This window comes from Melopsittacus undulatus, chromosome 18 (assembly GCF_012275295.1).
Source record: "Melopsittacus undulatus isolate bMelUnd1 chromosome 18, bMelUnd1.mat.Z, whole genome shotgun sequence".
Lineage (NCBI taxonomy): Eukaryota > Metazoa > Chordata > Aves > Psittaciformes > Psittaculidae > Melopsittacus > Melopsittacus undulatus.
This window is the reverse complement of record NC_047544.1, coordinates 1,149,414-1,437,771: the sequence shown is the minus strand read 5'-3', so window position 1 is coordinate 1,437,771 and position 288,358 is coordinate 1,149,414. Positions and strand designations below refer to the sequence as shown.

The 288,358-nt window shown below is 43.8% G+C and overlaps 1 protein-coding gene across 2 annotated transcripts; it reads right to left on the bottom strand.

Annotated features, from left to right (window-relative positions):
- Positions 1-66,504: 66,504 nt before the first annotated feature.
- Positions 66,505-270,743, bottom strand: LRRTM4 (leucine rich repeat transmembrane neuronal 4). 2 transcript variants are annotated; one of them, XM_034070469.1, is made up of 3 exons: positions 270,566-270,743; positions 266,910-268,456; positions 66,505-67,093 (listed from the first exon to the last, which is right to left on the bottom strand). In XM_034070469.1, exons 1-3 carry the CDS (start codon positions 270,567-270,569, stop codon positions 66,872-66,874), a joined length of 1,773 nt encoding a protein of 590 aa, XP_033926360.1. In that variant the 5' UTR covers positions 270,570-270,743; the 3' UTR covers positions 66,505-66,871. The 2 variants fall into 2 exon arrangements, with proteins under 2 accessions (XP_033926360.1, XP_033926361.1); XM_034070470.1 differs by having other exon boundaries at positions 67,002-67,093; positions 266,861-268,456.
- Between the last annotated feature and the right edge of the window lie 17,615 nt (positions 270,744-288,358).

Below are 288,358 nucleotides of genomic sequence, written 5' to 3'. Positions count from 1 at the left end.
TATGGCAAACGGCAGAAGGGATTAGCATAAATTGCTCCCTAAAGTTTGCTTCTCAACAGGTTGCAAGGAGGAAATGTGCCAGATGCTCAACTAACGCTAAGTTAGATCCTGTTTATACAGCCAAGCATCTGCTTTATTATGTTTTAATATTTCTTTAGGTGCAGCATACTGGAAAAGGTCATTACTAACCTAAGCATCAAATTCCTGCCACGTGGAAATCAACAGAGCTTCAAGGTGTCTTTCTGCTTGCACAGAATTAAACACCAAGCCCAATAGCAGTTAATCCATACGTGGAGAGACAGTTGAGTTGTAAGATACTCTTACATTGTAAGATGTCTGACACAAACCTCACTATATTTTGCCTCTGAGCCTTGGGGCATTCGAAACACAACTTACTACAGATAGTGTCAAACAGGCAACACTGGGGTATAGATAAATTTAAGCCATTTCCTCTTAAATACCATCATTTTATCCTTTTCCTGTGTGTCCATCCCCAGCACATGTTCATTTAAAGCAAAACCAGCAGTCAAATCAAACCCAGCCTAAGCTACCAAGCTCCCCTCCTTCTTACTGCAATGAAGACCTGCTTGTTTCTTTAACCACCAACTTTCTATTGCGTGGAAACTAATATGGCTTGAGTCTTTAGAAAGGAGTGCAGGTAAAAATAGCTTGAGAGGAAACTGCACTAGGTAACCATGTCCCAATCCCCTGTCAGCACGTCACTGCAAGTTACTGGTATAGCTCTGCTGAAGGAGAGATGGGGATGTGGTAGCAGTGGAAACCACGTCAATCAAGCTGTGCAAGTAAGGAATACATCCTGCCTACGACACATCTACTTAAGTCACAAGTTGGAAGTTTTACATACTGCCGCTCGGAATGGGTTTTGCTATCCTGCCAACACAAATCAAGGAGAATGGATAAGGGAAGAGACTGTGCTGGGCCACAGCAGTGCCGTTTGGAAGCTAAGGAAACTTGGCCTCAAGGACTGGATTGCTGATAGACTGGAGATTAGCTGACACACCAGGCTGAGAGGGTTGTGCCAGGTTAAAACTGCACATCTCCTGTGAATCATTCCAATCCTTTCAGCAGGCTAAGAGCTACACAGGTCCTAGTTACCCCTTCCCTGTGCGCTCCCATTTCCATCAGTCAGGACACAAGGCATGGGGCCTCGATTTGTCAGTGGTCTTGGAGGAAGCAATCTGTGCAACCCCGTTTAATGGTAAGCGGCAGGAATGCTGTCATTTGAGCTGGGATGTTGTAAAGACATCCCTGCTTTGGTGCAGAATTAAGCAGTAAAGAAGCATAGGTCAAAAGCAAAGAATGAATTTAAAAAGATCAAAACATGAGCTTTACAATGGAATGATACTAATGAATAAAAAAGGTGACTCTTACATTAGATTTTCACCCACAGGACACTCCTGATTTTTACCTAACCTGAATAAAACAAGGGAAAAGAAAGTGGCAACTCTGAGCTATACAGAGAATAGAGGGGGATGGAGAGAGCTTCATATCAGTTCCTGCACCCTGTTGAGGGTTGTACCCTATGAACCATCTAATTAGCTGCCCATCTGGTCCAAGAGGGTCAGGAGAAGAGATTACAGACACATCTTTTCCTTCTTCTTAGTGGCACTGAATTCCCCCAGGGCAGAACAGATGAGCAGGCTGCTGTTACTCCACACAGCTAAGTCATTACAGTGCTGCCCTAGGGCAAAGGCATAACTTATTCCTATCACTCGCTGGTGTAAGAAATGGCCTAGGTTTAATCCTAAACTGAAATTAAGAAGTGGCTGATCTCAGCCAGATGTCAGAGTGACAGTGGAACAGATCCCATCTAAAATACAAGGCTATTTTGGAAGAGTTTTATATAGCAGCTACGCACACAAGCTTCCTCCCCGAGCCTAATAGCTATGGAGCTGTATGTGTGCAGCAAACACATTTACTAACACATTGTATCTGCACAAGCCACATATTTAACCCACAGACACTGAGTTCTGCATCCATGAGTTATTTTCAAGCCTTCCAAAAATGCTCATCTGCTAGAAACAGGTGACAAACACCAAAAAAAGCCTTTAGTTTTCAATCAAATCTCAAAATGAAAGGGGTAATACCTGAGCTGGGGTATTAGAAGAGACCTTCTTGCCATGCAAATACAAAGGCCAGCAACCAATCTTCCCTCATCACAAAGAGGCAGTGAAGAGACTCAAATTACTCTCTTCTTTGTTCTAGCAAACCTCAGCAGCAGCTGAGCAATGGTCTTGCCACCTTCCACTGGAAGCTAAGACCCTCCTAATGACATGATGATGTTTCTCCCATCCATGCACACACAGAAATCGAGGCTGTTCCTTGTTGGGAAGAAGCCAGGAGCTATGCAGCATGTCCAAGAGGATCAACTTCACCCTTACTTTGCACCAGGAAGCATTCTGAGCATGGCAGTGTGATCCAGACCACAGACCAGAGTATCTATCACATTTGATGCCTCTTCCTATTGACTTTCTTGTGACCTTTCCCAAATCACTGCTGTCCTTTACAGCCCTATTTCCTCTTCTGAACTTCTGATGCTATCAGCTCTTTGTGTCTCTCTGGCTGCTTTGCTGGACATCAATCTCTGTGGGACCCACAGGAAGAACACAAACAGGCAGGGATGACTGCATTGCTCAAACTGTTGCCTTACTTTCTATAGTAGCTACTACCATATGAAGGTTATCCTTGGTTCAAGGGGCTGCAGCCCAGCTCTCACCCAAGCTGCAGGCACACCAGGCAACGGGATGCGAAACGCTAAGTGCCTGAGCTTCGAGAGGAATGGGGGAGGTTGAACTTCAAAAGGAAAACTGATAGTTTTGAAGGGTTGTTTTGGGTTTTAAAATTCATCCTGGTAATGCAGGCAATTGCCTCACTGCAAACAGACTGCAGTGTTAAGAGACCATTTGATTTTCTAATTCCAGAGCTTTTGGCAAAGGAGCTGCTTCCACAATTTGGCTGATTACTGTTAGAAAATAGAAACATTTGATCTATTATAAACACTACACCCAAGACAGGTTTCTCTCTTGCCCTTTTTTGAAGTGCTAAACAACTGATTCAGGGCCCTCTCCTGAAGTGGCTTAGTCCCATCTCTTTGATTTATTGCTCTTCCATGACAGGATTGAAATCTCTCCATGTTTTCATGACTCAAAGATGCTGATTAGGAGCTATCAGCAGCCAGCTTGAAAAGGTGGGTTATTTTGGTACTCACTGTTTGAAAGACAGATCAGTGTTCAGCAATGACTGGTTTTTCTTCCAATGCTCTTTGGGGAAATGTGTTTCCTTTATCACACACTTTATCAATATTCATTCAGAACTGTTGAGAGAATCAGCATAATATTCCCTTCCCTCCATTATCTTTTCTTAATAACTTTTTTCTGCTTAGTGATTTTTTTTCCTAGGCAGTAGTTTAATATTCTCTTTGGACAGTAAGAAATATTATCCCTGAATAACGATTTACTAACTTTGTCCCTTTATCCTTGACTCCATTATTATTCCTCCTGGATTTCCCTCCTCCTGCCTTCACTGAATATATGTATAGTTTGGGGGGGAAGTTTCACCACTCTCTTAATGCAGAGGCTACTGATGGGATGCCCTCAGCTCTACACCCTTTATCAAGCTGACTTTTCTCAATAGGGTTCAATGGAAGAGTCAAACCCAAACGCTAGGAATTCATTCTCCATGTTGCACATGATCAGGTCTGCTATCCTGCAGTTCAAAGTGGGAATACCACTTGCTTTGCATAGTAGCACTGTGAGCTCTCCACACTGCTTATATAAAGAAATAAAGACAATCCTTATTATGAACACTGTTTAGTAACTCAAATCAGAGGGAAGGGAAAACCTGCAGGAAGTTTGAGAATGTAAAGACCAGGGAGGAACATCTCTGAACTCCTCTATAGCACAAGCCATGCAATTTCATCCCTGAGAGCCTTTGCAATGACATTCCCAAGGTCTAGGCTGGATCATTTCAGGGCTGGCATTGGTGTCTGAGCTAAAACTCTGACTAGGGTTTTGTTATGCTGTTTCTATATTACCTGACACAGAATCTTTCCAGAATAAAGGTCTTTATGTGTTTCTGTGATGGAAATAATAAATAGGGCAGACTGTCTATGGTACCAGTCAGCAGAGGTTCTAATACAGGGATTAATGAGAAATGAGAGATTTGCATAAAAGAGTGTCTTTAGCAAGTGGATTAGTGAAGGAAAGGGTTTGTGTGACTCAAAGCCTTGTCACTGTGCATTTCCCAGCAGCAGTCAGGATGCTAATGCCTGATTCTCACATAAAGCAGGGCTCAACCAGACTATTCCAAAGGTGTTTCATTTCAGGTCTCAACAGAAATGAAGCACAAGCACACATCTTCATCCACTAACTGCTGATCCTATGCTTACTATCCTTGTGCCACCTCTTGTTACTACTATGTCTCCCACTCAGTAGCCATCAGGAGATGCTACACCTCACAGGCAGCCAACAGTGGATCAGAGAAAAAGGGGAAAGGTGCTGCTAAAAGTCAGTAACAAATATCCTGGTAGGGGAGAATCACAGAATCCCAGCCTGGTTTGGGCTGGAAAGGACCTTAAAGCTCAATCAGTTCCAAGCCCCCCCAACACTGCCCATTAGGAAGCAAAGAAGCTCCCATTTAAAGGCTGCTGCCATTCTGCCTCTTCTAGAACTGATTTGTCAAACCAGTGGAGCCAGGCTTGATGGAAGGCAGGTCCATTTGCCAGCACAGCAAAGGCATGGAGAAGCAGAGAGATGCCACCTATATGGACAATCTGGTGGCATCATTATAAACACACACATGGATTTATCATCAGTGTTTCTACAGCACACAAAAGGGATTATTTCTCACCCAAGTAAGGAAAAACCAGGGAGAAGGTGCAAAGCACCAATCCAGAAGCTCAAATATGCAATCACCAGGAGAAATCCATCCCCTTTCTACCCAAGGCACAGACTTCCTGACTGATCAGGGGTAAAGCTGCTGGAGGACAGTTTGAAAACTGGATGGCAGCCTCCCAGCTTTAAGCCTTGAAAAGCTCTCTGCAGCTTGCCTGTGCTTTAACCCATCTATGACATCCAATCACTATCCCATTTTCAGGCAGTGCTTTGTCTAGGTTTTCTATTTAGACTCTGAAGCTCTTACAGGAAGGCACAGATTCACCCTTCCTATGCATTGCAATGCAAATTCCAATTACCAGGTTTCAGTTGCCTGCTGCCATGAACTTGGGAGCAGCGAAGCAGCACCATGGGAAGTAGTTAAGGGTGTGTTTTGGTATGCATGAGCTGCACATCAGCAAGTGTTATCAGCTGCAGCTTTGCATCTTTTCCCAATTGCCTTCAAGTAACCCTGGCCTCCCACATCATGAATCTCTGGAGCTTCAACCAGAAGTGATTTTCACCTTTTTAAAGCAAAAGAAGTAGCTGCAGTTTTGAAACTACCTTTCACCCCAAAGTAATACCCTCCAGGATGGAGCAAGAAGGGAAGAAATGATGTGCTCAGGTACTAGAAGCAATAGGGCTTTTTAGTAAGGAATGAAAGAGTGATCATCTGAGCACACCTACTGCGGTGTCTGGCATTGACTCTGCCTAGAGTAAGGCAAAACACAGGAAAATCAAACAACCCTATAGTACTTCAATGGTTATACACAGGCAGAATATGCCAAAACTAGGGAAAATACCAGCCAAAATACATCTATTAAGGGGGGACATGAGATGCACTCGCAGACAGGGTGATGGTTAGACAGCACCAGATGAGCTGTGACTACAACACACATGGAAAGGGTGATCTGTCAGTATCCTGACAAAGCCCATGGACACCCAGACTATGGCCACCAGCCAGATACTGACAGGTAGGGCAGCAGCTTTCCCATCAGCAGAACAAGCCCTGGGAGTCACACCAAGCAGCAGTGCAAGGGTGACATGAGGAGTTACTGAGGAAGTGAGATGGGACAAGTTCCAAGATATTCCTAAGGGAAAAGCCTTTAGAGAGAACCACGGAATCATCAGAATCCCAAACTGGTTCAGGTTGGAAGGGACCTTAAAGCTCATCCAGTCCCAACCCCTGCCATGGGCAGGGACACCTTCCACTAGTACAGCTTGCTCCAAGCCCTGTGTCCAACCTGGCTCTGTTATGGAAGTCTGGTAAGAACGGGAACATTTCCTGTCCCTGCACTGTACTGGCTATGGAAGCAGCAGGCAGGGAATCAGCTCTGTATTGTCTAAAGAATAAAGCAGAAGAGAAAAATGTGTTTTTTCAGCACATATTCCCTCATGTGAGACAAGACAGGAGCTGAAGCGTATCCAGTCTGCCTGTCCACTGATGTCAGGAGCTGAAGTATGGCTGTATGAGAAAATAGCTAGCAGCCAGAACATAACAGCTCAAAAAGTGGATGTTGGAATAGCTAAAGACAAGCTGTAAGACTAAACAGAAGCAATGGCTCAGAAGATCTTTAAACCTCTTCCTCAGACTGAGCACAGTGTAATTCCCTCCAGGGAGTAAAAGTACTTCTCTTTTCACCACCATATTCTTGAGGGCATCAGTTCTCAAAGAGAGAGTGTAATGAAAAGGATAAAAGTTTAATGCATTAAGTAAGTCAGCAAAGAACAGTCTATGGCTAATTACAATATTCATGATAAAGTCATCTGAGAGACAGTGATTCAGAGGAGAACTTATGGGGCACTGCTCACCTCTCCGGAAGAGAAGGGAATAAACAAGAGCCGAATACACTCATTAATCTCAGTGTATTTCCTATGGTCCTTAAATTCCCTGTTTTAGCAAAGGCTAAGGAGAATATGCTAACTAACCTCATTACTCTAATTACCTTTTGCTAATGGGCTCAATGAACCTTAAAGGAAAAAGGTTAAAAATCTCTTCAAACTGCAGTACACAAGCTATTTTTCCTGCATTCAGCAGTGATACTGAAACGAGAAGACAGTTAACTTGCATGGTTTGGTGATGGAGGCTGGATGAAGGGAAAAGCCTGAGTGCAAAGAGGCCCCGTGTTCCACAGAAAAGGTCAAATGTGAAGAGTTACCATTTGTTGCTTACCACAGTGCAACACTGGAGTCTACAGACTGAACAAATCAGCATCATTCCACCTCTAATTCAGACCATTCCTTCCTCTGGATTAGTTCATTTGTGCATAAGCCAAGCCAAGCAGGTTGCTCTTTTGCAACCATCATCTGGGCAGGGGAAAGGGTGAAATACTGCAGCAGGGCAGACAAGGTGCTCACTGAGCCAAATATCCTCAGGTTGATGTGCCAGAAGCACCAGGAATGATTCAGAGGGGTTTTCTTGGTACATAACACACATGGGTATTTCCAAAGGCAAATAAATAGCAAAGCAAAAGTACATGGCAAAGCAGCAGCAACCATTGGTCAGCAATGAAAACTGAGCTTTGAGGGGATGCTGACACAGGAGCCTTCACATTTGCAAGCAGTGAAATCAAGATTAAGACAAGATCTCCTTTACGGTTGTAGCATGGTTTATGGGATGAAAGGGAACAGGCAGAAAGATCTGATTTATCTGCTCTAAGAGAAAATGGATAGATCGGAGCTTTCAGGTAATGTGGCTCCAATAGCAATTAACTCAGAACCCAAAGAACAGAGTAAGTGACACAAAATGAAGGTAGTTTTGCCTGCCCAGTATTAAACAAAATAGATTTCTTAACACATTCTTATAAAGCCTGTTTGTCAGCTGAAGCTGACATTATCACTTCCATCAGGAACTGAGGCGATGCTCGTGATCATTTGTGCTTATCTATGCAGCAACAGGATCGAGACCCTGTTTTATTTCTACAGCTCCTTCAGTGTTATCTCTTGCCCTTTTAATTGCACTTACCATGTATTAAAATCCCCAGTTTGGAAGTCCAAAGCCCCACGTTTTTAAGCCTCCCAGCTCTAAAGCATGAAAAGCATGGAACAATCTCCTAAAGGGCTCCACATCTATTTTTCATGCTTTCTGGGGGACCAGTGAAAGGGAGGATGATTTATGGTTCTTCAATGCTTAAGTTGTCACAGCTGCTTCCCTTTCCTCCGTTATTTGGTAACATAAATGGAGCGATCCGTTCTTAACGCATGAAGAGAACAAGAATGTTCATGTTCTGCTGCATAATGCAAGGAGACAGGCTCAGAAAAGGAACCACAAAACTTTGCCCGAGCATTTGAGGAGCTGTGACCTGATTGCTGGCATCCCTCTGCTGTGTGAAGGGAGAGGACCAAGAGCCAGGCAATGTAATCCGGGCACTAGGCTGTCACCATGCACAACAATTGCACTTTAACAAGTGAAGCCATTCCAGTTTCCTCCCGCTGAGCTCCTGCCTCTGGTGGCAAAGCTGGAGGAACAACTCCGTTTCTCATGTCACTTTGGTGAATTGTATTTCCCTGTATGTGCCTGTGCAACCAGCTGATGATTGCAGCTCTTCTGTACGTCCCCTCCTCGCTTACAGCCATACCCTTCTTAACCGGGCACAACGCATTAGTTAGACTACTTAAGTGGACCAAAGTCACGATGAGCAACCCTACAGCTTTTCATTAAATCCACTTCATTAAACCTGCTTCTTTGCTTTAATAATCTCTATTCTTATAGGGGCTTGGGACAAGGGCCTGTAGGGACAGTCCAAGGGGAATGGCTTGAACCTGCCCAAGGGGAGACTGAGCTGAGCTCTTAGGCAGAAGCTGTTCCCTGTGAGGGTGCTGAGGCGCTGGCACAGGGTGCCCAGAGCAGCTGTGGCTGCCCCATCCCTGGCAGTGCTCAAGGCCAGGTTGGACACAGGGGCTTGGAGCAGCTGCTCCAGTGGAAGGGGTCCCTGGGGTTGGAACTGGATGAGCTTTAAGGTCCCTTTCAACCCAGACTGTTCTAGGACTCTATGATTATCTCTGGCAGCAATAAAGTCAAGCTGGAGTAATAAAAAAGGTAAAATCCACACAAAGAGGACAAACCCATTGCAAGGATACCTTTCTCTTTATAATATAAGAAAAAAGAGCCTCACTGGCCATGAAGGTGGCAGGCACTCCCCAGTTGCTGCTGTAAGGTCAGTGGGGTACTGCTGAAAACCCTACGCCAATGTCAAATAGCAGCAGGAAAAGGAATTACAGGGACACGGTCCCTGCAGAGCTGGTGTGTGAGGTTTGGGCAGGAGAGCAGCACAAGGAACAGACATCTCTAGTTCCATTTAACCCACATAACACAGAGCTTTCAGCTGTCCCCATTTCACCAAAGCACTTCAGCATGTCTCTAAAAACCAGGGGGATTTACAGGACGTGCAAGTGATGCTGCAGTGGTTTCCGTTCTCAGGACCACAAAACCTATGGGAGGGACCACGGGCACATTTCAGTTCACCTCTTTCTTGTACAATTAACAGCAGGTGCAGCTGTTTCCAAAGACCAGTGAAGATGGAAAACCAGGATAGTTAAAGGCCTGAAACACTCTTCCAGCTGCACATGAACACCTACCTCTAAAGGTATGAGACAGCTCCTTTTTGAGAGGCTTCCTGCACCCCTTTCCAAAAGCACCTGATGCTTGCTGCCATTAGAAATAGGATGTGGGACCATGACCCATCAGTGCTCAGGTCTGACTGCCACAGCAGCCTGGCTGATCCTGCCTGCAGAAACCTGGGCACAGCACAACCCCAAAGAAAAGCTGGAAGAACAGTTTCCAATGCAATCCCACCTATTCCGCAGCCCTGGCAATGTGCATACACATCTTTTGTGTCTGTAAGCAGGGAAAATTTGATGTGGGAGTCGTGGAGAGAGCAAGCGGAATTTATGGCACTCCCCAGGTCATTTATTTTTCATAGCATCATCTTTCTGACCATAACTACGCTTTAAATGGCAACAGCAGAGAGCCACTGAGGTTTCTAAATTAAAATGAAAAAGCCCCATGGTTTCTTTCTCCTTCCCTGAATAAACATATTTAAAAGTACAAGAACTGAGCTAGAAATCACTAGTAACAAAGAATTCTCATCACCGCTTATCTGTGGTAGCCTCCAAACAGTCTGATACCATCTGTACTCTCCTGATTTCAGAAAGCAGCAGTGAGTAATAGCATCTGATTGTCTGTAGGAGTGGGGAGGAGGAGGACTGAACACTATTCCACCACTAAACTCATTGTGTTGTAACGATCAAGGAGCCTTATTCTGATCCTACTTGCATGCTGGTGTAAAGTGAATCCCAGTATAAGCTCTACTGGGAATCAAGTCGCTGTGGATGCTCAAGGAGCTCCACAGAAGGAGCCTGATACTGGTAAGAGTTCTACATTTTCATTGAGAACAGACCCTTTTCCTTTGTGTCAGGCATTCCCATTTCAGGTCTTGCACAGCCTCTACAATTCATTGCTACAGGCATCACAAGAAATACTCCTAGTTCTGCCTGTAACATCTGATCAAAACCCTCAACTAAAGCTTGGAAGTAAAACATCTCTTGCATCCATTCCATTCCATTCCATCCCAGTCCTCCTCTCATGCATGCAGCTAACACCATTACCATTGATACCAGCTTTTTGTTCAAGAACCTTATCTTCAGCGATAACTGTCTAGCCCTAGAATTCTCTTTCAGCCAGCTAATAAACCATTCCTACTCCCTGTTGCTTCTCCCCTTTTGTCACTAAGCAGCATCAATCCCCACAAGAGAACCTGGAGTGGAGCCTGTACAGAAAACAACAGGCAAAGCCATGTGGCAATGCCTCCCATTCCTTTGGGAGCTCACCACATGCACCCACACACTGCTCACAGCTGTGCAAAAGGATCAAAAGGAAAAGCTGGAAGCAGATTGGCTTTCCAGCCAGCACTGGGGTAAGGCACACTCATTGCAGCACTAAAGGAGCAGAGGCTCCTTCCTATCCCATGCTAAAACCACAATCAGTGCCCTAATCAGCAGGAGCCTCCCAGCAAGCTGGCTGGGTTTAAGATCCCTATCAGTGGATCTACAGTGTGTTTAGGTGATGCAGAAACAGCTGCCTGGGAAGGATGCAGGGAATTCACCTAAGAGAGTTAAATTCACTGTATGGAACAAAAGAGGCAGCTGCTACCTTCCCTTTGCCTTTTAAGCAAGGAAGCGATCAGAGACCTAACTGGACTTTAAATGGTCAGGGCTGAAATCAAGCACTGCAGCTGATTTAGAAGCATGTTCACCTCCCTACCTAAACCCAGAGTCATTTAACCTTCCTATATAAATCAAGAAGTTAAACAGAAATAGGTACAGGCAAAGCAGCTACCGTAAATCAAGTGATTGAGTGAAGGAAGCCAGGCAGAGCACAGAGCTCCTCAGCCACACAAACCCACTGCATATGTAGTCTCTCTCTGGAGAGTTATGATCCCAGATCGGCATGCTGAGTAATAGCTTGAGTTTATACCGTGCCTGTCATTTGGTAAAAGCAGAAAGTGCTTTCCTGATCATATACAGATAGAGGTCAGTCATCTCCAAATAAAACCAGCCACGGATGCAAGCGGAACATGGCAGCAGCTCTCTGCAAAGCAAGCCAAGGGGTTCTGAAAGGGGAAAACAAGGCAAACATCTCTCTCCGTGTTTTGGAGATGCAGGGGTAACATCAGCTTGGCAACCACTGAGCTAAGGGAGCACGCTCTGAGAGGCAGACAAGGTACCCCAGTGGATACAGGAAGGATCAGAGAGGAAAAGGGTTTTACATCCTTCATTTGCAAGGTACCCACTTCAGCTCCATCCAGTATCAAGCAGCTTCTGGGTCAAGGAAACAAAGCTGAACACCAAACAAGAACTGCAGGAAAACAGATCCTCGTGATCCAAGTCACTTGGAAATTCAACAGTCAATCCCAGGAGTTCTCTTTTAGCTCCCAGTGTCAGCACTGGTGTATGGGAAGCAGACGCAAGGTACCAGGTTAGATCTTAAGGATACTACTCGATCTAGCAATATAACTTCTTTACTAGTCACTGCCACTGTCATACTTCTATGACGCATGTTTTTCTTCCCTAAATCCAGTTTCTACAGTAAAAAAAACCCTCAAACCCTAAAAGAGCATCAAGGAAAAGAAAGAAGTGATTGTTCCAAGGCTGACTGGTTCCTGGTATGGGCTGTGGCAGGAGCAGTATATTTTGCTTAATTAAGATAAGGCTGTTGCTTCTTTGCAGATTTCACTAATACAGAATTTATGGATGCAGCATTACACAGTGGTTTAAAGTGATAAAATACAGCTGATGCAGAAGGCAAAGGCACCCTGAGCTGAAAACCGGAGAACACGCTAATAGAGATGGATCTCCATGCTTCAGCCTAGCAGGAGTGCTTCCCACTAACTCCAATAGCTGATCCCGACTTAAGGAAGCAAATACTTAATGTACTGATTCAAAAATGAATTCCTGACAGTTTTAACTTAGGCAGCAGTGTCTGCACTCAGTCCAGGTACTCAGCCCCGTTCCTACCGACCACCTGAAGCAGTTCAGTGTGCTACCAGATCAACTTGGAAACATACAGGTGACTCTTTTGAAGCCCATACCCCAGATACCTGTTTGATGATCCAGAACTCCTCCGTTGTTGAAGATTACACTATCACAGCTGAATGTTCTAGCTGCATCTTAGCTCTGCACATAAACCCAGCTGTGTTCCCTATAGAACACTGTTTGCTTTGGGATCCAGGTTCCTTGTTGCTCAGGTTCCAAGCTCCACCTTACCAGGACAACGAGCCTTTATGACTTCAAGTGACAGATGGTAAGTGGTGAGGTAAGAGTCTTTGGGGGCCTCAGGATAGAGCATGGTATTAACAAGTCATGAAGAGGCAGTGATTGCTCCTTAATGCCCCCCCCTTTTCCTTTTCCCATCCCTGGCAGTGCTCAAGGCCAGGCTGGACAGGACTTGGAGCAACCTGGTATAGTGGAAGGTGTCCCTGCCTGTGGCTTTTAGAAGGAGAAAACCATAGTATGGTTGATCAGAAGTGAATTCAGTAGCTGTACACATCATATCCCATTTAGATTAAGGTATTTGGGCTTCCTGAGAGTGCAACCATGTCCTTAAAGAGATGTGCTCTGGCCAAAGGGTATAGAAGAGCCTGACTGACACCAAAAGCTACAATTCTCCTGTTTGAACAACCATGAGAAGGATGAGCTCACTGGGGCTGGATGGAGCCACTGGGGGTCTTTAAGATGATCTTTAGTAATGGTGTCTGACACTGGGCCTTTGTCACCTGTACCTGAATCCCATGGGAACGGCACAGGCTCAGCTAAGGAGAAAGCATCACTTATGTGTATCTCAAACTCAGCAATCATTCTTAGACAGCTTTTAATCATGTTGCATTTTGTAACACAATGTCTTGATCCCCTCCTCTGACTTGCATCTGTTAGATACCTGATGGCATGATACATTTCCCTTTGTTTAGATTGCCACAGATTAGTCCCCAAGTGTCAGGTGAAAAAGAACACCTTGATTATGCTGCTTAACTTTAGCTCCTAATGACTCATGTTCACTCTTGGCAGCAATGACTGATTTGATTTCCATTTAAATTCCTACGTACAGGTGAGGTCCCAATCATAAAGAACAGCTTCTTGGTTTTAAGGGTTTCTGGGCTGGATCAAAATCAAGATTAAAATTGAGGTCTATGGATGGTAATGTTCATTCTGCAAACTGTTTTCAGGAGAAGTCTGCTTAAAGGGATAAAGCTGCTTGTAAGACCTGCTTCGTGTAGTCTAAATGGGACGTGGAGGCTTTAGACTGGCTTCTTGTATCAGAACAGGACACCCTGAGAGCACATTTCTGGTTTATTTGTGCATGTCCAGTTTCTTTCCATAGCTTAGGGGTCAGGAATGGGTTTTGGATCTGACAAATTCCATTCATGTGTTATGTTAACTATAAATACACGTGTGCTGTATTTTAATCTGGCATTGGATGCTGAACTTGGCATCTTGAGCAGTATTTTTATCTTTGTTTATTCTTAGACCCATTTTGCATGAAAATCATACATATTTTTGTAGAGAGAGTTATAAATTTATCCAGGGCACTAACAGAGTTTGGCTCCTTAGCTGATCTCTCACTTCGTCCCCAAATTCCCTGAGCTATTAGTTTATTTACAAGGCTAATGGATGCCCTACTTTTCCCTTTATCCTATGTCAACAGCATAATGTTACTCTCTTCTTTTTAAATTAACACTTTGCCTAAAAATCTTTTTATAGCATCTTCTTCTAATCAGTAAATAATTGGTAAATAACTCGGAGCTGTTACTGTAATAATGATAATCATCCTCATCAGCTCACTGGGGTGATTTCTGGCTATTCCCCATGTCGAGCAGCACTAGCTTTAAGGCAGTGCGGTGTTTCCAGCATGATGGAAAGCAGAGAGGCTGCTGGCAGCTTTGGAGCAACCTGTGCTCATAAACCTTTCCTGTCCAGTTGGCAGATCCATGAGGTCTGTTTAGATAAAGCCCTGCTGGAAGCGTTGGCATTTCAGGGCATTTATGGAAAGTGGGCCAGGAAGTCTGACACGTCGTGTTGTGTGCTGCCTTGTGCATTCTGATTCAAGCACCTATTCTGAAACGAGAGCACACAGCGTGGATCAGAACAGGGATTTGTGTCGAGCCATCAGGGCTGGGAATGCTCAGTTTAAAACAATTAGACAGCAGGAACATACTTGATTTTTAGTTATCTTTCCCCTCGCAGTTGAGAGAAGCTGTTTGTGCTCTCTTGAAGCTTTTATTTGTTCGTGGTCGTAGACCTGCTGCTTGCTTCTAATGCAGTAAACATGCAGAGCAGAGGAAAGGCTGTCACCTTTGAAAGACACCTCTTTCCCTTAAGAATCAATTGAGGGACTGCACAACACATACATGGAATAATACTCATATTTGAAAACAATTGGAACAAGACAGACTGAACATTCCAGGCGTTAAGAGAATAAAAAGGAATTCCGATTCATGTGACACAGTGTTTTCAATGCCTGGGAGCAAGTGGAAACAATAACGAACTTCATGGAGCTTAATCTTGTTTGTCAAGCGATTTATCACGGTTGTTTTTGTAAATCTCAGAGATCATCAGCATCCATAGCAAATGGAGACTGGATTAAACAGGAGCTAGCGGGTTGTTCTGTTAAAGTGTGTCGTGTAACACAACATGTCAGGTTTTAACCGGGCACAATGTGAAGCGACACGGTTTCAGTGGGGTGATGGGATGCAAGGTGTCAACCATTGAAGAGTGTAGTTGGAAATATAATGTCTTTTAATAATTCTAACAACAAGCATGTTTGCATCTACTTCTACTCACTTCCTGGGCTACTGCATAACTACATGTAGAAATAAACCCTACCTTGACATCTGAATGTTAGCTTGAGTTCTGGATGCAGGCGATTCTCATCAGCATCACAGAATCAGACTGCTTCTCTGGGCACCCTGTGCCAGCGCCTCAGCACCCTCACAGGGAACAGCTTCTGCCTAAGGCTCTGAGGCAAACTTCACACCCAGCACTGAAACATGCCTGTGTGTACACAGCATCAATGGCAACTGGTACCTTATAAACTCATGAGTCTGCTTTAATGTCACCTTCTCCTGGATTTATACAAGAGAACCATAAGCCCTGGCTGCTCCCTGCCCTGGAGGCCACAGGACAACAGCTGAGGTTAGGAGCTCCCCTTGAAAGGAGCTGCCCTGCCATGAATTATGTTTCCAAACTGCATCCTTTGTAGTGCTTTAAATGCTGCTTTATGTCAGCTGCTTGGGCTTCCAAATGGGAAGGAAGAAAGAAGAGCTGATGATTATGTGTAATCCTATGTCCTCCCCATCCCCTTTACCCCAGGTTTTTTGAGGATTAGTCTAAAGCACCCAGGGTGTCTCTAATTACTGGATCAAAGCTGTGCAACAAATGATGGGAGAGCCTACAGCATCCAGGAAAGCACGAGCTCAATGCAGTTTAAGAGGAGAGAGGAGCAAAAGGAGGATGCTCCCCAGGCCCACAGCCTGCTGCACATGGTCTTGAGGGATATAAGGCAGCACAAGCTTGTTTGAAGGTGTTACTATCCTGGTTTTGTGTGAGAATTCCCCAAGCTTTATCCACACACATTTGCAGAGGATTCTGGCTTCTCCGTAAGGATTTATTTATACCCAGAGAATTGCTGCACTTCTCATGGGCTGCATCCTTGGCAGATGGGGACTGGTATTGCTCCACTGACGTCAGCACTCACAGCTTGCAAGGAATCACTGAGACAACAGTTTATCCTGAACTAATCTCCTCCTCCTCCCCTTTCTATTTACTCACACCAGGGAACACAGCTCATGTCTGGCATGGGCCATAAAAGCACTCAAGGCTACACCTCTCATCCCTGCCCTTGAATAAAAAGCCTCTGGTGTAGCTGAAGGAACAAGGCACTGCCTTCCAGGTGAGAAATGGGGCTCTGCAGCCCCGGCACATCCTGTGCTGATGTGACACTGGGGTGGGTACCGGAGCAGATGTGTCTGTAAGGGGCTGCCCTACACCACGCAGCTGTAAGAACACCCCTGCAGCCTGCTGAGCATCCCTGCAACACGTGCTCTTATGCAGGATCCAGGTACATGATTCCAAACAGAACTGTATCATACAATCCCAGACTGGTTTGGGTTGGAAGGGATCTTAAAGCTCATCCAGTTCCAACCCCCAGCCATGGGCAGGGACACCTTCCACTACAGCAGCTTGCTCCAAGCCCCATCCCCTGGTTAGAGATGATGGCATCCGACATGCCAGAGAGTGTCTGTTACCTTTGCACATTTTAAAGAACAGCCTCATACATTACAACTGCTCTAAGGAAAACAGTAAGGTTTGAGTGCTTTTGATTTGTTTTCTACTTATTAACACAATATACTTCATGGTTACTCCCTGGAGCTATAGACTTAGCTCTACAATAGCAGGCTGAAGTTCTGACATGGGAACAGAGTACATGAAGAGCAAGCTTTAAGAAGACAGCAAGTATTGATACAGGGTCTGCCACTGAGCTGTATCATGAGTGGAAGACTGGGGCAGTAAGATAACACAGCACAACCAGGTTTACTTCTGCTTTGTCTTGGCATCGCTTTTTGATGGACTCAGACAACAAAAAGCTCACAACAAGATCACAGAATCCCAAACTGCTTTGGGATGGAAGGGACCTTAAAGCTCATCTTGTTCAAGCCCCCTTCCCACAGGCAGGAACACTGGGTGCAGAACTGCTCCTGTAAACAAGCATTAAGAGACTGTGGAATGAGCCAGACCATGGAGTCACCCAGTGCTTATCAGTGAAGTCAGGGAGCAAGGAGACAAGGGGTGATTTCAGGGCCATCATTTCCAAGTGCCTGCTGCATGATGCACCAACAATACATCTCCTGGATTCCAGTGAATTTCCCTGATTCTATTCTGTGAATCCATTCCTATGTAATTAAGAACACTTAATGGCCTGGACAACTGCTGGCAATCAGCACACAAATAAATCAGTCACATTTTGCAGCAAAAAAGCACTACCTATTGAAAGCTTGTAGTATTAACAGTGCACATTTAACTACCCTAGCGCAGCTCTCGAGGTGTCATTTAAAGAGCAAAGTGATGGGGAGGGAAGGGTTTGAAACCATTCCCAACAAGACCCTGACCCTCTTCTTTCTTGCCATTAGCAAGTTTCTGAAGCCTCCAGAGCAGTTTCATTTGTTCTCAATCACCAGGAGTTTTAACTGTGGAATTTAAATGATTCTCTCTCAGACAGACCTAATTTTAAGAGCCATTCAAGTGACATCCCTCTGAGCTACAGCACTTTGAGAAGACACTCCACTAGCATCCACAGAGCTGTTTGCTCCACTGGAGCAAAGCAGACAAATACGACTTATCAGAAGAGGAGCAGGGGCTCAGGGATAGAGCCAAGGAGCTCCTAGCAAAGGACATCACATTCCAGTGGGAGCAGGCTGGTGTTCAGAGATACCAAGTACCTGCAGCAGCCCCTAATGACTCCATAGAAACATGAAGATCTTCAGCCCTTTGGAAAGATCCAGGAGATGAGGGTCTGCCTAAAGGAGATTTGAGCATTCACAAAGAGATGAACATTCTTATAAGCCAGTTATATGCTATAAGCCAGTTATAAACTCTTTGGCCCAAGTGGTCCAATGCAAGCCAGGATGTCATTTACAGCAACCAAAATGACCTTTCACAAAGCCCTGGTATGCAAGAAAGGGGATAAATCCAATAAAAACCAGAAACTGAATGAAGTTTAGAGGTTCTGAAGCATGCAGAGCTCACATGAAGCACAGGAGCCAGTGGCCTTTATTAGGTTGCAGATTCTGCCCCCAAAAGCTATCCAGCAAAAAGAATAGCAAGGATCTTTAAAGCTCTGACACTGCTGGATGCAGATGTCTTCCCTTTAAGAAACCCATCTTTCTCTAAAACATTTGATCTGAGCCATACAAGCAAATGAGTGCAGATGTTGAAGCTGTCAAAGAACACAGCAAAACCCAATAAACACGCTGACAAATAATTGCATGCATGTTGAGGTGGAGCCTGGAGGCTTGTACCATCCCTGTCTTCCTGCAAGTGCTGTTCAGAATCACCATAGCCTAACAGGAACATTTCACTTCAGGAGGCTCAAACCACTGTGTAGTGCTTTGACACCATGGTTTCAAGCAGATGTCAGAGTAGGACACAGTCGTCTTGCTCTCAACTTGGCAACTGTCGTCTTCTGCTGTGTTTTACACAGAGAACATACTTTAAACATCTGCAATGAATACATCAAGGAAGCTCAGCGTCTCCATCGTGGCAGTCTAATTTAGTCCCTAACCTATTTCTGTCCCTGTTCCTCTCCTTAACACACAGGAAATCAGTGCGAGCAGGCTGGGCCTTGAATAAAACTGGCCAAGTCCTTCATGCTGAACTTCAGACCCTGCTCTAGATAGATCCAGGTTTAGTCCAAGACTTCAAGGAAAAATGCCACCAGCTTCCTTATACATTTTACACACTACTCACTGAGAAAAGGTTTACATGAGAACTTCCCCCCCAGATAACAGCATCACATTCTGATCTGATCCTGATCTGTAAGACAAAACTTGCTTTTCCTGCAACAGAGTACCATACATATTTAATTCTCCAGCAAGAAGTAAATCAGCTGCTTTGAACAGAGTATGGCATTCCAGCTCCAGATGTTAAGATAGAATATGCAGTAAGAGTTACACAGGGGGCCAATAAATCTCCCCATGCTGATAAAGACCTGGATGTGTTTACTAAACCCAAGATCCCCAGGATAGATGTGACTGCTTCTCCTTCTGCAGGCTTTCCTGTTCCAACTGCTGCCCCATTGTAACTCTGAGTTGCAAACCTCCTTGGAGAACTCAAACCTGACTGAAGGGTTTTCCAGATGAACATTCAGTATCAGAGCATCCAACTGTTTTGCATGAATGTAGCGTCTTTTATAGATGCTGTGGTACTTGGCTATGGATGTGAACTCCATATACAACAGCTTTCTCACTGCAGTCTTTAATCTTGTTAGACTTGACTGCAGATACTTATTTGGCCCTTGTCATTATGCATAAGATTATATATTGCTTTCTCATTAGCAAAAGGAAGAATATCCTCTGCTCCCAAAGCAGAATGGCTGACAAAATCTGGCATGCCTTGCTTGCAATGCCCACTGGAATGACTCATTTATGTCCCTCCTCTGCTGGGAGATGTACTCAACATCACCCCCGTCCTCCTATCCAGGAGACTCTGGTAAACACTGTGAAGAAACCATGGAGGAGATCTTCAGAAGTGCCTCGAATAAAACAAGCTGTTTTATTAAATATCAGCTCATTAGCACATCCCAAATACATTCTTTAATGTTTTATGTATCAGCTTACAAAGTGGACTTCAAGTAGGTGCATACTGGGGGTGTTTAAAGGTAGGGGGTTTTTGGTCCTACTTAAACCCAGCTTTCAACACGTGAACAAGGAAAGGCTGCAAGTTCTGCTGTGATAAGCTGATGCCATAGTGAGGGAATCCATAAGGAGCAAACCTCTCAAACACAGCAAAGCAATGGGAACGAGGCAGCATTTCCTCATCTGAACCTGTGTTGTGCCCACATGGGACCACAGCAGTAACCTCCCTGGCACTTGCATTTATTACCAGCACCAGCAACTACCACACGCAGCAACTAAAGGAATTACTAGGCAAATACTTGCCCACTAAGCTAAAGGTATCATCAGTGCAACTAGTCATGAATCCAACACTTATTTCAGGGGAAGAAGGATCAGTCCAGATCCTCACGTATTTGCAGCTCAATCACAGCATCAACCAGGTTGGAAAAGCCTTTTAAGATCCTCAATGATGACAGCTAAGCTGTCACAGTTAGAACAGAGGATGTTTTACAAGGCAATATTATGGATTTCAATTTGTTGGTCATATTAATCCATATACTTGCTGCTTTCCCCAGTGTGGTACATTGCAATGGATCTTCATCAGCTATTAATTAGAAAATGCATTAAATCCCATTAGCAGTGAAAAGATGTTTGCAGTGTAACCCTTCCCTGTACAATTCTCCCCTCCTTATCACCATTCTCTGAGCAGCAGTTCAGAGCAAGAAGATAATGCAGCAGCAAACCTCCCCGAATAGGAAATGCTCTGAGTCATTCTGTCACAAGTCTCCCAGGACAGCCCAGTCAAGGATGAACAATTCAGTCAAAGCCCTACAGAACAGCACAGAAATTCATCATGCATTTTTAAGTGCTTGCAACCTGCTGGTAGGAAGAATTCTGTTGTGGTTTGGAAGGCAGAGGGGGGGAAAAGTCTCAACTAAGTCTATAAATGAAGTTTTTGGTATGAATTAAATTGATCAACATGAGTGAAAATCTCATCCTAACTTAAGGCAATGCTGATACTGGATGGTGTGATTTCTTTATGGCATCTCCTTCCACAGAAGCCAACAGCAGAGGTGGCATTAACTCCTGACCAAAGAACTTCCAAATGCCCATTCAATCTTTAATGTTCCAAGAGTGGGAATTATCCACCGGCTACTCCATAAGCTGGGAAGTTTTAGCATCATTAAAAAATAAATGCTTTCCCTACATAAAGCAGTGAGGAGCTTGCTTCTGAAATCAACTCTTTCATTTGCAGTTAACAGGCAAAGCTGAAAGCAGGTATCAAGTGTTTCATTCCTTCCCTGGGAAGTGCAGCGGGCCCAGGCTGTTAAAACTTTATGAAGTGGCTGAGAAATAGCCTTTTCCCCTCAGATGAATGGGATTTGCTTTAAAATACCCTGGGCGCTGGCATATGACAGTAAATGACAGCAAATAACTACTGCTTGAGGATGTCATTTCAGGATAAGAGTTTAGTCAAAGTCACAGAAGGAGCTGTAGGGCCAAAAACCCACCCAGAATTGTTGCATATAAACCCCAAGACTTCAGAAATCATAAATCCCCTTTGTAATTCAAGGAATCTAATTGACTGAGCCCAGGCTGGAATCTCCCCTTGAGGGGATGCTCTTCTGTGACTGCAGAACAGAGGGTATTTTTGATAGCACTGACTGCTGTCTAAGGATGCTGGAACAGCATCTGATGTGCAGCAGCACCACACGCATTCAGGAAGACTGCAGAACAAAGAGCTGCCACCAACAGTACAGGTGAAGCTCTGGATGGTGAATCATTATCCTAATGCTTTTTAATGGCATGCAAAGACTATGTCAGTAGCACTTTTCATTATCCACTTCACCAGTCCAGAACTACTTGGTAATTATGCCCATCCACTCTCCTTTGACAGAGCTAACTACCACAACATGAGCTTCTGATAACACACAAGCTTCTTATGAAGAATTCAAGTGAGAAGGCAATAACCTAAACAGCAAAGCTGATGAGTTCACACAGTGTCTTGCTCTGGGGAATAGGCATTTTCTCTTAGCATCCATACATTGGGAGCAAACAGACAGGGGCTAAGATGCAACTACTTCAAGACAACTCTGACAGCCCCTACCTTTGCCAAACAAGTCTGAGGAGAACTACAGAAACATCACAAAATAAGCATTTGCTTCTTGTCAACCCCAAACAAGGCAGTTTCCCTGTATTTTTTGATCCTCCAAAGAACACCCCCCCACACACTATTCCTATTGAGAGTATTAAAAGCCAGATACAGAAATACTGATGAAAAGCCAAGGAAGTTTCCTTCACACTGAAGTTCTCTGAGCATGGAACTAGATATAAATCATAACCCCTGATACTAAGGCCTGATTTAACTTCAGCTGACTTCACCTAAATCCTCCCACTTCAATAGCTATTGGACTTGTTCGTTCATACTAGTTCCTATGACCATTTCATTTTCAAGCTGGGTATGTCTGCAGAGCAGAGGAGGAAAGACCTTCTCGTGTCCCAGCCACAGCAGTCCCAGCCCTGGAAATAAAACTGCAGCATGGAGCAAGTATCATCAGAATCTACCTGGCTGTGCCAGCTAAAGAATATATGGTAGCTGGTGCTTGCTGCATGGGTATGAATAGGGCTCCTTCACCTATGCAGGCATAACCCACCCTCTGCAAACTTAAGGATGCTTAAATGAACTGGAATATGTTTCGGAACAGATGTTCCTCTTTGTGTCCCTCTCATCTTCCCCCTTACTCTTTAAACAAAGGACTCCAAATCACAATCCCCCCCTCTGCATAAATCCCAGTGATAGCTGCCCAGTCCCTCATGTGCTCACCTTTCCTCCATCCACGGCTGCAGGCAATGTCCTGCAAAATGCAATTAAAACCACGTCAAGATAATCCTAAGAGAAAGTCTGTAAAGCCTCAGTCATGGGATTCCCCACTGGCAATAAAATGCATTTAAAATATGACAAAGACCCTTAGAGCCTTCGTTAGTTTCAGTATAATCTAAGGCGCTCCTTTCAGATGAGCACAAAATCCATAGGAGCTTAAAACCATTTTCTGCTGGATTTCAGGAATGGACCTTCAAGAAATGAATTGAATGTACCAGCTCCAAGCTCAGGACCATCGCAGTGTAACAGCCAAAGCTCAGGCTAGACAAACTGATGCATCAATTGGCCTCAGCCCTTGGAAGGTATGTGAAGATTAAGCTTCTTGGCTAGATCAAATTAGATTTGCAATAATGACATATTTTAGGTGTTTTCAACCTATATTCACAGACCAATCTTCCTAATGCTGCCGATAAAGCTGCCTCATTAGACAGCTCTTCATACAAAGGCTTAGAATGTCTCAATTTTTCATCTTCCTCCTACCTTTAAGCCAAAAACCTGAGAGATACCTTGTTAAAGAAGGAGAAAAAGGAAATATTTCATCTCTTCACCGTGACACCAGACAAGGTTTTGCACAGATGACTTCAAGAGACCATAAAGAATGTGTAAGAACCAGCAGCTGGGTAAGAAATCAGCCTCTTGAAAAGGGTTTTTTAATGGGTAAAATATCAAGCTCTAGGTTTGACACTGAAAATGCTTCAGCAGACTGATTTCCTAATCCACCCATCCACGAAGGAACAAGGATCTATTTTACCCAAAGATGTATTATGGGGGTTAGCAATGTTTTGTCATCACCTCTAAAAGTGGTACTTAAGTGATCCATTATTTTACACACTTCACTTAATCCTAAAGCTCTGTCAGACCTTTCATCATGGCAAAAGGCAGTGCTCATGCCCAACCTGTCACGTCATCCTGCTTGGTGTCAAGGCAAATTCCTACACTTCCACTTGCTCACATCATTATGGAAGAGCATTTTCCAGAGAGGTTTTTGCTTCATCCTCTGGATGTCTGTCTGTCCTCCACAAGCAGCCCCAAGGTTTCTGCCCATGAAGCATCTCCCAAGACATAGAGTGAGGAGGGAATTCTTGGTGTCCACAGGAACAGAGCTCACTGCACTTGGGTGCAGAAGGAGGAAATAATGAACATTCCCAAAAGCACACAGAAGGAATGGAGGCATAAATGGGGAGAGAATCAAACCCTGAGGCTAGCTCAGAGCCTGAGCACTGCTCTTGATTCCCTTCAGTGCAGTCCCCTAGTGACCACCTTCCATCAGGTGAGAACTCCCAGCTAATCAACTTCCTTAATTTCAATTGTCATGCACCTTTGGGGATGCAGACTTCACTTTAAACTATATCCCAACACCTTCCTACTAGTCATCCAAGTATTTATATCCTCTTGTACATCTTACTCTATATTAGGAGAGCTATGAAGAAATAAATTAGAATCACAACACATCTCCAGTTTGTTCTGAAAGAGACTTAGCACTTGACTCACCTACTTAGATGTCAATTTAGCACTCATAGCTGGATTTCAATGCAGTCAAGACTGATCTGCTTAAAACAGAATCTGCATCTGCCCCCCCAACCAGATAAGGAGGAAAGGATTAGTATGGAAAAATGCCCCTCAATTATCACTGTAATGTGGGAACGTTCACTAACCCAGAGCACAACAGGTTCATTGCCCTGCCTCATTCACCAAATCTGAGTGTTGCCCAAGCACAGAATGAGGTTTTAGTGCTGGAAGTCCCAGGTGCAAGTACACTCTTCTGAACAGGGAACCTTTCCTGCGCATCTTTAGGGAAGGACAGGCTCAAAGGTAGAAATTGCCCTGAATTTCCTGCTCCTTGAACACAACTTCCTCACAAAATGACACTTTCATCACTATTCCAGGCTGTGATTTTCAAAGCCATCTTTCTAAACACAAACTGCTGAAGCTTTTCAATCAAACAGCAGCCAAGGGGTAAGAGGTAGGTGTCATCTCTTCCCTCACTGCATGGCTCAGCATGGCAGCACAGCAGTCACCACCAGGTATCACTTAAGTCTTCCCCAGGAAGAAGAGCAGCAGGGATTTATAAGGAGAGACTGAAAAGCATGTGAAGAAGCACTCGGTGCTACTCTCAAGTTCCTGCTCTCCATGCTTTCCTTTCTTTAGCTCCTTAGGATCTCTAACACTGGCCACCATCACTATTTTTCATGCTGTCTTGCATATATGTTAACTCTTTGGGCAGAGGAGGCTCTTATTTGTAGTAACTAGCACAACGATGCTCAGTCACTAGTGGGATAACTCCATTACTCCTAGGAGCAGTGATGGAGTGTGACCACCAGTACAAATATAGACTCTATTTAACCCACATTACCAGCCAGAAATATCAGCTTCTCTACACTATGGGTGTCTGAGGTTCAACTATGCATGGGAAGGTAGGAGTAAGATCTTCAGAAGCAGCCAATAATTACGTCTATGTTCTTGCTTTAAATAAAGGCACAAAATCTTTAAGAGACTCATATTTCAAGTGTATCCAACAAGGCCCAAACCAGGTTCTTGCCCTAATTCTGATGCAGTCACTCTGGAAAGTTGGTCTGGATGTTTAATTAACTGAGGAAAAAACCTCTGAGCAATTCCAATTCCACCTACTTGCTGTAAACCACAGTGTCTGCTCATATCATTACCTGCAACCACTCGTCCACACATGACTGCAATATAAGACTATCTCTAGAGCATCTCTGACTTCTTCCATATGCAGGTCTCTTTAAAGCACTCATGAGCTGACATTCAGCTAACCAAGGGGATGTTTAGTGCCTCAACCACAACCCTGGCAGGGCTCAGGGTTACAGTAACATTGCACAAGTTTGGTGAAATACTCCTTGTCACAGACTGCATCACTTTCATAAGATTATTCACTTTAAAATGAGAGGGTTGAATATCAAAGCAGAATCTTAACTATTAAGTCTAATAGCAAAGTGGACAGAAGACACATGCATGCAGCTACAAGCAATCAGCCCAAGCTCAGAGACGGAACATCTATGGAAAAAAGCCCCATCTTCTTGTATCAATTCAGTAATTCGGTGTATTAAGGGCTCTGTTGTTCTTAATCAAAACAGACACTGCTGGTCTACAAAGCAAATTGCTATTTCTTATGTAGACAATACCAAACACCTACAATTGACATTAGTGATGAGCATACAGAAAATGCGGCTAAAAAGGATGCACATTGTCCTTTACCTCTTGAACAGAAGGAAGGATTTGCCAATCCAAACATATGCTTACTAATAACATCATGCCTGATACAGTAGTTACTTCCAGGGTAATTTATCACCATTTACTCAAGTTGAATGCAACACCCACCCTCTTCCCCTATGTAAAAATAAAGCCTGTTTCTAAGGTAGCTACTCATTTACGTCTCAAGGCTCCAGTGCTTTCACAGCTCCCTAGCTGTTCTCCTTCAGCATGGAGCCCTGGTTCTCATCTACAAAGCCATTAGAAAGCCAGTTCCTCATGAATCACATCACAGCCCTGCTGCTCCCACACCACAGCCAAGCTCATTCACATCCTCTGCTACACCCACCAGGTCCTTCTGGGACTGTCCACAAGCAAGTTAGCTGCTTACTACCCAGCACCTTTTCCTATAGCAGAGTTCAAACACATCCATGTAGACTAATTCTGAGCGCTGCACCTAAAAGGAGTGAAGCCAAGGGCAGGCTCAGCTTTATCCAACCATTATCCACCATTATCCAACCATTATCCAACCATCTTCCTTCCTACATTAACGTGACACATCCATTATGTGACTCCAGCATATATAGAACCAATGAGGGTCTCTAAATCACAGCCATGAGCTCTGCTCCTCCACTGAACAGCTAACACTGTTGGGATGGGTTTCCACCTTTGCAGACCCTCTGAGCTGCAAGTGGGAGGGATGTTCAAGTTCCATAAGGAACCATTTATCTGCCTGGGCATTCCCACAGGAACCCACCACCCATCTACAGGAACACGCTCCCTCCTTACAATGCCACAGTGAGTGTTATTTTCTTTTGAAGATAGGGCAGAACCAGTGATTCCTCCTCATTATACAAGCCTTTGTAGTAAGGGCACATGCCTAAGGGGTGGGAGATCAAAGCTCCTTCTCCTTGTCTGCCAGAGGGGAATCCATAAACCAAAGCTGCTCTGCATGGAAGCACTCCCTCTCCTATGGCTGACCTGTGCTGTTGAGCACAAACTCATCCACAGGATCCTCTGGGCCGGGCTGTGACACAGCAGATTGCTGTGACATGCAGAAAAACCCACTTAAAAAAGGAGGAAGAAAACGGAGTTGCCAATTTTTGCCTGTTAACGGCAGCTTTGGTTTCATTATCTGCCATCCCCACACTCAGCTCTGGGTGCAATTAACATCACAGATAAAATACGTGCTGGAAGCAGCAACATGTTTTACTGGCAATGAAATGTTTATGGATCAATTTGGTACCCGAGTAAAGAGCAAATGAATTGAGCTCAGGATGGGAGAAAACAAAGTGTAGATAAGCACTGAGCAGCACTCTGGCTCCAGACATTCACACAGTGTTATTGCTGGTATTATTCTCCCCCCAGAAAAGAGAACCTTGATTGTTGGGAATCATTGGGACAATGACAACAACGTGTTTTCCTTAGAGAATATGACCCATTTAGGAGATGCCTGCCCAGAAACCAGCACTGACTGAAATCAAGCTCCACATTTAAAACCTCCTTTGATAAATACCCAGAGGAGAAGACCTTGACATGACCTCTCTTCTCCACAGCTCTCCTCTCTCCTGGCATTGTGCTTCAAGGACCGCATCCCATGGCTATTGCTTAACACATGACAAATTCTGCCTGTCCCTGCTTTGGTTTTAACATGGCCTAAACACTGTTGGCATACTTAAGACAAAAAGAGAAGATTAAATCAGGTTCCTAAGGGCAGGAGCAGACGGTGCCCAGAATAACAAAAGCCTCAGCTGGGATGAAAGGGAAGCAGCTTCTCCACTGTAGCAACCACTGAAGAGAGGTTTTGATCTAATGTAGTTTAACACATATCACAGAGCAGGGAAAGAACCTCAGAGAACTTTGCTGCTTCTATCAAAGCTGAAATGCTCTCTCTTCTGGGTCCAGGCACTCTTAGGAACAGCATCACATCCCAAGCCCACAGATGGGTAACAGAGCCTTGGGTGGAATCAGTGGGATTCCCTCACTGCTATTTCTACAGAGAGAGCTTTAGAAGAAAAGGGTCTCTCACATGCTGGGAAATACAAGAGTTCCATGTAAATCACCAGGACAGATTCCAGCTTTTCCTTTAAGTGTCCAGAGGATTCACAGCTCCTCCTTCCTGCACTCTCCCCCTTTGGCCTCAGTTCTCTTGATGCTGCTCAGACCCAGCTTGCAATGAAGGTGCAGAATGTAGCTCATGAGAAGCATCATACAGCAATAAAGCCAGGGTGAGGAATGAAAGGAGGAGAAAGCAAACACAGCTGGAAATGCAGGAGAGCTGGAGAAGCTTCATTCGTCTCCATAGAACCAAGGGTGATGCACAATAAGCATCAGATCCTGCAGAGATTTCAGCATTGCAGGTCCCAGGAATTCCTGGGAATTCTCTGGACTGTGCCAGCCCAACAGCTTTTGCTTGAGGACAGGCTCAGGAAATACATAGATCACATTAGTGCTGCTGGCCCAGAGAGGTGGCAGGTTAATCCAAGACAAACTTCACCATCCACCACATTTAACCCCCAACCCAGTGGTTCTCATCAGTTCTTAAGCCTGGATTCATACTACTACATACTAGCTACATAGTATGTATTATATAGTATGTATATATAGTGTGTAGTACAGTATGCAGTATATAGTATATATACATACTGCTTCATACTAGCTACAACTGATAAATGCTGAAAGGCTTCACCAAGGCTCCCACATCTCACCCCTCTGCTTTGAAACAGGGAAGGACAGTCACAACAACCCCTGACATGTCTGTGTGACCTGCAAGACAAACCCCCCTTGTAGGGTTAGGCCTCAGCAATGAAAATAACTGATTCCAAGCCTGGTAACAAGGTGTACTCACTACCAAAGGCGCTTCAGAAAAGGCACCTAGCTGAGGTGACCATCACAGACAGATGCTGACTATCACAGAGAGATGCTGACCATCACACCCAGATGCTGACCATCACACCCAGATGCTGACCATCACATCCAGCAGCAGCTCTTGAAGACCCAAAGCAACCTAACCTGTCTGCATCCAGTCTGCTTTTTTCCCCCTGAAGCATAATACAGTTGAAAAGTCAGGCTTCAAACTAACCAGTGATGCTTCAGTGGAGGAGCCAACTTCCCCAAGAATCCTGACAAGCAACGAATGAACATGGTATAAAATATGCAAAGGAAGACTCATCTTTGCCTAAGGACTGGAAAAGTTACTGAATCCCAACCCACACACCTAAAAGAAGACTTTTCCAGAAGGCTTCATAAGTAATGTGGATCCAGACTCTGCACAGGTTAACGCACAACATGCCAAAATAGAACATAACCAGAAATAGCTCATTCATTAGGTGTTCACCTAAAAGTTCATTTAACTTTCCAGTTTCAGGCAAACTTTCCTGAATAGGTGTTAAGAGTTTCAGGTGATTGTTCATGGAATGTTTCTTCATGCACAACCTTCTGTTATTTTAAAGGATATCTGGCCCTCAACAGGTTGCCCAGGGCAGTGCTGGAGTCACTGCAAGTGTTCACACACTGCATAGATGAGGCCTTCAGTGCCATGGGTTAGTGGTGGCCTTGGCAGTGCTGGGTTAAGGGTTGGATTTGATCTTAAAAGCCTTTTCCAACCTGGTTCATTCTGTGATTTTAAACAATGAACATTATTTGGTTTACTCCAGAAAGAAGGATGAAGTAACACAACCAAGAGCATTCAGCCATTCCTCCCTCCAACTTACACCAGCCTGGAACACAAAACATTTCATACACCTTCAGTATCATACAGACTTCATTGATGGATGAATAAATGACCTTCCTACAGAACTCCTCCAATGGATTAAAAGCCTTCTTTTATGTTGCCACTGTCAATTTCTCTATCCTCAATTTATTTCCAAGTTTTTCAATTGCCTTCAGGGTAATAAGTTTGATCTTAGGATAAGCCATACACCTTCTTAAGGAGTTTAGCAGCTTGCTTATTCCTTACTCAATCGATTTATCCTTTACTGGGTCACCAGCCACTTGAAGTCATCTTCAAGGAACCTAATTAGTCACCACACTGAAGAAGAGATCTTCAACCAGGTTTCAGCACAATCCCCTGCCTTTCACAAGCACGAAGCATCTTCATGTCCCAGTGATTATAGAAGAATTTAGAAGGACCCAATGGCTTCAAAACAATCTAAGTAGCTTGGGTCATGCTTCAATTTCCTGCAAAATTCACTAGTGAAGCCGTAAGAGGGAAAACTGCAACACAGAAATAGATGGAAAAGACATATGCTCAGAAAAAACACTGCTCAAAATTTCAGCAAATTCAAAGATTTTTGGTTTACTATTCATAGAGTTTCTCCCATCAACATGTCAGAAAAGAGCTCTGACTGTTGCACTAAGGTTTGCATTATGTATCAGTGGAATTGCAAAGAGGTGCAAGCTGCATCCATTTGATACAAATCACACTGTTTCCTCCTTCTTTATGTTTTGTATTTCCAGCCTGATGCTATTTAACGGAGAAGGGAACAGATGCAAAATGTGCTTGGACTTGGTGACCCCTCCATGGCAACTGAGACGCGTGTCAACTTGTGCAGCAGCAGGAATGCAAATGTGTGCGTGTGGGCAGGGGAGGTCATGTATAAAAAGGTATGTGTGTGGTTTTTTCGAGGCTAATATACTCATTGTACCTACAGCCACCGAGAGGAAAAGCATCCTTTCAAGAATGACACGGCCACTGCTATCAGGTCACCCAGTTACTCCCATTGCTGCCAGATAGCGCAGGCAGTGCAAACAGTTCTGTACTTCAAAGCCAATCCCAATCTTTCTGGTCCGGTGTGTGTGAAACCAAACTCAAACACACTGCTGTGCAAGTCCACCCCTTTACCATGAAGCAAAGGCCAAGCTGACAACCCCAAAAGCATCCAACCAATTTGTGTGTTTTCTACACTGTGAAATCTCTGACAGGTCAATCCCAAACTTCCAGAGAACACAAAAGAGAGATTTCAAATCAAGATGAACAAAATGGCTTGTTTCCATCCTGGGAGAACTAAAATTAGCTTGTTTTGAACAGATTGCTGCACTCAACTAGGAAACAGAATGCTCAGAAGGATGTTCAAACCTCACAAGCTGGTTCTACCCCATGCAATAAATGTTTCATCCACACGACTCAGCTGAGCCCATTGCCAGGGATCTGTTTCCCATCTGATTCCACCTGCTGAAGAATTCACTTGTTCCTCAGACAGGAACTCTTAAATTCAGACAGGATTGCTTGTTCAATGAGGACAATGAATAATCAGTTACAAGTTTCAGACAGAGCAGTGAGTTTGACCACATCTCAGGTAGAAGGAAATGGAGTCACTACTGAAATCAAAGCCATAGCATATTTATATCAGCTTATTTCTTCATCATGAGGATAAAATATATAAAGGAATTCCCAAGTCATTCCTCCTTCCATCACCCCAGCTCACAAAAGGCTACAAAATCATCTTTTATCCCTGTCATCTTGCTGTTTAAGCTGCAGAGGGTTTACGAACTGAATACAACCTGCAGAGACTCACCGCACCACAGATGATGGCATCTGGGGGTACAAATGCAATGCAGAACTAATGGGTTAACATATGAGGAGCACTTAGGATTACTCCTCCTTGGAATGCATCAGGATACTTCTGAAAGTGTCTTTCTCTAGTAAAATGTCATTTCATGGAATTGTTCTGGGAAAGCTGTCAATCCTGGTAAAAACAGTTGTTCTTTTGAGAACATGTGCAAACACTGTAGTTAACTTACTCTCTTCTCTCATTTTTAAGATCACAAGATTGTCAGAATGATAATGAAGTGGGGTTTTATGCATTTCTCTTCCTTTGAGTCCCCAGTCGCAAGGAATCCTGACTGCCTCCATCCCAATGGATTTCAGCAGCAGAAAATTGATGCAGAAAACAATACTGGTGATAGCAAGATGGGACTAGCCCACAGAAATAGAGAAGTGTTGCCTTCTTTTGAAATGCATAACATCAATAGAGGAGGGACCAGAGTAAACAGAGATAAAGATTAGGAGGATGGCAACACTAGCAGTGTTTCCTTAAGTTACTTGCGATATTCTGGGGATTGCTCAGACTTACAGACATCAGTATCACATCAGTGCCTGAAATAAGACTTGGTCCAATCCAACATCGTGCTGAGAAGCTTCACTGGGAGCTGGGGGTACTCTGCAATTCACTCTTTTCCATTTACATTGTTTACAGGTGAACCAAAGCACTGCGTAGAGATGCAGTAATGGAAAGAGGGAGGCAATAATGGAAAGCAAAAGGGTGCCCATCCTGGACTACGTGGTGTAACAGCAGTTTTGCTGATGATTTCAATAGCAGCAGGCAACCTAAAAAATGGGAATTCATTTCCAGGGCAACACTGGTAGGAGGTGAAGCATAAAAATGAGTGATGGGTTAATGAAAATAAATGGTGTGAAATAACAGTAGTTCAGTAAAGCAGATATTTATCACGTTATCCAAGTTGGCTACATGGGAGTTATTAAGTTAAATCAGTCCTCATAGAAGCTGCATAAATGGAGACAATTCTAATGATCCCAAAGCTTTAATCTCACTGTTCAGAGTATATTGGGGACAGAAAGAGCAAGAAATTGTCACAACGGAATACCTTAATTTTTAATGCAAACCTTCCCACAAAAAGTCACTTTAACACAGGTGGATCACTTCCATTTCTAATCAGGACACATTAAAGCTATTATGAAAGGAACCATTTCATACTTCCAGAACCTACTTGCCAGCTTAAAAGACTATTCAGTTGCAGGGGCAAAGAGGGGAGCACAACAATACCACCAGGAAAAGGAACACAGCAACATTTGCTGTTCGCTCCTTACCTTCCAAGGACATGGATTCTCTGTTATCATCAATATTGCCAAGTATATAAGTAAGTTTGTTCAGCAACAGTGAAAAGCTGATGCTGTACAAGGGAATAACACCAGGAACTTTGGATCTTAAGAGATCAGACTTGTGATTCTCACAAGGATAAAGAAGTCAAATCTCCCTTTCAGCTCATATTTTTATGAAGCTGTGTTATTCATGCTCATCCTCTGGTCCTGCTATTGTATCAAGACTGAGGGAGGCCTATCACTTGGAAAGGTATCAGTCAATGTGCCATCTCCAAAGAGAAGGGGAAAAAAGATAGCAAAGAGCAGCCTCCTATTCCCCATCCCAGCTCAAGGACACACAACACAAAAGGTCTGACTCCAAGATTTGGAGGAAAAGAGTTATTTCCCCTTCTCTCAAAACCATTCACTGTTATCTTCTATTTTTCATTACATGTTTCAGTTACCCTTGCTCAAGGCAGAAAAATAAGGAATGGCTGTGCTGGGCCAGGCAGAAGGCCAAGATCCCTTCTGTGATCTTAGTAAAGGCAGGCAGGAAACACAGACAACCAATGATCCCTTCTTCCCATTTACTCTCCCATTTTCCACAGAAACAGCAGTTTATAGAGTTTCCAAACCCAAAGAACTCAGGTTATCATCTCTGTTTATTGCTCCCTAGAGGCTGCTCTTTTCCACGTGTATCTTCTCCCTGAACTCAGCTGAAATCTGCTCCTGTGGCAATGAGTTCCCACATTGGAACATGCTGCAAGGGGGAAAACCCCCAAAACTGCCTTTTTGCTTATTACTTTTAATCCTGCTGATGAGTTTTAAGACCACTGCAGGATGCCCTGCAGATGCTTTCCAGTTTGAAAGAGATGTAAGTGGCAAATCATCATTCCCACCTGGAGGCTGAATGTGAGTTGCTTTTTTGAGTGCAGACGTTGTTTCCACCAGCGCTATCGTGCAACTGCACCTATGTAATTCTTCCCTAAGTACATTGTCTCTAAGGAAGAGCCAATAATGGACCACTCTGCACTATTACATCAATGTAAATCCAGAGCAATTTCATCTACTTTGCTCAAACATAAATTTAACCAAGCCCTGGTTTTACTAAAAGCAGACTTTTCCCTAGCAACTTGTTTTCTCCTTCCAAATCCCCTCAGTGGTTTAGATAACAGAGCATCCACTGCTTTATGGACCAGATTATATGTCCACAGCTATACTCATTGTAATCAACCACTGAAATACAGACACCTCTCCAAAGTTTACAGTGGAAAGAACATTAGAGTAATGGCCTAGGTAAACTCAAAGTAGCCTGTTAAATATCTCCTTACAGGTTTACTGCTGATGGCCACTTCCAGACCACTGAAAATACAGAGGAATTCTAAAGGAACTAAATACTGTCAAGTTCTTTTTCGTTGCCTTCTACCTTATTGGCTCCTAATCCATTATTTCTAGAAGCCATCCAAGGAAAAATCTACCTTACAGACCCATTCCCATGTATCAAGTTTTCAGGCTAGAGTTCATGAGATTTTGACCATCTTTAATTCCCACAAGAGATGCTGACCTGCACTTCAGTCCAGGGCTGCTCTGTGGTCATTCCTCTGCTATCTTGCAAAGGGCACAGTATCAACGGACCCAGAAAACTGAGACCTCCTCACTCCTGTAAATCAAGAGAAACCAAGTGTGAATCCATGCCCCTGAGCACCTTACATCCAGGAGAGCAAAGCACCTATGGAGATCATCAGCCTTATTCATTTAAGAGTTCACCAACCCTATTTATATCCCAAAGACATCACTGGGGAGGTAATGTTGTCTCTCAGACTTCACAATTGGTTTTAGTGGCCATTCTGCCACAAAATCTAATGACTATTACAGAAGTCATAAGAAGTAATCTCATAAAGTAACACCTTCTGCTGACACTGTCTTTTCTCAGTGCCTTGGTCAAGTGCTTGGGACTGACCTCAGCATTTCCTCCACAGGCCCATTCCTCCTCCAGTTGTTGCTGTAGTGATGTGACAACCTCATAAAAACTCTAAAGGTCAGTCTTGAACTTCAAGGAACACATCAGCAAGAAGAACCCGAGTCACAACTGGCTGCACAGACAAATGGAGTGCACAAACACTAAATAGGAAATTAATGCCCAACAGCTGTTTCCACCTAAACCCACAAAGCAAAATCAAGTCAAGGTGAACCTGTACTATGAGACAAACATAGCTTGCTGCTTTTGCCTCTCATTAATACATGACTATGGTCTCTTTCTGGAGAGGATGCTGCTGCAGTGAAGAGTAGCAGGGAATAACTACAAGATAAGTAAGCTTTGTATTAACACCACTGACCTGTCACTTACTAATCCTACATTAATTAGGCTAGAGGGTACTGCTGGTCTCACTTTTGATCTGAAACTCCAGCCAGATGCTGGTTTATCTAAAATCTGTATTCTGTTGGAAAAGACAAGCTGTTCAAGCGTTACAACTAGCTCAACAGCGAGCTGCTTCCACTGCATCGGATCAAGCAGCCTCTATGGCATCAAAAAGCTTTGAGCTCACTGGGCAAGCTTGGATGAAGAAAAGGAAGAAGTCCTACAAGGTTACAACAGCCTCCCCAACCTTTGCTCTGCTACTACATGATCCTTACCCCATGGCCTCGAGAGCACACATCACCCGCTGTGGACAAGAAGGATCTGACAACAGGGCAAGTCTCATTACTGCATCCACCACGTGCATCTCCTGCCCTCCAAGGCCGTCAGGGTCAGCCAGGTTCTCCTTGTTGTGGCCCTCCACAGTTGATCTGAGGATGAGCACAAAGCCACAGAAGCTCTATTGATGGGTTTGTCACACCCTTGCTCTCTGAAGAGCTGACTTCTGAGCTGTGACTGCCTTTTCATAGCGGTGACTTTCAGGTTCTCTCTGTAGTGGCCTCTTGTAGGTCCCTTGCCAAGCCTTTGGATGTGAGTCAGCCGGTCACGTCTTCTTGCTTGGGTAGCTTTGAACACACTGTTGTAAGAGAAGGAAAGGCTCAGCTGTTCTGGACCTCTGCTCCATTTCATTTATTGTGGCTTTAAGAGCTGCATAGCACCCAGTTCTGAGAGGCAGGTCAGGAGGTTAAACAGGAGGTGCAAGAAAAAACACCAAACCTCCCTGAGATAGAAATTAGAGCTCACAAAGATGCCAGGGGACAAGACACACTACAGGAAAACCTGGCTACACTTACTCCAGAGGCTGCTGTGACTTCTTTTAGTCCAAGGCCCATTGAAACTATCTGCAATAGAATGAGCACTCCACAACCAGAAGAAAAGGCAAAACCTTGTCAAAGTAAGGGCTAAAAGTTGACACAACCCATAGATATGACATCCAACAACAGAGCTTTGCACATAAAAACCATGAATAGGAAAACCTTGTAAACAAATCTAAAGATGCTGCATACTGGGACACAGCAAAAATTATGCTCATTGTCCACAGTGCCTCATCAGATTTGAAGTCCATAGAAGCAACTGAATCAACATTGCCCCTATCTCCTTATTCTTCACCTTTCCTCTTTTTCTGCTTCCATGCTATTAACTCAGACACCTAAAACCCCACTAAAAGCCAACTGCAGAAACAACTTTCCTATCAGTCCATGCAAGGCAGCTCTGCTTGGTGATCTCTTTAAGGCTTTGCCAAAGCCCGAGGCCTTGTCACTTGGAAAAGGTCAGGCAGGATTTACACTGCTGGAACACGGCCTCGGAGCCATGGGCTGTCCCATGCTTCTCTTAAACCCCAGCTGCATTGCAAATGGGCAGCAGTTATGGAAATCAGGTCATGGAGTGTCAAACTTGTAAGGGCTGCAAATTCCAAGCAGGTTACCCATTGAGAGGACCACTGTTCAAGGGCTCGAGCATCAAGATGAATTCATCTCCTCCAGCAAGCCACAGCTTTTTTCAGCCCCCCATGCTGGGGCTGGTTTTATTGCCTCTGAAAGCATCTCCTCTTCTCAGGGTTTTGCAGAAAGCAAGAGGTCATTTTACTCTTCATGTCAGTGCAGCATCCGTGTTGAATGTTAATACTCACAGACATGTGCTTCTGAATGAGAAGGATCAAGAGCTGCTATTCTGGAAGTGACCAGGAAGCCAGGCTGACAGCAGGGATTAGAGCCTGAAGCACTGATGTCTAGCCTGGAAAACTGCTTGTATTTGCAAGACAATACTGAGATCAGATGCCTGATCGAGATGGATTTTATAAGGTTAGATACAGGTCCAGGAGGGGAATAAGTAGGCAACAAGGGAGGAAAAATAATTCTTTACCAGGATACAAATATGGGTTTTAGCAAGAAGATCCTACTCACAGCTTAACGTTCATCTTGGCTACAGTGAGGCATTTGCTCCTCTCCCCATGGTCAGTGATAGTGAACGCAGGGAGGCAGGAGAAGGGTTCATTCACAAATAGGAGCTGCAGTCAATCCATCTGCTGCTACTTTTGCTATCCATGCTCTAACAGAAGTTCTCCCCATGACTAGCACAGGAGGGAATAAAAACCCATTCACTTCTAGCACTGTCCAAGAGTGAAACCATCTGCAGTAGTAGCCATACCACAGGTTTATTTTTAACTGCTCCTTGTGTTACAAGCCCTCAGTTCAGGGGTTGTCAGGGAGGCTCGACCACATCAGAACAGGATATGTATGTTGTACTATCAGTGAGAAGCCTGAAGAACACCAAGGGTTTAGTAAAGGATGCAAAGGCACAAAATGGAATACAAATGTACATATTAGTACATACAGACATACATATACATATTAGTAGATCCTTTGCTACCTAAATCAAACAAACATTATTAGGTTGAATTACTTTATAAGGATTCTCAGATGAGTAGGGATCGAGGATTAACCTGCTTCTACTACTTGTCCATAGGCATCAGCTAAGTGTGACACTTCCAGCTGCAGTATGAAAGGATTATACCCAAACCCCAAATCACTGTATAATGTGGGTGAACACCAGCATCCACAGAGGCAGCAGAGTAGGTGACATGGTCAGAATTCACCCTACAGAAGGTCAAAGAATCACAGACCTCAATTTACTTATGTTTAACTACAGTCACTTAAGTGATGTTTGGCCATATTTACACAACTGCTTGTTGGTCCAAGGATGCTTAAGCACAAGCTGAGATTCAAGACAGGGCAGAGCAGGATTTCATATCACAGTTCCTGAAGAGAACTACTTCAGCTGGACCTGTAAGTGCCCTGGGCACCTTGCAGCTATGATTTAGGTAACTCCAACCTCAGAAGATGACTTTTCACTATACAGATGCAAATACACATCATACAAATGAGGAATACACGGTTCAAGTATTCAAAACTGCCTGAATTCCCCTTCAATACAACATTAACATTTAAGAAGCTTGGAGATGGTATTGGAAGTGTTACCCTACAATATATTGCACTCTGCATTTATGAAGTGAAGGGATAGGTAAAGACTCCACTTTGTCAAAAGATCATGCACAAAAGCCACAGTCTTTATATGAACCCAACCTCCAATCTACAAACCCCATCTACAACACAATTATTAAAGCTGAGTTTTGGGGTGGTTTTAAATGCTTCACCAAGCTCCTAGGAACTCCCCCCAGGAGTTTTAAGGCTGCTGGAATATGGGGACCATATTTTCCTCTGATAGCTGCTGCCAAAGATGTGCAACCACCAACGTAAGAACAGAGGAAAGTCCAGATTTCAGCAGAGCTCAGCACGTTGACACCAAATGCTTCTGACAACATCGTTCATGGACAAAATGCAAAGTGCAAGCAACATGCTGAGCAATCTGGCAAATCAAGCCCTTAAGGCTGAAAGGAGAACGTGGCTTTAGAGCTGTACTGACCCCCAGCTACGAACACACAGAGCCCAGTGAGTGCAGCATTTACAAGTACTGACAATGTAGATACGTACAGGAGATGAGCATAATGTGTACTGAGGATGCATGTTTTAGGCCTGTGAAAAAGTACAGATAACTGACCATATGGAAGCTGAAATTTGAGCAACATCTCATGTCTGCTTGCCTGATGGCAAGTGAGGTCTTTACACTTCATGGGCAGAGACAGAAGACACCAACAGGCAGTCAATGGTGTTCAGGGAACTGTATTTGTTGCTGGGAAATGTGATTCTGTTGAAATCAGAGTGGTTTGCAAGAGAATTTCAATTCAAAATAGAAGAAAGGAACAGAGCAGGTATTCATTCTCAAACTGAAGACATTTGCAGACACTCAGTGTTAGTAACAGAGCACACAGCCTCCAAACACAAAAGGCCTCAGCAGTTCATCCCAACACAAACCATGACACCCCCTCTCCATTTTCAGCTCAGCTGTCACCACTATTTATAGGAGCAGACAACTCACAGGACAACAAAAAGAGCATGTTACCTGTTACTTAATTTAAACCATTACACATGCAGTTACTCAAAAGCACTGAATTTGTATAAACCTAAAACAGGCCTGAAACCAGAGGAACCGATTGCTAATTTATAGGAGACCGCTGACATCAACCGACTTACACACCAAGATGAGCATGGATTTCAGAGTTAAATCTGGATGATATGTTAACAGGCACCAATTTTCCACACTGTGTATTAATAGACAGCTTCTGCCTGCTCACTGAAGCATCCCTGGAGGTGGAGGCAGCTAGATGACAGGAGTGAACTTGACAACGGTACCAGTGCTGGTTGAGCACATACGCTGCTCTTCGTGGGCACACGGTACCCTGAGGAGTGCAGCTGGAAGCAGCCAAGAGGGTGCTAATGGGAGAGAAGCTTTCTACAAGAATGACATAAGTCTGAAAGAGAACAGTGTCCCAAGGGTTTAAGTAAAGGAAATCCTGGAATCACAGAGTGGTTTGGGTTGGAAGGGCCCTTCCTTAAAGCTCATGAAGTTCCAAGCCCCTGCCACAGGCAAGGACACCTTCCACTAGAGCAGCTTGCTCAAAGCCCTGTCCAACCTGGCCTTGAAACAAGCACTGCATTGCCTTCATCACATCCCCACTTCAGCAGAAGCCCTTCTCTTTGTCAGTGTAAAACTAATCCATCACAAAAGCCTTATTTACCAGTATTGCAACCAGAGATTTCTGTTGATTGGGAAGCTACGTGTGACAGATCCCCTATTGGATCAAGACAACAAACTGGTTACAGCAGTGGGATCAAAGTGGGTGTCAGCTTAGGAAGACATTTCAAACACCCAGGAAACATCATCCCTACCTTCCACTGTCAGGATACACAGTGACAAATACAGACAGGACAGGGATCACACTCCCTTGCTGGTAGTGGCTTCAAGGGAGCTTGTGGAACTCCTCCTAGGATCCTGGGAAGAGGCCCTGCTGTCAACAGGGACAACTTCAGCCAGTACCTCCCAGTGGGCAGCCCTCCAGGTGGTTCAGACCCCACACTCTGCATCTACATCAATACGAACCCTTGGGTGACACAGGCTGCTGATCATCACTGGGCATAACTGTGTGATCATGCACAATCCTCCTCAACGTACTTCCTACAGAACAAAATGAGAGGAGAACAAAAAGAAGGGAACAAGATGTCCTCTAACATTTCCAACCTTTTCTTTAAGTCAGGGCAGGGAAGCAGAGGCAAAGCAGGGAAGGTTTCCAGCTAACGCTTGGTGCATTTTTGGGAAGTCAAGGACCCTGTTTGTTAGTTCCAGTGGAAAACTAAAATTGACTTTTTAGCTGGTGCCATTCCAGAGCACTGGCTTTCAGCATGTGCTGTCTATTTGCATTAGTGCAGCCAGTATGAAGACAGAAATCCTCTGTATTCACCAAAGAGGCAGGGCGAGGGATGCTCCTCCCAAGGAGCCTATTCTGCAGGTACCGGTCCCACGGGCAAGTCCCTGCAATACATTCACTTCTTTGCTATCCAGGGTGCTAACAAGAGAGAGGATGAGGAAGAACTGACTTTGAGGGATGATTCAGAGCCTGGTGCAGGTCAGCCCTCAGATGTCAGCAGCCTGCACAAAGGTGAGTTCTCCCCTGAGCACCAGCACAAGGCTGCAGTGACAACTTCAGTGAGATGGGAACTGTGTGTAGGTCTCCTACTGTACTTACCAGGGAAGGATTTAAGAGTGTGTGTATATATATATATATACATATACAAACACACTTCTACATATATATACACTTTTATATATATAGATACACTTTTATATATATATATATACATGCTTTTAAATCCCTATATATATATTTATAAAAGGATTTTATATATATACACTATATATAAAAGTATATATATACTTTTCAATCTTTGTGTGTATATATATATATATATATATATATATATATATATATATAATGATCCTGTTATCCATGTTGAACTATAAAAGTACAAAAGTCACCTTCCAGGTACAGAAGGCACAGGGAAAGGAGAGCCAAAAGGGGACTGAAAAGCAGGTGTCAGTGAAGGTGCCACTGATTTCAGTAATTTGGGGGTTGGAACTAGATGAGCTCTAAGGTCCCTTTCAACCCAAACTATGATTCTGATTTCTGTAATGGATTGAGAAACGTAACTAAAATATTTGACTTTCACATTTCAGAATCACACATTTCAATTTTAATCACCCAAATGTGTTTTTTTCTGGAACATAAAAAAGACCATTAAGATATTTAAACATATTTTGATCTCTGTGAAAATAAACTCAACTTCTTGAATCCAAGCAGCTGTGTGCCTCTGCTGAGACTCCTGGCAAAGCAAAGCGTGGGTTTATCTTTCCCCTCATACACTTCTAGTGCTGATGACTATCTTACTGCCTTCAGACAGGATGCTGGAGACCAATCTAATCAACTTGGGCACAGCCTCTATTGCACAACTTTTCATCTCCATTGCCAGATGCACAGACAGGCAAATGGTGTCAAATATATTGTATATACATTTCTCGGGTTTCCTCCCAAAATGCACTGAGGAAGCATTTGCCACTCCTTAAGCAGAGGTGCCAGAGGAAGCTCAAAGGGGAACTGGGCACCAATCACTGCACTGATGCACTTCTTGCTCTCAAATGAATCCTAGAAATCAAAGTGTTTTCCAAATCTGGCATCTTTGAAGCTTCCCATGTAGTTACAAACCAGATTCCAACCTTCCCCCAGGAAACACAAACCAAGCAGCCTTTAAGTTACATCTTTTTCTTCCTGCCACTGAAAGTCAAGTTCACATCTGCTCCCTGTTCATCACGACCTGTCAGCCTGGTGCAAGAAAGCCCAACAACAAAGCCAAACCAAAGGATTTCTGCTTCAGCATGGGGAAACATCACATTTACTTGGCCAAAGCTGAACTCCACTCACTAAATGCTAAGGAGAAGCTATTCAAGTTCTCCATATGCTCAGCGGGGCGTGCTAATCTGGGGAGCACCCACATCACACATGCTCTACCCAACTCCTCCTCCCTGCCCTGCCTGCAGCAGATGCTATGAACATCTCTGCATCTGCTGCTGCCTTGCAAGTTGCTTTGATGTGCTTTGGGATTTGAAAGGTATTTGCTGTCAAATAAACCTGTCAGGGCAGCTGGAAAGCACAGAGGGAGATGGAGATGGTGATGTGAACCTAAGAATGAAAGGGAAGCTGTCTGCTCCCAGTTCCTACCTGATTACTAAGAGCCAAATCCTGAAGCCCACCCTAATCTTAGCCTCAAGCATGGCCACAAGTGCTCAACAGGAACCACAGTTAAGTCCCAAACCATCTCCTTCTGCTGGCATCAGAAGTGATGGGAGTGAGAGGAGTCTTCCTGCGTGTGTGCTTTGCCCAATGTGTTGAACACATTCAGATGTTCACACACATCTGCCTGGCTCCTCTTTGCCAGGCTCCAGTGTCTCCATGCCCTGTTAGTCCAGCTGGGGATCCAAGCTAACAGCACCAACACAGATTAACTCCTATATCTTAACATTTTGCTTTCAAACCCAGTGACTTTTAGGAACAAACCCCAAATATTCAAACCATGGAATGTTATTAATGTTTGCATTTATGTGCTGATGTGCTCTAAAACCTCTGGTTCCACAGCTCCCTCTGTTCTACCTCTAAATGCTAAGTTCCTAACAATACTGGGATCCTAACCCAATTTCTATTACTCAGCAAGAAAATCTCCTGGTAATGGCAACTGGGACACATTCCTGGTATGAAAGTTGAGTTTTTTAGGGTTTTCTGTGGCATAAGTGCTTTAAGGAGCTGTTGCAGCAAGGGTCATTGCTGCATCAGCTCATCACTGCTGCTGGTTCCATGGGAACATGCCATGACCAGACAGTGATCCTACTGCATGCCCAGTTCTCCATTCCTTGCACCTGATGACACCCACCAGAGAACACAACAAGGAGCTGAGCCTCACTTTACTCCTCTGGATTTACCAAACTGCCAAGATACAACATCAACAGGCAGAACATCCACCCCAGCTGATGCTATAATCAACTCCCAGTTTGCTGGCTTAAAACTGTATTGCTGCCCTCCCCATGTGGAACTGGACTGAAGTCTGCAGCTCTGAGAGCAGGGGCAGCTAATCTCCTCCTGATCAGTTCCTAAATAGGCACTTTGCAGCCCAGCATGTTAAATCAGCTGTGTTAATCACAGGGTGCTGATGGGGGCTGCAACACCTTCACAATACACTGGAATACGTCAGTCCCAAATCAGCTGAGGGACACATGTGCAATGGTAAATCCAACAGCAAACATTTAAGCTGGTTGTTGTGTTCTTATTACACAACATAGAAGTTCCTCGGGGCTGTTAGTGATGGGATATGATTGGAAGGATTAGATGAGACTGCTCTATAGCTGCAATGGGATGCACTAACCCAGTAACAACTGCATTACAAAAGGTGCATGAAATAGCTGCTTCTTCTGGCCTGTCCATGACTTACTATTGTTACTATCCCCCTTCCAAGATCTTCCAGTCCAACTGCAAATGCAGAAGGAAATGAACAGCAAGAAAGACCCTTCAAAACCAACCACCCAACCCAGAGGATATGGCTACTCAGTGGCCAGAGAAGGCACCTGACAGGCTTGATAGGAGATTTAAGTTCAAATTCACTTCTAGCTGATGTGATGGAAGAAGGCGAAGCTGAACCTCTGCTGTGCCAAGGGAATGTCCTGTATCTAACGCATGGGATCTGCCTTTGTAAACCTATGCAGAACAACTTAGGCAGAGTAACTCAGTGTCTGATCGACAGTTTGGTGCTTAAAATGCTTCTCTGGGATATGGGAAGTGAGCAGAGCAGGATCTGGGTGCTCAGCTGCTCCCCAGTCCAGGGGAGTACACCAATACCACCAGCTGTCCTGCAGCTTTGTTTCTGAAAGACAAATACCCTGCAACCACCTCCTTTGGTCTCCCAGTGGGAGATGTGCAGTGTACATGTGCACAGAAGACAAATACCCTCTTCCAAACTCTGGAAAAGACTCAACAGCACAAGGAATCATAGGCAAAACACCTACAGATCCTAGCAAATATATCACAAGTGAGAACACAGTAGAATCTGAAATTGCTTTGCAAGGTGGTAATTTATAGCCAGGCTGAGGCCATGGTTCCACATTGGTACCCAAGTTTAACACATTTGCTCTACCCCAGGCGCCTGTTTCCCCTTCCCCAGCTGAGGATCACTGTCTACCACATTACACCCCCATGGAGCAGCAGGGAAACATCTAATGCTACAATTCCAGTGTCATTTCAGCTTGTTGCATATGGAAGATGTGCCCCAGCTGAAGCACATCAGACTTGGAACAGACACTGCTGAACTTCCTGCAACACACAGGGCAGTTTGGATGCTCCAACCCAAAGTCCTAAGCTCTCACTGCAAGCAAACACCCACTTCTGCACATAAGCATCCAAGTTACTCTAATCTCATTAGGCCCACTCTCTAATTGCCATCAGTTCTGCAAACCTACAGCATCTCCTCTGCACCCACACGCATCTGGTCACAATCCCTTTTCCTTCCGAAATAAACTTCAGGGAGCAAAGCAAAGTTCCTAGGGCTTGAGCTTATTCCTTTATTTCTTCTCTCATCTCCCCACTTCAGCCGCCCCTATCCCATTAAGTGTGGCTGGAGATGCTCTGTCAGGTGTAGCAAATGCTACAGAAGAGAGAAGCAGTGTTCAGCCCCTCTGTTTTGCACTGAGGGATACACACAAGCCTATGGCAGTAAATGTCAACTCAAATCCATCACTTTGACTCCAATGCATTTGCCTGTGTGCAGCCCTTGCAGGATAGAGCTTCCCATACCTCCAAACACAAAGGAAACCTTGGCAGTTACATGCTCAGTCTGGCTCTTTAGTACTCTCATAATCTACATCTCACCTTGATACATCCCAGCCTCCCTCCTCCCTTGGAGACTGACCCCAGTTAAGCTCCGCAGCACCAGAGCAGAGCAATGCTGCTGCATGAAGTGTGTAACACTCTGCAATGCTTAAACCCACCCTACTGCTCGGATGAATCCAAGCTCAGTTTCAAGCAGGAAAGCATCAAGCCAGGAAGCATCACTTCAAATCAGCATCATGTCTCAGGTCACTCCTTTCCAAGGGAACACGCTCAGCTCTGCTCCTGCAGCCCAGTCTGTCCAAGCCTGCTCCACAGAACGAGTTTCACTGACAACTTTAAGCAAGCTTATTGCACGATTGGGAAACAATCATGCAGCACACGGCATATTTCATCCCCTGCAGACAAAACACAGGGCCCTGCTAACTCAATTAACCTGACAGTTGTTTCTGGGCTAGGTGAGGCTTTGCTTACTGCAGAGGACGCAGGAGGGCTCAGGCGAGGAGCTGGGAAATGCTTTCAAATCAGGCAGACTTTGTGGGGGAATTAAACAGCCTCAAGGGCACACAAGTCAGGTGGAAGAGAGCCTGCGTGAGAACACAGGCTGGGGAAGGCATCACTGGCAGGGCTCTGGCAAACTCTCTGCTATACACACAGGGGAGGGGGAGAGAAAAGCTGCAGTGTTTGGGGGGGCTGAAGCGAGCAGTGATTGCTCCTGGTGCTCATGTGAACCATCATTAAGGAAACTTCATTAAGAGATTTGCTCTCTTACACAAAAACCTCCTTTTTTGCAAGGCCCCATCCCCACTGCAGCTCACCCAAGTAAATCAAAGACCTAAGTGCAGCGTGTCATGCATTGCAGAACATGGCAGGACGAGGAAAGAGCAGGAGGAAGCAGATCAGCATCCTCCATCCACACAGCACACATCACAGCAACAAGTATCTGGTCCCATGAGTGTGAGCATGCACTGAACCAAGGACCTCACACCTCCGGGCACCACTACTCCTGGTGAAGGACAATGTGGTAACAAAATCCCCCCCGTCTCAGCGAGCACAAGTGTCAAGTGCCTTCTAGAAGGACCGAGCCCTGAAGGGAAAGAAAGACTCTTCATATAAATCCAGGGCCCTAACTATGCAAATGTGACCACACAAATGCATCCAGCTCTGGGCTCAATAGCATAAGAGGGACCTGAAGCTCTTGGAGCAAGTCAAGAGGAGGCCACATTGATGCTGTGAGGGCTGGAGCAGCTCTGCTCTGGAGCCAGGCTGAGAGAGCTGGGCTGGGGCAGCCTGGACAAGAGAAGGCTCCTGAAGGGGAGACCTGAGAGCAGCTCCAGTGCCTAAAGGGGCTGCAGGAAACCTGGAGAGGGGCTTGGGACAAGGGATGTAGGGACAGGCCAAGGGGAATGGCTTGAACCTGCCCAAGAGAGGGGAGACTGAGCTGAGCTCTGAGGCAGAAGCTGTTCCCTGGGAGGGTGCTGAGGCGCTGGCACAGGGTGCCCAGAGCAGCTGTGGCTGCCCCATCCCTGGCAGTGCTCAAGGCCAGGTTGGACACAGGGGCTTGGAGCAGCTGCTCCAGTGGAAGGGGTCCCTGTCCGTGGCAGGGGTTGGAGCTGGAGGAGCTTTAATATCTATGATTCTATGTAAGGTACCTGTGCACAGACTTCCACCCTTCCCTCAAAGGGACTGAGGGAAATCAGTGTTTAAATCATGGGAGTGTCAAACACTTCATTACTCCAACATGAGATCAAAAGATTTTCAGATGACAATCTATTAAGCACAAGTAATGGGTACATTTTCTTAGCCTCTATTTTATACACATCTATGCTGGCACTTTTCATCAGCTCTTTGGGGTTTTTGTCTCAATTTTCGCAGCCAGTGGTACAATTACTTCACAGATGTTGAATTACAGCAAACCCACAACTTCTGTAGGGACTTCATCTAAAAACCACAGCAGTCCACTCAATAACAGTTGAGAGACACTGAAAACTAACAGGGATGTACATTCATCTTGAGCAATACCTGTAAGTACAGACCTCAGCTGACAGAAGGTGAAAATGCAAGGCAAAAACCACAATGGGACATGGGGAAAACAAATGGATTTAAAGGAGATCTGAAGCTACCATAAAACAACATTATCAAGCCCCAGCCTTCAGGGGTTGAGCTGTTCATAGAGGGCTCTGTTGTGTGGGATGGATTCCTTCATTTCTCCTGCCTGCTGCAGGTTTGTATGCTGGCCCTGGTGATCATTAAAGATCAGAGGGTGCTGTTCACACACACCCGTTGCTGCTCACACACAGCTCTCCATTGTGCTTGGCCAACAAAAAGCCTGAGCTCTTCAGGTAACACAAACCAACAATAACCCTTTCAAGTGACAGCATCAAACCCAAGCACATCCTTACACAAACCTGAGTGACATTTCTTCAGCAACAGACCTTAGGGATTGAAGGCACAGTTGGATTCACTGAAGGTACCATGATTCCTACACAAAGATGAGGCTTTTGGTACATCTAATTTCTGTGTATCACTCAATAAGCACCAATACCCAGCACTGTAAGTATGTAAAGACCTAGGTCCAGTCTGATCTCTCCTTTTTAGAGTAACCCATTGATCTTAAGAGTCAAATCTGTATGGTTAAGCCATCAATACTCCTCTAAGGTCAGTTTGGAGACCCTAGACACACAAATAGATGCCCTACACACACAAAATACTCTTTAAAACGACATCCAGTGAAGTAAAAATAAGTCAGTAACAGGCATGGCAGGAAGAAAAAAACCCAAAACCCACAAAACCCAACCCCCAACTTCACAAGTATCTGAATGCTGGGCTATGATCTGCTAAATACTCAGATACCCATTAACATAACTGGACAAGAGGGAGCAGCTGCCATCCCTTTCCTCCAGCATTTCTCAGTGGATACAATCATGTTATTGCATTTTGAAGTACCAGACACTCACACTATTCCCTCTTGACATGTCTGTGTGGACACAGACATAGGGGATTGCTTCCAGCACCTTCACTCAGACCCAAATCGAGTCCTTAGGCCAGCAGGAGAAACTCCTCTCCCTCACCTCCCAGCCTTATTGATTTCAAGCAATAAATCAGGGTTGCAAAACAAGACCAGCACAGTGAAAGCCCTGGAGTTATGGTATGATTTAGGCAACATCACAGATCGTAAGTGGCACAGCAATTCAATCCCAATTTCCAGCCATTTGCCTAGAGTTGAAGCTCAGGTTCCAACCCTGAGATGCTGCACTTGCATTCCTGGTGCTGGACAGGGAGCAAGCGCTCACCCAGGCTACTCAGGCCACATGGAACAGCCTCATGTCAACTCCACTGACCCCAAACCTGTTTACCCTTTCTGCTCATCACCCAGATCCACAAACCTGTAGGGATTTAACACCCTGTATCTGACTGGAACTGGTGACAGGGTTCAGCAGCACACGGTTAAACAGACACACATAACATGATCCCGTGGGTCTTGTTCCCTTAGGAAAGCAAAAGACATGACTAGCTATTTTCTTTTCTTCCTCTCAGTGTGTGGCTTCAGGCAACCCATTCTCCTTCTGTTTATCCATCTGTGAATGTGAGAGAGCATCTACCTTCCCCACAGTGTTTGATTCATTCCGAGGGTGAGACTCACCCCCTTGCAGCCAGCACAGGACCCACAAAGCCTGTCCTGTTCCCAGGATTTCAGTGAAGCTCAAGGAGTGCACATACAGCAGCACATGGAGAGGTTACAAATGGGAAATCCCAGTCTACTTCTCAAGTCAACTGGAGCAGATGCATATTATGGAGTCAAGAGCAGTGCTCCCATCACTCGGGGGCAGTGGCTGAAGTGCTATCACCCTTCCTTGTGTTTGTACTCATTAGCAATCACCCCCTGTCACCTCCTCCTTGGAACCAAGATCTTCAGTATCACCAAGTCTGGGAGATACCAAATGCAATCCACCCCAAATCCGAGCCCTAAAACTCCTCTGTAACACAGCAAAGACACCAAAGACTCAAGCTCTGGCTTTGAACTCGGGTATATGCTTCGTGGATGTGAATCCAAGTTTGTTTTACAAGAGTCACAGGCAAATGCTTCCCTACACATCCACCACTATTTGCTGTACTCTACAGGACTATTGAAACACTTGCCTCCAGAGAGCAGATGCCATATGGGTGTGTAGGCTCAATGAGCACATGCTGACAGATAGCAAGACACTTAAAAACAAAACCCAACGTCTTGGCAAGCTTGAAAAGTTACTGTTATTGATTATGTCACATTGCATCTCGTGGTGCCTCAACTTCTGAGCTTCCTGTGCTGGGAAAGGCAGGAAACAACCAGAGGAGCAATAGGAGAGATTCAAAGGAAAAGGTGGAGAGGGCTGTGCAAGGAGGCACCAGGTCGGGAGCAGTCAGGCACAGCCCATGTGCCAGCTTCCTCTTGCCAAGGGTGGGCAAAGGCACTGCATGGAGCAGACGTGTTATTACTCACACATCTCTGAGTACCCAAACTGATCTTAAAGCACTTTGGCATGTCCCAAGGGTCGTTAGAGACGACTTCCTCCCTGCATTAATAATGAAACAGCTCTTAACCAAAATTAAACTGGAGCAGCTTAATAGCATTTTAAACCTGACAAATCTGAAAGAGCTGATTTCTTATTCCCCTCTTGCACATACAATTAGCAATGGGAGGAAACATCAAAGTTTTCTCTCTTAAGAAGCGCTGAACAATCTTCAGAGCTTCTACAGGAGACAGAAAAGAGCAGCCCCCCCTCTGAATACAGGATTTGACACCACCTTTACAGGGGTTCCCCAAAACCTATGGCAAAAAGGGGATAAAATAAAGCCAGAAATGGTGACAGGTTTTCCCAATCGGAAAACTGATGGAATGTGATGTATGGGCTCATCCTCTGCTCTTCTCACAGATGGGTGATTCATCTGATTCCTTCCTGCTGGGAAGTGCACACATGGTGTACCTGCCACCACTGCACAGCTTCAGTGCACATCTTGTGGTGAGCACCAGCTGGACAAAGCACATGACCCTTTGCCTCCTGGTAAACGACCATCTGCCCCTGCAGACACCACCACAGACTTCCATAGGAGAAATAAAATGGGAACAAGGAACAATACTTCCCAATCCCACCAATGTGCCTTAGAAACCACTTACAGTTGTGAAGTGTGTTTTGGTATCTGTAGCTCTCTTCTTCCCTGGGATAATACTGTCACAAGAGCCTGGCTGACTTTTCCATGGGAGTCCTGTGGCTGCTTCTCAGCACAGGAATTTATGGAATGGGAATTCAAAAGCCACTTGTGCTCTGGGAGGGAAAGGGAAGGCACCAACTGAAGAGGGAGCAGGTGATGCGGAGAGTAAGGGGATGCTCTACAACTCAGGCATCCCCATGTCTGTTTGACTCATCCAGCAAATGGAGTCACTGCAACACCCCAGGAGGAATCAAAGCACCACTGCAGTGACCTGTGGTGAGCAGTTCCCCTCCTCCAGAAACAGCACCCAGCTCCACTCCACAATGTTTGTGCTACAGCATCTGTTCCAACACACCAAGCACCTCATCTGGAGAAGGGTGAGAACAGGAGAGGGACAGACAAAGCTTTCCTTCCTGTCCCTCAAACACAACAAAGGATAAATCCAGCCCTTCATGTGGAAACCAACCCTAGGAAGGAAAGAAAACAAAATACCCAGACTGGTTTGGGATGAAAGCAACCTAAAGCTCATCCACTTCCAACCCCTGCCACAGGCCAGGACACCTCCCACCAGAGCAGGTTGCTCCAAGCCCCATATGCCAGAACAAATAAGCACCTGGACGTGTTAATCACCTTATGACAAGATCACTGCATGCCAGCAGGAAGCAAAGAACTGGGTTGGGGAGAACCACACGCAGCCCTTCCAACAGACCTGTCTGACAGGTGATGCCACTCGAGCACTCGATGCATTCATCCCTGCTCCAAATGTGGTTTATTTAATCCATCCTGGATATATGAAATAATCTCAGCAGTGAAGCCTCACAGCACTGAGCTTATGCAGAGAACTGTGCACTGAAGGACATCATACCTGAAGGTCTCAGCACTGGCAGCCTTAGAGGGTGTTGAGCCCTTCTGGGTTTCATCTCAATGGTTAAATATGGAGCTGGACTATGGTTCTGTGAAGAGACACTTCAAAGCTCAGAGTAACCTCACTGTCCCTAGGCATGAGGTGCTCTTAAAACTACAAAGACTCAACTACTTGTTGCCCCAGTACTGCAGGGAAATAGATGGAGACTTGCTGATCAAACAGCAAGAGGGAGCAGTCCACTGCTCTGCTCCTAAAATCATGCTGAGAACCTTTCTCACACACCTTTATGAGCATCAACTTGAGGGAAAGGATCTGAAGATCAAGGAACGGTCTCACATCTGAAGCTGGGGACAAATGACCTCTTCCAGCTTTGATGAACTAGCAAAGGGGAAACATCCTCGGCTGTTTTGAAGGTGGGGGATATATACGGCCATGAAAAGAAATACGTTTCTCAGATGAGACAAGCAGCAGAGCCTGGTGCAGAGCACACTGCCAGGATGTTGTCAGAAACCTGCTGCAAAGCCTGTGGCAACAGCTCCAGCCTTTGCTACTGCACTGGCTGGCAGCCTGCGAGCAGCCTCCTGCTGCTCTCAGAAGCAGCTTTCGCCAGCAAGTTCTCCCACCTGATGCTCAGCAGCTCCCACCCCTTCCTCACTGCTGTCCTCACTGCTTCGTGTGCTGGTAGAATGAAGTGGGCCTAAAAGGGGGCACAAAGAGGAACAGTTGTTTATCCCAGAGCGGTGCCTCCGTCTTGATTCACTTCCAGCTCCTTTCCTCCTCCCCACCTTGGTTTATGGGCTGCACAGATGTTTAACTCGATGCCTGCTTATGTTCTCAAGTGCCTTATTGCAGCAGCTGGTCTCCTGAGACAAGCTGTTTCCCCCCAGCTCTCCCTTCTGTTACCAGCAGAAGGATGCTTGCTGCTCTCCTGCCTTCGCACGTGGGAATGCTGAAGGTCTCCACCTCTCAGATGAACTGCACAAGCCTTCAACAAGGTTATTTTCCTCCCTTCTCCACCTCTGTTCTTCCTTTAGGCCGAGTCTATGCCTGGCCCAACAAAGCCTTCATCTTGTACCCAGCTGCTGTGCAAACACCACCGTGGTGGGGAGAATGCTTCTGGCAGATTTGGATGCACTCACATGGAGTAAAACTGAATCAGGACTAAGATTCAGTATCCCACCAGTGTGCCAGTTACTTCCATAAAACAAAAGCTATGGGGAACTTAGCAAGGAGAAATGGTGTGGTGGTGCCTACAGTGCATAGCAAGACATGAGATAACTCACCTCTCCCTGCTAGCCTCAATCAGAGAGGTTTCAAACTGTGGTATCCAACAATAAGATACTTTGATGGGAGCAATTTTTTCTCTTCCTTGGGAGAATATTAACTGAGACACTGAGAAGGAATGTTGATTTAAGCAGCAATCCAAAAACCCCTTCTGCTCTGCATCAATAACTTCTGGATAAACCCAACTTCTCTGCCAGGTTAAGTTAAATTTAAGTCGTATTTCTTTGCTTTTATTAAAATGGAAAAGCAGTCCATCAGAGGGGTGTTTTCATGACACACAGTTCTCGGGCGCTATATTTTATGTGGATGTAATTATTCCAGCTATTCATCACAGCACCACAAATCCAACCTTCAAAAAGCATCGTAATGCAAGATTCATTGAATCCAGCTGATATTAAATATCAACAGGGCTCCATTATCAGGTTTTGTATCTGAACACTGTAATATCAGCTATTACTCTTTTATATTAAAGTTGTATCTTTGCAAGAGAATTACTTCCCTTGGCAACAATGGTAAATGTTAACTACCTTGAATATTTCAGTCACATATACATTATGTATAAGATGGTGATCTGCTAAACAATAATGGAGAAAAACAGAAAGCGACAAAAAGATTTGCTTTGTGAAGGATTTCTTTCTGTTCTCAGAGAAAAAGCACTGTACAAGGGAAAAAATACATGGAATAATGTGTTGAAGTCTTCTTCCACTGGGATGCAAGAATCCAATATAGTATTTCTGAAGGAAGGGAGCTCTGCATAGCAAAACAAAGCATCAGCACAAAATGGTTAATGGTATTTGGATGACAGTAATGCCTAAAGACTCCAAGAACCGCTGTGGTGAGTCCTGTAAAGCACTACACATGCAAAGCAGAAGATGTATTAATCCCATAGCCAGGATCCCATGAGAGATGGCCAGTCTCAAGCCTCAGACTCCCATCTGGGTACCTGCAATCAGACCTCTCTCAGAACATGCATGCAAATGCTCCAGCTCCCTGCTCGCCCAGAAAGTAAAGTTCTGTGTTAGCATCAGGTTTAAATGAATGTTTACCCTGACAAGTAAATTGGAAATCACATCACTTGCATGCATTACACCAGCTAATTCCTCAGCCCTGTTTGCAAATATTTACAAAGCTCTAACTCAGTCATTAGACCAGATACTAATGACAAATCATTTGGAAAGCACCAGTTTATGTCACCTGCTTTTTCCTATGGTGATAGTTAGTCATTCCTTGTTCAAATTCACAAGGTAGGAGGGTGGTTCTCAATAGCAAGGGTGAAGCTGAAGATTCAGCTGTGATGTTAATGATGCTCTTCTTTTCTGTCCCATTCCTGACCATATTGCCATTTGATCTGATTTCTAGCTGGATTCATCAACCCTTTGCAGAAGCAGGTATCCTGAGGCAATACACTGAGAAGCAAGGGGCTACTAAAATGAATAATGCCACCAAGAAGTTGCCATGCCATCCCCAAACACACAAGCCCCTATGTGTCCTGCCTTTATTAACCCATATACTTCAACTGCTCATCTAAAGCAAGATACAGCTTTTGAAACATGTGGGTCTGTATCATTCATATACAGATGCCAGAAGGAAGTAATTTAAAGTACCAATGATGTTGCAAAAGAGCCTGTTGAAATGTTCCTTTTAGGGATACCACATCTATTCCGTCCTGGAGGAAGAACAGGATGCCCTTGCTCACCACAAGTAGTGCTTGACTTTTCACACACTCCAACTCACTGCACCAAGAGCACTCGTGCTAGTCAGCACCAGTATCTGCACTGCAATCTAGAATGTGATAGCTTCACGTAAAGCTTCTAAGCATATAGATACACTTCAATGTAAATTACAGGCACAGCAGGTAACCCTTGCTCATTTATGCACTGATTTCATCTTTAGAAAAGCACCTGTTATGAATCAGTGCGAAATGTTACAGGTGCTCTTAAAACCCAAAAGGTCAGAGGATCTTTAAGTGTTACTGTTATAAGAATATATATTGAATATATACTCAATATACTCAGTAGATTAAATTATATACTCAATGTTAGCCATACTTTCTGAAATAACCTCTATTTTTTTAGATGCAAAAGCATCTATAAGCAGTTTAATTTGGTATCAGAGGCAAAACCAGTCATTGCACCATACATTACACCACACTGCACCCTAAAATCTTACTAGTTGTCTAATCAAACTGATGTATGTATGTACAAAGATAAGTTTTTACACAGTAATAGATTTAAATCTATTAGTTCAGCTTTTGGCCACCTTTGATCAGTCTGGCATGAAGTTAGAGAATCACAGGCTATACACACCACTGTGCTGAACATGCACACTAAGTAGTCCTGTGTTAGTGCCTGCTAAGTCCTCTGTTCCCATCTGTATTCCACTTCAGAAGCCAAACGAGAGGAGCACTTGTTCTGCAACAGAAATAAGAACCCAAGCACAGGAAATCTGCATGAGCATACCCATCCCTAAATTCTTCCTAAGCATCAGGGGACCACATGGGACCAGCTCTGAGCACGTTTAAAGGCAACCAGCATCCCTAGAACAAATAAGGACAACAGAAGGGAACAGATGGGATTTTTGCTGCCTGTTGCATGAAGAGGGTGATACCTTTCAGTGCCCATCACTTGATTGCCACTTTTCAGAGCAACATTTAAAGGTCTCTGTAACTCACTACTGAGGATAAAACACACGAGTTTTGGCTCCTCCAATGTTCTGCATAAAGCTTACCACAAAGTAGAAGCCAATATTGAAAAACCCTTTCAAAAGAGAGCCCAAACCATTTGATAGGGACAAGAGAAACAGCACAGAAGAGAACTGCTGCCATTTCCTTCGGATTCTTTCCCAGCTCCACTTGCAACTGCTATTGATTTTGTGTTTTTCATAACTATCTATACATTATTTAACACATCTGAACACTACGTAAACCAACTTCTTTGTGCTTCTGCAATACTGATGCCTTTTAGAAAGCTGAAACCTCTACTGAAAACCTCAGTTCCATGCGTAAAGCCTGAAATCCTGCAGCTGAAGCTGTACAAAAGCAAAACCTAAGTGTTTCTTAATCACCAGGGGGCTCTTTGCCTGTTGTTGCCCCAGAGCTGGATGAGGACCCCCCAGAGTGCAGCAGAGGGGCAGGATCCCCTCCCTGAGCTCCTGCTCACACTCTGGGGGTGCAGCCCAGCACATGGGGTAGTTCTGGGCTCAAGCTGGGTCATGAGAAGCTTCTCATTGACCAGTCCCCCCCAGGTCCTTGTCTTCAGGCTGCTCCATCCAGTCTCTGTCCTGACCCACATGCACTTGGCCTTGCTCAAACCTCTCACAAGCTCCATCAGACTTTGGAGCCCCTAAACAGCAGGTTCCTGAGGTTAAAATAGAAAGTGTTTGAATTTCGAGACAATCTCCACCCACTGGTAATACCAATCACCATTTCTTAAAGGCTTTTCTGGCACAGTTTGAGACTGAGACTGCTGCTGAGAACCTGCTAAAATTCAGTGTGCTCTGTTAATACAAACAGCTGTCGGTGTTTTCCATGTCTGCTCTCATTCAGGTAGGAAGCTACCTAAGAGAAACTGAAGCAGAGAGTGTGAAGATGCAGCCCCAAAGGCAGAACTTGAAGGAAAAAGCACTTTTATAAACTTAATAGATTCAGTCTATAGCAGAAAGATGGGGAGGATAAGATTAAACAGTTTACCTAAGAGCACCTTGAAGCATTTCTACCTTTTCACATTATAAAATCCATCACAGATATCATCAAGAACATGTATTTTAGCCACTTGTAAAGATATGATTATGTTTCGAGACTCACTTGTTCACTGCCTTTTACCTGTGCAATCACACACATCTGTGGAAGGTCAATACAAAGCACCTGGTGATGTCTTGTAGTAGGATTTTACTCATCTGGCACTAAACTAACTGCTGAAAATAGGACTCTGCATTCAAACAGGCACCCCCTGGCCTGTTCCTGCCCAGCACAGCAAGCTCTGCCTTGCCTGCTGCCCCAAACCAGCCTTGTACATAAAAGAGAAGCAGAAGCTCCATCCAAGGTTGCTGCTGCAGGAGAATCTCGCATCCCTGCTTTGATTTTACTCCCAAACCACAACCTGTGTGAAGGTCCTCTCAAAACAGAGCCAGTAAGAGATAACTGCTAGGGCACCAGCACAGCATTGCTGTTAGCCCTCACTCAGCTTTCCTCTCCATACCAGATGTACTAAGCCTATGCACACCACATCCTGTTGCTAAATTCAGGCTGGTGTGTGTATTCCCATGTACTTCTTAAGCTGCCTAATGTGGATACAGACAGAAGTTTCCTGCTTGTAGCAGATCTGAGTACAGGTCTTTAGGGTGGCACAACTGAATCCTTCACAAGAAGTTCACACAACCCATATTCTGTGCAGCTTTAACAAGCATCCCCTTCTATCATGTACATCAGTTAATTTACCTCTGAACTCCCATCACCACAGCACAGACTTGAGCTCATCTACATCTCTACTGACTTGCCTTCACTGTCTATCACCTCCATTATGCATCTAAGTCTGACAGCATGCGCAGTCCTACACCAAAACCACATGTTAAACCAGCCAGGCCTTGCCCAGACAAGCTTATCATCTAGGCTTCTCCCTCAGTGACATGGTTTAGTGGTGGACTTGGCAGTCCTGGGGTAACGTTTGGATTTGATGATCTTAAAGGTCTTTTCCAACCAAGTTGATTCTGTGATCATCTAAAAGATAGATGACACAACATGAGAGGAAAGCCAGGGATGACACAAAATGCCTGCCAAAAGGCACTGAACAAGGCAAAATCAATATATAAGCCTAAATGTATTATACTAATAATCTAAGACCTGAGAAGAGGTCAGAGATGCACACAAGGAAGAGATGGTTCCTGTGGTGCTCTGTACTGAAGCTTTAGCTGGTACTGCATCCAGGTTTTAAGCTCATTTTCCTTGTACATACAACATCTCCTGGGTGGACCATCCAGGGCTATCACTCAGCATTTTCTTGTGATGGTTATTGCCAGCAGGAGGCTGCTAACATCCAGCAATCACCAGTCTGCCTGTTGCTGTCCCCAATTCATTCAGTCACCTAAAGGCTGTTCTTGTAGTGGGAGCACAGGAAGCAGTAATGAATTCAGATAGCCCCATTTAGCTCTAACACAGTTTTACCTCTACAGAGCTGTCCTCCAGAAGTCTATTTCCAAAGGGAAACTCAGAGCAAAACAGAACTACATAAATCCTACCTGAAATATCCCAAGAGAGAACAGTTAGGATGCCTTGTGCCACAAGTATAGACCCAAATCTTTACTAAATGTGAATAAACCATATTAAATTAACAGCCAGCAACCAAAGACATTAAATAAGAGCATCTGGGCATGTAGCTATGTATTTTAGTGTCTTCTTGTTGACAACAGTTAGCATGTTTTTACCCTGTTTATCCTCACTAGAAGGATCTATATGTTTCTATCATATCAGAAAGGTCATCCATCAAAAAAAGCTAACTCCACACTTAAAGAACAACATCTTATACCAGAAAAAAAGCTGTTTTCTCTATGTACACAAGCACATACGTAGACAGGGATTCACACTTTACACTGTTAGCACAAGCTACTTTCATTTCTACAGTTCCAAAACCAACTACACTTTCAACCTCAATGAGTTTAAGCAAGAGAACGACTCCAGGCTGCTCTGCTGGACCAGAATGAATTTCAAGCACTACTCCAAAACTTAATTGCACAGACAAATAGAAACCAGCAGCATTTGCATCTCAACAGGTACAATTCCAGTTCTTTAACACCACATTTTGGTGCATTTTACAAGTTACTTACTTGAGGTACTTCAAAGGGTGAGAAGAGAAGTTCATCCCTGAAGATCTGCTGCTCCAAAACCCCACAAAGCAACTGAATGAGAGCATGGTAACCACAGCCCCCCATTCACATAATGAGCTTCAGGTGAAGGGATTCAACCACTCAGAGCAACCCAATCCTCCCCTCAGCTGTGTCTTACCTTCCAGCTGCTGCAAATAGGGGTTCTTGCTTTTTAATCCACCTGAAACTCTTTGTCAAGGCAACAAATAACTGTAGACTTTGAAACCTGTATTAATAACCCAGTTTCTGCAGAACATCTTCTAAGACCTCTTCAGTGCTCTAAAAAGCAAAGGTCAAGCTTAAAAACCCTCCTGGGTTTTGCAGAAGGGTTATTAACACCTCTATTTTAACCTGGAAGGCTTTTTCCCTATGAGTTTCCAACTCAGAAGAGTCATTTAATGCTTTGCAGGGAGAACAGAGGAGAAGACAGAGGAGTCATCTTGGCTTTAGGATCTTGTAGTAAAGTGAGAATCTCAGCTCCTGTTACAATTCCTGTTGGTTTCTTCTCCTGAGTGAACACTGCCAGAAAACTTGGGAATCTTTAAGGTCCCAAACACTTGCCAAAGAACCCCTTCAACAAAGCCTCTAAGAAGTGTGGATGGAATCAGAACAGACTGACAACCAAGGGATGGTAAGAAGAGAAAGACATTGTCTTCAGTTTGAAGGTGGAGAATGTGGCTGGAAGCACAGAAGCAGCTCAGAGAAAAGACTGGAATGGTGACTGAACTTAACACTGAACTGTTGATGAAGGCACTCAGGGTTATGCTTTCTTCCATAGCATCTATAGATAATTCAATTTGCTGGTGGTTCCCAATGAAGAAAAGCAGGGAGAGATTCAGTTCCAGCCTGAACTACAAGCGTGGACAATGAGCAGGTCTGGCCCATCACCCCAGCTAAGCTACAAGCCTTTTGCTGCTTGGGCTAGTGAGAAAATGAACTGTAAATCATCCCCCAAGCACTTGCAGATCATCTGCAAACTAATTAATATCAGAATTATTGATGCCCAGCAAGTATCTCACAACAAATTTATCTGAAACTGTCACCACTTTCCAGCATTGATTTATAAATCATTGAACAAACACTGACATGGCCAATAAATACTTTATGAATGTTTGCCAACCATTTATCTTACATAATATGAGATAAATACATGCAAATACTGCTCTATTTGAGTATGCTGCGTCTAAATTACAACCTGAGTATCACCAGTTACAGTTTAGTCCTTCTTTTGCCCAATACAAGGAATTTAAAAGGAATTAGGCCCCATGTTTGGGGTGTAGCCATATGAAATACAAGCCTTGCCTCTGACTATTCATTTAGGTTAGTCTCTGCTACACTTCTGCTGTTATCATCAGCCAAGTGTGTGTGTTTGTGCCTTTCCTGAAGCTTTGGAGGAGTTCCCACTATCTACAGGCTCCTTCACCTGAGTTTAAGGGCAAAAAAGCTCCTTGACATTGCTTAGAATTCTAACTACAAACTGTTCCTATTCTCCAGCACTTCTTAGAGCCATGGTTCTATTCACAAGCTCTTTTGTATGTCTGCATCCATCTGCTTGCCCTTGAATGATCCTTAGATAAGATGTTCTTCAGGCAAAGGTTACCTTTTCCTTACCTTCTCTATAGCAGTTGGGACCATAGATCCAGGACTGTGGTCATGTATGGGGTGAACACCAATATTAACTCAAACAAGGTCTGATTCATTTTCTTATTTCATCTCTCCAATGCCCCCCAGTGCTCCAGCTTCAGAGAACACATGAGAAACACACCTGAATCAGTTAAACTTTGTCTGCCATAACTTCAAACATGCCCTATAAATACACACGTACACATAGCAGGGAAAGCAAAGATCCCAGGGTTTGAAGAGCACGAAGTGATACTGTGCTGAGCACAAGCTCACTCAGCCTGGGATCCTCTGCTCACCAAAACCACAGGAACTGGGTAGCCAAAGCAGGTTGTGAGCCACCAGATTTCACTGTGAAGCTAACCCTGTGTGCACCAAGAAGACTTCCAGAGGACTTTCCAACCCAGGCTTTCCAACTAGCCTATGATTCTTTACTATAAGGGTGGTGAAGCACTGGAATGGGTTGCCCAGGGAGGCAGTGAATGCTCCATTCCTGGCAGTGTTCAAGGCCAGGTTGGATGAAGCCTTGGGTGATACGATTTAGTGTGAGGTGTCCCTGCCCATGGCAGGGGGGTTGGAACTGGATGATCTTAAGGTCCTGTCCAACCCTAACTGTTCTATGATTCTATGATTCCATTTGAAATGCAGAGAAGTTCCATCTTCCCCTGCAAGTTCAGCCCGATGCAACAAGCAAGTGATGAGATGGTGATTTCAGACAGATGTTGGGACGTGCATGTCTTGCTCAGCAGAGCACTAACCTCACAGCCTGCTCTGTTTTTCAACTCTAAGTCCCAGGATGACTTTGGAGAAAAATGCTTTCTTATTCCTTATCATCCTATCAAGATCCCCTCACTCCTGCTGTTCTGAGAACACACTCTGAGCAAACAAGAGTGCTTCAGATCACTGGGGAGCCCAAAGCACTGATTAGTAGTCACGAGCTACCACAGTTGCTGCATTATCACGTTGATTTTGCTTGCCTTTTTAAAACACAAAATACCACAGGGTAGTGAGGGGGAAGGGGGGAAGACACAGAGAGCTTGTTTGACTTTATTTATGGTTTGCCTGCACTAAAAGCTATCACTGAGACCAAGGCTGGGCATAAGATGCATGCTCTGTCTCAAAAAGCTCACAATTGAAGTGAGGCAGGCTAACAGCTAGGAAGGAATTAAAGAAGAGGTATTCCCCAGGTCATAAAGCAGAAGCAGAGTCAGAAACACCTAAACCCCACATCACTGAATCAACAGGGACTAATGCAGTGAGCTGTCTTAAAGGCCAGTGCTTCACCAAGGCCAAGGTCAGTCACGTTCTCCATAATGTCCACAGGAATGCAACAGGAATAAGATCTACTACCTGGCCAGGTGGCAGCTGATCATCTGCATCTTGCCCCCATGAGAGGCAGTAACTCCTGAGTTACTCAAGGCTGCCTTGCAGATGCATGATGGTTCAGCTGCCTCTGAGTTTGGGATGATTCTCTTCCTTTTCTGCCCGATTCTGGATACTTCCTAGAGGAAAAAATATACAAAAGTTACTAAAAGCAGCAAGAATACATTTAGCAGCTTATTTGTAGCTATTCAGAAAACTTATCTTACCTGTACTTCAATCATGCAGCAGAAATAAACAAAATCATATATACATTTTGCTCACTTGATTTTAAGTCACCCAAGTAATCAAAGAATCCCAGCGTGGTTTGGGTTGGAAAAGACCTTAAAGCTCCTCCAGCTCCAACCCCTGCCATGGGCAGGGACCCCTTCCACTGGAGCAGCTGCTCCAAGCCCCTGTGTCCAACCTGGCCTTGAGCACTGCCAGGGATGGGGCAGCCACAGCTTCTCTGGGCACCCTGTGCCAGCGCCTCAGCACCCTCACAGGGAACAGCTTCTGCCTAAGAGCTCATTGAATCCCCTCTCTTTCATCTTAAAGTCATTCCCCCTTGTCCTATCTCTGCATGCCCTTGTCAAAAGTCCCTAATTGCCTAGGGTGATGTATCTCAAAGCCACTGAAGCTCATCACGTCTTGGAAGCTGGCAGATAATGTCCACATCCATCTCTATGGTCCCTTGAATACCTCAGAAGTGCTGAGCCAGCACTGGAGGGCTGCTTGGCAGCGGATCTGTGGGAGAGAACCCTGTGATCTGCCTGCCTCAAACATGGTTTTGAATATGTCTCGGCATAGCAATGACAAAGGTGTAATGTGTCCCCTGACTCCAGTAATGACTGATATAATTCTCTTCTGTAGACTAATTTACTTTAACCTGCCTACATATTAGTAAAGTGCCAGCCACCAGGGCATCAGAGCAAATAATGGGCATTAATACTAGTGAAACGAGTGCTGGAGAAGCAAAGGAAGGATTATTTAGTACTGCTACTCTATTTAGGACCCAAAACTGCTGTGGTTTTTGGTTTCCTTCTTGCATTTGACCTATCTACTTAAGCCTTTCTGTTTAACTCTTACCATGATGCAGTTAGCCTGGCTGCAATTTGAAGGAAAGGGCTGGTTTATTCTTCTTTGCCATTGATATTGACCTTGCTAAATAACGATGATCAAAGCTCATCTTTCCAGTGATGAGTGGGACCCTATGGCAATAAGAAAGAACATCCTCAGGGCACTGGGGGGCACTTTACACGTCCCTAAAATCTGGTTTTCCCCCTGTTATTCAGGGAGCAAGGAGAGGTTTTACTTCTTACCTTTAACCAGCCCAAACTCAAAGTCTGCCAGACAGATCTTTTTTACTGCTCTTTACGTTCTGGAGAAGGCCATTCCAATGCTTGTGCATGGGTAATCACATCAGACAGGTCATTTCTTTCTCTTAATTTAAGGCAAGGTTCCAGCTTGATGGACTTACAACCTTCTCACCCCCCCTTTGCTTTACATAGGTTTAAAAAAGTGACTAGTGACATTTAAAGAGCCCAAACTGCAAAAAACACCCCTAAAAATTAATAACACAGTACATTAGGCTCTTAAATCTTCATGCAGCTTAAAAATACCTATAAAAGCAGTAGATTTCCCATGTACAATGTGCCAAATTCCTTCAGGGACTGTTTTTCCGGTGGGGAGTCAAGCTGAAACTGTGTTTATCAATCTTCAGAACACTTTCAATTCATTATGGGAAAGGGCAGCTTATTCCAAAAGATTTCTAAATCTCAGAGCAAAATATTGCCAGCTCTGGCAATAATTCCAAGTGGCAGATTGCTTTTACAGGCTTCTTTGCCATGGTTGCAGATCATACCCCCAGCATTACCAGGACACTGTGATTTCAGTGCCCCACTGACACTTGGAACACAATTATTAGCTAGAGAGACAGGCAGCAGGCAATTTTCCTCCCCCAAAGGCTTCCAGAACCTGTTATTTGGTCCCATCAGTTGTTGTCTTTGGTTTGAAGGTCAGCCTGAGTCTGTTTCTTGTCTGGATACAGCACAAGTGTGAGCTCTCACAGCAGTGTTGGGAGCACTTGGTGCTCACTGTGCCATGACCATGAAGATGCCACCACAAGCAAACACTCAGCAATGAGCCCTGGCTGCTGTTTGCAAGGAGAGGAATCGATAAGGACATTGCAAAAAGGTATTTCTTGGGTCTTACCTGGACATTGGTGGGTTGCTCCATCCTCTCCTTCAGAGCAGCCACTTCCCTCACAAGAGGTGTATGAAGAGGAGTAGAAAGACCTTCCCTATGAAGAGTTGGGACATATTTTCAAGCTGAAGTTGGAATTCCAGGAACTGACACTTTAAAAACAAAAACCAAGTATGAAACTCATAAGAACAGACTGGAGAGCAACACTTGACAGTCTTGGGCTTTTGCATCACAGCTGAAGAGCAAGCTCTTAATCAAATTGCTTTGGCTTTAATTGCAGCTATTGTAGCTTAGGTTTTAATTTCTCTTAGATCCAGAGTCCCAGATGGGCTTCTATAGAGCCCTTTGAGCTTGATCACAACCCACATGAGGTCAGGTAGCTCAGCTCATGCTGCAGTGATTTCTGCTTTGATCTAAAGCAATCCACACATAAGTATTCTGCTCTTCACGACCTTTAGCACTTAAGCAAGGTATAACTTCATGCCTTCAAACCATTACTGGAACATTACCTCCTTAACTGTCAAGAACACAAAGAAAGTAATGGGGTTCTTGCCTAAGCTGGCATCAATGTATAAAGAGCAGAAACCCAGCAATGTTTCAGGCAGGAGCATGAATTGATCCAGGAGACTTTGCACACAGTCATGTATTTGCTCTCCCTGAGCAGCACAATTCCAAGTAATGGCAAAGAAAGTCTGTGACCTGAGTCTAGTGCCAGTTCCAAACCAATGCTAATGTTATTCTGCATCCAGGAAATGAGAACATGGAGTTTGTTTCATTTTACCTTCCCTTTGAGGAGCTGCAAAGTTCGTTTTTCACAAGCCTGGGGGAAAGTTGCATTCAGGAAGATTACAACTGGAATTAGTAATCACACAGGTACTCTCCACTATTCACATGACCTCAGCAGCTGAGGGTTTAAGGAAAATACATATTAAAAGACAATAAATATTCCTGTTTCCAGTTCCTTCTCTGACTTTACTGGTATCAGGTTGGCAGATACATAACTGCACTTGTAAACCCAGAATTAGACAACTGTCTTTAATGACCCTTGTAATGAAACCATCCACATCTTTTAGGAGCATGGGAATGCCATTACACTTGTGATGCTCATGGAAATGTGGCTTGCTGCTGATAGGGAGCTAACAGGAATCGATGGGAGTTCTTCCAGTTTCAGCTCAATAGGCTGCGGGTCAATGTTTTAAACTCAATTTGAAGGAAACCAGTGCTTCAAGCAGCTTTCTCCCTCCATGTGTAGCACAGCTAAAGCTGACAGATATCCCCATGTCTAACAGAGCTGGCTGGAAACTCATCACCGAGCCCTTCATTCCATTTTCTTTTCATTTCCTGTCTAACACTGAGCTCTAAATATGTTACCTTTGATGCATCAAGTTGACTTTTCACGTCCCGGTTTCCCTGCAAGCTGCCTAGCACACAGAATGGGGACCTCCAGACATATCCTTCCTTTCAGAGAAAAAGAGGTAAGTTTTTCAGACAGGGAAACACAGCAAACAATATAATATCATATCATATATGTGAAACAAGATGCTGCACTCCCAGAAATTCATTAAGCCCTTACCTTGTGGCCAAGTGTATTTCTCATAAAAACACCCAATATAAATACCTGAAACTATCACAAAATTCATTATATCCTAAACCCTGCAGCTGTATTACTCAGCCTCCAGTTAAAAACTTACAGCTTATGTTGTAAGCTGAATTGCTTTAGCTTCAGCGTGGGGTTTGCATCTGAAAAGCCTGACTTCTGAGGGAAGAAACAACAAACTTTGATAATAAAGAAGGTTTCTTCTCTCTCTTCCCCCTCCACAGGCCCGTATCATACAATCACAGTGGTTTATGTTGGAAGGGAGCTTAAGGCTCATCCAGATCAACCCCTGCCATGATCAGGGACCCCTTCCACTGAAGCAGCTGCTCCAAGCCCCTGTGTCCAACCTGGCCTTGAGCACTGCCAGGGATGGGGCAGCCACAGCTTCTCTGGGCACCCTGTGCCAGCGCCTCAGCACCCTACCAGGGAAGAGCTTCTGCCTAAGAGCTCAGCTCAGTCTCCCCTTGGGCAGGTTCAAGCCATTCCCCTTGGCCTGTCCCTACATCCCTTGTCCCAAGCCCCTCTCCAGCTTTCCTGCAGCCCCTTTAGGCACTGGAGCTGCTCTCAGGTCTCCCCTTCAGGAGCCTTCTCTTGTCCAGGCTGCCCCAGCCCAGCTCTCTCAGCCTGGCTCCAGAGCAGAGCTGCTCTAAGCCCTCTGTTCTGATGAAATCACCTTATATTTCTTAAGCAAACCAAATAAATTGAGCTTCTTATGCCTCAAACCAATTCCTGAGCTCCTCCTAAGAGGTGAAGCAGGACAAAGCATTGTTCCCCTTGGCCACGGAGCCACCGGGTCACACAAGCAGAGAAACCATTCAAACAGTAGCTTGGCTGTGGTGTCCCAACCACAAAATCATATGTTTATTTCTTGTTGTTTTTTTCTTTTCCACCACTTTTGTTGTTGTTGTCGTCATTTTATTGATAAAAACTACACAAAAACTAACTGATCATAATAATTAATTAAAAAAACCAAAACCCAATGTTACACATTCTCCTGTGGTTTAGAAATGGCATCAGCCAGTGAGTTGCACCAAATACTCTTTTTGCTTTTAAAGGTTTTTCCTTCTGATCCATTCCAAGCACAGCACTTCCCGTTTTGGTTCCCAAATGTCCATTAATTTTGCTCAACAAGCACCGCTGGACTGGAAATAGGAGTCGTTATTCCGTTCCGTGTTTTCCCCCTTTTTTTTAGAGCCCGAAAAGGAATTATAGTGTCAACAATGAAGCACAATGAAGATAGGCAAAATCAAAAGCACCCTCCATAGTGTACAGCCTGTGTCTTAAATGTACATGCACCCAAGTTTCTTTGTTTCTGCTGCATCAATTGCCAATGTCCTTTTGGTTCAACATAAGCTTTAATGCCCATGTCTGAAGGTTGAAATATTAGTGCTTGACCACTTAAAAAAACACCCCAAAACCAACCAAAAGAAACCAAAGCCCCGAAAGAAAAACCAGAAAATAGAGATTTATCTGTTGTTGCTTTAAAAAGAACAAAAAAATATGAGACAGATCTTTGTTGAGTAATAAGCACTGAAGAAGGGATCATGGTTGACCCACCCTACCCAAGCCCTCGCCCTCCCCTTTTGTTTTTACCTGTGGTTCTCCTTCCCTGGAACCGTGCAATGTAGAAAAATCAAATATACAAACAAAACTCTTAAATCCATCCCTTTTTATGTAGCTAGAGTGAAATCTATTTTTTTTCTCTGTTTTAATAAGAACTTGACAATCTCTCTTTAATATTTACATTGAGGAATTTGTTTGAAAGTTTAAAGCAAAGAAAATCCTGAAGTTCTCAGTGGGTCCTGCAAGGTCACACTTGCACAGTCTGCGGAGGTTGCTTTAGCCCCTTCCCTTTGTCTCTGTTGGAACAGTTGTAACTGGAATGGTAGATTTGAGTGTCTCGCCCTGGTCTCTTCTGAGATGCAAAGTCCCCTCAAAAGAACTCCCACTCTGCCCCTGAAGAGGTTGTCTCCACTGTTAGTTTGGTATTCTCTCAATGTAAATGGCTGGAGCAGCCGAACGTGCGATTGTAGCTATGAAGCTGTGGTCTCGACTGAGTTCCAGGTTGGTTGTCTCAGCCTGCTCCCGGGACATGGCATCGTAGCCCTTATTTACATGGAGAGGCTTATGAGCTTGGCAGTATCCGATCACCGGCTGGTCATAACTGTAGTAGGGTAAAGTCTTCATGTGGTGAGGAACCTGCACCAGAGACAGAGAGAGCAAGACAGAAAACCTGTAAATAAGGTGCTCAGGCATGAATGTGTACAGCATCTATCACAGTGTGGCCTCAAAGCAACTGGGTGCTCAGCACATCCACACTCATCACACCAAGATAAACCTTTGAGGCTTCTAGGTTGGCTGAGGCAGACACACATCCCTCTTGAACAGGACTGCCTGTATCTGTGGATCCCCACTTGAGGATGGTCACATCACACTTGATGTGACCACAGCCTCCTTCTGTCCCTTTTGCCTAGAGAAGCTGTGGCTGCCCCATCCCTGGCAGTGCTCAAGGCCAGGATGGACACAGGGGCTTGGAGCAGCTGCTCTAGTGGAAGGGGTCCCTGCCTGTGGTAGGGGTTGGAACTGGATAAGCTTTAAGGATACTTACAATACAAACCAGCCTGGGATTCTGTGATTTGCTGTATGAAGCCAGGTTAGAGGGGACTGTTCTCTCCATTTCAGCAACTGTGTTTGTGGACAGACTATCAAAGCAGTCCTGAGTGCTGAATTCTGTCCTGTTTTGGACAATCCTGCTATGAAAGAGGAACTGGAAGCTGCTGGTAGAGTCACAGAATGGTTTAGTTTGAAAGGACCTTAAGATGATCCAGTTCCAATCCCCTGCCATGGGCAGGGACACCTCACCATAGACCATACTTCATAGACCATGCAGACCATAGACCCAAGGCTTCATCCAACCTGGCCTTGAGCACGGCCAGGGATGGGGCAGCCACAGCTTCTCTGGGCACCCTGTGCCAGCGCCTCAGCACCCTCCCAGGAAAGAACTTCTTCCTTCTATCTAACCTGAACTTCCCCTGGTCAAGTTTAACCCCATCACCCCTTTACCCCTTGTCCTTGCAATACAAACCTGTTAAAGTGTCCCTTCCTCCAGTGCCTTGAAAGGGGCTGAGCACTTCCACAGACCTGAGCATGTCACAGCACTGGAGAACCCAGCTGCCAGCACACGGAGCTTCCAGCCCAGCTGAACACGGGTTTGTCTGTCTCTGACAAAGCTGCCTGCCCTGGGTCACCTATTCCTCAGTTCCTTATCTTACAACCTCCCCCAGATAAACCCTATCAAAGCAGCTCAAGAGCACTGAGCAGATGCACACCTTGTGAAATGGTCACGTAGCTGAGCTCTATCCTGAATCCCATCTCTCTGCTTCATGTAAGTACTCAGACACTGCCAGCCTCCCCCCCAACCTTCTTTTCCCATAAATGATCTATGCCTGCAAATGTTAATCCTGCAGCTAAATATTATTTATGGCCCAGCATCAGCTACAAATCTTTGCAGATAATTTTATCATCTGCAAGAGAGGAGCTGATCAAATAGCAAGAAATATGCTCTTAGGGAAAAAACACACACTGCAGGAGATAGAGGCAAGAGTTTATTGTAACACAGAAAGCCTAAGCTCATTAGAGCTGCAGATATCCTACACATAATTCAATCTTCTAACAAATGCCTTTTTATTTTCCATGCCCAACTTTAAGAGAAGACTACAGAGCTAATTTATCACAAGTTTCCACTGCAGGGCATTGAATCCCAGACTGGTTTGGGTTGAAAAGGACCTTAAGATTATCCAGTTCCAACCCCTGCCATGGGCAGGGGGGCCTCACACCAGACCAGGTCACCAAAGGTTCTTTCCAGCCTGGCCTTGAGCACTGCCAGGGATGGGGCAGCCACAGCTTCTCTGGGCACCCTGTGCCAGCGCCTCAGCACCCTCACAGGGAACAGCTTCTGCCTTATCTCCAACCTGAACTTCCCTGTTTCAGTCTGAACCCATCACCCCTTGTCCTATCCCTACCATCCCTGATGAAGAGCTCCATACAAGAGCATCCTTGTAGCCCCCTTCAGACACTGGAAGCTGCTCTGAGATCTCCTCACAGCTTCTCTTCTCCAGGCTGAACAGCCCCAATGTTCTCAGCCTGGCTCCATATGGGATCTGCTCCAGCCCCTGAGCATCCTCATGGCATCCTCTGGACTTGCTCCAACAGCTCCATGTCCTTATGCTGGGGACATTAGAACTGCACATAGTGCTGCAGAGGGGGTCTCACAAGAGCAGGACAGAGAAGGTCACGCTTGGCTCAAACAGGTATGAAAAACCAAGGGCATTAAGGCTAATGGTAAGTTTTGCAGAGCTAGAGTTCCTCCTGCATTAGGATACTCTCGGCAGCTCAATTCCTCCCTCTGCTTCTCTGCAGAACACTGGAGAGACTCCAAAACTCTTCCACTGGATGGAGTTCAGCTGCAAATGCTGTTTTATGTGACAGCTGAAAGGCAAGTGTGCAGAAGACAAGCTGAATCTGATGGGACAGATCAGGCAGAACCTGATGGGACAACTGTGTTCACTTGTGGGTCAAATTCAGACACAGTAAGAAACTCTGACTCCCTTTGGATACAGTGATACCTACACCAATGCCTATCAGGGCCTGGATTTGTCCTCAGCCTTTAAGGCTTTAAGGCTTTATGCTTCTATAAAAGCCAAAGACCATTTGTGTTCTGGAGAGCTGAGAGATTGAGGTCCAAGCTTTACAGCAATAATCCACAGGACATTAACCTGGGTGCAGCACTGTTTGCTTGTTTTCTCCCTTCATCCATACAGGAGTCAGAAGGATCAGGATCTCAACAGCATCCCTGTAACAGGGGATGAACATACTTCCTTTACAGCTGTTTCTCTATAGTTTTATAGAAACTCTCACTTGTTTTCACTTCAAAATCAGGTTTGTGTATGCCTGAAATCATTTTAGGAAGGGTCTCTGTGCCCTGTGGGTGCAGGGAAGGTGTAAAACATAACATAGGTGTATTGGGCAACAAGGGAATTAAAATGCTGCAGGTTAATGTGTAGAAAGCATTCCTAGGATAATGAAGGCCAGCAATGGATTTGCTGCTCCCCATTTTCAGGCCCAGCCCCTGTACGATGCTTCCTCTTCCTCTTTTCAGTGCTAAATCCCACCAAGGGCAGTAAAACAATAATCACAGAGCAGTTTGGGTTGGAAAGAACCTTAGGAACATCCAGTTCCAAGCCCCTGCCATGGGCAGGGACACCTCACACTAGACCATGTCACCCTAATCATGTCAAATGACTGTAAGCCACAGCATCCTTAAGGTACCTCCAGTAAAACTGAGTTAAGAAATGCCACCAGCACCCCTCAGGTTAGCTCTTGCATCGGCTCCAGAGTCAAGGTAACAACCACAGGAAGCATACAACAAACCAGAACCTTCCTGATGGCAGTGAAAGGCTCCCAGAGGACTGTCCCACAAAATGGAGCATCCTTTCCTTCCCTGAAATTCCTTCTCTGAAACAAGACTGGAACTGGATGAGCTTCAAGGTCCCTTCCAACCCAAACCAGTCTGGGAATCCATGGGTTTCAGAAAGACACGGGGGTCATCTTCATGTACACTGAAGGATCCCTACCTCAAACCTAAGCCTGCAAAAGCTCTTTCAGGACACAGCTTTGACTGCAGATGCAGACTATTGCAGATGTGGGCACATCTGTGCCACCACTCAGACTGGTGTAAGCAAGAAGGATCCAAGTACTGATGCCATTGCTCATTAAACACAGCTGATACTAATCAGATTTCTTCTGATTCAGAGATGAACAAAACATATTTAAGAATATCTAAGATGTTGAAAGTTGCTTTTATGCATCTTTTTACTCCAGGATCTGAAGCAACTTCTTGTTTCATTATAGCTATGGAACTACTACCTGAGATACCGAGATGTGACCTTGGAGAAGGCATTTTATGAGCTGGAAAATGAGAAGATTAAGTCCTGTCCCTGCTCGTCCTTGGAGACTAGAGCTGGTTGAGGCAAGGGCTGTTTGTGCAGGGACTAAACCAACACAACTGTAACCTAAGCCAGGCTCTTTCAGCTCCTATTGTCTCCAAGAGACAACAAAGCACAGGAGTAGAGTGACAAAAATGCAGGCAGGTCACCAAATACCTCAGCAAATAAATACAGCCTCTGGGATTGTGTCACCTCTATCTCAAGGCCTTTGCCATGGGAGATGCATTTTTCACTAGCTGGAAAATGGAAGTAAGGCTGGAAATTACCTGCCACCAAATGAAAGGCAGAGCCAGGAGCAGAACAGGGATCCTCCAGCTTCCTCCACGCTGCCATTCACCACAGCCACTTGTGCTACAACTAGGTTTAGTTTTGGACTAAGTTCAGTTGTAAATGAAGACAAAGAGTTGCTTGCATGGAAACAGAACAGATATAAAACTCTTTCCTTCATACCACAGATAGGTTTGGGTTGGAAGGGACCATAAAGCTCACCCAGTTCCAACCCCCTGAGCAGGTTGCTCCAAGCCCTGCCTTGGTAGGTGGATTTACTGACTTATTCTATCTGATAGAAGAGAAAGTTCTCTATAAGATGTCAGTGCTCAGGATTCATCCTGGACTCCTGCAGCACCAAAACCTGCAGCTTTATCAGAACAGCTATAAAAATCCTTATTCTTGGAATACACATCAGTAAAGATGTAACCTCACTATATAGCCACTGAATGCAGTGAGCTCTAAAGACTATTGGATTGGGGCCTAAGTGAGCATCAGGTGACCTTATTTAAAATACCATTCTCTACCACCTCTCATAGGATGTTAAACACCCTCATACACTCCTAATTCCTTCCTGATTCCTAACATCATGTTTCAGACAACCTGAAATGCAGCCCTGATATGAACTCTAAGGTAAGACACTTCTCTATCAGGTAATGCCAAGAGACTTTATCAGAATGCCAAGTTCTTCCCACTGCAACTCCTGCTTCAGTACGTTCTTCTGTGCTCACAACAGACTCATTGTAGTGAAGATCAGGTGAGGATCAGAGAGGGATGAACTTTCTGCCTCACTCCATCTGTTGCAAGATCTGATCACCAGCAGTCCCAGTTGGGATAATTTCCTGGTAAACTGCTAAATCACCTTTTGGAAACACAGGTTTTCCCAAACAGACCTGTTTCACCCTGGAAATATTACTGCTGTTTTCTTTATGCTCCATTTTGAAGAAGGATCTCTCACCATTCATCACCCTGCAGAGAAGGAAGCTCTGTCTTGAGGAACACAAATGGTCGCAGGGACTCGCTACCAGGACCATCAACAAGGGGACAGAAATGTAATGTAAGGCAGGACTGACAATCCCAGCATGGTTGCTGGGGGTATGGATGTGGTGGGATGGAATGTGCTTTATTTTCTTCCCTGAAAGGAGAATGGTTTTAGGGCATAAACTGTCACAGGATCCTCAAACAAGTAACTGCTTTGGCAAGAACCTAAAGCCTAGAGCCTGGCAATAGAAGTGATGGATGCTCCCAGAACCAGACTTCTTCTGTTCTCTCAGTCTGGGCACTTTGGCTTTATACAGTCACTGTTTAAACACTGCACTTCATAGGTCTTCAAATCTGTCGCTTCTGTTTTCAAAGAGAAGGAGCACTCTGTTTTTAAACCTGAAAACAAGCTCCATTCATCCAGGTGGAAAATGCAATCTGACAACCACCCCTGTCCTGCAGGAGACACCTTTTCCTTCTGAAAACCAAAGCTGAAGCATGAATAAACTCAGGCAGTTGAACACGATCTGCTTCCACGTTTGCTGGTACTTTATAATCCAGGTACACTGATTTGTGTGTAAGTATTCATCTAGCTGATGATTAAACGATGAAATTACAACTTTAGAAGCTGTCCATACATAGTGGAAACTCGAGAGTTACAAAACACAGAAGCTATCTTTTCTCATTAGTGCTAATATTCAGTTTCAGAACACCATGGCCTCATTGCTGAATTAGCATCATAGCTGTTGATAAATCAAATTCAGAGTTCATTTTAAAGCCTATCATAATTCAGAGTAAAAATAAGCAAGATAAACTATCCCAGCTTTACGATTAGTGAAGCACAGCTTCACGTTCGAGGTGGATGGATCAAGCACATTAGCAGATAGAGCTGGCTTAAATGATGTCAGTGGATTGCACACTGCTGAAACATCACAGTTCACAACTCTGGAACATCCCTTTGGAGTCAGCTCAGAAAAACACTCCTATTCAGAAGGCCCAACCATATACTTCCTATTAGACCCACTAGAAAGGACATTGAAGGTAGTTCTGGAATATGAATGGGTACCTGTTCGCTCCTGTTTCCAATGGGAGCAAACACAAAAGGAGATGGCTTGTTTAAACAGGCCTAAACTCACTTCCTAAGGTAATTCTCATACCGACAAAAGAATCCAAACCTCATTTATTATAGTTCAGAACTCAGCTGTCTGGGGGCTCAGTTCCGAGGTGGGGTGAGGTGGTTTGGTACTGCTCTTACTGAGGTTGCCTGTGAGACATCTCATGCTTGTTTCTCATGTCAAGGTTTTCACCATCTTTAATGAGCTCAGGTTGTCTAACAGCTACAGATCCGATGGGATTTGCCTGAGGTTGGTGTGCCTACATTAGGCATGAGGCATGGAGCCTTTTGGCAGCCTGCATTGTAGGTGCAATTCCCACAATCAATCTCCTGCAATTTCACGTTCAATTTCCTTCCCACTCCAGACAGAAACCACTGCTTTGCCTCCTCCAGCTATTTCCTACCAACTCAGATTAATGGTCTAAGCAGCTCCCCCATGGTGAGGAGAGAAATGAGAAGGAATCTTTAGTCTGCAGGTGAAGGTCCCACATTACACGGTACTGAGCCCACAGCCCCAGAATCCTTAGTGACACAACAGGAAACCCCAGCTCCTTATCACAGACTGGTTTGGGCAGGATGGGACCTTAAAGCTCATCCAGCTCCAACCCCCTGCCATGCGCAGGGACACCTTCCACTAGAGCAGCTTGCTCCAAGGCTTCCCCTTTACATATAGGAGCTTTCCCTTCTCTAAGAAATTGAGGACTTACTTCTAAGCATCCACAGAGGGTTGGTGTTCCACGGGGATAGCTCTTAATCTCTTGCACTCTTGTACACACACATGCAAATGTGTATGTATGTTCTAAAGTGACAGTGCTGTATAAAGTAAGCTTGTCTTCTAGTGAAAGCACATTATGTCTGCAGATTCACTTCTTTGAAGTCTTTTTCCTTATCTTATGCTTACATCCATCACAACAGTCCTACAAACTGGTCTTACGAGCATCCTACATCCACTTAAGACTTGGATCCTACCAGTCCAGCTGGAACTGTGGTTAATGCAGGGTCCTGCCAGACACTGTTGAATGTGCTTTTGACCAAACCAGAGAGTGCATTTAGAACCCTGCAGCTTCCTACCCAAAACAAGCAATGAGAGGCCAGGGCAAAGACTGCTCTCCTGACCAGATCTGAGCATTATATCAAGGTCTGTAGAACCAAGCCTGAAGTCTTCTGAAGGATGTAAAGGTTGGGCACAGGACAGCTTCAACACATGGAATGGAAGCCTTTTCTTCCTGTTACTGAGTGCAAAGACACTATTCGTAGTAAGATGATGACTCTATGATTCTTTATCAAACATTAAGCTGGAGAGAAAAGGTTGTGGTTGGCAGATCTCCCACCTTGTCCTAGTAAAAAAGCAGGTATCAGTGGAAATCTGGAGCCAAACTACTAGAGATGATTGACAGATGGGTCATTAACCTTCCTCAATTCCTGTACTTCTAGCTGGAGAAATGGGATCCCAGAACTGACACGGACTGTCAGAGCAGAGGTGTCAGCCTGACAGATGAGGAGAAGCCGCAGAGAGGAGACAGAGGGCAGATGGTAGCGCAGGCATCAGCTCCTCCTGCACATCCTATTAGAGGTCTATTTATAGTTCCTAAAAAGTTAACTGATAATTAATAACTAGAGAAATTAAACAAACATCATCGTGTTAGATATGATTATAAGCATATTAACCCAATAAATTATGTCATGTTAATCGGCAACTTCTGGATAGATGGGACTACATAATACTCTGCAAAATTGATTGATTTCATATAAAACAAAGTTAATTAGAGTATATTTATTAATTTCTGATGTGGCAGGAAAATATTCCCCAACTTTTTAAACCATCCCTAAGCAATACATGCTATCCTATAAAGACAGGAATTGATGATTTATTCATCCTTGCAGTGAGTTTAAACCCTGATACAACATCACTCTGTCACTTCCACTGACACAATGAAGTGGATTTTAAGCTTTCCTGGCCATCCCTACAGATAACTTCCTAATCCTTCTACCCCATCACACAAACACCTTTCCCTTTAAAGAGGAACCTCTCCATGGGCTGTTTAACCACGAGTGTTTTTCCAAGACCATAAGTACAATGCACCCTCTATGGGCCAATTTGATTTGTCAATCAGGAAATGAAAAGGTTTCCCTAAAGGAAACCCTGAGAAAGAAGAAAAGCCTTATAAAGCCTTGTTATTGTTCCTTGGGCAAAGTATTCCCTGTAAATGGCTTTATGTGGTTGTTATGGAGTACCTGGCTCCTGACAGAAAGGCCCCACTGATGGAAAACTTCAAGTGAGATCCACGGTAACCTTCGATTTTCCGCCTTGGAAGGCCAATAAAATAAACAAACTATCCAGATATCTAATTGGAAAGCCATTAATATTGCTTCCAGTGCTATTAGGATAATTTCCCATAGAATTCAATAGGGAAAGAAGCCTGGTAGTCCAAAAACGTTTTTGCATTGCACAGGGACAGATTAGCTCTCCAAAAGTGATGCAGTACATTGTAGTAGTTACCTACCTAGATGCAAAAGAATCCTTTTGGATGCCTAAACAAATGCACCTTCAAAACATATAGTCTATTTTAAGGCAATTCAGCTTGCATTTAGCCACTTTACAAAGCTCTATTCTCCCCAGGAATTTCTGCTCCCTGTGAATTGCATTAAGAGCTGCAAAGTGTGGATCTGTTGTACTTAACCTCTCAGGACAAGGCAAAGGTCAGACTACCCAAGTCTCCAAAGGATCAAGAAGAGAGAGCAGAACATAGATCAGCAATCCAGTAATAACTCCCACAGGGCATTCTCCTGACCTCCAACAATCCCAGCTTCAGTGAGCTTTCTGAATTGCTGGCATTTCAGGCCCCAAGTGCTACAGAGCTGGACCTGTGATGTATTTAACAGTCTGAAGCATCCTCCCAGCCACCAGGTCCAATGCAGCACTTGGGAAAAGGAAGGATGACAATAAGGGAAAAGGCAGAGCTGTAATCATGAAGATGACAACCTGCTCCAGCCATTACAATAAATAAGCACATATTTAATATGAACATCTGACAATGTTGCTGCTACAGTGACAAATGAAGGCACTGGAGAATGAGTGAAATAAGTCTTTGTCTCATACTAAAACACTGCCTTTTTATCAGCTCTGCCTAAAGTTTATAGTGTGCAAAAGAACTAGAGAGCTTCTTTAAAGGTTTTTAAATACTATTTAAAGTTGTGCATGGATTCTGTACATCAGGAGACCAAAAATGTACTGCCTAAAGCTGGAGAAATGTGACTCAAATTGCACAATACGCTGTCCTTAAGACATGAGTACGGATAAACAAGGCAACGTGATGGCTTATGCTTAAAACCCACACCAGTGCTAGGAGAAAGGGATCTGGGGTGTCTTATCAGGCTGATAAACGGAAGCTTTTCCTTCTCTGTTACCAAGTTAAACTACACTCAGAAGGTTCTGGCTGGAGTCAGAGGCCAGTCTCAACCCACTATTTGAGTAACAAAATGCTTAGAACCACATTTATAATTGGCACCAATTCCCTTTAACATGGCAATATTAAATATGCAGGTAGTATCCAGCCCCTGCATCCCCAACAAGCTGTAACATGACAAGAGTCCTCCTCCTCCTCTGTCATCATTAAAAATTCAATGCTCAACATGATGACATTAAGAGAGCAGATAATTTGTTTTTCAGGCAGCTCAAGGCAATTTGAAGGGGTCCTTCTTTACAGAAAGTGGGTGCCAAAGAGAAGGAAACATTCAGAAATAAGATGCTAGTGCTGCTGTTTCACCTGATCTGGGAATCAGATGGTTATATCAGGACATCAGCATCCAGAGCTGTTGATCTGGTATGACATCAACTAAAAGAAGAGGAGTCAGCAAAGCATCACAACTGTAAACTGAGCACAGGTTCTGGGAATTACTCATCTCTCCTGAGAAAACAGTGAGATAAATTCACTCTTATGGGAGAGATGAAAGAAACTCCTGGCACCACAGACCTTCCTGGACACGGGAGGGAGCTCCTCTTGTACTGAATGTCTCAGCAGGGTTCTGTTCATGAGAAATCACAAGGTTTAATTGCCTTCCCTGTCTCCTAGCAGAGGAATCAGTATGCACTGACACACAGGTGGCACAAACACAGTGGTGAGAGCATTAACCCAGGAGCAGAAGGGACGGCTCCTGATGTGTGGATGTCACTTCCATTAACGCTGATGGGAGCCGTGCGCCTACACCAAGAGGAGACTGCAAATCCCATCCCCCCCCGTTTCCAAAAGGTGCTGAGGGATGACTCATGTTGGGGTGAGGATTTACATAACCACCATCTTCCCTGAAAAGGGTGAGCATCAGTCTCTGCCTCTTGCAGCACCATAAGTTAAGGCAGAACAGGGCTGAGCTCAAGGGAAACCACTATTTTAGGCTGTGGGAGAGACAGTAATCTAGGGATGAGGATGAGGAATAAGCAGGAAGTGCCCAGTTGTGAGTGACACAGTGCCAGGTACCAAGGCTGGTGTCAGGGCTCCTCAAAGGCAGCAGCTTTAAGTCAGAAGATGGGGTGGAGGGGCTGGAGACACTGTGGCTTAGGCATGATAGGGAACAACACTCAGGTCTTTTCCCAGCTCCTCTGTCACTGAACACACAGACTGGGATGGCAGCGCATGTTCAGCCCATCAGCTCCGAGGAAAATCTCTCTACCTGAACCTCAGAGGCTCCCAGCCTGCCTAGCTATAAATATATTACTAGTAGGTATGGCTACAGAGCTCTCTCCCACCTACCTGTGTCAAAACAAGATGCTCCAGAGCAATATAAGCACTTTAATTAAACTCAGAGAAAGCCTCAAGACCCTTGGTTGTGAATTGCAACAGCTCATGGCATTCCTATAGCCTCTCCTTGGTGTGACAGGGCAATCATCTATGTCATGAATGCTCATCTATGACATGCAAAGGAGGGATGCAACAGCAGCATCATCTGAATGGGCTCCTGGGACAGAAAAGGGGAGAGAGCAGGGCAGGGACTCACAGAGAATAGTGTTAAGAGGATGAATACCAAACGTGGGGTCATGCTTCAGTCACCTACAGAATCGCTGTATAGCAGAGGGAAGCAAGCAGAGAATTAATACAAGACTGTCCAGCATTGCAGGCAAGGGCACTGCACAATGATGACATTATTTTTTAATGCTATACAGAAAACAAATGACTTTCTCATTCCTCTGCGCAAGTTTTATAATATGCAGGGAAATAATCAGCAAAGACATCCTCAAAATCCCAGAGAAAACTGGAAGAAAGATGGGTTAGAAAATCTTCTTGGCTTAGCAATCTTTGCTGCCACAGAGCTCAGCAGATCAATTCAATTACTTCATGAAAGCAAAACAATGGGAATAATTATTGAGCAAAAGTCATTGCTTTTAAAGCAGAAAGGAATGTCTGCATGACAGCAGAGAACCAGCCCAAACCCCCCCAACCAGGCGCTAAATCCTCAAAGCAGCCACTGTCAAACGTGTAAGGAGAGAGCAGCAACTACCCAGGAACAACACTGAAACACCAGAAAACAGGGTTTAGTGGTCAACCTGCTGAGAACTGGCACAGAAACTGCAGGGTCAAATGGCTCAGAAGTAGAAAGGCCAGATGCTCCCAGCTGTGTTTGCTCTGCGGAGATGGGAATCAGCACATCTCCCTCATTCTGGCCCATTTCTAAGCACCAACAGAGCTGCTCCAGCCCCGGCTCCAGGATGGAAGAGCTCTGGGACTGCTCTGTGTCAAGATCACCCCTGTCCCCTTGGAAACAGCTGTCAGCTGGAAGAGCCAGAGCTGTAATTACCGGCAAACAGATTGGGATGTGTAAATCTGAGCGGCAGCCTGAGCCCGGCTCTGGAAAACAAGGAGCAAAGAGCAATCAAGCTCCTTCTCTGTGCAGCCAAGCACTATTGAATCTGGCCAGGAGAGGGCTGCAGAGGACACGGACTTGGGAGCCTGCTCCCTACTACAGACAAGCCAGAGCAGTCTGGTCCCTATTCTGATGCAATGAGCATTAATAAGCACAAGTAGTTGCTGTCCACTCGGACCGCTTCTGTGCACAGCAGTCGCAATGGAGTGTAAATGAAAAGAACCAGGTTCAAAGAGAGTCCTGCTGCAAAATAAGATCTGCCCTGTGCCCTGGATTCTGGAAGCAAAGGAGGGGCTGCTAGAAATCCCTGCAGCTCACATCAAGAGAGCCCTGCTTCAGCACTGGACCAGCCAAGCATAAGCCAAATGCTTTCCAGCTACTTGGATATTTAAGCTTGTTCCGTTGGGAAAGGGACAGTGGGTCCAAAGGGACAAAGAGACAAAGAATTCAACTTTTTGGGAGTGTAGAACCACTTTGGTGCATTACTGGTGTGGTGAAACATGGGGCTGCAACCATTAACAACCTTCAGCATGGGGGTCTTCCCCTTTGATGGGTCTGTACCAGTTGCAAACACCTAGAACGAGTACCCAAGGCAAGATGCAGGTGGTATCATGACCCAATTCCTGACTATACAATGGTGAAACAGTCCAGAAGAAATATGAAGAGATAACCAAGCCTCTCATCATCCTAAACCTGCTCATTATTTGCAGTGCCTAGAGGCCTCAACAAGACCTGCAACCACAGTGTGGCAACCAATGCTCATGCACTGGATAAGAGCCCTGGCCCTCAAGAGCTTGTACTCCAGACAGGCATGACAGATGAAGGGTGGGAGAAAAGCAAACAGCAAACAAGAAAGAGATCTCGAAAGTGGTGCACAGATTGAGGGACAGATTTTTCCACAAGCTAAATACACGAATACAGATCTTTTATCCCTAAATGACTTCACTCATCATGTGGCCACTGTGACTGTGTATCTATCTGTAAGCTATAACAGACCAGCATGAGCAAACCTGCTGAGAGCAAGAGTTGGTGTTGAGTACACAGTATTCACAACAAACACGTTGGAGAGGATTTAGAGGATTTAAGGTCCTCTCCAGCTCAAACCATTCTATGATTTACACCAAATCAGCTCTGGTCTGATCCTATAAACTCTCAGAGCAGATCCAGTTTAGCTTCATCTCAAAAGGAGCTCTCCAAGACTGCTCTCAGATGTTAACTGAAGCATGTTAAGGTCCCTTAAAACCCAAACCACTCATGATTCGATGATTCTACGAATGATCTTCCAATTCAGGAAAGTGAAACTCTGATACTGTGTCTATACCCCCTTTATTTCACCTCCACCAAATTCGACTGGTTTCTCCTTTATCAGGCAAAAAGGACTTCCCTATGAGGTGCTCTAAGTGCTCTGGCAATCAGCTCTTCCCCAACTACAACCACACACAGTGCCCAGCAGATCAGGGCAGCGATCACAGCAACACTTACAGCATCTGCTCTAATCCACTAATAATCCCAACACTTAACAGAAGGGACACAAACAATGGGGGAAAAACAGAGTCCTCTGTGTGCCACCTCACTTTAAATACCAAATACTGCCTTTTTCATTACCCTGTGTGTTTTCCCACTCACATAAACAAAACCAGGGGAAGGTTATTTAAGCATCCATTAGTTTCCCAGTAATTGTTCCCTTCCTTATTCTTTACCCTGGAATGAAGTACATGGGCTTTCCATCAAAACACAAAAGCAGAAAGACCAGTACATGCAGTGATTATAACCAGCTATTCACTGCCTTGACACAGTGCTCACTGCTCCGAGGAAGAGCCTTAGAGCCTTCATCCCTGTGATATAAACAAGTTACATTGAAAGATGAGGCATAGTGAATGATAGTAATGCAAAGTATTGGTTCCCAGCTGGACAATGGTTGACATGGTTACCCTTTTCCTTTTTTGTGCTCCAGGTATGTAGTAAGTTCAGCTTCAAAACCTTCCTACAATAGAACACAATGCCACGCAGTCTCTTCCTATTACCATGGAGGAGAAGAATGTGCCATTGACAGACTTCTGTGCCCTTCTGAAGCACAACGGCTCTGCCATCAAAGCTCACAGCACTCCGCTGCAATGGTTATTCACTGTGCCTTTGTGCTCAGGAACTAAAACATTTTTATGAAGTTCTAAGGGGAAAAAGAATTATCTCCTCAAAATGAGTCTCTTGTAGTAAGTGCTGCAAATAATGAACAGCGGCACTGTTTCCTTTGGAAGGTGAACTGAAGGAAATGCACCTTAACGTGCATTTAAAGCCAGACCGGGTCAGGCTCCAAGATGTTTATTGGGCATAATGGAAACATTCAGTTGTCAAAGGAAACATTAAAAGCAAATTGACAGCGTTAGGTAGGATGCATTATTTCAACACATTTGTCTAGCTGAAAGCAAGCAGCTGCACATTAGAGGGGAGTGTGATCAACCATGGCTCAATTGGAAGCCTTGACCATATGGGTTTTGGCTGACAGATCAGGGACTAACTGGTTTGGTGGGGAATTTTCCCCTCTTTTGTAAAGTGGGGCCTGGGCAGCATAATAATGAGGTAAATACAGCCTCATAAAATGTCATTCCATGGAGGGCTCTGCTGCCACTTGTTGGCATCAGTGACAGTGCTCGCAGCACACCTGATGCACTGTGGATTTTACATTAACAGCACAAGGGTCCTGCCTGTGCTCAGCCTGTGCTGAAGGACATAGAACTGTTCATAGAAGAACGTTCATAGAATCCAGGCCTGGTTTGGGTTTATAGGACTTTAAAGCTCATCCAGCTCCAACCCCTGCCATAGGCAGGGACACCTTCCACTGGAGCAGCTGCTCCAACCCCTGTGTCCAACCTGGCCTTGAGCACTGCCAGGGATGGGGCAGCTACAGCTTCTCTGGGCACCCTGTGCCAGCGCCTCAGCACCCTCACAGGGAACAGCTTCTGCCTCAGAGCTCAGCTCAGTCTCCCCTCAGGCAGGTTCAAGCCATTCCCCCTTGGCCTGTCCCTACATCCCTTGTCCAGAGCTCCTCTGTATGTTTCTTATAGCCTCTTTAGGCACTGGATCCCCACTTGAAACATAATGCAACCTAAACCTACTTTTTAAATGCAGCATAAAATACGAGTAATTCATGTTCCCTTTGTGATACATGCTGCTGCTGTAACTCTCTCAATTGTGAGGAGAAAAACGCCTTCAACAAAATCCTACACTTTAGAAATTGATACAAATACAGGACAGAAGAGAACCGAAGGACCTACATATACAAAACACTTGAACAGTCTTCCAAGCATTCTCAGCATTCAATTCCAAGCATTCTATTACAAAAACCTTCTAATATACAAGTATATTAGGTAGAAGCTACATGAAGACAATATATGGCAAAGCATGTTTGCTTCTGGTTTTGGCAAGGGAGGGAAGGACAGTTAACCACTAACCACTGCTGACTCATGGATAGCCATGGAATTGCTTAGGCTTGTTGGAGTTGCTTTGGTATGAAATACTGTTTGACAAAGCTCAGTTGATGGTGACATGGTTTAGTGGTGGTCTTGGCAGTCCTGGGGTAATGGTTGGACTTGATGATCTCAAAGGGCTTTTCCAACCTGGTTGATTCCATGATTCTATGATGATCTGTGCCCAGAGCACAGAGGCTGCCACATGGGAGCTCTGGTCCTAGTGTGAGACCTTGAGGAGCTTGGGTAATACAACACAATTCATTCTGGTCCTCTGGAAGACTAATAGGAGCTTTGCAATCGATGCTGCTGGCTGCAGGATGCCCTCTCAGGCATAAAAAGGACAACAAATTACTTTCTCCTTTCCTTTCTATGGAAGTCAGACCTTTCAGGTGGTAGCAAACACGATCACCAAGCCACAGCATCTCTTCTGTTCCTACAGCTGCACTTCACCCAACCCAGATGCAAGGCAAAGGTCCTCATTCTGCAACCTTCATGCTTTCCTGAACATGAACAGACATTTAATAACCAACCCTAATGTTGTATTATAAATACACTCTCTATAAAAATAACAGCCACAAAACACATTGAGGCCAAACCTCATTTCATTCAACATCCACTGTGAAAACAAACTACTGCAACCCCCCCGTCCCTGCCTTTCCCTGTAGATCTTTTGTGTACCCAAGACTGTGAGCACAGACCTGTTAATACAATTAGTACAGTTCATTCTGTTTATTCTATTTATACAGTTTATTCATTATTCTGTTGTCTGGCAAATGAGCTCCATGGCAATCGGAGCCTGTGCTGGGTTATTCTGCCTAAGTAATTGCTAGCTCAATGTAAGCAGTATGTAGACGATGATGACTCCATCTTCTCAAACCCTCCAGGAACACATTTCTGTCCCTGAGGAGCTGATGTGCAGAAGAGGGACAGTCACATTTTGAGGGACCATTGAACAGAGCCATTGTGACAGTGAGAACTTCCTTTTAGAGAACTGGAACCAGCTGAAGTTCATCTGCAGAGATTTCTGCTCAGTTTGGTTCAGATTTTACAAGCCTTTTTAATTGATGTGGTGAAAATGATGTTCCTCCTCCCAGTGAAACTGTGTAATCCTTATAAAATGTAATAGCATCTTATAAGGTTACAGTTTCCCTCTCATCTCCCCTCAGTCATCTCTCCCCCAAGCTGAGGGATGCTGTTCGCTTACTATCTTGCTTCTATGTAAGCCTGTTCATAACTCTTCCTACTGCCTTTCTCTGTTTTCCAGTTCTAGATCTCCTCTGAGGAGGGTGCCCAGGACTTCAGGAAAGCCTCACAATAAGTGAGTAAAAATAATGATGTTTTCTGGTTTATTCTCAACTTCTTTTCTAACTATTTCTAACCATTTCTACCATTTTATTCAATCCCCACCGAGCTGCTTCCAGAGAACCATGCGCAGGAATGCCAACACCTCCCTAAGTGGCAATTTCTGTGTAGTTTTTAAGAGCCCTACTAAACAAAAAGGAGATCTTATACTGGCTCCTTTTACTATTCTATGACTGATACAAGGAGAAGACACCCCACAGTTGTCAGCTTGGTAATTCCATACTACAACAGCTCTTAGAAGCCTGGAGTGAATACATCTAGCCCTAGGATATTGCTGTGTTGTAAAACCCCTGCTACAACACAAAGTTTTCCAGATGCTCCAGGGAGTTCTGTGGTTCAGCTGCTCATTTCCATCAAGTATTATGTGGCTGCCCCTTCCCTGGCAGCATCCAAGGCCATGTTGGAGCAACCTGGTCTAGAGGAAGATATCCCTGCCTAAAGCAGGGAATTGAAGCTGGATGAGCTTTAAGGTCTTTTCCAACACAAACCAGTCTGGGATGCTGTGATTCTATCTTTACTGAATCTGAATCTAGAAACCGAGCCTGTTTCCATATCATTATGTAAAATGTATGCTTATATTCTCTATACACACAAGCAGAAGTAAAGATATGGGGTTTATACTCCTTATGCTAACTGTGTTGATGCTGTAGATTTACTCCTGATTTATATTGGTATAACCACCAAGAGGATCATGATGCGTATTTTGATGTGCACAGGGAAAACTGCAAACAGCATTACATATCCATCACAGAAACCTGATGTCTCTAAAACTCCAGGATTGGTAAGATACAGTGTCAGCAATAAAAAGAGGTCCAGCACGTCCCCTTCTGCTCTATAACCTCTCTGTACTACCCACAACCAGCCTCATTGCATTTCTTTGTTCTTTGCCATGGTAACGTGGGATTGCTTTCACAGAGCTGGTTTTTAACATTGTTTAATAAATGCAAAAACCTGTTGAAAGGTTGTCTCATCCTAAAAGGCAGTCCTTCATGTCAGAACACTCCATGCATTTCCTTAGAAATTGTATGTGAAAATAGTAGGCTGTCTGAGGAATAAAGGGATTGGTGTGCAGTAGCACTATCAACATCACAGCCAAGTTTCTGCAACCAGGATCATGCATTTGAGTACAGAATTGGTGATTTTGTACCTTAAACTGTTTCTAACTGGGCTGTGCATCACCGCCTCTAACAGCAAACTCATGTTGCAAGGAGGATTTGGAGCAGAGTTGCACAGCACTGAGCTATTATCTTCAAAAGCAAGTCTGACCCTATCGAGTTCAACTCATTTCCATCAACTCTTTGCTTACTACAAAAAGCTGCTTCCCATTAATTTGTGTTCTTTTGATGTTACCAAATCACATCCTGAACTCACAGTATTCAGTTGTCCCTAATCATCTTTAACCTCTCTGTCCCTGTGGCCTTCTTGCATCCCCACCACTTTATCCCCACATCTGCACTCTTCTTGCTCCCACAACTGCCCTTGGAAAAGCCTTGTGCCCAGAGCTTGGGAGCAAGGTTTCTATTTCTAAGCTCCTTCCAGTCCTTAGCCAGGGCTTGATCCAAATTCAAGAACAAAACAACATGAGCAAAGTTAATTCCAGTCCTGTAAACAACCCTGGAAAGAGCTTTTAGGCTTGAGACACTAATGTAGATGGGCAACATTTAATGCAAGTGGAAGAGAATTAACTTGAAGGCTTTCCAAAGTCTGATATTTATGGATACAGCACTTCTCAACACGTCACACATAGCAATAGCTGCAGCAGAGCACAGGGAAAAGCAAACTGGTTTCTGAGTGACTGGAAGCGAGTAGATGCTTACGCTGCAAAACCCTCCTTGCTGACACCACTAGAAGATGTGTCTGCTGCTTGGGATGGATGTGTCTCCCAGGGATCCATTTCAACTCACCACAACTCCCCATGTACCATATTTGCTTGTCTTCCTGTCACTGAGGTTTCTGCTGTCTCATCTATATGGCAACACTGGCCCCAGCTTGAACAACACTCAGAGAAAAGGCAGCCCTCTATTTCCTATGAAACAATGGGAAGGGGGAAAGGAATTCCATAGGCTGTAGCTATCTGTCACTCAGTTTGATGGAGGTTTAAACTAGTGCTGGCTTCCTTGGCTAGGCAATGAAAACTTTCTCAACCAAACAAACTTTGGCTAGAAAATACACTGTAAATGAGGCAAAGCATGACCAATTTAGTGCTGTTGGAGTTTCACTGTACATTTCCAAGTAATTTCTCCTCTTCTGTAGCTAAAGCTGGAAAGGAAGCAGTTCCTTATGTCTATCTTTAGTTCATATTAATATATAGATGGGAAATATTTATATGGAGATGGGAAATATATTTATGTTTTTCAGGACATAAAAACAACCTAGTCCCCTATTACAATCAATGGAAAACTTACTGCTACAGTTAGTAACTCACAGGCTCTTCAATGTAAATATGAAAATGTGGCTATAGTCTTCAATAGAGAAAAACCTTGGAATTTGAGAATTCAGAGATCATAGAATTAATCCTGGGATGGTTTGTGTTGGAAGGGGCCTTAAAGCTCATCCAGTTCCAATGGGACACCTTCCACTAGAGCAGCTGGCTCCAAAGCCCCTGTGTCCAACCTGGCCTTGGCACTTCAGAACTGTTTTGTTCACAGCTCCAGTTCAAGTCAACAGGCTGAAACTTCTCATGGAATTCCATGAAAATCCAAAGGTGTTTTAAACTGGAGTTTGTGCTCAAAACCACTCAAGTGCTAAGGAATTCCTGCCTGACTCCGGAGCTGACAGTCGACGCCTGTGCTGAGAGCAGCACAATGAGCTGCTCTAGGTACCAAGCACAAAGAGATTACAACTGTCTTCCAGATGTCAGGACCACATCACAGAACCCGAATTCAAAGATAAGAAATCACAACATTCTCCTATCAATGAGGAATTGTTCTCTAGGGTATATTAACAAGGATGATAAGCTCCTGTCTTCAGTTGAGGATTGTTTCCTTCACAGGGTTTCCTCCATGTGGGTGCTCAAACCCCTCCCTAAACAGCTTCTTGCTGGGATTAACTGGTTTGTGACTGTATTCTTCAAAGCAGAGTGATGTGAAGAGTTTCTTTTATACCTTGCTAGGGATATTCTGTGGGGCATAAACAGTTTGATAAAGATGAGTACTACATTCCTACTACAGACTCATCAGCCTTGTGATGCCCGTTTAACAACTGTCACATCAGTGATGTTACAAGGGCAACAAATGTCACAACGCTCCTCTCCAGAGGAAACTCTTCCTACATTTAGGTTTACGCCAGTAGGAGCAGAGAGCACACATACAGAGAGGCAGCAAAGAGACTTACTCGAAGAACAAACCCCAAGTACAATTACAGAAGCCAGCAGGAGCCTCAGCTTCTGGAGAGTGCTGCTAAGTGAAGCAGCAGCAGCCCCACAGACACACTCAGTACAGTGAGAGGCCAATCTGTTAGTGAGCTAATTCCATTCTGTTCACAGGAAGGCAAACAATGAGGAGCGCACAAACCTCCTGGGAATGTGGGATGCTCCAGGGAGGGATCAATCCACTCAGCTCCCTGCACTGCAGGAGCTAATGAAGGCCAACAGGGACCATCGGGACAAGTTAGCTCTTGCTGTTGCAGGCTGCTACACCAGCGCGGTGTGCTCGGCTCTGAGCTCTTCTCCTGGTAGTGCTGCACCATGTGGAAGCAATGGGGCTTTACCCAGGGGATCTGAGCTCCATCTGTGTCAGCCCATCACTGCTTGCTACTGCTGCTTCCACATAAATGGCACTTAGAAGAGTGAACGCACACCTCTGGTATCATTAAGTGCACCCTCTTAGGTTCATCTGCTCCCTTGTTTTTATCTCCAAGTGCTGTCACAAACTTAGAAGGGTAGAGAAAACTGAAGACCAGTAAAGCCCAATATCCTCTATCTAAACTGCTGACTTAACAGCTGGTTACTGAAGACCCCAATTCTCCAGTCACTAAGGAAAACTTAACCTATGAACTTCTTATCTATTGATGAGAAGCAGCTTTCCACTGACTTACACACCACAGAGTGCATAGAATGGAAAATAACTCCTAGAATTAAACCAGCAGCTTCAAAAGGAAAACTGATCTTAGAGGTTCTTATTTCAAAGGCAGCCTTTGCAAATATGGAATTCCTCAAATAGTAAGTGCATTTTAAGGTTTTGATTTAAATGTTTCTGCTTTGAATAAATGGTTTCTAATGGCACCACTGGCTAGAAATCATGCCTGGGCCTCAGGAGACCTGCCTGTGTCTCAGCTGTGGTAGGTGTCTCTGGACAGACCTGTTCTTTCATTGATTCTTGGGGTTTGAGGGTTTCAAACCAGCACAGTTTTCATCCCAGTGTTTTGGGATATCCCAGTGAAAAGAGCTTAATATCATGTCGAGGGTTCTGTGATTTCTGGTTGGAGAAGAAAGGCAACTATCTGTCCATAGAAGCTGTGAATGCTGCATCCCTGGGCAGTGCTCAAGGCCAGGCTGGACAGAGCCTTGGGTGACATGGTCTAGTGTGAGGTGTCCCTGCCCATGGCAGCGGGTATGGATGATCATAAGGTCCTTTCCAACCCAAACCAGTCTATGATTCTACTACTCTAGGACCTCAGTTTCAATGCCTAGCTGCATGCTAGTAACTCTATGATACTCTACTTACTGGCATCGCATTCTAGCTAACCACGAGGGCAAACAACCAATAAAGGCTTGTAAAGCCTTTAGCAGATGTGCAGTGGAAGTGTGCAGTGGTACGTGTAGCAGAACAACTGCTCTGCTCCCTCAGAGGCCCAGCTTAGCAGCAAGGGCTTCCTGGAGACTGATATTCATGCAACGGGCACATCCTCCTACACAACAATGGCTTTTCAATGAACAATCTACCAACAACAACCACTTTGAGGATAATTAGGTAATTAATTATATTTTCTAATCTATTAAGCCTTGATTGCTTATCAAAGCATTCAGCTGGATCATTTTCCTCTTGTCATTTCCAATTAATTTTGCCTTTATTTTTGGTAAGCAAAGGAAAAAGTCTCTCAAACTTCCTGGGGAATAGGGGCTTCAACAGAGCAGAAAGAGGAGCTGCTATTCTGTTCAAGCTATAGCTTGCCAAGGGATGATGATGTACACACGGTTCCACATAGGTCGGGTACCTGATAGCTAGAAAGTATAAAGTCATTATCTTCTTCATCAGTGAAAATCTCATAATGCTTTTATGGCTTTAATAATCCCTGAAGCTATGCAGTTGCCTTTACCATAGTGCAGGATTAAACACAGCAGCATGGGGTAATTAGTGCAATTAGGAATTAAACTCATCTGGCATCACATCTGCAATCGATACAGACTGATAGGGGATGTTGGAAGTGCTAATGAAATAAAATTAAACATACCAATGTGCTCTCTGATGGCAGAAACTTGCACAGCTCCATCAGAGGCCATGGGACTGCTCTGCTTCAGAACGGGAGATCCACCCCCAGTTCAGTCTCAGCTGTTAAAAATCATGGCATGGTTTGGGTTGGAAGGGACCTTAAAGCTCCTCCAGCTCCAACCCCTGCCACAGGCAGGGACCCCTTCCACTGGAGCAGCTGCTCCAAGCCCCTGTGTCCAACCTGGCCTTGAGCACTGCCAGGGATGGGGCAGCCACAGCTTCTCTGGGCACCCTGTGCCAGCGCCTCAGCACCCTCACAGGGAACAGCTTCTGCAGTTTTCTCACAAAATAACCCTTTTTTGGCCACTAATTTGTCCTGGGACTTTCATTAATCACACAAAACAAGTGAATATTCAATGAGGGGTAAGAAAACCTGGTGGTTGCAGATCCTGATTGTATTTGGGAAGGAACTGTTTAGGAGAAACCCCACACAGCTGTGTGTGAAAGCATTGCTCCAGCTAACTTTTTTACCCTGTACTAGTATCATAAGGCATTTAAGAAGATGAAATTTGGTCTAACAATATAACATTCTGACCTGCTGAGGACTCAAACCTCTGGGATCAACCTGGAAGTGGTTAGTAGATTCTCTTACATCCCCCTCATGTTTAATAGCAGCAAATTACAAGCCTCATTGCATGTAGTCATCTATTAACTAATACAAGGTAAAGGAACCATCTTTCCTTCTCCTTGCTGCTTCTCCAGCTGGACCAGGAATGCTTTTGCATCGCAAACAATCCAAGCAAGTAGGTGATTACTTAGCCCCTCATGGGTATATAATCCAGTCATAATGAACAGCACAGTCATAGATGAAGTGCTCTGCTTTGCATAAAGAAGCATCCACACAATGCACAACATATAAAATACATAGTGCATATGATACAGAAATTGCAATCTCAAATACATCTGATGTACAAATACATTGTGTGTATAAACAGATGTCTGTGATTACTGTAAGAAAAAGCGATCCCTGTATGAAATGACATGTAAAATATAGCAATGAGATAGGAATTTGATGAGAAGAGGATAATCTCACTTCTATTGGTATGGATCCAAAGTCTCCCTGCTGACTGTGCTGTGAAAGCAGAAGATGTGGTTTGTCTGTTATTTTTGCCTCATGAGTGACACCAGGATTTCTCAGGTGCTGTAGGAGTAGGGATGATGGCACGTTCCCTTCCAGCCATGGAGCTGACAGTTCCTTACATTCCTCATGGAATTGTATGTTCTCAGTTCAGCCCCAGGATGCTCTTCCTCAGGGCCCTGCAATGCTGCAGTTGTGAAACCCTCTGCAACTCTAACACGATGTATGGGAGCGCATTGCTTCAGTGGGCAAGGTGGTTACAGTTAGAGTGAAGCTGGGAGAACAGGACTGGAAAATCACCCAGCTGGGTACTGATACATCCCCTCTAAAGTACAGTCAAATGGAATAAAGCAGACAAAATTAACTGCATTCACTTCTGAGGATAATGAGTTGAAAAGATGCTTCATAAAATAAAATGTAATGCTAATTATGCTTTTATGGAACAGGATTATGTTGCCTTGCTAGCTATGGGGAGTGGACCATCACAGCTAACACTCACTGGAGACACATGCTGTATTCCTAAACACTGCTTTCCTAACTCTTTGGACCCTGATGCACCATCGTGCAATACTTACAACATATTTGGGAACTTTACTACCTATATGAGTCCATGAATCATGCAGAAAGGCTAAATAGCTGCAAGTTTTCAGCTGGTAGCTGCAAGTTCCCATTCAGACCATCCATTTCTCTTGCTTGGCTGATAGCCTTGAGCACCCCAGGAGAAAGAAAATGGGCAAAATAGAGAAAAGAGAGAGCTTAAACCCTTTGCTTTCTATGGAACAACACTACTGCAAAAATCAAAGGCTCTCCTAAGTCCTGATTAAATTCTTAGTCAATTAAACTCAGAATTTTATTCCAATTACTTTGCTTTATAGCAGATATAAAGAAAAACATCCTTGCATTGGCTTTCTTGATATACATATATAAAACCCCAGAAAATATCTTGCAAAAATATTATCCACAAGAACAGATTGCAGCAATCGCAGAGGAAGCTCCTCACATACCTTCATTGCACCTCACTATAACCCTCACTCAACCTACACCTCTCCACTGCTTATCCAAAGTCATCCCTTCCCCACCTCACTGTGGGCTTCAAACAGCGCCTGGAATGAGTTGGACACACAAGGCACATGGATAAACTAATTCCAGTCCTACTCCTTTCCTTTCATAGAATCACAGAACCCCAGACTGGGTTGAGTTAGAAAGGACCTTAAGGATGATCCAGTTCCAAACCCTGCCATGGGCAGAGACACCTTCCACTAGAGCAGGTTGGTCCAACCTGGCCCTGAGCACTGACAGGGATGAGGCATTTCCCATGCAGGCAGGGGAAAAACAGCATTCCTTTTAGGAACCTCCGATCTTGCAAATGGGAACAATCTTTCCCCTTAAGTGACAGTTACATTTGGGGTATTAATGCCACAGAGAATGGCCCTGTGCTGTTCTCATGCTAAAGAAAGGGATACAGAATATATAATTCACTTTAATTGCCTCTCCTAAGCTCAACAGTGGAAACTTCACAAGCACAACAGAAAACTTCCATAAGAAAAATAATCAAATCTATGTGTGAGATGCAGCTTGGTGAAGAAATTCATTCCTGTGCCAATACCTGAACAAACAGGGTTTCTCATCCTTCTCCTTGGTATTGAAAGTCATTCATTTAAAACCAGATATATAGATGTATTGCTATTTCCACTGCAGAAACAATGCACCAGAAAGACAGTTAAGTGACTGGATAGGAAATAGATTTCCTGCCTTACTGAGTGAGGTGAATACAAAGAGATGAAGCACTAAATCCTGCCCACAGCATGCCACCTCTGCCTGACGTTGTCATGCCTGCCTAATTGTGTCTAAGTAAATTGTACCTCAGAAATACTCTTATTAAATATGCTGGGGAGGGTTTGTCTCTCTGTTAAACCTGCAAACTCCTCAGCATGGGGCTGGATCCAGAGTTTAAGATACTGACAGCACCACTCTAGAGAGGAGGATTCCATCTGATGTCCTCAGTAGCTCTCAATGAGCACTTCAGCATCAGAGAGAGAATCTGTATGAGCAACTTAAGCTACGTATCTTGAACTCTCCAGGTCACTGCAGGAGAGAAAGCAGTTTGAAATATGTGGTTTCAGAGAGTTATAATCTCAAGTGTATTAAATAAATCATAATCACTTTAATAGCTGGTATGTTCCTCTACAGATTCATTCCACTAGTCCTTTCCATCCTCAACGTCTCCAGTCTTCATGGAGTGCTGCTCTGCTGCACACACAAGACCCAGTTACCTTGGGCTGTACGTATAAAATAAACCCTGAAAACAGGGATAAACGAACAGGTCAACTGCAGGATGTTAGGTAACTGCAAAAAGGAACAGGTCCATATTCAAATGTATCCAACTGCTGTAACTAAAAGCTTTTCACTCCTCCTCGCCACAGCCCAGTTCCCAGCCTAGTGTTCCAATACAGTGTTAGAAGGAGCACCTGAGTTTTCTCTTCATAAGAAGAAACAGACAAATAAATAATTAAATATATATATTCTTATATATGTATATATATATATATACACATTAATCTATATAAAGAGAGCATCGTTTTAAGTTACTTTACCTTCTCCTGGAAGAACAGTGAAAACCTTTAGGACTATTTGGATTTATGTCACGGAATGGCAGTTTTTCAATCACATCAGCTAAGAGCCAGAGATAAGACAGAGCCAGAAAAGGAATTACATAGGATATATCTTGGTATAATTTGGCTTTAGGGCTGGGGAGAGGGAAAAAACCCTACAAAGTCAGACCTAAAAAATCAGAGGCAGCCTCTGAAAGGCCTCATTTTAAGATTCCATCTTTAAAACAACTTATTTACTAGGAGCCAAAACTGGGATAACTTCAAGAAGTGCCTCAGGGCTTTAAAACCTGAATCTGGTTGTTAGGCCTGACTTAAGCACTCAAAAGTTCAGCCTGAGTTGCATAAAGTGCATGAAAGCAGCTGAGTTTTAGGGTTTGGGGGTCTAGAGGTGTTCTTTTTCCCCAGAGAGGTTACTCATTGCCTGTATTGCATCTGAAAAGGAACCTTTATATTCCTGAACACTTGGAAAACTTAAACTGGAACAGAACTTCTAAAAGCTCAAGAGTTGTTTTGTGACAGCAGCTCTGACTCTGCTAAAATAGGAAGGTTGGAATACTCCAGGGGAGGAATGTAGGGCATTCAAACACTGCCTGCATTACCCCTCAGGTTAACGACTTCCCTTCAGGTGTCTCTCTAGCACCTGGCACAATAAGACCTGGTGCTAACTGGGGTCTCTGGGTCTGATGGTGAGGACTAAATGTGTGTGTGACCTGGGAACTACAGCAGATATGGGGCAGCCTCCTCAGACCTGCTTTCTCCATGTCCCATCCTCTGACCATCATGGTGGCAGTTGCCTCTGGCTAGGAAGTGAAGAGAACCATAACAACAGGCAGCTAACACTGAGTCATGGCAAGAGCTTCCACTACTAGAGGCTCAAGCTGCTTCCAGAGAAGGCTTCTTCCCTCCCAGCCTTCCTATGTTCCATGTCAGGCAGCAGATTTCTGGACTACAATCAGCTGCAAACCTGCAGCAGCACCTCCTATGTGTCTATTAGTTCTTCCTGGCTCCAGAACAGTGGCTGATTTGGGGTGGGTTTTATCTTGATTTCCTTTCTGAACTGCAGGTTCAATGGAGCAGGAGCCAGGGGCCACTGGTGTTACATAAAGGATTGCCAGGTCAGCATTAAACTGTATTCCCAGCTACAGGAAATGTTCTCAGGCAGGACCGTGTGTGAGCAACGAATGGGGAAAGAGAAGCAGTGAGCTCAAGCTGGTTACTATGGAGAAGATATAATCAGGTTTAATACACACTGAGTGTGCCTGGAGCCCTCTGGTTTGTTCTGTTTGGGTGTTTCTGAAAAGCACTTCTTCTCTTCAACTCTCCCCAACCTCACCTTCATAAGCCTAAGTTCATCCAGACAAAGATGTAAATCCCTGCAAAGCCACCAAGAGGGAAAAGGCCTGAGCTTATACACACATAGTGTGGATGCCTTCACACCTGGAGCTGAGACCTACAAATCAGAACACTAAGAGAAATAATGTACGTGTACAGAAGATTGGATACATCAGATCTTAGGCAGAAGCTGTTCCCTGTGAGGGTGCTGAGGTGCTGGCACAGGGTGCCCAGAGAAGCTGTGGCTGCCCCATCCCTGGCAGTGCTCAAGGCCAGGTTGAACACAGGGGCTTGGAGCAGCTGCTCCAGTGGAAGGGGTCCCCGCCCGTGGCAGGGGTTGGAGCTGGATGAGCTTTAAGGTCCCTTCCAACCCAAACCATTCTACGATTCTATGACTGGATTTACATCTCCATGCTCAGAGCTACCAAATGCAGCCAGATTCCTTCTGTGCTATAAGCCTGGTATCAAGTAGTAAAGTGGAAGAATTCTGCCCCAGATCATTTCAGGCTGTGTCCAGCCAGGGGAGCTCTCAGGCAGCACAGCTCACACCTCCAGTAAGCTACATCCTCCCATGAGGAAGTGTTGGTTATCTCCTGAACCTGTGATATTATCCAAGATAGTTGGGGTGTATGAGCAGTGCCTCTCAAAATGAGCTGTGACTGACTCCTCAGAACAGGTCCAGCACAATCAGAATTAAAACTGACCAGGAGTGAATTCCCAACTAACTCACTGCCTCTAGTCCTGTACAATCAGTCCCTTTTAACCCATACATCACCTTCAGCTCAGTGCATGCTCAGGGAAGTAGCTGAATTACGATACTCTGATGATTTTAGATGTCTTGGCAACCTAATTACACACACAGACTAATACAGTGATGTGTTGTCTCCAAGATGAGTTGAATGATGAAGCTGGTAATGAGTATATGACCATCTACAAGGAAGAAAATAGAAGCTTTATAGAAACAGCAAACCAATCAGCAGATGGCAAACAGATGGATACAAGATTCGGAGATGTGTACATACAAAACTTAATTGAAATTAAAATTATTATTCATTGCAACAAATGCAGCTTGGGCGGATGAAAGGCAACATCCTGAAGTAAGGAAGGGAGAAAATGGGTTTAAATAATGAAGGCTCTATTTATGAATGTCTCCTGAAGTATTCATGAGAATCAATTCATAGGGATAATAAAGAATATATTGCTTCCATGTGACAAGCAAAGGTATTATCTGAGCTATAACCCCTCCTGATGAAGAGAGTCTCTGCCAGCCTGGAGAAGCTATAGGACAGGAAAGAAATGGGCTGGAAAACCTGAGCTGGGCTCAGGCAAACTGCTGCTCAAGCACCAAGCATTAGAATCAAGATCTTTGACAGCCCTGTTCATCCATGCTTTTAAAAAGGTCACATAATACATATTCGTAGCTATGGTGCTCATCACTCTGCAAATGTTAACTAACAGTAAACAAACGATCATTTTATGCCTTGTCACAGAGTGCAGATGCAGTTAATTGTACCATTGCTCTACATTATCCAAGCACACGGAGCTTAAACTTGCTGCCAGGACCCCAAAATGCCCCAGCACAGCTTGTAATGACCCACAGCCTCACACACAGCTAAGCTGAACTTCCCAAACACCTCTGAGTCCAACGGAAGCTGTGGGACCCTGGCAACTCACACAATGTTGTGTGGAACTCTTCCTCAGGGACTGCAGTGATAGGACACTACATTCACAGGACAAGGGGTGATGGGTTCAGACTGAAACAGGGTAAGTTCAGGTTGAGGATAAGGCAGAAGCTGTTCCCTGTGAGGGTGCTGAGGCGCTGGCACAGGGTGCCCAGAGAAGCTGTGGCTGCCCCATCCCTGGCAGTGCTCAAAGCCCAGGTTGGACACAGGGGCTTGGAGCAGCTGCTCCAGTGGAAGGGTCCCTGCCTATGGCAGGGGTTGGAGCTGGAGGAGCTTTAAGGTCCTTTCCAACACAAACCATTCTGGGATTCATCACCATTTGCATTATAGGGTTCACGGGGTCTTTCTTTGAGGATCTGAACACTCGGAACCCTCTGGGATTGCAGCACAGCCCCAAGGGACAAGCTGTCCTTGGGATAATCCCAGAGCAGCAGCACAACCGCAGAAGGAAGCAGTGGAGCCTGGCAATGAACATCAGAGAGCACGAAAAAGCATTCCAAATCCTGTCACTCACATGTATTATAATACAGCACTAAGACAGACAGATTTACTGTGTGTTTCCCTCCTTCCAGGGCAGCAGCTCAAACAAGCAGCACGTTCTGCAGGGACAGAGGAACATGAGCTGTTCTGGGAAGTGCCTTAACACAGCCCCAGTGCAATTCCTGAAGCTAGTGCATCCCACCTGGGCAAGAGCTGATGATGGGCTGCAATGGAAGGAGGCCATGCCATGGTTCAGCAGATAGCAAAGATCTCCTATGCTTGCAAGCTCTGCAACTCATGTCTGAGGTGGTGGACAGGGTTAGATCTGCTCTTAGTTTGGCTCTCACCCAGCCTGGAAGCTGGTTTTACTTTGCAGAGAAGGGGAGACAGCCCCACACATGGACCTGTACCACCATGGAGCACTCACCTATGAAACCCCTTGAACTGCCTCTAGCAACACAAGGTGGACAGTAAGATTTTCTTTTCCAATTGAAGCTGCAAGCAGAGGAGATGGAGCTGGGAGTGTTATTACCTGGGCTGGAATGAGCCCCAAAGCAATTCCCCCCCCATCCCCCATCTCTTTAAGGGAAGTAAAGGTTAAACCAGGTGCTCATTTCAGGGATGCATATAATGGAGCAGAACTCAATTAGAAAGGTTGTAAATCCCATATTCATCTCCTGGATCTTTAGAAGAATACAACAGGTCTCAGATTGTACAGATATTTCCCTTACTGCGGGTGGCTGTTGTTTAGACAAGGGAGCTGTGTGCCAGTCTGACACCCAGACACTGGCTAATTGTAATGAATTGATACCAAAATCTATTTGCCTGTGAGCACAATTCAGCCCTCAGATAAATGAGCCCAAGTTCAGGCTGGAAACAAAGCTGCTGTTCAGTGTAAGTCAAACCTGGTACCTATGAACTGCCCATGGAAGATGCTCTAGGATGGGACCTGAAGAGCCTGGTGTGCATCCCTGCAGCAGCCCTGAGCTCTGGGCTGCTCCTGACACTGCAATATCTGCCCTAAGGCTCTGCAGACACCATCTGCCCTTCCCTTGGGGTACATTTCCTTGCACTGCACCTGCTTTTGCTGGCAAACAGGCTTCCAAGTGAGGGTGAGAGAAGTCAAGGGAGGCAGAGAGCACAGCACTGGCCTGATTTGCCATGCAAGGAATTGTAGGTTTTAACGGACCAGTGACTTCCAGAAATGAGGGAATTCATTACAGAAGCATCCAGAGATGACATTCATTTGTTCAACTCCAGCATGCTTCGCCTACCCACTCTCTGCAGCACATACTGCAGGCAGCAGGGCAGCACAGTGCATCCTTCCCTCGCATCCATGGCATTCCCATCCTGTCACCGCTGCCGAACCAAGCACAGCCACTGGGCTAACACCCTGCCAGGTTTCTCCCTTCCTCTCCCTCTCTATAATGATAAAACTGGCCATTCTGAGCATGCCTGCCATCCCCAAAGCCAATTTCACACAGTGACAGCCTAATTAATCTTCTTCTTTTGTTTCAATAGCATACGTGCTCCACTCAGCTGTGGAATATCGTGGAATCTTGCTGAGAACACATCTGTCAGGACTGCAGTGTGAAGAAAGGCATCGAGCTGGCTTTTGTGTGATTATATCTGTATTTATATAGCGATGTGCCTATCGAGTGCTCTACACACACACAAGGAGGATAGAACAATCTATATAGTGATGTTCTGAATTTAGAGAAACACCTGTGATCCCAGACAATCCAGCATCAAAATGCAGCAGGAAAACTGTCTTTTTGCTCAGGGAGACATCATTACTCCCTCACACAGCACTCAGGTAAAGAAAGATTACGTGACTTGGCCAAGGTCACCCAGACAAACTGTGACAGAACTGGGAACTAAGCCAACGTCTCAGATCATGAACTGAACTCCAAAGACATCCTTTGCCCTTGTTTTCCAGGGTCTGCCTTCCCTCTTCCTTTCCAGGGTGGTAATTACAGCAAGTGCTGGCTGGGCATTAGCACTTCTATACAGCTGTGAAAGTGGAAAACTCCTGCCGAGAGCACAGCAGCAAACTGAGATACTTGGTCACAAGGAAATTCCACTCACCTGAATGGAACCAAACCTGCTATTTTTGTTCAATCTTTATTCCTGCATGGAGGAATCATGAAGGAATTTTACACCCTTGGGTGCCCAGGTCCTGTGTAACTGTCCTAACCAGCTGATCCCTAACCAGCAGCACCCTGGGCTGGCCGAGATGTGGAGAGGTTGACTTAAATCTCACTAAAAACATCCATAGTCACAGAACCATAGACTGGTTTGGGTTATAGGGAGCTTAAAGCTCATCCAGCTCCAACCCCTGCCATGGCAGGGACCCCTTCCACTGGAGCAGCTGCTCCAAGCCCCTGTGTCCAACCTGGCCTTGAGCACTGCCAGGGATGGGGCAGCCACAGCTTCTCTGGGCACCCTGTGCCAGCGCCTCAGCACCCTCACAGGGAACAGCTTCTGCCTAAGAGCTCAGCTCAGTCTCCCCTCAGGCTGGTTCAAGCCATTCCCCTTGGCCTGTCCCTACAGGCTCTTGTCCCAAGCCCCTCTCCATGTTTCCTGCAGCCCCTTTAGGCACTGGAGCTGCTCTCAGGTCTCCCCTTCAGGAGCCTTCTCTTGTCCAAGCTGAACAATTGCTAGTTGGTTATTTCTGTGAGCAATAACATCTAACATGTGTCAAGTCTCAGTCTGTGTACAGTGCTGAAGAATCTTAGGGTTTTATCATGTCTCTTAATATGTTCTCAATACTGGAGTTTCTGGTACCATGAAATTAAGAGATAACCACAAGTTTCATCGAAAACAAAGATTTTAAGACCTTTCACCTAAAACATGACCCTGAAGCAGACCCTCAAAAGCTTCAAAGAAAGCAACTTGCTATGGTCTTTTGATTGGGGTTGGAGGCTGGGGTTTGAATGTCCAGGGCTGTCAGTGCTGCCCTTCAATCACTGCACCACAACATAATGAAAGGTCACTGGATTTCAATCGAGATCCTCAGCCAGTGTAAATCTTGTCTCTCCATGAAAGCACTTGGTGGTGTGTGGACTTCTACCTGCTCAAGTCTGGCTCAATTTATAGTTTCAAGAACAATCAATAAGATTTGGTCTTTTGGTTTTAAATAGGAAAGCTAAATTTGTCTCTCCTTCAAGCTACGTTACATTCGATGCAGCTTCTTGCACTTACACCGATAGAGAACCTGATCTACACCAGGGAAATCTCAAGGAACAAACTCTGCTTTGCACCACAGGTGATGAGCAGTGATACCACCAGTTCTCATGGGGAGCTGCTGTGATCATTAGGAAGGCAAAGAAGGGGGAAGGGAGGAGGAAGAACCTACAGGTTCTTTAGGATAATTATCATTTGTGTCAAAGAAGACAAATATTTCAATTTTGGGCAACATGTACCTTCAGAGTAAATGTGGGCTGCTTTAGTCACAACATGTCACGGGAAGCAGTCTGATCCAATGCTTGCAGTCATACAATTAAACCTGGCATGTAGTAATTAGGGAGGCAGCTGTACCCGATACATACTACAGTGTTCCTTACTAGCTGTTGTCTTACATTAGCCCAGCCTTGCTTAAGTGATCATGGAGACAGAATGTAACTGCTTACAAATACCCAAAGGGTAAAAAGTAGAGGTTGGAGAGAAATTATTTATGGTGGGTAAGATTAAGAGCAATGTGAAGTGACTGGGAGGAACTGGGAATGAGTAAGTGGGGCAAATCTCCCTGCCAAAGCCCATGAGACCCTAATGTGCTCCCAGTGGAGAAGAGCAGGATAACTAACCCAAGTGAGACAACTTCATGGGAGCTTATAGAGTATGTTCCTGAACTGTAATAGGGAATTGTCCAATCCATGGTATTTTTCTAATGCAATCAGGTCCCCTGAAAGTGGAGAATGATCTACAAGAAGAGCTTAGAGCAGCTCCAGTGCCTAAGGGGGCTAAGGAAAGCTGGAGAAGGGCTTTGGACAAGGGCCTGTAGGGACAGGCCAAGGGGAATGGCTTGAACCTGCCAGAACAGGGGAGACTGAGCTGAGCTCTTAGGCAGAAGCTGTTCCCTGTGAGGGTGCTGAGGCACTGGCACAGGGTGCCCAGAGCAGCTGTGGCTGCCCCATCCCTGTCAGTGCTCAAGGCCAGGTTGGACACAGGGGCTTGGAGCAGCTGCTCCAGTGGAAGGGGTCCCTGCCCATAGCAAGGGGCTGGAGCTGGATGAGCCTTAAGGTCCATTCCAACCCAAACCAGGCTGGGGTTCTGTGATTCCTCAATTGTCATCGTGTCTTACAAGTGATTTTACAAAGAGTAAAGTTTTTGTAAACCTGACACTGAATACAAACTCTACCACACATCTACCACCAGTGATGCCTCCTGAAATTTAGGCACCCGATATTCCTTACAGGAACACCAGTCAAGGAACAGCCACTAACAGCAATAAACACCCAGGATAAGCTACCACCGTGGAGAAAATTCATTCCTCTGTTAAGCACGTTCCCCTACCCGTGAAAGCTGCTGCTAATGAGAGCTGTAGTTCACATGTCAGTGCACAGGGAAACAATTAGGAGCTTTGTCCTACTTCATAAATACCAATATTGATAATGTAGTAGAACTTAAACCACCATTAGACGTTTTTATGGTTACTAAGAACTTCCTGAGTTATATTAAGTGGGATGAGGAGTTACAAAGGAGTACAAACACCCCAGCTTCAAGCCAGCAATGAAGTGCTCTGAGTCAGGAAGAAACTGTCACCTCCAGAGACAGGTCATTACAATTATCTGTAACAGGACGTTTTTATCATCTCATGTTCAAGTATCTAACACTAACGAACTCTACAAACAATTCAACTCATTCTAATGGGGATTTTTATGTCTCCCACTAAAAGAGAAGATTTCTCAGACCTACCCGGGGCATTTAGATGGTAAATTCCCATAACAATTAATGGGAACTGAGCCTCCCAATTCCCTGAGCATCTCTGAAAACCTCAGACCCAATATATACAAGTTCTACTCATTCTGAAGGCTCCTAATGCACTTTACAAGCACTGCTACACGGAACACATTTCACTGAGATGTAGCTACCTCTGTGATGAAACATGACACAGGAACACTACATGAAAGTTTAAAGACTGGAAGTGAAGAATACCCAGAGGTAACTGGGGGAAGGTTAATGGTTTGTGATACACAAGTTCAGAGGAGATGATATAATGGTTCCATCCGCTTTGGGATGCTCAGACATTAATGTGTCAACACAGCCAACCATTAAGCCCAGGAAGGCCAGGGGAGGTGAGGTGGGTGCCTGAAGAGGACAGACAGCTCCAACTTCAACCTTGTGCAGCAATAAGCCTGCTGCACAGGGCAGTGCTTGTGCAGTGAAGAAGGGGGCTGGCTTCCTTCACCTCCTCTTGCTTGCTCCAACTCTGTACCCAGCTGGAATGACCAGAACATCAGAAGTTACTCTATCGGTTCACAAAAACCTTTGAGTGATGTGCAAAGGCTCCAGAAGGGTCAGGAGCTCAGCACTTGTGTAGCCCTTGACTGGAGATCAACTGGCAGAACCGCATAGCAGAGGGTGGCCCTAGGAGTAAGCATTTACATTTAGTCTGAACTAAAAACAGTGGCCGCAGTCATCACCTGGGATGGAAGGGAGCTTAAAGCTCATCCAGTTCGAACCCCTGCCACGGGCAGGGACTCCTTCCACTGGAGCAGCTGCTCCAAGCCCCTGTGTCCAACCTGGCCTTGAGCACTGCCAGGGATGGGGCAGCCACAGCTTCTCTGGGCACCCTGTGCCAGCGCCTCAGCACCCTCACAGGGAAGAGTTTCTCCCTTATCTCCAACCTGAACTACTGCATCCGTACTGCATACCTGAACAAGCATCTGTAACATCACCTTGTATTTCAGGACAGCAACTGATGTTTCCTCTGAATGGCAAGACAACAACTGTCCTATTTATACCTATGTCACCTCTCTATCCTTTTCCTATGAAGGTGTATTTCACCAACAGGATCCCTTTCTTCCTGCTGATACTGACATAAAGGCAAATAAAATCCTGCACTGGAAGTCTGAATACATGCAATTACGGATGAATCTATTGTCTGGAGCACACTTCAAAGGATTATCATTTAATGACACCAAAAACTATAATACTACTGCCCACAATTTCTTGTACTTCTCATTTTCTATCACAGGTCCTCTTTGGCGAAGTGAAATTGGTGCTTGCCGCCTTGACAGCAAAGGACAAATGCCATGATAGCACATAATGCTTCTCCAAGAATAATTAAATCCAAGCATGGTGTAAATCCCACGGGTGCCTCTCCATTGGTAGTATTTCTATCAAGAATCTTCAAAACCTTAAATCCAATATTTAAAATTGATGGCTTTCACCTATGGCTTCAAGGTGAGAGGCAGCTGTAGCAATGCTTTGGCACTTCTGTCTATCACTCCTTTTCTTTCAGGCTGATAAAGAGCAGAACAAAACTCACCTGCGTGCCATGGCACTCATAATTCCTATCTGAACAAACACAGGGAAAAGGGTAATGAATAGAAATATCCCCATAAGCCTGATGGGTAAACAGAACTACGGTATGAACATAATTGTTTATACTGCAATCTAAATGTTGTACGAGTAGGGGCCCCAGGCAAGGTCAGGAACGTGCGTTAGGAGACATCACAAGCAGACAGGTAGAACAGAACTCTCATTATCTTTGCTTAAAAATAGGGAACTGATGCACAAAAAGGTTCAGTAAAGTGCCCCAAATTATCCAGGTTTCTGTCAAGAGAACTGGCAAGTAACTGAACGCTCTCCATTCAAACTCCCATCAGAGGTAACTGAGACAAAGAAGAGACACAAGAAGTTAGTTATGCTCCCAGAAAGGGCATCACTACCTGTAGCAAAAAGAAGGGGGGAAAAGGATGTTTGCATGAAGAATCTTCTAAGGTTCCTTCAACCATCCCGATAGCCACTACAGGAACCATTTATCAGTAACAGCAGGACTGTGGATGTCACAGTATTTGATTAGATGAATTTCTGGTCTAGTCTAAAGTCATAACGTCCATCACAATGATACTAATCTTTGGAACAACCTAGGCTCAAACTTTTGTTTGCATCTGCACATTGCTGTATTCTGGACCTCTCTGGGTTCAGGTGGTAGCAGCACTGATGATCCTGTACCAGCAGCTCTGGGATAAATGCTGGATCTAAGAAACCTGAAGGATTGTTTCCCTGTTCTCACAGTCGTTGCTAACAAAGGCATTACTCCATTAACGTCTCCCATTTGGCTTCCCCTTTATCAGTACATGCAACTTGAAGACCCTGAAAACCTTTTCTCTGCCTCTCCTGTGGTTTTAAGAGCTCAAGTTGTGCTCTGATCATTGCTTAAGAGAACTTACTGAAGCAATGGATTCTAAATGTTACAATCCAAACAGTCATGCTTGGATGCAAATCCAGTTTATTCAGTAATGCTCCCACCCTGGCACGCAACCGTATTCACTTATGAAACCGCTGCTGCCTGATGGGTTGAACAATGAAACTGCAGGAACATCAGCTTTAAAGATGAACAACAGTGGGGCACAGGTTTTGTTAGTTTTAATAACATCTCTGTAACATCATTTAGGAGAAAAACAGCTCCTTTAATAAGGCAGTCCAGATCGACACACTGAGCTTGATTTTCACCTCCAAATCGACTCTGGGAGTGTGTGCCAAGATAATAATTGCTTTTAGACCTTATCCATGTTGGGATTTTGGCTCCCAACTGATGACCATCTCCCAAAGCAAAGCCCTAAGTCCAGCTGTTCCACTTTCACGGGTGAGCTGCCTCTACTTTCATGAAGGCAGGAGGTCTGGCAGTTCCCATCACTTGAGCACTCAGCCCCATTGCTGGCCAGGGAAGCAGTGTTGTGACTGAGGACCATCTGAAGCCCAGGTTCTCAGTGTTCAAATCCTTCATGATTGTCTATGTGCACAAACATGGTCTATAAACAGGCATAGTCCAGACCATTTGCATTCTGGAGCAGTGCAGAGTGACCTGGAGAACTTCATTCCTCAGAGTGAGATGGATGCTTCAGTCCAGTGAGCTTTTACTGGTAAGACAGGGCATCAGAAGGAGCAAGGGCTAAGCTAAGAGAGTGATCTATTCCATCAGTTAGTTAGTACACAAATGTAAAAGATTTGATTAGAAAAGCAAGTTAACATCCTGATTTAATCTATACTGACACTCGACACAAGCTTTCTGTCAGCCTCCAAGTACCTGGGGATTGCAGCCAAGCTCAGACTGCTGCTTTAAGCCTCATAGAAGTGAGTAGGGAAAATGCAGGAGCAAATATAAAGCAAATATTGAGGGGGGAGGCAGTGAAGTTTTACTCTTGTCCACAGCAGCTCCTAGGCCAGCTTTGCTGGGGCTCTGTTCTTTCAGCCCTGCAGATGCTGCAGTACCCTGCTCATCCCCTCAGTGTCCTGAGCAGGATGGAGAATGAGAGAATCACAGAATCAACCAGGTTGGAAAGGACCTTTAACAGCATCAAGCCCAACCCTTCCCCAGCCCTGCCAAGGACACCACTAACCCATGGCACTGAGGGTCTTGGCTACACAGTGTGTGAACACTTGCAGGGACGGCGACTCCAGCACTGCCCTGGGCAGCCTGTTCCAATGCCTGAACACCCTTTAGGGAAAGAATTGCTCCTCTTCTCCACCTAAACCTCCTCTAGTGCAGCTTGATGTTACTGTCCTATCACTTGATGCTTTTGAAAAGAGACCATTTCCACCTCACTAAGAACACAAGGTGCTGCAGTTGGAACCTTGGTGGAAACACCCAGGGAAAGACCCTATGGCAGCAATACAGTAAATTAAATCCTAGAGCCCAAAATGCTGAACGAGCTGAAAGTAATGAATGAGAGATCATGTTTGTAACCACTTAGCAGACACACTAAGACAATTACAGTGATGAAAATCACACAGGCAGGACTGCACATTAGACTTATTTTGCACAAGTCCATAAAGAGGTAATCTGACTTGGTGAAGCACTCTGGGATGGTCTGGGGCTTGGGAAGTGATACTGAAGAAAGAATCTATGTGTACACATGTAGCACATTATACTGCAGCACAAGCAGTTTCAGACCTCCTCATTCTATTTACATTGCAATGCAGTAAGAACAACAGAACCCCAGCCTGGTTTGGGTTGGAAAGGACCTAAGATCATCTAGCTCCAACCCCTGCCATAGGCAGGGACCCCTTCCACTGAAGCAGCTGCTCCAAGCCCCTGTGTCCAACCTGGCCTTGAGCACTGCCAGGGATGGGGCAGCCACAGCTTCTCTGGGCACCCTGTGCCAGTGCCTCAGCACCCTCACATAGAGAACTTCTTGCTTATCTCCAACCTGAACGTCCCTTGTTTCAGTCTGAACCCATCACCCCTCATCCTATCCCTACAGTCCCTGATGCAGAGCCCCTCTCCAGCATCTTTGTAGGCCCCCTCAGACACTGGAAGCTGCTCCACGCAGCTTCTCTTCTCCAGGTTGAACATCTGCAATGTTCTCAGCCTGTTTCCTGTCCCCTTAAGAGGGAGGCTGGAAATGAATGGTGGATGCCCCTTACCTCTTATTCCTTGAATGGAATACACTGTTTTTTCCTAAGCAGAGATGTGTGTTCAGATGGATATTCTGAGAAGCACAGGCTCAGTTCTGAAACCATTTGCAAAGGTCACATGAAGGAAGAGAAGCAGACAATGTAATGTAGGAAATTCAGAATGTCAAATCTAAAGTAAACTTCCCAAAGTCTTTTCATAGGGGATGCTGAATGAGGATGCTGAAAGGATGAACTGAAGTGCAGTGGAATAGAAAATCAGGTGCCAGTGATGTTAAAAGTACCTGTTTAGAAGATCACTAAGCTACATTAAAATACTCATCACAGGAAAACAGAAAGTATCTGTAGAACATCTAAACATCATTACAAGGTGCTTAGCAAGAACTTTTAAGGGACATGCATTTGTTGAGTGTGTTAAGAAGGGATATCTACCATGAATTGACCAAAAAGCTGTATGTACAGGTAATAAAACATTAACACAGAACCAGCCCCCGACCTGTTGAACACATCTCCCTCAAATAAATGACTTATTGAAAACATTTAATGATCCCCAGCTGATCTTTCATATCCTGTTAATAGATGACCGGTTACTAGAGCATGTGGCCCAAAAACCTATTTAAGAAAGACCCTGGGGACTCTGGTGCAAGTCTCAATTCTCTGTTATTACTCAGTTCATTTTGCTCTCCTTACATCCAAAACACTGTGAGAATCACAAGCTCAATCCAGAGCTCACTGAGGAAATCAAGGGGCATGTTTTGATTCTCTCTGATACCAGGAGGGTTGAAGGGGAGGCTGATGGAGAACCATTATCATGCTCAGAGATGAAAAAGACATTTTACTCCTCAGATCTCCTTTTGTCAAGGACAGAGATAACCCTGTGACAGGAAACGTGTTTGTTCTGCTGCTGCTGCACTTGAACTAAGTCAAAAGGCTGGTGCAGAAGAAGGAAATGTCTCAAGTGAGGCTATCCCAGGGTGACCCCATCAAGAGAGACACAACACCACCATTTAGAGGTGTCTGAATGCACAGAACAGAAAGAAAAGAAACCCCAACTAGTTCCAGCAAACCTAGAAGAGTAGATCTTAAGGACAATATAGTTATTTCCTTAGCCCTACCACAATGCTTGATCTCCATGGCGGACTGCATAACATCACCATTGTATGTCCTCTCTCCCACTGCTACATCAGTGTAGACTGCAGGCAGAACTAGAGAAACAAGCAGGCACATCTGCACCATCTGACAGGCAGATGACACCCATGCCCTTCTGTCACCTGGGACACCCAAACACAACTCACCCTGGCAACACTATCAGATCTGACAGTCAAACTACTCCCTTCATCTCAGCAGGGCTGAGTTAATGCTTTGACCTCTGCTCATGGTGCTGCGTTGCAGCTCTTGTGCTCTGGGGAAGTAGAACATCAATAGAATCCTTCCCAGGTGCCACAGAGAAACATGGAATGGTTTGGGTTGGAAAGGACCTTAAAGCTCATCCAGTTCCAACCCAGGGACCCCTTCCACTGGAGCAGCTGCTCCAAGCCCCTGTGTCCAACCTGGCCTTGAGCACTGCCAGGGATGGGGCAGCCACAGCTTCTCTGGGCACCCTGTGCCAGCGCCTCAGCACCCTCACAGGGAACAGCTTCTGCCTTATCTCCAACCTGAACTCCCCCTGTTTCAGTCTGAACCCATCACCCCTTGTCCCATCCCTACAGTCCCTGATGCAGAGTCCCTCTCCAGCATCCTTGTAGCCCCTTCAGACACTGGAACCTGCTCTGAGGTCTCCACACAGCTTCTCTTCTCCAGGGTGAACAGCCCCAGTGTTCTCATCAGCCTGTCTTACAACAAGGTGCCCAAACAGGTTGGTGCTGTCCTGTTAACACTAACATCCAGGCACCATTCCCTCTGACTCCAGCCCATCTCTTTGTTTCTATTACAATCAGGATTTCATTTCTGGCTTTAGCCTGATTAATTTGCTATACATCATTAATTTTCCCTGTAAACTTTTTCCACACCTCCCTTCCCAAGACATTTTAAAGTCCAGCAATTAGCTTCTCTCATCTCCCTTATCACGCTCCCACCTCTGCTGTGTGCTTGCAGTTGGGTTATTTGGGTTTATTCCTTAGTTACTGACAGCCAGTGCCACTGTGTGAATGACAGGCTCTCATTAATTAATATTCTTACATTAGGAAATAAAACGGATGAGCATCTAGAGGGAAAACTAGAGTATAAGAACTAAAAATACAGCTTTGCCTGTCTACTTGTGATGTATGGTGTAATGATATATTGCTCTTAATAGAGTGCTAATTGAAAATGTGAGTTTGGAATGAAATAAATTATCAGCTACTCTGGATTTTCACAGAAATCAAACTCAAGTTGCCCCGTGCCATCCACCACAATTCACAGGCACTGCACCTCACTGCTGTATGAATGGGAGAGAAGGAGCGTTTGGAGCGGAGGCTGGGGAAGAAAGAAGCTGAGAAAACCCCCAGCTGCTCAGGAAACAGCTCAGAGCAGCTGTAACATCAACAACAAACTCAATTAAAACTTGAGAAAGAGAATTTCAGGGCTGCTAAAAAACTCTGTCAGGGAATTGTCTGGTTCCTGAGCTCAGTTCTGGCACGTTCAGACTCATAGAACACTGGATGAGGCTACATGGTGCCTCCGGCCTCAGCATCTCTGAGCCCATGATACTAAGAATGAGCCCTTTCCCTGGGATTCTGCCACATGAAAGCCATTATCATAAAGCTGTTTCATGGGTGCTGAGGCGCTGGCACAGGGTGCCCAGAGAAGCTGTGGCTGCCCCATCCCTGGCAGTGCTCAAGGCCAGGTTGGACACAGGGGCTTGGAGCAAGCTGCTCCAGTGGAAGGGGTCCCTGCCTGCGGCAGGGGTTGGAGCTGGATGAGCTTTAAGGCCCTTTCCAATCCAAACCATTCTAGGATTCTATTAAAACACCTTTATCAGTTTGCTTCAGTTTCATTTCTTATTTGAAGGAAGAGAGAACGGAGAAGTGACCCAAATTATTACCAGGTACTGTACTGCACATGAGGCTTCCATAAAGCTCAAGTATCAGCATATGAAGTCACATTCCTAAATCCATATACACACAGACACAGCATGGCTTGAGCGATGCAGTGATGCTATGTGTCATACAAGGGCCTGGCTGTGCAACTGCACTGAAGCTTAGGAGAAGCCCAGGTTCTAGAAGTCACAGAAGGAGCACACATTATCAGGCTTCCTACTTCCAGCAGGACATGCAGCTCTGCATTCAAAACCAGACTTGGTCCCAAGAATGAGGCTTCTTAAGCAGCTGCAGTACAAACATTGGGTCTGCATCGCACACATTCATGGTGTTAGTGCTTAATACAGAGATCACAGAAGGGTTTGGGTTGGAAAGGACCTTAAGGTCATTCAGTTCCAACCCCTTGTCACAGGCAGGGATACTTCACATCAGACCAGGTCACCCAAAGCTCTACCCAACCTGGCCTTGAACACTGCCAGAGATAGAGCATTTATCACTTCTCTGGGCAACCTGTGCCAGCTCCTCACCACCCTCACAGTGAAGAACTTCTTCCCTTTATCTAAAGCAACTCAAATCTGCACTGACTTAACTGCTCCCAGTTCCTTTGGAGGAACCAGTCAGTAATCCATGGCTTAACACCCCCCAGGGCCACAGTCTGGTACACCACATGCTGTATGTTAAAGCATGACTATAGGCATGTCAGTCAGAAAACGATTCCAAAGTTATGCTAGAGAAAAACTAATTGACAAAAGCTACATGGAGATAAAAATGAGATGCTGCATTCAAGTGCAGTTTACAGGGACATACAGTGATAAATGAACCCAAGTTTGAAACGGAAACTGCACATCCTAATTACATGATTTATATTAGGTAAATAATGAATTAATAGTAATTAATGCCAGAGATCTGGACTAGTCTGTTAAGACAGCAGTTTCTAGGCAAAAAAGACCTTCATTCCATCTTGGTTTGTTAAAAGAAAACCACTTTTAGCACTTTCCTGACTGATTGTTCAGATTGCAAACTCTTAAGAACATTTATTTTGGCATTAGAAGCACCTTGAGACAACCTCAGCACAACAGAGGCTGCAATTACCAAACCTGGGGGGTTTTGCAAACTCTACTTTGTTTTATTTGCCATAGAGAAACAAGGGCATTAAAGAGGGAAGCAACCCACATGAGAACACAAGTGCAGTGCTTCCCACTGGATCTTATTATCTCATTGGCTCTACCTTCCTGTGCACCCCTGTTAATGCACTGCCAATACAGATGTTAGGCTGGGTGTGCAAGCAAACAGTGTGTATGTGATAGCACTCTGATATTAAATCATGGCTGCAGTGGATGGCATTTCATTGGGATCCTGAGGATAGGCAGCTCTTGGAATGCCACGTACCAGCAGAACCAGCCAGGCAGAACAAAGTAGCAGCGCATTAGGGACACTGTGCTCCTGCCTGTGGGGAAGAGAAGTGCCTTAGCTGCAAACAGGAATACTTCCCTGCATAGCTGTGCAGTCACTGGCTCTGCAAGATGCAGGGTGAAATGGAGAGCACTCCATCACCAGCAAGTGTGAATGAGATGGCATTTCCCAAATTACTACTCACTCTTTGTTAGAAAATTAAGCCCACTCTAATATATTTGTGTTAGTGAACAGCACCTGCTTGGTGCACAGGGGAAATCATAGAATCAGAACAGTGTGGGGTGGAAGGGACCTTCAAAGCTCACCTAGTTCAACCCCCCTGCAATGAGCAAGGACATCTTTGAGTAGATCAGGTTGCCCAGAACCAAATCCAGCCCAGCCTGGAATATCTCCAGGGATGGGGTATCCACCATCTCTCTGGGCAACCTGTGCCAGTGTTTTACCATCCTTGTTGCACAGAATTTCTTTCTCACATCCAGTCTGAATCTCCCTCTTTTAGTTTAAAACCATCACACCTCATCCTGTCACAACAGGCCCTGCTAAAAAGTCTCCCCCCATCTTTCTGATTGTGTTGGGGAAACATTACACCTACCATATCGTGCTCAGTTCCAGCTCCCTGCATATAAACCTATATGAGAAAGGTAAAGCCAGGAAAGAAAGAAAGAGGGAACAGGGCAACAGAGAAACCTGTTACATGAAGAAGATGCAGCAACTGAGAGCAGTGACAGTGATTTATAATGCAGCATTAAGTGTCAGAGTGTAACTGTCATGCTGGCTGTGCCGTGAGCTGCAGACAGAGCCCTGACCACAGAACAGTGCTGCAGAAATGTGATGGGATTTGACACTTTCCATTCCTCTCTGAACTGGTGCAATTCAGAAATGAGATTTCCATCACACTGATGGGGCAACTTGGAGGCAAATTTTGTCAGCAGTGTTTGGAGAACAGTTGGGATTCAAGTTTTAAATAAGGAGTCAGCCTGAAGGGGAGGATGTAGGTGAGGAACGTGTGAGACCTTCAGCCACACACAAGGTATGTATGTGGTAAGCAGAAATCCCCCTGGACAGCCCAGTTTGCTTTTGGAGTCACTAAAGCACAAAGGAAATGACAGAGCTCCCAGCATTTTCCTTCCAGGGAAGTGTTAATCCTGGCACCTCCTGCAGTCTGGGCTGGGGATAGGCTCTGCTGACACACCAGGACAGAGAGAAAAGAAGAGGTTCAGCACTTCAATCCCTTCTCAAAAACAATGTGCTGGAAGAATTAACCTTTTTGAGTCCCTTCCTATGAAGAAAGCTGGAAAACATCAATGAGGAATTGAACCAGAGCCTACATCACATTATATTACATGGCAGCGCACCACTGTGCTCCTTTGCTAAGGAAGAATGTAAAACTGGCAGGGAAAATTAGGATCAAGATGCTGTTGATGGCTGTTTGAAAAAGACCACTGGTAGAAACTGAATTTTATCATGAGCAATGAAATGAGTAATGGGAAAACTATTTCCCATTCAAAACAGCTCCATGGGTTTTCAACCGGCTTAAAGATACCTACACAAACATATGGATGCATTGATGAATCCAGTATGGTCAGGCAACTAACCAGTGGGAGATGAAATCCAAACCCACATCCATCCCCCCAGGTTGGAGGGGGCTTGGAGCAACCTGCTCTAGTGGAAGGTGTTGGTGCCTGCAGCAGGGGGTTGGAACTGGAGGAGATCTAAGAACCTTTCCAACTCAAACCATTCCATGATTCTATAAATGCAATAGAAAGAATCTGTATCTTCCAAGAGCTTTCTTAACACTTTGACTATTAGTTTTTCCTCCTCCCTCTAGAAAACAACTAATGTTCAACTTGCTCCTCAACTTAATCCACCCACAAACGCATCTTTCTCCTTCCCTGATCCTAACACTCCTCTGGAAAACCAAAGATATCTGTATTTGATGTTATTTTGTTAATTATCAGATCTTTCTCATGTCAAGGTCTTATGGGTTTGTGAGCAAAGAGACAAAACCTAGATTTGATAGTTTTCTGTTGCTTTCAAATCTGAATGTCTTTGATAGAAAACAGAAGAAACTAAAGAAAAGTAAATCCATCAGTGAGAAGGCTGGCATGAAGTAAGATATAATACATATGCCATAGGTGATTTAGGGGATTCTGGCATCAGAACCAACTAGTGAGGCTCTGCATGCAGGTTCATCGATAACGCAGTAATTTATGTGCCAACACTGGGGAGGGGGTGGAACTGATGAAGGAGGAATCCACAAACATGAATTTCCTTCAACACAGCCTAAATTTAATAAAGCAATCCCACAAATGCCAGCGAACACCACAGCTCCTGAGTGATTAAACAAGTACGAGCATAAATTATGCAGCACAGTTCATCAACTTGTGTGCAATTGGGAAGAGCATCCACTGCATGCAAAGCCTTCGCAGCACCAGCCCAGCGCATCCACATGCACACAGACTCATCTTCAGGTCAGCACTTCAATCCTACACTGCAGGAGGAGTTCTGCCTTCACAAGAAGGTTTTTCCCTTCACAAGAGAGTTTTTCCCCTTCACATGAGGGTTTTTCCCCTTCACAGCACTATTCATTATGGGGGAAAGGCTTTTTGCAGCCATGCTGGAGGCAGCAGGACTTTGCTCATGCCTTTACTTTAACATAAAAAATGGATTTCCTACCCACCCCCTTTCTGGTTTTGAAAGATTAAGGCTAATCCGAACAGGGCCCCAGTGGAAATCTAGGATTTATTTTCCATACTTACTTTTTTTCCACTTAAAAGCCCAAGCTTGAATTCACAACACGTTTATCACTGTGTTCAGCATCACCGACTAGATCTATTAATAGCTTTCCCAATTTCTAATGTTAACATAAGTTTCTTCCCATACATACACGCACACATTTCTCCCTTTGCTGTTTTAAAGGCATAAATTTATGCTGGCACTTTCAAATGCATTTCAATGGCGTTAAAATGGCATTTCAATGAGACAAGCAGCTCGGTCATTCCTTCACCCACCAAAGAGACTAAGGTTGGTTTCGGTGCCTGTCCAGAACTGGGGATGTAGATGGCTCATGGAGGCCCTTATGTTCACAGGGACTTCCATGTTTGTTATTCCCTTGTAGAAGTGTCAAGACTCATGTAACTATAATCCTTCAAACATCTGAGCCTGGAACTTTCCTGCTCCCCATACGTTACTTTAGTCATCTTTAAAATTCATGTTAAGAGTCCTAAATCCATCAGGATAATGAAGGATGCGCATGCTGGAAATCATGAGGTGTTGGGATAATTTTAATCTAGCTGAGACTGACAACTGTCAGGCTCCTTGGAAAATCACAGGTTTAAAGTCAGGCCTTTAGTATTAACAATTCAGGGTGGTAAGGAATCAGGGCATTATAAACAGAGACATAACCTTGTATTCATTGATGCTGTGCCACTGCCATTAATGTCAACGGGTTCCAAATGTATACAGTTTTGTACAATAAGCAAGTGCCTAATTCATGGATTCTTGCTTTTTTCTCTGCTAATTCCATCCCAAATACTTTAGCTGAATCAGTGAATAGATCTCATACCAGAATGGGATTTCAGCATCCTGGTCCACTACAGCTCTGGGTCTGGCCAAGAGCTCCAGGGACATGTTCCTATTGAATAAGTTGCCCCACTCCACCAAACAGTCTTCTTATCTGCTCTTCAGATGATGCCAAGACCTTCCATGGCCAAAAAACTCTTCCCTTATTATTGAATGGGATTTGCAAATGGATTTTCTTTAGTGGCTGATTAGAGGAAAATATATTTATGTCATGAGAGGGCTGATACAGGTTTCACTGTACAAAGAGTCAGTGAAGTGACAGGATGCAACAGGTAGCAAATACACGACTCAGAAAGGCAACGACACAACACTTTGAGATAGAGGTGCAAGGAGAATGAGCACTTTAAATTCCTTAGCACTTGCAGACAGCTATCAAAACCTCATGAGAAAAAAAAATATGACCATTTAATATACTTTACAGGCTAGGGAACAGGTTGTAGATAGCTTATCTCACATCCTTTGATAAGCCAGAGCAACAGAGCCCCATGAAAATCATATAGCTTTTGATAGCACACATCTTTTTTTCTAAGCAGCAGGTCTTAACCTTGGCACAACCCTTGACAAAAAGGCCTGTAAAAGTCTTCATGAACTGCGGGCAGTGGTGGTGGCCACAGACCCCTTCAGCTTTACCTGCAGCACACACCAGGCAGCTTCTTCTCACCTTCACCTTATTCAGGCCTAAACAATTAGGTCTCCACATAAACATAGTGTGCCAAACTCAACACTTCCCAATCTATGTCACTGATTTCCTTTCAACCCCATGGCAGGGGTTGGAACTGGATGATTTTAAGATCCCTTTCCAACACAAACCATTCTACGATCCTAACAACTCAACTGCAACACTTTGCTGTTAGCTTGACAAGGCAGTATCTTCCACAACTTCAGTACAAGTTTAATGCTGTTCCTCTCATTTCGCCTCTCCCAACAGTGGAGAAATACCAGTGTTTAAAACCAGAACTCCTCTAGACTTATGGCAGTGAAAGACAAAACTTGCTTTACCACTGTTACATCAGAATTTATCACACTTTTCCCTGGGTTATGGAAGAAGGTTCCTTGCGGTTCCTGAATTTCCAGTCTTCCTACAGTGATTTATTAATTATGCAACATGCCCAAACAAACTAAACCCAGTTTACACACACAGGATTGCTTTTTCAACAGTCACACATTACCTTCAGAAACAATCAGACACCAAGTGGAATTCATCCCTATGACCTTGAGCCATAATGCATCAATTCTGCGGTGAATCACAACCGATTTATTTCAGGTGACCTTCAAAGACTGTGCAGCCTAAGAAGTTTTACTGGGAAGTGCTGAACAACAGGCCCAAAGCTTGAGAGCTCTGACATACACCTTATGGCTGTGGCTGACCCCTGCCTATACCCCAGCACCTCACAGGAGTGGGGACATGATTTGTGTCCTCTTTTGGAAGACCTAACATCCAGGTAATGCAACCAACAATGTGGCCTTGCAGTGCAGAAAGCCATCAGCATTCAGGGCTGCATTGGGCAGTGTTGTCCCTCTACCTGGCACTGGTCAAAGCACATGGATCTGTACAAAACAGTCCCATGTCCAGTTTTGGGCTCCCCAGGACAGGTATACCCACACTGCAGTACAGTCACAAAGGTGGTGAGGGGCTGAAGAATCCAACATGTGAGAGGCTGACAGGGCTGGGATTGTACAGCCTGGAGAAAGGAGCTTACCAGTATGTACACTTATCTGAGAGGTGGTGGAAAAGCAGGGGGAGAAGACAGAATCTGGACCCAGACACTCTGATATGCAACAATGGAATGACAAGAGGCAATGGGCATCAACTGAAAAAGACAAAACTGCATGGGAACATCAGAAAGAATGTTGTACACCTCAAGCACTGGGGCAGGATGCCCCCAGAAGCTTCAGTCTCCATCCTTGGAGATGTTCAAAACCTGGTCCTAGATGACATTGCCCTGAGCAAGTAGATGATTTCCAGAGGACCCTTCCAGCCAGAGACTGATTCTGCAAGTTACTTTCAAGAGCAGCACACTAGATGAGGGAATTTCCAGGAGACAGAAAAGGTTGGTACTACCCCACATATCCCCTTCCTGAGTGTTAAAGGGATGTCACTGTCACTTGAAACAGAGTTTTAATGAAGACTATATCGTGTTTGCACCTTGTCTCCAGTAAACACTGCTGTTGTGTGCAGAGTGGTGACTACAGAGCACAGACCAGGGCATAAACCAAGCTGGAATTTACTGCTTACATAGATTTCTTACTGTAAGGCCTCCATATATTTCTCTGTGCTTGTCCTTTGGAAGAGCTGAAGCCTCTCCATTGTCTTTACCCTTCACTACTCAAATTCAGATCCATGTGACAATCATAGCTCTGGTTTGTTCTATCCCTCTTCCTCCGTATCACAGGAAGATGTGACTCTCACAGGCAGTTTCTGTACACTTCACAAAGCAATCTTCCTAATCATGATCTGAAGCAAAATCCAATTATAGCCCCACTCTTCTGTCCATTAGATTACTATTAGCAAAGATAAAAGCTATTGTTTGTAGTGTTGCCCTCCCTCTCTGCTATCCTAAAACCTCCCACTCAGACAGCTCTAGAAATAATAGCAGCACACACTGCTATGGAAGGATCCATCAAGAGGAATATCTTCCTTTCCAGTTAGCAGAAATGAAGGGACCAGCTGCTTTTGTAACCAATGGGGAATGTGAATCATGCTCATTACAGCCCGGATCTGAGAGGAGCTCGATGCCTGATCACCATCTCCTCCAGGCACCCACAGGGACAGCCAGCTTTCCAAATCCACTCTGAACTCCACAGTTCCTACAGAAGTCTTCTGGGTTTTGATGCTTGGTGCTGAGTGCTTTTGATTAAAGAACATTCCTGCCTACAACCACAGCTGTTGGAAACTCTGCCCAAGCAGTGGACTGGATGCAGGAACACTCGCTTCGGTTTCGGCATCGTGCTGACCTTCATGGCTGTAATGAACGGCTGCAATGGATTCACTGTGCAATGACCAAAGGGACCAGCTCATGAGCAGCGAGGGAGAAGCACAGCCCTGCATGAGGACCACAAAGATATCAGATGGCTGGAGCAGCTCTGCTCTGGAGCCAGGCTGAGAGAGCTGGGCTGGGGCAGCCTGGACAAGAGAAGGCTCCTGAAGGGGAGACCTGAGAGCAGCTCCAGTGCCTTAAAGGGGCTGCAGGAAACCTGGAGAGGGGCTTGGGACAAGGGATGTAGGGACAGGCCAAGGGGAATGGCTTTAACCTGCCAGACAGGAGATTGAGCTGAGCTCTTAGGCAGAAGCTGTTCCCTGTGAGGGTGCTGAGGCGCTGGCACAGGGTGCCCAGAGAAGCAGAGATGGTAAACTTGGCTCTGCCACTTTCTGCCTGTGGGATCTGTCACTTCACAGGTCCATGCCACTCCACTCTCCTAGCAGAAACTGCATTCTCCTTCAGCACCTGGACATTGCTAAGCACAGCAGGGCACTAATCTCAGGACACCTCAGCCTTCCCCTAAGTTAATGAATAATAGGCTGAATTCTATCTGTGGATAGAGTGAAAAGATCAGATAAACACATTTTACATAACCCTGGCAGTCAATCTGCTGCTCTAAGAGTGCAGAGATTCCTTTGAGCTACTCTGGAGAGGAATCTGATCCCTTTGAAGCTTTCTGATCTTTTCACACTGACTGAGGTTCATAACACTTGTTTCTGAATCACAGCCCAGCACTAAGTGCAGCACTGCCAGTTGCTTCAGATGATTTTCCATCTAATTGTAACTGTCTGCCTCGGATATATCCATAGGACACCCACTAAGGTCTTTTCCCTTTTTAATACATATTACCCTTGTAAATACACATTACACAGGTAGCATTCATCAGCTCCGAAGCATGCAGGAGATACAACTTCCTGAGACCCCATTACACTTGTTGGGATGATCCTGGCTTAAGGATCTGAATTTTCCTTGACAAAGATGTCAGGGGTGATATTTACCCTCAGGAGACATTATCAGAAGCCTCATTGCTTATGAGCATTCGCAGATCACAGTCACTGTAATAGAGCTTCCTGATGAAGGGAACAACAGGAATGACAAAAGAGGCAAAGGGAACAAAATAAGGATTCAGAAGGGAAGCTTGAGGTCTCATTTAGCAGCAGTTTCTCACACCCTTCATCAAGCTTTACCTTTTTCCATTTGTCTTTGATGTATCTGCAGAAACTTCTCTCTGCCAGAGGTACAAGTCCAATGCAAATCACACTTGCTGGATGTTAAAGCTATGCCATGTGAATACAGGCTCATTTGGTGCTAGGTATTTCCTACCCGCAGCCCAATGAGATGTGATATTGCTTCTCACTGCTAACTCATGCTTCTTTTTAAAGCCTGTGAAACAAAGCAGGAGCCTTGGCTTGTGAAAACTTCAGCTTTGCTCTATAGTTGTGCCAAACTGAGTTAGTTTAGGAGTGTGTGACCCACTTCTTTCCAGTTCCCCAGAGCACTCGCAGTGTATCTGTCACTGCAGGGCTCAGCATCCAAGGAAATCTGTCCAACAGTCATCAGACAGAATCACAGAATCAGGGAATCAACCAGGCTGGAAAAGACCTTTAAGAGCACCAAGTACAACCATTCCCCAGCACTGCCAAGGCCACCAATAACCCATGGTACTGAGGGTCTCCTCTACACTTCATTGTTCCTCAGCTCCATCTAAACCTCCTCTGGGGCATCTTGAGGCTGCTTCCTCTTGTCCCATCCCTTGTTGCTTGGGAGCAGAGCCCAGCCCCTCCTGGCTCCATCCTCCTGGATGTAGGAGAGGGATAAGGTCCCCCTGAACCACCTTCTTCTCCAGAATAAACCCCCCAGATCCATTCCCCATCACACTTGTGCTCCAGGCATTGCACCAGGATTCATCCCTGTGCAGGTTTAGGGAGGAAACAAGAGTTTCCAGATCACTTCACAGCACATCAGTGTGCTGCATTGCTACACTTGGGTATCTTCCTTGTTGGATTTTGATGTATGCTTTTTGTTTTCTTTTTATGCATCCATTTTTATGTTCATAACTTCTGAGAGAATGTGGATTGATATTTTTTTTGGCAAAAATCATCCTCAAGGAATGCATTTGTATCTATATAAAGTACTATCTAATATACATGGAAACTGCATAACATGGAAGACACTGCAGAGGGTTCTCAACATGCTGTGGGAATTATCCAAGGTTTTAGCATCCTGTCTTACAACAGCTCAGCTGAGCAGCAAACTCCACTCAAGGGGGATGGTAGATATGGGGTTTTGGTTAAAAATAAGGGTAATTTGTTCAAACCCTTTTTACATGAAAGAACACTTGAAGAATTTCCCACAGTGTGTGCAAAGTTCCGACTATGTGTATTTAATTCCAAGGGTAGGATTAACCTCATCCAGTTTTACAGCACAGGTACATATGTGGATGCACATGTCTGTATGTTTGTCTCAGTGTCTATAATCAGCTGTTGTAAATGTTCACTAGTATCAGTCTGAAAGACCAAATCAGGCTTTTCTTAGTGACACTGTGGGCTTTGGCTGCCTAAATCTTCCCACTTCCTTTGTTAAATCCTCTACCCAGTATGAAACAAGTGCAGGATAAAACCTTCTTCTGAAGTCAGGGAACAAGAAACTAAAGTGCAAGGGTTTGGGCAGGTTTTGTGTTTGTTTGGTTCAGGGGTTTTTTTCCAGTCTAAATGCATTCTAAACAGTAGGTTGCTCTTTTATGCTAACTGTGGCTGGGAAAGAATGGAAATACTTGCTGAGAGAGAGGCATAAATAGCTTTGATATCAAAGGCACTGAAAAGCTTTATTTACATTCACTCTGTGAATAGCAGGTTCCATATGGTCAGAGTCATGGATTACAGCTCTGTGGGGGAAGGTGAATAGGTTATCTAGAGCTTCTTATACAAATTGTAGTCTTCCAGCAAATAACACAGTTCTCAGCTTCTTGGGCTTTAATAGGTCTATCTGAACTACTTTATCATTCAAATCTGGTGTGAGCTGAAGTAATGTGGAATTGCGTAAGTGCATAAAACCGAAAAGAAAGCAGAAGAGGTTGTATTGCTCTTCAAAGTCATTATAACAAGTGTGGGTTTTCTCCAGTGGGGATTAATGGAGGGGACTATTAAAAACAGAAACAAGTGGAAAACCACTTCAGAATCCTCTCTTACAACCTCCTTGTATGCTGCTGTAATACTACACAGCAATACACACCATAATACTAAAGACTGGCTGACTGAGAGTAATGGAGCTGCAGCTTTTGCTGCTGAGTTGGGGAATAGCTTTAGCCAGAGATACAGTATCCTGTGCATGGCAAGAAAGCTTTTCTGCTGGACCTGTAACAGTATGAAAGATAGGGAGAAAATTCACTCATCTGTGTATGATGCAAGATTCCAAACAGCCATCCTGGATCACCTCCTCTAAGGACATCTGTTAACAAGGTGCTCACAGGTTGCTATCTACAGCAAAGATGCAGCCATACTAGTTTCAGAGATAGACTATGAGAAGACAAAGAGGCCATGATGCAAGGAGGGAAATTCTGATTAAATGGATACCTATTATTATTATCATCATCATTATTATTCTAATTATCATTATGATCATTATTATAGAAATATATATAAAATTACCAAGATAGGTATTAAAGACTGAAATATGCCCCAAAAAGGCATTCAGGCAAGTCCTACCTGCAGACTGGTAGTGCCTTCAGAGAAACAAGAAGCTCTGGATGCACACTGGGAACATCTCCATAGCCTACAGACATCCCCTGCCTCCCATATGGAGTATCTGCATGACTATGGACAGGGGTAGGACTTGCATTTGTTGCACCTAAGTCCCAGTTCAAGAGGTTAACTAAGGCATACTCAACACAAATCTGATCTACTCAATGAAAATCTGAGGAGTAAAGCGACAACACTCCTCATTCTAAACCTTCTATTGAACCAAAAGCCAGAGTTTCATTAGATATTTAATGTTTAGCCCCCATCCAACTTGGACTATTGAAAGGTGTCCCTGCCTATGGCAGGGGACTGGAACTGGATGAGCTTTAAGGTCCCTTCCAATCCAAACCAGGCTGGGATTCTACTGAAGTTTAAGTGTTTTGGAACCCTAAGAGAAACAGAAAGCAAATAAATGCACAGAATGCAATGCATTCAATGCAATAACAACTCATCATTATTACAAGCTTGAGATAGGCACTGGTGGTAAAGGATGTTTTCCTGTGTTCTCCAGAACACTTTAGTAGCGATTCTCTGTTAACCCAGGGACTTCTCCCACGAGGCAGCACAGTGCTCGTGCCAAACAGCTGATTTCCAGGCAGCTGCATCATTTCCCACACAGAATTATTCACAGCTTGGTGATGGAGGAGATAATCAACATATGGAATAAGATGGTGAAGGGCTGGAGACAAGAGGGCAGAAATAGAAATTCCAAACCTGCCAGCTGGGGAAATAGGAGGGATGAGGAAGAGAAAAACAAGATCAAAAAGACAAGAGACTTGGCAATTTTATGACTGGAAACCCTCTGTAATGAAGAAAATGAATGAGACATCAACCAGCCCCAGGCAGGGCTAATATTTCCAGAATACTCATCTAAATAGAGAGCTGAAGTTTCCTTTTTAGAGACTTCCCAGTTGCCAGTCCAAGAGGAACATCAATAAAAGCGTATTTTATGTGCCAAAGTGCTTCCAAAAATCAGTTTTCACCTATCCTGTTACTTTGTTCTGGAAAAGTGTAGCTTGAAGCTGAGCTAAGAATTACCAGAAATCATCTTGCCATATAAAATACCCCATGGTAGGAATAGGAATCTCATAGATCAGCAGAAAATACATACAAAGAGAGCTATACACATATTACATCTACTCATCCATACGTATCAGTTGCTTTAATAGCTGAAATTCACAGGGAAGAGAACAAAACACAGGCAGGGAAGGGTGTTCTGTGGTCTAGGCAGGAAAAATAGCTCCTTCTTACATGCTTTTCCTTCTCACTTCCCATAAAGCCTGCTGAAATCACACTGAGCTTTTGACTGCTGAAGGGCAAGCGAGGACAATATTGTATGGACAGACAAATGAACAGGAAAAGGGATAATGGAGGAAACAAAAAAGCCCAATTCTGTGGCTCTCAAGCAAGGCAGACATGCAATTCAGACTGTACCAGTTACAGCAGTCAGGCTGCGAGTGAAAATCATACCAACAGCATTCCCAAACTTGTGGCTCACAGAAGGAGCTGACAATTCCCGTTTTTCAAGTGTCAGGGTGGAGTAAGCAAAATACAGCATCTCTCCTGACACCATGGGAGATATCCAGCTCCATTCCTAACCATGCCATCTGGGCTGCCTTGCCTTCTGCTGTACTAACTTCCCACCTCTGCACACAGCTCCTCTTGCTGGAGGCAGTTCTGCTTCTTAGGAATGCCAGTGTTACATGGGCCTTGGCGCGAGGAGGCACCGATTGAAATGATGAATGTACACCCTGGAGTTTATATCCCAGGGTTCTGCATGCATGAAGAACACAGTTTGTGTTCCACAAGTATTTACTCAGCTCTGCACAGGCCATACCAGGAAATGAGAAACTGCTCTAATTTCCACTGGCATCCGCATGAGTCAGCTTAAGTAAGACAACATAAAGCACAATGGAACAGGCACAGACATCAGACTTGCACCTGAAAACCTTGAAGATAACATGCTCCATTTAAACCAGTGCAGCTGCAGGCCATGGAATATTTGTTACAGTTTGATGCTCATGTTAAAGATCTCATTCTTAGGAATTTCAGCTATGCCAAGGTGGCTAGGATGATGCAAGAACTCAGGCTATTTCCTCTGGTATCTTACAGCATGTTTATGAAACAGAAGGCTACCACAGACTTCCCTTTAGGATACAGGATTTTCTTCTCTTAAACCTCAGCGCTGGTATCCCATTTATGCTGAACCTAATGATGGAGAAACAGAAGCCTGGGACCAGGGAGTAAGTTAGTACTGGAGAGCTTTTGGGGATAAATACTGGGTAATACTACAAAAGAGCTCTGGATTCCTGCTCACTTGCTCCCAGACTAAACACATGCTGTGTGTACCACTGGCCTGGACAGCAGCTATCCCTCAATCCCGCTTTCAAACAACCTACAGAGAGATTACAGAATGATGTGGGATTTTCTATTGCATTCTCATCATCCCCAGGCAGAACAGAGACAGGAAATGCTCCAAGAAACAGCACTCTCCAAACCCCTCAAAATCTTACAAACATAAAGGTAAAACTAAACCTAGAAAGGTAATGGTTAACATCTTGCAAAACCTTCATTGCTCACTTCTGTGCTGTCAGGAAAAGGGCTATGAGGCAGGAGGATGAAAGTGCCTTTCAAACAGACAGTAAAATGAACTGGACATCTGTAAAAGAGCTCAAGCCAAGTGTTGTGCTCAGCTAACACTCCAAAGCATGACTGCAAACTCATACCCACCCTTACAAGAGTAATTTCAATGCATTTGACAGAAATGTGTTAAGACTCCAATCGATAAGAAACCCTGCAATAAGCAACATCTACAAGTAATGGCTTTACTTGTGTTTTTTAAGATATGGAAACTGCTCTAAAACTCAGGGATGTGGGAAAACAAACACTTTATTCTCTGCTCTGTCAACAGCAAATCACTTCACCCTATGTCTGCTGGAGGTACATCACCCTGTAATGTGGGCACTGTGAAGAGGAATGTTGCAAACGATGTTCTGCATCTTTAAGGTAGGAGAGTGTGGCATATAGAAAAACTGATGACATCCATCAGCATTCATCATTCCACAGGGGCTACAGTGATAGGACAAGGGGTGACGGGTTCAAACTGAAACAGGGGAAGTTCAGGTTGCAGGTAAGACAGAAGTTCCTTCATGTGAGGGTGGTGAGGCCCTAGCACAGGTCAAGTACCTCTTGGTGGCTTTCATGTTACCAGATAGCCGCAGTTTTCATACTAACACCGAATAAGTTAGAAAAAATGCACTAACTTCAGTGCTCCTTGTTTTGTACTTGATTATTTTAAAGCACTAAATGGCAAAAGCAGCTTTATAAACTGCAGCTAAATGTGCCACCACTGTTGAGCTCTGAGCATGCAGATGAGCTCCTCATCCCAAATCTGGTGGAAGCTGCTCCACACAGGGAGAACAGGAGCAAACACCAACAGAAAAGGAAGGTTAAAGCCATTCCCCCTTGTTTTGTCTCTACAGACCCTTGTCCCAAATCTCTCTCCAGCTTTCTTGTAGCATCTGCTTCAAACTAACCTCCACCTTTCTGTGTTGGTTATGGTGTGGGTTCAGCTTTGCTCTGTCTGCTCTTACATTGCCAATGAGCTGTGCACTGCTCTCATACTTAACATCTCAAAAGTATGATGACCACAACCAAAGGTGCTGTGTTGTGATTTTCTCTCTCCCTAATGCCATTATAACAGCTAAAGACCAAACACATTTAAATGCTTTTGGCATGAGATGGACCAGCAGGTAACACCACAGGTAGGTACATTACAGAAAACATCTTTCAACATGAACACACTGGAGGCCAGAGCCCTCCCCTCCTGCCCACAGGAGACCCCAACACACCTCTGTAGACCTACCCCCAAAGCACACTGCTATGTAATGGACATCTGTTTTCTGCAGGTGCATGAACTGCTGTCATGCAATATGGATTTTAATAGAGAATGCAAAACCACACAATCAAACACTTCCTTCTCTTTATCTGATAAATGTATTCTTCTTCCTTTTACCTAATTCATTAAACTCCAACGCAAACAGAGAATTTTCCTACCAATCTCAAAGGGTTTATGAAGCAGAGACTCAATGGAATTAGATATACCTTAATTCACCTGTTAAATCATACTATTGATTTAATACACACAATCCAACAGCCTAGCTGGATCAGGATGGATTAGATTATTCAAGAGGGTAAGGTGGAAGTGTCACATGACGGCATGAAGAGATAAAGGATTAGCTGAATGTTCTGACTGGGATGTGAGTCACATTTTAACTCATGTCAGTCCAAATACCTGACAATTCATACCAGCATCCTGGGTTTTATCCTTACTATTGAACTGAAGCAGGTGGAGAAAGAAGTTCATGCTTGAGAATCCTCTTCTACTTGAGACACCAAAGATAAGGAGCATGGTATAATCTTTGCAAGTTTCCCAGAACACAGAATCCCAGCCTGGTTTGGGTTGGAAGGGACCTTAAAGCTCATCCAGTTCCAAGCCCCTGCCATGGGCTTGAGCACTGCCAGGGATGGGGCAGCCACAGCTTCTCTGGGCACCCTGTGCCAGCGCCTCAGCACCCTCACAGGGAACAGCTTCTGCCTAAGAGCTCAGCTCAGTCTCCCCTCGGGCAGGTTCAAGCCAAAGCACTCATAAAACACCCGATTAACCCAAGCACCCCACTCCCAGTTTACTTTCTGGTCTTTTCCCAGATGATCAATGCAGGCAGAGGAGAGGTGAAGCGGTTTGAAAACAATCTTCACCTTGTCAGCTGCAAACCCAGAGACACCACAGGAACCTGCCTGCTTTGAGCTTCTCTCCTCTGACTACAGGACTCTCAGTCTGCTATTGATTTGGTACATACAGCACAGCAGTAGAAATCCCTGACTGAGTTTCACAATTAAATACAGCAATCCATTATTGCCATGGGCCAGTTGCTACCAGCAATATTAAACCAAGAAGAGTGAGCAAGAGGAGTTCCAGCAATGGCTTAATATCATGCATGGTGGCAGTGCCTTGGTGTGGGAATGGTGCACATGGTGCAGAGTGAACTCAGGCAATGCACTTAAGCTTGTAACTCTCATGGAACACTACAGCCTTGCAAATGGCTTACAGGCCAAGCACTTTTATCCCTTCCAAATAGGAAGGGAAATTACTATTTTCTCCTGCAGAGCACATAGCATTGGAAAGGATCTAACACACATAACACTACACTGCTTTAGCTGCAAGAGGAGCAAGGAATCCAGCTACCTGTAAGGATTTGGGTCTCTCTGGTTCACTGACATCAGCAGTCCACCACGTTTTCACCTTAATGACACAGACTGCACCCTCAGGTGACCATGTGCATGAATAACCTTCAGCCAAATGCCAAGCCTAACTCCTTGTCTGAAGCCATCACTGTTATGCTCATTCCTGTTCTTCAAGCCTGTTTCTTTCACCAGAGGCCCACAATTATGTCCAACCACTTGCTGTCACAGATGATAAAGTCACAGGACCCTTTTCGAACAGATACTTCTCATTTACTACCCACACAATGAGTGATTTTCGTTTGTCTCCAGTGTTCTCAACACAACACTTGTATGCAAACAGGCTCAGCCCTTCTCTCCCACAGAGACATACGGCCTACTACAATTACTAATCCTCCATTGTTATTGTGACTTTAAACTGTGCTTTAAAGCCACTGTGATCCCTTTCAAGCAGTGGAGGGAAAGAGCACTTTAATCCCTAAAAGTGCATTAAAAATTCAGCACTGGAATCTTGCCTAATAGAATGATATCTCCCAGGAGCTGTCAGTGTAGGACTGGCTATCCAAAACTCACTGTTCACATGCATGTTAAATCTACCTGACACTGGGCTCTGCTTGCTTTCATGTTTAAAGAGAGGCTTAAATTTGGATCTGTTCACAATTTAAATAAATCAGAGAAATTTAGTTGTGTCTTTTAACAGTGTTATAAGACCAACTTCTATGTCAAGAGCCAGCAGACACTGGGTCCTCCTTGTCCCTCCAAACTGTCAAGGCTGTCTCAATGTCTGTGGTACACCCCAGATATGGAGCACAGTGTAACTGTTACTGCACTGACTTAAAATCTGAAGCCACGTGTCTTACATTATGCTTTGCCACCACCAACCTTTTCCATTAGCTGAGATGAAGCCTTGACTGGAAAAGACACACAAACAGATAGAGAGAATAAAGAAGCCCAGTTAAAGCTTTTTTTTTCCAACCCCACAGACTGGTTGGGGTTGGAAAACACCTTCAGATCACCCAGTCCCAACCCCTGCCATAGGCAGGGACCCCTTCCACTGGAGCAGCTGCTCCAAGCTCATGTGTCCAACCTGGCCTTGAGCACTGCCAGGGATGGGGCAGCCACAGCTTCTCTGGGCACCCTGTGCCAGCGCCTCAGCACCCTCATGGGAGAACTTGTGCCTTATATCCAACCTGAACTTCCCTGTTTCAGTTTTAACTCATACTCCTCTGACCTGACTAAAGAGATTTAGGCAGGAGTCCATCTAAATTCATAAGCAGGTAGAAGCAATCTACCCATTCCTCAGTTCTTCCTCCTACAGCTACAAATAGTTTCCTGTTTCATTTCATGGTATTTCTTCCCACCCTGATATGTTACAACCAGAAACCACACTGGGAACAATTTGGGATTGAACAGAAAATGATAGTGTCTAGACAGGAACTATGCCTGAAGGATTTTCAAGGAATATAAAAAACAAGCATTACCATCAGCTCTAATAGCAACAGCTTAATAGTGATGTTAATTTAAACTGATTCAAGGTGGCTATTCAAAAAAAATAACCCAATCCAAACCAAAACCACAAAAGAAAATCAATGACCTGGAACAGGAATTCCAGTTTGCAAGGCAGGACAATTATATTCAACTAATACTGAATTTTCTAATGAATAGTATTAGAATATACTATTTAGAGAATAGCCTGCAAGAAACCTGGAGAGGGGCTTGGGACAACGGGCTGTAGGGTCAGGCCAAGGGGAATGGCTTGAACCTGCCCAAGAGAGGGGAGACTGAGCTGAGCTCTTAGGCAGAAGCTGTTCCCTGTGAGGGTGCTGAGGTGCTGGCACAGGGTGCCCAGAGAAGCTGTGGCTGCCCCATCCCTGGCAGTGCTCAAGGCCAGGTTGGACACAGGGGCTTGGAGCAGCTGCTCCAGTGGAAGGGGTTGGAGCTGGATGAGCTTTAAAGTTCCTTAAACCCAAGCCAGGCTGGGATTTTTATGCTTTATGCCCCTTTCTGGTATTCAAACACTTAAATCATTTTTATTCTTAAGAAGTAAACAAAGCTGCAAATGGTTCAATTTACAACTAAAAGGAGACTCAAATCAGGCACTGGATTCCCTTCTGCATTTGAGAAAAATCATCCCCTTGAAAACGAATGTATTTTGTTCTAACACTCCAAGGGTTTGTTGCTCTGGATCCCATCTGCACACCTTCTTTTTAAAGGAGCTTGCCACATTTTTTATCCACAGCCCATTTTCCCTGCCTGTCTGTGGATTGTGATGCTTGGTTAGGTTCAGACATTCAGAGAGAGGTCTGCAGGCAAACATTTACAGACTGAATGACCCAAACTAAACCTCAGCACTTGGCTAGTGGGAAATACTCCTACAAAACCTGCTTCTGTGTACCAGAAGAAGCTGCTCTGACTGAGAGTACCTCCAGGAACACATTACATCAAATAATGGCATGAGAATTTCAAAGAGGTTGGTTCTACTGAGGTCAGATTAAGTTAAACTGGCAGCATTTAGTGATTACTTCTGGTTTATGGAAAAAGCTGCACGCTTTGATTTAAAACCCAAGAAAATATAGATTTGAAATTGAGGAACTTCATGTTTTTAATGCAAATCCTGTATTGCCAGATCAAGAGCCATAGTGACGGCTACTGTAATTCTCTGGGTCAAGATGCATCAGAATCTGGTCCTTTATGTCCAAAACAAACAGCACATTTTCAGAAGAGCTTGTGTAAGCTTTGCAGCGCAGCTCCCACAATCAAAGCTGTAAAGAGCTTCTTGGCTTTGCCCTGAGTAAGCAAGAAAAATTACATAGAGAAAAGCATCAAAACTCTGGATCCTGAAAGTGGCCGAAACCTTTACAACAGCAAACAGCTTCCAGGCCAATGCTGGCATTCCAAGGGAGCAACAGAAGTGGTCTTCAGGGTCTCTAAACCAAGTGCCTTTATCAAACACTACCCTTTCCATAATAGTGCCATTATGTTCTATTGGTGGAGTCTCTGCACGACTGCACTGATAATGAAGTCCATAAAGGATGCAGTCTGCCTTCTGCAGAGACTGGAGCAGGCAGTGCCTGGCAGGGAAGGAAATCAATGACTCCAATGCAAGCACCCTGTTGGCTACAGTGTGGAGTTATCAATTTTCCTCCCAGCTAGACAGCAGCTGCTTCAGTCACCAAAAAAAAAGGGAAAAAGAGGAGGAAAAAAAGAGAAGAAAAATAAGAAACAAACCCCCACCCTCCATAGAGCAGCCACCACGCTGTACATCGGGCTAGAAACATGGATGTGCAGGAAGCTCATATTCATGGCAAGCTGGAGATCCAGCTTCTTTCAGTAAGATTTGAATTTCCAGATCTTCAACCTTAAGTACCAGGGCATGTGCTCAAGCTTTCTACATGGATCTAACCCCAAAGCAGATCCCTTCAGCTGCTGTGGACAGAGGGGGGAAGGCTCTCCTGCTAGGTCAGTGCCTGCCCACCGCCTGCAGTGCCATTCAATTTAACTCTGCTAAAATGAGTCAGTCGTTCACAGCCTGATTTTCCCATTAAGAGAAAAATATTAAGAGAAATGTTATCTGTAACCAGGCAATGAGGAAACAGAAAATCATAACTACAGCTTCAGCTCCCCCAAATGTGCTGCCTATGCTGCTGTCAGTGTGCTGGTTTCCAGCAGTGAGCCAAGCACTGAGCTGGTTACAGCACTCACTGAATTGAATGGTGTCATGGTTTAGCTGTGGCTGCTCCAATGCCTCACTCTGTACACACCTGACCTCACAGAAGAGCAGAGACACACACAGTCAGACCAACCAAGATTCAGGCTAAATAAATGAATTGCTCTAAGGATACCAGTACAGGTCAGGACAGCAATTCTCAGAACAAGCATGCTTTTAGAGTGTGAGAAGGTTCCTTAATGTGTTTTCCTTCATAAAAGGAACATAAAACCACACTACGTTAGCACCACTACACTAAGAAAAATGGTGAAATAAACACAAACTCATCCTTTAACACCTCACAGACAAATCAGACCTGGATTTGCCATAGTTACTTGGAAAAGTAATTTGCAGAGTAACATGTACTTCATGAATCCTGATCACGAATGAAGTCTGAAATTTACTGTGCATAATGGCAACTACCTATGTGTGCACTTTTATCCTATGGTGAGTTCTAATGGCATCTTTCTTGGTTAGGAAGGTAACACAGTGCTTATTACAGACCAGGATGATAGCATGGACAATACAGATGACCTGTACCAAATATATACAGGTTGCAGCTTGCTCCAACCACCAACCAACCTGGCCTTGAACACTGTCAGGGATGGGGCAGCCACAGCTTCTTTGGGCACCCTGTGCCAGCGCCTCAGCAGCCTCACAGAGGAGAAGAACTTCTGCCTTAGATCTAGCCTGAACTTCCCCTGTTTCAGCCTGAACCCATCACCCCTTGTCCCATCCCTACAGTCCCTGATGCAGAGCCCCTCTCCAGCATCCTTGCAGCCCCCTTCAGACACTGGAGCTGCTCTGAGGTCTCCTCACAGATTCTCTTCTACAGGCTGAATAACCCCAATGTTCTCAGCCTGACTCCATACGGGAGCTGCTCCTGAGCATCCTCATGGCCTCCTCTGGACTTGCTCCAGCAACTCCATGTCCTTATGTTGAGGACACCAGAACTGCACACAGTGCTCCAAGTGGGGTCTCACGAGAGCTGAACAGAGGGGCAGGATCCTCTCCTTCAACCTGTCTTTGGGGAGGCAGCAGATCACTGCAGGGGCTAACAGGGTTAAGCATGCATCCACAAGAAGCTTTGACTTTCAAATGGAAGCCTTCAGCATCAAGACAAATCCATCATTCTAATGCTCAGAACTAAGCTGTTGAAACCAAAGGAAATGAATCCATCCAGGGATCATTAGCCATGTGTAAAGCGTTGCTCCCAGAATTAATAGATGCTATGTCATGCCTTGGGACTACTTGCAACCCGTTCCCAGTCAGCTGGAAAAGGACAGAGGAAAATTTCTATTCTATTTTTTCCCTGCTCTTTCTTTCTTCCTTCCTGCCTCCTTTTGAGATCCACACTGCTGAGAACTTCTCCACAGAGCAATTCATAATCTATTAAAATAAGCACTGCTGCTGCTGAGCATAAACCCAAAGATGAATTAGCAAAACAGGAGAATAATACTAACACTGAGGAGCTGAAAGCTCTTTGCAGGCATGGGAATAGCTTGCACCAAATGTCTGCCTGCCTCCTGAGATGAGTACTCCAATGCACAACATCTGCATCAGAAAACAACCACCAAAAAGGCTGATTTTATTGCTCAAACCTCAAACTTCAGCACCATTTCTGGCCACAAACTGACCATAAGCATAAAGAATTCTGCTTACTCTGGGTCATACAGCAGTAATAAAGTCTGTGTAGATTATACAACCACTAATGAACCATTAACATATGCTTCCTTTTACTGAGAGGTTTCAAAGGTTTCTAAGCCTTGGGATCCATCCCAGGGAGCATCAAACAAGCAGCTCCTTTTAGATTGCTGAATGCTGCCATAACCTGGCTGCATGAGAGGAAAAAACCCCATGAAAGTCATTGTATAAAGCAACAGCCCTCGCAGCTCATTCAGCTCCAACCCTGCTGCACTCCAGGTTATCCAGGCACTTGCTCAATGTCTCACTTCTTCCCCTCCAACACAGTCAAGGGCTGTGCAGCTTTAACCATCAGCCAGCACACAGCAATGAATACCAGTGCATTCCCAAAAAGACTTGCTAACATGTTTGTGCTTTTCAATTTGGTAGACTTCTGAATTAATTACACAGTGGATAATGAGAACCATCATCAGTGCTCTTTTCCCAGTGCTCTTAAATAAGCAGAACTGGTTTGGCTTCTACTCCAGTAGTGAAGATGGAAAATAATCCAACATCTTCATTCCAATGGTCTTCAAGATTTTGTGTACCAGAGAGCAAATGTTTCAGGATAGAGTGTCCATGAATGAAACTGGGCAGATCAGGAGGATGGGAGAAGGATGTTGCCAACACAGGCTTTTAATTGTAATTACAGGGAAATCAACCCCAAAGGTCTGCTTCCTGATACTGCTTTTTGTCTACAAAGCTGCACATCTCAAGAAACTATTGGTTTCAGTCCAAGAGGTGCTGCATTGCTCCAATGGCAGAGGGCTGGAACTTTAAGGTCCTTTCTATAATGCAGCTGTAGTTCAAATGCCTCAGCCCCACACAGACTAGAGACTAAGAGCTGCTCTGAGGAGCCCCTTCCCAGCATGTATATATAAACAGAAGGTCTGCTTTCAGTTGGAAGTGTGCACCCAACCCTAACCCCAGATGGTTATAGATACCCCATCTCTGTATATAGGAAATAGTTTAAACTGCTATAACCAATTTAAAAAGCCACCATCAGAGCGGACCAAGAATTGATCTGTACATGGATTAAAGTTTGCAGTAATGACCTTCATTCTCAACAGGCTTCCTGCTTTCTGAAAACAGAAAAGAATCAAGATCTCCCTTCAAAACTGTTCCAGCTGAGAGTTATTCACCATCATTATCATTTCAATACTTACTGCTATCAAATTATTAATCTGTGACTTCTAATGATGGCAAGTTTCCTTTTGCTCTCTTAAAGCCAATAGAAATACAGATTTTAGCTATATGCATATATACAGTGTGTGTGTATATATATGTATGAACAGACTCGGGAGCAAGTACTGAGAATGGATAATTTTGGTTCTGAAGTCATATAAGGGAATCCAAGTGCGCTGATAGAGAACTGCAGCACACAAAGTACTTCACTTGATACAGGATTTACAGTTTGAGTGAAATTAAAGCTACTAACATCAGCCTTTTAGGTCCTTGATACACAGTAACACCTTAACTCCAGTACCGCTTGGTAGATCTCAAGGCATTTCTTAAACTGGTTGCAGACATGAAGTGCTCTTTCACAGTCATTGAGTGAACTATTAGCACTAGAACAAACCCAGCTCCATTGCCTTCCACTCTGGTCATCTTCACACTGGTGCTGTCCTCCTCTTAAGTGTCATTTTATCCCACATACACACAACTTCAACACACTGAGCTGCCTGTGTGACTTATGGAGGCCAAGCTCTCAATAGGCTTTCAGGCAGGGTACTTTCCCCATGCACACTGGGATATCAAGGTCACTTACATATAGACTGTCTCTTCTTTATAAAGTACAGATATAAATACTATTCTAAGTAATCTGTAGGTTTCCTCACTTATTATGCTACTACTTAATTCTCCTACTCCTCTACTTCACTGCTGAAGACATTTCAATGCTAGATTACACTGGCTATCTTGTAACCAGAGCAATTCTGCAGCCAGCCAAGAAGACACTTTCCCTCCCAGATCATGCTATTCTTCGTGCTTCTCCAAATATATCCATTAAAACTTACAAGAACAGTTGTAGATTCCAGGGAAATAATTCTTTGGCATGTGAAAATACATGAGCTGCCAATATTTTGTTCACTGTCACAACAGAAGCATTCTCCTAAACTGGAACCAAAATCATGCAAGACCTCTAATGTGCTCTCTAATGCGACATGAAGGAAGAAGTCATCACAAGTCTGCTCCAGAAACAGCACATCCTTGATCCCCACTGGTGACTTGTGCATATTTCACTCCTGACATGTGCAAACATTTATTTACAAGTGTATAATCCCACATACTAGCAATACCCTCAATGCCAGTACCACCAAACTGAATGGGAACTGATGTTCAGAGATTCTGGAAACAGGTACCTTTAAAAAGGAACAAACAGCTAAAAAGAGCAAGCTGCTAGAAGGGCAATGGATGCAAATTCCAGGTCTTCTGATTTTACTCCATGCTCTTCCAGTGACTTAATGAACAATCAGCCAAGTCGCTCCATGTTGTTTCTCAATACATTACTTCGGAATAAGGACATTCATCTCACACCCACCTTACAGCTGAAAGGTGCTGTGTGGAAAAGCTGTAATTTCTATGTGGTTTCAAATACAACACCTGGATATACAAACAACTGGCCTGAATTCTACACATCAAAACAACCAGCAACTCCCAAAGGATGCCCAAAACAGTAACAAGCAGCTTTCTGTACACTGAGGCACTGAGCCAAATTCATTTGCCACCAAGAGCTACATATTCAGGGCTGTATTCTGGTAAATCAGAAGGAAAGTCTCAGGAAGTTTAGCAGTAGAAGTTTTTCCTTGCCTAACTATCCAATTTTAAAGAATATATATATACACACACAAATATAGACTTTCAAATTGCCAACACTTAAAATTCTTGCTGAAGGCAATTTGCTTTCCATGCCACGAAGATGAAAAAGCAGCCTCAGAAGCTGAAGCCATTCACAACACTCTGGTACTGCAGCAGAGAACACAACAGTGGATTCTTGTCCAGAAACACTCAAGTTTTCATCTTACTAAACAGTTTGCATGCCCAGAGCATCCTTTCTCATGTAGAGGAGATTAGCCATGGTGGCCCTGCTCAACAGCATGCTTACATAGGCCTTCATTTAGTATCCCAAAATTGGAAGGTGAAAGGGTTCTGCTATGGTTCTATAAAACAGACACAGAACAGTGCATAGATACAGTGAACATACAACAGATCCGAAACTGGTTTTGCATTTGGTTGCATGGTTTAAAGACAAAAGTGATTTAATCACTGTTACAGTTTTGTTTCACTTCTTATATTCCATTGTTGAACACTGTATCTGCTGTAAATAAAGGAAAACATCAGCTCAGCACAAAGAAAACCGCAGGGCTTGCATTTAAATATCACATCTTCCCTTACTGAGTTTTTAGCCATCAAAACTTTCAGCACGTACACATGTCAAAACTCTGTTCTAAAAACTTAAGCTTTGTACTAACTAAAGACATTATTTGCATCAGCTCCAAAAGTACCAGTCAGGATGATGTAACAACTCAGATAATGATGGAAAATCTCCTTAGAGGTACCAAACTCTGCTGTGAGCTTCCAAACTTTCCCAAGACAACAAAGCTACAGAAGAACAACTCTGTCCTGTACCTATAGAAATAAGCTTAAACAATTGGCACATTCATTAGTAATTGGCTGAATTTGAGATGACCACTCACCTTGGATGGATGAAGAAAAGCTGGAGCAGAGAGTTCAAAGCCTTCGTATAAAATCTCACCACAGCCTGGCAGCCCCTGCAACAGAAACAGGTTCCTCTACTCTAAACGCTAAACCAGATTCTGCCCTGTATGAAATGATGCTGAACCCCACCAGGAAGTATTCAACCCTACCCATGACACAGATGGCTGTTGCTTTGAGTAACTGATGCTTTTAATAGCTGTAGTAGCTACCAGGTGCCTTTAATACCAGAAAGGTTTGACTATCACTAGAACACACCCAGTACTGCAGGTGAGTAACATTATATGGAAACAGAAAATACAATTATGTTATTAAAATGTCTCACAGATTTAAGATTAAATTGACTTTTTACATTACATGTCATCATCTTTGATCATTTGAAGAACTCTTTAACATACACCTCTCGAAACAATATAATTATATATAATTATAACCTGCAATCTGGAATTTTAGGTACTATCAAACTCTGGGTTCACTGCTTCAGTGAATATCATGGTTCCATGTTTTCTAGACATTCGAATAAATAAGGAAGAATTACTAGACAGAAAAGGAAATCAAGTCACCTATTTGATACTAGATTTGATCACTAAAATGATCTGAGGTTGCAGGCAATTCATAACTAGTAGATCTTTCCTTGCAGAAGGTATATTCTGTACTGAAATCAACAGCTCATCTTGTGCCATCCCACTGTGCCATCCCAGCCCCCTGCGTCATGGAAGTGTGTTTCAGAGGACTCATTTGTTACCCCAAGCCTGATGTGTTCAGTCTTCCATACCACAGTCACAGGTGGTGTCTTTACCTTATACCACTAGAACAATTCCTTATCCAGTGGGAATTCAACATATCACAGCAAGGTCCAACCTCCCCCCACCCTTTCTGATGCAAACACTGCCACTGAACTAAAGCATAAAAGGTGCCAAAGAAGCAAACCTACCCAGGAAAGGAACTTCTTCATTGCTTATGTACAATTAGATCTGGTAAAAGAGCCAAGCAGGATCTGACCCTTTGCTACAAGGACATGGCAAACCTGAAAATAAAACCTATCAAAACAACCAAAAGAAAAGGCCTCAGTATCCACTCCTTTGACTCGAGTTCATTTAGCAAATGTAAGATGCTGGCCTTGCAGCAACCAAAGTAATTGAACACAACTGTTTGTACAATGCATCCAGTCAGTGATTTTGTAATGGCTTGACATAAAAAGTGGCACCAACCACACAGTGTTTGTCTGATGATGACAGGACCCTGGTTAGGACCTGCTGCCCAGGGACACATCTTCGCAGTGTGCACAGCCTGTAGTTCTCACTGAGGTTTGCTTTGTTGCTGCTGTCATTTTCTTTAAGTGAGAGCAAGCAGAACTCTTACTTCACCCATCTTTCTTGGCCTTAAATCTCTTAGTGTGTTAGAATGAGCTCCTCTCCTGACTAAACACAGGGCTCTCTTCTACTCCATCATTTTCAGTATTATCACCAAGAAGACAGACATAAAAGTCTCACTATAAATGAGTGAAGTTCACAGGGTTCAATGAGCTCAATTCTCACTGCAGCCTGGCCTGACACAAAGCTGACTGGCACCAGCACATAAAGTCTGATTTCAGGGTTTGGCTCAGCCTCCTACACCAAAACAGTGTGCATTTGAGATCTAGGCTTCCTCATAACTGAATATTCATTAAAACAAAACTGCAGACACAAAAAGAAGACTATAATGAAACAGTAGATGACTCAACAATAAATCATCATCAATGCCACTAAGCTCACTTCAACCTGTTTACACAACGGAGCAAGGCTACAAGGAAGCCATACACAGACTGCAACAAAGCACACAAACCACCACAAAAAGCTTGGCAAAACATGGGATTGTTTAGGCTGGAAAAGATCTTTAAGGTCATCAAGTCCAACTGTTACCCAGCACTGCCAGCACTAAACCATGTCCTCAGGCACCGTATCTACATGTCTTTTAAACCCCTGCAGGGATGGGGACTCCACCATTGCCCTGGGCAGCCTGTTCCAGCTCCTTTGCCCTTCTCTGGATCTGCTCCAGCACATCAGTGTCTCTCTTCTAGCAAAGGGCCCAGAACTGAACACAGGATTTGAGGTGCATCCTCACCAGGGCTGAGCACAGGGGGACGATCCCTTCCTTCCATAGAGCCTCCTATCGTCTAGCAGATCAACACTCCCACCCAACTTGGCTTCACCTGCAAACTCACTGAGAGTGCTCTCGATCCCCTCATCCCAATCACTGATAAAGATACTAAAGAGAACTGGCCCCAGCACTGAGCTCTGGGGAAACCACTTACAAGTGGCCACCAGTGGTACTGGAATGGGTTGCCCAGGGAGGTAGTGAATGCTCCATCCCTGGCAGTGTTCAAAACCAGGTTGGATGAAGCCTCGGGTGACATGGTTTAGTGTGAGTTGTCCCTGCCCATTGTCAGGGGAGAAGAAAAGAAAAGAAAAGAAAGGAAAGGAAAGGAAAGGAAAGGAAAGGAAAGGAAAGGAAAGGAAAGGAAAGGAAAGGAAAGGAAAGGAAAGGAAAGGAAAGGAAAGGAAAGGAAAGGAAAGGAAAGGAAAGGAAAGGAAAGGAAAGGAAAGGAAAGGAAAGGAAAGGAAAGGAAAGGAAAGGAAAGGAAAGGAAAGGAAAGGAAAGGAAAGGAAAGGAAAGGAAAGGAAAGGAAAGGAAAGGAAAGAAAAGGAAAGGAAAGAAAGCTGTATTAACCATATGGAAAAAAGCCTACTATGCCCTTCCATGTCAGTTCATTCTCTCTTCATTATTAGAACCTGCTCTGCATTGTCCCGGGTGAATATAAATATTCAAGTCCAGGTATTCTGTTCTCAGCTATTGGGAGGTGTTGTGTGGTGTTTTCTCTCTTCTGAATAAGGGAAATTGAAGAGACACATTTGTTCATGACACCAACAGAATAGGTGGTTTGTAACAAGACAAATATTATCCCAAGTTAATGTGAAGGTAGCATACATAATGCAGCATATCAATTTTGTATGACATATGAGCTTGTCCTGAATAACAACAACTTAAACCCAACATTGTGTTGCAATGACAATAACCACACTGTAAACTATTGCAGTGGGACACACATTAATGCATTGCAGCACATAGAGTGGCACACAGAGAAACAAAATCACTGCAAAATGATGAATGCTTTACATTTTACAACATAAGTACTTCCTCCAGGACTACAATCCCTTGTCATGACAAAAGGACCTTCTGGTATTACTCCAATTTATTAAGTAAGCCCCACTGCAACAAAAACCAAGTACAGGACAACCACAGATTCACAGAGTGGTTTGTATTGGAAGGACCTTAAAGCTCATCCAGCTCCAACCCCTGCCACGGGCAGGGACACCTTCCACTGGAGCAGCTGCTCCAAGCCCCTGTGTCCAACCTGGCCTTGAGCACTGCCAGGGATGGGGCAGCCACAGCTTCTCTGGGCACCCTGTGCCAGCGCCTCAGCACCCTCACAGGGGAGCTTCTTTCTTGCATCTAACTTAACTTCCCTGTTTAAGTTTAATCCCAACACCCCTTGTACTGTGTCCCTCATACGGATGCATTAACAGAGAAAGCTTCCAGGAGCTTTCAACTAAAAATCCTGGACAGTACTGTGAAATACAAACCTAGAAGTGCATCTGTTCTCTTACAGCCAACAATTTACCTGTAAGACAAGCCCTGTCTCAAGAAACACTTCATATGATATACTGGGCAGCATACTTTGCTGGGAAGCTTGAAGAGTTGGAGTAATACCAGTTTGACAGATACCTGCTTTAATCCCATCAAATGGTTGTGTCAATTTTCCCAGTGATGCTAATACAATAATGGAGAATGCCATTCAGTTTAGTGAAGCTACAGCCTGCAGTGGATAATATGGATATGTAATACTCGTCCTGCAGGACTGCCCAACCATTGCCCTGCTTGATCTTGAAAAGCCCTCAGAAGACATGCTTCCACAGGGAGCTTCAGGCAGGTATATGCTCAGAATACAGATACAGCATGTAATTTCCTGCACTGATTTAACAAGCTTGCATGAGAAACTGGTATCTACAGTTCTGAAGGCAAATATGCTGATATCATCAAGGAAGTGAACGAACAATTCACAGTCCTGGTCTTAGCAATGGACCACTGAAATTACTATCCTGTTGAGGGTACCAGCATCTTCAAGCTGCTTCAGAAAGGAAGTGAGAAACCATCACAATTAATATGTTCATTTAACAGTTCTGCTCTTAAGCTTCATTTCTTGTTATTTCCACATGAAATTCTCTCACACAGAAAGAGACTATATCACATTTAAGTGTCCAAAAACAATAGGAAATGCAGAAAAAGAATCCCGAATCACAGGGTCTTCAGCCAAAACATCATGGAGAAGAATTATCCAGTGTTAAAATCAGTTGTAAAAGCAGAGAAACTTTCTACATGTTCTACACAAGCTACTGTCTTTCTCGTCCTTTCTGTCAACTATTTTAAGCCATTCTGTCTCTGCTGGCGTCAGTTGTTGCTAACCATAGTAATCTCCTTTTACAGGAAAATAAAAAGGCTTCATGTGATTATGTAAAGTCAACCAAGAATAGAGATGAATATAAATACCAAGGAATGTATCAGCTGTTAACATTCAAGACAAGCTGTAAGCTTTTGGAAGCAACAATGTTTAGATGTTTTTAGTAGGCATTCACCATTTGTGTAAGAACTACAACATCTTGAACTGATCTATTCAGATTCGGGGACAGGATTTCAAGAGGGGCTGGTGCAGCAACAACAGCTTCCTGCAGGACAGGGGCAGCAGTGTCACAGTCAGGACTAAGCTTGACTATGTGGACTGAAATTGCTCATTTCTGGCCTTACTGGCAAACTGAGACCAGATCTGGTTATTCGGGGAGGAAAAGGGAAGTTATTTGAGTGAGTTTCAGGTTTTTACCAATTTTCATGCTTTTTAAAAACAATAATTCCTCTTCCTCTTTCTTTTTGGGGCATGTGCACACACTTTCCAATTCTCTTCCCTTTATCATCATCAGTTTCTCTCTTTCATGGCAGCACAAACTGAAGATGACAGTAATTCCAACCTGAACCACACAGAACCCTGATTGCATGGCACAGCTCTGCAGAGATTAGCTGGTTTCCAGTTCTAATGAACCGGCTTAAACAGAGATAGTGTTTACATGCAGAAGAACTAAATCCATTCAATTACTGTCTTCATGCGAGGTGCCCAGGGCTGCCAATGCTCTTTTGATTGCAGTTCCCAGAGGTTTAATTTACAGCTTTATGATACCTTTCCCCATAGCTGCTGCTGGACCTGATTAGTAGCTTGCAAAGGAAATGTAAGTGAAAGCAGTCAGAAACTGTAGGTGGTTTGGCTCTGCAATGCCTGGGACTTCAAGGTTTCACCTCAGCTTTCTGAATCATTATAGAAGACTTAAAAGGTAAATTCTCATGTTGCCCATATTTCTGTTGATCTACTGCAGTGCTTTGCAACTTTCCTTTAAGAAAAGCTTCCATAAAAAGGCTGCCACAACTGACATACCCTTCCATCACCGTCCAAACTTCAAACACCAAACAGTGGCTGACTGTATCTGACAAATCACACAATCACAGAATGGTATGGGTTGGAATGGACCTTAAGGCTCATCCAGTTCCAACCCGCTGCCACGGGCAAGGGCACCTTTCACTACAGCAGGTCGCTCTAAGCCCCATTCAACCTGGCCTTCAACACTGCCAGGGATGAGGCCAATGTTTGCTGTAAGGGAATGATTAACACCATGACCAGACCACAGGAACAGGGCACACAAGTGCATGCCTACGATGCATATAACAAAACTTGCAGTGAAATTGTCCACAATACTTCTTTGTTCCTCTCTAAATCTTGTATTGCAAAGTCCATGAGCTTTGTAGCTTCCATAATATTTCTTAGCATGTGGAGGTCACACCACTATTCTCAATACACAGACTTTTTTCTGTGACAAAGGATCTCAAACACTGGCCATTCTAGAGCAAGGTATAAAACAGAACAGAGGAAAAGCAGTGAAGTAGATGAAGCAAAATACAGTGACGTGCTTCTCTGAGCAGCATGTGCATAAGCACTTTCTTGACTGATGGCCTTAGCCCATAATCCCATTAAATCAGATGAAGCTGCTGAAAGCGTTCCCTGCCTCTAGCTCCTCAAAGCCACTGTAAAAACATTCTAGGCATTTTGGAGCCCATGTCTCCTCGATTTATGGCTCCTGTGATCACTGAGTCATACCTGCAAGCTGACTGAGCCTTGGCACCATGCTGTGGCAACAGATTCCTGCCTCCAGCAGAAAGCTACCAGTCCAGTGTCAAGCACCAAGCCTTGTGAGCTAAACTAGGTACCACACAGTGATTTCCAGACATGTTAACATGCTACACAGCAAGCTGATAGCTGACAAGCTGCCATTCAAGTACTCCTTCCACAGGGAAGATAAGAGGGCAGGCCTGACTGCAGGGAATGACTGCTGCTACTGCAGATTTGAGCCCAGAGCATCTCAACTGGGTTCAAGTCAGGGGTTAAAGGCACTTAAAGCTACAGCCAGGTCAGAATCTCATAGAGCCCGAGGCCCTCTGGTGTAGGGCTGTATCCCTGTGGTCATCTTGATCCCTGCAGCAGGTCCCTTCAATCAGGGTACAGTGTTATGCTGGACAACTGTTCCAGATACAGCTCAGGCTGCATTATCATACTGAGCTGCACTGAACAATAACAGAGTGATAGGAAAACAGAACAGGTCTGTAAGCAGCTAAGCTACACCAGAAATGAATTCTGTATCCATCTTGTTCAGCACTAGATACTTACATGCTTACAAATTTGGCTGTAGAGTCACAACTGAAAATGTTATCTTTCCTCCCCCTCCAAAATCCCTTTCAGTTCAATGAAAACCAACAATGTAAATGTCAATGCTAAACCAGTATCAAACACTTGTACAGTATCAGCCTGACACTCAAACACAGAGGGGAATCGAGTTTAAACCAGATTTCAAGTCACCATGATTAAGAACTGTGTGACAGAACCCTCTTTGAACATGAAAAGCCAAGTAAGACATACTCCATTTTTAATTCATGCCACTAGTTACAAACAATACAGGTGCTTCAACACAGTGAATTACGTTCTCTCTCCTACTCTGAGCACAGCAGTAAGAATGAACAATGAGATGTGACTATGATGGAAAACCAGCCTCTACATCTGAATTTTAACCGAGGTGCCTTTCTGCATATACCATTGCACACTGCAAGTACTACAATGCTATCTGTAAAGTAATTAATCTTCTTCCTTCTCTCAGTCTCTCATCTACCAAACTATGCTGAAAAATTCCTGTGCCTCCTGTTTCTGTAGTAAAGATATTACTGCTGAGTTATCTGCACATTGAGCATTAGTGATGAGATGCCTTGTACCTCTGTAGGATAAGATGCCTCCAAGTTCAAAGCTTCTAATAATTTCCTTTGTGAAATAAATCTTTCTGCCTGATAAAAGCGCTCCTCCATCCCTGACAGCCTGCATCTGTACCATCAGGCAAGATACAGATGACAGATCTGTGTGTGCTGAAAAGTGGGGTTATACCCTTGTGTTTTGCGGTCTTGCAGCCACACAAGAGGTTAGAAATAGCCCAAAGCAGCAAGGACTCCCCTTCCCATGTGTCTGCTGAAGAACATGTACTTACTTGGTATAAATACCATAAGAATCATAGAATCCCAGACTGGTTTGTGTTGGAAGGGATCTTAAGGCTCATCCAGTTCCAGCCCCCTGGATGGGCACAGATGCCTTCCACTAGAGCAGCTTGCTCCAAGCCTGGCCTTGAACACTGCCAGGGATGGGGTAGCCACAGCTTCTCTGGGCACCCTGTGCCAGCGCCTCAGCACCCTCACAGGGAAGAGCTTCTGATCTTCTTCAGCTGATCCAGCAGCATTTCAACTGGGGAAACCAATACCCCATAGGGTTACAGGGTCACGCTGCAAACTGAGGCAAGGATCACACACTTGGGAAGAAGTGCTCCTGAAGGCAGGCTGGATCCTTGGGAGCCATGATCTGCCTCATGGAGCAGCACTGCTCTGTGGCTGACTTGGTACCTCCTCTTCTTGGTTTTGATCCCCAGCTAGGGATCAAGCCTTGCAAAAGAGAACCTCAGCTATTGCAGTTTCCAATTCTTCTCCTCTCCCCTCCCTTTTTTTCATATCAACCTGGCTAATAACTGTGAGTGGACACAGCAGATGCTGTTTGCCAGGGAAAACAACATGGTCATCAGGAACAGAGTGTCAAAGAGATACATCTCAATTAAAAACCAAAGCAAAACAAACCCTGACCAAACCCCACCACTATCAAGATGAATATCTGTTTTGCTGCATCTAGAGTTGATTCATGGTCCCTCAGTGATTTTAGCAGGAAATTGAAATAAATATACCTGAAATTTGCATACATGTGTATTATAGATTTCAATCAGTGGAGCTTCCAAGTTTTTATTAAGAAAACACAGATAATGACTGAAAGAAATGGGCCAATTTGATTTGCTGGCTCACTCTCCATTCAACTGCACTGATCAGACAGACAAATTAAGAAGGATAGTGAGCTTACCCAGAAGCCATTTGTTAGACAACTTCAAAAATCAATGCTTGACACAACTGAGGATCTTTCTGCAACAGAATTTTATTTGTCATGTTGGGCTCCAAGCATCAGCTAATAATTCACTCCACAGTTCCATAAACCTCCATCACTATCTTTCACACAACCTTGCAGTTTCACAGGCTGTTGTTAAGAGTAGCTTAAAATAGTCCGTTATCAGTCCTGACCGTCACTGTTATAACCAAACAGATGCACTATCTGTGATCGTTGTGACAAGGAAACAAAATAAACAACCCAGTAACTTTGAAAAGGACATAGGCACACTGAATACATACACAGCTGATGGCTACCCACTCACCAGCTCATACCATGAGCAATGAAAGGTAAGATCAGCTACATGGAACTGCTGTCCCAAGCTTTCGATGAGCTGGGGGATGGGAGAGCCATAGAATCCCAGACTGGTTTGGGCTGAAGCGACCTTAAAGATCATCTGGTCCCAAACCCCTGCCATGAGCAGGGACATCTTCCACTAGTGCAGGCTGCTCCAAGCCTTGTCCAACCTGGCCAGGGATGGGGTATTTACCACTTCTCTGGGCACCCTGTACCTGCGCCTCAGCACCCTCACAGGGAAGAACTTCTGCCTTATATCACTCAGTTCTAATTCAGATTTGAATTTTCTCCCCAAGTCTTGGCTGCCTGCACATATGCATCTGGTTTGAATGACAGGTACAGAACACTCAAGCTGCAGGTCAAGGCAGCTGGAATTCCCATGGTTTGAGTATACAGGCACACTTCCAAAGCAGCCAGGCTTAGTGAGCGATGATGCTCTCCACAGAAATAGAAAACCCCACAGAATAAAAATCTTAAGTAGACAAACTAGTTTGGAAACAGCACCTCCTTTGAGTCAAACACACTGTTGTTAATTCTGCAGCGTCAAGAGACTTCCCATCTTCAGTCACAAATACATCACATCTGATGTATTTCAGCTTCCTGATTCCCAAGCTCCTGAAGGAAGGCATCAGCTGAGTGCCAGCTCGAACCTCCCTGCACTAGAAAGGCTACAACTTACACGTGCCTTAAGTCTTCAGCCCAACGAATAACATTTTCTCTCCAGAAACAGACAAACACACAGTCAGAATTCCTTCCCACAGTTGTGACTGAGTCACTGCAGGGCCTTGCACATGCCCCAGGCCCTTCACACACAGCCTAAATCCAGTTAGCTCTCTCCTGCTGTAGGCACTCCCTATGTGAGGTTAGACTGTGGCTTGTTAAGTACTCCACGTGCGAGCACCTCAGACAAACACTCTTTGCCCACTCAGTTATCCAACAAACATCTGCCAGAAGATCTGTTCCCTATAGTTAGAGTTATTGCCTTAAGTCTTTACAAGAAGGTCAGCCTGAGAGTCAACAGACCCCAGCTAGAAAGGGGTCACTCTATTGACGACGGAGGGGAAGGAAACTTCAGAGCACAGGGACTTGCTGTGAAGGTTTCAGGATGGAATTTCACTTCTCCAGGTTGTTGTTGTATGTGTTCAGTGTGCTTCTGCAGCAGGGATAGAACCTGCTACTGTTACTTGTTTTGACAGCACAGCAAACTCTCCATTATCTCTCTTCCACTTAGCAGGTTCCAATAATGTAATGTTATCTCCACAGGCCTGCTCATCCAATGGGCAAGCAATTGCAGAAGCAACTCCACATGCTACCCTAGGAAATGGGAATTACTGGTATGGGAAATCAGAACAGAAATAACTGGGGGCAGTGCACAGCAGTCATTTATAAATGCAGCAGGTAGCACACTGCTAATGCAACTTAACTTCAACACAACGGGAGCTGCTCAGATACCTGACTGACGGATTCTCTACAAGCATGTGGATATACCTGTGGATGTGTGGACTGTGTGGTTTGGGTGCTACGTTGTTTACAGTGTAAGGAAACAAAACCTGGTAGAGTGAAGAAACATTGAGGAAACAGAGAAGCTAACCTAAATCATTATCTCACTATTGTACCCTGCCTTTCACATGCAGGATACGCAGACAGATGGGAGTGAGGAGCAAAATCCATATGTTTCCTTTACAAAATCTCACAGAACACTCTCTGAAGTGAGTTTGTGGAATTAATCAGATGAGTGGCAAACATTACACATTTGTAACGTGGATAAGCAGTGTTGCTACAGCTAACACTGAATTGTTCCCTTACAAACTCTGATGTTATGAGTTTAATATTCCTAGCTGGGAAAAAAACCCACTCACTTTGGGCTGAATGCATGCGGAATCATACTGCAAATGTATCTATCTGGATTCAAACTTTGTGGCTCTCACCAAGAATATATTTACTGCTGAGCTAAAAATCAACAGGGAAAACACATTCCCAACCTAGATAAGGATTAAACTAAAGGTGTATTCATTCCTAGGAGTTTATAAGAATATAACTAAAAATGTGAACCACTGACCAATGTGCAGGCAGCACAAACAAGCCTGGGCAGGGATTTCATTGTCATTGTCAGCAACACTTCAGAAGAAAGATGCATCTCTGGTTTTAAACCTTTGCAAATTTGGAAATAAGCAGATATTGTCAAGGAAGGGAATGGCAACAGCAAACAGATGCTGCTGTGATTCACAGAGAAATTAAAAGAGAAGCTGGGCACATATTTCCCATTGTAATTGAGATGCTGTTACTCAAGGGCATCTAAAAAGTACTTCTCTGGTTGTAGAATAAGCTCTTAGGGATAAGCTAATGGTGAGTGAGCCACAGAAGCTGTCTGGTCCCACATTTAGCAACAGAAACACCTGCATGTTCTGTGCTGTTTAAGCCCCAGGACAGGTATGGCTCCCCATGTTTTGTTTTCAAATGGGAAAGGAAATCCACTCCTTTTTTATGTACATCATTATCTGTTGTAAATATCTACCTGGCTCTGGAATAACAGCATCACAGCAGTTGCTTGTTACTGTTGACTCATTTTCTCTCCCCTTGCCTAAGGCAGGTTGCAGCCAGGGGTGTTTCTGAAGTGGAAAGAACACACAATTTCTGTGGTTAGGAAATGATCAGAAAATTAGCCTTATGGAAGGATGGAGGAAAACACCACCAATCTGCCAACAGATTGTATTTAATTTTCATATATTATAATAAAAATCTTTATTACAGAGATCATCCTTTCTCTTAGCAATTTTATTGATCACTGCAGTGATTCACAAGTGAGCTCTATCATGGGAGATCAGTAGCTGTAATTTTATGGTGCTGCCTACTGGAAGAGACCTCAGCAAAACTCTCATCTTCCACTGCAAACACAGCACTGTTTCTAGAACCTGTATGACAAATAAAACACTTTGTAAAGAACATAGGGAAAAGCTTTGTGCTATCCTCCTTCTCATTATATAAAAGCTTTTAATGTATTACCAGTTTTAAACAAATCTGCTGAGGGGATATTGTCTCTGCAGAACAGTAATGGATTCAGATTACACAATCATCAGGAATCTCTGGTTTTGTGATTGAGCACAGGCTAAAGGCTTAATGCTTCAAACCAGGGTTGGCCTCCCTGATTTATGAGGCCTCAACATAATCAGCATCTCCCAGTTACTATGAAACTCGTGACTTAAAATATAATACACTCCTCAATACTTCTTTGTCTTATATACATATATATAAAACCCATTATATGTGTGTATGTACATTACAATGAAAGTCTAAACTGAAAGGATAGCAAGCAAATATGTAGTTGCTCATAGGGGGCCTGCAAGGATGCTGGAGAGGGACTTTTCATCAAGGCCTGTAGGGACAGGACAGGGGGTGATGGGTTCAAACTGAAACAGGGAAGTTCAGGTTAGATATAAGGCAGAAGCTGTTCCCTGTGAGGGTGCTGAGGCGCTGGCACAGGGTGCCCAGAGAAGCTGTGGCTGCCCCATCCCTGGCAGTGCTCAAGGCCAGGTTGGACACAGGGGCTTGGAGCAGCTGCTCCAGTGGAAGGGGTCCCTGCCCATGGCAGGAGTTGGGACTGGATGAGCTTTAAGGTCCCTTCTGACACAAACCATTCTGTGATTCTATGATTCTGTATCACACACGTGAGTACTTGAGGACTCTCATTTTTTCTAGTTGTTAACTAACTGCTAATAATAGCACTGAAGTAACATTACAGCAGTGTCCCTAGGACATGCTAGGCTCAAAGGATACCCCACAGGACATGCTATATGGTTATATGAAAGTGGGGAAAACAAAGTTCGAAGGCAAACCCCCCCCAGTCTTTCCTTCTCATTCAAGCAGAATTAGAGCCCTCTTTGCATGGCACCATATGGGCCTAAGCTGGGGGCTATGCCAGGAAAGAGGGATTTAAAAGCTGAGAGAATGAGTAAGAGCAGACACTTGCCTGTCCAGTGTACAGTTAAATGAACAGTGAGGAGCAGTTAATTTGCTGTCTTGGTTACATTTAATTAATGTCATTATTCCTGGCTACCTAATAGATCAGATCTGTAATTAAGCAACTACTCTCCCTGATTAAAAGAAGAAGTTACTGTAACTAAAGCTTTGAAACAAAGATAACTATAGTTGACAACACCACTGTCAGATAGTTCTATACCTCTACATCAACTGTGAGCACAGTGTGAGGTGTCCCTGCTCATGGTAGGGGATTGGAACTGGATGATCCTAAGGTTCCTTCCAATCCAACCCATTCTGTGATTCCAGTCTATAACTGAGCTTTGCTTTCCCCAAAAGAGTATTCACCTATCAAGTGCTGCAATTCAAAGATTCCTAGTTTAAAACTGGATGTTTTGACACATGGAAAGGTTAACATTTCCTTCCTTCCACCAGCGAAAGGGTTTGTATCCATCTTTTCCTTCAAGCATCATCAGATTTAGCCTGAAAACTGGAGTTTAACAGACTTCACTGCACCACTTTATTCTAGCATTATTTATTTGAATATAAATATTAGAATATAAATATTAAGAAGTAACAAGGTCAGAATGAGCAGAAGCCATTTTAATCTCCATCTCTTTTATGCTGGAGTAGTTTGATCACCTTAAGGGGATTCAGAAACAAGGTCTGGAAGCCATATGGGCCCACACCAGCATTAATCTAGTTTGCCTTCTATGCCCTGCTCACTCTCTCCCCGCCTGCCCATTGGATGCACTTGATCTCTCATGTTTAGCAAGGACTCAGCTGAGGTCAGACAAGGTGCAGGATGTAACATTGCTCTCCATGTTCCCATGGATTACCCCAAATGGTGAGATTAGAGCAGTGCAGGCAGCTGGAAACCTCATTCCCCTCTCCCCCTGCTTCCCTATACTGTGGGAGGAGGGAAGATGTGCACAGAAATAGCCTTACGCATAAGCAGGCTTCTGGTTTTTAGGGGAGGGGAGTATAATTTGTCTGTATTTAACCTTTAGCCTTAGTTCTTGTATCTTCAAAAGGAGATAAGTGACTCATGCATGAAGACAGAATTGGCTTGAAAAAGATCTCTGGGCTCCATCTAGGGTTAACAAGTGAAATCTTTCAGTTAGAGAGGAGACGAAAGTGGATTATCTAAAGGTTGCTTCTGGCTTTAAAAAAATATATATCTAGAAAGCTGTGAGAGGCAGCTGATTATCTGCTCGGTGTCCTAAGCCTAAACATGGGGCTACCGAAGGAACAACTGCAAATCATCAGCTTAGGAAAGCAAGAAATGGAAATACAACAGGATCCAAAAGGTTTCTAATTGTTTTTACCACTGACAGACGAATGCTGCCCTGATGTATGCTCTGTATGTGCTCCTGCTTGCTTTCTAACTCACGGAAAACTGCATGGCAGCAAAACTATGTCCCACAGGTTCAGGTAAGAGCAGAATCCACTGTGCAGCCTGCTTGGCGCAGTCTCTTTCATTTTTATCACTGACATGATCGGATCCTACTGAATTATAGCTGATTCCCATAGGGAAAAAAAACCCACCTTTATATGTATAATGAAATCACAGAATCTCAGAATAAGGTTTCTTCCAACAGGAACCAAAGCTCATCCACTTCCAACATGGGCAGAGACCCCTTCCCCTGGAGCAGCTGCTCCAAGCCCCTGTGTCCAACCTGGCCTTGAGCACTGCCAGGGATGGGGCAGCCACAGCTTCTCTGGGCACCCTGTGCCAGCGCCTCAGCACCCTCACAGGGAACAGCTTCTGCCTAAGAGCTCAGCTCAGTCTCCCCTCAGGCAGGTTCAAGCCATTCCCCTTGGCCTGTCCCTACAGGCCCTTGTCCAAAGCCCCTCTCCAGGTTTCTTGGAGCTTTGGAAGCTGCTCTAAAATCTCCATCTAGTTCTTCAAGTTTTTAGGAAGCTAAAGATTTATCACTCCCATCTTTGTTCCTGTGCTATGTGGAATGAGTACAAAATGCTGGTGAACCAATAAAGGAGCACGCATGTGACAACCTGCTATACAGCAGCAGGCAGCCACACCGAGCACAAGAACACACAGGACAACACACAGGAAAACCACTTAAGTTCCTAGGTCTCCAGAGGAACAGATGACAAGATGCAGTGTCATCTGCCTGCTACGATAAGACACTGTGGCAACACCAATTTGACATAGATGTAAATACTTACAAGCAAAACTTCTAGCACTAAAGGAGAAAAGAAAGAGAATAACTCCACTAGGCAAAGACAGAGACTTCCTTCAAGGAAAATATAAGGCACAAGTAGCTTATAGAACTTCCTTATTAGCCTGGAAAAACTCCTGTGTATTAGAAGACCACAGAACGTATTTCATTTCTCAGTCCAGCACAGGAACCAACCCACACTCTGTTCATTTACAGCAAATATTAACATGGGACACAATTTTCTGCCTGACACAATCATTGTAATTTTTACCAAGACAGATGTTTCGAACAGCAAAGAACAATTAAATCATTTTCTAGTCCAAAGGAAGCCTCGTGGCCTCATCAGGTGTTTGCACCGTTCTGTAAATCCTCTAATGATTTTCTGCTAGTTTAAATACTACCTCTCCATACCAAACTGATTACCAACATGAAATACACGTGGCAGAGGGACTTGCAGGAAGCACCAAGTTCCTAAATCATCCCAACATTTCCTGCTGCTTTGAATGTTACTCGCCCTATGAGTCACGATAAGGCATAACAAGTCCAAATTCCAGGCTGCGATGCTTCTTGCTCACTTGAAATCAAATAACCTGCTCCAAAAAGAGGAAAGAAATTGCACCTTGAGGCTCAAATTCACTTGTCACCAGAAAGAAAAACACCTCCCAGTTTCCCCAAGACAAAAGCTATAACATGCATTTGATAAGGATAGACAGAAAACTTGAGCTGTAGACATAAACTGGTATTTTAAAGTAATTCAGATCTGATCTGCAAGGGTCCTAAACCAGTGAAGAGTTGTCATTCTCACTTTAAAATGCTTGGGGTGAGCAATGAGTAGCTATTTCCTTCATCAAGAATATGGTCTGTGTTTCACTTCAAGTGCAGCATGTGAGAATAGCTGTTTCCATATCAGGCCTCTCATTCTTTGCTTTGCTCAAAAATGAGGGAGTAACAGGCTCACCTCGAGCCCCAAAGCCTGAGAGAAAAGCATTTGATGCTTTTCGCAGTGCATGAACCTATAGAAAGTTGGATCCTTTAAGTGGATAAAGATATGCACTACCACTGAAACCAGAACGGCCCCATGACATTGCCATCTCACAGCTCTCCAGCATTCACTTGGAAGTTCTAACAGAGATGTTAAGAAACACTGAGCTCAGTTTCATCTAAAATGAAGCAAAATTGTTCATCCCCAGGAATACTAGAAAAATATACTCATTTTTCCCCCAAACTTTAGAAACACTGCCCCAATAAGCCATTTTGAGCTCTCTGCAGCCATGGAACACTAGACAGATGACCATTTCTTCCCAGTTCTCCATAAGGTTAGAGAACCCAGAAGGAAGGAAGGAATCCCTGACAGAAGGAATACCTTTTTTTTCCCTGCTGGATCTCAGAAGCAAGTTAAGCTGGGCTGTTTCCAGGCATCTGTGCAGCAAACACATCCCACATCAGGAAGCCTGCTGGCTGCTACCTCTGGAATGGGCTCAGGTTGTTCAGAGGTAGGGGATGGTTGTCAGGCTTAAGGACACAACTCTGATTATATCTGACACATCAAGGTCAGGTTAGAGGGGTTTTGCAGCAACCAGGTCTAGTGGAAGGTGTCCCTAACCATGGAAGGTGGTTGGAACTGGATAAGCGTTAAGGTCCCATTCAACCCAAACCAGTCTGTGATTCTATGATTAATGCTCAGAGCTGCAACTGAACAGCCCAGGTTAGTGTATCATACCTGCCACAATGACAGGAACACCATCCCATCAATAATGTATCTTAATTTCTGGCACTCTTTTGTTGCTATATTTAGCCTGATTCTTCACCTTATTCTTAGTCTGACCTCTGTGTCCTCACAATGGGATAGTTCAGTTCAGAGCTCAGAAGCTTTAAGGTAGTTAATGTAGTTTTGTGTGATAGAACATGGAGACCATTGCTGTGATTCAGTCAAGACAAAGCTCTCAGGCTCATACCGAGCAGCTAACTTGGCATCTGGTTTGCAAATGTGAAAACCTGAGAAACTAAATGAATTTCTCAAGGTCAGAGAAGGAGTCAATAGCAATTTCAAACAGAGCCCAACTGACTGACACCTTAATGACAGATTGACCATTAATTTGCACTTTGACTCACTCACAGCACTCTGAGCACACACTCAGGCTTTGTAAGCCGAACAATTACATTTTAATTTCACTTTGCACTGGTAGAACAGGGACACAGGTATGGGACAACAGCTAATCCAGTCTCTACAGAGTAACTCCATGGAAGCATAGAGTATTTATGCCTTCTCCTTGAATCCTGCCTACATCCCACTCATAGTTCTGCTGGTCTGCAACAGTTAGGAAGAGAGAGCCAATTCTCTTCTGCAGCATACATGAGGCGTCCAGATAACCACAGTGATGGAAGCAGCAGAAAAACCACACCAGGACAATGAATGCATTGTTGTTCCATTGTCAGAATGGAAGTGGAGAAAGTAGATTTAATCCTTTAAATCTCAAAAGAAGTTCATTTCTATCAGAAACTACGGAGAGGGACCAGAGACTCCTTTAATTGCAATGTAAAGAATGATTTTTCTTGCCATAATTAATGTAGAATTCAGGTGATAATCTGAATCTTAAAAGCACAAGCCTAATATACACACACTCCATTTTTAAACCACTGGGTTTTTTGAGGGGGTTAAGTATCACAAGTAAACAACAATTACAAATTATATTAAAGCCTTACTGACAAGGAGGACTGGATCCCATTTCCATGCAGCAAAACTGTGCCCTTCCAGAAGCATCATTGTTCGTTTCTGCTGGTAAAATGACAAAAAATAACCCTCCACCCCAAGAGATGATGCAATTTATTGGTATTTCAGTGCTGAATGCACTTGTCAAATACTTAATCGTCTGCTCCTTTACATTAAAAACTGTGCAGAGGGAGCTGCCCCTAGGGAATAGTAACAATCCACAGAAGAGGGAATATTTCTGAAGGATACTTATCAAGAAGAAATGAAGATATCGGTAGGGAAGATGGTACTGCTGCTATTGTATGCTGAGGAAAACATTAGAGGTGGCTGGGGAATAGAATATGTGAGAACAGCAGGGCTTATCCGTGCCGTGATTTGCTAAATGCACACTTGAGAGAACTGGTTAGAAAAGATTTGCACACCATAGTCTAGGTCTGCCTCTGCATACAAAAATAAGAGGGTTTTTTTCCAGGGGCATGGAAGCAACAATCCCTTTGGCAATGCTGCCCCCTTAAAGCCTGCTGGCTGTAGATGCTCCGGGGAAGTCACCATCTCTGCTCAATCAGGGAGATAAAGTTGGGAACTGAAGCTGCTCAGAAACCTCTTGTCAAAGCTTCAGACCTGGCACTGAAGAGGGGTAAGGCCATGGAGGCTGAACTGAAGGGACAGAACAGGACAGAAGGGAAAAGCCTCACTCACACTAATCACACTCCTAGATTTTCCTTTGGCTTCCAGAATGGAACAGAATTTAACCTGATGCAACAACTTCTTTAGCTTTGTATCATCATCCATCTCTTCTTTGTATCATCATCAATCTCTTCTATCATGGGTTTGGGTTGGAAGGGACCTTAAAGATCATCTAGTTCAAATCCCCAAATTTCTTCCCTAATCCTTTCTTGTTCTACCAAATTCATTACTTCTTTCTTACTGCTTCTCTCCAGCCTCACACCCCCCCCCCCCCCCAGTTGCCTCTCTTCACAACTGGACCATTTTTCCTTTACCAGCAACATTAACAATGTAAATCATTAGCACATAGAAAACCTTAGTGATAAAATAACTGCTCATTTAGAACAATACAAAATCCCAACCACTGACCTTTCATCAAACTCAATTCATTCATGCTGTAAAGTTTCAAGTCTACCTTGTAAGAGGAACTGAGGTGGGTTACATCGGCAAAGATTTATGTCTACAAACTTAATATTTATTGTCTGCTGTGGCTCACTGTGTAAGAGACCCCTTTGAATAACCACAAATTTAAAGTGAAGTCTTCCTTCGTTCAGAAGCCAGTCAGATTTGTTTACTACATCAGTCATGTCATGTGAGCCTAACTCAGCACTTGCATCCTAACACCTGCAGTGCTTATCTAGCAGTTACACTTCATCGGTTCCTCAGCCTCCATTTACATAACAGGATCTATAGATATTATATGGACAGATCAGAAAGCTGACTCCCTGATCCAGAACATCTATATTCAAGATACCGGATAAGAGTCAGGAGATAAAAACCAGACTAGAGGATATAGGAAAACACTTATGAGCTTCTGTGAGCGCTGCCCCCAGAAGATGGTATTTCCCTCCCAGGGAAATTGTGCTGTTCAAATTTAATTTTCCTCTAACAGAGGAACAAGAAAACACCTGCTACATTCAGCAACAAAGAGCTGCACTTGTTTCAGCCCTTGCACACAAAAGGCTTTCAGTGTTTCTAAGAACGAGTAACACAAAACCTAAGAACACCACCACACATTTCAGTTTGTTATAGGTAACACCCCAATATTTGCAACTCGTGTAAATCTATGCAAGTTATACTGATTCATCTGCAGCCTGTGAACAAAACTCAAGGCTTTTATATTCCAGCAGGGATCCATGCTGTGTGGCTAATTATAAATCATGTCTCTTCCCCCCCTGCAAAATGGGAAGTGTCAGAACTATGACACAGGTAAGGATATATCTGAAATTCATCAAAAAATACCTCATGCTTCATTTGCTTCGCAGTACATGGTAAGAATTCATCACCAGGACAGGAAAATAAGACTTTGCTCCCCATCATTCACTGGTATTCAAAGAAGCAACCTTAGCTCTTCATGTTCTTTTCACTGTGATCTGAGAGAGGAACCACAAGGGTATTCTGACAATATATTACACCTAAAGAAACGTGCTACCTGTGTCAAAAAAACCCAAACCAACTCCTTACATGAAAGTCAAAGGCCATTCAGTGAGACGAATGGAAATGAGAAGCACAGGGAACTCCGAGAAGCCTCAGATTTGAGATTCCAGGCAGAAATGCCTCTTGGGAACACAGCGCTGCTTTCACTAGTGCTTTGACACCAGAACTGAGAACTGACACTGCTTGCTTCTAACCCCCTTCTGCCTTCTAGGTTAGCTCCTAGACAGGCTCAGGTTTGAGCACTGTCTGTTCAGTCCTGTGTGACTGAAGTAAAACCTCCAGCCAACAGCGTGAGAAGGTACCACAGCCTCACTGCTATGGGGAGTTTATCAATTAGGATCACCAAGACTTAATCCTCACCAACTGAATCTCCTTCCGCTGGAATTCCAGCAACACTTCAAACAACTGGACTATGATATTATCATAGAACCACAGAATTACAGACTTGTTTGGGATGGAAGGAACCTAAGGCTCATCCAGTTCCAATCTTCCACTAGACCAGGTTGCTCCAAGCCCCATCCAATCTGGCCTAGAATGCTGTGCCAGGGATGCAGCAGCCACAGGATGGGCATGCTGTGCCAGCACCTCAGCACCCTCACAGGGAAGAACTTCTGCCTAAGAGCTCATCTCAATCTCCCTTCTGTCAGTTTAAAGCCATTCCATCCTATTACTGGTATAAGCAACATTCACAGCAGCAACAGCAGACAAATTTCAGAGTAAAAAAGACAGTCACAGTGCTCACAGTCTTTTTAAACCATCAGGTTCTAGGTGTTAAGTTTCCTTTAATTAGACACATATGATCCAAATCAGCTTGACTGTGACAACTCCCAGATTACTAAGAAGGCACATGACCCCTAAAAATACCATACCTTTAGGACTGAGTCATTCTGCCCACTCCAAAGACATTCTTGGCAATGAGCATCAAGGCACAACTACTGTTTCAAAATAATCTTGTTTTATCCATTTAGTTTAACAATAAATTCTGTAGTCCCTCACTGAAACTGCAGCTCTTTGCTATCAGATGCAGTAAACGTGGTCTGTCACATACCATTTATTTCCTTCAAAATCTGAGATTAAACAGACACAGGTTTAGAATGAAAATAGCCAGAAGAAGTAACAGCAAGATGTGCAGTCTACATATGTAAAGTGTCCCAGGCAGTACAGTGGTAATACTAATACAGAATTAACCTGAGACATTTTGTTATGACTACAGGATTAGTTATCAGTGTATGGGGGAGGGAGGAAAGGTAATGAAAATGACAATAAAGGCATAGATAATTCTGAGGGATTAGCTAGTGGAGCTGCAGGGGAGAAGTCACACATTCCCCTTCCATAGTTACTCTATGATAATCATGGTTTTGATCTATGTTACTGCCATTTACTGCCCTGAATAAGCCATTAAACCTCACCTGCTGGATTAAAGGAAGCCATTCCAAGCATGATCCCCAAGTGGCCTTTGTGCAGATATGCACAGACGTAAGACAAACACCACCACCACTTGGTGATAATTAATTTCAACCTCATTTGCCTCGTGCCAGCTCATCAAGTCCTCCCTCGGAACAGTACTTTCAAGGAGCCATGACAAAAACATTGCTGAGGTATTACCTGGTTCAGCCATAACGTATCAGCTTCATTTCTAGCCATATGGATGCCCCATCACAAATCAGGAAGTAACTTCACTCATGGATCTACTCATTAACTGACAGAATAATCACTTCACCAGGTGATTTCATCCCCAGCAACTGTGTAAGCTCCTGCTGCTGTTGGGAAAGACAAGATAACATCACTAAACCTTGGTAGTCTTCAGAATCCAGCCTGGCTCTGTGAATTAAGCACCAGGCTGCATTAAGTCCTTGGTTCCCCTTTTGCCAAACTTAAATATTGGAAATGTAACTTTGGTTACTTTCCAGAATGCTGAAACAGGAGAAGAAAATAAAGTAAGTTCCCCAGTTAGTAGCTGTGTATTTTTTCTGTGCTGCTCTGTGCCATTTGGACACTGTGCGCTTAGCCAGGGGCTGGAGTTATGCTGCACAAGACAATGTAGTTTTAGCATTCAAACCACTGCTATGCTAAATGCTCTTTGGATACAAGGTCTTCATTTGAGACTCGAGATAAATCATCCTAGCTGCTCCTTGCAGCACTCGACTGCATTTGTAATGTGCAGTTTTATTCTACCGACTTTAAGCTTTGTTTAGGTTTACAGTTCTGCCTGACACTGTGAATACCAATTCCTGGGTTTCCGAGCAGGCACCTGCAGCACTAGGGAGGTAAGTGACACAATTACACCGCAAGTCAGTGATCAAAGCCCTGGTTGCTTTACAATTCTAGTCACTGGACTGCTTCAGCTCCTCAGCAGTCTCTCAGATCAAAGGAGCCTTGACAAAGGCCCACGTGTAGAGTGATGCAATTTGTACAAACAGCAGGATGTGAACTTTAGTGGTCGGCACAGGTGACAGAATATTGGCTCTTGTGGCAGTTACAACTAAAGCAAGAGCTGTTCTGGATACCCCTACAGGCTAACAAACAGGATGGCACCTGCCTGAAGCCACTTAGCATGAAGTTCAGTCAACCCTCCAATACAACAGAAAATCAGAGGGTACCAGCCTAGTCCAACACAAAGTCCTGTCTCTATTCTGATGCTGTAAAATACATGTAACAGATTGTCCATTTCAATGACCCACTGCATGCCTCTATCCCCTTCCATGAATCTCTGTACCAAGGCAGGCACAACACCATATTACGCACCACAGCAGAGCACGAGCCATGTCTAAAACTGACATATCCATGTCACACTTCGTGTCTGTAAGTAAGACACTTGGCCAGTTGTATCCAGAACTCAAATGCTACTTTCCTAAATTTAAAGCAGGAATTACTGTGAGTGTTGGGAAAGGCAGCACTGGAACTCCAGAAACCAGTTCTCTTCCTCCTACCATTTTCTATAGGACTTGAAGTTTCTACTTCACACAACCCCTAGTTTACTGTCTCATTCTGATAACTTCTTCCTCATATTCCTGCACAGCATATTTTGACATGCTTATTTTATCTTCATGAAAAACTGTTGTCATATGTTTAATGAATAATGAAACATAAAAATATCAATTCATTTTGCAGTGAGATTTCCCTCCCTAAATTAAACAACTTAATTACTCCCTGCTCTCTTAAATAAGTCATTTTACTGGGCTGTTTTACACTATAACTAACAGAACTTGGGTCCTAACTATTGTGAACCCAATTACAAACCAAAGGTAACATCTTCATTGTATTAAGCCATATTATGCCATTATAGTCCTGGCACCTGAAGACAACTTTAGATAATAGATTGCAAGAATGAAAATCAATATTGATACTCAACCAGTAAGAAATACCAGATCTTTAACAGAGCAATGGAGAAACTAAGCCAGAGTGTGCTACCCTGACCACCTACTTCTGACCTTTTCTAAACGGGTAGATAAGGTCCCTTCCAACACAAACCAGGCTGGGATTTTATGATTCCATGATTACAGGAAACAGGAGAGACATCAAGCTATGAAGTCACCCAGTAATCAGATAGGAAAGCCAATGCTGCAGTTACTGTTCAGGGCCTCCATTTCTCCCACTGCTTCCAACTGCAAACACTGTTAACATCCCATCAAAAGCATTACACTATTTCCCTGGCATGAAACTTCATTACAAGTTTTAGAAGAAAAGACCTTTTCCAGTAAGATTCATGTATGAAGCAGATATATAGACATGCATTTTCAAGCACTAGAAACATTTGAAGGAGTAGTTTCCAAAGTTTTTCTTACACACTAAACCAGTCTTGGTTCTTGGTGCTATGGGGATTTGTACATGCTAACAGTATGATTCAGCACTGCACACAGTTTTCACGAGGGGGTGGGGGAAGGCAAATGCAAACTGTCAAGTCATATAGATGAGGGCTAAAATCTCAATCGAGCATTTTGAAAGCTTGTCAGGAAAATTAATTACCCTCTTGATTCAAGGAGTTCATTTTTGTCCCCACAGACAAAGGCAGCATTTAACTATTAAAAGCTTAGAGTGGTTGACAAGTGACATCCAATTCATAACATAGCCAAAGGCAAAGTATAGTATATTCGGGCACCCCATTCTTTACCCCTTTGGTGTGTTGTTTTGACTTCTATCAGAATTTCCCTAACAGTAGACCCTATACTGGCACCATAAGATTTGTCAAGAAGTTCCACAATTCATCATTTTATGTCCTCAGAGAAGTGATTTTTAACCTCAAGTTGTCTGTGATAATACGACACTTCAAAATACAAGTAACCTCCCCATAATAGACTGAAAATGCTTAATGGGCCCCAGAACACCCACACTTCATGTCCTGCCTCAAAAGGAAGCTGTCTTAACTGGCAACTAAACTCTAACAAAGAAGCAAATCAGGGCTTGCTTCCTTCCATTCACTTGTGTCTATTAAGTTCATCATGAAAAGGGAGCCCAGTGAGTAATAAGGTCTAATGTGAGACACTGAACAGGCAGAAACAGAGTGTGCAAACATGAGATGAAATAGAGCCCCTGAAATTAAACAGGTCTTTTTAATGAGAAAATATGGGTCATAGTCTATTTTGGAATGTGATTTTTTTCCTTCCCTTCAGAAGGGAGAGTTAACCTAAGAAAACCTGGAGTCATGTGTACTCAGAGAGAAAATAAATACAAACCACACACAATATCTTCCAAGTGCATGCAAGGTAGAATATAAAGAATTCTGTTGTTCAACCATTAACCCTCACACAAGTGACAGTAATCACAAAAAACTGTGAAGTACACATAGAAAAGATGTAAGAAATGTAATCTGGCAAACAGAGATGAAAAGCACATAATAACAACAGTTATTTTCAAAAGCCCTGTCCATTTGAGATCAGAAATGCTGACAAACTCATAAGGACATCTTTTTTCTACCTTCTACATATGAACCAACTCCTCAGCAGCACTGTCCAGCTGAAACTGATTGAAGCCTCAGCAGTACCTGATGCAGCAGGTAAGAATTAGTAGCTATCTTTTAAGAGCACAAAAGGATTTCTCAATGTCAGCAGATGAGTCAGTAGTGAAGTGAGGCCATCACACAGCTTACTGTATCCCATAAATCATAGCAGGATGAATAAACCCGTCCAACTTTATGCCCAGTCAAGAGAAGGGTAGCCGATATCATCAAGGAAAAGCAGCCCTCTAATACCCTTTTTCTTTCCAGATCTTTTAAACTCCTCATCTACCAAGCCAACCATTCCCATTCCTTCTGCCTTATCTGCATGAGGCTGACTTCCTGTACAGGAGAGGTTTCTTACACTGCAGCCAACTCAGCATCAGATTCCCTGCTCTGATTCCTCTCAAGTCCTTCATACTGTAAGTCATTGAGTGATGACTTTATTTTGACAGGCAAGCAAGGCACATTATATTAAAAGCAACAAAAACAAAATCACCCATTACTGTCTTACAGGAGTATTAGAAGATGCACCCAAAAATGTCATGTAACAATACAAATGTTCTTATAGGAGTGCTGAGCAAGGAACCCTTCACATATTTACCTCTTGTCCTTCATGATATTTTTACTGACTCATGCAAGAAGAGTATCAGCACTTGTTCTTTGAGCAGACTGACAAGCACAGTGTTTCACAGTCTCTATGTGGATAGATATACACAAAACCATTGGAAGTTTAGGGGATTTAGGCTTGGTATCTTCTCCCCTCCCCACATGATTAATGCTAGTTTAACTCCATCGAAGAATCAGGCTGTAAAAGTGCCTTAATGCAGATGATACAGTCTGCAGTTGTGCAAAAGAGTAAGCGGAAGACTCAGCTAATTTTACTACCAAGATTGATTTCTTGTCACCATATTAGCTTTACACATGTAAAATAGCACGTATTTGGGTGTATCCCATCAGCCAAGCAGAAGTGGGAATATAAGCATCTGGAATCAGACTTGAGGGGAGAAAATAAAACAAACTGGGGGTTGTGACAGGAGAGAGGAGGGACTGAAGAAGGGTGGCAGAGGAAGTACTATTTCTGGGTCACCAAACGTGACCTGTCTTAAAAACAACAAAAAGCCCCAAAAGACACACATTAAGTTAAAAACCTAGAAGAAATTCCTCCACATTCAAATGAAATTCCTCCAGCAAAAGAGATGCTAGAGTTGCAGATTCATTTTTTAGCTCCAGCACTCAGCACTAGACTGGCAGTGTTGGGAGACTCCTGGCTTCTGGACCTCCTTTCTGGTCTCATTATTATTGGTCCCATTTTGAAAGTCTGGTCCCATAATTATTTTATTCGCATCCTACTTTTTCATTTCACTCATGCTCTTGATTTCCTCCCTCCCTTTCCCTTCCCCACAAACCAACATGGACCAATCCTACAATAACCATACCGAGGGTAGACAACTACCAACCTGCCAAAATGAAACTCCTGGATAGCTCATGTGCTGCAGGGACTCTACAGCACAAAACAGAATGAATCATGCGTGCCCAGTGAAACTAAACCAAATACAACACAGTCTAAGTAGAGTCATTCATCATTCCAAGGGCCAAAGGCACTGTCATATTGTACAATATACCAGCAGCGTTCTGAAGAGTATATTCTCTCTTTGTAACTGGGGATGGACAGGGAGACTGGAATGCAATGGCCACAGCAACAGCAGTGCGTGTAGTCATCACCTGACTAAACCTGAAAGAAATCAGACAGATATTTATAAGCCTACAAAAAAGCTTGAAAGGGACTTTGGACAGGCCAAGGGGGAATGGCTTTAACCTGACAGAGGGGAGATTGAGCTGAGCTCTCAGGCAGAAGCTGTTCCCTGTGAGGGTGCTGAGGCGCTGGCACAGGGTGCCCAGAGAAGCTGTGGCTGCCCCATCCCTGGCAGTGCCCAAGGCCAGGATGGATGCAGTTTGGAGCAAGCTGCTCCAGTGAAGGTGTCCCTGCCCCTGGCAGGGGCTTGGAACTGGAGGAGCTTAAAGGTCCCTTCCAACCCAAGCCACATTCTATTCTATGATCCTTTGATATTTCTTGAATTATTTACAAATGATTATGAACAATTTCATAGCATTTAGCAAAAGACCACATGTACTGCAGCAGCAGTTACAAGATGATCAAGATACTTTTTGGTAAAGCACCAACACAAATGAATGTTCCAATAAAGAGATGTTTTCAAGCTACTAATTGGACTGAAGAAGACAGAAACACAGGAAGAGTGGTAAAGCAGCAGCAGTCTGCATGATGAACTGTCAGCTTAGAGCATTGCCCAAATGCCATTTTAGACTTTTGCAGACAGCGTGTTGAAGGGAGTTTTGAAAGAGCAATCACAGGGTTATTTTGCAAATTACCATGGAAAATCTGCAAGCACATGGGGAGAAGGCATAAAAGTGCTCGTAAATTTAACATAAAGAAACAAACACAATTATCCAAGACAGAGCCATTTGAATTGCTACAATACGTCTATAATACATAACATGATCTTAATCACTTCAAGTCCAGTGCAGTAGGATAATGAATACCTCCTGCAATGTGCTGAGCACCCTCATCACTCCATGATAGCAACATGAACTGTTCCTAAAAGCTGCCAATTTACAGTGTTGGTAGTAGGCAATAGTTACCTGCTTCCAAATCTGTCTACAGTAATTGATTTAGTGGAAGCATGCTTACTCAGCCTGGCCCCAGCCAGACTCCAGCTACTCTGCTCACCTGTCTGGTCAAAACCTACCATGATAGCCATCTTTTCTGGGTGCAGTACATCCCAAGGAGATATGAACACCAAATCCATTGTCCTCATTGCAAATTCTTCTTCAACAATCTTCAGGACATTGAAATCACTCTTTCAGCTACTCTCCTTAGGGGGGATGCTTTTACAGACCCAAAACCAGGATGTGTCACACAATGCTTCTCACCTGAATGGATGAAATATAGATTTACTCCACTGGCACAAGCAAGGGTAGATGGTCTGCACAACGCAGTTGTCTGGACACACCACTGAAAAGTGAAGCCTATCAGAAGAGTGAACTGGTTGCTCTCAGCAATAGTGTAGCCAAGCACTTGATAACAACATTCATTACTCTGTTAACACCTTTACAACAGGAAAGTCATACTAGCAGTTTACAAGGAGAGAAATAGGAGAAGATGAAATAATTTGATCAAGCAAGATCCAACCTCAGCTGGGAACACAACTGGTCTCTGTTATGCCCCAGTTTTGTGCTCTGCCCACTGGGTCAAACATCAAATGCAATGAAACTTATCTACACCCCATGGGTTTCAGTCCTCTTACAGCTTGGCTTGTTGGAACAAATCACCCTCTTACTGGTACATTACCTGCTCTGCAAGATGTTCTACTCAGCTTCATTCTCCTAAATTTCTCTTAAAGGTAACACATATAATGTCTCTGACTGTAAAATGTGCACAAATAACCTGAATAATTGACGAGTTTTCCGCTTTATAATACTGTGGACTGAGCATGGATTCCTCTTTTCTTTTTTCCCTATTTTGAATAAAATGGAGAAGAATAATTAATGCATTAGTAACATTCTGAAGGATAAGAAAGCTTCCTTTTCCATGCACCCCAATGAGATGAAGGCTGATAGTTATGGGATGCAGCCATGCTATTATCAGGCAGTTTCTTCGGTCTCCTGGGAAGAAGGTAACTATGGAGATAGCCAGCAAAATCATCAGCATAACTGGCTTCATTACTGCCCAACACAGATCACACAGACCTTGGGTAGACTCAGAAACTTTCTTCTTTCTCTTTATTATTGAAACAACATTGCTTTTATCTGGAACCATTAAACTGAAGGTGGCAGTTTGGGTTTTACACTTTGAAAGTTTACACCATAAAAATGGAACATATTTTGTTTATGTTCAGTTAAAGTTGTAAGAAAACATCTAATCTGTCCTTAGAACCAACACTCATAGCCTGCGGTGATTGCAAGCAACTGGACTGCACTTGCAGAGTTTACGGGGATGGAGAAGTGGACTGAGGTCAGTCTGTAGCATGCTACGTACAGAACAAAAGAGAAAATTAACAGTGACTTGCACAAACAGGGCAAGGCAGAGTCAACATCTCAATCCCACTCCATCTTTGCAGTAGAGAAAGCTCTGACTCCATCATCTAAGCTAATACTGCAATTAAAGCAGTATGGGTAGTTATTTTAGCCTGCTGCTGGTATGTGGGAGCAGCTGAGTTGCAATGGCATTTGGAGTTTTCAGATGATGTATATACTGCTGCCTGGTGACTGATGGATGTCAAATCAGAACATGAGCTCATGGATTTTCAGTAAGGTGCCTTGTCCTGTACCAAATTTGGGTATTTCAAGATGAGCCCACACTTCATAGTGAGGGCCCAGCAGACACATCTTGCACAGTAGTGTTCTGCGCTTTCAACTATGGCTACCACAACTTGGAACCCACACAATCCAGGTTTCATTTAAGTTCTTCAATAACAAAAAGGGAGTCCAACAAGGAATATCCTTAACATTCATGTCCCTTAATGATTTCTGGTATCACTGCCGACAGAAGCAGCTTCTTCAACTACAAGCCTTCAAACCTGAGAAACATTCTTTTGCAGACAGAGAACAGTGAATCTCTCTGGATAATTAAGAGCTGTGAATATTTAGGCCACAAAAGAGGAATGAATTATGAACAGTACCATCCTTCTCAAGAAGGATGACACTGGGCATGGCAGTGAAACAATGAGAGGTAGTAGTGGATTTCTGAGAAAGGGCACTACTACAGGAATATGGCAAGACAAGGTACAAATACTTTCCACATTTCTCTGCATTCCTCAACATGAAAGTGGTCAGAAAAAGTGAGTTTTCTTCCCAATTGCGCTCTTAAACCATAAACAGCGATAACAAAGAACTATTTTCTGCTGGCTCAGAAAGGGAAGCAAGGCTAAAGATAGACTAAAAGAAACAAGATGACACAGTAAAGGATAAACTTTAAAGATGCTGACAAGAATCCTAAAGCAATTTGTGTCTCTTACTTCCACTCGCACCATATGCCTCAATTCAGGCCATGTTTTGTACTTCAGACTGTAAAGCATAAAAACTACAGAAAGTAGAAACCTCCCATGGGTTTTGGTCCTCCTCCCCACCCCACCCTCACGACAGACAGAACTCCATTATCTTCAGTAAACCAATATAATAAACCATAGCAGGAGGTAGTATTTGTGACACTAACCTCACTAATAGAGGGATAAAACCCAGAAGCACCACCCCTGGGATGGGCAGACATTGCAGTCACACACCCTCTGCCAGTGCAGAGGCTTCACTTGCTAAGCAACTGCTTAGTGTCAGACACTCCATAAATGCCACACATACCTACTAATGCATTACGCTTGCCTTAAGACATGTGCCACCATTAATCCTTAATGTCAAAATAGTAGCTGCTAATGAATATAAAAGGACACAACTTCTTCAACTACAAGAAGCCTTAAAACCTGAGGAACATTCTTTTGCAGAAAGAGAGCAGTACATCTCTGATGATTAAGAGCTGTCAATATTAAGGCTGCAGAAGAGAAATGAGTTATAAACAGAGAGCTGCAAACCCTGAGCATCCTTCAGTTTGTAAAGTGCTCACCCACTTTTTAATAACATTTTTCTTCATTAAACCATTTTCCTCTCTCCCCCCCCCCCACTCCTCACAGTGATATTATTGTTGGAGGATGTCATCAGTGCTGTTTCAGATCTGTCAGATATAATCTTCTAATCTGCCAACTTTTCACAAGGAAGAGATGAGCTCATGTACTGACTGACAAGATGTGCTGAAAAGTCTGGGCTTTCTCAAAGCCTGTTAAAAGTTTAAGTTCCCCCATTGTGTGAATACTGTCAAACTTGGCCCTGCAATTTTCATAATGACAGCTGCTGTCATGTTTAAAAGGGTAAATTATTCAGTTCAACTGGGAATGCTGACAGTAACTGTAAAAAGGGCCTTAGTAGTGGAGAAAAGAAAAAGGTTCCAAGTATCTAAGGAAAGACGTAGTAAAATCACAAAGGCACCTAAGAAATACTCAACTCCAGCTCTTCTCTAGTCTCCTTCCAAACACTTAGGAAGGTGTTTACTTTGGCAAGAAAAGAATAACACGAAATTAAACCACATCAGTAGTAGTTTGAGACACCTACAGCCAAGTATACAAAGACATTCTGCTGCCTGTAATCACACACCTTTACACCATTTGCAAGGCCACAGTGCAATTTAAATTGTCCAACCCCTGGTGCTTTCAGTGGGAGATCAGAAGTTACTTGATATGTCCTTTAAAGTAACTTTAAAGCTCCATTAGGTGCCTATCTGTATTTTTCTTTAAATCTGTTTCTACTATTTCATGTTATAAAGGGAAATTACCACATAGATTTTGTAGCTTCTTCTCTGCACTACTACAACAGAGCTAGAGATCTACCTCTGCAAAACACATTTGGAGTTCAATCCATTTTGGAGGTGGACAAAGAGAAATAAACTGCAGTTTCATCATTCTACTGGCTTGAAGGAAAATGAAAAAAGGAACAGCAACCCATGACCTCCCAGCACTGCAATGGGCAGCACTTCCACTTTGTGAATGCATGCGATGCCCATGCAAGATTGTCCACCTCCTCTTTCAATAAACTGTGCAGGTATATAGGATAACAAGTAGTACCAAAAAGTGAAGAACTTAAGTCTCCGCCATCTACAATCTTCAGCCTCCTTCTGGAGTAGGTGAAACTACTATTTTCTGTTCTTACTGGGAGGAACAGCAGTACTCTAAGTCTGAAGTTTGCTAGGACATTTCGAATGTGAAAGAACATTGTAATAGATACAGAATGTCTGCCGTGTGCTGTTAATGGACTGCTGGCTCCTACCAGGCAAACAAGATGTACATAAACTAAGGGGGATGTGGGTTTTTTGAAAACTGGGGTTCATTTAAACTGAAATATATTAAGTCAGTCTGAAATCGGATAAAATAATAGCATTACTATACACCAGCCTGAATAAAGTACTATCTAAACCCATTACAACTTGCACCATCTATTCTCAATTACAACAGACACAGTGATACTTGCAGATGAGCTATCAGAAACATTAAATTAACTATGAAGCGATACAATCTCCCTCAGTAAACGTAGTCATCATCTTTCTGCTCTCTTAAGAAACAAATCTTTCTGGCATGTAATTGCATGTTCAGAGCATCTCTGCTCACCTGTGCTCCTGCTATTTCCATGCTCCATTATCCATGTCTCAACAGACTCATTTACCTATTTGGAAATAGGATTTCAGCCTTTATAAAAGCATAAATTCCATACTGAGAGGCTAATCAATGCTTCAGTTCTTGGGGCTAAGGAGAGGTGGAACATTTACAGAATTACGTGGTTTCATTTTCAACTCTCCCTCATACAGCCATATTTTAAACTCGACTGCTGCAGCTGTAGATAGGCTCAGTTACATGGATTCAACCCCAGAAGAAATGTATCACCCAGTCTGTGAAAGAAAAAACAGTTAATGAATACCCTAAAGTGGTCTGCAGCCTTTTTCTACTGCCTAGGTCAAAGGAGCACTCACTCTGTAGAGAGATTTGTTACAAGCTTTTAACCATTCCCTTAAGAATATAGTACTTTCTCCTTCTGAACTAGAACTCTCATAAATCTTCTAAAAATGATGCTGAGTTCAGAAAACTTTCAGAGCAGGCTTGAATTTCAGTTCTGTTTCTCCCTATAGCTAACACTGAATAGGACCATAACTTAGTGAGAGGGTATCAGCCAGCCCACAGCACACTTTCCAGCACAGTCAGCTCAGAATGCTCCACTGCTTTCCTTACCTTCTCACCAAACACTAAAAACAGTTCCTCTCAGTACCTAATAGTCCCATTAACATTAAACAGATGATGATGATGCTGGTGAGATTTTATGTGGCTCCCAGAGCCACTTTTGACTGATACTTATAAAGTTGTGCTTAATCTGCAACATAATTTTTAGCAAGTAAATCATGCCTCCTCTTTAGCTCTTCATAACGTGCCTCCTTAATAGTTACTTGATGGTTATATTTAAACTTGGCACAAGCTCATGTATACAAACATGCCTTTGCTACATGAGGCAACAAGGCCCACCAAACAGTCCCTAAACACCAAAGTAGAAAATAAAGCTTCTGCCATTAACCAGCTGCCTTAATGAAACTCAAAGGCTGTGACCCTGCTGCAAACAGTTGTGTTCAGCATGCCTGAGCCAAGGAGAGTGTTGTATAGACTGTTTTAGTTGTTTCTTCATAAAGTCATCAGGACCCAAGAGCATTTAAGAAGCTCTCTCAACAACTACATCAGTGACACCATGCCCTGTGATGCAACCAAGCTTCAGTGGAACATGGCAAGAGGTTTGCTACCCGAAGGACCTCTATGTGATAGCCCTGATCAAATGCAGCTCTGGTAAGGAAAGGGAAGGAAAAGGATCACAACAATTCAAAATTCATCATCTCTTATGGAACAGATTAAAAAACAGAGTCAGGAAGCTCTTTACCCAGATGCAGAAGGAGCCTCTACCAGATCTCAGTCCAGTAGCCTAACGTTTCAGACTCCTATTTGACAAAGAATCACAGACTGGTTTGGGCTGGAAAGGACCTTAAAGCTCATCCAGTTCCATCCTCCTGCAACAGGTAGGGACACCTTCCACTAGAGTAGGTTGCTTCAAGCCCCATCCATGATGGAAAAACTGCCCTAAAATAAAATCTCAAAGATCCAGATGACCAAAAAGCCTTTCATGTTTTTAACCTCCCTAATAGTTTTCCAGCTGTTTCACTTGCAATAAACAACAGAACAACCTTTGGCTAGATCTTTTTTCACTTCTAGTTCTACAGGAAGAGATTATAAATTAAGAAAAAGGAGAAGGGGATGGTTTTCTTTATCAAGAACAGCCAAAACAAACCCCCTCTACATTACCCCAGTTCTTACTCTCACCAGTGGTACAGTCATTGATTTTTTTCATATTGGTTTCCTCTGTCCAAAAAGATTAAGAGACTGATATTTGACCAGGATTAGCATAAGGGTTTAGTTATTGTTTCTAAGCCCAGTACGCTTCCCCCTTCTGGACCTAGCTGTTGTCTCATTAGAACAATTCTGTTCCTTTTCTTCTTCCACAGTCCTCCAGGCACTCATCTTGCGGATGATCAGATGCCAGTGCTACACATCCAGCGGTTGCTTGTCTAGTGATATTAAGAGTATCTAAGATAAATGCAGTTTTAAGTACATAGTATTGTTGCTGAAAATAAGGAGGAGGATCTGATCTTACGGGAACAAGCTCTCCATGAACCATCAGTGACCTACAAATGACAATTTCGGAAGCTCTGCGAATACAAAAAAGGGTGACACTTGTATTTTGCCCATGATACTGGGCCGTTGCACAAGAGATTCTTCTGTACTGCAGACAGAGCTGGAGAATGCTAATATCATCCGTGATGGATGCATTCTCAATAAAGTCAGGCTTACAGGATCTTTCAAGGAAGCATTACAGCTACTAATCATTTTACAGCATCATTATACTTCAGAACAAGCAATTTAGGGCTGGGAAACTAAATAAAAACCCCTCTGTACACATGCCAGTACCTGAGATGATTGAAAAACTGATGGATGCTGAAAGCCTCTCTGCTGAGAAAACTAAAAGGAAATAATACAAGTGCAGGTTTTACAAAACAATCCTCCTTCTCTTCCCCTCTACACTGTTCTATGTCTTTTAGAGCAGATCTTAAGAGATCACTGCCCTTGGCCTCAGTTCTCTGGTACTCCTCATCTACTAACAAGAGTAGACCTGATCTCCACAGAGCATCTAAGTTCCTTCAGGTGCTCCATTAACAAGACAACATAGGCAGTAGGATACACACCTTAAATGAAGAAACATGGAAGACTAGTGATAAGCATCACACCTTTCCATTCACAAGGCCTTTTCATTTCCCCTAAACCCAGATTTGGCTCCTCTACTACAGCTTTGTAAGTGCATCTGACTAAGTAAGATCACCTTGCCCTCAGTACTGCTTTTCCTGTTTTGTAACATCCTACAACAGGTTCATTGAGATCATCAGGTTATAAATACAGCCTCCTGGAGCAGTCTACACCCCACGCTGGAGTACATTACGCTGGAGTATATCACCTCCTCCCGTGTGGATTTGATGCTTCATCTCTTCATTTTATTTTGGTATCATTTCCTTTAGTGCTTTTAAGCACCATAACAAAAATATTTAGCATTTCATTCTCCATAATTTCAGTATTTCATAGCAAACAACTTCATTGAGATGCAATTTCAGAAGAGTCTTCAGCATCATTTTAGTTAGATTTCTACCCAATCAGAAGTAAAACAGTCTTCTTTTCATGTGACACCCAGTGCCTGATACAGGGAAGTGACAAGCGCTAAAAGCTCCAGCACAAGCATAGCTGGCTCAGAATCTTAACAGAAGTTTCACATCCTACCAGTCAGATCACAGGACCAAAATGTAGTGATCCACACTTAAAATCTGACAGACTGAGTGGACCGAGGACGGTAATTTATCTGCTTTTCCCCCTCAGTTTCCTACCAGTCCAAGCTTATTTTATCAGCTTTTAAGTCAATTTTGGCACTTCTCTGAAAACCATGGATGCTGAGTAGTGCAAAACTATTTACCACTGAATGCTTACAGGACTGTTTGCTGTCAGCTGAAAAAGGAGATTAAAAACATCACAGATGCTATAGCTACAGCATTTTAGAATTCACATTTTCTGTATTGCAAGCAATGGACAAATTCACTTTATGATCAGCCAACCAGTTAATGTGGACCCCCCTTCTCCCTTCACATAACAACAGCCCCACATCCAACAACCTCCTGGAAACAGATAGATCAGCCTGTGAGTCTGTACCAGAAACCACCCAAAAGGAGCTGAATAACTATTAAAAAGATGAATTTCTTAATTTTATTTGTTCAAAAACATAACTGTTGTTGCTACAGGTTATTTATAGTACAGTAAACACAGCACTAATAACTATGGTGTGGAAACATAAGTTTAGAGTCCTTAAAATGAGTAGAATACATCAGGGAAACAGATTACCTCTCTTAAAATCAACAAAGTCGCAATAAGTGAATTAGTAGTAAATGCACAGCCATGTGAAAGGTTCCAACTTCTCTCTCAAAAAGCTTCTGACTCATGTGGTATCTGGATAACAGACAGGAAACTCTGTCCAATGACTCCAGCACCTGAGCACAGTTTCTTGCTGGGTGTTTTGCTGTGTGCACAGGGGTAACACTGAATGGACACACAGAAAACTGCAGTGTACAGAAATATACCCAGCAAGCCTCCTCCCAGCAAAATTCCAAAGCAAATCTGTCCTACTGAAGTCAATCTTACACATAAGATTCATTGCCATGTACAGGTCAATGCAAGACTACAACTTTCTGGTCTTCAACATGCCTCGTACCATCCTGAAATGCTCCACTGTCCAAAATGGCTGAAATCCAACTCTCCTAAGCACTTACTGTAATTAAAACTCCTCCTTAGGCCAAAAATCAGCTGATTTACTGCACCGGGATCTTTAGACAGAGATAAGAAATGACATGGCTTGAGGGCAGGCCTCTCCCACCCCTCACTAGTAACTAAGCACATTAGTTCACATGAGTTTTATGTTGTTCCATCCAGAGAAACCATTTACCTTTGTTGTAGTGCCTGTGTGAACCCTTTGGTTTCTGGCTCAGAATTTCTCAGCACTGCATTTTGGATTTTTCTTAATTCTGGACTTACAGAAGAGGGAAGGAATCCCCTGTTTGCTGCCACTGGGTCTCTGTGTTCTTTTTTTCCAATCCCATTGAGAAATGGTGGCATAAAGAGAAGAAGCAGGTAAGAACAGCAGGATCAGAACCTGCACTCTTGAGTTCACAATTATAGAATCATAGAATGGTTTGGCTTTGAATGGACTGTAAGATCATTCAGTTCCAACCCCCTGTCATAGGCAGGGATACCTCACCCTAGACCATATCACCCAAGGCTCTGTCCAGCCTGGCCTTGAACACTCCAGAGATGGGGCAGCCACAGCTTCTCTGGGCACCCTGTGCCAGCGCCTCAGCACCCTCACAGTAAAGAACTTCCTTATATCCAACCCGAACTTCTCTTGTTTTAGTTTAAACTCAACAGTTTACAATTGAACAGCTAAAATCAGGGAGTTCCATGCCTGATCATCACCTGCACATTACATGAACTGAAGATTTCATCTAGAGCAAGATCTGCAAAACACATTCCAACTTCCATCTGTTCTAATTCAAGTCACTGTGAATGGTAATTGTCAACGTGAGTCCAATGAGAGCTAGATAAACAAAGTGGGATTTTGGAAATCCCATATTCAATATAATCACTATCATGCCTTGCCATCTTATGGAGGTGTTGAGAACATTTAATTAAAGCTGATACAACTCAGAGGTCCCAGTTGTGAAAGGCAGCAGATCAATGCAAAACCTGTTAATTAAAGGCCATCTATACACAGAGCTTTCAAAATGTGTCCCCAAAAGAGGGCAACAAACACAAAAGCTGCAGAAGAGATTTCCCTGTAACAAACTTTACCAGTCAACTCCTGTACTAGCTTTTCCCATTGTTTTCCTGAAATACAATTTACTATTAGTTTCTTATGTCATTACATTTTACATCATTATTTACTTATCAGTACAGACAACCCAAAACCATTGAACAAATTAACAAGGGGGAAGTTTTGAATGCAGTGGTGAAACAACTGATACACTTTCAATAGAACTATCTTTCCTAGCAAGTAGTCTGGTCTGAGTTTAATGATGGTGGTCAAGAACAGTGCAGTGTGCTGGAAGGGTGAGCTCTATGCAGGCAGAGCTATGGGAAATAAAGTGGGAAAAGTTTAATAACCCCTTTTTTGCCCCCTTCATTTGGTGTAATTTGTGCAGGTGACACAGGGGAGGAAGCAGGCAGTCTCCTGAGCAGGGGACAAAAACAGAGAGAGATTTTAACTTCCTCTAACAAAGACTATATGCTTTCCCTTAGCTCACTAAGCACATTAACTGCAACTAACCTTGAAAGACCTGTGACTGCATTCTTGATGAGGTCTCTAGTACAGTGACAGACCTATGATCATCTCACACAGTGAGTGCAAAGGCTATCAGAAAGGCACATGTGAAAGTCACATATGATGCTGGAAGCATTCTAGTTTTACAACAGTTATGGTTTTACAATAGGACACAGAAATACCTAACAAAACCCCAGGTTCACAGGCCATTTACAGACACAGGGAAACAGAAAAAGGTTTCCATTCAGCTGCAGCCCTCCAATTCCACTCTGGACTAGCGTGTGGCTGTGTGACTCAATACAGGAAGAAATACAGAAACAAGCCCTGAATATCTGAGTGGAAGACAGATTTCAAGTGATGCAACTTCATCCTCTAAAACTACACATGATATTTAACATATCATCTTTCCTCCACTATTGTTCTCTTGAGAATAGAGATATTCAATGAAACTTACCCTGCAGCGTCTGAGTACTGAAATCCCACTGAAGTCATTGGGTAGCAATGAACCATCAAAGGCCTGGCAAGTGTTTGTTAGCATTTGTGTTTCCTCTGAAGCATGAAGGCTGTTATATGCACGTCAAGAAAGGTTACATGGAGGCACTGATACCAGAAGTTTCAAAGTCATACATTGATTTGAAATGGCTCTATTTAAGGTATCAAACTTCAAACACGTCAATATTTCCAGAGATCGAACCCTTCTCAAACAGAGGCTTATGGTGTTTGCTTAAATTGCAAGACAGGATGACAAAGCTGAAGCCAAACACTCACTATAGCCAGTTTCAAGGTCAGTCCCTAGCTCTGGGAAACACTCTCTGGCATAGAGGGGAGGAAAAAAACCCAAAAGAACAGAAGGGAAAAATAACCTCAAGAGCAACAATCTCCATTTTATTAAAGGAAAGGCAAACAGTGAGATGGATTATCATACCAGCATTACTGAATCACTACATTTAATTCTTCATGATATAATTCTGTGTGAGAGATTCAGTGGCTGGCCACACTAAGCGCAGATCCACAAGTATTTCTGCTTCTAGGCACTACAAGGACATTTGTAAAACATTACTTTGAATTCTTGGTAAACATCCATCCTTTTGTATTTCACTCAAAGAAACGGACTAGAAAATGCTTGTCTAACAGTGTTTACCAGCAAGAAAAATACCACAGTTCATACTCTGTGCCATGGCGTGACAAAAGCAGTTAATTTGCAGTGCTGAATACATTTGTGCAGGTGTACAAGGTTCTGCAAACTATCTGCTGAAGCACTTTTACGGTCTGAGTGTCACCGTGACAAGTACCATAGAAAGTAAATAAATATTAAGAAAGAAGCTAGATAAGGTAGACAGAGCTTGGATCTGCTGAAGCTGCAGAAAGCCTGTGGCTCCTGTGCAACTCCTAAATCAGGATAGAATACACAGCTTAGCTATTATTCAGTCATACACATAGGCACACACACTCCTCCACTCCCCATTCCTGCCAACAAACTCCTGTCTGATAGCCCTAGGCAGCACAGAGAAGCAGCAGGCTCTCGTGCACTAGAGCTTTGGTCTGAATGCCTTCCTGTACCTAAATCCTTCATACACTGAGTTTGGCGAAGCAGACACTTCTGTGCAAAGGCAATTCTTGCCCTGCTGAGGGCTGACAATTCCTAACACAAATGGCACGCTCCACACTTACCTTTTAATACACAAATGAATCAAAGCCTGTGATATACTAAAGGATAACATGAGGCGTAGGGGGTTTATTGTGTTTTGTTCTGGTGGGTTTGGGTTTTGCTGTTTTTAAACAAGTGTAGTATTCCCCCAAATTGTTTCTGCTTATTGTTTAACACAGCTTAAAAGCACACACGTAAAATGTATTTAGGATACAAATGCACACACTAGAAGCCTTGTTAGCATCCTCCTTTTTTTGGTGAGAACAAAGCAAGTATGATTTTAAGCTGCAACTTCAATAAAAAGGAAAAAAAGAGATGTTATTACAGTTAGTGGGATAAAACACTCTGCAAGGGCTTGACAGCTGAGAGAAATAATGTACGTTGGCTGAGAGTAATGGAAATAATTAAAGGGAAAACAGTAGAAAGCAACACTGCTGTAAGTAAACTGAGTGGATGTGTCAGAAAGCTACTGTATATGTCAAAAAACACATCCAGGCCTAGCTCAGAGCTCAGGGAGGTGATAGAATGAGCAAAGTGAAATACATGTGAAGTAATTTCAGAGTCGTTAGCATGCTGTAAAGGTCTGCACTACATTAAGCACTATTGTCAAGGCCGCCAGCCCAAAAAAACAGACCTACATAACGTGATTGATGCTGAAAGCAACTGGTGTATCCGCCACTAAGGTCAGGCATACCTGTGATGTCACAGGAATGGCCAAAGGAGTGACACAGCTTGTGCTATCACATTCTGTCTGAGGAGATGCCAAGACACATTGAATGGCACCAAAAGGGAACTAAGAGGATTAGAAGAGTGAAATAAAAAGGAAAAGGTTAACAAAATGCTCTCCTCTACCCCTCTACTCATCCTCCCTCCCCTCCCAAGGAGGATATTACAAAGAGACAGCATTCCCAAACCAAGCTACTGATAAACATGTGGACGAAGGCGGTGTGAAATCACACTCCTTCTCCTGAAGACAGGAAACAGCTGAACATATCCCCTTGTATGCACACAAAGTGAGGTAGACAGGCATTCAGCCCCTAGCCACTCATGCTCAGTACACAGTGAGGGTCTGCTGCTGTTACCAGCATCCTATAGAGTGGTCATCTCTAAACTGGCAGTATCTAACTGAAGGAAATGGAGAAATAACCATCTGAACAACCACTTCTTCATAACTATGAAGAAGCCATGGATGAGCTATGTGATCTTCAACTCTTCATTTTGTGGATCTCCTACCCATCAGCCCAGCGCTTCTAGGCTTTTTTACCAGCTGTTCCAGCTATAATAAAGCACATCTGGTCTCGTTCTGGTGATGCAAGAGGGGACAAGACTGCACTCCCCTGTATTTCCCTCCACATTCCATCATGCATACAGGTGGTATATTATCAAGGCACAAAAGCTGGTATCAGATGAATGAAGTACAGAACTGCTCAAAATTGAAGGATGCCTCTAAGTAGTTCCTGTTGCTCAGCCCAACTAAAACAACTCTACTGTGGGAAGCAAATCAGAGTGAAATCCATGTTTCCGCACACCCCAAAATGGAACTAGCTTTTCAGCTTTTCCCAACATCCAAGCAGCACGTCATCTATGCACCAGACAGTGCCAGACCTCTTCTGGAGTGTGACACCTCTTCCAGACTAGCTTATTACTTAAAACATTGAACCTTCATGCTTGAAAAGCATAGAGCCTTTGGGACATTACCAAAGCAATAGCAGTAATTAAAACTTGGAAAAGAAAAAGGAAAAATTATATGTACCAACTAATGTTGGATGTTTGACAAAAGTTTCTGACCAAAGAAGCAATATCAAGTGATTATTTTTTCATGGAAAGATTGAATAGAGTGAGTTGAAGTGATATTTGATAGTGGGAATGAATTGTTGTTTAATAAGATGTGACACAGAGCACCCAAGGGTGCTGTTTTCCTCCATTACTGTGATTAACAATGTTGTCCACAAAGACTGAAACTTAATTAACATTTTTAAACTCTGCTATGACATTTTTAGCTCTTCCTATGCAAGCACTTGTGCAGCTGTGTCATTAGAACAGGGAAGCTTCACAGCTTCAAATGCTTGAACCACTCACCCACTGGAGCCTGATTGCATTTAAACTTCTGGCAACAGAAAACCACTTTGAATCCAGATGTAGCTTTCTGGACATCAGCAATGTACATCAGCATTTAAAGAACCTGCTACGAGCTACTGAGGTAATTCAGTGACCAGTATTGAGACTCTTCCTTCTGAAATGGGATTAAATAACACAGAAAACATGGTATTAACTTTGGTAGAAGAGCTTTGTTCAAATATTGTCTCTCAGCACCTGAGAACAGTCAGCCTGCCCTTGGTGAACTGGTAATACACCTATCTTTTGGTGAAAAGAAAAAGGAATTCAAGCCTTTCCAAGAACTTTCTGTTCCATTGAACTCCCAAAGTAAGCTTCCCAATTAAAGTGGAAGTACCAAAAGAGATGGAAGGGACAGGAGAGACCTAAATGTTTCCTTGCTTGTGAAAGGGCCTGCAATCCACTCTTGTTCTACTCCCTGCTTCCAATAATACCAGCGCAATGCACAGACTGTTGCAGGCAGGAGCTATGGGAACAGTCCCATGGGACAAGCAGAACTGTACAACCAAACACACTTTCTTCTTGCTGACTCATGAGCTCCCAAGTACCACCCGAGACTTTGACTCTTTGACCTAAGTTTATGACTCTGTAATGGAGCTTTTTGTGGATGTCGGCAGAAACTGTGCATGGCTGCAGCATGAAACTCAGAACTATATTTACCTTTGACTTTGGGGTACTGTGGATAGAATTCCTCATGCATTCCTGGTCTCCCAACAGTCTCCCCTCTTGTACAAGTTGCTCCTTTATGGTTTTGATCCAAAGAGAGACAGTACTTCCCCAGTAATTGTCTTTGAGTATTAAAAAGCAGCAGAGAAAGACATATACACTGGAAAAGAAGGAAACTGAATCTTCTGAAGACAGAATTATGATTCTGTTAAAACAGCAAAGGAAAAGATATAACTGCCATGTATGATGCATGGAAAAGCAGAGGAAACAAAAGGTTGAGAGGAAAACCTTTTTCCTTTTTTCCCTGAACTCAGGAGGAAATTTACAGTCCCTTCAAGTCTCTCACATGCAATGGAAAATGTGTCTCATCTCCTTTTGACTGGGAACTCCACTGAATTCAATAAAATTCACTCTACTGAGCAAAGGACTTTTAAATAGCTGGTTATACATCCACTGCAACAGGTACACACTGTGATGTGTACATGCACCAAGAAGAAATGCTACAGTAAACAACTGTCATTTGTTTTACTGAATATTTAGTAGCTTCATTTAGAAAGCAGAGCCATTTTACCTTTTCTATGTGCACTAGGTGTCAAGACGCAATCACATAACAATCTATTCAAATCAAACCTGAACCAGAGCCCCTTATATATAAATACAGCATGTGATTAGAAGGAAATGGTCATCTCAATATTGGCACACTAATGAGAACTGCCTCTATGAAATTACTATATTCATTTAATTAAAAAGCCCATTCTGGATCCCATTCAAAATGCTGTTCATTGAACTCTTTCATGTAAATCTAATTTGCTTTTGTAGAATGTCAGGAGTATTATGTTTATTTGTATAAACAGGCTCCGAAGAACAAAGTCTTCAGAAAATCCAGGCAGCCCCTCATGAAAGGGTTTTAAAAGAGCTACCTATGAATTTGAACACTAATACTTGCAGCTCAGGCTCCTGAGTAGCATGGATACAGGAGCTTCCATCCCATCCTTTTATCCGAATTGTTCCACTCCTGTGGCAAGGACAGCTCAAACTGCACATGCAGCAGTTGCTGAATCCCCACAAACTCCAGTCAGGCTGGTTTAGAAGCAGCTGTGTCACCCTGTAGTGGATAAGCCTCAGCAGGATCAGCTGCAAACCACTACAGCACTCCCAACGCAAGCCAGCCTTCACTGTTAGTAAATTCATAGGGGCAAAGATGGCATTTATCGTACCAAGTTACTCACGTACGCAACAGAAATAATGAAAAATGCATCAGGAAAGAATTAAGGATGAAAACAACAGGAAATGACATTTTTCAACAGTTATATTGGTTTTTGTCTTCACTGAAAAAACAGCAGTTGAAGCTGAAAGACACAGAAGAATATGAACCATTGCTCTGTGAAAACTTGGGGGGAAAGCACTCTAATTTGTTGGTACGGAAAGTTAAACAGCTACTAAGCAGCCACTTCTACTTGTGCTTCAAAAAGGCACTGCAGAGGTAAGCAGTTGTTTGGATTTTCTCTCCCTTACCTCAGAGGCTTAAGTAACAGAAAATAAGACCACATTCAATATGCAGAATCACTACTTTAACAGACAAGGCAGCCCCAGAAAGGTAATCGCAGCATGAGGGTATCTGCAAGGTATTTGCTCTGCTAAAACGATCGACATCTTCAGTTCAGCAACACTCCTTAACTGACCTAGCTTTAAGAAATGCACAGCAACACACAGACTAACCTGGAGTCCCAAAGACTTTCCTCTCCACTGCACTGCTTCGCTTACTACAGACACACCCCTGTATACTGAATGCCCAACATACCCCCATTTCTTACATCCACCAGGACACCATTACCACCGGTTGAGCAGGAATGGCAAAGCAGGAAATCTGACATGCACATCTGATCTATTTAGCTTTTCAGAGCTTTGGAATCAAATGTTGCCTATGCAGTATGTGCCTAAATATGGCAGGACTCTCATTTTGGATATCACCTCAAAGTTTGACAGGAACATAGAAAAGTTATGGCCTACATGTTAAAGAGACACTCAGTTCCAGGACTGAGCTGTAGTTTCAAACATTAAACTTAGATCCAGACATCACAACACTTGAATTATTTATGTGACTGCTAATGTTAAGACCCAGCATTTAAAATGAATGCCTTATGCCCTGGTCTTTGGCACACACATTTACTGCTAATGAAGGCATGTAATGCCAATGACCTCCATTCCAGATTTCAGCTACACTTAAAATTTAGTACACTGGAGACTGAAAATCATAGGCTGCCTGTATTTACATCCCTTGCAATCCTCTTGAAATTAATAGAGCTTTGTAGCATACATAGCAGGCAATTTGGCTCAGAGTAAGCAGAAGGCACACTTTCAGCTTTCAGTGCAGATTATGGCACATTTTGTTAAGCTGTCAAGCATCTCTGGTAAAAGCAGGCTCGAAGAGTGACAAGCCAGCAGTGCTGCCCTTTAGTACTTCACATTCTGCAGTGTTATTCACTTCCACAGCCCCTTAGAAAACAGGATTTCAGGAGAGCCTCATTAGTCATAATGTCTATTTCTTGTCAATGCAATTATGTTCTACCAGATGTTGCTAAGTGTTTTGGATAGTCTTCTCTAACCTACAAATTGGTATTGGTGGCCATCACCACAGCAGCTCAGGATCTTCTGTATCACGTAAGTATCAGTGAGGTTAAAGTGCCACTAAACAACTTTGGCACTTTCCTGAAGGGAAATAGAAACATGGAGAATACAAAATAGTGATATAAAGGATCACTGTGACTGGGAGCCTTTGTCAGAGAGAAAACCATTTAACCATCCCTAGCAAATGTTGCCAGTCTAGATATGTTCTGTTTCTTCTGGAAGCTCATTTTCTGATCTCATGAATAAGAACATCTTGTCCTCTTTCACATGTTAAAACTTAAAACCTTGGAACAATAACATAATTGTTTGCTTTAGAATTCAGAACCTTCATTTTCGTCTCATGCAGCTTTCACATTACCAACATTAAATGCTGAGTATCTTTGCTACATGTCTGTGGTGGTAATTTAATCTAGAGAAGCATGAGTGGGAAAATCTGAGACTATACTTCAGGAAGTAGCACCAGGTCTTAGTTTTTCTCAAGTTTCCAGCACAGAAGTGATCAAAATATACAAATCATCTCCCTATTTATGCAAGGATAGATGGAAGAGAGTAGTATGCTATATGTGACCTGCCTAACTGTTATTACTCTGTAAGGAAGGGAACACAGAGTCATAAATACAGCTCTTCTCCCTGCTTTGCTATCCTGGCGGAATGAAAACTTCCTGCCTGAGGAACAGAACAAGAACAGGACTACTGAATCAAGCCAAAAGCCGACTCAGTCAATATCCTGTCTCTGTTAGAAGAACTACATGCTATCAAGGAGCATAAGAACACGGTGAGCATATAAACTATCTTCTTGCAGCAATGTGTCTTTCTGATCCAGAGCCATCACTGCTGTGCTCAGGCAGGATCCAGCCACACGTCCCAGACTTACTACACAGGAACCCTTGCAACTCTACAATAACAAGCATGTAGCACCTGTAGGCATCTTTCTGTAAGTTAACACAACAGGCAGAGGAGAAAGAGAGGAAAAAGGCCTATTTTTAAGGCACTCTTAAAAGATTCTATTCTTACCAATAGCAAGCCTTAGCAGACAGGTCTCAACAAGCCTTTTCCCATTCACTCTGGGAGAAAGTTTAACTGGGCAACAAGTTAAAAAGAAGGTTTTTTTGTTTTGGACATCCTGTTCTCCTCAAGACTGCACAATTCCTGTGCCACCAGGAGCTCAAATTAGGTAATCTCTACCTGTTATTCTGCAGTAAAGACTTTAGGGAAGGCAAAACATTCAATTTTGCTTCATCTCCTAATGGCTAACAGAGGAATCTCAGTGCTAAGAATGCCCTTCCACACTTGGCAATCTTTCTTTGCAGACCCATCTTCACTAGGATAAAAAACAAGCAGCTTAAAATCGTATCAAGTCTTTTAAGGAAGCTATTCAGAAGCAAGGACCTGTTGAACTCACAGCTGCACTTATAAGCTATTATAATTTGATTTCAAACTCAGCCTTCACCCAAGCAGTTGTCAGTCGTCACACAAAATGGCCGCCACACTCCACTCAAAATGGCTCCGACTTAGAATGTTCCTGAGGGAAGTAAATGCTGGGAATCACTTCACAAAGCTGTTTTGTACAACACCTAGAAACTGCAATCCCTCTGCAAGCAAATATAAACAGAAACAGAAGATAATATTGAACGTGGTTTCTATTTCTTTCAACAAGGCGACAGTCGACTGGGACACAGCCACCATTTTGTGTGCCTGCACTCTAACAACATCGCTGGTCATTGCAAACAAATGTTTCCAAATGAGCTCAAAGCCTCAAGTTTGATGCTGAACAACTTGTTCTGGCTTACGAATTGTTTTCAAGGAGGCTCAAACCCGGGATTTATAAAGTTAATCGGGTGTTTCGATGTGATGCTAGTAAGTCAAAATTAAGGTGTGTCAATAGGTTTTGACAGAAAAGTGATTACCCACATTACATAAAACACATCATTTCATATTACCGTTTCTTAGTGTATCATTAAAATACATTGACATTTCAATTTAAACCATTTTGCATATTGCTGTGACTATCCTTCAGACTACTCCTCATCCTAATAGGGAGGATGCAATGAAAGAGAAGGCAATGAGCTCCCAAAGAACCATCTTCCATCACACCCAACATCTCCTACCCGCGGACAACAGCTACCAGAAAACCTGAGGGCCTTTGCTCTTTTAACACTGAAACACAGGGAGAGAGGAGATGCAAACAGAAGACTTCCCAGTCAGAGGCCATGGACCACAGCTCCTCCACCACCAGCCCCTCACACTCACCCCTCAGCATCACCACATACTCCCAGCGCCGATCTCCAGTGCCCGCTCCATCACCCTCCCAGCAGCACGGGCCTTGCCGCTCTCCTCACTCCCTGGCTCCGCATCACCAGGTTGAGCCGTCTCCGTTGTCTGGGGGGGGAGGACGGACGACGACGACTCAAGGACTGTCGCGATATCAACCCCCCTTTCTCGTTCTATCGCGACAGGCATGGCTGGACACCACAGGCTTCCGAGAGCCCATGTGCGGCTGCCGACGGCTGCACACGCAGGGACAGGAAGGGGCAGGAGGGTCCGGACAGGAAGGATCCACCCCGCTGTGAGGGGAAGGGCTCAGGAGGAAGCAGCTCTGGCTTCTCTGCACCCTCAGTTAACCGGTAACCCCCCCGTGAGGGGCAAGAATCCTGCCTCGGTCGTGGGTAACCCAAAGGTGATGTGTCAGAGGGAGAGGGGGAATGTGGGAGGTGAATGGGAGAGACAATGGCTCCTGGGTTATGTTAAAGATTCTCCATGTCTGTGGAGAAAACTGTTGTGCCTGACCTCTAATAGTGAAGGTCTGTGTGGCACTGCCAGAATCATAGAATCTTAGAATGGTTTGGTTTGGAAGGGACCTTAAAGCTCATCCAGTCCCAACCCCAACCCCTTCCACTGGAGCAGCTGCTCCAAGCCCCTGTGTCCAACCTGGCCTTGAGCACTGCCAGGGATGGGGCAGCCACAGCTTCTCTGGGCACCCTGTGCCAGCGCCTCAGCACCCTCACAGGGAACAGCTTCTGCCTGAGAGCTCAGTTCAGTCTCCCCTTGGTCAGGTTCAAGCCGTTCCCCTTGACCTGTCTCTACAGGCCCTTGTCCCAAGCCCCTCTCCAGCTTTCCTGCAGCCCTTTTTAGATCCTAGAATTTGCCACTGAATTTGCAAACTTCCATGTCTGCAGCTGCTAAAGTTGGTTATTCTTGCTCAGATCAGCTGCAGATCAGTGGCAATTATACCACAGGATCTGTCACCTTAATCAACCCAAGAATAGGACAATCTATTTTCAATGGAACATTAATTTCAGACAAGCTAAAGTGAAACCTTTTAGCAGCTTAATGCAAAAAAGGGGGGAAATGAGGATGTCCCACTAAACTCAAGCAGTTAAGGATAAAAGGTAAAATAATAGCTATCATGGGAAGTAGTGGAGAAGTTCATCCCACCTCTGAGAGAATAATTAGTAAGATGTAGAATGCACAGTCAGGAAAAATAAGAAAATGTATTAGGGGTTATATAAGGAATTAAATGCAGGTCTTATAGATAATAAGATGTATTTTTGCTTGGGTTCAGTTTCTGTTTATATAAATACACACTTATACATATCTTAAAGTGAAGGCTGGAGATTTACAGTGGCAGAGATGTGTATGCACACATGCGTGACAAGAACATCATCATGGCTAGCATGGAGAAAGGCCTGCATGCATTTTAAGCCAACTTCTCTCCTGTAAACATGCCCTGAATTATACAGACAATTATACAGAATATTATTCCAGGCACTATATTCAGAGAATTTAAAGGATTTTCTTGGCCAAGTCCCACTAAAGTTAAACATGAGATAGGGATTATTCCTTAGGACTGTCTTGCAAATCTTAATCATAGATATCTATTAAGTGTCTTGAATCATGAATCCCTTTAGCAGAACGCAGCTGACAAAGCAAACTATAAGATGTTTACATACTTCTTACAATGTTTTCCATTCATGTCACCTTTGTCATGATGCACAATTTTAAGTTATTATCATGTTGACTACCAGGTCGTGACAGTTCAGTTTTAGTAATATCAATTCTGCCCTTTTGTCTGTTGTATTCCAACCATTCTGAGTAAATACTTTTGGTAGCCACCTAAAGCCATCTGAAGTCCTCAGAAGGAATGAACAGTGCCTGCACTTCTGCCTGTGTCACCAGATAGGACTCTGTTACTGATGACTAAGTATGCAAAGCCAACAGGCAGATGTCCTCCTCCTAAGTGCTGGTCTAACTTCAAATACTGTAGAGTTAATGAAGCTTTCTAAAGGAACTGGGGAGGGATGAAGTTCTAAAGCTCCGAACCTGCATTGAAGACATGCTGAACTCAAAGTTTCACCAGCAAGAACGGACACCATTTTTTGTTGAAAGAGAAAAGCATTCCATGCTGATGTTTTCAACAGTAAAAGTTTTCATCTTAGGAATACCGAAACAGTTTGAGGGTTGGGGATTTTGGGGTTTGCCTTTTGGGTTTCTTTGGAGACTGGGCTGTACAATCAATAAGAAAATCTGTGGCGCAGTGTATTGGAAACCAGGATTGATTCACTGTGATACTCATAGAGCTCTTTCTCTTACACCTGCTCAGCAGCAAGAACGGGTCAAGCAATGGTTTTTTGTTAGCTTCTTTCTAACCATTCTTTTAAACATTCTTTAGACTCCCAAGTAGTTTTTCATCCAGATACTGGATTCAAGAAGCTTCCACCATCTGGGGTTCCATTCCACATCCTCTTTTCTAACATTAGGCTTGTGCTTCCTAAAAGACACCTTATTCTTGTCATATATGAAGAGGCTAAGTGAGACTTTCTTCCCTAAGTGACACTATCAGCAAGCTGAGTTCTGTAGCTACAGGCTGTACTGAGGGCAGAGATTTTGGCTTTCCCTGCTAAATGCAAACAGCCTGCTGCATATATTTAGTAGGAGCCATAATGGTCATTTGCACTACAACATTTGTACCACTTTGCTGCAATTCTCTGACTGTCACCAGAATACAAATACCTAATGGAAAACACTTGGTCACTTCCCAAAGGCTTTGTGATTTATTTTTGATTTTCTCCCAGAATGTCACCAAAGTGAGTTGAACATATTGCAATCCTATCTGGCTAACAAGAGGTCCGTTTAGTTGTGATTATCACCTCTGTCACTGCACACAGGCATAGAAATCAAAAGCTTTACATCAGATTCAGTGTGAAATGCAGGGGAGGAACTGACATACCCAGGGACACATGGCAGTTAGAGGTGACAAAGCCAGAAGCTGATGCTCAGCTCCTCAGCATCACTGCCCCTCTCACATACATACACAGAAATGACTAAATACATGATCAGTTACTGTCTCCATCGACTAGAGGGAACCTAACAAAGAACTTTTATCACCTTTCTTAACAGCTCTTATCTCAGCCCAAGCCGTATATGCTGTTTCAGCAGACCAGTCCAACCTCCATTTCACATGGAGTTTGAAGAAGGAAAGCTGCTCATTCTAAGGTGAATACAAAAGGCTCTGTGTCAGGGAGTCAAGAGTATGTGGTCTTGGCATGCTACTCCCCATCCTCTATCAGGTAAGTCCTCTTTTCCCTCTTTTCTACTTATGACCACTTAGCAGTCTCCGAGTCATCTGTACCCCTGCACTGACACAACCACAGAGGAGAGCAGGCAACAACTTGCAAAACTCACTCTAATCAACCACAAGGATGTAAATACAGCTCTAGATAATTTGCAGGCTGAGAGTAAAGATACCATAATGAAAAGTGTATGCAAGATTTGTACTTGTTGGCCCTCGCTTCGTTGGTGCTGAGTGACCTTGTCTGCTTACTTGGAAAAGACAACAATCTGTTACTGATACAAACCAGACCGTGCTTCGCTCCTTCTGGAATAAAAGAGAACTGAGATTCATGCTGTAGGGAAGAAATATTTATCCTGTGGGTCAGATGGTTTGCAGCCAGCACATGCTGTGCTCTATGAGCATCCAGAGGTGCTAGTTTGTCTTCAGGGGACAGGCAGACAAATTTAGAGCAAGCCCTGGGCAGCCCTTGAAGCACAAAGCCAGCATGGAGGTTATTTCAGGCATTTTCTAGCAGCAGATCTGCTCTCTGTTCTCTCCCTTACACACAGAAGACAAAAAGAACAATATGATTATGCTTATGAATCAGCAACACTTAGTTCTTGAAAATATGATCGACTAATGAAAGTAGCTCCTTTCTGTATGATTCCTATATTTAGTGTAGGGTTATAGTTAACACTGAGGCACTAGAATGGATATTAAAGATTGTTGCTTTAGCCTTCCTCTCCATAGCCATTATAGTATCCACCAGATAATACAGACAGCCTTCACTTAACAGGCAAAGGAGGAGAAATGACAAGGTCTGGCATTACATTATTACATTGGAAGGCACTCTATTATTTTCCTCAAGTATGCTTTTGGGAAATTGCTGTTCAACTGAGGATGTGTTCAAACCCCCTTCATTCTCTGGACAAAAGTAATAGCTGCCCAGAAGCCTCACATATGGGCATGTCATGGAGTACCTCCAACTTGAAATGTTCTATTATTTGTATCTGGCAATATTTACATAAGAAAAAAAACCTTCATTTTAGAACTTTCATGGCTTTTGTCAATTCCTTTTTCTGTCAGCTCAGGGACTGACAGATAATGGTGGTAAAAATCTAATGCCAAGGATGTGAAATGCAGACATGTAAGAAGTGGACAGCTGCAAAATGCAGGCGCTTACATGAGTGGTCCCACTGCAAGCAGGAACATCAGCATGAGCTGAACAGAGAGAAATGTAGAGGATTCTAAGCTTTCTGTGCAACTGTAGCCAGATAACTGTAGCAAAAATAACATGATATTGCATTCTGACCTGAGAATCACATTAGAAATTTAATAACAGCTGCCATACATACATTAAGAATTAACGTTTGATAATACTGGTTCTTAATTTGTCCTTCTATGCATCATTTAGGTTACTCTCCCCCATACTCCAATTCCTTAATGCCAGAAGTAACTGTTTCATCCACTTAATCTGATGACATATTTATTATAGACAGAAACAAATCCTCAATAAGTGAAATAAGATGCCAGTGAAGAGTTAAATGAAAAGTCCCCAGCTCCTGGAAAAAATACATACCATTTTTCCTTAGCTTTCCCCAAAATAAAGCAAAAGACAAGACTGAAAATGTACCACATTTAATGCTACATAAATCAAACTGTTAAGAAGATACACACAAATGCCTGTTGAAAAATCCATCCCTGACCATACAAAAGGTGTTCAAACTCAACATTTTATACTCCAGAACAGAAATGTTTCTCTGTAACAGCACTGCAGCAGACTACAGGCACAACCCATGATCCTGACAATAGGCATCTCATTATCAGCCTTTTCCTTGTGGCTCATTAACTTTTTAAAAGGGGGGGGAAGAAATGGAGAAAACACTTAAGATGTACTAGTGGGGTCTGATGTCTATTACAGCAAACAATGGTTCCTAGCTCATGGTTTCAGACTCAGAAAACAAGACACAAGCAAAAAGCTGTAATTTGCCTAAGCTGAAATCTTTCTAAAAAGAAACATATTTCTATGAGAAATTTGTATTGAAACAAAGGGCTAACAGGATTAAAAACCAGGTATGAGAAAGGAAAGAAACCTGCATTGGCAAAAGTGAGAACAATGCACTCCCAACTTGTTCGTGCTTCTACTGAGGTCAGTGCCTTCAGGGTGCTGTTACAATACCTGTCTCTTCTGGATAACTCCAAAACTAAACACTTTAGAAAGATCTTTAAAAGATTTGAATCATTTAAGACCACTTCTGTTAACTAAACAGCATCCTACCCATCTACTTCATAGGAACGAAGCCAATACAACAGCAGAGGTCTGGAAATTGCAGCCTGAACAGCGAGAATTTCAACAGAAGTTGGCATGACTGGGTGCACTTCCGAGTGGAAACATCAGAGTAGCTGTAGTTCTTCCTGTGTCCTACAGCTATAGCCCCTCTACCAGACACCACAGCTCCTCTTAACTCCTGACTGAAGGAGGCTGAAGATTCAGCCTCTTGGGAGAACACAGGGCTGACCTTGGTGAGTCACTAGTGCTACTTACATTATCAAGCCAAACAAGTGAAGATGTTTGTTCACATATGCTTCAGAGAAGTACCATAAGATGCTCTATTTATACCAACAGCTGAAATAATGTGCTTTGTCTTATGAAACTGCGTCACCCTGGACCTCAAAGCATGTTAGTGGCATTAATGAATCAAGCCTCCCTAATAATGATCTTCACTACTTCTAAAATTCAAGCTAGGACAAGGGGTAATGAGTTGAAACTTAAACAGCAGAGGTTTAGATTGGATATAAGGAAGAAATTCTTTACTGTTAGGGTGCTGAGGCACTGGAATGGGTTGCCCAGGGAGGTTGTGAATGCTCCATCCCTGGCAGTGTTCAAGACCAGGTTGGATGAAGCCTTGGGTGATATGGTTTAGTGTGAGGTGTCCCTGCCCATGGCAGGGGGGTTGGAACTAGATGATCTTGAGGTCCTTTCCAATCCTAACTATTCTATGATTCTATAAGTGCAGAGCTAAACAGGGGAAAAAAAGTCAGGTTTGTGTGTTCTGGCTCCTCCCAAGCCAGACAGCACAACCCCCAAGGTTTCAAATGATGAAACTGCTTCCCCTGTTCCCAGGCTCTACCTTAGTGAAATGCATCTTCTGAGTGGACAGCACAAGATACATTAATGGATAACCAATGAGATGCTATTCTTGTGCTACATGTATACCGAGCTCAAATGTGATTCGAATGACTCCCTAGAGTTTAAATTTATATGCAACTTGGGGACACTGGGTATTGTGTGTTGCTCCACACAGCTAAAACATTGCAATCTCTGTTTATAAATCTTGGGAGAAAAATGCATTTTCCTGAGCTGCAGCTATGGCAACAAGCAACCCAATATTGAGTAGGGTTGCATAGTGTAATATACAAAGGATTTGTTCGTTAACTTCTGAAATAATGTATTGGAAAATCTGGGGCAATTAGAGTGCTGCCCATGGATTTACACATTATGGATGGGTGTCATGCTCTGCAATGCTGGCCAGTAACAACTGAAGCTTTATTTTCTCAAAGCTGTTTTGTTTTACTTAAAAATCAAAACACATTTTAAAAAGCCCCAACTGACACATCCCAAACTGCAGATTCTGAGCTTGGGTGAATATCTGTGATTTCACATTGGCCCTAAAGGTCTCAGCTCTTCCAGAAAGGGGACACCTGACTTCATAGTCCTTCTGAACTCTGGGGATATCTGTTAACCATTACATTGTTTTGACACCTTAGTGAAATGGATGCAGCTGTTCCTGAACTACAGCAAAGGTGGGGATATAGATCTAGGCCTTAAGCCTGTGTCTTTAATAAGTAGAGCTCTAAAATATGTCTACTTTTGTATTTGAAAGATTCAACTTCTAGCACGAGTGTTTCAGTTAAAAACATCCTTCACGTCACCTGCTTACACATTCTTAGGATGCTGTCACCTGACTTTATCACTTTACAGGGGAAAACAGTCATTCTTGTCCTACTTTTAAGAGCAAAATTAAAGCAACCTCCACAGATCATTAGGGTATAGTTATGTGACCAAGGGAGTGACATTCTATACTCATTAGCAATACACAGCAAAAGTCAGTCAACAAATCAATACATACCTCTGTACCTCAATTTCCCCTTGTCCAATAAGGATTACAGTGTTGGTTTCTTTTGTAAAATACCCTGAGATCTATCAAAACCAGTTATAGAGTATTACTGGCAATATCCAGTTGGAACATGAAATCCCTAAGTGTGTTTCCTGCAGTCCCAGGCAGTCATAAAGTAATTGAGAAACCGTCCGCATACAAATTACCAAATAACAGCCTCCAAATGTTGTTTTCTTTTATTGACTCCTAATACTGATGCAGAAAGTGCAACCTGTTTCTGATGTCAAGTACCTACGTTTGCCTTTACCCTGTGTTTACCCAGAATGTTATTTTCACAGCTGCAGAAAACATCATTATCAAAGAAACAGCCTGTCTAAATTATTAAGAAAACGGAACAATTGATGTTTCTATAATACACAGTATTCCCCATCTGAGCCTTGAAATCAATTATGGAAAACGTGAGGCTCCTCTGTCTTCCCTTGGACCAATTTCAAGATCCAGTATTTTATCATCATTTGTTCCAACATTATAATTGTCCACTGACTTTGATTAAGCTCTTTTTAGCCTAAGTTCTTGAAGACTCTTTCTTACATTTGAATGCATAAAGCAGCGTACTTTATAGGGGGGTTCCACTCTCTTCCCCATATGCTTTATGTTTTTCTGCAAGTGAATTGGTTGTTTTCAAAGTAACTTCTGCAAACTTCTCTCCCATAACCCCTTTTCCCCCTTTATTCTCAGTCTTCATAAACAGAGGTAGGTGCTAGTCTTCATTAGGTTTCTTTACCCCGCTGCACAGTGCTCAGAGCTGGAAGCACATCAAAACAAAGAGATGCTCAACTGCTGGACACCTGTTTTTTTGAGTTTCAGGCTGGATTTGGCATTCCTTGAACCAAATTACCATAATAATTGAAATTCTTTGCAAAATTACCACTTCTCTGAGTTTCTGAAGTGTCCACTATTGGTGCAGATTCACTATCTTAAATGCAAAGCACCCAACATGTCAACTCACCCCCACCAGCTCCAAACACCTATTCCACCTGCATGTCAAGACAAAAGCAGTTTGAGCTGAAAACCAGATTCTAAAACTCTTAAGGTGACCTGTGAAAATTTTGGTCTATCTTGGTTTCTGGAAAGTTCTAGATAAAAAATGATGTTTTTATGCCATAGGGACTTTAGGTTTTAAAAACTTCTCATTTCACAAACATAAAAATACTGTAACAGGTCTGAATGTTGCCAAATGCCCCATTTCTCTGTTTCTGTGACAAGATGGAGAGAGAAGAAATCATCAATCAGGGATCAGGCAGAAACAAGTCCTTTGTTAACAGCTGATGGAGAAGGTGGGCAAACAAGACCAAGAAACTAACCCTGTCCTCTGTCACTGCATCCTAACTATCTTCTTTGATGCCTGTCCCTAATGAAAGCAGATCACCCCTGTCCCTCTCCACTGAATCTAACCTTCGTTTTGATTTCTAAGACCAAACCCCTGTAAATTAGAGCAATCAAAGCTAAAAGTAATTTCTGATTCAGGAAACATGAATAAACTTTCTGAACCTTAACAGCACCCTCAGGGCTTTGCTGTAGTAACCACTTGCCCTGCCAGATGTTTCTTTTGGCCTGAATGAATACATGAGCTAAAAAAGTTGCCTGTTTCCATCATGTGCTTTGTCTCTGCCTCGTTTGGCAAGGTATTTAAGCATATACCTTAATCTAAGAAGGACCTATGGGGCTATTTCTGCATGTTAAGTAACTTATTTAGTGACCATCACACTTACCACAGTGTAATTCTCCATTCCAAACAAATTAAATCTATAAAGCTACAGCTGGACGACCAAATTTCACCACAGAGTGGGCAAGGAACAAAAGAGAGGAGGAAAAGGAAGGTTAAGAGGATTTGTCAGGTCTGCAGGCCTCACGGGAAAGGTTTAGATTAGAGCCCAAATCCAGACTTGCATGATGCTGACAGAAAACTGCTAAGGTTTGGAATGAATATTGTTTAGCTTCCTTAAAAACCAGTCTTTTTGCTGGCTGCTGCTGAGAATAAATCCTATCCACTTGGGTGAGGGCTGGCTTAAAATCATTACCACTCAAGCAGAAAGTCCATTATCCATTCAGACGTTTGGCCTATTCCTTTTTCTTTTCCCTTCTTAGTATTACTGCACATCAGATGATTGTATTGACTCATCCTCTTACAGAAATTAACACTCTTGGATGTTAAGAGCATATTTGAAATCAATGTCCTTCTTGACTCACTGCTGCAAATATCCAGATCTCTGGGCTCATTTGGGGTCCCTGCTAAACCAAAAGGCAAAACTCTTATTAGAGACTAGTCGGCTCCATAAGTAACACAGTTGCCTGGGACCCTGTAAGGTCCTGCAGAGGGACCTTCCCTTGCAAATGCCAGTCAACGTGCTGATCAAGAAAGGGGAATGGCTTGAACCTCCCCAAGAGAGGGGAGACTGAGCTGAGCTCTTAGGCAGAAGCTGTTCCCTGTGAGGGTGCTGAGGCGCTGGCACAGGGTGCCCAGAGAAGCTGTGGCTGCCCCATCCCTGGCAGTGCTCAAGGCCAGGTTGGACACAGGGGCTTGGAGCAGCTGCTCCAGTGGAAGGGGTCCCTGATCATGGCAGGGGCTGGAGCTGGAGGAGCTTTAAGGTCTCATCCAACCCAAACCATTCCATGACTCTATGATTATTTTCTCTTGTCTGTGATTCTATAATGATTCTATGAAACAATAAGTGGCCTTATCTGACAAGAAAGTTGTATGTGAAATATGCACCTCAAGTTCCCCCTCTCTCTTTACAACTGCTTGGAGACCCACACAATATAGGCCAAAATCAGCCACACACAACTCCAGTCTCAGATCCTCACAACTTGCCTCGTGTTCAGGCAAATTAACTTGTCTCCCACTGACTGGCGAGCAGACTGCTCTGTGTAACACTAAGTTACACAGGCTCTTCCTTATTCATTGCTTTTACCCTGTGCTTGAATGCTTGGTCCTCACACAAGGGATCAGTAGGATCCTGGAATATGGAAGAAAAGCATGTAAGGAATGGAGGGGCATTACGTGGTGGTGATTTGCAGTTTTGTACTGCAATTTGCAAAGGATTTGGGAAAATTGGAAAAGTATGGTAAGACACACAAAAATGCCTGGTAGGCTTGAGAAAATGTCTTTCCAGAAGAGACCTTAAGACCTCAATCTATTTACCCTGTTAGAAAAGAAGAGTGACTAGCTTATCATGTATACATTCCTTTAGAGAAAGCAAATAGAAGGTACCAGAAAGCTTTTTAAAAATCAAGTGTAGAAAGATATCAAAAGAAAAGCAGCCAGCAGTGAAATGCCAGACTCATACAAACTAGAAGCTTGGATTTATGCAGTTACTTATACACCAAAGACTGTTAGCCACTGGAACAACCTGCCAAGAGAAGTGGAGGCATCTCTGTCTTTTGGAGCATTCCAATCAAGCATGAATGACTGCCTGGGCTGCATTAATAGCATCATAGCATGGTTTGGGTTGGAAAGGACCTTAAGATCATCCAGTTGCAACCCAAGGGACAACTTCCACTAGACCACGTCACCCAAGGCTCTGTCCAACTTGGCCTTGAACACTGCCAGAGATGAAGCATTTATCATGTGCCAGCACCTCACCACCCTCATAGGGAAGAACTTCTATATCTAACCTGAACTTCCCCTGTTTCAGTTTGAACCCATCACCCCTTGTCCTGTCGCTACAGTCCTTGATGAAGAGTCCTTCTCCAGGATTATATCCTATATATTGTTTCTATATTGTGGTAAGAACTACTGCTAGCTATTACAAGAACAGTTTCCCTCTGTAATTCTCAGAGTATCTTGACTCTGCAATACATTTGGTAGAAGATGCTTTAAAACTGCATTCCAAAGAATTTTTATACGCCTGGGATACAAATGCTCATATAAACACACACGTATATACAGTATCTGTATGTTTAGAATGCACCTCTCTCCCACACAGCCAAGAACTGCATTCTCTGGAACAACTGTGTCTGAACAGTACCTTGGATTATGTTACTGGATTCCAACCAGGAAGATTACTTTCACTGGGAATCAAGATAATAAGGCTTCCTACCCTTCTATCCCTGTATATGCATGTACACACGCTGAGAAAACAATAATTTTCTTACAAACTAGAAACATCCCTTCCAATAACTGCTGAACAAACTACTTAAAACATGTTTTGCTGTCCTGATTGGAATCAGCACATTCCCTTCAAAGAGTGCTAATGTGGAAAGCAACATCTGAAATACATGAGGCATCTTTCCTTTGCTTTAAATGAGAATCTCTCTTCTTACTTTAAAAAAGTCTCATTGGGAGATCCCTAGGGATATAGTACTGTCACATGTCTTCTGTGCAGCTTTTAGTGGAGACTCTTAAAGCTAAGCTCAGGAAAAGAGAAAATAATCAGTCATGGAATGGTTTGTATTGGAAGGGACCTTAAAGCTCATCCAGTTCCAACCCCCTGCCATGAGCAGGGACACCTTCCATTAGAGCAGGTTGTTCCAAGCCCCTGTGTCCCGTCTGGCCTTGCACACTGCCAGGGATGGGGCATATCTTAGAGAAAGTAAAGTGCAGAGGAAGTAAGATGCAGAGTATCTTGTAGACCTCAAAGGTACCAAAGGGCATTTACCTGCTCCTACATGGAGGCTGTTTAAAAGTGTAAGTCTGCTTTCAAAGTCAGTCAAATAAGAGCAAAAATGAGAACAGGAAAACATTGAGAGTCATGCTAGTAAGTGAGAATTTAAGCCTTTCTTTATAAAACCCCACACATTCTAGATCATGTGGCTAAGAAAAAAGGTAGACCCAAAACCCTTATAATCTTCAAAATACTGTACTTTTCATGCCCATCTTACGATCCTTCCATCGGTCATCATCTGACTTCTCTCCACTCAGACTTGTTCTGTGTCATACAACATCTTACACAAGGGTGAGTAACAGACACAGTAAATACCAGTAATATAGATCCTACAACATATTATTTCCATTTACTTCTGTGAGAGTTGGAAGGCATTCAGTACCCTGCAAAGGAATTCAGATCCCTTTAGGTGGGGGCCTAGTGAGCTGTGTATAATTCACAACACAGAAGATACCACCACATCAACTTTTCATCAGGCACCGCTTGCAGCCATACTGGTTAATGAAAACTAGCTTGGTATCTCTGTACATCTGTATATACATCTGCTGAAGATACATGTTGGAAAAGAAAATACCCTTTCTTGACCTTTTTCCTCTGCATACTGTACATATTACAGATCTGAAGCAAACATGTTCAGAAGGTGGCAGGTAGAAACCCAGACTGGAAGAGTCATATTGTTAATATCTGCACAAACCCCCTTCCGTTTCTAAGCACTGCAAACCAGCAGCGTTGACAAGAGTGATGGAAAGCTGACAACACCTTGCCAAGCAGGGTGAGGCTATCATAACCCAGCAGATGATTAGTTTTATAACTTTTAATGGATCTCTGTCCACTGCAGTGTGATGGAGTGAACAGCACCGACAACCTCAGGGAAATGTGAAACTATTTTATATCTCATTTGCAGGAATGAACACCCAGGAGGCACTTTCTTTTGACAGAATACATCAGACCTACCTGAATGCTTTGCATTAGCTTTCTGTGCTGCTCCATACAGCAGATGCTAATATTTTTTATCCCGGACTGGCCTCATTAAGCTGCCTGGCATAGGAGAGGAAAGTAAACCTAATAGAAATTTTTAGTTCTGCTTTGTGTGCTTTGTATACAAAACACATTGGCTGTGTAGTAAATAGCAGCAGTAGGGCTTAAGATAAGGAGTAAAGCAGGAGAGCTGTAAATGAGCTTACCCAGAAATGCACTGGGAATTGAGAAAAGTATAATCTGATTTAGTACTGACAGCATAAAAAAGCCCATTTTGCCCCACTCTAGGAAAGGGTTAATGTCTGTCTTAGCCACACAGGGTGTATGTAGGTAAGTCAGCTGAGAGAACAGTAACTTCTTATTAGCTGTTCACTGCTTCTTTAGCTTAAGTGCCAGATGCCTGGCCAACAACATTATACCTACAGGCAGGCCCTCCAGCTGAAGAAATAAACCACACAGAAGATAAGATACCGCAACAGGGGAGCTAGAGAGGCTACAGAGTGTGGGCTGAGCACAGCCAGACTACGAGTAATCCATCAAGTTGGACATAGCTGGAACATTGTCCTTGTTATTCACTTGCTTGTTCTCAGATCAGACTTACAGATGGCTCTTACTTCTTTAGGACTCTTGGAGGAGCTCACAGAGTTACTACGTGACCTCCCTCTAAGGCAGCTGAGAAAGTGGCTCAGGTCCCTAAATCAGTCACTTTTCTGCTGAAGCTCACAGCATCTGCATCTTCACTCTGCTCCTGCCATAGCACACCCTGAATATTAACACTGCACAGGGCATGCAGATTGTGTCTAAAAGTAAGTTAAGAGTCATCTCCAGTTCAGTGTCTGCAAACCATTCAACAACTGGCCCTATAGGCAGTGAACTGCTAATTTTGCTTTTTAGCCAAGCTCCGCTGGTTCTCTTGTTACCTCCTCGTGTGTTTCAGCTGGTTGCAGCCATCCATCTCGTGAGCAGACAGTTCTCTAGGGAAGTGACTGTGTGTTTGTTACCAAGCACACTGGGGCCCAGACTCTTGACTGGGGCTATAAGGAAATCTCACATTTGCATTAACCCAAAATGCACCTACTTTATATAGCTAATGAGCTTCCCAAAGCAATCCCAGAGATTTCAGAACAAGCTGTTCCCACAAAGATCCTTCACCATACAGGATCACTAGAGGATTGCATATAAATAACGTAGCAAACAAGATTAGGATTCCAGAATGCACTTCTCCAGCCCAAAGGTACAATCTTCCCCTAAACAACAAAAATGATAAAAACATTCAGAACTGTTTTCTGCATTCCCTGTGTCTCCCAAATGCTCAGAAAAACAAACCATTACAGCAGATTGAGACCACATCTACAGCATTCCTTTAGCCAGTTCTCATCCAGAGGTGTATAGTCAAGTCAGTTTGCATTAGCTTGCAAAGTGAGTGTCGATCCACAATTATTCCAAGGGAAATGTAATGTTGTGAAAATTACCAGAGCTATCCTTTTTATTACCATTACTTGATAAAATGTGAGCAGGATCACGTTAAAACTATTACATTAATATTCCTCAGAGAGTTGTACTATAATTTTAGCTTCTCTTTCTCACTCTCACTCGTTTTGCCCTGTGAGTCAACACAGGAGGATGGTTGGCAATCAGCTCCTGCAATTATCTTGCTCCCTAGATTTGAATTTTTAACCGTAGCTTCCACTAATAGAACTGCAAATGAATAGTATCCTTTTCACTTGGATTTACTGGATGAACATTATGCTCAATGACTCTTGTGCTGGAGGCATGATGCTAAACAGAGGGCAAAAAGGACAAGTTGGATTTCTATTAGCTTACAGTGGCATTAAGGACAGGAACACAGACCAAAGGGTCAGACTAGTATGTCCAAGGTGACCTGGGTAGCTCAGAAAGACTACAAATGGAAGGCAAAGATTTCCCCATTTGGGGAATTCTTGCACATATGCAGATGGCATTCTTTTCTTCTAATAGCTATGTATCCAGGGAGCTCCTGGCAAGCCTCTGGCTCCTCTGGGGCAGATTCAGCAGAGATCCTCATTTCCCATCGAGTTCATGTGCAGGCTACAAGCATAAAGACTGGTGAATGTGGGTCCTTTGCATGCAAACCCTTTTGGAAAATGGAACTTACAATCCAAATTCAATTTTGAGACATTTCACTTGGTAAAATCTCTCCATGAACATACATGGGGGGAACTTCAATTAAACAATCTCACAACCTTCCTAATCTAAATGCTAAACACCTAAAAAGATGGAAAGGACTACGAAAAATATCACCTCCATCCTCTTTCTTGGACGTTCCAGGAACAACATATACAGCAAAAGACATATTGATATTGAGTACATTATATACCTTCTTTGCCAGTTTGTTTATAGATGCTTTTAATAACCTGCTTTTTTAGCTTGCAGATGATATGCCTTTATGCCTTTGAATTCAAACTGTGCCAGGTCTTGTTCTGCTTTACCACATGTGGTCGTTTATCTACATAGCAAAATGGGGCATATAAGAGTCCTGAGTATGTCCTTGGGTATAGAAGCATGTACAAAGACTAACCCGAGAAACCTCAAGACTCCACAACACTGAACCATATGAACATGCTGCAAAGAATGAAAGAAGTCCACCAAACCAATTGGTAACAACTGGCTTTTTCTGCCTGCCAAGCACACAAGACTACATTGCAAGCCCATTGATTCAGCTGCCCTTGGAGCTGCTTACACAGGTCAAGAAATTCCAGTTAGGAATCAACACCTGATGTCCATGCCCGTGTTTTGTTACATATGACAGCAGTAATTACACAATCATACTGCTGCAAAAGGGTTCTGCTTATTGTATCCCACAGGTAAATTCTTGTTAGCAATGCTCTTTGCTGGCATTTGGACTCCTTTGACAACCCAAGACAAACACTGCAGGGAAGCTATTCTAGGCTCAGAAAAAAGATGGCTTTCAAACTAGAGATTGTTACAGCAAAAAGAATAAGGGGAAGGAGAATATCACAATGTATTTGATGATGGCACATTGCTTTCAGAACTCAGGTAATTACCTAGCTCTGGAAAATGTTAGAGAGAGGATTTGAGCCAATGGTACTATAAATCTCTACAGATCTATAAATTGTGCAGCCTGTGGAAGTTCTATACTACAGTCCAGAGTCACCCATCCCTTGTCATCAGCTGCTGGCAGACAGGCTCTGAGATGATGCAGAAATTAAACACTATGTTAATGCCAGTTTAAAGCTTGGCTCTCACATTATTCATCCTGACTCCTGAAGAAAGAGTACAACACAGATTGGAAACACAGGATGTGAAACATTGATCCTAGGCCTAGAAATTCCAGGTGTTAACATATTGCAGCATTTTTCTAAATGAAGAGCACTGTTGGAAAACATCCTTGTGCCACAAGCATTGCTTCATGGCTACAGTGGTCCAAGGTCAAACAGTTGCACTATGTTGTTACCTGGTCACCCTGGGCAGGGGGAAGTCTCCTCCATCTGATTGACTTGCTCCGCTTTTCCTAATGTCTGGTGCTTTTTAGATTGCTTCTACATCATAATTCCTGTTCCTTCCTGTGTTTCCTAAATTTAAGCAAATCAAATCTGAAAGATGGTGTTTTTCATGTTCATCACAACTTTCAGCAGAGGAAAATAATTTCCTTTTTCCCACCTCCTTTCATTTCTGATAGGCTCTAATCAACATCCCACATACTAAACTCTGTTGAAAATCCAAAGTGGAATTACATGATTCAAAATCCTCAAGTCCCATTTGCCTTCAGTAGTCTTTATTCACAGGATACTTTGTTCTTTGGAAAATGTGGTACGTAATGACTAAAAATTATCTTCCCTTTCTGCTGTTTGGTTCTTTAACACTCAGGTCTTTCTATCCTGCAGCCTGCTCCCTTTTAAGACTCCACAAAATTGCATCTATTTTATACTGTTCTCCCCTGACACTTTCAGTTCCCAACACCAGAACATACATGGACTTTTGTATTCATAAATAGGAACCAGTAAATCCCAGATCTGCTCATTACTCTTTAAAATGAACTACTAGTTCTTCTAGTTGGTTGTGAAGGCAATGCCACTTTGATCCCTGCAGCACAGATTCAAGCCACAGGAGCCAAATACCAACCTGAATCAGTGCCAAAACTGGCACTTGCTTTGGCTGAAATGGAAAGAAGACACATGAGTTCCCATTGGGAACTTCTGCTCTGATTTGACCTGAATGATCTGAACTATCAGCTAGCCAAAAAATGATTATCACAAAATCAAGAGATACATCATTATCATTTACTTGTAATCAATTAGCCCCCTACAAAAAGACACACAGAGAAATGGTGGTTCCTTCTGTATTTAGCTAGTCACAGGAGCCACATTTGTCAAACTGCTTACGAGAAAATAAGCTGATACATTTTAACCCAGAAAAATTATATGCACTGGATCATGTAATTCCTATCTATAAAGCATTCCAAACAGCAGAATTCACTGTTCATTCAACCAAGAAGCAATTCTATAAGCAGAGCAATGGGGAAGCATCTTCACAGCATCAACAGGATGGAGAACAGATCAAACCAGCAGAAAAGGAGGTCAGAACTTACATTTCAAGGTCACTGAATCTAAAGCTGGGTTTGTTATATGGGAATATCTGGTTACTTTTAAACAGGAAGCCTGCAGAATCTACAGTGCTCATCTCTGTCCAGAAGCCAGAAAACACATGGATTTGTTAGACTTAGGCTAGAGAAAACACGCAGTGGAATTAGTAAAGACAGGACATCTGCATGGTATTGATGGTCTTAAAACCCTTTCCACTGAAGCATGTACTTGTCTTTGGCATTTCCTTACATAGAAGATGACAGGGTCATCATGAGAACGTTCCACTACCAGGAAGCAATGTATTAGGTCCTAAGTCATAAGAACCATAGCAAAGCAGAATATGGTCACTGCCAGAATTGTTTGGAGATCAGATGCTGTATTGAAACTGAACTACTGGAATTAATTCCATCTTCCACACCAGATCATACAACAGGTCTAAAAACTCACTTCATCTACACAGAAGCAGTGGTTTATCAAAGTTTGTTGGTATCAGGTTTACCAGCCTAATGATACTGACAAAATTACTCTGGTAAAATATTTATCTCAGTGGAAACTTTCTTTTAATGTACTATTTCAGATTAAAGACTTCCAAATACAGAACTATAGGGGAAGTTTTAAAAGTAATCAGTTCCTGTTATCTAAAAGGAATGATAAAAGGTATTTTATCTACAGTAACCAGTGTTTGGGTTGCATGCTGAGTAGTTTTACATTCTTATTTACAAGGGAGACTGTCAAAGTATCTATGTGCTCTCTGAAAATCTGACCACTGTGACCATCTCTGGCTTAGCAGCTCATGGAAGATCTCAGCTCTGACAAACTCCCTGTGTGTGTTTGCTACATACTAGTCATAAATGCTTCTCAATATTCCTACCAGCACATCTGCATGGAAGGGCCTGAGGTTCTTTTCAAAATAAGATGAACTCAGCATAAACAAAGATGCTTCCATACAACGAGATCCTCTTCTCTATAGATACAGATCCTTAATGTGCTTTTGTCTATTTAAAATGTGCTTCAAGAAGTCTTCATAATTGAACAACACCTAGAAACTCTATTACTAAAAGCTCCATCTACTGGCTATGAGTGAGCAGTAAACTCAGACATATCAATGTCCATCTTGCCAGCAGTTCATAAATGATGGCAGAACGTGATTTAATTCTTGTTCCCTCACTTCAGATTTTCTTCAATGTGTCCCCAGGCTCCTGTAAGCTACTCTCAGTGGTAAAACAGCTTGTACGGAGTTTGTAAATCATCAAGGGAAAACTTAAGTTGTAAATTCCATATCCACACGATGCCTCCTGACAACATTAGAAGAGTAAATTTTAAGACTAAGATTAGTCTCATAGCTATTTCTCCACCAGAAAACATGCACACAATATAAACTCCTGTTCAAACCCCAAATTACAGAGACAAGCATCCAAGGACATCGATGCCTTTATATCACCACTGATAGCAGAACACATCAGCTGTAGAACCAATGTCTTACCTAACTTCACATTTTGAAGCAGAACACCTAAATTCAGTGTTGAACACTTTGTTATTCACCACTCAGGTTTCCTGCTGCCTTTTCAGCATGGTAATTATTGTCTTGCCTTGCTTATTTTCCAGATATTACTTAGCCACAAAATGCATTCATGTTCTAGAGCATTCAGAGGGTGAAAATTAAGAAAAAAAGAGAAATATAGGGTACAGCTCAAGGAGGGAAAAATGGTTTGTGTGGTGAGACTACCTCAATACAGGGGTTTTCCAGGAATAATTCAATGTAATAGATTACTACTACTCAGATCAGCACTTATCTGGTGACTGTAAAAACACTTTAAGTCCCCTGTTCCCTGCTTTGTTCCTAATGATTGTTTTTTGGCAGTGACCTCATGGGGATCTGGGCTAAAAACTGGAGTGTGCTGTGTACTGCTTTATGAACCATTTGGATTGTCCCTAAAAGCTTCCAGTGCTTACTGGGTCCAGCTTAGGACAGAGACCACACGAACCACACACTTGTGCCACTGCAGGAGTCACCTACTGATGAATCACACCAGTCATGACAGGCCTCAGTCACTGTCTCACCTCAGCCACCTTGGAGGACACTCCAGAACTACTTCAACCTCTCACTCTGACTGATGGAACATACTGAGTACTTTGTATTTCTTCAGCACCTTTCTCTGCAATAGTACCCTGCATTTTACTGGCAGTAATTAAACTGTCACTCCCTTTCTGACTTCTCAAGATGCAGCTCCTGAGACATGAACACACCAAGTTATTTATTCAAGGGCACACAAGGAGCCAGGGACCAAGTCAAAACCTGAACATCCTGCCTGATCTATCCACTTGTATCAGTTAACACCCTTGCTTTCACACCACTCTTGTGCGGGCTTTCAAAGCTCCATCAGCACAGCTCTTCACTGCTCCTCTGCTTCACAAAGCTGTCAGATACCCCCAGAATGATCACCACTGTTAAAGCTGTAAAGGAAAATCAGCAAAGGAATATAATACCAGAAGCCAATGAGGCATCTTGGAAATCATCTGCATTTTAACGAGTAATTAATAAAGAATAGCATTATTCATTTACAGTGCATAGAAACCAAGGCTCTGCCTACAACTGCTGGAGAGAGCTGTCAGATGTATCATCACAGGAAGCCATATAAATCAGATATTACTATTTACTTGTTCTTGTAATACAAGGAAGAAAAGGAACATTCATCTAAACAAATGCAAACTGTAGAAAATAGCATTTTTATTTATTATTTATAAATAATACTAATATCTGAGAAGAAAAAGCTCATGGATCATGACAGCTACTGTGCAAATTTCTAGTAAAGGAGGACGTTTTTTCTCCAGAGGGTTTGTAATCTAAAATGAATCAGATCAACACATTTGGGAAGGCTTTTTCCAGGCACATAAGACAGATCAGCAGCAGAGCTGGGCACAAAGCTCTCACTTTTCTTATACTATCCACTGCATTTCCTTAGTGCTTGGGTTTATCTTTTACATCCTCAAAACATGCATATTTTGTTTCACCAACATAAACCGCAACAGGCTTCCAAAATCTGTTTAGAATCACTGCATGTTCCTGCCATACAAATAAGTGAATTGAATCTATATTTATAAGGTTGGACTAATGAACTTGATTTTAAATCCATACTTATGTTATGACAAGTGCTGATCTGACTGTTTGTGAATGATCTTTTAGAAGGCTGTAGTCAGTGTCAATCTGAATGAACAAAAGAGAAGCAATCTATAAGAAGTTCATAACGGCTGCAGTGAAATTCTAATCTCAGTAATTCTATTTCTGGATTGTTTTTACCATTCTGAAACTTCTGTGTCTCAAACATCTTCTTCCTCCCTTGTTCCCAGCTAAAATCATGTCTGTTTTCTCTCAGGCAGCAGAAATAGGCTGTAAGATTATCTGTGGTTTGGTAGAGAAAGAAAAAGGGCTGGCGCTGAGGACACAGGTCAATGATACAGCAAATCTAGCTTTAGGCCTTCTACAAGCAGATGGAAATCATGGTGCCACATGATGCAAAGCAATTATTTGGTAGGAATTCAGTCCTGTGAGTATAATTCGATTACAAAAAGCCTGATTCTTTAACCATACCAGTATTACAGGCATTATGCTATGTCAGACACTGTTTGGCTTTCAAGTAAATTACCTCTTTTATAGAATCATCGAATCCCAGCCTGGTTTGGGTTGGAAGGGAGCTTAAAACTCGTCAATTCCAACCCCCAACCATAAGCAGGGATCCCTTCCACTGGAGCAGCTGCTCCAAGCCCCTGTGTCCAACCTGGCCTTGAGCACTGCCAGGGATGGGGCAGCCACAGCTTCTCTGGGCACCCTGTGCCAGCGCCTCAGCACCCTCACAGGGAACAGCTTCTGCCTAAGAGCTAACCTGAACTTCCCCTGTTTCAGTTTGAACCCATCACCCCTTGTCCCATCCCTACAGTCCCTGATGCAGAGCCCCTCTCCAGCATCCTTGTAGCCCCTTCAGACACTGGAAGCTGCTCTGAGGTCTCCATGCATCTTCTCCATGCTGAACAGCCCCCAGATAATTCCAGCATAATGAGTATGTTACATGTATCAAAAAAGTAAAGAAAAGGTTTCCTTTTCAATGTTGAAACTTACTTATTTGCATTTATCTTGCTCTTAGTAAGCAGAACCAAATCCTGAAGACCATATGATATTTACATCAGGAATTTTGTTAGAATTAGAATTAGAACTTCCTTCCATAGTTTTTCCAGGAACAGGGAGCAGGCAGGGATGGAAGCACTAGCTTGTACCTCAGAAAGTAAGCAGCAATAATGACATTTCTGCATTTCAGTCAGTCTGTCCATCTCCAAGGAACACTCTGACATTATCACCATTTATGAACAGGGAGATGGAGTCACTGCAGTAAGTAGATCACGTTCACTCATCTTATTGATGAGCTGAAGAGAGAAACCAAGTTTCTCCATTCTTCGTGTAGTTCTCTGTTGTGTTCAGTTCTTAGACCAGCCAGACACATCTCCTCACAGCAAATCAGGTTACTTTCTCTGTATGATGTGTTATTATTTTCCTATCACCTATAAGGTTCTCAAACACTACAATTTTAGAAGTTATGGAGATATTTCCATTTCATGCCAATCCTGTCTGGCTGCAATTTCCAACGACTGTATCAAATGTGCTAAAAATGGATCTATCTAGCCCAGAAACATCAGTCAGGAAATAATGAAAATGACTTTCCAGTCTCCCTGAGCCACAATATTCCAGTTGGGAGTTAATATGAGTTGCCTGAAGAGGCTGCATGCTACAAGTTACAGAAGTCCTACAACATGCAAAAACCTTGCTATGTTTTTAGCACTATGTACTGACCCCTCACGTGTTACAGCCCTGTCTCTAACCACAGCCAGAAGCATGGCTTCAGAGAACTGCTGCTTTCTGTTAGTCCCCACATCTGCTTCAATCTGTACCACTAAAACATTGTCCATGAAAGGCCTGTTTATTTGAGTATCATCACTCAGGCACATCAGCCAAAAGCCCATTGACTTCTACTGGCCTTCAGTACATGCCTAAAATTTAGCATCCCATTGACCAGTTTTGAAGAGGAAACTTCCCTTTGCTGACACAAGCCCAAGATTCCCAAACAAATTCCCTGTATTTCCTAAGACGTCACTAAACTTTCTGTGTGAAAAGCACTTTGAATTCCCTGGAAGAAAGATCCTGGGAGTATTATTATATTCATATCTCCTTGGAGAAACTGATTATATGACACTAATACTTCACAACGAACCTGCACTCCCCAAAAGCTTTCTTGCCAGCAGGAACTGCAAACTTAAAGCATTTTATTTTTACACTGATGCAGTTCTCTACTATGGCTTAAGAAAGAAAAGAAATCCCAATCTGTTTAGCACTTGCTGATTTCAGTCCTCCCATCCTGAGTTCCAACATGGGAGGAGGAAAAGAAACACGTTCCATAGAGTCACCTTGAGAACATATTTGAAATATATGAGAGTGCAAATTAAAATGACTGATGAGAGGGTAAGGTGCTGTGAATGTGTCATATTTATAATGATGACCATCAAATCAATCAGCACTCAAGGAAGATTAAATGACTGCTGGGGAAAAGATCTTTGTTCTGGTTCTCTTTCCAAGGATTGGACCTGGCGTCGATACTATACTTAACCTTCCCTTGAGATTTGTACTGCTTGAAGCTATTTGTTTAGGCCTCATCAGAGAGGTTTGAATAATAATTAGAGTTTCATGATGGAGAACCACGTTGTTGGCTGGATTTATAGCACACCAGATGGCTGAGGGATGCCAGAGAGATTCCAATATTTGACTGCAATGAAAAGTAAATGTAAGATTTCCCTCAATGACCTAACATAGAGGAGAGAGATCACCGTGGCAATTACTCTGTGATTCCTGTCACCCCTACAACACTTGGTAAAACCCCTGGAAATGCAATTAGTTTTCTGCATGACCCACCTTATTTACAATGTGCGCTGTTGTGTTAAATTATCTGGCAGAGGACAGTGATTCCAAAGCACTGGCAGCTCCAGGTGTTTTACATCTAACAGAGATATAACAAGATACAGTATGCACAGAGCACAGGTTGTAAGTTAGGACGTCCCCTCAAGTGACTTGGATGAGTGAGGTCAGGACAACTTCTGTTCTCCTTGCCCCAAACAGCTGCTCCTTCCAAGACTGACACTGCAACCTGAGCTCATAATCATATTACACCACACTGACATTTATTGATGTTACTGCATTTATCAAACTTGCAATCTTATTAAAACAAGAAACTGGTTTAATAAGACCTATACCTGTGGTTCAGGCTCTAGGGAAGGAGCAGATGGTTCTGTGAATCATCCTGTTCTATGCTCATTTAGGATTAGTGGGGGATAGGGTTGTAAGACACCACTGCTCCTTTCAGCCCTATGTTTCTGGTCACCAGCACGTACCACATGTAAACCAGGCTTTTGGGGAAGCTTTTGTCAATACTAGTATCATCATTGCAACAATATTAGAGAGAGAAAGAACAGGAAAGCAATTTACATACAAGGCCACATACATGTGTTAGATTTTTCTGTCACATACCATCAACATGGGTTTAAACCATGGTAGATTGAGATGGGTTCTTAGGCAGAAGCTCTTCCCTGTGAGGGTGCTGAGGCGCTGACACAGGGTGCCCAGAGAAGCTGTGGCTGCCCCATCCCTGGCAGTGCTCAAGGCCAGGTTGGATACAGGGGCTTGGAGCAGCTGCTCCAGTGGAAGGGGTCCCTGCCTGTGGCAGGGGTTGGAGCTGGATGAGCTTTGAGGTCACTTCCAACCTAAACCAGTCTGGGATTCTATGACACACAAAACATCTCAAAGCAACAGAAACAACATACAACCTATTCATTAAACATTCAAAGGTCATTCCTTTGTTTAGAAAACATTTCCTTTGAATTCTTCATCTACTTTACTCTCAGGTTGCTGATTCAGTGGTTTTCAGACAGAATCATCAGTGTCCTCCTACAAGATAAGATATTCCCAACTCTCAATTGGTGCCATTTTTTTCTCTTCCAGGACAATTCCTATTTCTATGTGACATGTGAAAACAAAGCCAGAAGGAACAGGGGTCTATGCAGAAACACCTTTATACTGGAGGTATAGAAAACATTGTTATTTACATGTGCATGAACCCCATTCACATGGTAATCTTTCAGCTGTCCTATGTGGGACTACATCAGCTGGAGTGATACAAACTGTGAGCCAGGAAATAGCTTCTAATCTTTCCATCTCCAATCAGGTCTTTGCTAGCTGAGCCTTCTCATTTCACCCATCTATATAATGCAGATATCTTAATAGAAACCCATTTCATGGCTGTGGAGGTTGCTATTCTGTTGCAACCTCAGTGAACACAGTATTGCTTTTAGCAAAACAGTAAATCATAGGTTCTTTCATTAAAACACTTTCAAGATGAAAAAGTATTTTCATTATGAAGTATCAAGGTATCTTTCAAAGTAACACCAAAACTGGGATCTGCACATTAAAACAGGCAAATTAACAAAGGGCTATGAAAATTATGAAGTTGTTATTTAAGTGATTAACACTGCAGGATGCATATAAAATGCTCAGGCTTTCCGAAAACACTCCGTGGTACTTTGCTTTTCAGTGGGAGTTGGTGATTTATAACATCACATTACGTCCACAGACAAGAATCTAGAGGGCATTGGGGTTTGTTTGTAATAAAATCCAGTGAAGCAAAGGGCAAGTTTTGCTGGAATGCTTCCCCTGCCCTGACAGTTTCCAAATGAATGAAGACATGACTTTCAAACACAGGAAGCCCCAGTGATGCTACAGCCCATCGCAGCAAGCTGATATCTATACAGAAAGATATGTATAGATTATATAGATTAGTCCATAGCAATTTATATCCTTTAGTGGGAACTATAGTAAGATCTGGTGCATTTCCCCCACCAGGGCAACTGGCTTAGCTCATTACTGAGTGGGGCACCTTAAAATTGTTTAAACAGTATGTTAATGAATTGGATGAGAAGAGTTGAGTAATTGTTCTCATTTCAAGTCTATCACTCTATTTGGGTAAAAATCTGTCTGTTATGGCTGTCATCCTTCATTGCACTACCTGCCTCACAACATGGGGACACTGAGAACACCAGGCTCCCCTGACCCTAACACCTCTTCCCTCTCCTTTGTGGGACCTGCTTAGTAAAGCACTGACAAAATTCTCCATGATTTGTTTCCAAGTTTATCTGAGGTAGTCACTGGTTTGTCCTTAGCTTGCTCCTGTGTAAAGGTGCCTGTTGATTCTTGTATTGGATGAGTTCAGTAACCAAATGGAATCATTTGTGTCAGGCAGTTATTTGTGCAGGGATACACAGTACAGGTCCATGATGAGCTTTTTGGGACAGGGCCACCCCATCCATCTCTGTACAACTTCTACCCCAGCAGGCTTATGATCAGATGCTCCTTTTGAGTGCCACTGTAACAGCAGTAACAAATGAACAGTACACCTGTGCCTCTCCAAACAACAAGCCAGGAATTTGCTGTACAAAGACAGTATTTTCCATCAGCAACAGCTGATTTCTTCCGTGTTTTCAATCTCCAGTGGACCTTTCTAATTTACTTACATAGCCTCCATTGCCATGGCAACTGAGCACGTCACAGCCTTCACTGTACTTACCCTCACCACACAACTGCAAAATATGGAAACACAATCATTTTGGGGGTAGGTAATGCAGATTACTGGTTCACCATCTAAACCTGTCACTTTGCATTCACTGCTATCGCCCTCCATGCTGACTGTACTGAAACCAAGGTGCAGATGGCTACTACATAAGGAGTTTCCCCATTTGCTCTGAGGTCAGTCAATACCCAGAGACTCCAGCAAGCTCATCCAAGTCCAGCATAGGACAATCCCTTCTTAAAACTGCAATCCAGAACTACCTAGGTGAGAGATGTAGGACTACCTTCATCTCAGTTCTATGTTAATTTGCTGTGCAGAAATACCCACAGCACTGTGAAATTAGTTTTCATTTCCTCTTCCCAGCCAATACACCTATCTGCCCCATGTCACAACGTATGCCAAGACGTGCTAACGCTGAGGCACAATAGTGTGCATTTATGCCAAGCCAGCCATTGCAGCTCAACTCTGAGCTGTGACCAGAATAGCAAATGACTAACAAATGCTCCTCCAAAACACTCTCTCATTAAGAGTGTGTCCTCATTAAAAGGGGCAAATTTACCATAAACAATTGCATCCCTCATGCACAGACCTCAGCAGCAGCTGAATGTAACGTATAACATTTACCCCCTGCTTGCCAGTAGACAGTAACATTGAATGCTGTGGAGTTTTAACTAAAGATCTATGTGGACAGCTCTTGCCCCAGTGCAGCCAAAGCTTCAGGGAAGGAGATCCAAATAGTGGGCTCTGTTTATCCTTCATTTGGTGTAGGTACCACATCCTCCAATACAGTTTAAAATGAAACAGGGGAAGTTCAGGCTGGAGATAAGGTACAAGTTCTTCCCTGTGAGGGTGCTGAGGCCCTGGCACAGGGTGCCCAGAGAAGCTGTGGCTGCCCCATCCCTGGAAGCAGTCAAGGCCAGGTTGGACAGGGATTGGAGCAGCTGCTCCAGTGGAAGGGGTCCCTGTCCATAGCAGGGGTTGGAACTGGATGAGCTTTAAGGTCCTTTCAACCCAAACCACTCTATGACTCTATGATCTGTTCTGACATATATGAACCATTCTACAACAGACAGTTGGAATACGCAGGTACTTTTAGAAACTCCACCAGGCAAGGGATCTGAATAAAATATTCAGCACATTGAGCACCTGGGCTTCAAACACATTTTTAAGGTAAGTCATAGGCACTGAAGTCCCTTGCATCGAGTCCTGCATTGACCCACCAAAAAAGTCCTTTTCTTTGCTGTATGCACTCAACAGAAGGAGTCTGCATGTCAGTGCAACCATGCTGAATGAAGATTATCAGAGTACTAACATGACTTGGAGAGGCAGCAGCCTTTTGGGAGAAATTGATTTATTGTATATGAATAAAACAGGGCTTTCAATTATTTTCAATCTTTAAAGAAAAATTAGACTTAAGGGTCAGGTTTATACAGATTATTAAAAGATGGACAAGTATATTAATGCTCTATCCACATGATGGCCCTTTTACAAACCACAGTAATAGAAAAGGGCTTTTCTAAAAGCAAGAACTGAGCTCAAAGATTTTTCATTCCAGTTACACACATATTTGCAAATAACTCATTTGCTGGACAATGAGCATATAATGAGAACATTACAAACCAGATGACTGGAGGGAACCTTGATCTGCTGAAAAGCCACAGTTTCAAAGGCTAATCTACAGTATAACATTTTAAATCAAACTAGTAACATTCAGCTCAGCACAGAAAATACGTGTAGAAGACAGTCTTACAATTACCCATTGTAGAATTAACATGCAGCATTTGTCTGAGTGGGGAAGATTGAAGCTGTTGGCCATCTGCAGTGAGGACCTCATGACCCCCCTCTCTCCTATCTCTAGGCTCTTGTCTTTCAAAAACCAGCTCTGTAGATATAATCTCCTCAGGATTTCTGGATGCTTTTTGGCTATACTCTTAGTGACACTTGGTTATGTTCTATTCCCATAGCTCTCAACTCTTACAAGCACTGTGTTCAGTTCACCTCCTAAGACTTCATGCAGGGAACCTCTTGGGGCACGCAGGGGCTGTCATTTGAACATGCAGTTAGGTTTCCTTCACAATCATGGGATATGGGACATGGCCATAAATCAGAAAACACTCCAGGTATGTTGTTTCAACGCAGACCATGTGCTCCAAATGCACCTCACCACTGCCTCCCCATTGGACTTTCTAGTGAAGGACCAATGCAGAGTACTACATCAGGACTGAATGGGCCATCACTGCTCCATGGGAGCTCTGAACCTGTCATGGCACAGACAAGGCTTTGGGAAAACAGGCCATATGAGGCTGGAGCTCAGAAACACATTTCTCCTACTAAATTACCATTGCCCATCCCAACTGAAACTTGGTCTTTGGTTTCTCCAACCAGCTTTAGCTTAAACAAACCCCAACCAACCAACTACAAAACCCCACAAAAATAATCCCACACAATTTTCACCAAGATCCGTCAGGATTCGGTGGTGGTGAAAGGTGTTCATAAAAATACAGAACAAATACCTTTGCTTTGCACCAGAAACACATTTGGGGATTAGGAATGTAAATGCAGGGTGGGGGAAAAAAAGGGTTTAGACATCAGAAAAATCCAGTTTGATCCTAAATAGTCTTAGTGAAAGAAAACAAAAAAGCATTTCCTGACGGCTGCAATTCCCAGTCTTCCCAAACAGGGACTCCACTTGTGTACAGGATCTACTCCAGGAGTTCTCATTCTCTGGAGACTTCAAGTGCCCAACTAACAACAACAACAGATGAATGAGAATGTAACAGTCAAAGCAGCCTGAAATAATACTGCATCTCTTGAGGTGGATTAGCACCGTTGCAATGGCTGCCAAGAGGGAAGTAAAACTAAGAGACGTACTCAGTGTAATCCCAGTTCCCTCAGTAATCCAGGCAGACTGAAAACAATACTTAAAGGAAAAGAAATGCAATGAGTCTGCAGAAATCAGTTGTGCCACCTGATCTGCTCTGAACTGGGAGACCCCCGGAGCAGAAAGTTCTGGGATGCTTTGAGTGGTTCTCAGACATAATGTTATACAATAGTACCTCCATTTATCATTCTTCCCCCTTACTTTAGATGTGCATCTTCAGATGCTGCAGCTCAAAGCTGGTTCATTTCAATTCCAATACCTAAAGGGGAGGCTACAAGAAACCTGGAGAGGGGCTTGGGACAAGGGCCTGTAGGGACAGGCCAAGGGGAATGGCTTGAACCTGCCAGAACAGGGGAGACTGAGCTGAGCTCTTAGGCAGAAGCTGTTCCCTGTGAGGGTGCTGAGGCGCTGGCACAGGGTGCCCAGAGAAGCTGTGGCTGCCCCATCCCTGGCAGTGCTCAAGGCCAGGTTGGACACAGGGGCTTGGAGCAGCTGCTCCAGTGGAAGGGGTCCCTGCCGTGGCTGGTGTTGAAGCTGGATGAGCTTTAAGGTCCCTTCCAACCCAAGCCATTCTAAGATTTTATGATTTCCAGTTTTTCCTTTATATACATTATCTGGATTCTTTTCCTGCAGTTACCATAAAAAATACTTGAGTCAGAAAAAATATAAATGGATATATATTATATCACCCTACAGTACAAAGTAATTATAGCATTCCCCACTGAGTGATGGGCTCAGATAAAAACCTCACAGCCTGTATATTTAGTCACATATGTTTCTATTAGCTTTCAAACAACAGGTACTTCTATGTCCACCTTCAGCACTCCCAGTAGCTCAGCACCCATACAGCTGTGCCTCTGCAGGGCCTGGAAGAAAGGGTACTGCTGCTCTCTGTCATCAGAGAGGGACATGAGCAACAGCAGCTTAATGATGCAGCTCATTTAAGTACTGAAGTCAATGAGGCCACTCACATGAGTAAATGCTCACCAGCAGCAGAAAAACATCTCTAATTTGGTCCCTAAATAGTTATTGCTTTTGTTTTTCACATACAAACAGAAAGAAACAGATGCAGGACAGCAATTTATAATGGGGCCACCACTCTCCAGCTTTCATCACAAAACATGACATGAAGAAAGTCAAGGCTTGGAGGATAGAAGCATTGCAGATTCCAGTATGGAATGATGGAAATCACAGGGTTCTGTGTTCTGAGTCATCTGTTCTAGTTGGATAACACGAGCACACTTTCATGGGCCAAGCAGCCTTCAGTTTAATTCATCACAAGTTCATAGCACTCTTTAAGAAGGGGAGAGATTCCAAGACTTCCATCCTCTTTTGCTCCCTCATTTCGTTTCTATCACTCAACAGCTTTGTGTTCCCCAGCAGGAGAGCAAACTCAGCCTTGTGAGCTCACAAGCAACATAGGTATGAGACACATCAGCTGTAGCATGGCCATAAGCTCCTGCAGAGGCTCTAGCACCAGGTACAGTTTGGTTTTAGGGCTAAACAGCTGGAACTTTAACCTCTTTCAAGCAGTCCAGCTTTTCTGGACCTTCTCCCACTTGTCATAATCACATTCACTCTGCATATGCCTGAGTGATGAATTTTCAGAGAGACAAATTAAAACAGGTTTTTATGCAAGTTTTATGCATATCTGAATTTTTCTCCCCCCAAAAGCCTTCATTCTTCTTCTCCTGAAAGCTCTGCCAAACTTAGGTGCTATTTCTGGTTAGCAATTAGCAAAAGAATCAGTCCCAAAAATACTGCCGTTACCAAGCAGCAGGGTTTAGGAAGGAGAGGAAAAAAGAGGAAGAAAGGAGCACATGCTATAGCCCACTGGCATATGATATTCTCCTAGAGTATGAACAGGATTTCACATCACATGCTGTGCTTGAATTTGAGAATCCACTTCTAATTGTATGCTCTTTCTCCTCTGCACCACAATTGTATCTTGTTGTGTCCTCCCATGTGTCTGATGTCCCAGTCCATGGCACATCCAGCTAATTGCCCACCTACATCTGCCACCATCTGACACGTGTGGCAATGGAATGTCTCTTCTTAAAGTTCAGCTGCCACTAAGCCTGTGCTCTGCCTGCTGCAAAGTAACCCACACACTGCCCTTGATGAGCTGGGGGGGGGGGGGGGGGGGAATGGTGGATTTTTGCAGGCTCCATAAGGACAACACATCACTGTCAGATACCGGCTGCCTTACCAAGTCCCAAGCACTTCATGGTGAAAATCATTATTATCATCCCTGCTTTACAAGTGAGGAAAGGGATACCTGAAGAAATGTAATAACTTGCTCAAGGTCAGTAGACAGGGACAGAGATGAAACCTGGGATTCTGGAATTCCAGGCATATGTGCATCAGGACTTCCTGATGATGCAACATCAACAAAAGGATGATACACAGCACACATCCTCAAATCACTACTGATTGCATTTACCCTTGACTCCAGGACACACTGCATCTGTCACAACTGTCAATAAAGCTATACCCTGCTTCCTTGGAGAGCCTGGCCCCTGAGAGTCAGAGTGGAGAGGAAAATAAAAGGTAATATGTGCAAGATGCCTTATGTCAGAAACAACAGAAATTCAGGAGCACTTTCTCTCACTGACAACTTCATGTATTCTTCTTTGTTAGCTTATACGAGAAGGAAGTTTCTTTCCAGTCTAATGCTGGCAAACAGGATGGAAATGGAGCCCAGAAACTGTCTGGTTCAGGCCTCAGTTGTGCCAGAGAAAGAGCACAGGTAGATGGCTCTTCCTACTCTTTACATCATTCATTAGCACAGAGGACAGGTATTCACATGTGCCCTTTGCATATCGATAGGGTTAATCAGGCCAACAAGCTGCAGTTCATTCTCTTAGAACCCCAGAATTCCAGACTGGTTTTAGTTGGAAGTGACTTCAAAGCTAAACCAGATCCAACCCCTGCCATGGGCAGGGACCCCTTCCACTGGAGCAGCTGCTCCAAGCCCCTGTGTCCAACCTGGCCTTGAGCACTGCCAGGGATGGGGCAGCCACAGCTTCTCTGGGCACCCTGTGCCAGCGCCTCAGCACCCTCACAGGGAACAGCTTCTGCCTAAGAGCTCAGCTCAGTCTCCCCTCTCTTGGGCAGGTTCAAGCCATTCCCCTTGGCCTGAACCTACAGGCCCTTGTCCAAAGCCCCTCTCCACATTTCTTGTAGCCTCCCTTTAGATATTGAAAGACAGCTCTAAGGTCTCCCCTGAGCCAGCTGCAATCCCAAGATTTATAAGTAAAAAAACCCCACAGCCTTTGTGAAGATGCTGAAGATCCTGTGCTGTGTTTAACACTGAATCCCACTTGCTTCCCAACTAGAATAACGAGCACACAGGAAACATTCAAGACATGGAAGGAAGAGAAAATCCACCCATGACTGAACTCCAGAGACAAGAGTCTAAGACACCACTAACAAGGTTTAGCAAAGCTGCCTCTCCCCATAGGCCAGAAGACAGGGGCCTGATTTGCAGCCTGCGTCTCCCATTGACAAGTAACGCACCCAGCGGAACAGAGGACTCCTGCTCCAGTTAGCAGTGGGCACACACAGCCTGTTAGAACACTTGGTGATTAATGGGGCTTTCCTGGCCACTTCTGATAGCAGGTAGCAGGACTTGTCACTGGAGAGCTGATCAGTGTGAAAAGTATGGTCATGCCCCACTAACCAGCAGTCATGTAATTCACTAAGTAAGTTCTGTGAGATTCAGCTATCGGCTGCAGCAAATTGGGCCTGACTTATTTTGATACTGAACGTTAGCAAACTGGCTTTACTTGAAGTCTCAGGTTTTTATCACTTGGCTGTGTTTGGCTTCAGCTGTAACTCACAGAGCCTCAAGTCAGGGCCTGCAGCAGCACAAGGAGATCACAGCAACAGATAGGAAATACCTTACTTCACCACTTCTGCACATACTGTGGTGAGCATGGTGCTTCTTTCAACACCCAAAACCTTTTAAAATTAGTCTTTGGCTTATATAAGTATGACCAACTTTAACATTACACACTGGGACCGATCTTGTAGAGCATTCCATGTTCATACAGCATCTTACAGCACCAAGCACCTCAGCAGCAAATGAAAAGCAACAACTCCCAGCCCCTTCAGAGCATCTCCCTGTTTGCATGTCTCCTGTTTTCACTTTATTTACAGAGCCTGCTGACATTATGATGTAGCTGGAAAATGAAGATAAGTAGATAAACAAAGGATGTAATTGACTTCTCTTGAGTGAGCACATGCAGTGACAGACATGCCGTAATCCCAGAGCAACTCCATAAGAGAACCACCACAGACATCCAAACACAAAGACACGGAGAAGTCACTCCTCACACTGTAAGGGGAAAACACAACGGTGGAAGGAAGTGGGGGACACGAGTCCTGCCCCAGAGCACTGGTGGAAGCAGTAAGCCATGCCACCAAAGGAAAGGCCTTCACTATTGGAAGATCCATCCTCATCACCTCAGTGTGCTCAATGTTAAAACCATATACTGAACTCTTGGTGAGTAGCCACTCGGAATAATCCACAGGTAGGAACTGGGCAGGAGTACACAGCGTGCTGTCAAGGATGTGCTCTTGAGAAGAGCCACAATTAGCACTTAGATGGATACCTAAGTAATTCTTTCAGCAGGAATTAATCACCTGAGAGTGGATGCACACAGGGACATAAAATACTCAATTTAAATACATGGGGATGGTACATATGACACGAGAAGGGAATGCCAGAAGCAAGTTTGTCAACTGCCAACTGAGCATCCAAGAGAAGCAGGTGAGGTAAAGGAGATGGTGGCTTTTCAGAGCTGCCTTATGGGCAGCTGGGGACCTGGATACTTCTTAACATGAAAATCAAGAGATGACTGCTTACAGACCTGAGCTTGGGACCAGCAGATCCCTTCATCAGATGTGCCCAGCTGCTCTCAGACACATCTGAGTGCCCAACAAATCTTTATATGTAAATGTTCTCACTGCCACTTGCCGTGCTGTCATCACCTACCTCAAAAGCATGCAGCTGATCGAGGTCAGTCAAAGCAATCACAGTTGAAGGATGGTAAACCAGGATAATGACAGGTAACCAAGCACGGTATTAAATGCTCAATGATTAAACTGGGAGACAAAGGAATGATGGATAGTGGGGTGTCACTGAACCTGCAAAACCAATCACAGGGGACAACTCTAATATGGCATGATAGAGTATGATAAAGAAGAAATAATCCTGAATAGAAATGGGGAGAGGAAAGAGGAAGGTGCATGTGAGGAGGCAACAAAGAGAATTTCCTGAGATCAGGCCATAAATTTACTTGGACAACTTCTAAAAGAGAGCTGCTATCTGAGCAGGAAACGAGTTTTAGCCTATTATTACATACAAACAGAGACATACTACAGAGTGCAGGAATCAGGTGATGTCAAAGGTGATGGATAGCCAATAATCCCCACTTGGGGACTCTCTGGATGCTTTTCAACAACAGACAATCCCACTGTTGCTACAAGGTGCACTTGACTGCCTCAAAGTACACAGTTTATGTTGCTACAAAAACACTGGACAAAAGATTTGTTACAGTTTTCTATGTAAGTGCAAAAGTGGAGGATACAGAAGAATGCTCCCAGGACAAATAGCATCTCTTCTCAAGATACTCTCTCAGAAATGTTCAAGGTTAAGTACTTTGTTTTGCTGTTACCAGGTTGGGAGCATAAAGTGTTTTCAGCATACAGATTAGCTCATAGAAAAATGACACCGTCCCTTCATCTTTGCACAGCGTTCAAGAGACTGAAGTCACATCAGTTGGACACTTGACACTACTGTCATCTAAATTAATATTAAGAGCTGTATCAATTATTTCAGCTACTGAAAAGCTTATGCTGCAAATCTTGTCCTATTGCTTGTGTTCTTCAAGTTCCATAGGTGAGAATTTAACCATCATTTGCATGACTAACAACTGATTTCACATCACATCTAATACCATATTTCAACTTCAAGGAACTCGAGACAGTTTCCAAAGGACAACATAAGCAAAGAATACTCCTATGTCTCCGAAACCCTATGGATGCTGGTATGCAAAGCTCTGCCAAGTCCACCTGCTTGCCTGCTGGAGCCACCACCAGAAGAGATCCCACCAGTCTTTGACTGAAGGTTCTTCCCAGAGAACTCAGCCACTTCTCATCCTCCTCACGTCTTCAGCAGTTCATCAGAGGAGTGATTCTAAAACTTGAAAGCCTGGTATAAATGAGAGCTACAAAGTCTTTTTCAACACCATTAACTAGAATTAGCTCAGTCAAGCCACTGCACATTGACTGCATGCATTTTTCATACATAAAAAGTAGAGGGTGGGTAGGAGCAATGCTGGGGATATGCCATGCAGTGTAATTTTAGTTGTTTTGATGTAGAATTAATTCAAAGGCTAATATTTTCGGCTGCGTTGCTGTGCATGAATCCAAGTGCAGCAAGTTCCTCTAAAAATAAGTCTATGCAGAAGAAATTAAAAGAACAAAAAAGAAAGGTTGGAGGTGTGATGAAATGACTAATGGTTCTATAATAAGTGAGCAGCTTACTGCTCAGCTTCATCGTACATTTGCCTGTTATTTCTGTCAGTGGATTTTATGCAACCAGCATTGCAGTTGGTTATTCACTTGTGTCTTGAGAACTTTGTTTTGGTTTAGGTACCTTAATGACTCTATTTTCATTACCAGAATTATGAGGAGTACAAATGACTGTTGTATTACCACATATATCAAACAGCCTTGACCTTGAGCCCCTGCAAACTGATCAATATGGTCGAGAGAACTTGAGTCTGGATATGACTCCAGCTCCATGCTGAGAGTGTCTGAAGGACTCAAGGCATGAGCATCAAATGTGTTACTCCAGACTCTTTATCTGCAGCAAACAGCTCAGGCATTGCTAAAAAATCTCTATTTCCACTGGATGATGTGTGGGTATCTCTTCTGATGATAGAGTGTATCTACAGAAGTGATATGAAAATGCCTCACTGAAGTGCCAAGCATTACCTGCAGTGAATAAAAACAAGAGAGGACTGACTTAAAGCTCTTAGACAATGAGCACTGAATACAACAATGTAAGAACACAGGAACATTGAAGCATTACACATAAGAATTACACAAGATGGGTATTAACAAGCACATTAGCAAAAGCACTATCTAAGATTTCCCATCAGTAGATCTGTTCACTTTTGTCTCCTCACTGACTTTCCAAGGAATTCCCAACAGATTTTCCATTAAGGTTTCAATATACAGTCATTTTCCAGTAGCCTTTGGAATCACATCAGCAATCATCCATCATGCCATTGATGTACAAAGATCTAAAGAGACAAACTTAGCCATGGTATAAGCATGGAAAGCTCCATGGGTTGATTTTTGGTGCACTCATCCTTCATCTTCACACACTTATTCAAGGGTGGGATTGGTTTTAACAGCCAAACCCCACATACATAAACCTCATCACTTCACAAGGATACTGAAGTGGCTGTTCTACACACTGGTAACACAGGTGTTTGACCAGACATGTTTGGTCTAACTTGGAACAGTGATAATCTCATTTTCAGAAGTTCTGGTATGATCAGCTTTGAAGTTACCTGGGACAGCTTCTTGGCAACCTGAAGAAGTGTTATTTCCATATATTCAGTGTACAAAACTGGCCATTGGTCCCTATTTAAATAACTGCAGAATATGGGTAGATTTTGAAAGCAGGTCCAAAAAGTGCACACACACACACACCACTTCTTAACATATCCAGTCTTTTCCTTAAGTGCAACGAGCAGAAGCCACCTCTGTAAATATCCTGGTTGTGTCTGTAGTTGTAAGAGGGCTGTAACCCTTCTATGACTTGGACTCTTCTTCACAGAACAATATATATATCTAATTCTTTTCTACCAAAGGCTCTGATACCAACCAACACTACTAATTATTCTGATGAAGTGCTTTGAAATCTGCAGCTAAAGCAGGGGCAAGCAGCATCACTTGTTCCTGCTACATAAGGAAGGATGAGTTTGGTTTTATGCAGACCTAGGAATGTCTTTTACTTCACCCTCAATTCAAGCCCTCCCCAAAAGAGATGGCATAACCAACTGTGATGGAAACGTTATTGTATGATATGTATTTCGGTACTTAATCATTCTGGAAGCATCCTGCTTTGCCACGTGTGAAACCAATGATGAATATGCAACCTAATTATGGTGAGCTTTCTAAATTCATTTCTCTTCCCATCACCTTCATGACTTCTCAGGTGAGGTCAGGCATCTGTTCCCTTCTGACTCTACCCTGTCACAGTGAAACGCAGGCTGTTCCTACAGCCGAGTATCTCAAGGAAAACTGTACATTTTGCAGTAGCTGCTTTCAGAATCATAGTTTATTAGAAAGAAAGAAAACTTGCTTTTCTATTTATGGTCTGTTTCAAAGCGATATGCTCACTGTTAGTGTATTTCCTATGTAAACCTTCTCAAATCAGGCACAGCATTGGTGAATAGACTCAACAGTTTTAGTGCTTAAAGGTTCTTGTATTTCTCATCATAGTAATATCTGAATTTCTTATAGCAGATATTAAACTATTTTAACATTAGCCAAAATGGGGAGCTCTGCCTCCCTCTAATACCAGCAGCAGAAGTGCTCTGACTTACATGCTCATTAGAATCCATTGCCTCGGTAATGTATTTTGAAAGCAAATTCTGTGAGGCAGCTCCTCTGTACGTGTAAAATACCTACCACAGTGCATGTAGGGAGGGATAAAAGAAAGGAAAGGAGAGAAAATCTATCAAAGAATGCTGTCTTGACAGGAAAATGGCCAGATTTGTGAGAGTTACTCATCCCCCCAAGAGGAATGAATGCAGAATAGGGAGGAACTGGCCCTCGGAACACATCTGCCTTAGTTCTGATGAACTTTCTACAGCAGCATTTTTAGAATCAGGGAAGAGTCCTCAGTGCTTTGTGAGGATCATCGTCATAGCCAATTAGTCTCAGTGCAAATTAATATGAATATAGAGTACAGAGAGAGGCACTGTGTGACACAGTTTTGGCAGCCCTTAGGTTTCAGTGGAATTGTAATGCCAGTGTCTTCACCAGTTCACAGCAGAACTTAAATAAAGATATCTGCTGCAAGAATAGCATGCACCACTTATCCTTCAGACATTAAATTACACATAAAGTGGCACAGGTCTGACTGGAGAGGGGCTGGCTACGTACAGCAACCCGCACTGGACCTCATCTACTGCTGCAGCAGTGAGCAAAGTGAAGGAAAGACCAGAGGGAAGCCAAGGCAGGCTGAGCGTGTTGTAGGACCGTGCTGCAGGAGGAGCAGGGACACAGGGAGAGGGACAACACAACAGGGGGAGAGGCAAGCACTACCTCTGGGAGTTAAAAGTCACAGAATCCCAGGCTGGTTTGTGTTGGAAAGGACCTCAAAGCTCATCCAGTTCAAAATCTGTGAGTAGGTTCCATAGGAAACACTCTGTGCTTTAGTATAGGAGGAGAGGAAAAGGATGGTTTGGGGCTTGGTGAAATGCAGTGGGCTTGCCACAGATCAATCTGTACAACTCTTCATTTATGTTCCTCAATTAACCTGTAAAATGGACATAATAATGGACTTTTCTGTCTTGTCCCTGTTGGTTTTAAGTTCTTAGGCAGAGGATCTGTCCTCTACTCCCTGAATCCTATTCACACGTTCTTAGTTGGATACTATTCCGCTACGAGTAGAGTCATGTTACTACTCAGCCTTGTTCTACAACCTAAATTAAAGACATGTTCACTTTGAGCAGTTTTTATCTACTGTGGTATCCAAATTAAGCCTCTTCTTCACAACAGCATTGTCATAAACAACTGAAGCTGCAAAAATGTACTTATTTTATTCCACACACAATACCGCACAATTATTGTCAAAAGCTCTTTGATTTACTGGCAGAGAAGAGGAAGACTGTGCTCAGCCCCAGCCAAATATGGGGTTTTTTTAGTATCTGGCTTGCCCACCTACCCTTTGGCACAATTTGTTCCAGAAAGTTTAATGCTACTGCAGCTTCCAAGGGGCTGGGAAACATTTCAGCCTATTCTCTTCCAGGAGCAAAGTCAGCATTGATGGAAGCTTGCTTCACTTGAATTACCAGATCACGAGAAAGCCGTCACAAGTGTTGATGGGAGGAAAAGAGTGAAGGAAAACCTGTGTCATGGTTGAGAAGATCGTTTGAATGGCTCATTCTGGTGACCTTGCTGTCTGGAGCTCATGCATTTACATGAGTGCTCTTTTACACCTACTTCTTGTCTTCATCTGGGAGCAGGTTAGAATTCAATTTGCAGTCATTGCTCCTTAGTGTTTACTTCTGCTTATACTGTGTAAAAAAGCTGCTTCTCCAGCTCACAGAGGAGGCAGGAGATCAAGAGTTAATCAAGCAGAGAAGTGGAGGCCTTGCAAGGAGAACACAGGCAGATCATCAGCCTCACACCAAGAGGAGCATCAAGACAAGGTCAGAATCATAAATACTGCAAAACGTGAGCGGAGGAGAAGCTGTCTTGTGGGAAGCAGTGCTCCTGAAAGCTGCCCTTTGGACATCTCTCCCAGCTCACTGGAAGTACTTCCTTCTTTATAATGCTTTAAAAACCTATTATTACTACTGTGCAGTAGAAGGTGTCCCTGCCGTGGCTGGGGGTTGGTCCCTTCCCACACAGACCAGTCTGGGGTTCCGTGATTGTTTTCAGATCCTTGGCTGAAAGGTGTCAAGCTGCTGTTAAAACACCTCCCAACAGGCAGTTGGTGGCAGTGAACACTGATGTCATGTTCATAGGCATTTGCTGTGCTGTCAGATAAGTCTGTGGCCTGCTGAGTTAAACTTTGTTAACCCTCAGATTACCCCCTTATAACTAAGCTGTTGAATGCTGTGCCCTTGCCAATGTGAGGAGAAACTTCCAGATAGGCAGGCGGGGAGCACCAGCAAAGACCCCATGGGAATATGAACAGATCAGAGCTATTGACTCTCCAATCCCAACCACAGCTGACAAAGTGGATCTAGCATAAAACACAGGAAGTAGGGAAGGGAACTGGTATGGATTAAGATTTATTGGCTACTGTTCTGTTATCAGCCACCACAGCCTTCCAAACTGGAGCCCTTGTGACTTAGTTTATGTCCTTGAACATAAGACTTGGCACCCCTACCGAAAATCATGTCTTAGAATAATACTTTTAAACCTGCCTATCCTCATTAATCACACACATGCCTTTTGAAACTGCATTATTTTTACACCTTGTTCTCTGTTGCAAAGCCATCTCACAGTCATGAGTTCCAAAGAATGACTTCATGTTACATAACATTAAAAAAATACACTGAAAAGCTCTTGTTCCAAATGCTTCTTGTCAACTGCTCACAAGGTTCCATTATTCTTTGGGCTTTTAAATGGAATTCAAGTCCTATCCAATGCTTCGGCTGCCCTCCTTGATGAGCACACTTGCCCTTAATTCAGAGCACCACAAGTGATGCATCAGATCAAGAGCTGATGGACATTTTGATTTAAGATCTAGCATGTTATAGTTTTCAAAGCAAATTACATCATGCAAAACCTTTCTATAGCCTGTCTAGATTCTATATCTGAAGCTATTTTTTATCCCAATTAACATATGGTATTGGTTAAATATTACCCAGGATCCAAGAAGCAGGATCTTTCCGTGCGCAGCGAGCCTCGGTGACAGACGACGGTACAGCAAAGCCTCATACTTTATTTATGGGTGCATAGGAATGAATCTGTGTGCTGAAGTGTGACCGATCAAATCAGGTGATTCCAAACACACCTCTGAACTCCAACCACACAGAAAAACTCCCACCTTTTTCCACAAGCAATGGCTGAGCTTCACCTACAGACGTGTTCTATTCCTCGCCTTGAGTTTTGTGTACGGTTTCCACCCCAGCAGCTCCACAAAGATGGTAACAGATCATTTACAGCCTCCCCTGAACTGACTAATGGATCCAACCCACTCAGCAAAGATAGAGCTGAAAATCAGCTGGAGCAATGGAGTACAAAGAATGAAGCTCTATAATCAGGTTATTTGACCCCAGGCATAATGGAGAGTCTACCTCTCTTTTAAACCAGACTAAGCTTCAAGCATGATGCATCCAAGAAGTGAACAGAGCAGAAAGATACAGGCAGTTAATTTAAAGCATTTAATGGGGGGAAAAATCCAACTCTTTGATGAGTTTTTCCCTGATCATTTACAGGGAATTACCTCTCCCAGTTCTTTAGCTGCTCTGACAAACCAGCACTACTCCAAGCAATCCCTCGATAGCTCAGACTCACTGTGCCACACCAAAGCAGCAGAAAGACCCCTCAGATTTCAGATCTTGCTCAACCACCTGCCAAACACAAGGAAATCTGTCTTAGGTGCAAGTCCCTGCATATGCACTCTAACAACTTCTGTTTCTCCAACAGAAAGTGGTGTATGTGTAATCTATGGATATGTGCATTTTAAAAAGCCAGCTTGTCTAACACCACCATTACTATAATGCTGCATATAACTGCTAAACGCATATAACTGTGCATCCCATCCTCGGCAACAAAGCTTCCATCACAAGAAATACCCTTAACCTCCTTCCTCTTCAAGAGGAAAACTGTAATATTGGGTTGGGTTCCCTCCTGTCGAACTCTGAAATGTTTATATGGGGTTTCTTTAAAACTGATTGCCAAAGGCTTCATCACTCCAGCTGGAATTTGAAGCTACAAAGATGCGAATATCAAATGAAGGGCTCTGAAGTTATTTCTGTTCAGGGTCAAGAGCAGGTGAGAGCAGAATTCCTTCAAGGAAACCTCCTCTAAGATTCTCCAGTCTGGTGTGGTTGACTTGAAGAGCTGCTAAATTCCGAACTTCTGAGTTTCAACTCTCAACACCTAACATGAACCTGATGGAACAAGACTATCAGGAGCTGTCTTCGGAGTCAGACATGCAACCCTCCATCTGGAACCTGCTATTTCAGAGGCAGTCAGACGTCAAGGAAAACTAAGGCAAGTGAGGCCAGGGATGACACAGGAATGCTGTGGTGCATTCTCATGGAATCACAGAATTCCAAACCAGTTTAGACTGGAATGGACCTTAAAGCTCCTCCACCTCCAACCCCTGCCATGGGCAGGGACCCCTTCCACTGGAGCAGCTGCTCCAAGCCCCTGTGTCCAACCTGGCCTTGAGCACTGCCAGGGATGGGGCAGCCACAGCTTCTCTGGGCACCCTGTGCCAGCGCCTCAGCACCCTCACAGGGAACAGCTTCTGCCTAAGAGCTCAGCTCAGTCTCCCCTCTCTTGGGCAGGTTCAAGCCATTCCCCTTGGCCTGTCCCTACATCCCTTGTCCAAAGTCCAGTGTAAAAGAACCAAATGGGAATTCTGGGCTCATCAGGAGGATCTGAGAATGGCTGAAAACTTTATTTCTAAAAAAATAGTAAGTAAATCTTTTGTTCTCCAACACAAGCAACTCACGCTTAAAAAGCTGTAACAGCTGACACTGAAAAATACCAACCCAAGCACAGCCAGGGAAATCATCTTCCTCATAGCATCATTTTATACAGCAGTACTCACATTACACCAGATTCAAGTAAGGAGCAAACAGCAATATTCCAATTTGGACAGGAATGTCTTGCTGCACTTCCATAAATGCAAGTGAGACAAAGCGATTTCAAATCTATGTCTCTATAAATTGTATTTTCAGACATACATTATATTTCAAACAGGAAGACAAGAGATTTTTCTTTTCCTATTTTCCTCTGCAGTTCAGCCCAGAACTGACTGAATTCCAGTGAAATCTGCATGGTTTTGCTGTTACTTTTGGGGGTTTCATGGCTCTTTCTGAGCAGGGCTCACCCTGCTGGGATATGGATGCTGCAGACAGCTCATGGCCGGAGATGGAACTGATCCACCTGATCCAGTTCACCAGTGAAGGCCATGAAGAGCCCTTATAGACATGACCTGTGGCTGCTGAAGCTACCAGCTGAGCCCCAGTGCAACGTAAGGGCAGGACCTGCCAGCACACATGAGCCCGTATCCATTCAGCTTCTGGAAACAGCCTGGTGCTATTTTACTGTTGTCTGCAACTCACGTCAGCCCCATCTTTTCCTTCAATTCCCTTTCCTTTTTCCACATAAAAAGTAAATTGTATTAATTTGGGTTTAATTAGTTTGAGGTCAATAAATCTCAGCTTTCAACTCTTTAACATCTGTGGAACCAGAGTGTTTATAACAAAGCTTTTAAATTCATTATGAGACTACTATAAATCAAGTTTACACCTGCTATGTACTGAAACTCATCTCGTTGCTACTTAACCAATTTAATTCACAAGTCATGGTGGCAAGATCCCTTCCAGAGAGAAGTGCAGCCTGCTTTTTTTTGCTCAGCCTGGAATCTGCATGTTCTGAACACACGATGAATCTGTGCCCACATTTCATCTGCTCATGTAAGGGAGGTCTGTGCAAACGGTTACTGCTGCTTCAAAAGAAGCCAACCAAACAGCAAACTCTTATTCTATCTTATAACGTACTCTGCTCTGGGTCTGATTCTAAGGGTATGGAGAAAATTGTGGGAATGTGAAGTGAGAATGCTCCAAACACTCAAAACATGAAAACAAAGGGTGGCAACTTCAGATCCAGGACTGCCTGCTTCTGAGCTCTGTCAATGTAGACCAACCTTTGGGATTTTATGGAATACATTTAAACACATGAGCTATCAATGTGGGGATTAATCCCTCTTGTCCTCAGTCTTTCACGAGGTGACACAGACTATACACACTATGCACACAACCACAGTTCAGACTGACTGCAGCACTCCCATATTCAGTCTCTGGATAGGGATGGTTTCAGATCTGCTTCTGCATTTCCCATTCATTTCACTCAGCAGTGCTATATTCATTGTAACTTAAAACATTCATCTAAAACACCATGTTCTTTAGAGGTTACATCAGTGTTTGCAAAAGATGTGAGTCAAAATACTCCCTATAGTAAATTAATGGATAACTTGTGTCACTGATTCAGTTACTACAGTGATGTTATTAAGCAACATCTCAAAGATGGAATGAATGCACAATGAAGTTATCTAGAACATGGTGCTCTTATAGGATCCAAGGGTGGTTGTTACTGGTAAAATGATCATAAAATCCCAGACTGGTTTGGGCTGGAAGGAACCTTAAGCTCACCCAGTTCCCATCCCCAGGGACACTTTCTACTATAGCTGCTTGCTCCAAGCCCCATCCAAGACAATGAATACTAATTAGTACTAATTATTACTAATAATTAATACTAGATTTGCACAGTGAATAAACTAACTCTGAGAAAGGAATATGCCACAGACAAATTACTTTTACTTTGGGTAAAAAGAATTCAGGTATTTACTCAGATTAGGAGCCCAGCTTCCATTGATATTTAGTGGTGCTCAGCCTCTGAAGACAACTGGGCTTTGCTAAGTATAACTCCTAAGCACTGAAAACATCTCTTGGACACACAGCCTAAGCTTGTCTTAGCTGAGTGCAGCACCGTTAGTTCCAGTCACACTCAGAACATGTTCTAGCCACTATACTGAATGTGGCTGATGTAGTTCTATGTCATCATAAGGTGAAAAACTAAATGTCTGATGTATGTTTTTCACAAGGAGGCCTCCTTTCAGCCCTGATTCATTTGTAATCCAGCTGTGTTCTGCCTGCACACTGTATCTGACCTCATTATGGTTGTGTGCATGGAGGAGACTTGATTCAAGCCTCGCAAACCCTATTCACATACAGCAGTGGGAATGAACAGAGGAACATGTCCTGGCTAGCAGCCACTTGGTAGTTAGGAGGTATCTGTGCTTCCTTCTCATGTCACCACTCACACATGGACCTTTAATCCAAATGCTTGACCACCTCAGATCACTTAGAAACACTCAGAGGTTCTTAATACTGGTTTTGTTCACATCAGGGGCATCAGAATGGGACATTCCCCATGGGGCGCAGGACCGGAGAGGAAAACGATGCACTGAACATGTTTGACACCTCACACGTTTGGTAAGTGCAGAATTTACCTCTTAATTCCATGTTAACTGATGCTTCTGTTCCCCAAGGGATGTTTATAGACTTGGGATGCTTTGTCCCTTAACATCCTTAGGAACAGTCATCAGAAGGTACTAAGACAACAGCCCAGCTCTTAAATACTGTCATTAATAGTCCCAAACACTATTAACATGCAAACAAATCTAACCCCCATCCCACAAAGCAACGGGTATCGTGATGAATGTGTGGATCCCAGAACAAAACAGGTCTAGATACAAAATTGAGCCTAAATTTCTTGATTCTAAGAAGAACTCTCTGGGGGATTTTTTTTTCCTCCTTATGGGATCTGGTTTATGGGAATAGAAACTGCAGAATTTCATGAAGCTGAAATTTCAGCTGCAAATGCTGAGCTCATTCTGGTTTAATCAAAATAATAAACATCCTCTTGAGTGGAAAAAATGTTATTAACTCCAAATTAAAGATGGGATTTTTGTTGCTGGTTTTTGATTGCCTGGTTAGTGGTGGCCAAGTCAAACACAGGGAACTGTCACAGAAATCTTTGCTTCTGAAGTATCTTTTCCCCCACAAAACCCATATTGTTCCTTTACTTTTTTCTCAACCCTTTTTTCACAGCCTCACTGTAACTTTCAGCTCCTAGAATCACAGGGTAGTTTGTGTTGGAAGGGACCCTAAAGCTCATCCGGTTCCAGTTCCCTGCCACGGGCAGAGACACCTTCCACTAGAGCAGCTTGCTCCAAGCCTCATCCAGCCTGGCCTTGAACACTTCCCAAAGTCAGGCACTCCAACACTGGTCCAGTTACACAGGACCAGGCAGAAAGAGAGGCCCAGAAGACAGAGACACACTTTTGATGGCTGTGCCTGGAAGCAGGGACATTGGGAGGGATGCACCAGGGCATTGCTGGCTGCCACTGTACATTCTATGGGAAGAGACGTTCAGATTGCAGCAGCTTATTGAGTCAGCAGCACACTTCCAGACTAGGCTCTGGTTCTGCAAGAAACCAATCTGGTTAAAATCTATTGGTAAATGAAGCTGCTGATTAAAGTACAGACTGATTAAATACTCTTTGGTCATGTGAGAGTTGAAACACAGAAGCCAGAGCACTGGCTGCATGGCAAAGGCTGCTCAGAAGCCAGGCTACACAAAAGGGATTCCCTTAGGGACTAACAGCAAGCATAAGGTATTGACTCCAAGAAGCCAAATGAGTGCTAGGCCTGCTGAGGTCAAGTGCAGGAGGGAAGCCAAGACAGGGTTTCTGGATGAGCAAGGCTGGAAAACACAGCCCTGGAAGTGGTGAGCATGGAAACTGTCTCTGGTTGGTCTGTTGTCTAAGAGCACCACAGAACTGTCATCTCAACAGTTCTCTTCCACCTCAAAGTCCTGAACTTTGCAGACTGACTTTATAGGGTTCTGCATCTACAGCATCACAGCTCACTGATACCAGGCATGTGGTACCAGCTGTGCCTGCACCTCCAGCCTCAGCACCTACCATGTGTGACACACCATGGGGCCAGCACTGCTTATGGCAAGTCATTAACCAGAGCAGCAAACTGCTCCCACTGAAAAAGTGCCTCTTTCTTAAACCAAACCAAACAAAAATGAAGCCAGGCCCATGTTGCTGATCCCTATTGCTAATCTGGATTCCAAGAGGGTTGGAGATAAGGCAGAAGTTCTTCCCTGTGAGGGTGCTGAGGTGCTGGCACAGGGTGCCCAGAGAAGCTGTGGCTGCCCCATCCCTGGCAGTGCTCAAGGCCAGGTTGGACACAGGGGCTTGGAGCAGCTGCTCCAGTGGAAGGTGTGCCTGTGGCTGGAATTAGATGGTATAATCCCTTGTGACCTAAACCAGTGTGTGATTCTATGATATGGCACTTATTAACTTCCCATTAACAAGTAAGGCGAAAGCCCTAATTCCTTCAATTACTATGAAGGTTAGTACCCTCCAAAACTGCTTTTTACTTTCCTTCTCACACACACACACAGACTGCCAAAACCAAGACCATCCTTTCTCCTGGTATCGAGACACTTCCTGTCAAGTTTCATCTCATTGCCAGTGTTTCCTGCCACCAACACTCCTCAAAACAGAGCTGAGAACAGAATGCCAAAGGCTCAGTTGAAATGACAAACTCCCCCATGTTAGCAGGTCCTCTCCTCCCCTTCCCCACCACAGAGCCTCAGTGACACCTCCATGAGATGACATTATGCAAAAGAGCTGTCATGGCAAAGCATTTTATTATGCTTTGCCTGATTATGCTAATTCCAACCCTATGGAGCCACTTTCCTTTTTCCCTCGCTCCTCTTCCCTCCTCCCCTCTCCTTCCTGTGCTGCTTGCAAATGGTTTTTATTGAAATGGGGAACATGAACACAGTTATGCAACAGAACAAATGAAACCAAACAGCTGCGATCACATTCCTTTACCTCATGCACTCTCTGCTTTTGCTTTTCAGCTATTCCCATCCCATGCAAAGCAACACCATGTTGAGGGGCCAGGCTCTCCATACCCATCACACCCTGGTGTGCAGGCAGCCCTTGACTCAGCACTGCTGACCTGCTCCAGCAAACCCTGCAGGACCACAGCATCATCTGTGCTGAAAACACAGAAGCCATGTCCATGCACACAGCTAGAAGAGAGGTTTCTGGTTCGAGAAGCCCCATGGTATACCTGCACAGGTTTGTTCATGGGGTTTATTTGACTCACTGTAGTACTGATACTCCTGAATACGAAAGGTCACCAACAGTAGGGATGCTCACGCTAGCAATATGAGGCTGGGGGTGACAAAGTCTTGTCCCTGATAACCCTGAGGCCAATAACAAACAGAAATCAGACAGAACTCACAGATATTGTACTCATACAAGTGCCACAGGTGACCCACGACTCCAGACCAAAAGTGGGGTTTTGAAGTAAGAGAAAATACTGCAGAAGGGGCAGAAGATATCAAGGATGCCTGTGAAAGCAGGAGGTTTGCTGATGAGGAGTGAAGTGCTCCAGCCTTGCCCCACACTGCAAAGGAGGGTGGAATATCATTGGCACCTGACCCTCAAGGAAATATTCCTCCTCGACTCTGAATACAAAACTGGCTGAGTCCTGAGCTCAGATACAACATGTACCCAACAGGCACCTCATACATTTTATCCTAACCTCAGTTTGTGGCCCATGCCAATTGCAAGTACTTCAGAGGAAGGGATGGAGCTCCCTGCAGAAGCTGTCACACAGCAAGGAAGGGGGAAGGCAGAAACATATTTGCTTCCTGGTCTCTGCAGGCAACCAGCAAAAGCCTCAAAGGATGGGATTAGTATAAAGCAAACATGGTGCAAAGAGACAGGAACTTAGTTCCCTGATGAAGTCTCTTGTAATACCAATGCATTAGGCATCTAAGGGCTTATATGAGAAGCTTAATTATTTCTCTCCAGGAATTCCCCTGTTCTGGAAAGAAATCTTTTATAACATTACAAATCCTTAAACCCCCCTCAGGATCCAGTTGTAGAATGTCCATCTCCAGCCTGTTCTACAGCTTCCCTCCCACACACCATCCTCACTTCTGGCCCAAGCTGAAGGGAAAAAGCAACATTAAAATCAGGTTCCAAAGCACCAAGACAAGGCTGGTGCTGGAGAGATGAGGAAGAAACAAGGATCCTCCCTACCCTCAGCAAGAGCCGCTCAAGGTCTGCTATTAGTTGACTGCGTTCCTCCCAAAGGTCCCTGTTCCATTAACTGGGATGTATCACTGACATGTTCCCCCCACAGACACCAAAGTGGCTGTGCACAACATGTACAGGAGATGTGCTTGTGGGGAACATGAAACTCCTCTCGGCAGGTAAATTCGGTACAGACCAACGGATCACATCACCCTCTTTAACACCTGCAATGTAAATCAGTCCCTATTCTCCACACAGTGAATCCACACATTCTAAGCAATCTCATTTATTTGTGAAGAGTATTTTCTCATATTGCCCTCTTAATTCTTACAGACTTTCACATCATGACTGCAAAACTCATGATGAACATCTCAGTAAACACCACCCTGAGAGAGGTGCAGCAAGCCTGATCTTATCTCATGCCAGTCCTTTACTAATAGCTGTGGGTTTGGTCACTGCCTATCAGTCTGTCAAGCTGGACACCCAGTGCTCCAGGAACTCTGAAGGTAACAAATTGCTCACCTTCCTTTCTAAAGGCACCACTGTTTAATGTATCATGAGAATCATAACCCCTGCACCCTTTATGTAAATACAAGAAGCTTTAGTGTGGAAAAGTAGTGACAAGAAAAGATGGATCAGTGAACCCATTGTTTGGCAGATCTATTTCCATGCTCAGACTGCAACACCCCAGCTGCTTCCAGAAAACATATATTCTGATCCCTGATCTTAGGAATTCTGCTATAAGGACTCTTCACAGACAACGACAGGAGTTCATAAGACAGGAGCAGATGTGGTCAGGGGTAACAATTGGTATGTGGAAAGCCCAGGTTACTGTTTTCCTGAGGCCAGACTCTCAGGAGTCTGTAGATGCTCCATCACACCTTTCAGGGTTAGAAATAAAACCCAACCATGGCATTGAACAGAAAAGGACTGATGCCCAACAGCATCACTTACTGCTTCAAATAACAGAAACTTCTTTGCTCTTTTTACTTGTAACCTCAACCTCTCTGTATGTGAGGTTTTCTTGTGGCCAGCAGTGACACTTCAGCCATTCTCCTGTCACCTTCTAATTCCTCTACTCAGTCTTGACCATCCGGACTTCTGACTTGTTGGGATGGGGATGGGAGAAGCTGACAAACCACATGTCCCTGAGTGGAAGCCATTCTCTGAATCACCACATCTCACTTGGAATGTTCCCTGAAATTCCCAGTTCTCTTTGCTACCTGTGTTTCAACCTCTCCAGAAAGAGAACGATCCTCTGCCAACCAGAGCTCAAGGTGCAGCAACACCTTTTTGTCTGTGGCTTTGGCTTCATTACTTCCTCTTGCTTAACTGGATCTCCCATCCCATGTTTTATCTCCATCACTAATTAAGGATTGCTTAAAATCTGAATCTATACTGTGTGGTCAAGACTTCCATCTACTTTGATAGATGTTGATAATTCCTTTGATCCTCCAGTTGTGCAGATCTTTCTAGGGAACACATCTGAACATCAGATCTTTCCCTTCCCATGGGACAGGAGGCAGCTACGTGCTGGAACAGAGCCTGCTTTTCTGCTATTCAGATTAATTTCTCCGGGGGTGAAGAGGAAAAGGTATCTCTGAAAGCTCATTTAATACACTTAATGTTTCACAAGTACCTAAAGACCTTCTGGAAAAAAGAATTCCTTTGCAATCCTAGCAGTGTTAAATATCATCATATGAATCACTTTTATAACAGCAATGCCTCCTTTTGAATATAGAATCACAGACTGGTTTGGGTTGGAAGGGACCTTCAAAGCTCATCTAGTCCAACCCCCACTGCAATGAGCAGGGACATCATCAACTAGATCAGGTCACTCAAAGCCACATCCAGCCTGGCCTTGAATGTGTCCAGGGACAGAGCATCCACATCCAGTAACACAGAAGAGACCAGTCTATTGCAAAACCCCAAAGTTATACTGAACATAAAGGAGCTTCAGAAGCAATACCCCAAATTTCCAGTGTTTTGTGATGAGATTTGATATTCCTGATTAACTGTGATAAATTCCCTTGAACAGTCTCTTCCCATTTCCAAAGCCTGCACGAGCTGGAACAGATGGAAAACTCAGCCCCTGTCACTGGAATGGTGCTTAACAGATTACTTCAAAAAGCTGACTGAGGGCTGTCTCTTCTCCTATCACTGCTATAAAAGAAGAGTAAGTAGAAAGCCTGGTAATGATTCCAGCATTCCCAGTGCCACCCCCAGGCATGAAGCAGTACATCTGCATGTTCTGGAATGCATCTTGCCCATTAGATCAGATTTATAGAGAGTACCTTTCTGTTCCTATTTCTTCAAGGGAAAAAGACTTGGAAGTGTTCTTGAGAGAAATGTACAATTCATATTCTGTTCACAGCTATCCTCCCCCAGCCTGGGAAAAGTAACCACATCCAAAAGGAGTTGGAATTTACACACACAGGCTTCCAAACACCCTTTGCCTTTCCCTTCATTTAATTCCAATCTACTGTATGAGCATCCTGGAGCCACGAAGGATTCCGAGATCTGAATTAAAGCTGACCACAGCTGACTGGGTCGGTTTCTTTCCATCTTACTCAGAAGTGATGGGCTTGGTCTGGGCTTTGAGCTTGGTTTTAGGTTTGCTTTGTTTGCATTTTAAAGGTGGCAGGTACAAAGCCAAGTCTAGCTTAGACTAAGACTATCTGCAACATTAAGCAGCTACTAAAACAGCGAACACAGAACCCCAAGATGGAAGAGAGATGTGACCACAAAGGACTTATAGGGATCCTCATCAATCACATCTGCAGATATCAGCACATATGTGCTCAGAACAAGGTTTTAATTAGCATCTAAAGGAATTAAAGAATCTGAGCCCTAAATCCAACAGTCTGTCACCAAACACTCAAGGATTCTGGCCTCTGCACCTCACTGGAAGATAAAGCATGGGCTGAAGTCACTTCTGCCACAGAACAGCAGCAGTTGAGATAATATCTTCCTTTCTTTCTTTCTTTTATTCATGTTATTCATTGCCCTCCGAGTTTGAGCTGTGGTTTAGAGCTGTGACAACAGGATGTTAATCATTATCTTTCTGACAGAACACAGATTTCACACTTTAGTTTTTGTCCTGCATAAAAGACTTCACATCAAGAGCAAGGGAAAACAAAGAGCCTGTCCTCTACCAGCTGAGTTTAAGTGGCTTTGACTATAAGGTGGCCTTTATGGATAGAGCAATGACAGGCCCCAGGAGTCACTGTGAGAGTGATGTCAAATTGTGGCTGATGAGCAGGAACAAAAGGCAGAAGTGAAAAAGCAGGAACTAGGCCTTTCCTGCTAACAAATCTGTGTGGCACAGCCCCACATCCTTGTTAAATCTTAATAAATCACTTCAGACCGCATTGTGAACTGTGTTCAGTTTTCAGCGCAGGTTAAAGAGAAATCAGAGTCAAGAGCTTGTCTTAATTATAATTCAAAGCTGACTGATACATCCATAAATAATGAGGCTGCTGCAAAGCAGAAACACTCTGATCTCTTCCACTGCCTGGCTTCAGCAGCAGCTCAGGAGCAGAGCTCTGCATCCCTTTAAGGACCAACACACACCCACCCAGGAACTGATACCCAGCCCAGGTTTCAGTAAGATAAATCACTTTTTTTCTTCTTGTTATACAGATTATCCTACTTTCTACTTAAAACAGATGCTTTTGTGTTGTTTTGGGCTCTGATTTGGTAACACTTCATCTTTTCAGTGTTATTCTCCTGATAATGGAATGACAGAACAAAAAGGAATATGCAATGAAGTTAATATGAGCTTCAAGAGATACAGGTAGGTGCGAAAAAGACAGTGTGACCAATCCCTGCTGTCAGCAATGGAGAATTATAGCTGTAATGTATTTCAGTTGGCTCTGGCTTCAGAACTTGTTAACTTGTTTATCATTTCACCATCATAAGAGTTTCCTCATTCATATCCCTGGGATTCTACATGCAAGTGGTGATTTCTGTTCAGCAAAGATGAGCTGCTGTAGCACTGGAGTGCCAGTCTAAGGGCAGCTACCATGGAAGTGAAGGGAAGTTTTGCACCTCTTCATCAAAGGAGGTGAATATAACTAAAACCATCCAACAGGTAGCAGCTCCAGCTTCAAAATGAGCAAGTGCTCTCTCTGAAGCGAGGACAGGCAGGTAATCGATTCCCTTCCACATAAATTCCTTTCACGGAATTCCCTACTGGACTATTATTGTTCCTGTACTCACTTCAAATGGAATATTGGTTCCGTTAAAACCAACAAGAAAATTTCTCAGACACATGATTTCATTTCATCTTTGGCTGCTATATACCCAGGAAGCACACACAGATAATAGTGTCAAAGGAAAAGCAGCTTCTCTTCAGATTCCTGACATGAAAGGAGGAAGAAAGTGCGATGAGAGGCAAAAGCCACGACTGAAAAGCAATGGGTGCACTGAAAGCAAAACCTCAGCTGCAGCCTAATGAGAGACACAAGGGGAGGCCACCCACCCAGGAACTCATTACCGCAGCCTCATCAGCAGCTTAACCTCTGTGAGGGTCTAAGTTCTCCCTAACAAGGCTGGGATTATGCCAGTCATCCATCTGGTAGAATCAGTTGTCTCCTGTCCGCAACCATGAAGGTAAAAGTACAGGAATGAATGAGTAGCCCAACACAAACATGTGTGTGCACACACATCTCAGAGTGCTAAGATAACAGAATGAGCAATGTTTAATTCAACAGACTCCCAAAATAACGCATCATCTAGAAGAGATGTGACACCAGTCACAAAACAGCTCTGGAAGAGTCATCTTGAGACCACCAAGAGCCAGCCCCTGCTCAAGCTGGGTCAGTAACCTGCCTACAGGGAAAAAACCTGTTCCAGGAAACAATCATCTGGAATTAAGACCACCAAAACCAGTTTGAGCAACACAAACATTTCATTTCTCCACAAGCAAAATAAATTGATCTTGCTTGCAACATATTCCAATTCTCAATAAACTGCTGCCTCAGATGAAACCAGAATGGATTCTAATGATTGTCTATGTGCTCCAGCAGCAGCACCCTCCTATTTACACCAGGAGGGTTCAGGCCAGAGCTCTCTGCTGACTGTAATCATGGCAGAGGAGTCATCTCCCAGCCACATTTCAAGCCATTCAAGATTCAGAGCTCAAATCAACAGCTTAACTGGAAACCAGGTGATCACTTCTGATCCCAGCATATCAGTGCTGCACACCACCATCATGATGGGCCATGTACAGGCAGGACCACACACTGCCTTCACTCAGTGAAATGCCAGTGGCCAAAGCCAACAAAGAAGAGCAGAGCTGCCAGAGAACAAGCACAGCACCAGCCAGAGCCTCACAAAACCTCCAGGTGAGGCTCACTGTTAGGGGGACAGTCATGGCTCTATCAAGGTAAATCTAGCTCTATGAAGCTGCCCTATCTATGTGAGTTACTGTGGGGTTGTAGCAATATAAAGGAGGACTTTGAACATACCTCAGTGTCCTTCAACAACACCTGACAGAAGGGCAAGAATCGAGACAAAATACAGTTCGGGTTCTGAAAATAATACAAAATACAGTTTTCATGTTCTGACATTCAAGAGGAATCAATCACCAGGCGCAAAGTGTTAATCCTCTACAGTTCTAAATAGAACGCAACCCCTGCTCTGCTTCCCTCTCTCCCCATCACAGTATTCAACTTGTACCAGTAAAAGTTCAAACTCGATCCCCTGCAGCACTGGTTAAAATTAAAATCTATTGTAATTATGCCTGATTGAAAAATGGAATTTCTGCTGTGTAGAGAATTCAAGGGGTTTGCATCTTATTGATCAAGAAAATGAACTAAAACACCTGATAGAATGAGAAATTCCACAAAAATCTATTGGAAAATAGTTTTTCATGTGTTTCACCTGAACTTTTTTCCACCAGCCCTGGTTCCTGCTTATGCATCATGAGGCTCCAGTGCTTAATAGCCCTCAGAATCTCTCATTTCAGTGCGGCAGGGGGATTTGGGCTCCCACCCTGGGCTGCAGCACTTGCTGCTCTTCCAAGGCAGGCTCTTCTCACCCCATCTTCTTGCACTTGCTTCTTCTTTCCTACTTGTCACTGTATGTAATTATGCACTTGCATTTCATTATCCAAACCTCTCTGAGATGGGAAGTGAACAAAAACAGCTTTAAAAATGCTGTTTATGGGTTGGAAGGAGAATCTGCACCAACTGACCTTGACCTGGACCCCAGATCCAGATTCAGGCACGGCTTTAACCCAGAGCAGCAAGGCCACCACGTGTTACAGTTAACAGGTACATGGGGATCTGGTTTAATCCTTAGCTCCTGACTGTCTTATCAGGCAGTGAACTGCAGATAAACAAAATTAAAAAGTGCTAAAAATTCTTGATGATTATAATAAAAGGACTCGTACTCCAAAGTCCCATAAACTCCTCTGAAGATCTGGTGATAGTATCCCCAAAATGAGCACACTCCTCCAATTAAGGCTTCCTTATAAATACTCTTTATGCCCAAAGGTGTCATTTCATTTACATATTTATGAGCCTAACAAGAAAACTCTGAGGCTTGTGTTTCCCTTTTAGTTGCTGAAGGGAATAAGCTCCCTCTGAGAACACAGCCTGGTGAGCTTTGCTGCACCAGGTCATGAGAGAAGGCAGCCATGCAGGCCAATGCTCCTGCCTACCATGGCCACCTCTGGTGCTCGCTGGTCCGATCCTAACTTCCAACACTCCCATTTAGTGATCCAGTGATAAAAGCTGTTTCACAAGCTGATTCGGAGGAACCACAGTATCCCTCTAACTCTTGCATCAATCCCATGGTGTAAAAGAGCCCAAGGGGATCAAAAACAACCCAGCTTAACCAGGGGCAGCAAGTTACAGACTAATTGGAAGAAGAGAGACAAGCCAGTATAGATTCCTCCCTAACTAGCCTTACTTTTCAATGTAAAAAGAAAATATTAAATTAAAACAGTGACTCAATTTCTAGCTATTACAAAATTAGGTTATGAAAGTCAATTAAATCTGCAGTCTTGAAGCTCCAATTCCACGTGCTTGGCACCTTGCATATAGAACACCATTTTCTTTCCTTGTGAGCGCTCAACATAAGCTGTAAACCTGCCTTTAAGAAATCCCCCAGTGATCATATGCAGTGAGATAACAAAGCAAATAAAGGCATCTTATTTTCACAACTCCCTGTGAACACTGAACCCTCCACAAATGCCCGCTTGGTACCCAAAACCAGAGCCGTGCTTTAATTTGTTATGGGAATGACTCTATTAGCAGGAAGTGATTGCAGATATCTTTGCTGAGCTCCATCCCTTAATGAATATGACCTTTCAGTGCTGCTGTTCAGCTACATTTCCACTTGGCCAACACAGGGAGCTCCTGATCAGCTAAGGACTTTCGGATAGTTAAAGAAACTAAACCACATCAAATGAAAGTAGAAACGCCGAAAGAAGACAGACTTGTTCAAATATGCCCTTCAAAGCCCAGAAGGCCGTTTAAATTATGTCTTCCTTCGCCTCATACAGCAGGAATTTTTGTGCCTTCCTTCCTCCTGCTTAATGAAATCTATTTGTTGACTCATGCAAGGAACGAAGGTGATTATATTCTCTCAACTGGGCTCAATTTTGAGGCAGGTGTAATAGCAGCTTGACCCAATATATGAAATGCAACAGTAACATCAAGAGGACTGTGCTCTTAGGAAGAATATAATCCTTCCTTGTGCCAAAGCATTCTGGTAGAAAAAACAATGTTCCTGTTAAAAAGCACATAAAATTCCATTGCTTCCTGCTTGCAGCTGCCTCTCCCTCCACCTTCCTCTGTGCTCAGGGGTTTTACATGCTTTATGGCCTTGAAAAGAAGGATGGCCCATGCGTGTTTGGAGCCAGCCTTGCGCTCAAAGCTTCCTACTCAATTCTATACCCCAGCACTGCTGCAGCTTTGGGCAATTAATCCCCTTCATTTGGCTCTCATCATCCTGAAACCAGTCAGAACATAGGCACTGCTCCACATTTATCCCTTAATTTCCCTGTACTTTGGTTGATCAGAGCCATGCAAATAAACCAATGAGTTAAAACCAGAAAAGAAGCACAATACAGAATGCACAGCATCACAGCAAGGCAGGGAAAGGAAATCAGGAGGGGGAAATCAGTCTGGGGTTTGTTACTGCTAGCGTTATTTTTTAATGTAATTAGAAGAGGACAGGACTCAAAGGTTTTCCTAAACCTGGGAATTACAGCATCCCTAATTTTAATCAACCTTAGAGATATTAACTTAATATTGGAGTAGGGCAGGTTAGAAAACAATGCACAAATATCAATATCCTTGCCCCTTTTTCCATGAATTTCAGTGTAGTACAACTTTCCATCAAAAGCACAAGATTCTAATCAGCCCTCATTAGTACCCGTGTCAGACGCATGGAACAGTACATTTCCATATGTACAGACGGACATCAACGTGATTTCTCCCATCCCATAGCCAGAGAAATTAAAAGGCATCTATGTCTACAATGCAGCTTTCTCAGATAAGCCCTTTGTAATATTCCTATGATTGTTTTGGGATTACTTCTGTAAGGGGAAGGAACAAAGCACGGCTACGCATACTTGTGTGCCTAAGAATCATGGAATGGTTTGGGTTGGAAAGGACCTTAAGGTCATTCCGTTCCAACCTCCTGCCATGGTTTGTTTCTGTTACTAATGAAAAGACACATGGATTGGAGAGCTACAAGAACCTGTGAGGAGAACAAAACTGAGCTACAGTGAGGTCAGGTTTAGACAAGTCTAGATAGTCTGGTACAACCCAGAACAGGCCTCAGGTCTTCTTGAACATCCTCTTGCCTGGGAAATCTGACTATAAATTGTGCTGAATCCTAAAAATATTTATCAGTTGACCAATCATCTGTTAGGCCGTGGTTGTCAGGGAAACAGACACTTCTGAACATCCCCTTCAGCCACACCGTGCCAAAGCAATGCATCTGAACCGTGGGGCAGCAGCCAGGCAGCCCTGTCCTGCCCTGTCTTTCCCTGCCCTCCTCTTCCTCACTCACACCGCTCAGAGCAGCACCAAGCCCAGCACCATGCAGGGTGTTCAGGGACCTCCCCTCTATACAGCCCAATCCCTCACAACCAGACTCACTCTTTCCAGCCAGGGCTTCCAGTGCAGCCGCTCCCCAATGAACACAGGTGCCTCTATCCCAGTGATCACTCCTTGGAGTGAAATCTCCCTCTTTGGTCACTGAACAGCAAGTTTTCCACCCACAATGCTCAGAGGAACTGGTGACAGCCAGAAGATGCCCTGGTTTCCACTTCTGTGATCCCTGCTGTAATTCCTTTAACGTGAGAAAGAAAGCACCTCAGCACAGAGGCTGCTGACCCACTGTCAGAACAGTTTACTTCTTGCCAAGATCCATGCACAAGAGCTACTTTGAGGTTTAATTAATACCTTTTTCTCTGTAATTCTTTGAAGATCAGACAGTGAATTACACCTGCACGGAGCGAACGTGGATCCTGCAATCAGAGCAGACACGTTTATTTCTGAGGCTTGGCTGCCCTTCCTTTTATTTTCTCTATAAAATCTTTTAATACTTCTTTTTTTAATAGAACACCATTAAAATCAGTCAGTGTCAAACGATGAGGAACAATTCTGGATAGTGTGTTCCAGGCAGACAGTTATAAATTCACTGCATTTGACAAGAAAGTGGCATTTTCTGATACTCACTGCAGAGAGCACAAAACCCCACCCAGTTGCTGTGGTTACCCTCAGGATGCTGTGCCCACCATGACAATCCCCAGAGCTTTCCTGCAGTAACATTTGGGCCATATTTGTATTTTCACCTCCTCTGCTTTAAAATAGAGGAGAAAAAAATGACAAGAGGAAGGAATGAGAGACTCCCTTGCAGCTCTATTACCCTCAACCTTCTGTTCCATCTGCATTCGGCACACAAGATGAAGTGGTAATTTTTAGTGTGTGGCTCTGAACAGCAGACCAAAATCAGAGCAACTGCGAACAAAACGTGTGAATATGGCAGACAGGAGAGGAGGGCCCAGGAGAACCACAGAGAGAGCAGCACTTTCCACACAGCACAACTCCCAGGAGCCTTTCAGCTCCATGGTACAGGCACAGGCAGATCACACAAGGTCACAGGAAACTCTACAGCAAGAAGAGGAAAACTCATTTCCCAAACAGGAGAATCATCTTGATCCTGAGGATCTGAGAGGGCTGAAATGTGAGGAATGCCACCTTATAGCTGTGCATGTTTTAAACACATTACCTATAACATCTTTAGGTATTCTTGTTCCCTTCAAAGCAGGGAAATCTCAACCTCTGCACCTCTCCTCACAACGATGCCAGAGATTTCTGCCTTCCAGTGGGAAATGTATTTTTTCCTTCTGTACTCTTTTTTTAGTGTCCTATCTTTCAGCTTCACTATCTTCTAATTTGTGAGTAATGAGACACAAGCGAAGCTCCAAATAACTATCCTCCACATCAGTCATTATTGACAATACTTTAATCATCCTTCATCTTAGTCATCTCTTTTCTAAGATTAAACGTTTCCAATCTCACTCATGCTCCGAAAAACGCTGGGAAAGCAACAACGATTAAACAGCAAATATGAATACAGAGACATTTGAAAGGGTACTGACAGATTGTACTTCACTCCTGGTGTGTGTGTATATATATATATATGTATATGTGTGTGTGTGACTGGGTACTGCTCAGTGGAAGCCTTCTCAAGGCAGCACTTCAGCACTGTAGAGCAGAGCTGCTTTGGGCTGCCCAGGCACGCTGCCACGTCGGCTCTTTGCAAACAGCTTGTAAAAGCAGAGGCAAAGCATCTCGCACAGAGCAGCAGCTCAGGGGCTGGAAAACACAGGGGCCCCGTCTGAATAGTTGCCTCTGTTCGAAAGGCCATGTGCCTCCAGCACCACCTTTATGCCTCGGAACACCCCGTGTCAAGCCAGTAAACACTGACCTACTTTAGAGATAAGAAAACTGAGATTTGGGGGACTGAAGCAGCTACTGTGACACTGCAATGAATTGTTATGACCTAATTAAAAGCAAAGACGTCGTCTAAGGGAATGGATTTCAGGAAAGCTGCGTTTAATTCCCATACAATCACACAGAATGGATTTACTCGATACGCTCTGTGCTCGTGGGGCAGTCACTTATTCCTTCCCTTCTCACCACCTTGTTCCTTCTCTTCATTGCAATTCAAGGGGGGTACATGTGCAGCACCTTGCACTGGAGGTCCTACACCCAACAGAGCCCAGAGCGCTGCTGCTAAATAGGTAACAGTCACAAACCAGCATCTAATAACTAAAGGAACTGATTCTATAGAACATAAAGGATACCCTTTACTACCATGATGGCAAAGGTGAGCTCAACTACAACCACAACAGCCGGGAGTATTTTGCAAACAAATTCACAACAGTAAGGGGAAAAATAGCAAAATTTGCTGGATAATTTATTCACAAGGAATAATTCTTCCAGCTCTAATAGTAATACATAATTACATATCATGATGGCGTATTATGTATTAGTTGGGGGTACTAATTAGTTAATGTTTGTACAGCTTCTTGAAGGTGTAATGTGCTTAAGCATTATTATTAAGGGGAACACTGAGTTTGAAATTATTTTTACCATAACTGAGAGCAATATCACCCACACCCTTTCAAAGAGCTGTGATCAGTTGAACATGGTACCTACTGAGCCTTTGTCATGGAGGAAAATTCACAGCACAAATTAGGTACGAGGGGGAAGTCTGAACAGCTTCCTTGTTGCTGAGCAGATTAAAAGTGAGCTCATTTACTGCCATTTTAAAGGATTCCTCTTTGAAACAGAGGTGTGACTGTACCTGACACACACGAGATCACACCAGCTCCAGCTCATCAGGTGTGACAGAATGCCAGAACCTTCCATGGGCTTCAACAGCATTACAGTAGATGCTCAGGGCCACTGATAACCAGGTTCCTAAAACGATGACACTACACAGGTGCCTCCTATGGCTATTACTTAGATTAGAAAGGTTAAAAGCCATGAGATATACCTGTACTTGCCCAAGCCTGATCAACCTACTGCTCAACTACTGCAGGAAGGAGGAAAACCTGCCCCCAAACCTATTTGATCTTAAAAGCTTTAATATCTGCTTCTGAGGCTCAGAAAGAACTCTGAGGAAGTACAGCATTACCATAAAGAAGAGCTTCTAATTTCATAAAATCCCCATTATACACAAGACAAATGTAACAGCCATAAACATCAGAGGTTAATACACTCCGAACAGCCATGCCAGACAGGGCATTGCTTTTATTTCCCCCCTAGTGACAGAGACAAGAAGTAAAGGCAGTGGAAATTTTCAGTGTGGAAGTAGCCTGCTATCATTTGGAAGACAGTACATTGGTATTTCCAGCTGTCAAACTCAGTCCAAAGGATACTAAAGCAAGCAAACACGCTGGCGTTTTGCTGCTAAAAGAAAGGAGGATTCTTTTTCATGAGGAGTTCCATCAAAAACCATTATTTGAAGCTTTCTTTCAAAACTTCCAACATTTGCATTTTGTAATAGTTCTGGGCCCTGGGTAAATGATCCATGAAAGAGAACAGAGCACACATCCATTTTATGCAAGATCCACAGCAAATGCACACCACTCTTCTGCCCAAAGGCCAAGCACTTCAGCTTTTGCCTTTGGAACTTCTCCAGGAGCATCCCACGCTAAACATCTCTGGCACTGGGGAGTCTGATCTCACTGGTGCCTTTGGTACATGTGAGTAAACTATTCATGGATCAAGGAAATGGCTAACAAAGCTGTTACACTTAGCTTGGCTGTTGCAACTACCTTGCACTGCTTCATAAAGGGTTTTGGCCTCCTCTTCTAATGCTGGAGAGCAGATACATGACAGGACTTGAAGTCATGGGTCAGCTCCTGACAGTCTATTTGTGTACATACATTACTCTTGACAGATGCTCAAATGAATGTCTTCTAAATCAAGTGCGGTGTGAAAATGAAAATCGAGTATTTTATGTTTCAATGAGTCACTGTTATTCATCTCTTGTATCTGCACTCTTCTGGACTCCACAGTCTTATCCCAGTGTATTTTTATTAGAAGTATGTGATGCTAACATAACTGGTGGTGGATCAAGATGCTTCCCAGCTCACTTTGGGAATCCAAGTTTAGACACCAACATGCAAACACATGCAGTATGGTCCAACTGACAGCTAAGGGATCCATTAGCACTGTCAGTGCGGAGCTGCTCAGTTTAAACTATGCAAACAGTGAGTAATGGCCATGGAGGGAAGAGATGAGCTGGCACATTTTCAGGCCAAATTAAGAACCTGGAAAATTACACTTGCGGATGTTTGCATTCATTTCCCTCCTCAATGTTCCATCACTCTATGATAGCCACTGATGCAGCTTCTATTAATTCAACAGCATCACAGCCTCTATATGCTTAATTCGGTGGTGTAGCACCTTAGCTGAGTTACAACTCATTGAAGCATAAACCATCATTTTAATGATTGAGGCAACATCACATTCTCACCAGGAATGTCACTACCTACTCATAATCATCAGCCAACTCTTGCATCTCCAACTCCTCTTCCACCTCTAACACTGGTTCCTCCCCAGCCCCTCAGTCAGAAGACCAGACACTGTGGACACAGAAATGAGATCACGCATGTCCTTGGGCAAGCTGTGCTGGGAATTCCAACTCAAATCAGAGTATGGGCTGAGGTGGGAAGAAGGCACAAAGCAAACGGGCAATACAATGACCAGCCAGACAACGTGCTGGCCTCCAGGATGGAAGCTTTCACCAGAACCGTTAACCACAGTGCAACCAAGTACATGTGGAAAATCTGAGTCAAGCCCAGGAGCTGTGCAGGTGCTCCATTCCGATGTTTGTCTGTCTGTCCTACAATAGCAGTTCATGCAAGAACAGGAGCTTTCATCCTTGCAGTTATAAACCCACTTTGAGATTGTCCTGTATCACTTCCTTGCAGTGGTTTCACCTGTCAGACTGTTTGAAAACAACACCCAGGTCATACAAGTACCTGATTACATGTATGTCTGCAGATGTTGTACCAACATGTCATAGAATCATAGAATCATAGAATAGTTAGGGTTGGAAAGGACCTTAAGATCATCTAGTTCCAACCCCCCTGCCATGGTCAGACACCCTCCTGATGATTCATCTGACCTAAGTAACTTAAAACCTTTGCAGGAGCCAGGCCTAAATCTAGCACATAAAGCACAGTGAGGTCAATAAAACATACACACAACTGTCTTCAACCATATTGCCTTTCATTTTCCAAGCAGTTTTTCATTAAAGCTTTAATAGTGCAGTCATCTATATAGAAATGATGGATATTTTTTAAGTCCTGGCTTAAAAGTTGATGCCCTCTAGTCAGGAACCAAGTGCAGCATGTCACTTCTGATAGTATCTATTAGTATTATGAATACTTTTGTGGTTTCCTAGTAGCACTTGTTCACACTTGGCTAAATCAATAAGCAATTTCCCCCTCCGTATGTAATATACAGCCGCTGTGACAGGAACCAGATGGCTTCTTCTACCTGCAATTGAGTTTAGTATTTTACAAAAATAATAACAAGAAGAATAAACAGAATAAATACTGAGAGACAAAAAATACCCTTTGCTTAATTCCTCTTGTGCTGCCTACCATGGCAATAACAAACCCAACAGTAACATCAGCATAACAATGTAGTGGGGAGTTGGGGTATGGGCACCCTGTGCCAGCGCTTCAGCACCCTCACAGGGAACAGCTTCTGCCTCAGAGCTCAGCTCAGTCTCCCCTTGGGCAGGTTCAAGCCATTCCCCTTGGCCTGTCCCTACATCCCTTGTCCCAAGCCCCTCTCCAGGTTCCCTGCAGCCCCTTCAGGCACTGGAGCTGCTCTCAGGTCTCCCCTTCAGGAGCCTTCTCTTGTCCAGGCTGCCCCAGCCCAGCTCTCTCAGCCTGGCTCCAGAGCAGAGCTGCTCCAGCCCTTGCAGCATCTCCATGGCCTCCTCTGGCCTCGCTCCCACAGCTCCACATCCCTCTTGTGCTGCTGCCCCAGAGCTGGATCAGGGCTGCAGGGGGGTCTCCCCAGAGCGCAGCAGAAGGGGAGAAGGATAAAAGGATGAAAATAAGGCTAAAAGAGCAATAAAAGCTCTGTGAAGGCCAGCACAGACCACACACTGCTGAGAGCACAAATCTCAGTACTTTGGGTTCCCGTGCACAAAAGGCAGATCAGCCCAGCCTCTGCCAACTGCAGCTGACTCAGTGTGTAATAGGGAGAAATACATGTATATAGAATCACAGAACACCAGGTTGGAAAGTCCAGCCCTTCAACCTTTAGTCTGTACACAAATCCCACAGGGAACTCAGAAAACAACTGGCAGAACATAAACTGAACTGTTGCTCTTTCTTGCTTTTACAGCACTTCCAAGCACCAGGAACAGCCTATTCCAAACACAGGTCCTGAGCTCTGCAAGCTCCAATGCTTCAAGCAAGACCCAAAGCATTCTGTAAAGCAGATTCAACTTCCTACTAGATATGCACTGTAACTTCTGAACACTCACATGAATTGTTTCAAATCCATAGAAACACCAGGTTTAGTTTTAGATTGTCTTTAAATCTTTAAGCAGTAAGAAAAATGACTTTTGTTCAGTTCCTTTGAAGAAGAAAGGCCAAAGCCCACCACAGATGATAAAAGAACCACCAAAAAATGAGAAGACGAAACTCAGGCCCATAAAAGTCATGGGAGGACAGGGAAAAAAAGGGGATATTGATACGGAAGGGTTTTTAAGCATCTCTTCTTAATTGTCTTTTAAACAACGCTGACATCCCCCTTGTCTCCAGAGCTTGTTGATCTGGTTTCCCTTGTACCTTCCCTAAGCCTGTTCAGGCTCTCCCCATGTACCAAAGCACCCAAGAAGTGTTCTTCCCCATTTCTTAGCTGTGAGATTCCCGAATGCATCCCATGAAAACACAGAGCACTGGAGAGGTAAATGTTTGCAAGTGACATTTTCATATGGTTATGTGCTGCCTCCTTTTCTAAATGACACCAAAAGCTAAAGACTAATGTGAAAAGGGCACATTTATTACGACTTTTATTGCTGTAGCCTTCAGAGACCCCAGTGGAACAGGTTCTGCTCAGCCCCATCCCACAGCAGTTCAGTGGCCAAACCAGGCAAAGGGAAGACTGAACTGCAAGGAAGAAACCTGTTCAGACAGGAGCATGGACAAAGCTCCATTGGCTGTTTGTATACAGTGAAATAAATATCAACAGCTTGGGACAGGCTCTATTATTCTGGTTATTCATCTGCATGTAATGTAGCAGAGACTGAACTAAGCTGCAAACACGGTTGGGATGTGCACGATGGCAGCAGATGGATTCTGTGAGTGGGGGAATCCAGCACTCCAGATTGCCAGCTCTAGAGGCACAAGTCCTCTCCATAGCCACCAGACAGGTACAACAGCTGTGTCATCCCCTCCATGGAGTGTTTCAGACCTAGGCTGGAAGGAATAATTAGTCTGTCAAAGCTGTTTTCTGCACTAGAGCAGGTATATACAGCAGGTAGATCTACAGCAGGTAGATACACTACAGGTATCATTACTTTCTGAAGACCCATGGATTGGGAACCTTCTGGGTGCAATGCAGGAAAACCTTTCCATTCATCCCTGAAGAAACTACCTGCAAATAAGTAAGTGCTTTCACATAGGCCAGAACCCTGGATCTTTCCACCTGTAGTTCATGTGGCTGGATTTAAACTACAAATTGGAGCTAAAACCTGATGCAGACTCATTGCCCGCTGGCAGTCTCCTGTCTTTCAAACTACATTCCCAGAGCACCTCCCTTTCCTGGAGCTGCCACACCACCCAAACAGGCAGGGTGCTGGTGCGACCAGCATCCAGATAGTCCTGGTGATAAACAGTTCTATCATAGAACCACAGAACCATAGACTGGTTTGAGTTGAAAGAGACCTTAAAGCTCATCCAGCTCCAACCCCCTGACAGGGACAGGGACCCTTCCACTGGAGCAGCTGCTCCAAGCCCCTGTGTCCAACCTGGCCTTGAGCACTGCCAGGGATGGGGCAGCCACAGCTTCTCTGGGCACCCTGTGCCAGTGCCTCAGCACCCTCACAGGGAACAGCTTCTGCCTCATGTCTAACCTGCTTCCCCTGATTAAGTTTAAACCCAACTTTGTTCCCTTTAAGCTACTGCTCTGTGCTGTGATGACTGCTTCAGGAACTGATCGTGCAGTGCTCAGCACCACACACCAGAGTGGCCAAAGTGGGTCAGCACATTCTGAAGCCAGCACCATAAAGAGGTTTTCAAGCTCTTTCTGTAATTTTGGACTGGAGGAACTGCTCACCCCAATTTTCATTTCTAGGTTTTGCTTCCATAAATACTTCTTGTGCCCCATTTCTGATATATATATACATATATATGAAGCTACAACTTTCTGCTAAGCCTGTTCTAAAGCAGTCCAAATGAAGGGCCTCTCCTGAACAGCTCACTCCCCAGACCCTTGGAATATGCAGATAATCCCTTCACTAGCACATTTCTGCTGTGGTGTAAGAAGGTTCTGCTGCAGTCCCATTGCACCCGTATCCGAAAAGGATGGTTGGGATAAACAGACCTGGCTTCACACCAAAGACAGTGGCCAGTGAAGCCCTGGACATGTCCATCTTCATTAAAAGGAGTCAGGGGAGGTCTGGAGCCTTTGGCCATCCCCTTGATTAAAGGAATATCCATAACATGAATGGTGTGCCACAGAGCTGGCCTCAATCTGGATCTCTCACATGATTCCCAAGAAGTACAGCAACAGCTACCAGTGAGGCTCTATAAAGCTCCTGGAACAGATTCTATTCCAGAGAGCAAAGCTGCTTTCTAGTAGATTCTGTATAATACGAGTTCTAAAGTGGGAGTCACACCAGAGGTACTGGGCATCTGCATGGCTTAAAGAGAAAAGGTAGTTTAAACCTGGGAAGTCCTGATCCTGTTGTCCAGCTGCATGGTTAAAGCCATTACACAGTATTTTGGCTCCAACGGGATTCTATGCATGAGAAAGGAGATTATGAAAATCAAATTTATAGGCCAAAGGTCTGTTTAATAGCACAAGAGGAAAAAGTCAGAGGAAGGGACAGAAACCTTACAGCCTGGTCACTAGACTAAGAAATGAAACAGATGCTCTGCAGACTTGTCTGGCCATGAGACAAATACATCTCATTGCATCTCTAGTTGGGAACAGGAGGATAAACCCTCCTACTGCCAAACTGATGCTCTGGATGTGGTGAATAAGCAAAGGAGGAACTTTGGTATTAACAGGAGGGAAGGAGAAAGCAGCAGTGGGAATAAGCAGTCCTGTCTGCTGTGCTCTGGGAGACCAGGGCACACTGCTCTGAGCTGATACAAGAACAAGCTGACCCTGCAACAGCTTTACCCAGTGCCATGCCTGGAACACACTGAGCTCAGCTTTGCCTCCCTTTGCCTGTGCCTGCACTAAGTAGAAATGAGGGACAATATGATTACAGTTTGTAAGTAGTTTTGCATTTAGACATCAGCTCACTGCAGCACAGTCTGAAAGTGCACGTAGCATCTGGCACAGGGGGGCAAGGTCGGCAGAGCCTCTATGATCATACACAACCATATCTATAAATCAATGCTATGAAAAGCAAAAATGGGAGGAAAATAATGATCAAACTGTTTAAAATATAATGAGGAAAATATCACTTCAAACGGCCTTTAAAGGAAGAGAAAAACCTAACGAACTAACATGGAGAAGCAGCAGCCTTTTCTAAGGATCCTTATGGTAAAGAAGCGTACCAAGTTCAAGGACCTGCCTTGAAGAAATCAGATAAGGCTCAGAGGTAGGCAAAAACAGGGAGAGAAGGCAGAAAAAACCCTTCAGATGATCAAACATCAAATGGATGAGAAGTTGAAATAAGGTATAAAAACCCCAGAGCGTCCTCCCTAGGAGGGAGGCAGCTGCAAGCAAAGCTCAGAATGGCTCTGCCTGATGTTCATGCTGTTGTCTGACTCCAAGAGGATGAGGAAATAGTCCCAAGCAAATGCTTGCAAAGGGAAACAAAGCAAACCTTGCATCCATGTGTAATTAGCAATCAGCACAAGGAGAGAGGAAAAATACTTAAGTGCCTACCTGAATGAAAAAGCCTATTGCAGAGCTCTGAAACAAAGCCCCGGCCTGCTGCCCAGGGGAGAGCAGGCATAAACACGGGCTTTCAATGAGATCCCATTATCCAAATGTTGATTCACTAAACATAAGCACAGAGAAAAGCTGAGTTTTTTTCCTTTTCCTGTTTGTGAAAGGTCTGTAAAGACTCTGGAACTCAAAGAACAAATTGTGCATGTTATCCGTGAGTGCCGTATCCATACATAACTGACACCTACATCATCACACACTCTGCTCTTCCCCAAACAGCTACTCACAAGTGGAGTGGTTTTGGCAATAACAAATTCACTTGAATCTCTTCTAGCATGGAAAAGCCACCACGTGGTGTTCTATTTCACAGAACCCTGGAATGGTTTGTGTTGGAAGGGGTCTTAAAGCTCATCCAGCTCCAACCCCTGCCATGGCTGGGACCCCTTCCACTGGAGCAGCTGCTCCAAGCCCCTGTGTCCAACCTGGCCTTGAGCACTGCCAGGGATGGGGCAGCCACAGCTGCTCTGGGCACCCTGTGCCAGTGACTCAGCACCCTCACAGGGAACAGCTTCTGCCTAAGAGCTCAGCTCAGTCTCCCCTCTGCAATCAAGGAAGTCTGTATGGGCAAGGAATGGTGATCTTGCAGGTGCACTGGTTCTGTGGGTTCCAGTTCTAACACTCCCAGAGCTTTCCTAACTGTAGAGAAATCAAGACTCTTTGCAAGACTTGTATTTCCCACGCAAATGTGTCTTGCTCTCACTTCTGCAGCAGACTGGATCTCAATCACAGCTGGATGCCAAGTCCAACATGAAGTGTGCAGACAAGCATTTCCCAAAGTTACATCTTCCATGTTCTGCACGATGTTTTGCATTAGGGTGAGTTTTTTGCCACCCCAAGTGCTCACTCCCATCTTTCTCCCATGGATAATGAGATCTTCACTGCAAGCAAAGTCTTTTTGTTATGAAGGTGCCCCAAAGAAGCGTAACTTAGCAAGCTATAGTAAGTCATCTATTCCCTGTTTCCATGGAAGGGCTGAGGTAGTGAGCCTCTTGACTACCACAAGGCAATTCAAACCATACAATTCCCTTCTTTAAAAAGTCCTGAATGATGTAGACTATCCAAAATGAAACCTCAAGAATGGAGCTGACTTCTTAAATCACTGTTTCCAGCCTGGGAACTGCCTGATGGGTGCCACAGTCTCTACTTTTAATCTCAGCATCAAATATGAATAACTATGAACTGTGTTTTGTTCACTGACTGTTTCAACCTAATTTCCCTGAACCAGTGAACTGCTGGTTCTGTAATGCAGATGTTAGTTTTTGGAGGTTTCTATTTGCTTTATCACTACAGCTCATTTGAGTATGTTTCAGATCTGGGATGTGGTTGTAAATAGCTTATCAGGAATTAATAAATAATTAATATGTACTGTAAGAAATGATCAGAAATCACATGTGACCTCTTATTTATGTGCTTACCCGGTTTTAAAATTCATCAATGATTAACCACTGCTTCTTAAACCACTTCCAAAATGTACACAGCAGTTATTGCTACATTAAGTCTGAAATATGGCCCACCCCTATGCTGCCCACCCAGGGGAGGTTCCAACTACCAACCAACAGAGGTGAATTGTAGAAATGGTAACTAAAAGCTAAAGGAACAAGTCAGGGTTCGGGTTTGTTGGGTTTTTCCCAATTGAACCATGTTTTCCTTTGGTTTTATTACTCTGGTTTTAGAGCCTTCGTTAGCAAAGGGGCCTTGACGCAACCCAACAAGACTTTAGCAGCACACTTTAATTTCAAGTGTGTCAATGAAAGAACATATTCATGTGCTAATTTCACTTCAACTCCTTGATAACAAGCACAAAACAAAACTTGAACGTTCCCACTCTTATGCTGCTCTGACACATGGTTTAGAGGATGGAGAAAGAAGCAGGAAAGCAGAGGAAACTCATGGTACTGGCCAAGAGAGACAACAGCAGCTTAGTACTAAGCAAACAGATGAAAACATCTCTACTTGAAGAGAACCAAGACTCTAGTTTTACTATATAGTTACCAACTGGACCAAAACACTACTCAGATCTCTGTGTGCTGCTGGAGGTCCCTCCAGTCCTCTCCACTTTCTGCCTGCTTGCACCCTTCCCATGTTGTCAGTTCATTTCTGTATGGTTGTTCCCAGTGTTAATACCCTCACATGAGACCCTGTGGCCCCTGGGACCCTGTGGTCAGTGTGGTTGTCTTCTCCAAGTGCAGATTTTACCTCCTTACTTCCTGTGCTTATGCTTCTTTCTCACAAGTAACACATTTGCTGTGTCACAACACTGCCAGAGTACCTGAACAATGTTATTTCTTGGATTAGGAGGTAATGGAGCTGTGCCTGTGAGCCAGGGGCATTTTAGGAACACATCACCTTTCTCCTTTGGTGTTGTTTGTTATGACATGTACATACAGCCCAGGATACACAGCATAAAGTATCTCCTGCTGTTCCCACCCTGCTTTAACCATAGGAATAGGATTTATCAGTGCTGCTTCCAAACCCTGGGTCTGTGCCTTTACTGATGAAGACACAAGACCTCTGCCTGCTTGCGAATGGTGCTGTAACAGAGAAAGGAGCACAAGAATCTAATGTACCTCGAAACATACCTTGCTGCTAACAGTAAAATAAAGCCATTAAATAAACAGGAAGTAGTGCAACTCCAGATTAGGAATGAAGTTACTGCTATTTTATACATGCAGATAGAGAGACGCCTCTATTTCCTTTGAGCTCAATTCAATCACATGCTACTCATTTTGATTAATATTTAATCACGGCTTAAAACAGTGAACATGAAATAGTTAAATCATCCAAAGCCTTTTTTTTCTTTCTAGATAGCAAGCAAGATGAAAACAGCTCTGCCAATGCCCTGCTGAAGGGAGGGAGGGAAGGAACACTTGCTTGGGAGGAAGAGAAACCAGTGCCATTTCTTCACCTGACACATTTTCAAAGGGAATAATATGTTTTCCTTCCTGGTGTTTCTGCTCAGGGATGATCTAACACGCTGTTCTGGTGAACACTAAAAGACAGGCTGGAAGCCCTTTCAGGTAAGGATTTATTTTATAGCAATGTTCCGTGTCTATAAGATACCTCATCACTAAGTAGGACCTTGACCATGAACAGGAATTCTAACTACTGCTGCAATGAAAAGGGGTAGAAAGAAGTCAGCATCTTCAATTCCTGCCTTTAGCAGCCCTGACTAAAATGTCACTGTTGGTTTTTAAGTGAAAATAACATTTTCTATTCAGAAAGCATCCACAGGAAGCATCCATTCCTGATAACAGAAAAGAAAGAAAAAGACAGTTCCTGGGTTAGGGATACAGCTGGTTGGGGTTCTTTTCCATTTGGCAGGTTCAAGTATCCATGAGGATACCAAAGCCCCAAGATTTGATGTTTCTGGGAACCCAAAGATGCTTCTAGGAAAATAAAAATATATATTTACAAAAACTATTTGTAATCCTGCAATAATGTTCATAGGATCATAGAATCCCAGAACTATTTGGGTTGAAGGGACCTTAAAGCTCATCCAGTTCCAACTCCCTGCCACTGGAGCAGCTCACTCCAAGCCCCTGTGTCCAACCTGGCCTTGAACACTGCCAGGGATGGGGCATCAGTGACAAAACAAGTGCCTAAAAATGGAGTCACTATGTATAATATATCCACTCAAACACATGCTGTCCCCAGGATAAGTATATATGAATATCTGATGCATCACACAAAGTCTCTATCTGTAGCTCTTCAAAAGCAGAGGAATCGTTAATGAAGAAAGGAACAGGAAAGCCTGTGAGGGTGACGGGAATTGTAGACAATAAACCAGGTTAAGTGACACCCAAAGAAGCTGGGTGCTAAATCTGACTTTCCAGGTCAATGCAGAAAGATACTCTTGAGAAGTATCTGACAGGTAATTTAGACAATGCTAAGAGCTAGGTGGTAGGTGGAAAGACATGTGCTTTAAGGAGAGGATGGTGTGATGAATTGAGACAGGGAGAAAGAAGCACCTCAGAAGTACTACAAGATGGTTCTAAATGGAGCTTGATCCTGCATGGCTTGTTGGTTATCCCTGACTGCTGAAGTAACAGAGAGCTGAGCTCTAGTAAGTGGTTGGTAAATTACTACACTCTCCGGTATCAGCTCTGAATGCACCTGCAGCAGTTTATCATGTCAAATTAATGGGAGGAATAAAACTGGTGCAATTCCTGGACTATCAATGATTTTTAGTTAATCACCTATAATGGGAACATTTGTTAATTCTGTAGAACAAGGCAGAGTTGGGCTCTTTGACAAATACCTTCATTCCTCAGCTCAATGACCAAGATTCGCTATTTACACAAGATCTTGAAGATACCTATTCTAGAATAATACCTCTCCTTTGAGAGCCTGTTTTCTGTGGGTACACAGCTAACTGAGCAAACCATCATATCCCCATCACAGCAGTTTATCTAAAGCCAAACAATAAAACTCCATGTAGTTGAGACCAACCCTCAGCCATACATTAAACACCAGATCCATCATCCTCTCGGATTAAGCTTATATCAATGTGGAGAAAGGAATTCTTTATCAGCTGGATAAGTTATTTTCAGTGTGAATGTTATTAACCTTTGGAACAAATCACCAGAGAAGTGGAGGTGCCTCTCCAAGTCCTCCAGTGACTCTCGGGAGGCCCTTTGCAGTCCAAATAAACCACTGGGTTTAAAACCAGCACAACTTTTGAAGTTGTGTGGCCCTTGATACAAGAAGAGAAAGCAGATGGTTAAGTGCTTCTTCTCCACTCCATTTTTATGTGTTCCAGGGTAAGATATCCCCCTCCAGCCTCCATTAGACATAAGAGGTAATGAAATACAAAACGTTACACCTACCTTTTACTCATAACCCATGTGGAAAACTCACTGAGCCATGTTAATTCTAGTCCCTTGTCTATTGTGGCAAACCAAAACAGTCTAGACCTTGCTCTCAAAAGCTAATATAATAAACATTTGGGAGCTAATCAGAAATAGAAGAAGGTTAATCAATTCCTCACATTGTGGAAGCTTCATGCCCACTGGGACTCTTAATATATTCAACACAGACAAGACAACAAAGGAAATAGCCATAGATTTTCATTTCAATTAAAACTTTCTAATAATTCCAAACTGCCAGTGGGTTGTTTCCTTCCTGCATTGAGCAGTTTATGTTCCAACCACAGAACACACCAGCAGTTTCATTTCTCCATTTCGCTTTGCACATGACGTGGATGGGGCTCATCAAGGCAGAAGCCTAAGGTATGATTTAGAGGCTCTGGGAAAGGAAATGATAATGTTGGGGAAGGGAAAGACACCAAAACTTACATTAAAATCCTGTCATTTCACTGCTACCAGGACAAGGGAGCACCTAAGTCAGTGTCTCTTGCATGTGAATATAGTATAGACATTTTAAAAGGACTAAACAGGCATGTGCTAATACCACACCAAGACAAAGCAGACCACTTCAGACTGGCTTTTGTGCCAGGAACAAAACATCCTCAGTAGGAGTCCCTTAAGGCTCCAGACAATACTTCTTTCTTTCTGCTAAAGTAGTAGCTACAACCCCAGCCCTGTTCTGTTCACCACCATGTAGGAAGGGAGTGAAAGGAAATCCTCCAGCTGACCCCTCTGCTAAGTAGATGGGAGGGAAAAGACTGAGGCAAGAGACATTCACAAAGATTTAAGGATTGGTTTCAGTGCTCAAATCCTACTCAAAGTCTCTGTGCCCTTGCTTTCCTTTTTCCTTCGGCAGTGTGACACTGCACTGAAACCATTACTCCCATATGACACAATAAATTAACAGCAGAGTTTAGAACGGTTCCTAAGTCATGAGATGGTTTGGGTTGGAAGGGACCTTAAAGCTCTGACCCCTGCCATAGCAGGGACCCCTTCCACTAGAGCAGCTGCTCCAAGCCCCCGTGTCCAACCTGGCCTTGAGCACTGCCAGGGATGGGGCAGCCACAGCTTCTCTGGGCACCCTGTGCCAGCGCCTCAGCACCCTCACAGGGAACAGCTTCTGCCTCAGAGCTCAGCTCAGTCTCCCCTCTCTTGGGCAGGTTCAAGCCATTCCCCTTGGCCTGTCCCTACAGGCCCTTGTCCGAAGCCCCTCTAAAGCTCTATTGTCTACCACCTTTAGGTATGGTGCCTCCAGCCATAGCTGACTGGTGGATCAAGTTGCTTTCCAAATTCACAGGGAGGAAGCCCGTTCCACAGTCTTGGAAACAAAGATTGAGTTTACTGTGTAGAAGCTCTCCCCTATATACCTTTGAATCTTAATTAACTCCAAAGCATGCCAGCCAGCATGACACATCCCTATACTCACAAGTTCAAGCTTCTTTTTGTAACTGGAAGAGTAGGAAGGATCCAGAGCAGCAGGCTGAGATCTAGCCTTAGGTTCTTCCACAAATCAGAGCTGTAAACAGTGTGCAGACCTACATTAAAGGGAGCAGTGCAAAACTCCCTGATGGGATTATGCATAATGCAGGCCTGAGGATGCTCCCACTAACATCACTGCTACCTCACTCTCACACATGGGACAGAGCTGCTCGGAAGTGAAGGCAGATCTAAAGCTGCTGCAGAGCTTTGTACAAATTCTTGGTCAACTTCAGTATTTGCAACACTTTTTCCTTCTGGGCACTAAGAATGAAGAGAACTGGTTTCCAAACAGGTATAATCTGATGAATAACTGCCTTGTGCCAGCTGCAGCACAGTGCTCTACACCAACGGTCTACCCCATGGGAGCAACAGAGGGACATGATGTGAGGAACACCGAGGCTTCTGTTTCCACAAGATCTTAGATGGGAGTTGACAATAAAATTACTACTAAAAATTATAGTTGGCAATAAAATTACTACTAAAATGTCTTAAAGTCTCAGGATTGGTTCTGTGCTCTCTGCCATAGGTTTGTGTGGGTATACACAGACACTGAACATCTGCCCCAACCTTCAGGGCTCCTTAATACACATTGTTAAATTAAATGGATAATAATGGCCCAGAAAAATCATTGTGCTCATCTTTAATGTGAGCAGTGCATGGTGAGGAACCAGCCTTAAGAATGACACTGGCGATGACTTCAGGACAATCAAGTAACAGCAGAGAAAAGGAGTCAGATGGGGAAGGACAGTGTCAGATGCACAGTTTAAACAATAGCTGCTTTGCCTGTCATTCATCCCAAATCACTGCAGGAGTGGGGAGAAACACTATTTATAACCTGTCAGTCTCAAGGAAGCAAATTACCATGATTTAATTAACACATGGAGAGGCTTCGGGCAATCACAGCGTTCTGGATTTCAGAAGGAGCACGTTTCAGGCCCAAGATGATTTAGAACATTAACAAATGCTAGCTGAACCAGGGCAAGAATTTGATGGCCTTGTTGGTTCCTTTTAAAGCATCCATCACGGCACAAAGATAATACCAATGGATGTGCTAGTGAAAGATGAGAGCAGTGAAGAATCATCTGGGGCTTCAGAGGCCATCACACAGGAGGAGAAGCTGATTGTTAATGAGAACTGAGTCTGAAAATGAGCAAACTCCCACAACTCTGGACTATTCATCAAAGAAACTCAATGCATTGGAAAAGCCTGGGAAAAAGCCAAGTGAGGTTGCAGGACAGTGCAAGCAAGACACAGAGACTGACCTTCCCATGGAGAACCTGAAGCCAAGTAAGTCATTCCTTGGCTTGATGCCCAGGAGAGAGCTCTAACCTATGCACAGTGCAGGACATGGGATTGGCCTTTTCACTGCACAGCACAGAGCTGGAGTCACCCAAGAAACAGGCTCTTAATACCCAGATTGTAGTTCTCTCTGTTCAACTCATCTCCTGCAAGGAAGTCATTCTTCATGTCTCCATCTCCTCTTTCTATTCCCTGCTTTGTCCACATTACCTGCTGCATCCTGTTCCCCCAGGCACAAATGATTCCTTCAATACCTTCATATGGTGATTAAACCTGGGAGTTGTCAGCTACTACCCGAATACAAAGAGTCATAATAACAACACTCGCCTTACACAGAGCTCATCATAGAATCGTAGAATAGTTAGGGTTGGAAAGGACCTTCAGATCATCCAGTTCCAAACCCCCTGCCACGGGCAGGGACACCTCACACTAAACCATGGCACCAGAGGCTTCATCCAACCTGGCCTTGAACACTGCCAGGGATGGAGCACTCACAGCTTCCTTGAGCAGCTTGTTCCACTGCCTCACCACCTTCATAGTAAAAAACAAAGATGTTGAACAGGATCAGTCCCAACACCAACCCCTGAGAGTCACTGCTCATTACTTGTCTCCAGTTGGACACTGAGCCACTGACCACAACTCTGTGTGCACCCATCCAGCCAGTTCTTTATCCACCGAGTGGTCCATCCATCAAATTGGTGTCTCTCCAGTTTAGAGACAAGGATGTCAAATCATCTTTTGCTTTGTATTGCCTACTTCTTAATTGGATTAACAGGAATCACACACAGGGAAAACATACTTTTTCATCTATGGAAACAAAACTTGACCATAGTTTATGCACAAAAGGATATAATGAACCTTCTGCTTTAAAAATGGTTCTTTCATTCTCTGCCCAAAGTTGGGGATTGCAGCACAAAGGGACTTAATAACCATCGAATATTCCTCCTGATGTAACACTTCTGCAGTGCAGCTGAAATGCTTGGACAGAAAATACTATTTTTATATGACAACGAAATGACAAAATCCAGTATCAAAATGAAGATTAAGGTCAGCTTTCCCAATGAGGTCTTCACATACACAAAGCACACACTGATACACACACAGCATCAGTGGTCCATCGTTTATGATCATAAACTGATCATGCTGTTTCCCCCCTATAGGCTAAACCCAAAAACATTGTTTTTCTTTCTATTGTGGGGTATGTCAGAGGAAACTGAATAACACAGTGATGGTGAAAGAACAGGAGAAAAAATGGAGCCTTCCCAGCAAAAAGCTGTTGGTTAAGATGGTGATGTACGTGACACAGGAATTAACTATTAGGAGAAACGTTCTTTATCTGATAAGTTTGGAGAACTTCAGGTGCTAAGTGCTATGGAGAAAAGCTAACAGGAAACAACAAAGAGAAGTTCCAGCATCCTCACAAAGTCCTGTCATGTTCTGTGGAAGCTGCCCACTGATAGAGACTCAGCCTTCAGGAAAGGCTCTGCCTTGCCAGCATCCACAAGCTTCTCATATTCCAGCCAACTACATTCAAATGTATCCAAAGAACCACATAAATATAGTTATACATGAGCTAAGAAACAAAGCTGGAGATCCTGCTGTAGCAGAATATACCCCAGATGGTGAGAGATTATAGATGATCAGCACGTTCCGGCCTTTCCTGCCTTCCCCATTCTTGCAGGTGGAACAATTCCCATTCCCGTGCCCGTGACAACAGTACGACAGATACATCTGCCAGGAAGAGCTTTCGATTTCCTTGTGACTTAAAAAGGCAAGGACAAAACACATTCACTAGGCCAAGAAGCCAATATTCCCATCTCCTAATGCCCTCTCAGGCCATCCCTTTGCTGCACACTCTGGCTTCTAACAAAGCTGGAATGCTGCAGCTAGGAATGGAGATAAGTCCCTGGACATCCCTCAGAACCGATCCAGTCATCTTTGTGTGCAGATGGAGAGATCTACAGGCAATCTAAGCTTCCCTGGCTGCACAACAGGCAGATGTGATAAAAGCTGATTAGTGTCAGAAGTGTTTACTGCTGCAGCCCATCTGCGCTCAGCCCTAAAATACCTGCCTTGAAATGACCAAATAGCAGGACTTTAGGAGTGCTACAAACACAAATCACCCTGGAATGTTTCACATCCCGATGTTTACAACATGGACAGCAGAGAGTTGCACACTTCCATACACACAGCAGCTCCTGCTGGCAAAAACACGGGAGCTGCTGGACATGACAGGTACCATGGCGATGAAAGTAACACAGCAGCACAGCTGAGACCTCAACTGTCACCCCAAAGGCTTTGGAACGTGAAGGTCTCTTCTACCCGGAGCAGACAGGCTGCCAAGAGGAGTATGTGTGAACAAGGTAAAACTCATACACAGCTCTGGTTATTCCCAGCACCCAGCCCAGCTCACATTGCTCTGTGCTGTGAACAGCCCATGGAGTTTAGGTAACAGCTCAACATCAAGAATCAGGTCAACTCTCTCATTCTGGTGGAGGGTTAGGAACGTTTCAGGTAGTGGGATACTCACTAAGAAGACTTCTTGCCCCTTTGGTGTGGGGTTTGGGGGATTTTGTTTGATTTGGGGGTTTTTTTGGTGTGTGTGTTTTAAAGGAAAAAACCCACAAATGAATAGGGTCAGCAGATTTCTTTGCCATTTCTTTTTGCCTTCTCCCTCCTGTACGAGCTACATAACGCACTAGAATTGATTTTTTTCCTCTCCCTAAAATAGTGCCAGCACATCAAAGAGTTTGAGCAAAAGCAGAAGAGGTGAGAGAAAGGAAAAGAAGGATGGAAAGGGCAAACTGAACCCATCACAACACTGGCAATTCAAGAATCCTACATAGGGCCTCAGCAAGGAATACAATAGGAATACAATAGGAATACAAGTATCTTGCACAAAGGTTTTACAATGCAACATCCTCTCCATTTGAGCAGTTCCCACTGTGTGTAACTCAAACCATGAGGTCTCTAGGACATGGTAAAAGTTGGGAATTAGCTGCATTATCCCAGAGTAAATCACTTCCAAGGTCACAGCAGCACCTGTAGAGCAAGAGCAGATTTCAGACAAGCTGATTCGCATCCAGGCACCTGAGGAAGGACTTTCAGAAGCGCTCAGCATCCTTCTGCAGTTTCCTTTTCCAAGTGACAGCCTGTGTCTCAATTGCTGCTGATGCACAGCTGGCAGAGCTCTGCCGGAAACACGGCCACTCATTTGGGGAATATCTTTGTGAAGTCTCACACTTTACAAGTGCTGAGCACAGGGAAATTCAGCCCCGTGTTTATTGCTGCATCACTGGTACTTCTATAGCACAACTTCCTGCACATTGACAGTATACTTGCAGCAGCCAGTATGCAATGCAGGAAGTTCTTCCCTGTGAGGGTGCTGAGGCGCTGGCACAGGTGCCCAGAGGAGCTGTGGCTGCCCCATCCCTGGCAGTGCTCAAGGCCAGGTTGGACACAGGGAGGTCTCTAGTGGAAGGTGTTCCTGCCCATGGCAGGGGATTGGAGCTGGGTGAGCTTTAAGGTCCCTTCCAACACAAACCAGGCTGTGCTAACAACAAGGATGCAATGCTAAGGAAGGCTCTGAATGGGAACAAACACACATTTCTACCTTTGGTCCTAATCCTGAAGACATTTCTAAAATCCACCTTCTTCTCAAGACTCCCAGTGGCCTTCTGCCTTCTGCCTTAAAGGTTTCACCTCTGAGCCACTTCTGACATACTTTTTCCAGCTATACTGCAGGAGGAAAAGCAGAATCAGCTCAGGCTCTGCTTACTCTCCTGACACAACCAGAAAGCTTATGACAGTTTCATTAGATTGATTCACCCTTCAGCTGACAACTCAAGCAAGAATTCAAGGTCCATCCATAGTCCCAGGAGGTGGAGAGAGCGAGGCAGGCAAAGAGCCATGGCACAGAGGGAGATAGGGAAGCCAAATTAACAACACCCATCCTAGTGTGTTCCAAAGCAGTCACTGGAAAGACAACCAGAGCACTATGGCCTGTAGTGATGACAATAACTGACAATTCCTGCTGCCCCCTCATGCTTCACCTCCCATATTCTCTGTAATGGGATCACTTTCCTTTTGCATTCCCCCCAGCTGTAATGAACTCACACCTATCCTCAGAGTGCTCATTCATATTCCTTGTAACAACATCAGGCTGAAGAGCAAAGGGAACAGGATCACTGCTTGGGTGATTTCACACACAGAGTCACACAAGACCCCCTGAGCTCAGGCCTGGCCCCTGGGCAGCCCTTCAAAGGTGAGTTACAGAACCATGAGCACCTTCCAGAACTGAAGCCTTGGAAGAACATTGTCTGCAGAGGGAGGCTATGTTGGTTTTCTGCATCTGTTCAGAACTCCACAGTCATGATGTTTAATAACTAAATAACATCAGTAGCACATTAACATTTCCTTTGAAATAAGGCTCAAAAGCAGGAGGTCAACAGCAGCCACCAACACCACATCTGCATGTGTTGCATTCCCTTCCCAATCTGTGTCTTCCCACTGGCAAGAGGGAAGGAAGCAGAATTAAAAATGAATATAGCTTTGTGGGATGGATTTAGCATGTTTGAATACAAGTAACAACTGCTCTGCTGTTCACTGCTGGAAAAGACAAGAGCATCACCACAAAGATGGGTTGTTTGCAAGGAGATGGGCTGACGTGGAGAGATATAGAGAAAGAAAAGTGTAGTAAATAACCTCACAGGGTCTGTGTCAACCATCCCTCAAAGGGCTTCACAGCAACTGTGAAGGAAAGATGTTCATTTGTTTGGTTTAACAGGGAAAAGATGTTCATTTGTTTGGTGGTTGCTGTTGGGTTTGTATCTGCTAGCCTGAGGAACAGGAGATGAATGGCCTTCCAGTTGAAAGAAGGAAACATTTCTGTACCAATGGTCCTTCTCCCCATGTACCTTCACAGTGTGCTATATACAGCTATTTTGTGTGTGATATGTATGAAATACATAATATTACAGCTTGGTTTATGAAACTGCTTTTTATGGCTCCCAGATCTTCAGCAAATGTACAAATAAATATGAAAGAGAGAGGGAATATGATGCACATACACAAAGCAAAGCAAACACCAAAATGAGATAGCAGCAGTCTGCTAACTGGATGGCGAGAGCCAAACTCATCAGCATCCAGTTATTTCACAACCCCTTGCCAATAGACTAAATAGAATTCCATAGGCCAGGTGTCAGTGATTATAATCCCACTGATGCCAAGAGAGTTGCTCCCATTTACAGCAAGCCTGGCTTTGGCGCTGTCTCTGTAGTACAAGGAATAATTCATGAAGCATAGGCTTGCAAAAGCAGCTACACCAAGTGTACCTGCAACCGCAGTGGAAGGACTCAACACAGGGCAGCTCTCAGCTGCCTGTGTTCCTTTGTTATACCCTTGAAACCTCACAGAGCTTAAACCAACCACAAGCACCAGCCCTGCTCCCACGTGGAGTGCTGGGAAATGAAGAACCTGCATAAATTCCTGCACTTGATATCTCAAGGCCAGTTCTGCACAGAAAACAAGTGATTTATCATAGAATCCCAGATTGGTTTGGGTTGGAAGGGACCTTAAAGCTCCTCCAGCTCCAACCCCTGCCACGGGCAGGGACCCCTTCCACTGGAGCAGCTGCTCCAAGCCCCTGTGTCCAACCTGGCCTTGAGCACTGTCAGGGATGGAGCAGCCACAGCTTCTCTGGGCACCCTGTGCCAGCGCCTCAGCACCCTCACAGGGAACAGCTTCTGCCTAAGAGCTCAGCTCAGTCTCCCCTCTCTTGGGCAGGTTCAAGCCATTCCCCTTGGCCTGTCCCTACATCCCTTGTCCCAAGCCCCTCTCCAGCTTTCCTGCAGCCCCTTTAGGCACTGGAGCTGCTCTCAGGTCTCCCCTTCAGGAGCCTTCTCTTGTCCAGGCTGCCCCAGCCCAGCTCTCTCAGCCTGGCTCCAGAGCAGAGCTGCTCCAGCCCTCGCAGCATCTTTGCTCATGGATGACATGAGCTGGATACCTCTGACCCCAAAATCACCCCTATGAATGCACTAGCCATGCTCACGCATTCTCAGGCCCCACTCAGGAGCCATTCATTATCACCCAACTGCCAGCAACAGAGCATGCTCAGGCATCCTTCCCAGGTTAAAATGGAGCTAAGACAGCAATTCTCCTCTGAAAGACACCATTTTGGACACCTTGACTGCTTACAGAATGTGTGGGGCAGACATGTGATAGCAGACAATCATTTGAAAACATCACTGAGGAAAGGAAATCAATAGTCATAACCAGTGAGTCCTGACAGCCCTCCTGCCTGCCCTCATGTTAGCGACCAGACCCTCTTCTCCCCTATTCATGGTCTTTTTTAGGGGGAGAAACGCACTGAGCCCAGTGACTGACAAGTCAGACCACAGGAGGATGGGCTGAGCTAGGACCCACTTTAGAAAACAACACTTTTCCTATTTCCTACAAGTACATACTTCTGGGTAAATGAGTAAATAATGTCATGTTCCACCTTCTTTTTTCCCCCTAAATATAAAAGCTCTCCACTGCTGAAGCCACTACAAGGATTATTTCTTCTCACCATTTTTAAGTACTGTACAGTGCATATCTATCCTTTTACAAGTGGAACCTTGTAGCTATGGAGACGAAGAATGTTACATCCAAGCTGAAGATAGTATTTCAGTGGGGGCCTTATGGTTGCTACATGTGCCTTCAGTGATCTGCTGTGTTCTGTTGCTTGAAGTCTTCTGCAACAATCATACCAAGCCACCACAAGTCACAGCGTAGTCACAGCACTATCATGTGCAGTACAGTCTTCCTGATCCACAACCTAACCAAGGATCCCACAGACAACACAATAAACAGCTTGAGCCCAGCTTAATGGCACCTGAACAGAGCAGTGGAATAAAGCTGTTCTGGAAAGCAGGCAGACTGGGGTCCCCTTGTGTTTAATGCTGGGTCTAACAGTCCACATGAAGGAATGATACCACACTGACCTTCTGTTACAGACCTTCTTCAGCTCTTCATCTATCTGCCATAGCCTGAATTACCCCAATTTCAGTCACCCAAATGACATCACACATTCCCTGTCTCTGTGTGCTACCATCACAATCTGAATTTCATTACAGATGATGGTTTCATGAAACAGACTTTCAGTTCTGTGTGTGAATTCAGCTGTCTGCACATCCCCTTGGTGTAAATTAAACAGCAGTTTAGTCAAGCTAATGAAACTTCAGCAGTGCTCAACCTGAGCATGAAGAGGAGACAGCCCTTCAGGTCAAATTAATGCTCCTTGTGACAGCCAGTGAAAATGCAAACTAACCCAGTTAGCATCACTTACTTTCTACTGCTGCTAACAGAGAAAAACCCACACCTTCATTCACATGGTACTGGCAGAAATGACAAGGGTCTGACAGGTCATTTTCTTTTCTGAAGGCAACACTGCTCCAGAGAAAGTAATGCCAAAACACAGCATTTCTGTCTACCCTTTAGCTCCGTGGTCCACAACTAGCTGGGGATTTCAGTGCCACACAGGGGACATCTTAAAGATGCCTGTCCTGGCTCTGGCATCTTATTGTCAGAATGGAAAACCATGCACTTTTAAAGGCTCAGGATCTAGAACTGCAGTCTGCCCAGCTCTGCTCATCTTTAACAGACCATTCGCACTACCTGGCTGTCAGATACAGGGGTCAGAACGTACCAGAGACAAACCCAATGTGCATAAATGGACACGAATGTATTTCATTAAGCACTCTCAGGTAGGATGTCCCACAACACAGAGGCAAAATCAACCACAATCCCCTAACACCTCATGACATGCAGGAATAAGCAACAAGTACTGAAATGCAGTTGTGCAAATCTTCCTTATCGGCTATATAAGCAAGCAATGGCATTCACAAGTAAAAACATCTCTTGCATACACATTAGTAGAGTCATTGACAATAAAGCAACAAAAACCCACGGTATTCTCTTGTCAAAGCTCAAGAGCAGACAAAAGAAGCACTGAGAACTTCTCCTATTTGTATTTCCCATGCTGCTGACTCAAAATCATAACATGGCCTTAAGCGTGTGAAGCTATTAACTCCAGCAGAGCAATTCTCAAGCTCAGCCTTCACTCATCACTAAAATGAAATTAAAAATAACAAGAATCCCCCTCTCCCGACCCAGAGAGTTGCAAATGTACTGTTAGCCTGGAGGCCTTGACAAGCTCCAGTTCAGCAGAGCAAGTAAGGCAGCAGGTATGCCCCTGCTCCTCCAGGAAACCAGTGCCTGGCTCTAAGGTTGGGCTGCAGTCCTGTTGGCCCCACATTTCCTCCTGAACCAGACAGAACATGCAGAAAGTCTTTGGTGTGCCTTTAACTAGGCCATAAACCCCTCAAGATTTGATGTGGGTTTTGAGTAAAGAGGTTTTCAGATTCATTTTTAAAACAGAAGAGGTTCTTAAACTCCTCTGTTTCTACCAGCACATTAAAAATGGGACTCTTATGGCCACTGCTAATACAATGGGTGAAAGAAATAGAAAATAACACTCCAAATCCCTCTATCATAGTTGTTTACTTCAACTTACTCTATTGATAAGTCTGAATTATTCTGTATCATCCCCATCCCTTCCCTTGCCATTGCTGTTTAATAAGATAACCTTTCACACCAAGCAAACCCAAAAGCACAAAATCTCATTAATCTTTCTAGTGTTTAGAGTTACCTCAAGAGCTTCAAACATTTACCTCTCCTTCCCAGCAGCTGAAATGGTTTTAGGAGGATCATGGTTCATACCTCACATTCCCTGGAGCCAGAGATGGTATACGTGCAGGGCCCAGATCCATTAACCGATACATCCATGGTCTCAGAGTTTGTTGGCTTGTAGTCCACGTAATATTCCTGTAAAGGGGAGTTCATTTGCCTTTCAGACTCTCGGGCCTTTTTCCTGCGCCTCTTCATAAGCGTGTGCTGCTGGAGCTGTTTCATGCTGGCTGGATAACGCTTCCAGGACACGTAGATAACCAACAAAATCATGGCCACGGAAAGGAAGAGGGCTACGCTCCCAGCAATGATCTTGTGAAAGGAAACGTGCTCGTACTCCGGTTCCACTCCAGGTGTTGGGAGCTCTGCAGAAGGGCTTGGCACAATAGATGTTGGCTGGTTGCTTTCCAGTTTGGAAACGGTAGGTTTGGGAATGAAGAATGGTCTCTGGGGGGTTTTGGGTGGCTGGTATGATCTTTCAGTAACCACCACCTGGATTTCAGCACAGATATTATATGTTTCCACAGCATCGCTCACTTTCTCACCCTGGATATGTTTAGGGCCTGCACATATCATAGTGCTTTCCTTATTTCCCTTGAAATTCTTAAGCCAAGTAAACAGAGGGCAAATGCTTCGAGTACATTCCCACATATTTCCGGACAGAGTGATGGAGATGAGCGAGATCCACGTATTGATGGTCTCCTGAGAGATGTTGGTGAGTTTGTTGGAATCCAGGTTCAGCTTCTGCAGGTTGGGGAGGCACTGGAAGGTCCCAGGCTCTACCCCTGTAATGTCATTGCCTGATAAATCCAAGTTGTGCAAGGAACTCCAAGTCCACGTTAACCCTTGGCTAATAGAGCGGATCCGATTCCACTGCAAGTAAATGGAGCGCAGGTTGAAGAGGCGTGGGAAGTGGGCAAAATTGATCTTAGAAAACTGGTTGTGCTCCAAGTGGAGCTCTGTCAACTTCAAAAGGCCAGCGAAAGCATTACGGGATAAGCTCCGCAGGCGGTTGTAGCCCAGATCCAGGAAGTCCAGGTTCCGGCAGTCCTGGAACACTCGGATGGGAACGGTTTTCAGTGAGTTGGACCTCAAATGCAGGATCAGGAGCTTCCGGAGGCCCTTGAACTGCTCAGACTGCAACACCTGCAGCTTGTTGTAGGACAGGTCCAGGTTGCGGAGGTTGGGGACGGGGTGGAAGGTTTTGTTGTGCAGATGGGTGATTTTGTTGGAGCTCAGAATTAATTCCTTCAGCCTGCGGATGCCCTGAAACGCATCCTCATCCACGGAGCTGATGTAATTATGGTCAAGATAAAGCCATATGAGCTGATTGAGGCCCGCAAACTGATTTGATTTCAGCTTCTGGATGCTGTTGTAGCGTAAGGATAAGCCTTGAGACCCTCCAGAAATGTTCTGAGGGATGTCTCTGAACGCATGGGACTCGCAGTACACGATCTTGCCATCACATCTGCAGTTCTTGGGGCAAGCTCGCTGAGCCCCTGCGAGCATCACAAGCAGCACGGTAGGAAGCAGCACTAACACCACACTCATGCCTCTCAGCTGCTTAATTAAATGGAAACCTACAATATTAAAAAGAAAACAAATGTGCATTGTAAAGCTATTAAAAGAAATTGCCAACAGATTACAGACATCAGTGGGGTTTCTAATAAAGCATTAGTGAGGCAGTGGATTTGGAAGACAACCTGTTTGCCTCCTGTCTTGAGCTTTTGTTGCATAAATGCCTGTCCTTTTTGAGTTTCTGGCTTGCCATCTCACCGTCACCAGTACTACTCTTGTTATTCAATTACTTGCATGTGATTTATGAAGCTTCAGAAGGACCCTTAGAGCCTGTTCTCTATTCATTTCCCTCCTGTACATCATCTCTCAATGTAGCTGGTATATCTTTACCGCTAGATGCTGAGGTTTTAACAATAAACATATTTGTCAAGTCACTGTGCTGAATGCTCCATAGTGCTGGAAAGGAAATGAACCAAAGCTGCTGGTCCTTACATGCTGCTAAACGTGTTCCTTTATAAAAGCAACTTACAGTCCAATGCCTCCAAAAATTACAGTAAAAAGTGAGAAATCTACTCATCAGGAAGTTTGATCCATCTTTATAATGTATATTTATTGTAAAATCAGACCCTAAGTAAAGGCTTTCCTTTTTGCACTGGGTCATTTGTTTGTAAGAGTAGCTTTAAGGAGGTTACTCATCATTTTTATGTACCTAAAATACATAAACAGATGCACAGAAACAGAAGTTCTACCATACAGAGAAGTAAACCATGGAATGCTAGTATGGGACCCCAGTATCAGGAGCATGGTAGAAGACATATTTCTATCAAACGAATCATAGTTATAACACATTCATTTCAAGTTGTCTACATGTAGCTGTGAATACCTAAGCATTTATTATTTTGTATATTCATCATATACTCTATGAAACACAAATAATGCTGCTTCAGAGCAGCAAAGCACAGAAAGTTTAAAGGGGTCCATCCTATATCAAGTCTCCTCTCTCTTCCCCAGCTCTACTGATGTAAAGACTTTGCATTTGAGATGTCACATTTATCCCACAGTGGCAATGCTGGTACGTGAGGACAGGCACATTTCCCCCATTCTTGGAATAAGGAGGAAAGGAGGTGGAGGGGTTGTCAGAGCACCCAACACCCATTCGCACACTCGCCTTCTCCTGTGATGATTTTAGGACTGGTGCCTCTGTCCAGAGTTGCAGCCTCTCTAGGACTGAGATGCTTTCCTCTAACAGGAAACATTTTAAGGGTGGTATCTCATCAATTAATAGTTACTTTATTATGTGTCACACACACAAAAGCACCCCTGTGCTGCAGTTATTTAACCCCCTTTGAAGCCAAGGGGCATTCTGCAAGATAATGCTTTATCTAAAATACCCCTGACTATGTCACAATCATATATGTTATGTCTATTTATATGACTTTCACTTTAATGGCCAGCTTTTTAATTGAAATCCTCATCTCTTTGCTACTGCTTAGGTGCCAGCAGCAGTCAGCTCAAAATCTGTTCTGGCTGTTCCAGACTTGGGGGCTGGGGGGGGGGGGAAGAAGGAAGGAAGGAAATAAACCTGTCACACTTGAAGAAATAAGACTGGCAAATGCCTGCTGGAGACCTACAGCAACCTTAGGGGGATCTTTTCAAAGCCCAAACAAGCCTTTTCAAAGCCATCTATAAAAGAAAACCTATCTCCTATCCCCCCCCCGCCTTTGCTTCCCACATACAGCAAAGTGTTAACGGTCCTTTCTGACAGCCTGAATAATAATACCAGCAGAAGCTCATTGAATAGGGATCTAAACCCAGCAGAAATGCTGTGTGAGCCTCATGCATACATGTACTTATCTAGACGAGTGCAGGTGTGTAGGAGGCTTGTGCCGGCAGCAAACGTCCTCTCTCCAGCCCTCAACTCGGTGCATGCATGTACAGATGAATTACATACAGAACCACTGCAGGGGGAAAGGTGTATGTGTGTGTGTGTGTGAGGGGGGAATACATGATCTAAAAATACAATAGCAAGTACAGTGAGTCACCTGGCAAAGGAATGCACTGCTGCTGCTGCTTAGGCTGTTTCCCCCTCCTGAACAGCTTAATAATCCAGCTGAAAAATAAACCATCCAGCTGCAGCTCTGCTACCAAACAAACAAGAAAAGTTCACTTACCCATCCTTCTGTCATCCACAAACGTCCTCCTTTGCCTTTCTCCAGCTGTTTTCTTCTCTCTCTTCCCTTTCCTGCTCCCCCCTTTGCCTCTCTCTTTTGCAAACTGGTCTCTTTGCCTTAAACCATCAGAATCTTCATGTCACGGCACGGCTGCCACTCACATCACCTCCATCCAGCGTGTGTGCCAGAAACCCACACAAAGTTCCCTAGAGAGGACAAGCAAGAATTTTGGGGATGAGGAAGGGAAAGGATAGGGAAGGGGTTGGGGGTGGGGAAGACAGGACGAAGGATGGAGGGGGGGAGTGTGGGGGGGGTAGGGAGGGACTCTAAGCTCTGAGAGCCATTGTGTAAGTCATCAGAGAACCGTCAGCATTAAGTGGCAATCTGCAAGGCAAAGCTATAGCAGGCGATGAAGGTAAACCAACTTCTCTGGGAGAAATGAAAAGCTCTTCCCCGGTACCTAGCATCTGTCATTCTGCTGCCTTTAGCCATTCCCAGGCACAGCATTCCATCCTCCGGCTCCCCAGCTCCCGAGCAAGGCAGGCCTCCCGTGCTGGGTAAGACCCCAGTTTAAAAGCTACGCAGGAGAGGTTTATCCATTTAGCTGCTCAGGTTTAAAGTGTTTTGTAGCTGTGCTGAGAAGCAGCTCTTGTCTAATTCAGAAGGCTTTCCAGAGAGTGATGATGCTTTGGAGCTTGTTGGTGCTAATGTTCTAGTTTGTGATACACTGAGTGCCCTCCACTGGAGAAAACAGATCGCACATTAAAGGCATGAACAAGTGATCCTGTCATTGCTATGCAGACTTTCTTCCTTTGGAAGAGAAAATTAAAGACACAGCATTGCCTTGCCCATCATTATCCCCTCCCGTATCCCTCTGCCCTCCCTACATTATGATGTGGTGATATTAAGGATTTTCTGGCAGAGAGTGGAAAACACTGAACAGAACTCCTGTTCCCTGGGTATTTGGCAATCTGCTCTTTTTCTAACCCACCTGACCTGTATGTTTTTGCTGGGCTAATTCTGAACTGTTTTGCTTTTGCTGTATGCACAGGGTGAGAACAGGAGACGGATTAACGGTGTAAGCAGTGTCAAAGGGTTGAAGCGCACAAACTGATCCCACCAAAGACACTGAACTGCACCCATCAAATCCAGTGCAAACATACTGAAAACAGCAGAGTTTTCTCTTCTAGTCTAAGTGTCTGAGTCTGATAAACAATCCAGAACTGAAGCTGCAGATTTAGTGACACCTTTTTCCTCTAAGCCTCTCCTCTGCCCCAGCTCTCCCCCATTCAGAAACAGGGATTTCTCACAGCCATGATACTGGTCTGGACCTCAGCAGACCTCACCCATAGCCTCAGTGGTGTGATCTAGGGTATGACACTGACACCCTCTCAGCCCCTGCTGTTTGGCTGGATCACTGGGGCTTGAATTAATGCTCACCCAGTTCAATGGGAAGAAGTCAAGGGGATCTGGAGCAAGTGTGGTACCACACAGAGCTCCTCTGAGCTGGTTCTGGTTAGTCCTGGTAACCAGCATCACCCCCAGCAAAGCTCCACACAGATACACAGGGACCATTGTGGGTTTCAAAGCAAATCTGGGCTTCTCCAAGGGCAGCACCACCTTGTTCCTGAGCATTCCTAACCTGCCTTCCTAGAGCTCATCTATCTGTGCTGTCTGTCCAGCTGCTCCCTCCTTTCCCTGTGCCACACACACAGCAGATAGGCCAAAAACAATTCCCCACCCAAACCTTGAGTTTTGATGCCAAAATGGTGGCAGTGATTTGAGGAAATCTGTCAGGACCTAACCATGATGACTTAGTTATTTTAGTGTTTCCCATTCTGACTCAAGAGCACCCTGGTCAGCACATTACAGCCCATAGCCCTGAGGTTTCTGTGTACTACTACTTCTCATTCTATTCTAGAGCAAAACTGAAACTTGTGTGAATCTCAAGGTCAGATTTTGGCCTCTTTTGGTTTATATATTCCTTGTTCCTTGCTCAGATCAACAGACCACTGCCTGCCCATGCAATCCATCCCAACTGCAGTCAGCCCTGCCCAGCCTAAGTACCTGGTCTTGATCAGGGATCTCCACTGGAGTAAAAAGACTGGGACACAGAATGGGCCAAGTAGTTCAACTCCATTAATATAACAATAAAATCCACAAAACAAGCTACAGAAGCCAACTTTTCATCTCCTGAATCTGCATCCAACTGCAACAGCTTAAAGCTTCTGATTAAAATACAATGGGTTTCTTTGTCCCCTCATGAGACTCCATCACTATCTATAGATCAGAGATTGATCTATGTGAGAAAAATACCATAATGAATCGCTATTTTTACTCTAAACTGGCCTGCAACACACACCTCTCTTAACAAGATGCAGCATTTCATTACCATAAATGATGTTGAAAGTGCTTTTTTCCATCTCTCTCCTAACTACCTCTGCATTCCAGTCAGTCCCATTTTAGCGACGTTCATATTTATTCATGCTATAATTCCCTAATAAAGGTAAAAGCTAAAGTATGCAGTTATTACACCTGGCATTGATAATTCTCCAGGAAGAGTCCATTTGAAACTCTGCCAGCTCCGAGAGTGATGTCAAAAGAAACTGTTCCCATTTCTAGGGGAAGTCTCTTCCAGGCTCCTTTGATCCTTCATGAAGCAGCGTTGGCATGAGCTGTCCTCCTGCCACATACTCACTGAGCCTCAAAATCCCCACGTTCCTACTCAAAGCTTTAAATAATGTTGTTTTCATAAAACCCCTGTGATACTGTATGGGAAAATGTCAGGAATTCCCAACTGGAAAACTGGAGCCCTAAACCCATCACTCAATGGCATGAACGTGCATTTGCCATCCCCCTTTTGTGCATTTTCTGCTAAAATACAAAACAAAACTACCTGAATATTTGCCAAGAGGAAGGAATGGGGAAGTTTTAATCAGTGACTTTAAAAGGGAAAAACCTCATAGACAAAAAGAGGATGAAAAAGCCCATTTGTGGTTTTGTTCCGTTTCCTTCATGCAGCAAGAGGCAGAAGACCCCTACCCGAGACACCCGAAATGTTCTATGTGCTCACCTGGTCCTCATCCAACTGGCAAACTTTCCCACCACCTGACCAAGAGTTCCTTGGGTACATTATCCGTACTAATAAGCTGTGTGTCATGGGATCTATAGTTTCTCTTCCAGGACAATGGAACTGCACATGTCTCATTAAGGTGTTGATCAATAGAAACAGTTACATGGTATGCTGACACTGCAGAACACACCAAGAGCCCTCACAACCTGCTTGTAAGGAAGAGAAGGACATATCCACATATTCCTCTAGTACCAACTGGTGGGATACTGGAGATTTACAGCCCTGAATAACTTCTCCTAGCAACATCAGCAGTACAACTACTGCTGCAAGGAAATGAGCTGATGCTCTTTGACTGGTTTCCTGCCCATGGAGAGCTCGCAGGCTTGCACTGCCCTGCACAGTCTATGCAAAACGCTCCTTAGTGAGAAAGACATGAGGAAAATAAGCAAACTTAAGAGGTGCTTGGGCCTACCCAAGGTATTGCCAGATTCAGGTTTACAACGCTGAGGACTCAGGCAGCAAATAGCACTTTATATTTCCCTTTGATCTACTCAGCCATTAGATTGTATCCCAGTTGTATTTTCAAGGCTTTACAAAATCATTTAGACTCCATGGTTAGATTTAGAGGTTTCAGGCACAAAAAGAACAATTGCAGTCATCCAGGCAGGATGTAAAACAAGAATCCTCCCTGATATATTTCCACAGCAGACCCATAATTTCTGCAATGACATGTGTTCCATAAAGATGAACAGCCTTTATCTGAAATCCACAAAGGATGGAGGAGCCACCCCATTCCTGGGTGAGCTGCTGCTGTGTATAACAATCCAAGTGCTAAGAGACAGAGCTCTTGGGAAGCATCTGTGTCCAGCATGAGCCTAACACCAGTGTCTCCCCCTGACCAATGTCAATCTTAATCAGTCACAACAGTCACACACAAGCCTTTGCTCCCACTGTGCAACCAAAGACACAGCCCTCATGCAGCATCTAGGAGATCTCTTGCTCTTTAGTGTATCTACAAAGGTTGAACTAACTCAAAGCATTAATTCAGGTTGTCTTGGCTGTGGTGAACCCCAGCTTCAGTCAGTGCATCTCATAAAAGACAGCAGAAAACACTCCAAGACAAGCTGGACACTAAACCAGCCCAAGTAGCGGGTTTAGATGCTCTCCAGCTTTTCTCAAACCATTATTCTTACTAAGATTCCTCTTCATGGAATTAAGGTTTTACTTAATTCTTTCTCAGACATGTAGTAACTTTTATTTATACATTATCTGCTTAGTGAGAAATATCTAATCTCAGCTTCATTGCTTTTAAAGCCTCTAATATAGCCTTAGACAACTCAATCTAAAAATAAGCAGGCAGCCCAACAATACAGACATTGCATATCCTAAGATTAACGAGAGCACAGCTCCTCCTCAAATGCAAGCCCTGCTTTTCTATCCAATGCCAAACCCTTAGTTTACAAGTCTAACAAACAGTTTGCAGGATCATGTATCAGAATTGGCTGGCAGCAGGATAGAGCCAAAAGACACTTCAGATGTTTACTGCTGTCAACATTTGGGAGTCTGAAACAAAAGGATGATTGCAACCACAACAGTTCAACCACCCTCCATGTATGCTGTGTGCGTGGTGCACTGGGCAAAGTGGGAAACACAATGCTGTTGCTGATTTTCTGGAGTACTAGAAGCCCATCTGTGATCCCCAAGTGAAGCACTGAGCTATTTAATTAAAATAACAAGAAGAGAACATTCCAGATGGATAATTATTCAACACAGGATTGACTGGAGGCTGTTAGAGGTACAAAGTCATGTCCATGTTATGAGGAATTGCATCTTTAAGCAAAGTTCTTCCCAGTTCTGGGATTCACGGTGAGGAGGTGCCCATTATCCATCCCCAGCAGTGCTCAAGGCCAGGTTGGATGGGGCTTGGAGCAAGCTGCTCTAGTGGAAGGTGTCCCTGCCCATGGCTGGGTGTTGGAAATGGACAAGTTTTAAGGTCACTTCCAATCCAAACCTTGTTCTTTACCTGCAATGGTTTGGCCTCAGCTACACTCCCATCACTCACTCTTTCCAGCCACTTAGCATTATTTCCAGTGGAAAGTATTGACACCTCCAATCAGCCTGTTCAGCTTAAAGGTAAAGATCTTCAGGTGCCTGCATTCTGAATGAGCTTGCACATTCTACATGCTAAAAATGAGTCTAAATTCTGCAAGCTAATCTGGCACATTTTGAATGAAACAGATGTGTCCACATTTGATGCATGCTGGTAATGTCCATCCCCAGATAAGCAGGAGCCTTTCTGCCTGTAAATGAGGGTCTGTATTTCATCAAGTAGCCTGCACATCACATTGTGCTTAACACCTACTTTGCACAGTACTGCAGACATCTGTGTCACTGGCAAGTCCTTCAGCACAGGACTGCCTTCAGTGCAATTCACAAGCAAAACAGTAATTAGGGGGGCCCAGTTTTGTGATTTGAAGGTGTATACACTGTGGTTTAAAATGCAGCTACAAATGAGTGTCAAGTTCAGAACAAAAGGGAAGCCAGACCCTGACTTTCCCACTTGAGTGACAGAATGAGCCAATTCAATCCAAAAGCTGCTGTTGACGTTTCTGAACCACCAAAGGTTCTTAAAGTCATGTCCTTTGCTGCGTTTCCCAACTGGTAAAGCTTTTTCCAGGAATACACTGGTTAGCAAAGGCACACAAGAAATGACCATGTCTTGCTGCTCTGCTGATACTGCAGCTAGAGCAACAGGTCAGTGTTTTGGCATATCTTCATCTCATTAATACACTTTAATTCATGGTGAGTATTCTTGTCAGGATAACAGTCATCACAAGAGAGATCGGGAACCAGCCAACAGGAACAGTTCAATTCATAGGATTAAACACTACAGACTCAGGGTGGGTTTTTAGGGAAATGAGCACATGTTTCCCCATATCATCCTGAACACATCACTGCCTGCCTTTTGTTAACATTCAGCTCCAGTGGAATGATCTGGAGATAAGGCCTACTTGGAGTCAATTTATCTGGGCTGTATTCACTTGCTTCCTTTTAATCTAGTCTCATTCACCAAGGCAGATACACATACACAACTCAGAAGTCAAATGGTACAAATAAAGCTGGTGTGCACCTCTGTTTCTAGGGCTACTGAGCTCAGACCTTGGGTTTTCCTTTCCCCCTCTCCCCCCACTGCTAGTAAACCAGGAATAAATCAGCAATTGGAGTGTAAGGGCTGGAGCAACTTCATTAATACATCACCCTGTGCAGAGGTACAACTTCTGACATGGAGGCTCTAATGTCCTATGAATTACTGATGGAATTGTATCCATCCAAGTTCTTATCTTCAGCTCTTCACGTGTGCTAAGTGTTTAATTGTCAGCAATTCATGACCGCTGCCAAAATATCTGTACCATAGTTGAACTGAACTAACACCTTTTCACATTCCAGCCATGGTTTATCCATGACCATCCTTCCTGTAGTCCAACTGAGCTCTCCAGTGACCAAACAAAAAAGTCCCTGCAGGAAACAGTCAAGTTCCCTAATCCTGGACTACATTAAATGTGTAGGTTAAAAGCCATACTAGCCATGAGCCACAGAAAAGGGAGGTGCAGAGCACAGGACAAGAGGTAACAAACACAAGACACAGCACAGGAAACAGCAACTAGAGGGAAGGAGGGATATTTCCATCATGGGATGGTCACTTACTAGAACAGGTTGCTCACAGAGGTTGTGGAATCTCTACCCTTGGAAATATCCAAACCTGACTGGACACGGGTCAGGCTGAACTGCTTTGAACAGGAGGGGCAGGACTACAGGATGTGCACAAGTCCTTTCCAGCATCAGTTACTCTATAAAAGGAAACTAAACACTTGGAGCTTTTAGGGTGAATTAGACACATACCTTAGTGTGTGATTCTATCAGACACCAGTCAGCATGATCAGCAAGTAAACAGCTCCGTAAATCAGGACTGAAGTTCCTCATGTGATGCTGTCAGATGAAGGGACAGGATTTCAGATGGGATATATCCACAGCTGGAACCTGAAATGGAAAAGGAAAATGCTCAACACTCTTCCAGACCTCTGAATGATCAGATGGGTAAATGAACAACAAATGAACTCTTCAGATACTGGCAACAGTTAACTCTCATGCAAGTGAAAGATTCCAACTGATTTTGACTTTTAAGTGGATCTCTATGGATCTCCATTCAAAACAGCAAGTACCCCAACAGTAAAAAAGTGTTAATCAGTGTTTACTCCACCTGACATATACAAACTGGAATCCCAGAAGCATTAAGCCTTTGCTATGGTTTTCATTTGCTCTGGAATTGAGAAAGGCTGTCTGAATTTCTTTCTTCTTTCCACCCTACTACTGATGCTCCCCAAACCCTGTTCATAGGAAGTGTCCAACCACCTTAGCAGATACATGACTCAGATGAGTAGGCAGACACCTACTGTAAGTACATGGAGTGACTGAACTCCACACATATTACCCCTAGGTTGTTTTCTCACTAAGATGAAAAGCAATAGGAAACTACTGGCCTCTATCTACCTATATATTGAAACTCTATGTAAGAATCAGCATTCACACTGGGCAGTTTGTGAAACTCTGCTTAAAAGGCAAGACAGAAAGGCAGGCTGCTAAGGGTGATTTGCAAAGGAAAGACCTATTCCTACCAGCCTGACCCTGGTGTATGGACCCCAAGGAAAGAATCATTTAGGATGTGGAAGACCTTGAAGACCACGGAGTCCAACTGTAAGCTGACAAAGGATTCTCTTCACATGTCCTACAACTGCACTTCAGGCACCAGCCGCAGTATGAAATCTGACTCTTTTAAGCATTCAGAATCTATGCAAAGGTAATGTCCTTTTTATTCCTTGATTCCCATAGGAAAGGCTGAGAATGGCAGCCTGTAGCTGTTCCCCTCCTGCAAATATTAGAGGAAGCCACTGGGCTCCAGCTGCTGCTGCTGGTCCTTTTTCCTGCCTCATTAACTTCTCTTCTTCTTGCAGAGCGCAGTGGAATGACAGCTGATGGGTTTGTGGTATGGAAACCTCCTGCTCTCCCTGTACCCACTGACGGCAGGTTTCCTCACTGATCCAAGCTAACAGGCATCCAGCAGCAGAAACAACTGGACCTTTTGTGTTAGTCACTGGGAAAATGAGATTTGGAATCATTCTGGAGCATTATGCTACAGAGGTGGTAATTTCTAGCTTTAATATTAATCCAAAAGGACTATTCTACCCTAAGATAATTAAATACAAACAAGCTTCACCTAAGGACCAAGTCCTAAGAGGCAAAGCTACTCTCAAATTTCCTGATGAAAACCCAATTTTGGTTGAACACATAAGTCTTCATGAACAGGAACATAGAAAAAAGCTGAGAAATTTCCCCCAGCAAGCATGAGATGTGAATGAAATACCAAGTGCACCAAGAGGAGGATTTTACCTTGGCACTTATCATTATTAGAGCTGTTATCGGTGAGGTTAAAGCTGAGTCCAGAGCCCAAGCATCCTTAAAACCGATTGACATCAAGGGCACTCAGCACCTTACCCAATCAAGCCTTACTTCCTCAGACTAGTTACCAAAGAAGCCTCTTCTACAGTTGTGGATTACACTTGAAATAAACAACTGAACACATCATAAAGGAGAGATACTTCATATAGGTTTTTTTAACGTAAAGATCATTCAGAATGCTACAGTAAAACATGGGCTTTGCCGTGAATCCCCCGTTTTCACAGCAGAAATTACAATAAAACCTAAAGCTGATATATAGAACCACCAATGTGTATTTGTGAATGCTGCTCATTCATTTCTAATGTATGAAATACACTTGAAGACAGCTCAGGCCAAATGAGTCACCTAGGAGTAAATCCAGAGCTCACAACAAACCCTCAGCCCCATGTCTTTAAAAGAGCAGTAGAAAACCCTATTTAGAACTAACTCTATCTGCTCCAGCACAGGCTCTGCAGCATTTCTCACTCCCACAGCTAAGGGCAGTGGCACGAAGAAGCTCCTCTGCTCCTGCTGCTTATCCCTCACCTGGAGTTTCAATGCTGTGGTGGTGCCCCCATAAGCATTGCCCCCACAGCAACACAACCACATCTTCACCAAAATCCTCTAGGACAGATGCTGAAGCACTCTTTGAATTCTAAAATCATAGAACAGTTTGGGTTGGAAGTGCCATTCAGAGGGCCTCTTCCTGGAGGTTAGATCCTGGATCCCTCTCCTGTTGGCTTATGGGGGCTCTGTCATTACCTATGATAACACAGCAGGGTTCACCCCCCTTCAGCATCAAGCCTTGTATTTCCTGCATGATAACTAGTTACAGATAAGACAATTTGGTTTAAGGCTAACATATTTCATACGACTCTTGCAAGAAATGTATATTAAATAGACATGCAGAGCTACACACTGTAGAATACAAGAGTAAAGGAGTGCAAGTTGTCAGAAGTAACTGTTTAGTTGCTAAACAGAAGAAATCCAAACCATATAGAATTCTAAATGTACATAAAAATGGGGGTAAAGCCATTTTAAAGTATATTTACTAGAAAAGGGAGTCAAGGCACCAGCAATGCTCAACCCTGTTATGTACATGGGGTCAGAGGAAATGCTGTTACTCAAATCCAGTGGGTAACTGTCTGTACAAGTTGATCCTCCAGGACTTAAGACTGCACTAACCCACAATGCCTGGCTTGTAAAGAAATGGACTGAACTGGAAAGTTCCCTTTAGTATTCTGCTGCACATGCTCATTTGGAGTAAAACGGAGCAATCACAGTCAAAGAGGCTGTCATAGATGAACCCTGAAACAGCCGTTTAGCAGCAACCACCAGCAAAACCAAAACTAAAGGTCATTATTTCATTCTGCAATGTAACTCACTCCCCTCAGTGTATTAAATAAGCTGTGAGGGTGACAATTAATTGAAGTAGATGCACATCCTGCCAACCAGGAAAACTCCCACCTTTTATTTGCCTCTAACCTTTGTCATTTTCATGGCAATGTCTGCATTTTATCACTTCTAACACACAAACAAGTCAATGTGAGCATGGCTGGAAGGCTGCGGTGATTACAGGATCATTTGTGTTTGCAAGAGCAAACGAAATCAATTGCAATTGTTTAAGAAGCAGACACATTAAATGGTGGTGAAAAGATATTTGCTGGACTTTCATAACATCCCAATAGTGATAAGGGATAAACTGACAAAATCCCTCAGGAACTGCTTCAGAAACATCCCCACCTCTCTACAGAGGAGCTGAATGTATCTGCTGCAGATGAAACACAAGCAGATTGGGACAATACATAAAACCCAGCAACAAAGACCAAATCCCTTCTGAAAAATACTATGAGAGAGAGAGAGAAATTGATTAGTTCAAGAAGTCAATTGAATTCTGTGTTATAACAGATTAAAACCAAAATTACTCAATTAACTTCAGATTAATTCTGCCTTTCAGGTAAACATGACGACTCCTGTCTTGGCTAACACAAGGCACTGAATCATGAGGTACTGAACCAACTGCTTCTCAGCAGTGATCTAAAAAGCCCAAATCATTCCCCTCCCCATATATACCAAATATCCTCCATAACTGGATACACATGGTTCATAATTCCTGTTCTGCCCTGTAGATCTCACTGATCTTCTTCCTAAGAGCTGTTCCTTAGGTGTGACCAATGGTCCTGTTCCAGTTATGTACCAAGATCTCTGCTTGAAACTAGGAATGTGACAAGAAATACGGATCAAATCCAAAGCACATAAGCCAGGAGAAGCAGAGAGCTGGGAATGTATAGCCTCAGGAAGAGAAAGCAAAGGCAAACATCATCTACATGTCTATGTATGTGATGGGAAGGAGTAAAGATGACAGAGCCAGATCCTCATGCTGCCCAGAGACGGGACAGTAGGCAATGGGCACAAACTGAAACGTGGAAAATGGCATTTAAACATAAGAAGGTTGTTACTGTGAGGGTGATGAAACACTGGAAGACCCCTTTCAGTCACAGCTCTTCTCGGATTCTCTGAGCTTCCTGTGTTGGCAATCCACCCCTAACACAAATTACACAGACAATGAAGGAACCTCAAGGTGCCTGAGGAAGGGGAAAAGAAAAAAGCTCTCCAGTAATGTGTCTTGGTTTAATTATTTATGGTGATGCTTGATGGTCCCATTACTGGGTCATCCATGACCTCTGGGCAGTGCCTTCATCCCTTCAGATTAATAAGTTATTTTGACACAAATAACTTTGGCAATTACTTATTCTTTAGTGCCACAGAAATGTCTAATTTTTGCTAAGGAAAAAGGTTGATTATAATACAAGCAAATGTCCTTTAGAAACAGAAAGAACCATTATACTCAAGAGGCCAATTATTGATTCTCTATTCATCTTTTAATCCTAGTCTCTGCTTTATAAGACATGGGCAAGTTGTGAGGGGTTATCTTCACTGAGGTCCTTTAGATAGTCTGCACCAAATGCCCAAGAGCGTTTGAACATGTAAGAAATTTGTCAGACTGTTGTAAAATACATGCATTGTCAGGAAGCACCAGGTTTCAGGCACTGATTCATACTCTAACTTCCTAAATTCATATAGTTTCTAATTTATCTACAGAACTCCTCCATAATATGGAATCCCAGACTGATTTGGGCTGGAAGGGACCTTAAAGCTCAACCAGTTCCAATCTCTCTGCCACAGGCAGGGACCCCTTCCACTGCAGCAGCTGCTCCAAGCCCCTGTGTCCAACCTGGCCTTGAGCACTGACAGGGATGGGCATCCTTCTGTGTGCACCCTGTGCTGAGCTCTCACCTTCCTGTAGTGCATAAGTTCCTGGTGCCCTTCATCAGGCAGGGCAAAGACCTGATGCACAAAGCAGCAATGCTTAAGACCATTCCAAGGAAGCCATTCAGTGGCGGGGAGCTTGCTGCATCATGTGGCAGCTGGCAAAACTCCTTCTGATCTATCTACTCAAAGGACACAGCTATGGGGGGGGGGGGTTATCTCTGTAGCTGGCTTCTTACCATCTCTGTCCAAAGAGGGCCTTTGATCTGGCTGGAATGCTCTTGTATCTTTATCTACCAGATACCTCTGACAATATCGCTTCTGATGCTAGTTCCCATCCTTGCTGCTGTTTGTCAGGCTCTAGAAGCTTATCACCGGGGGTTAAGTTCTCTCACAGCATGAAAGTGATTCAAGATTATACTCAGCAACAAGTGCCTTGAGGGAACAAAAAGCAAGAAAACCACTGAAGGGAATGATGTGATCTGTAACTATTTGGGTCAACATTCAGTTGTGATTATGTGTACCCTAAAAATGCTGACCTACACCAATCTGGGGTGGGGAAATAACCAGGAAATAAGGAACAGGAAAACACACATTAAAACCCCATCATCCAGCAGACAGTGTGGGATGAACCTGAGAATTTGGTTTCTATTTCTGGCTACATTTCAACAAGTTCCCTCCCTTGTCTACTCTCACCTATTCTCCTACTGGGACAAGGTTTCTCTCTTGCTATTGGTTAGTTATGACTTACGCTGTGCTGGTGCCTATGAGTGTAAAACACAGACCTCAAGAGATGTTCCCTGCTCACAAGAAAGTGGCACAAAGACACCTAGGATCTTGCCTGGCATCTGTTAACACCAGCTTATCGAGAAAGTCCTTGAATTTAAGCAAAGCAAACACAGTGTCATGCTGAAAAACGTTCAACCCAACTCTTCCCAGCATCACTTCCTTACCAAGTGTATGTTCCTCAGGGAGCTAAACACAGAATGATACCAGAGTTGAGGAAAGCTCTTGCCCAGTGAACAAAATCTACTAAGTCAATAGCATTTTCTCACATTTATAAGCATTTCTCTTTAACAAGGTGAAATACTTCTGAAACAGCTGCTTTAATCTACTGTTTAAGCACAGATTACAGATGCCCCCAAACCTGCGATGCGTAAGGAAATACCTTCTATTAACACATTTATTTACCTGAGAGGTTTGAAATGCTCATCACACCTGTGTTAGGTTTTACAGGTTTTTAATGAAATCAAATACAGAACCTTGCCTTTCTACTCATCATCTGGGCAACAGAATTAAACAGCTCAGCAGGAGCTTTGGTCTGCCCTATACACTGAGTAGAAACTGTTCCATGGACACACTTTTTCCTCCCCTCGAGGGCTGGGGTTGACCACTCAGTGCTTACACAGCAGGCAAAACAGTAAAGAAAATAAACCAGTCCTCAAAATAAGCTGTTGTCTCAACACTCAACATGACAGGATAAATCTTGGATTACTGAGGATCCAGGAACAAAGGGAAGTTCAACTGAGGAAGAACCGGATGGATGAGACCAAACTCCTCCCCCTTTGGAGCTTTGGAGACATGGAACATCCTCCATGATGTGCTCTATGTTATCTCTAATCTGTACCACAACTGCTTTGTCAAAATGCACTGTTTCCTAACGGACTGATAACAAGGAGAGCTCATCAAACAGCTATATCATCCTAATAAATACAAGAGAAAGAGTGAAAGAAAAATTGAGCCCTTGCTTGTTCCTGGCTGAGCTATATTAAACAGGGATATCCGCACTCAAACTGGGATTTTCCTTTGGGAAGTATTGACAAAAACATACTTACATGCATCTCCCTGTTGCTGCCACCAGCACAAAACTGGGCTGCAAGTGACATCCTGCACAGGCATTCCTGAGCCACCTCACAGCCAAGTGAATCTGTTACAGTCATCAGACCACGCTGTAATTTACTCCACACACACCATCCACCTCCTGCAGGTTTCAAACCTGCAATAATGGACCACTTGAGTTCAGAGGAATCAGATGTTTATCAAAAGGTTCTGCTTTTGGCTTTCATTTAGGCCTCAATTCAGCAAAGCATTTCAAATACGCTTACCTTTAACATATGGTTAAACCCCATTGAAGCCATTCATACACACTAAGTGCTGCACTGAAGAGGACTGGAAGTACGCATGAAGTAGAAACACCAGATATGTACAGAATGGGTCTAGCTTTCTACAACAGTGCAGAAGTATTCAGTCTTTTGTTGTTAGAAGCACAGATAATTCCTTACTGTGCTATTACATAGAGGAAATGTGGTTTACAACTAAAAATATTTACTTTCTAGAGCTGTGAGAAGCTTCTGCTCATTGGTAAGATACAAAAACATTACAAGAGACAATACATAGCTGAGGGTCAGCATTTTCGTCCCATCCTATGCAGCTCCTTGTGCACTTGTTTTCCTGGGGCACAGCTGACCCAGAGCAGGGACATTTGAGCCACATCAGCCACAAGCTAATTCCTGCCATAGCTCAAAGCCACAGAGGCACATGAGCACAAGACTGTCTAGATTAGCCTTGTCGAGAGGCAGAGCCCACATGCTGCCCTACTAACTGCTATTGTACTTTCAGACAAACCAGCCTGCTCTGACCTGCGTGGCACAATGTGGACACAACCAGCGAGACATGGCCCCTGGCAGAGAGACTGAAGAGAACGTGTTAAGAACACAGTATTACGGGGTTCATGTTGTGTCCTTTCTGGTGCTAACAGGACAATGATCACTACATCCCATTCGGTGGGGATAAACAGGCAAAAAATGGCCTTGCAATAATTAATGCTGTGGCTAACAACAGCATTGATTCGTGTAGGAAATACTAATCCAGGGCATTTTCAGCATAGCCTCTTCTGCCACCCTTACCTCTGGCATGTCCCTGACTGCTCCTGCTGCTGTGGCTGCATGTTCTAAGCACATCTCCGAGCTACTTTGTTGGACAGATGAAAGGTTCATTTACATGCCTGGAGCAGCTGTAGTGGAATTAAGTTGGTCTCATTATCTTAGCATAGGATGTACAAGGCACTGGTATTGCAATGCATACTGATGCAATAAGGCGAGAGGAAGAAGGCAAAGCAAGCTGGCTATTTGAATTATGAGTGATAAGGCAAAGAGTTGAGGAAATCCTAGAAAGGAGAGAGTTAACCTGGATTAATACCCTGAGAGCTAATAGCACCTAATGCAATTTATTACAAGGAATCTGTTGAAGCACACGGTCTATGCAGCAGTGGTTTTAATTAAAAGGTGGAAGAAAAGTGAAATCATTTATCCAAATCACTCTCCTTAAAGTTTGGGCCCAGTTTTGAAATCCCCATTTCCACACATCTGCAGTATGGGTATTACCAACTCCCAGATTGAAATATTCAACAGATTATTAAAGAAGGGATTTCTGGGTTGCTGCTGCTCAATGAGCCCATAGGATCCAACAAGCTCAGGTTTTCCAAACCCTTGGCCTACAGATATGGAGAAAAGAAAACACTGTCTTGGGCTGGGGGAATGTGAAGTGGTTTGGATATTAAGAACTACTGAATGTCATGGAACTTCTCTGCATCAGAAATTGTTGGCACTCAACTACCAAAGGGGAGGGAAAGGAATGGGAGGTTTAGGTGGACTTCAGGACTAAGTGCATGGCACTGTACTCCTCCACGGATCATCTACTACATGCAGGAACATCCCTCAAACACAGGCTCCTACAATCAGTGGTATAATACTACTCTGTTTCCTTGGTGTCAATGCTTCATGAGGGACACCTTGAGAAACACCTCAAGTAAGACACTGCTAACTACAACAAATCTAGATTTCCCAGCTCAATAGTTATGGTTCTACCTTTTGAGATCACTGCACATAAAAACACAAGGCCTGAATCACAGCCTACTGCAGGCAGTCATCTCCTCATTGATTTCAATGGATCTAGACCAATCCCATCAGTATGCTGTGCAACATCAAACCAAACAGGGTTTAGAGCTGACTAGATAACAGAGAAATGTCCCAATTGTTTAATGATGGATGAGGGAAATGGCAGATGAATTATTTGCCAAATGATACTGGTCCATCTGTTACAGAATTTTGCATGCAATGACAGAAAGAAATTGAATTATATCTAGTTCATATATAGAAACAGTCTAAATGGTGAATCTCAGCTCTTTCCATAAACAAGTTCAGCATTATTATCACCAGTATCCAAGTAAAAAGCTGAAGCAGTAGCAGAAGGGTGGCCACAAGCCTCAACTTCAGAGACACAAGGTGCCTAAATTAGGAAGCAAGTCTAAGAGAGCAGAGGTAGTGAGAGGAGCAATGAGTTACTCCAGCAGCAACTCAAAACTCCCTCCTCTGGCAGAGGCTGGGAGCTATAGGGAACATGTCCTACCTTCAACTGAGGGTCTGAAACTCAAGAGATGAAAATGATTCTCAAATGTCTTTCTCAAGTAATGTAGCAGGACAGCAGTAGAAGCAGTCAGTTCAGGTCTGTTGAGTCCCTGACCTCAGTCCCTCTACAGAGCTGAGCTGCGTGTTCATCAAGCAGACTTCTCCTGCAACTTCAGCTGCCTTACCTCCTAATTCCACTGGTGTGGTAGATCAAAGCACATTTGAATTTAATACCATGCAGATGTCAGTAACATTGCAACCGCACCACTTGGTACTTTTTTCCTCAATGTCATTTTTACTTCCAAGTTAACTGTTCCCTCTCTGCTTTTGAGGAATACAAAGCACACATCTCTACAGTCTCACACCACGTTCTCTGTAAGTTTGATCCTCCACATGCATCTTCAATCCCTTCATGTATATGGATTTCACAAAGCAAGGAATTTACTTCCAACGCAGAAACGCAGATCACAAGGCATTAAATTTCATGAGATTTAGAATGACACAGCCCTCGCAATAAAACTCAATTACTAAGACTGCTCTAACATTAGGGCAAAAATCATCTTGCAACAGGAGAAGCATCACTGCATCTCACTGTTTAAATGCACAGTCACTAGTGCAATAGACCAAAGGCAAAATACCAACATACAACCACAGAATCAGTCAGGTTGGAGAAGACCTTCAAGATCATCAAGTACAACCTTTACCCCAGCACTGCCAAGGCCACTACTAAACCATGTTTTTAACATCTTACCTTCTTTTTAGCCTGGGAATAACAATTTTATCCTGAGCAACATTCTGCCCTGATTTGTTCTGGAATGCAGCTAAACCTTCCATATAGGAAGAGATGGCATCATCTCTGTGCACCGCTGAGATGTGGAGACCTTTACATTCAGAGGGGTTTCTACTATCTGTCCCCTACCAAAGAGTCTTTGCTGTGTTTCAGAGCAATCCACATTTCTATACAAACAAAAAACCCAAAGCAGTAACTTGGCCTATTCTAACCCAACTACGCTTGGTCCTCATTTTTAATTCATCTTCCTCCTTTGACTCCAAAAGACAATCCTTTACAGCCCATGAAAAATTCAAAAGGTAGAGAGAGGAGAGATTGAAAGCAACCCAGTAAAGAACGATTAGGCCAAGGCAGGATTTAGTGTGGGATTGAGCATGTCACTGGGTCTGCTTCTGCTAAGTCAGGGAAGTATAAATCACTCTGAACAAAAGATTTCAGATAGCAGATTTTCAGCTTTGGGAGAGGGTTAGGGCAGCTTCAGCTCCACTTGTAGGGCAAACCTTGCTCCCAGGAACTGCTGAGATGGATGAATTAAAAGACAACAAATCAACCCAACCATCTCTCTCTCAGTACCAATATCACCTCTTTCATGGGTGCTCTCTCCGAGGTTACTGGCCAAGAAGTGCACCAGATATTCAACTGTGCCTGTAGAGTGAAGACAAGCTCCTAACAGGGGTAAGCAGATTGAAGACTTGGTTTCTCTAAGCACTAGTTCTCAGTGACTGAATCCTAAGGTACACATATAAGGAAAGATTTCAAAG

Coding starts and splice junctions, on each gene's coding strand:
- LRRTM4 (XM_034070469.1), bottom strand. Junction 67,094..266,909: donor CTGGCTCCAGGGAATGTGAG/GTATGAACCATG, acceptor TCTCTGGTGCAG/GTTCCTCACCACATGAAGAC.